Raw genomic sequence first — 240,830 nt, 5'->3', positions numbered from 1 at the left:
TTGTACTTAGTTGTATTAATTCAAACCAAGCAGTTCAAACCAAAGAAGGATTGTTGCTACACTGATCCGGAGAACAGTAGATGTCATAATAGGCTACGTCACAGGAAACAAGGTGTCATATCATACAACGCGCGGAGTGCTATAGCTGAACCAAAAAGAAATATCGCAGCGACCAGCGTTTTAAAATCACACATAGTTACATCATTAAGGTTAATAATAACATTACCAAATCTGCATTAAATTATTTGAAATTAGTGTTAATTAGTGACAATCGGTGCAATTATTTTAACCGTCCTATGAATCGCAGCAGTTTCTCATATTGACCTAATGCTCGCTCTGTTTTATCGCTCCTACGAACGAAGGTTTAACAATTTCTTCCTTTCATCATGCTAGTTGTCGTTCTTTGAGCTTGAGGGTTTCTAGGCAATCTAGCTTCAATGTTGGTGCAGGAATTGAGCAATTTTCCAAACATCAAAGTTATCCTGAATACCGTGATCTTCCTTCGTCATACCGATAAAGATTGACCAATTCATTTCGGAGTATGCATGAAAATAAGCCTGAGTAAGCATTTGACCACCAACCATTTTTGTCTGATTAAGTAATCTTCATTTGCATGAAGATCCCTCAATCACACGATTGAACGCTGGGGCTTCGAACTGGTACTCCATTCGTTTGGGTAAGATTAAGTTTTATTAATTCCTTCCATATTACAACAAAGAATAAATTAGCCTCATACTGTAAACTCTTATGTGACACAATTATGTTTACTGCTCAGTATAAAGCACGATGAAAACTTAACTTTCGATATTTATTTGTCTGGTACCAAGCCAGTTTCTTATAAATCGATAGACGTAAATAAACAAAACGCATGCAACAACAGGGCTGCAAATACCACCAGTCAGTACCTTGTCTTTGTGAGGTTATTGAAGATTTTTCTGTGATCGCCGTTGGTGACCTGGTCGGTTTCAGAATAACTTACTTGCGATACATTTAAAACGCGCCGCTGCACAACTACTGCATTTGAAAAGCACGATTTAAAACTAATCATATTACACATTAAATACAATATTATTGAGCACATAATATGCAAATGTGAGACATATTCTCATAAAACAGTGATACGCCCCCGCACAGCAAGGTATCATCAGCCAGTACTATTTAATGGAATTCTGGAAAAACTAGTAAAAAACGATGACAAAAAAGAGACTCCAATCGACGGTTGATGATAGAGCCTACGAAAAGGCCCGTATTACATACAAAACACGGTTAACAGGAAAGTCTCATATCTATTCTTGTCGAGAAGGTTATGAACTTTCGATAAAACTAAATTTGTCTAAAATCGGGATAAACATTTTATTAAAACATTTGTTATCTCGGGAGTCTCATTGGCATCCGGTGCTATCTGTCAAGTTCCCCTAACAATCTTGCCAAAGACGGCGACGAATCCATTCCGCTCATAGTGAGATAAGCAAGGCGACCTTCATGCCGCTGAAGTAAGCTGTAAAACATAGATCATGGTCTTTCCACCGGACACAGCATAACAATGGATTGATTAAAATATTCACACAACGTAATTCACTGACGAAGCTTTCACCCACCTTCTGCCTTCGTCTGAATAGCGACATATATTGGTGAGTATGAGCACTGCAGTGAGTCGAATGCTTTTGCTGATGGAATCTTCATTTTCGTCCTATTTGAGAAAATTCGGGTCATATATTCATTGTGATTAACTGAGGCACTGCTGTATGCTGATGCAGTATAACTGGCCTATAACGACAATTTGCTGATATTGGCACAAAGTTTTGGTCACAACAAAATCCTTAAGCTTCATATACGTCAAAGTTTGCATACATCGGTACCCTTTTTTGCCCCTCCAGAAATTTTCTTTTCGTTTGTAACGGGGTTTGCGTACAGAACAGTAATCACTTTACATGGGAATCGCCCCTTTTTCGAAAAACATTTTTTCCTATGAAAAAATATCAACTAGATGGAACATCCAGCTAAAAGAAATTCATAAATTCGGAATTCTAGATTTTGGGATTTTGTCTTTTATGAATATTGGTTTTCGGAAAAACGATACATCGCAACTATGATGTAACAACCGAGTTTATACGTGTCCAGAGAAAAAGCGTTGTTGTCATTACAGTTATGGTAGAGAAGTGAAAACTGAATTTTCGAAATGAACGTAATAAGCATGCGAATAAATCTGTCATTTTTGAAATTATTTACAAGCTCTGTTGTTCTTTTCATGTTATTCGAATACTTACAAGCTCAACGATGTCTCGCATCTTAACATTCATAAAAAGTGCACGTTTGCCATAGTTTTAGTGCAATGATAATTTGCGTATAAGGGTACATCTTACAAATGCCCTTCAGGTGTCGCTATAAACAAATTCTACCGCATCAGACCAAACACGTGAACCTACAGAACTATCTTGGAAGGAATGCTTTCCAGAGTTTCTGAAGAGCACCATAAGAGAGGCATTAGGAGCCATGAGATCGATTGCCGGAAGTTTCTTCTGTGCTGCTTGAGATGAATCACTGGGAGGATGGATGGGATGTTGAGGAGGATGATGATGTTGAGGATGTGATTGCCTTGGTAGCAAAGGATGTCCAGGAAGAGTGGGAGGGAGTGAGAAGTTCCCAGTTCGCACCGGATAGCTAATAGGCACAGGATGCCTAGCTGGACTGTGAACTATAGACGAGGAGGAATGTTGTGGAAGTGGATGATTAAGAGATGTTGGTACAACCGCAACAGGAGTTGTCGAGGAAACAGATAATGCTTGGGTGATTTCAGCAGTGGATTTTGATATTTTTGCTGGGCTTGGTGCATCTGGACTTTGCTGGACCACAGATGGCAGAGGTCGCTTCAGGGAAGGAGAGCAATTGACTGTTGAAGTTGTGGAATTAATGTAGCTACATCCAGTTGATGATGAGGATAACGAGTTTGTTGTACTATCGGTGACTGTCGTATTTGTTCGTTTGGCTTGACTGCTTTGTTTTAAAGAATCGTAATAGTGCTTCAGCTGGGTTGGGGCTATGGGGGCTGTTTGAGGGGAGATCTGCAATGCAAAGATTGGAATTCAAAGTACTACATAGATACCTGCAAGCAGTAAAACAATACACAATTAACCAAATGCCATTACTTCTTGTATGACGTGCCATAAAAACACAAAATATTGTGTTCGAAAGTCAATTTAAGTATGTGTTGGGTGACACGATGTCATTTCAAAAAATTTATTACCTGAACATGTGACTGAGCTGGATTATCTATTACAACTATCTGTCGTATTTTCAAAGGTTCACAGTTGCCATTTGCAACAGATGTTCCTTTAGAGCCATTGTGGCTGAACGTATGACCATGGATGCCATTAACACCTTCCTTGTTTGCAACACTGTCTTCATCACTAGAAGACAGAAAAAACAAATGAGTACAAATACAACACTGGGAGAAACATTTATGTATCCTACCACAAACCTATGTTCATTGAACAGTCTTACACAGCATAAACTGTATATCTGAGATAAATTTCATCTACCCAAGGAATAAATCTGCTGATTTAATAGTTACATGTAACATTTTCAATTATAAAAATAAATTGAAGTGATGCATTTTGTTATTAGTGATGCTATTAAGCATTGCGATAATAGCATTAATTGCCATTTCGTTAACAATTTGCATTGTTTCATCATTTTCAGGTATGTAATTTTGAAAAATATTTATACAGTATATGTTTGGAGGAAGGTAAACTTCTTGGCAAAACGTTGTACGGGGGTAAATAAGAGGATAATGGTTATGTACCCCAGGTTTACGGCATCAGTATCTTTACATCACTTTACGTACCAAAAAACACCAAGTCAGAAGTTTAAAAAATATATCAAACAAAGGACAAATGACAGAATACAAGCATAGAGAAAAATGGACATAACTTACTCTTTTGCACTATTGCATTTGGTCTCATGATCATGATCAACTTCACCATTGCACAGAGCAGCTTCTGTTGAGTTCACTGTTTTAGAGGAAATTACAGATGAATTATTGTTTATGGCCTTTTCTTTCAAACTGACATCCATTTTATGTGTGGCTTGGTTGGTACCATTGGCTAGTTTATCAGAGTTACTTTTTGGATTAAATTCAACATCATTGTGATCAATATTATTTGTATGTCTCCACTCTTGTTTCACACTATAGATAAAAGGATTGGTATGATTTTTAAAAGTATGATTGTAGATTAGCTTGCAGTTTTTAGTTGACATTGGATTTGCTATGCACGCAACGTCTGCAGAGTTTGTTAATTTTTCGTCCAAGTTACTGACAGAAGATGATGTGCATTGCTTCATGTTTTCACCTTGATCGTCACAATTTTCTCTCACATTTTTACTGTCAATGTCTCCAGTGTCTAGACTGCTATTTGAATGTCTTGCTCCAGATGAGTCAGTCAAATTTGTGTCATTTAAAACTTCATTCTTGATGGAGGGGTCGGTTGAATGAAGTTCACCATAATTTGAGTTAGTCATTGAATTCTCTTCTTTAGTTGAGGTAGGTGTGATTTCTATGGAGGAAGTGTTGACTGCTGCTGTTTTAACATGATTTAAAGTTTTTGAAGAAACGTTTGGATTAATTTGCTCCACAACTTCTATAGTTCTTTTTGGATTTACTCCAGTACAAACAACAACTGGTTGCTTAGAGGTTGGCTTGTCTGCTGCAACTGGTTTGCTTTGAGTGAGAACATCTTGTGGGTGATGTCCAGGAACAGGCAGTGGTGTGGCTCGTTTTTGTATTCCGGTTATATGATACATAGGCTGTCCATTACTGTCATTAAACAACCTGCCAAGATTATAAGAAATATGTGAACGATTTCCACAGACTTAATAAAGTACTAAGCAGATAAATACAATACAAAAACTAAAAATTTTCCATGTGAAAAAAGCAGCGCTAGTAATGTACTGCCCATTTCGCAAGTGCCAGAGCTTTTATGGGCCAGGCACTGTAGGTTATGCTATCTTCCATCTTTTTTGTGTAAGAATGACCTGATGAATAGATATCCCCATTGATGTCTGCTTTGGTCAAATATGTAATTCAATAATTAATATCCAACAAAGTCCCCTATTTTTTAAAATATCTGGGGGGGGGGGGGGCAAAGCGCAAATACTAGCAAGGTAGTGATTATGTTTATAGTAAACTCTTTAGAAGTGAATTTCAAAAATTCATAGGTTTTAAACTATCAGTTTGCACACCACAACAGGCACATAACTTAAACGTAACAAGTTATTCCAGGTTGAAGTCATTTGGTCGAATAAGCCAAGGACATGCTTGCACTGTTCGTGTTGTGTTGTCTCAAATTATACATTATGAAGTCATAACAAGGATTGTTTGTTTCCCTCTGCTTATACAGTAGCTTTGAAACTGTTTATTAAACGTTTGGCTAGTTGCAGTATGTCATCTAATTTAAATTAGAAAAATTAAATTAAATTTAAAAAAATTTAAGTTGCATTTATCTGTAAATCTTAAACTCCAGCATTCATTCACTCTGTGCAAAATTAAAAATACTACAAGCATATCAAATGGAATTACAGGGCTAACGGAATATCCCTCCATTAACTTTTTTTTAAATTTTGGAATCACAATAAGGGGAATTACCGTTATATGCGCAATTGCTGAATTCTAAGGCTGGGTATCTGATTTAGACTAATCCAACTTATTCTTGTTTTCTAAATCTAATAAATTGATAATGATCATAAAGGCTTGTTGGCCAAATTCCTAGGGTTATTCCAACGTAGGCACCAATGATATTCAATATTCATAAAAGATGCTTTACAATAAAAGAAGAAATTAGCAAATGGTGGAAGTACTGGCACCTCTGGCAAGCAGTGAATACTGATTACTGCGAAAGCTTTTTGGTGTAAATCTATCCAAACATAGGAAAATGTAACAAGGAAGCAGGAAATCTGATATTCTGAGGGAAAAGTATACCTTGAAGCTGTGTGTGGAAAAACCTGTTGCAGACAACGACCGAATTCAGAAGCAGGTAAAACTTGCTTCGTACCACACATTCCATACCGACTTGCAGCGGCTGCATAATCTGCAAATACCTGCACTCTTGGCACACTTCCTTCATCATTCGGACAAGACTTGTACGAAGCCCAAGCCCTAAAGCAAAGTGATAAAATAAGGAAGTTGAACCTAACAGACATACAGCAAGGACATACTGCTTCTCCAATTCTCACCAAAGCTTAGCGAACGATTCTGGACTTTTGTCGAGTATGATATCTGCAGGAGGTGCTGGCATGTAGTGATATACAGGGGGTGTGGAGTGACTTTCGGTATGGGTATATACTGGTACCGTTGCATGCAGAGGTTTTGCTGGTGGTGGTTGACGAGGATGCCTATATGCTGGCTGCTGGGCGGGAGGAGGTTGAACCACTTGAGGATGAACGTAGGTGTTAACTGCAGGCCGATATACATGCTGACTTGGTATTTTAGGTTGATATACTGATGGAGGGTGCACAAGATGTCCTGAAAATAGTAAAGTTTAGGCATCATTGATGTTAAAAGGGTAGATCTGACGCTATATATTCAATCAGAAATGCATGGGATAGCAAAAAGTGATGTTCAAAACAACTATTTAAATCCGGGCCAAAATATTTTTATTTCTGTATAAATTACATTACAAGTGGTCATGAGACCGGGAAAGTAAAAGGGTGTATATTTACTGCCAACAACAAAAACTCAGACTTGTTCAAGACGGATCTGATGCAATCAGCATAAAAACTGTGATCGTTTAACTGCGATATTGTATGTGTGGTGCTGATAAAACAAATGTTGAGGATCAAAATTAGGTAGCTAAAATTAAATACTAACTTTCAAGTTATAGATACATAGTCTAATGGATATCTTTTTTTTGTCGGACTGAAAAGACTGTTTGCTACACATAATCAAACAAAAATCTCTCGATTTAATCACGAATCCAAATATTGACCATTTTGCTATTATCACAAAAACAAATCTTGCAAACAGATAAAGATGAAACAAAACATAACATTTCTAGTAAAATGATTCCCTTCAATCACAGTGAAATGACTGCAAGAACTGTTGACTAATCTGAATCTTTTTCTACCAAGCATATCTCTTTTAAACCAAAACCTACATTTTGATTACAAGGAACACATAACAAAAATCCCTTTGTCTATACCAGGGGTCGGCAACCTTTCGTATGCAGTGTGCCAGTTTATGAATAATGTCAAAACATCAACAACTCGCGTGCCAAACATTTTTGTAAGGCATTTTTTACATTTTCTTAAGGTGATATAACGTGCGCGTCAAATCATCTGCGAGGGGTTGCCGACCCCTGGTCTATACTATACCATAATTCCTTTTCTAAATTTAGGATTAATCTGGGGGAATACCCAACGACACAACTGTTCCATGGTTGAACTTGCAAACTTAGACGGCTATAAATACTAATAATGTCATAACATCATTTAAGTTATACAAAAATCAATCTGCACAATAAACCCAGGCTAAAATGCATCATTGTAAGTTACTATTGACTTTTGCATCATCTGCATAAACATATTGTTAACGTGGTCAGTCTTGAACCACATAATTACTTGTGATGTTATATTTAAACAATTTTCATGGGTTAAACCATACGTGTCAAACTCCCGGCCTGCGGGCCACATCCGGCCCGCTTTACAATAAAACTTGACCCGCAATGCTATTTTATACATAGAACTATTTCCGGCCCGCGAGATCATTGTACAATATAACTTACTTTTTTCAAGCAAGAAATAAGATTATAAAAATCCCACAATACAGCAGTTGCCCCACCATACGATAGAATAAATAGATTTATTCTAACACTTGTTTCATTCTAACGATAGAATAAATAGATTTATCTGGGCTGCTTATTTCTTTATTGTTTGTTAATTCTTTAGTGCTTTTGCAAGGAGATGAATGAAACACAATGATGTAAGAGAAGAATAATCAAAAATGGCCCAGTCAAAAATCATCAAAAATTTGTTGTTGTTTCGCAACCTGTTCCAATTCATGTACTCGTGTCATGAAACGTTCAATCAAGTTTTATCCTTACGGCCCACGACTTTAAATAAGTTTTGAGTTTTGGCACCTGGTGCGATTGAATTTGACACCCCTGGGTTAAACAATAAAAAATCCTCACAAAAGTTACAATTGTTAGAACAATTACAACTGTAAAACTCAGTCAAAATTATTTTTGTCACACTCAACTAATGAGAAAATTCGAACAGAGAAAATACATAACCAAGTTCATATTGCTAATATCGGATGCATCTGCGTCTAAAATTAGTTGTGCCTACAAAGAATACTTTTATACCGCTAATACTAACATGGTCGACAGAAAACGATACAACTACATAGCCTGTATCACACCATATAAAACACAAAATAATTCAGTTCATTGAAATTCCAACTACGCTGGTATATACTAGAAATTGATATATATCACGCAAATATGGCCGTGAGGAGAAAACATGCTGTAAGCACATATAAACATCAAAATAGTTGCCAATACTGCAACTATAATACCGTTAAGAAATTCCACAGGCTGAAATACATTGTCTGAACAAAAGTAGTGACAAAAATCCCTGGTGACCTTGGGAACTAGACCAATTTAAAACATATATATTGTTTACAAACCATGGTGAGAGAGATGAGGTGTGATAACCCTTTGAGGAGGATGTTGATGTACAGGTTGAGAAGGAACTACTGGGGGTACTCTCTTTGCAATCCTTATCCTTGCTAAATTGGCAGTACCAAAGTCACGGACGTTTATAGTGACCAAGCTAATTAGAATGTCTAAAACAGAAAAAAACTGATAAATTATTGCCAGTAGCATAAGTTAATAATAACAAAGCTTCCATGTGTTTTTATGATGTTGCTACATGTGCATTCTACATGTAAAAACACCGTATTGCTTTTAACTGAGTAAACTAAGATAACAACAAACTTAACAAGCATTTCCAAGCTTATAAATGCAGAAATTTAGCTGAGACCAGTTTGACAAAAAGTGAGGGGCCAGTGCTAATAAGCAAGTAATACACAATACTCGCTAATAAACAAGTTATTATAAAAATCAAAATTTATCTATTTGATACCTATGCTGCCCGATATAAGCATGATACGGGTACAGGTTTCTGGTCCCAGCTTGGACATCCCATACAAGGCTTCAAGAGCGGCTAATACTAATTCGACATCCAGTATGGTAAGTATCCGAACGGCAGTGTTATAAACTTTTTCACTTATTAACACAATCAGGCCATCCTTGTTGCTTGGAGAGCGGCATAATTTTCCCAAAATTTCTAAACCTGTTTAAAATAGTTCGGTAAAGCTGGATTGCATTCATAGCATGTATTCTATGTTTATAAATACATAGCACAAAATAAAATGATGAGAAAGCTTACAGAACTGACATGAAAACAGTCTAGCATTTTAAAATCTAACCAATTGTAGTAACTTTTTTTGGTGATAAAAAACCGTAATACCTCGGATTTGATCAAATTTGTCCAGGGATAAAATACAGCTCTCCACAGTCTTGTACATGCACTGTGTTATATCGAGGCCAAGATCAAGAAGATTGAGCTAAACAAACAAGCAGTTATTCAACTCTTTCCTTTTTTGAAGTAAATATTCACCAGTATGTGATGGCCTATTCATTATAGTGAAAAAAGTGAACAAACTACCTGTGGCGATATATTTCCAAGAATGTCAAGTCCAGTTTGACGAAGGGCTCCATAGTTTGAATGAATGCAAAGGAAAACAAATCTAAGAAAAGCTTTGCTCTTTGCAAGAAGAGGCACATTGAATCGTTCGAAGGACAAATTTAGCAGAACGAGTGCAATCTACAAATAAATTGCACTAAACATAGAACTCACATACACATGTCTAATAATGACGTGACATTAAACATTCTTTAAAATACTGTTCAGCATAATGGCTAACCAGAACAATAGTATCAAACCACAGCGGATGACAAACATTACCTGCAAAATTCGCTGCCCTTCATAGTCCTGCACTCCTGGAGAACGTTTGCATTGGAAAAGTGAGGACCATGTTTTAGGATGTTCTAAAAAACCAATAGCAATATTACAAAGTAATAATTCACAGTCATCTGTAATTCTGCAGATTTGTACCAATATTATATAACAGAACTAATGACATTTTCATACTTCACAGTATCGGGATTCATTCATTCATTTTACTTTTATTCATTCATTCATTTTACACTACTAAACCAATCTCTGCTGATTTAATCACAGGTGTCAAATAGCAATCAAGTTGTAAATAGAAATTTAAAACTAGACATTTACAATGATGTCATTATAGTTTTGTAAAGTTGTGCAGACTAAATGTTCTATGGGTCGAATGTGAAATATTTATTTTTTACATTTTCTGTAAATTGTAACAGTTTTTGTTATGTTGTCGCTGTTAAACCCAACCGGGCTTTGTCGAAAAACACTGATTTAATTTATAGTGATATATTCTGTTGTCAGGTAAAACTAAAAATTTGAATACAGACCCACTGGCACTGTATATTTGCCTGCCTCACTACTTGCCAAGCAACAACTAGCTCAGCAGCTAAAGCGATGTTAAAAGTACCAAAAACTGAAAAAAAGAATAAATCTTATAAATGAGCAAGACCAGTGTGATTTTGCATTAACAAAATAATGGCAATACTGTATTTCCAATTACCCTTGAGCTAAATTTTGCTGTTACATAAAGTCTAACAAATTTATTTTATGACCATCTTCCTTTTACATCCACTGATATAGCATACAATTTTATTCTGGGAGTTTCCCTAGTTATCCATGCCTCGGTTTAAACACATTCATGACCAGTAACTTTAGCAAGACAAAGTTTACACAGATTTTAAAACTGTCTTTATTAAAACTGTCTTTAACATCATTACGAGTTAGTTTGCAGAATTTACTAGTTTGATGTGGAACATGGGTCAGTAATTTAGTGATGGGACAATTCTTGTGCTGATTCCAACCTTGACGTTTAAAAATATTTGACTGTTTAGAGATAAAGTGGGTGCAATGACCCCTTTTTTGAAATAATTTAACAAAATAAATGAAAGATAACCATTCCAGTCAGCGATGGAGAAACTAACAGAAAAAGGTGGATTGCAAACTTAAGCATTTATAAGGAAAAAGAACCAGGAATTGTATATCTGGTAATATATCTTTCAATAAGATTCTAAAAAGATGCTAATACATTCCAATTGGTTTCATCACTAGCCAGAACCAACAATGTGTAAACTCGTGTCTTACCCCTTGTCTTGGGTAGAGAGTTCAAAGATACTGTTGAATCAGCATTATTGCATTTATTTTTCATTTGCACATCACCCATGGATAAGTTAAGTTGTACTAGCAGCAGATTATGAAGCACATCTTCATCCAAAGTTGTGTCTTTCCAAAATTGTATAAGGTCGTGTTTTGTCTTCTTATTCCACTCGTTTGCTATGCTAGCGTAGGAATTGTTTTCTGAAATCCAATCAGTTAACATTTTACTGCTAAACCACAAACAGTCAAAACAATTTAAAAAAAATACGACCTTACCATCAGACACAATTCCTGCATGCAGCAGTAATGCTTCCAGTATTTGTGGGCAGCGAGAAAGCCGTAAAACATGTCTAGATTCACCAGAGAGTAAGGTACATGCATTGATAGCAAAGTCAACTTCATTTGGTAAACATGATACAAGAGAAAACACTAGTCTCTCATAGTCACTACTGTTTCCAGCAAATCGAGCTTCAGACAGACGAGTGGTATTCAAACCATGCTGTGCTCTGTCGTGTTCTGATAAATATTGTTATTTATATTTTTACAACACTACTTTGAATGCACAACATTATAGAAAGCAAATATATAGCAAAGAAGTTGTGATAAAAACATGAGTTGGTTATATTAATGATGTAACCATTACTTGGATTGCAATAAACTTTTGCACGGTCCTTACCAGAAATGTACGCAGGCCTTCTGGAATAACGAAGTGAGACATCAAAATGTGATCTTTTAGAAGATTCCTCATCTCCGAAGTAGTGAACACTCTCATAAGCTTCTAAAAATCTATAACAACAACAAGGTAGAAACATAGGAAGCTTTTACAAATAACAAAATAATTCCAATGAAGCACACTTTTTGAAAAAAATTAAAACAATTCTCACTATTAAAAACACTGCTATGTATGATTAAGTAATCTATATCTCACAAAATCAAGATTTGAATTCGAACCAGGACACTACACAATTTACTGCAAATAATCTTCCTGGAATAGTGTAATATGAACGTAAACTCAAATAAATTAGCTAGATACCGTGGGAATGGAAGATTTGAGCAAACAAGCTAAAAATATCAACAATGGTGAACTCAAACACAGTATTACCGATAAATTTATCAACTTCTGTTAAAACTAAAACCTAATTTGATGACTTAGCAAAGTAGGGACAGCATTCCTTACACTAAAGGTCATTTACCCAACAAATAAAGATTTACACCCACCATTCCATTATTTTTTTTGTAAACAAAGCATATTTTTGGCAAATGCGCCAAGTTATAAACTAAACTATTCAATTTATATCTCGACAGTATCGCTTGCCATTGATGCAAATAAATCCAGGATTTGTTTGCGTCAAGCGACATCATATTTATGTTTTCACAAATTCGAATATGTTTCCTCATATGGTACATACCTACCACATGGACTAAACATAATACAACTTTACTGCTAAATAGGGCAACATTCTGCTGTTGAACTAATATACCGTATATACCTTCTGTTGAAGTTAAAATGAAATGTACTTAACCAACAAGGAATCTGATCTTGCAGTGGTGATTTGACTGAAACTAATTTCTAAACAATACAAATTGCACAAAATTGTTTGCACAAAAATATCATTCAAAAAATTTAAAAATAAATGTATACGTGGCAATTGCACGCAATCATAACATATGCCAGGTGTCGGCAACCTTAACCATTAAGAACCACTGGGCCCTGTTTCCAGCCAATTAAATCATACTCCAAGCTACAACACCTATTTGGTAATAACTGTTTTTTGACATCTCAATTTTTTTTCAGTTTTGTAAACATGGCAGTTTTGCAAGGTATGCATTACATCATATACTAGGAAAAATAGCCAATTAACAGATATATACTTCATCATTTTAACAAAATGTTAAGCTAAATGGCCATTATCATTTTTATTCATCTTAATTTTTCCTATTTGAGCTCACTGACTCTAAGCCATGAGAGCCAGAAGAGATGGATGAAAGATTCGCAGGCGGCTTCGGAACTGCAGGTTGCTGATCTATGACATAGGCTAACTGTTGGCAATAACAGGGTCAGATTTTGACAGGTGTCCCGGTGTCATGATAACCAAATTCAGTTTTGGGCACTCAAAATTGACCTGAATGGTTGCCCACTTGGCAGCCATTGTTTTTTTAATAATCAGCCTTCACCCTACAACAAGTTGCTCATCAAATGATGTCTGGATAATGCCATTGTTTAAGGCTTGATCTGTACCACACCATGTTATGCACACAGCATAAAGAGATTGTATTAAGAGATATACTAACAGGCAATTGTGACCATACCCTTTGAGATACAAAAAGTAGAGTTTTTATGAAACCTTAGGCATGAAAAGCATTGCATTGACTGATTATGTCTGTTGGCAGATTAAGCTTAGTTTGCCAGAGTTGGACATCCAACTTTTTTGAGGGGTACCCATTTTTACAAAGCCAGGATGTCTAGGGGAATCTACTCAGAAAAATAAAGGGCATTCACTGCAATAACCTGTAACAAAAATGGATGTGCTAAATCGAAAAAGATTCAGGTTCTTGAGAATCTATCAACCTAAAAAGTGGAAACCTAAACATTTTGCTTTATGCTTTTGTTTTCTTACTTTTTACAAAATAAAGGATTTGACCTGAATCTGCCAGGAAGATTTGGATTTGTGAGAATAAAAAAAAGGTGAATTCGTGCTAATATTCAGATTTGTGTTCGATTTGGCATATCCCTCCAAAAACATCATGGAAATTCAGGCTACAAGTATTTAATGTTACCTTTGATAAATAGTTTTAAGTCCAAAACACAAAGTTGATGAAACTACATCAAAGTTATAATCAGCAAGAAAAGTTTCCCAAAGTTCTCTTTCAGTTACCTGAAAACAGATAAGAATATTATTTATCAAAGGTATTTAAAAAACTACAAATATCTGAAGCAATTTAATACTTATATTTTTACAGGTATATTTTAATTAGAAGACATTTTAAGGCAGTGTTATATAAAAGATTACTTTTTGATATCCTCCAAGTGATGTCACTCTATTATACAAATCATGCAAGTCAATCACTTTTCCTGCTAATCGTGGATATGGCACAAGTACTCTCCTAAAAATTAAAACATAATATATAAAAATGTCATAGTTTGCACTGTGTGATTTTTATAAAGGCTGTAACTGTTTACATTGTTGTCTGCCAATAACATCAATAAAATAATTTTATACCGAATGCTTTTAATAAATAAATATTTATACACATTTATTGTTAACTTTTTGGGGCTATGCAAGAAAATAAATCCATGATTATATACAGTATTTTGTGCATTGTTATGACGGGAGTCACAAATGGTGAATAAACAAAAGTGCAACAAAACACTTGAGTTTTATTTGATGCAGAACAAAAATACACAATTAGCCTGCAAGCTATACATGAAATGGGTTTGTTAAAAATAAAACGTGCAAAATTTATTCTATAGGCTAGGTATATACATAGTACTGAACTCATACAAAATGTGAAAATGTTCAACATGGACATGACAACAAAGCAGTTTCTCCTTTAAATTTGCCAATGACATATTTTAGCATATATAGGGCCACTGTATATCTCAAACAATGGAACCAAAACGATTAATAGGAAATGACTTTGCAGCTTTAGCAAGTTTAATGAATAATATTAAATTCTTCTTTGTGACTTTATTATTGCGGTAAATTCACCTATCAAGATATATATACTGCTAAAATGCAAAGTTTTTGGCAAACAATATAAAGCTAGTAATTTTTTGCATTTAAATAATCACCCTTTATCCTCTAAGTATTGCTTCAGCCCATTTAAGAATGCCAGCTTTTCTCCATCATTTGAAGAAACTTCACCCATGGTGCAAAATTCCATTAATCCAACATAGAAATTTATTGTCAGCAAACCAGCACATGCAATTACCTTACCACAAGAAAACTTTTAAAATAACCTATGTTACCAAAACATATCATACCATTCACCAAAAGTACATTAAAAAACTATGATTTATAGGCTATATACAAACACAAATTAACACTATGCCAGAGTAAACTACACAAAAACACCAACCACAAGCATGGTTTGGGCTAAACTAACTTTGTCTAGTCAAATATACTCTGCAAACAACGTAGTAACTTCAATTCAGAAAGCATATATTATAAACAATAGTAAACACCAACTATCAGACTATAGCTTAACGCTAACAAGAACTTATGTAATGAATTCACTAACCTATCAACTGACCATTGTCAACTACAAAACGTCAAGTGTTAAAAGACTTTTTATCTTTCAGTAGTTAACCAAAGATTATACGCGAACACTTGTAGATGGCGCTTATAATCAAAATACGCTGTGTAGGGTTTTATGGTCAGGAAAACCAATCCCATCTGTAACTTTAAGTTTCACAATCTTTGAACTAGCGCGCGCCGCCAGACGAAGACTTTCTTCACGTTACATGATGCGACCTCCGCAACTACCTCCGTTTTATTCGATGCTTGTAGGCCAGCTCTTAAGAATAGGCATCCCGTGCTGCAAACAACCACCCACCTCACACAAGCTACGCGTGCTTCACTCAATCGCGATAAATCCGCAGTTGATGCCCATTACAAAAGCAATAGGCGGCGCGCACAGTAATGGCGAATACATCACGTGACCGCAGTACAAAGCCTTGCTGTTTTTCTCTCTTTTGGATCTTTTGCCCATCATCAAAACGGAACATCTGCGTGTTGTCCTCAATTTTATTACAACGTGGGTTTCATCCTGATGTTATTAAATAGGGCGTAAAGTAGCTGAATACTTACTGTCTTCCAGTATATTTCGATAAACAATTACAAATTATTGTCAAACGACAAATGGTCAAAGTTACCTTGGATGCAAATTGTAAAGTCATCTTCGTTTTTGTCAAACGTTTTAAACCACTGCTCCTTTGGTTTCTGATGAAAGGTTTTCTTAGAATATACAAATGCACACTAATAGTTGTAAAAATTTATATTTTTCCATAAATTGACTTATTGCAATTCACTAATGGGGATTTCTATGTGAAAGCAAATGCAAAAAGCTTTTCCCCACCACAAATCGGCTAATCGTTTCTCTACGTCATTTCGCGGGAAGAATGAAGGAATGAGTGGTTTAAGTAGAAATTGGCTAAGAAGGTTTGGCAAGAGTTAGCTTAAGAAAAGACAATTTGTGAGTGGAGTGGACATTTATTTTGTGAAGGTGCCTTATGGAAAACGTGGCGGGCCAGACTACTATTTTCAACTTCAGTATTTAAACTAGCCTACAGTAAAATCTTAAACTTATAACTAGCCTAGATTCTTGACTTAGTTTTTACTGACCAATTGAATTTCTACATAGCGTTTTTTTCCGATGACGTACCATGCAGTAAACAGACATATAATAATTAAGATAATGATACTAATAGGATATGAATATTATAAATGAATAGCTGTAACCTGTTATATAAAAGGTTATGGCAATGAAGTAAAGTTTAAGCAATTGTCAGTTGCCATCAAGTTTATGTTTTGGTAAGTGTTTTCGTATTTTGCTCTATTTTTTTTTACTTTACAAAGCAATAGGATAAGTCTATCTGTTTGTTATTTCGAAATAAATAGGCCTAGGCTAAACCACTTATTCAGTTAATCTTAAAATAATGTCTTGAAAGCTTTTATTTTAATTTTATCTAGTACTGCTTAACCAGTCTGCAGAGTATCGAAGTTTTCGCTGAGATCTGCAAAAACAAATGTTCCGTGAAGCAGCCGGTGTGCACTGTGCACTGTAGCTCATGGCCCAACGCTGCCTGGTGTTTGCGCAGCCAGTGCAGACAAGAATGCGACCTTTTACATTAGAAATCGCGGGAAAAAATTACTGTTTTTCGTTTTTTTTCTTTTGAGAGATATCGATTCCTATCACTAAATTTTCAATTTAAATCGGAGCTAAATTTAGTGTCTTCAATATTTTTGGAGACACTGATTTGTCCTGGTGTGCAATGTCGTTTTGGAAAATGAAACCTCGAGTGTGCTCTTGCCATACTATGCAGTCTGGCTGCTTAAGAAGTTAAGCTGTTATAACTAAAAATTTAACGAAAATTGTCCTCTTATTATGACGTCACAATAAAAAATATGCTTGATGACAGAGGTTTGAGTTGAGTATGGTAGTAATTGTCTAGATTGGAAAGTGCTAAGTGCGCGGGAGATTAAAATTAATTGCACGTTTAATGGCTTTTGCTTCATCTCGTTGCGCGGGGGATTTTTCACCCCAAAAAAGCAAACTTTCCAATCTGGGTAATGGTAGGCTAGCTAACATGTTTTGGATGCAATGCGTCAAGGTAGGTGATTAGTAGCTGGTATTAGTAGTATTTATTTTTAGCATAGGAATATCGCAGTCTGACAGATAACAGTACATGTATTTGTCAAGCCTATTTATCAGTACCAGACTACTCTAGTGCCAACAACAAAGCTGAGCTAAGTGAGATGTTGCTTATGCTTCATGCAAAATATTCTTGTTATACCCTTTATTTAAGTAAGTTACTTTTATTAGTAAATATGTACATTTTATTTATTTACATCTATTACTTGTCGGCAACACAAAACATTCTAATTTCTATTCATTCTGATTTTATAAGGGTCACCATCTTTGTCTTTGATTAAGTGAATTAAGTGATGAATTTTTCATTTTTGCCCCGCATTTCTTTGTTTACTGCTTATTATCAGCTATAACTTGAAGGAAAACATATAAAAGGTAGGTTTACGGCGTTTCAAAATCATTGTATATACGGCCTTACAAGATCTTAATGGCCCACAAATAAGGCAGCTGCTCAGAGATCCAAACTTTGCAGCATCAATGAACAAAGTTGAAGCAAGGGCTTGAATGCTTTTTCTTTAGTTGTTAGTAACTTCTTTGGCAACAGAAAGACAGAGAACTATCGAGACCTCGTAAAAGAAATGTTGTCCAGCATGCAAGAGATGAAATGCAATATGACCATAAAGCTACATTTTCTGAAAAACATTTAGATTACTTTCCTGATAACCTTGGCGACGTCAGTGAAGAACAAGGTGAGCGCTTTCACCAAGATATTAGAGTTATGGAAGAGCGCTACCAGGGCCGATGGGACTGCCACATGATGGCAGATTACTGCTGGAACTTAAAGAGAGAAAGTTACACCACTACCTACAAACGAAGGCCATTAAAACGAAAAATTTCGAGTTCCTAAAGATTGTGGCAGTTCTGTATCATTTCATTGATTGTTCAACGGTTAATTTCTAGTGATCTTTTTTAAGTGATTTCGAGGCTTTGTGTTCGTGTTTTGCATGATTAAACGTTCCTGTAGTTCTGATTAAAACAACCTTTACATTTCAAGGCGGTTTCTGATTTGCAGTATTTTTTTATAATGAACATATATATTATCTCAAAAACGTGATGTGATAGAAGCAAAATAACGCCAGATTCGGATTCAGCGCCTCCAAATTAGGTAAAAAAGACCCAAACACAATCTGCCGCAAAAACGGTGTTGACCAGTTTATTGTTGCTTTTATGCATGCGATCCCTTAGTCTCTTTTGACATACTTTTCGCTAAAGACAACAGCTAGTTGTTTTTGTCAGCACTTAAATAAATTGTTATTATTTAATTTAGGATAGATTTGGCACAAACACATTTAGAAAGGAACAAAGTTGAAGCCGTTCGGAAACATGTAGAAAGACGCCCAGGCAACTGCTGAAGAGGAGCAAAATTTTTGGAAGTGACTCCGGTAAAGAGACGACCCATTAATTAATGGATAACCATATGTTTTGAAGTCATGTTGAATTTTTTAAGCTCACACCGCATACTTAAGTTTTTGTAGAAAATGGACAAGTGCTGTTTGACTGCTTGGGAACTTCCTGATGGCATTATTCAAAATTATCAAAAATTAGGCCTCGTCGGTATGTTTCAATGGCAAGCAGAATGCCTTTTGCTTCCTGGTGTCTTAGGTAGGTTTTTTTATATCCTTCAACTATTGTGTAGTTTTAACTGCTTTTGGCCCATTTCTGTATTCATAGCAATAATTATAATAACGATTAAGGCGCCAGTTGTTTGCATTAAATCATGCTTGGTTAATATTTCATTTACTACTTTACTAAGTAATGGTATTTAAAACTGTTCTAGCTGAAATATTTTCCTGTTCCAAAGTTGAATTATTTTTAGATGGAAGAAATGTGGTTTACTCTGCACCTACCAGTGCTGGAAAATCTTTAGTGTCTGAAATACTCATCCTTAAACGTTTCTTATCCACCAAGAAAAAGGCGATTATCATACTTCCGTTTGTTTCTGTTGCAAGGTTGTTAATGCATCATGAATTTTGCTCTTGATTATATCTTTAACCCAATGTGACCTACTAGAATTCATCCTATTTAATATTCTTTAAAGGGAAAAGTTGTTTGGTTTGAAGCAGCTCTTTGATGTAATTGGTATTAGAGTCGATGGTTACATTGGTGGTTTATCGCCTCCTGGTGGTTTTTCTTCAGTGGATGTGGCAATATGTACAATAGAGAAAGCAAACAGTCTTATAAACAAACTTATAGAAGACAAGCAGATCCATAATTTGGGTATTGTCTACAAATATTGTTAATGCAAATATCTTTTTTCCTTTGCTTTGCTGTAAAATATACCTACAACAGAACTAGGGAACTACTGTATATTTAAGTATTGGTCAATTCCTATTGTGAGTCATCTCTATCGTTGCATAATTGAGCTAGAATTTTTAAATCATTCATATCATAAAGTACAAAAAATGATTTAGTAAAAACTAATTTTATGTCAAAGTCTTGTGAATTAAATCAAATTAACTTGAAGTTAGTTTTTATCATTTTCTGTGTGTTTAGTTTTAGTTCCTTGAATCTTAGCATAGATTGGTGGAATGATTTGATTTTTGTAGGAATGCTGGTAGTAGATGAACTGCACATGGTTAGTGATGAACAAAGAGGTTACTTGATTGAATTGCTCTTGACAAAAATTAGGTTTGCTTTTACATCATGCATTGGTAAGAAATATCAGGAAGAAACTCAAATCCAACTTTGCAAGGACAAAATGTTTATCATTTCAGGTTCATGTGTGAAAGGAAACATTCAGTGTCCTCACAGCAAGAAAAGAAGAACCCTGTCCAAATAGTTGGTATGAGTGCAACTGTTCCCAATTTAGAACTTGTTGCATTTTGGCTTGATGCTACTCTGTATCAAACCAATTTTAGGTGAGAAAAGATCAATTTCTGCATCTAGTTTTTTGCAGTTATTTTGTGTAATGTCTTCAAATTTGGCAATAGATATTATTTGTTTTTTAGACCTGTTCCCCTTGAAAAGTGTGTCAAGATTGGACATGAAGTTTTTGATGAATGCTTTAATAAAATTAGAGATTTTACTCCTCAAGCAAAATTTCTGGTATTCCTTTTTATTGATATGTACAAGTCATTAGGTGTTTATAAATGCCACATGATAATTTCATATGCAGTTGAAACTTGTTAACTTGCGGCAAATGTCCATAAAACATATTTACAGATACTATACACATGTCACTGGGTATATGATCAAATCATATGTATCTATAAAATAATCTATATATACGTTTTTAATCTAATATCTATCGATAGTTAATGCAAATGAGGCCAGGCTGATGTCGAAATTTTTTAAGTGCTTTGACTTTGCTGCTATATATACAAATTTAAATGTTCCTTTTTAATTGTTGAAGTAATAAATACAGAAGCAAGTTTATTTGTAAATTTTGTATTGTTGGTAAAATTGTGAAAAAATTAGGGGAAACTCGGAAACAGAGGTTTAAAATTTTTGATTAGAATGTCTGGATTTGAACGTACAAAAGTTCTTTAATTCAAGTTTTGTAAATAATAATCCCACTATTTTTCTTTGCATAGCCAGTGTACTTTTGGAAAGATTTTTTAATTTACGTTTTATTGGTATGTAAACATTGATTGTGTTTTACCAGGGTGATGAAGATAATCTTACAGCTCTTAGTTATGAAACTTTAAAAGATGACAATTCGGTTTTAATATTCTGTCCCACAAAAAACTGGTGTGAAAAACTGGCCAAAAGTATTGCCCATCATTTTTACCAACTAAACAAGTAATTTTTTGTGACATACTGTTTGAAGTTTACCGTATGTTATCCTAGACACATGTAAATTAATCTTGAATTATACATGACCATGCCATGTTTTTTATCTTTTTTACCCATATGCAGTAAATTTCGAGAAGATTCTTCCTTACCTTATTTGGAGCTGAAGCTGAATGAGCTGCAGGATGTTGTTGAGCAACTTCAACGTACTCCTTCTGGCTTGGATGAAACTCTCATAAAAACTATTCCTTTTGGTGTCGCCTTTCATCATGCAGGTTTGATTTATCCCAATAAATTTGTATTGTTTATCATATGTATCAATTTAATGTTCAGGGATCTGCAACCTTTTAGAACTGCTGGCTAAATGCATTTGCCTGGTTTGAAGCATGTGCTGCAACAGCATTACACGTTTGCAACAAAAAGAAAATATGTGTGTTTGTCAGAACTTGCTGAAACGAACTTGTGAACTGTTCGGTAGTTGAGTCCTGTAAAGACTTTCCTCAGTCCAAAGATAAAGATAATGGGGTTTTGGTTGCACTTTGATTTCACAACCATTACCCATACTGCATATCCAAACAGAAAATAATGTTTAACAAACATTGAATCAGCAATTTAACTAAGTAACGTTTTCAAATGTAAAAATGACCACCACGACTTAGGCGGTTGTTAAGTGAATGTAACAATGAAACCAGTAGTATTGTGCTGGCTACTTGGGTACAGGACTGGGGGGCTTCATCACTGAAGTTTTCAAGGCCACGCTTCATTCGAAGTCTGTACCTTAGTGCAATCGCACAATTTTGGTTCATGAGTCACAGGTTGCACATCCTTGGCGAGGAAAGAACTATGCAAACTAATGATGAAATGTATTACAAGTTGTTATTTGGTTTGTTTTATTTAAACAGACATTTCTAGTTTGTATTTAATACTCGGCTCTTAACAATGTTAAATTTAAACCAGTTACATATTAAGGTTTAACCACTGAAGAAAGAGATATTATTGAGACTGGTTTCCGAAACACAGCTATTCGTGTCTTAGTGGCCACTTCAACCCTTTCTTCAGGTGGATTTTGATACTGTGCAAATTAAAACTGATTGATAAAACTGCTAACTCTTGTAACTGCCGTCTTTATTATGCATAATGTTTGAAGGCGTCAACTTACCAGCAAGACGAGTAATAATTCGCTCACCGATGTTCAACAAGCAGCTACTAGATGTGACCACTTATCATCAGATGGCTGGTCGTGCTGGAAGGAAAGGAATAGATGATGCAGGTTCTGTTAAAATATTATTTGTTTTTCATTTGTTAGCAACTAATGCAAATAATTTTTGCATGTAAAGATTTTTCTACTGCATGTTTTCTACTGCATACGTAAAAAAAGGTATATTAATATGTTACGTATATTAATTACGACAGGCGAAAGTATTTTAATCTGCAAGTCTCATGAGAAAAGCAAAGGGCTGCGACTTCTAACAAGTAAACTTAATCCTGTGAAAAGCTGCCTGATTAAAGAATCTGCGTCGCAAAGCCAGATTTCAGCTGCCATGAAAAGAGCAGTTTTGGAGGTTTACATTTGAATATGTTAAGAAATGAATTGTGATCTTTATGGTTTATCAAATGGTCCATTAATATGACGTGTATTTTTTTAGATTATTGTCAATGGTTTGGCATCTACTTATAAGGACGTTCAGGAATACATGAAATGCACATTACTATTTGCACAACTGCATGTTGAGGAGGTACCCAACCAATTACTCTTAAATGCTGGCATTTCCTTGTACTGATAATAACCTGATATCTTCGTATTAATATAGACTAGCACTAAAAGCAAACGAAGACGCTCTGGGTCACAAAGAGAAAATTATGCAAGTGATGATGGAATGAAAGGCTGCATTCAGTGGCTTCAAGACCATGAATTTATATACGTCCAGAATTCAAATGATGTTGATATTGCCGACAGGTACTAACTGCAAGTTACATTGATCTGCTTTAAGTTTTACATTTAGATTTTCATTGAATTCGTGCCACTCAAATTTTCCAGACTCATGGTTGCTACTCAGCTTGGTAGAGCAGCGCTTATGTCTTCTTTGCCAACAGCTGAAGCCTTAAGAGTCCTTGCAGATCTTCAGACTGCATCAAAGGCGTTTGCTTTAGATACGGAGCTTCACCTTGTCTACTTGGTATCCAGTTGTTCAAGTGTTTAACTTACTGATGGTAGTGATAGTGGAAAACCTTAATTGTAATACTAGGTGTATAGTAGGTTTATGCATAGTTTTGTAACATAACATCCATCAGTTATATACCAACTGGGAGTTTTTTTAAATTTATTTGCTATGTGAATGCATTCATGATTGCATTTTTGAATTTACAGTAAGTTTACTTGTTTTCACAGGTTACCCCAATCTATTCATTCAACAATAACCTGGACTGGTATGGCTACCTCCAAATTTACGAAAATCTTTGTGCTGCTCATCTCAGAGTTGCAGATTTGATTGGAGTTGAAGAACGATTTTTAACTCACATGGCTGCGACAGGAGGAATGAGGAATTATACAAGAATGTCAGAGAAGCGTGAAAGGCAAATTAACATACATACCAGGTATAATACAGTGTTCCACATTTCCTGTTATTTTGTATCAATTTAGAAAATCTAGAAACCTGGAATGTTAAACTCAAGTTTTCAGAATTTGTTATGTAAAAAAGGGACTTTTGATAAAATGTTTATACAATGTATCATTTTGTTTTTAGATAAGAAATTTGAATTGCATTTAAAAATTATTTACAGGTTTTATGCGTCTCTGATTTTGCATGAACTAGTCCAAGAAACTCCACTGAGCATTGTTAGTGACAAATACAATGGAAACAAAGGAATGATCCAGTCACTTCAACAATCCGCTGCTACATTTGCAGGTATTCATTTTATTCAAGGTTATACGGCCTTTATTTTCATAAATTAACTTATCGTGTTTATAGGAATGGTAACAACATTTTGCCAGCAGCTTGGTTGGTGGAGCCTGGAAGTTTTATTGAAAGAATTCCAGTCCAGGTTGATATTTGGTGTTCAAAGAGAACTCCTTGATCTGACACAGGTGTTTGATTTAATTCCAGTTTAACCTTGCATAATAATTTTCCGCCTTCTGTGCAGTCAAAATTTATTTGAACTTATTAAGTTGTATTTATGTGACTGAACAAGTTGCAGATCTAACAAAACAAAATTAAAGTTTACCTTTTTTAAGTTCTGTACTACACTAAGTAAAGTTGAGTCAGGTGTAAAAACAGGTATTAAAATCTTTTTCTGCATTAAAACCTATTCCATTCTAAAGAATTTCTGAAACTACTTTATCTTTGCAATAATATTAACATTTTTTTATTGGTAGATAACATTATTGAACAATGAGAGAGCTAGGGCTCTTTATGCTGCTGGTTTGACATCTTGTAGTGATGTGGCACAAGCTAAACCAAGTGAATTAGAAAGAATTTTAAGGAATGCAAACAAATTTATGAGGTACTGGTATAAATCTGTTTAATATTTTTTGTGTATTTATAGTTTCTTTGTATAATCTTAAATTTGTTTTTATGAAATGAATAAATTTTCTTTTGAATTCTTGTAATTATGTGATCAATTTGAAGTTTTTGTAGCTAATTTGAACTTTCAATTAAAGCTTCAGTGTCATCTTGAAACCTTGCCATTGCTTAGGACAGTTATATCCAATTTACAGCCAGTTTAAGGTTTTGATTGTTAAGTATGCAAACATTTTGATAACCAGCAAACCAGCATGTCGACTCTGGTTGATGAAAATTGAATATAAAACAAATCGATTTTACCCAAAAATGACATGCTTACCTGTTCGTCAAGGTATTTTTATTGATTGGCACGATGTGCTCTTATTCTTCCATTTATTGACATTTTCCATAAAATTGTGTTGAACTTGGTCATGTGCAAGAAGTTATTTAACGTACAGCTTTCCTTAAAAAATCACATTTGGCACACATTGGCACAATAAGGCATTCTGCTTGGATATTGCTGGCTTTCGGTTTAGTATAAACTATGGCAACTACTGTACTGAATTATGCGGAAACTTTCAAAAGCAATTGAAGTCATATAGGAATCAGTGATTGATAGACTTTGTGACATGTATAATTTAACATTTTTTTCTTAAAATGTTTCATAAAATTTAGCAAACGTCAATCAGTAAATCCAAATACAGAGGAAACAACGGATGTAAGAAAAACGCACACAATTAGAATACCAGGGAGCAAAATCTCTCTTACTGAAGAAGAAGCCGCAGTAGAAATGATCAAAGAAGCAAAAAGTATTTGTAGTAAGTTTTGCTCAAATCAACTCTTAATAATTCATGACTGCTTGAATCGGTAAGAATTACAGAAGAATTTGTGTTCACAAACTGAGTCTAAAAATAATGATTCATTTGTTATCTACAGATGTTTCATCTTCCCCGACCAAAGCTCTCAATGTCTCCAGAAACTCAGAAAATTGTGCTGATTTGGCTGCAGCAGGTGTCGATTTACATAAGAGGCTAACAACAAAAAAACAACCAGGTACATTATCTTCTAAACATGATGAAGCTTGTCTAACCTGTAATCTCAGGGATACTTCACTGCACCACTCTAGCCAGTTAATTTCAGATGAAGCAAACATATTCACCCCGGAAACAAAGAAATCTGTGAATATATCTAGAAAATGCATGAATAAGAAACAGTTTCTCAATAACTGCGATCATTTGCAGCATGCAAATCGCAGCAGAAGTATGCTGCCCAGTAGCTCATCTCCTCCAACCTATGGGAAAAGTATTGACAACATTGAAAGCAGAAATCAAAGCAAGATACACGAGATTTTGTCTCCTAATTTACATGACTTTTCTGCTACTAATTTTCATGCTCGTTCATCATTAACAGAATCACAAATTGCTGTGGTTCTTGGTGATGAGTTTTCTGTGCTTCATTCACAAGCTCTTACTAAAACATCTCAGATAGAAACACCAAAGCTTCAGGTTGCATGCAGTACACCAGTTGCTCAATCATCTGCGAAAAGTGACAAGCAGCCTTCCATCATGCATAAATCCTCTTTTAATAACTTCTTTGAAGGCCTAGTTGCTGATGAAAAAGATGCTTTATTCAGTTCTTTTTCATTTAATGTAAATGATAAAAATTCATCAGATGATGAAGTCCCTTCCAAAACAAATCACTCAAATGACATGTTCAGTGTTGCTTCAGTCGAAAAATCAAAATACTCCTCTGTAAACTTCAACCAAAGATCTTTAAGCAAATCTGTAAATTGGAGTTCTGAATCTGTGTTCAATTGTGCACAAGCATCGGAATCACCCGAGAAGTTGAATTCTGAAGAGACTATTGATTTTCTTGACAAAGATAGTTCATTTACAAAAGAAATGATGAATACATTTGCTTGTACTCCTAATGCATCCAAAAGCAAGCCTTTTCCAGATTATCAAAACACATCTACTAGTCTGCTTAGCTCTTTCAACACTACAAGAGACATTAAAGTTTCTCAAATGGTAATATGCAATGTTATCAAATTGAATATAAGATGGTGTTATATTCCTGCCCCATGTATCAGTTGCTTTTTAACCCTTATTAATCAGTGTTAGTTTACAATCTATTACTTTTAGGATACCGGTTCTATCAAACTAATAAAATTAGATGGTAACAAAACAAGTTTGAAGAAATTTTTTAAAGAATGGGCAAATCAATCAGTATATGCCGTTTCAATCGGATCAGGCTCAACATCAACCATTTCTGGAAAGGTATGACATTAGAATGGTAATAGTAACAATGTTGGGCATTACAAACTATTTATACTTAGGTAATGAACAGTATAAAATTGCATTAAATTTGCCTTAAAGTTTGTTTATCAGCTGTTTAATTATATTATTATCATCAATTTATCGTACTTTATAGTAATATTTCACCATTGTTTTTAGGCAAAGTGTGACTCTAGCCAAAATAAGGAAAACCTGGTGCATAGTGATCTTGTCGGGAAGTCTGCAGTCGGTTATATGTCAATTTACTGGGGACAAAGCAAAGTTTACTACCTTCCATTGAAGGTAAACTATAATGCCGATATCATGTGCAGTTTGTGCTTTCCTTTCAATATGTAGAAGTGCTTACCGGTGCTTAATCTAGGTTTATCTCTACAACCATCATATATGTTTTTTATGCTTTAAAAGAAAACTGGTAATTTAAAATAAACTGACTTTTGACAGTTGATAAAAAAGAATAATAAAAAATGAAGAATAAAAAGACATAGTAAGATTATTATATGCTACTAGACATTGTTGTAGTTACTACTCTGAGAGATCTTCCTCTTGCCACGTATGTTATATGGCTTAGTTTTTGAAGGTTGGTGACAAAAATGAGTTGTCGTGTCCTGCATCCCTAACTAAAGCTTTTGATGAAATCAAACGAAAACTTCAAAATTATCCTGGAGATGTTATAATAACTCACAGCATTAAATATACCATTAGAAAGATATTCCAGCTTACTAGAAGTGAACCTATGGGATGTTGGCAGGTTTGTGTTACTTCTGTTCTCAATTGTTCTCAATATTTTCATACCTTGAAATTTGTTTACTTTCTTAGGATGCAGGTGTTGCAGTTTGGATGTTGGAACCGAAATATGAAGGTGATGATGTAGTTCAACTGATCAAGAAATACGTTCCGCAGCTTGAAAAACATTTGTTGTGTAAGTTTATAGGACGCTCTAATTAAATGGAATTAACCACATCAAATAAATTTCAATATATTGATTATAATCTGACAGTCTTTTTAAGCTTATGTGTTTAAATTTTAGGCATAGCAAATTGTGAATCATTTTATGGCTATCAGAAACTCGACAAACTTCCAACAAGTGTTGAAGCTGTTCCTTTGCAACCAAAAGTGTGTATGGAGGCATTTGCAGTATTCCATGTCATGAAACATTTGCAACCACTAATGAAAAATGCAGGCATGTGGGATGCGTTTACTGCTGTTGAAATGCCACATGCCACAAGGTAGTTAGTGAATTGAATTAGGAGCAAATAAAAATAGAGATTCACTACCAACTACACAATTGATGTATCAAACGTTTTTGTGTTTTGTGTACTAAATTTTTTCTATAATTGTATCGTTTTGTTATGACGGATGATTTCCATCCAACTTTTACTTTCATATGCAATATTTTAGTGTCGCTTTGATGGAAGAAAATGGCTTGGGACTGGATATGAATTTGATGAAACTTCTGAAGCATGATTTGCAAAAAGTTCGTCAACAATTGCAACAACAAGCGTGGAAAATGGCAGGACGCAAATTCAATTTGTCAAGCCCTGTAGAAATCGGGAAAGTAAGTTGTAAAATTTCATTTGCAATCAAAAGCTGTTGACATATGAGAAAATATCAAACTAAAAGATCATTTTTTTAGTCCGTGCCTTTAAATAGGACATTCCTAGTTTTTAAAATTTTCGGTCGTTGTTGAACGCATCGTTTTCTAATTTTTTTCTCATTCAATAGATACTATTTGGTGAATTGGGCCTGAATCCCGATACATCCAGCAGCCTTCAAAAGTCTGTTAATTTAAGATTCAGAAAAAGTTCACGACCTTCTACAAGGAAAACGTCGAAAAGCTGGAGTACCAGTAAAGAAGTACTTAAGGCTTTGTCTATGCAGGAGAATGCTCATCCTTTGCCCAAGATCATAATGAACTGGAGATCGGTTACATATGGGCTGTATAAGGCAGGTTACCTCACTTAAATTTTAATTAAAAAATTACCATGTTGAAAATTAATTCATTTACATTTATGAAGTGTAATTTTTATTCATTAATTACTTTGTATTGAGTATCGATTAATGATGAACTGAAATTTTGTGTAATTATTTATTTTTTCACCGTTTTTCATTTTTTGTTAATTACAATGACGTCACCAGCTTTTTATGTCCACAAGACCTTGGTCAGTAATTAGTTTGGAAAAATATCCCCTTTTCTCTGATTTAAAAGGTTATGTGGACTTTAGTGAAACCTGTCTGTACTAGAAAGCATACTTTGTTTGCCAAACTATTTATTTACACCGGGTTTTTCCAGTCCTAATAAAACTTGGGAAATCTTATTGATTTGTAATGTACAAGTAACCCGTCGTTTGTTTTCATCAGGTTATTTATCCTCTGTCCACCCTTTTACCACCACTCGCATTGGAAACCGCAGTAACCCGCTTTCATCCGACCGCTCTGATTTGCACATCCACGGGTCGAGTATCAATGGCTGAACCGAATATGCAAAATATGCCCAAAACTATTAACATCACAGAATTTGAAGTGGTAATTTGTTGCTAGTATACTGTTATATACGGCAATACATGCTTGTAGCAGAGATAAAATAGAGAACGGTTGTGGATTCTGTTTGACATATTCATTAGTTCATTGAGAGTCTTTGGTTTGTTGATTGCCATAATTCATCTAAAAGGATACAGATTTGTGTCCTGTACCTGCATTGCAAGTCTATTAGCAAAAACAATCTTGTTAAAACCACTGCTTTAATTTTTTCGCTTCTCCGTTTCATAGATACGCCAAGACGATGACACTAAGTATACGTTTGATTTGCGCGATTTGATTACTGCTTTTCAAGGTACCTTACTTGAAAATTTGTTTGCCATTTACACTACATAGTTATACAATACGTGCAAAATTTAGTCTGCATACCTTACTACCATTAGTTGTTGTTTATACAAATTGAAATACAGTAGGTTCACATAGGTCCATGTTTTCTGCAGGATACGTTATGGTTTCTGCTGATTATTCTCAACTTGAGTTGCGAATGATGGCGCACATGTCTGAAGACGATGCCCTGCTCCATATTCTTAATTCTAATGGTGACGTATTTCGTATGATTGCGTCACAATTTCTTGAGAAACTTTGCCATGAAGTTAACGACGAGGAAAGGACGACGGCAAAGCGCATTTGTTACGGTGTGTTAGCTCTATTCTTGTGTATTTTTGTTTACTTCATTTTCTTGTGCGTTTGTAATTAGCCTTGAAGATTAAGTGAAAAAAATGTTTAGGTATTCTCTATGGTATGAGCGCATTAACGCTGTCCAAACAGATGAACACTTCAGAGACAAAAGCTCAAATATTTATCGATCATTTTATGACAAGTTATCCCAAGCTTCAATCTTACTTGCGGAAAATTGTGGACCAGTGTAGGAAATTGGTACGTTCAACACGTTTGTCACTTGAGTAAAACAAGGATAACGGATATGTATAACATTTTTGTAACCTTCCTTTGCAATCACTATTTGTTGTTGTGTTACTTCCCCTTTTTCCATTTTATCCAAAATACGCAATGAAGCAGTTTTTAAAATGCCGTATTCATTTTGATTATTATCTTTCTCAATTCAGAAAGTTGGAGACAGGTTTACGTTAGGTAAAAACTGAAAATTTTACAGCCGAGCTTGTGTGCAATATAAAATGGTATAATACTTACGACTAGTTTATGTTACGTAGGACTGGCAAATAGAACTATAAATCTGAATTCTGAAAAACCCCAGAACTTTCTAGGGTTACATAACAACGGTGAATGGACGGCGAAGGCACCTTCCAGACATAACGAGCTCCTCGCTACGGGTACGTTCACACGCAGAGAGACAAGCTGTTAATTCCACAATACAAGGCTCGGCTGCTGATCTGGTTAAATCTGCCACGTGCAAGATCATTAGCAAAATAAGGAGCAGAGGGTGGTCTACCGTAATAAACGAAAACAGGTTGGTACACGAGACCTGCTACTTTCGCTTATTTGTTTGCTGTAACTTAGTTGAGTTCTAAGAGCTGTTAAGTTAGTATGACATGCAATAAATTTTGCGGTTTGTACATAGGCATTTTCTTTTGGAATTTTTCCTCGTTAAAGTGTTTACCGGTTGGAAAGTACATTATCGAGTAAATGTTGCTCCATAACCTTTGCGCAGTACAACAGCCTAGAAGTAATTCGCCGTTTAAATACAGCTTGTGGACGCGGTAACTAAGCAACGCTAAGGGACGATCCTTTGGAAACATACGGAGTGAAATCTTTGCCAAATTAAAATTTTGAAGCAACGATTATTTCAAACAATTTTGGAAAACTAACTGAGCAAAAATCTCGAATATATTGTGGGTTGTACTACTTACAACAAACTGCCTTATATTTGGTTGCATGCCAAAATTATTCCTAATTACCTTCACTGTGTAATTGACTTTGTGTAAACTCGCAAATTTACCTGAGAGCAGGAATTAATTTTATTAGCATTTATGGTAATTGGTAACGAACCAATTTTACGACACAAATCTCACCTACTTTCTTATGCACGCAGAGATACACCAGCGACCAAATGCTATTTTATCCATCATATTCATGACGAAATAATGTTCGAAGTCGAATCGCATCTTGTCAATGAAGCGGCCATAATCATTCGAGATTCGATGTTGAACGCTCTGCCATTAAAGGTGCGATTAGCTGTTAAGATTCGAACAGGACCGTCTTGGGGCAAGTTGACCGATTATGAAATTGAATGAATTTTGATGCCAACTGTCAAACATAAAGGTGTTGATTGTAGTGTAGTAGTTTTGAAAATGAATTTAATTTAAGAAATGCTGTCAACTCAGATTTTGGTTGCAATTATATTAAGTGGCGTTTTTTGACAATCTTTTTTAAAACTATGCTTATAATGTTGTGTTATATGCAACTGCTATATTGTGGTGCTAAACTATATTATATGTTATGATAAGGCACTGTGGTTATGTTTGTTATCAAATTATACTTTGTCCAACTCACTTTGTCCCAGATGAATATTTTGCTTTTTTCGCTCGTCTTATCCGCCTGTATAATTTATTGTTTTGTTTATGTGAACGTCTTTTTGTATAAACTAGTTCTGTTTGTGAATATAAAAACGTAATTAATTTAGGTTTGAATGTGAATGACTAAGCAATGTGTCTGGCTGCGTATATGTCAATCTTTACACGTTTTCCCTTTTTGTATGTGACATAAAACCCAGTTTTATTAGGAAGGATTTTATTTGATTATTATCAAACTCAAACTTTGTTGATTCACGAACTAATTGTGAAAAGCATTGTTCTTCGAATGGTTAATAGTAAAGGTTAAATGGATGTTTTGAAGCAATTTATTCTTAGAAAATAAGCAAGGATATCGTAATCTTCGTTTTTATCCTCCACTGTGACCTCATATGAACGACATCTGTGCATGTTTTAGATGTCGCCTTATAATACATATTAATCTTGCACATAACATAATGTCTATTACACGCTGTATTCGAGTTTATTGTAAAAATATATGCTTAAAATGACGCTACACACAATATTACATCTAAGCCAAATTAGAGAGCAAATCTCATAAAAATCACTTTTTTCAACAACAGGTCTAGTACGTACAGCAAATACTGGCGATAAATTCATACCAACGTAAAAAAAGTAGTTATATCAAATTTCTGTACGTTTAAATGGAACGTCTAAATACTGTTGGCGGCTGTCATACACACACAGTGCGGCTCTCACATATTGCAAAGGCACAAAAATAAACAACTTTTAGTAATAAGAGAAATGAGAATTACCTAACACTGAAGGTACAATGCTTTCAGATTTTCATCCAGGTGTGTTAAAGACACGTATCGATCACGATATCACTCCACTATTTTACTTCGAGCACGCCCGCTTTCGTCACTCTATAAACTACCAGCAAGGCGTTGTTGTGGAGAGCAAATATTATTACAACGGGTATGGCGTCTATTTTAATAGACGTCAAAACTTTAAAGCACACTTCAATATTTTAGTTTTATGTTTCCATTGACTTAGATTTTGAACCATACCTTTAAGTTTTTTACAACACAGTGGAATTTTTCATTGGTCTACCAGTTAGTCGAGAATTGCTTGCGTAAGTAAAAGCAGAAAAATAAATTTGCAATATTTACAAACGATCTTCAATCTCAAACTATGAATAACACAGCGCACTATTTCATCGACGTAATATCACAGCAAGAAAAAAATATACGACATAAACGTCATTTTCAAGGCAACGGTAAGGAAAAATGCCAATAGAATTCGGTTCTAAAAAATTAATAACAATTCTAAAAGAAAGGCGAAAAATATGCACAATTCAAGCAAAGAGTTTCAATAGAAAATCGCGAAACGTTAACGCGTAAGGGCACTTGAGGCGTTTTTTCTCTATGTTAGGCTTCTATTGCAAAGCAATGTCGTAGTCGTCGTCGTCGTCGCATAGCCCGTTTGAACCGCGGAGAAATGACACAAAACATGAAAGCACAATGAAGAATTATATATGCGGCCGCATTTCACAATATGAAAACCTAGGGTAAAGAAAGATTGCTAACTGCTACAGTGAAGTTTTACATTTGAAAAGAAGATGATAGAATATTTTCTATGGCTTCCGTCGCGTCCTTAACCTCTTGCCACGGTCTTCTGCTGTGTTGAGTTATTGGAGCAAGAGGGCTATCTTGATTCCTGTGGCTGCTTGCTCCTGATCTCTTGTTCTTCCTACCTCGCCCATTGTTCCTGGATCTTGGGCTGTTTTGATCATCTGGATCATTTGATTGAAGAGGATGAAATATGGGGTCCAAGTTTACATCCGCCATGTTTTCGAAGAGGATGTCATTCTGTTTTTCACACAGGATTGCATCAAGATCAGGACACTCCGTTACCCACTCAGGAGGTGGCTCGATCTGTCTTCCAGTGATGGTGAGATCAAGCTCACCGACATCTTTTAAGAATCCATCAATTGTGTCAAAATCATCTTTTTCTACATTTTCAAACTCATGCTTCAGGTCACTCCCCAACTGAGGGTCAGAGGATACCACTGGCTTGTCTCCCTGGACATCGTCTTTGGCTGTTGAACTGAAATCACGATCATTGCTCGTGTTCCAGGAAGAGTTGGAATTATTGCCTCCAGATGTTGTGTAAGATGCAAGGACGTCTTGATTCTCATCATTGACGGTTGTCTTTGGAAGGTGAGGTAAAATAATTTCATCATGAGCAAGAAACGCTCCTGAAGTAACATCATCGGAAAACTGCCCAATGATGTCCACCTCATCATGACAGGATGACCTAGATGCCATGGACGTTGGAGTAACGCATAGTTGAGCTTCTTGATTTGTGAAGAATTCCTCAAAAATAGAGTTCCAGTTGAAGTCGCCCTTGAGTGAACCTAATTCCGGTGCTTGCTCTTGCAGCAGATTACGGTTGTTTGTGGTTTTCAGCAGCTTGGCATCTCGTCTCTTCTTAACGTTGCGTCGCCGAACTACTTTCTGGGGTGTTGTCTGCTTCCGCTTTCGGGACTGCAGCGACTGTAGAAAGGCGTCGTCAATCTCTGGTTTACCAGCTGTTGACTTCGGGGTGGCAATGCCCCGTGTTACTGATGAAAGAATTGAACCCTCGCTGGAGGAATGCACTAGAAGTCAAATGGAAAGAGATCAGAAAATTGTGGAAAATGAACAACAAATGCAATGTTAAGTTAAGCTTTTTCTCTTACCGTTCATTACTGACGAGTCAACGTCTGGCAACTTCCCATTATAATTTGGGTCGATTTGCCACAAGCAGCTTTTGTTTGAGCTCTCTCTCTTCTTAGGAACCCTCATAAAATGCTTGCTTTGCGTCAAGCACAGTTTCACGGAGTTCTGAAACGTAGTATTTTTCAAAATTACGTTAATACTGATTTCAGCATTGCAAACGTCACTGTTATTAACATGGCCCTTTGATAGTAAACCATAGTGGTGAACAAGAAGGAATTTTCCCAGGAAAGAGCATTTGTTTTGCTCAAAGTGGCTTTTGACAATGGACATTTCTTATTCCTCTCAAACGGAAGCTAAATAACCGGCTTGAGCAATTTTTCATTGTTTACCCAAGTCCATTTAACCACCCTCTGAATGGACTCGTTTCAGTACACGGATAGCGTCAAAGCGTTTTTAACGTCAGCGATACTTTGTGCTTTTTACACTATCGGAAACGCTATAGGATTAAAAAGTCAATACCCAATAAACGGGTGACGCCACCTGTGAGGGCCAAACGCTTGTTTAAGATCGGCTTACAATTATGAGCGTGTCATCGGAGCTTGGCTATTGTTGGCCAGTAAACAAAAAATGAACGATAATATCGATATCGGCATGTTCGTTCGTGCGACCTTTGTCGATAGTCTATTTCACAACATAACGAACACCTTTTTTGAAATGATTACTATATGTCTATGTCATATAGATGAGTATCGTATTTATATTTATTGGCCCGCTCAAAGGAAAATATCAGAGTTTATACAACGGTAGTCAGGTTTCAGCAGTTTCTAAATGGTGCCTCCAACGGGAAGTAATATTTTTGAAACGGTTGAAATATGTTCCTTCGATAATGCAAACTTTTCTGTCGCATTCGTTGTGTACTTTTTGTATTCAGTATCGAATTTCCTCTCAGAGAAGTGTATAGAATAAGTAGTGACAAAACTGTAAACACGAAATCACCGGTAAACGGTAGTAGCCTACGCTATTCGCCGATCCATTATTTACATTAGTTGCTCGTTTCTACGACGTTCATTTTTTGCAATCGCGCAGTAAATGTTCGAATATGAAACATTGACCACCGCACCGAAACATTCAAACCATGCGACTGTTGACAATAAAGGCAGGCTGTTTAACCGACTTAATAGAAAATTTTATTAGATCGAGTAGCCTTGAAAAACTTTGCTGATCAAATACCGGACATTTGATGAGCTTTAACAGGTTTATGTTTGTTCAGTTATTTGGCAATTTATTTTGTCTGTCGACTCGAGATGTTTTAAAGGCATTGTTTGTAAATCAAATAAACTGGAGATCTTTTCGGTGATCCACTTTCGGGAGCTTCTCATGACGCACTTGACTTGATTTTTTCAGACGCCTCCCCCCTCTCCTGGTGTTTTAAGTTACTTGGGACAAAATTAATCTGGTCACGTGAACAAACACGTCGGCATCTCAAAACGAACGTATATTGCTTGCTCGCAAACGTTTGGAAGTTGCTGACGGACATCACAAAACAAATGATAAAAAGAAGCAATAATTATTTTGCGACCTTTGCTAACAATTTTCCGTGATTATTGAGAAGAATTCTGTATCGCCACCAACTGAGTGGTAACAGTAGAAAAAACAAACCATAAAAGCAACAGGTTTAAACAAGTCCCTTGCGTTTCAACGTCGTTGAGAAATTTTAACGCCTCCCACAGCGCTTAGGTCGGCCTCGCAAAATTTCTGAGTTTTTTGTGGAAGGCTTCCTTGAACTTACGTTGGGACTCTAAGCAATATTTTAGAGGTTTCGCTATGCTTCTAGATAGCTCTATAACATACATCAACTAAAATCCAAACATCGGTCAATTCCTATAAAATCGTTAAGCATCTTCACCAACACCAAAAAGTCGGTCTCACCTGCCACTCGGAGTCAGCATACCGGTAGTAGATGAAGCTGTCTGTAATCCACTTACATATGTCAGCAAAGGTCATTTTGTGTCGCTTGTTGTTTTGCATAGCCATGTAGATAAGCGTGGTGAAGGAAAACGGCGGCTTAACGTAGGGATTGTTTTTGTAGTCTACTTGGCCAGGTAAAACGTCGAGAGTTGCTTGTCTCGGTGAAAATGAGTAATTTCTAGAGGAGGACGATCCAGCACCGGAAAGTAGCGGTTCGCCATCGGCCTGTGTGGGTGATGGTAGTATCTGTGGCAATGCCCCATTTTTTTTCTCATCAAGCCCCTTCAAGGTGAGATCTTGCAACTGGCTTGTACGAGGTGTAGGTTGAAACACTGCGTCGACTTTGTTTGTTGGTCTCCAGCCTGGCAGTTGGTTGGCAGATTCGTTTCCAACAAACGAAGTGGTTCGCCTGTGAAGCTTGATGGAACCGGCAGATAAAGTGTCCGTTCTGATGGGATTTTGCTCAGTTGTCCCCGGTGTAGGTGCTGATGTTTTTCGTCCGACGCGAGCCATGGGACGTGTTGCTTCGCCAAAAGCACCGTTCCGAAGCTTGGTATAATTTGTCTTGGCTGTCAGCCGGCTCGCTCCATGTTTTACAGGTAGTGTAGAGTTGTTATGAAGTTCATTTATAATACTGCGTGGGAAAGCGGGCAGCATGCCATCAATGTGGCTATTTTGATTGTTTTTTGCATTCATTTCTATCGGATTGCTGATGTTCACATTCATATTCCAGAGCCACTGCAAGCTTGTAAGACTGTCGTCCAGTGATTCTTGAGCTTTACCCTAGAAAGTAACATGTTGAGCAAAATTTAAAAAAATAACAATTTTCAAACCCATTGTCTGGCCCGAAATGCATTCACGTTAACTGGTGTAGGCACAAGAAACCAAAAATAGTTTAGTTTAGCATAAAAATCCTTAATTTAGCGCTCAATTTTGACAGAATTTTCAGGAGAACATACACTACACTGTATTAATAAATTCCTTTTTGTAGCAATATTTCTTGGCTACTAAAAAATTTACCAGCTGAGGGCATCGAACACAGAGAGCTTGAAAATTTCTCTTGATTTTCTCCTGCACTTGCATCCGAGTCAGTCCGTTAGGCACCACAGTATTCATGATGTCGATTGGCAAAGCAAGGTCACCGGTTACAAATCACAGTTTGAAACTACTTCACACTCTAATACCGCTTTACCAATCTTCTGTGGACAGCACTTGGTAAAACTTGGTAAAACTAATTTAATTACTTAAGCATACAGAAGCTGCTCAATTTTATAGAAACCAAACATTGTTTACACTCCGATTATTACGACTTTTTGTGATTGTTATTCATTGCCTCACAATTATTACAGAATAATAGCATTTCAAACCATTTGTAGACTCATTATGTTGACTTTTGGTAACGTATTGTAATCCATGAATAGGCCCTACCTAAAATACTATTAAACACTAGGAAAGCGTCCTACAAGCGTATTATGAAAACTTAAACATAGCAGACGCGAATCACTGGACGAACTGGAGGCTACTTGAAACGATTTTTAAAATAAAGGGGTCAGTAAAACCCAACTCTTGTAGAATAGAACTTCTTATCATTTAGGTCCGCTAACTAGACATACATACACTGTGACTATTGGTTTGACCAGCAATTTTCGTTAGCTGGATTCTGTCGGGCTTGTAATCAGCTCCTTTGACATCTTTTTGTTGAAAGTTGATGTGGTTTTGAAACAATTTTCCAAAAATAATAGCGTTATCGACGTACCCTAAATTTCAAGTAAACCTGGACATGCATTGGAACTGTTTACTATTGTATTACCTTACAAAACTCGACACTTCCAAAATCAATTCGTATGATATTAGCAGTGTCTTTTGGCATACAGTAATCTTGTCCACAAAATCTAAACTGAGATTTGACTTTAAGCTGTTGCGCTGATTTTTGAACTGATAGGTTTTAACTTGAAGCCTGCTGGAGTTGATTGGAAAAATTCGAAAATCCACGTTTCTTCCAGTCATAACTTTATTTCATTAGTCTGCTACTGTATTTGTTTGCAAGAAAATTTTTGCGTTGTTTCTAACCCCTGTTAGTCACGGTAAGCGTTGTTAAATGTTTTACCTCGAACTATCAACAAAAACGTCCAATATATAACTCATGCGCCGACCGAATCAGCTGAGCGTCACCTAACTACAGAATAAACACGAATCAACAGCCTAGCCGTCACTCAGTTGTGAGAGAAACTAAAAGGAGGCAAAGAAACAGAGAAACCAAACAGAGCCAAACAATATAGGACCCTTTTTTCTTTTATTTCCAACGCCGCTGTATGAGCGAATCAAATTGTAATCCGGCGTAGCCGTAATAACACGCTTTTATCGCCAATAAATCGGGATTTTTTCGAACGCTCAACTCATGAAGTGCTGTCTTGGGAATCTGCGGATAAAAAGCTTTACTGTCCTTCCTTGCGACAAAAGTATCAACTAAAATAAATTCTGAACTTCCTTTGTTATAATTCGAGTTTTCCATCCATAAGGTATACTCATTTTTACGAAAAATATAGGTTGAATCTCGTAGTAACTCAGCCTTTAGTTTTCTAAGTTTGAGCATAACTTTTATAGCAAAAGTTTCTTAATTTTAAAGACATTAACGTAATTTAAAACCGAAATTCAGTAAGTAATGTCTGGATTAGCGTTTTTTTTTGTCAAACAAACGGCATTGGAGTTTACTGTTTAAGTTTTGAACATTGTCATACAATAACAAACGGTGCTCAGCTGGTAAATTAATTCTTTTATGAACCAACGTTTCTTATTGTAATCTGTCCTGACGAAGCTCACCCTCATGAGTTTTCGAAACGTTGGTTCATAAAAGAATTAATTCACCATCTGAGCACCTTTTGTTATTGAAATTATGCCTGGTGGCAAACATAGTATAGTCATACAATTTTACACACATTATATTTTGAAACCATCACAACAAATTACCGATTGTGTAGTAACAAAGGAGAAAGGTTTCTTTACTTTTAGTTTGCTCCATATAAGAGTTTCTTATACCTTCCAGGAAAAAGGACTTTTACAGTTTCTTATAAAAAATAAGTGTGTTTACTTATTCAGAATTTGGTGAAGTTTTGATTTGATATCCGTGTGGTTTCTTTTCTTACCTTTTTTCGGGCTGGTTGCTTTGAACTGTTTGCCACGTCATAATATTGGCGTGAATACGCCCTATAAATATAAGTTTACGTTAGCCACTTTTTAAAAACTTTTCCTGGCTGACACATCAATGAATAGCACTCGCTGCGTACATAAGAGCTCTTCATCCAACTACTATAACAAGTATGGTTTTTGTTTTGGTTGTGTAAAGAGTCTGTGTCGAATTCAAATTTTTGAACGCGGCAAGCTGTTGTGACGGCGAATGTAAATGTTCTGAAGTTTACTTTAAGTCGGGCTGTACAGAAAAAGAAAACAATTCATCAAATTCGCCGTTTAAGGCCACTTCCATTTTCCTGCGATCTTGTTTTTACTTTCTGAGGCTTTCTACGTTTTAATAGTAATTTACTTTGACATTGCAAACATTATCACAAACTGAAATAACTGATGTTGCAGTACAGTGACAGGGTCCGCCATAAACCCAATATGCTGAACATAGCTAGTTATTGTACATCTGTTTTAAAGAACTTATTTTGAAAGTAATTAGGCCCTACAAGTTTTCAACAACAAAATCTACAACTATTCGACTAGAATTAAAATACTGTTGGTAAAGACATTAACACAGCAATGTCTTTCTGTACTCTAACCTAACAGTGAAAAATTTTGACGTGTTGTTTTGCAGCTTTCTCTTTGTAGAGTTGCTGAAATTGCAGAAAAACGATGAGGGTCCTGTCTTTGTTCGTTCTTTTACAGGACCCCATTTGCATTTTTTTTAGTATCTAGTAACCTGCCACAAGCTTTTTGTGAATAGGACCAAAGTGTGAATACACCAGTGCCGTTATAGTCATTCTATTTTGTCGGAGATTCCACGCCTTAAGTAAATTGATCATACGCCATAAAAATATGCCAAGCTCTTCTATATAAATACTGGGAGCGCTATGGGCGCTACGTTATTCATGAAGAATAACCAAATAAATACCATACCATAATAAAGTTTGCTTAGAGCGTGTGATAACTGATAAGTAACTCTACGAAATAAGAGACATGTCTACTCGTCGTAATTGATAAGATTTACCATAAGAGCTGAACAAGCGGCACCCAATACCAACCCATTGATTTAAAATAGCACAAAGGAATTCTTGTAAGATTAGTATATAGATGATGCCATTCAGATTTAACTTGCGCCTTTTAGACCGCTTTTGACAAGATCAGGCTAAGCTGCTGCCAATAAAGGCAATAAACCTAAACATGCCTGACGTGACAACAAGCATAAACTGCGCAAACAATACAGTGCATTTGATTGATTTATTATCTTCATATTAAGTTATCAGAAAAACCTATTCTGACCTCTATCGAAAGCCTAAATTTTGCTTTTGTTTGGTAAGATCTGACGTCAATTGACCACTTTTGCGTAATAGACTGTCTCCAATGCAAATGGACTGGAATATATAAGTATTAAAGATTCTAGCAAATGCTATGCCTATGTAACCACGAAAGTCATTAATTGACGTTAAGCTTGCATCCATTGGTATAATTACTGTATGTATACAAAGTCTATATATCCCTGACCAAACACTTGTTACAAGTAGAAATTCATGATTAATGACCTAATCTCTTTTGAATGCATTTTTGCATGTTTTTGTAATTTATGACGCTAGCGCTTTTCCACCTGCTAATAGGCTACGCATAATGTAAGCAAACACTCGGCTTTTAAGTACTTCTGTATAGTTTGAAAGAAGGTAAACCGCGCGCAGTTCATTTGAACCGATTTGAATTTCGTCAATTGTGATTATGATCGTCAGTGATTTGATTGATCTTTATCGCCAACTAAAGGTTGGTAACCTTTTACGCACAACAGAACTTGCTGTTCCTTGAGTCAGAATTTATTTTCCACAGTCATGTGGCCAATATGCGTGAGTCATAATCAACATAGCAGAAAATTAACAAGAAAGGTAATTTATATCTACGATACTGGTCGGCGGTGGAATTAAGTAGATTTCATTTTTGTACAATGACTCGTATACCCTTGGTTGAATATTGTTTAACAGTTCTAATTCCGACTTAAAAATGTACAAAACATATAAATTTACAATTTTGCTTAGAGCGAGGTTTATTACCCTTTAACTTGAAAATCGATTCTTTCGAATACAAATTTTCAACATCTTCCACTCACGTATATGAGACAATGTAAACCTGTGTTACCAATTCCTTTTTTATCTACAAGACTTTACTATAGCTCGGGGAACCAAAAGAGGCAAAAGGTTTTCTGAAGGGATTGAACAGCAACTACCACAATTATAACACTTTTAAACTATGCCTGACAAAATTTTTCTAGTGGGAGTCAATTATTACCGTATAGGCGGGCCTGGACCCTACCTGTAGCTACGGTCCTGCGGTATAGTAAGTAAAATGAATTTAGCAAACGTGCTTTTATATAGCAACCCATTACAAAGGCTACTCGTCAATGGTAGACTAAGTAGTCCATAAACATATTATCATGGTTTGGATGGGTCATGTAGTCCAGCTGAAGAATTGATGGTTTTCGCTTTTCCCAAGCATTGGTTACAGTCCTTGGCGTCAGCTCGTAATTATACACTTTCCCCGATTGTATTCTGTAAATGTTATATTAGTTACAGCATGACTCGAAAGTTATGCGTAAGTTATATGGCTTGCTGTGAAAAAAAAGGTAAGAGCTGCAGCTTCCAACATCGAAATCAAAACATGAAAGGTTTAGCTTCTGTCTGAAAGCCCATTAATAACATGCGCTTACTTAGTGGTAGATATCTCCTCTGGATAAATCTTCCGTAAGGTTGGGGTCTTCCCACGGTGATCAGGACTCCGCGAGCGTCGTACAGTTGATGGCTGACTGTATGCTCGTCTATTGGAATAAGTGGGCGATGATGTTGGAGTATACGGCGTCGCTAATGTACGACTCGAGTCCGGGGTGGAAGGAAATCCAGAGTCAACACTTTTTAAATTTCTTCGACCTAACATGTTAAAATGCGCAAGTCAGGTTACTGAGATACGATTAGCAGGAAATATGACTTCCATGTTATATAGAACATTTTGTAAATGACTATTATATCTTAAAATATACGGTTAAAACTATCAATTCAAACTATGTGAACAAACATATAGAAAAATTGGGACACTCGCCATTTTTTAAGATTGGCCGTTGTGGCTCTATTTCAAATATTTCCTCGTTGTCTGAATCCTGTCAAAAACAATTTAGTTGGAAATGGCTTGCTCAGACAGTAAACGAACTACATTTAATATCCATGCTAAGCTCAGGCTCGTGGAAAGTAAGAAAAACCTTTCACCTCCGACATCATAGTTGCGATGGAAACGCCGGACTCTAAATGTGAAGCTTCTTCGGTTTGTTCGTACTGATCGTTGATTGTATCTTCATCGCCCTTTGCAAGCATACTTCCTCCTGCTTCTTGCATCCCATGAATCGTATTTAGGAGAACAATCAAACCATCTTGAGAAATATCATGAAACATGGTAGCAATTAGAGTATACTAAGTATAGTATAATAATAATATAGCGTATACTAATAAGCTATTTTATTTCTGTTTACAATTGCTCACTATGTTTGTAAACAAACTGCGATTGGGTATAGCTGCTAGTTGATCACTGCAAATTTTTATCTTTTTGACCCATTGTGAGTATGGGATCATTTTAAAGGATTGATTATACCTGCTATTTCTTGGCGGTTTATTCTTCGTAATCCAGTCAGCAACTGTGCAAGGAGTTGGTTTGTGTCAGTCCTTTGTCCAGTCCACATTAAGAGAGAGTGAAGAACTTGATTGGACTGAAGCTTGTTATGTCTGCGGCACTGTAATGTCAGCAGAGCTATAGGTATTAACAAAGTTTCACCAACAAATACAAGGCCGTTTAAATTTCGTAATAAAGAGAATTATAGCGACGTTTGAAATGTGTATGATATTCGAACATAACATCAACATTCAGGAAAACCTATTTGCCGATAGAATTACTTAATTTTTTCACCTGTTACATCTCGTAGTTCACCTGATGAAGCAAGCTTATGCTTGCGAAAGCTTGTGTTGAGACATTAAAAATGGAGTTAACCAAAGGGTGTCATCTTATATCTTGTTTTTTTTATTACTAATTAATTTTTACTAACTACTTGTGGTCAAGTCTAACACAAACAATAGAATTTAAAGAAATTTTGAAGCGCTTTTAGAATGGAAACTGTTAAACAGAATTATATGTTCTAACGGTTCACTTTTTGTTTTCGAAATGTGCTTTGTTGCTTGCTTTTAACCTTGATTAGATTACAGCCCCCTTTTTCTTGCCATGTTAGAGGTTTGTGCAAACAGTTTCACGAAGCTCAATGGACCAATTATTAAAACGTTGTCGCTGATGTTACACTTTAAAAATCTGCATATAACCTACCTTGTCAATATTTTTAGCGGTTAAACCAAGAACCCGAGGTAAAGCAGTCCATCCAACAGGAACTATCTTGATGAGATCATGGCATACTATCTTATACAAGTCCATCATATCTAGGAAGATTATTTCTTAATTACACCAAAGTTTAAATGCAATAACGGCAATAACCTGCATGATACAGTTATTGCATTAAATAAAGTTGCTTTGCGTGATTTTTTGCTTCGTTATCGAAACTTAAATAGCATAATATTTAAGCTCAAATTGACCCCAGGGGATCATTACCTCTAAGAGCAACAAGACTAACTTTTCCTTCAAGCATGTCGGCAAGATAGGCTTGCCAAGCTCCGTATCTTGATCTCAAGCCTTCTATGAGACCTTTGTAACCAGCCTGGCCACGTGTAGCAATTATTTTGAGAAATGGTCTGCCAAAAGTTACTAAGTTGAACTAAGTCAGTAATCATGTACGTTACGCTGGTGGAAATATGCTTCGTACAGTAAATAATTATAGGAAACTCTGCTATACTCACGTGTTGCGTTCCAAATCTGTTTGACGTGATGTTTCAATGATTACTACATCTTGCCAAAATAAAACTCCTTTTCCAACCAAAAAGTGTAAAAGAGATGACGGTTTTTTGGTGTTGATTTCTTGCAGCAATATGGGATAAAGGAGACTGAACAATTGATTTTGCTGCTTAGTCAGTGGATCTGCAAAATAAATTTCAATCATTTTTTGTTATAAGACTTTTATAAATCAATTAAAACTCTACATGTCATCAGACTTTAATTTTAGATCTTTGTTACCAATGTCAAACCATTGCACCCATGGTAATCTCTCAAAATCCAGATGCCAATCCTTGGTTTTGTAAGTCCCATTTTTTGTCTTGGACACCGTTTTCCGTATTGTCGAGTACATCACTGCTTTAATTTTTTATACTCATACAATAGCTTACCAAGCTGAAACAACATTATGGAATATGTCAAGACGTTGTTTTTGTTGTCAAAAAGCTTCGTGTCTGAATTAGGATTCTAACCTTTAAGTTGGCTTAGAGTATGTGAAACTTTTGTATACTTTTAGTGACTAAAATCTGTTGAGAAGTGGGAAAACACATATAAAGTTACATAGCCTTTATTATACGCACTTACGACTAATTTAAGTACAAAGTAATAACATACAAAGTACAAATACTAGCCTAAACCTAAATGAATTATTATACCGTGATAAGAAAAAACAGTATTTTGTAATAAATAAATAAATAGAATAAGCAAATGACAAAATTCTATATTTCTGGGTCTTTGCCTTAATTTCAACTTCTAAACAGCCAAAACTCCGTCACTAGAATCCTAGCTGAATTTTTTTTTTGGCAATTTAATTTGTGCACTTTTGCGCAAACTCCCAACATTATCCGAACATATCGAAAGTTTTAATTCGACACTTGCTATTTCTTGTGGTAGCCCACAGGACTATTCCAGTCAAATACCTTCGCGAGCCTCTATATTTGTAACGGGCTGATTTTAATCTCCATAAGACTAAACTTCATTTTCGTACAACATTATTGACATGAGCGTTTTTCGAACTTTTAGAAAAAAATTCTGTTATTAAGCAAAAGTTAAAAACTATTAAAAATTAAAACTTTAGGAAGATCGGACTGCTTGGAAATCACGCTTAAACTCACACCTAACAATGAAATATTGTTTGCAAAAGAATAAATTCTTCTAAAATAGTTGCACACTAGCTGTGACCAAACACCCCACACTTCCAGCTCGCCTTTACCTACATTACCCGTGTCAAAGGTTCAAACTACTTGCTTGTAACCAATGGTTTCGTTCAAAGATATTAAGCTACAGCGTTGGTTATAAAAAGTGAAATATTACTTGTAACATAACGATGTTTGATGTACTGCGAAATCGATCGTAACCGTTAAAATAAGACTGAATCGAATTCCATAACGATAGTCTTTTCAGATCTGGTCCGACATTGTAAAGATGGATGTACCTTCATCGTTTATCGTAAACAGCGCTATCATTTAAAAACCTGGACGCGCATTCACGAAAAATATTTCCTTTGTTGTGGGTGAGAGCTTTACAAAGACCTCTATCGGCAGACAATTCATGCTGTATACACAACTTCATCGAAAATGCTGAGATTTAAGATGTTTGATGCTATCTACGCTGTGTAGCTTCGGTCAATTACGTTGGACTTTTCAACAAACTTTTCTCAAGTCCTTGTATAATGCTTGTATCGTTATATGTACATAATACTATTTTCTACTTGTCGTGAGAATGGTCATTTCGATATATGCCTCAGACCTTCGTCGTCGATTTATTTGAAGCTATTAGTAGCCTATCCTATGGCCTAATCTATTTATTCCATCTTGATGGCTTGCTAATAATTAACAAGAAAAACCCCACTAATAGGATCTGCCACGTTACGCTTAAATAGCAAATGCTGAAAACCATGTCGGCTACATATTTTGTGTTATTGGTATAGGGCTATACCCGCTCTACTCCATGAAGTATTGCCTAGTTATGGCAGAGGAGGTTGAGTGTCTTGTTGACCTTTCGAGTTAAACTGGAGGAAAATCGGTTTTCAAAAGAACACCCTTACCAAGGCAGGTCGAGATTAAGGGGTAAGACTAACAATGGTCCCAAAAAGACAACCACATAAATATATAAATAATGTCAATCAAAAGGTCGTCGTTCGTCACACGGTTTAACACGGAACGCGATCGGGCTTTAGAAGGGTTTGTTCAAAAAAATAGGCTAAGTGACATTCTACCCAACAAACTGTTCGGAATTGGCAGCCTACCTATGAACTCGTTTGGGGAGGCAACCAGGTTCAATGCACAGTGGTTGTACTCCTGGAGATCTCACGCGTTCTCGCTTACGAAGCTTAACTGATGGAAACTGGAACGTCCTTTTTTTGACAGGAGAGGAGCATAAACTAACTTAGTTGAAGAAGCCAAGCGATATCACTTGGTTATTGTAGGCATCTGCTCAACAACTCTGGGACTGGTTGCTGAAAAGAAACTTATCTACCTGTGCGTCAATCCAACAGTCTATTCCCAGGCGGGTGTGGGGGTACACTCACTAGTCCCAGGTTGGTGATTCGTGTGGGTGACCGAAATCTTTCAGGAGATCGAGCGTGCAGGTTGAAGCTAAAACGACGGAGCCTGTTTTGTCTACAGGTATATGCTCGAAATTCAACATTCCAATAGGTATAGCCTACCTCGAGTTTGTGGACGAGGATGAGCCTGTCCTGCAGGGTATAGCGCCAAGAGAATACACACTTCTATTGAATTACTTTTAATGCACAGGTTGAAACTGATAAACGCACATGGAAGAGTATGATTGCAAAGCATGGTGAAGCCGACATCAATGAAAATAAAAGGTGTCTCTTACAGATGCTGTATGATTTAATCAATGGTTTTTAGCATTATGAATAGCCTTTTCCAATATAGAAAGATAAGCTACCTGGTATAGAACCAATAATGCACAACAGCGGTCGCTGATCGATTGTTTTTCTTTTGTGGTCGATGTTCGTGTTAAAAGAGAACCGAACCTATCAACCGATCATTACGTGGTTGCCTGCAAAACCTGCATTTCTTATAACCGCTGTCACCCTCAAGAACTCAGAAACTCAACTGATGTTATAGAATCACGCGGGAAGACTTAGCAGACAAGGTTGTTGTTTAAAGGAGCGTTCCTAGCATCGGCTGGACAAAGCTCGCAGTGGCGAGTAGTAAGAAAACCAATGGTTGGATCAAGAGATAAAAGAAGTTATTCCTGTTAAAAAATAGTGGCCTACAAAGCCTGGCCTCATGATAAACCGTAGCCTGCTTCGCGAGCTCGGTGCACTAAAACGCAGAAAGTAGCAGAGCATAGGCAGTGAAAAAGGTCAGAGTGCTCTTGAAAGGAATTTGAACAGAAGTTGGAGTTAAACTATCAGATGGTTAAAAAAGTAATGTGGCAAAAAATTTCTTGCCGCAAAGTCTGTTTTAGATCAACAGGAGAAAAATACCCTTGGCAAACAGAGAGGATATTTTAAAGAACGACAATGTGGTCAGAATAGGAAGGCTACACGTATGCAAAGTTGCACGCCAGAAAGACACGACAATCCTTGTATTTATAACCTACCGGTTATAGTAATTATTGATGTGCTTTTCGTAAAGAGCTTACTGTAAAAACTACCGTTCATGAACATAGAAGCGCTTTTGGGTATCCACTATAATTGTCCTCGATAAAAGTACTTTGCAATAATCTTCCCAACGTGTTTTGATGCTTTTGGCTGTTTAATATAATGATAACCGTAAAAAATGAAATATTCGTGCAAGGATGAAATAAACGTATTCTAGCAATAAGAAGTTTTAAATAAAATAACAGTAGCGTTTTTATAGAAAGTAATTCGCTAACAAATACTACAAAAATAAACAGATTAATAGGACAAAAACTTCTTGCATTATACTTCGTAACGGCGAACACAATTCCTTAAACTGATATATAACTTTTAAAAAGTAATCAACATTCAAATATAGGAATTAGAAACATAAAAAAATTATACATCAACTCATTTCAATTTTAAGAAATTCAAATTGGTATTGAAAGATGCAAAAAAGCAGAACCAAACAGCTGTTTGCCGAGTACAATACGAAGGACACTAAGCTTGGTCCGGCCGACAATTTTCCAAAGCAGATTTTACGTTTAAGTTAGACAGCAAGCTAACTCAACGAGATATTGGTGATGATAAATGCCGACAAAAAGGTGCTCGAAGGTCGCTGCTGACGTTCATACCGAACAGTGAGTGTAGAAAATGGCGATCGTACCATTTTGCGAAATTCAACTAAATCTATGTCCATTGCCTCGTCTGATACGGAGTCTTTTCAGATAAACCAACATTGCCACTGATTTCAACCTCGTATAAGATATAAGCGTACCTTCGCTTGGAGCAAGCATTAACGCCAAATATTAACTTATCAACCACATGTAATTAAGGACACAAAATATTTCAAGGCAGTTCGTGAATTGCACCTAGTTAAAAAAGTTTCAAAAAGCAGATCTTTCTATTATTTGACTTGTAAATTCATTTACTCCTCTTATGTTAGCATTAGTGGGCAAAAATACAACGAAATTCCACCCAGATTATCAAGTTAACATAGCAAAGCTTACGCTAAACTATTCTTAAAAATTAAAAGAAATATTCAAAGGTATTCAAGAATATTCAAAGGAAAGGTCGGTGTAGGTAGGGGAAAATCTGCATTTTAAAAAATCAAAAAGGCGTTCTTTTGCAAATCTGGCCTTCTGTTGGCACTTCTTCCGTTGCTGGAGATTCGCTGATAGGTTTTTCATCCTCAGCTGTTTTTGCAACATTGGGAGATTGCTCTTTGCTCTCGCGAACTTTTGGTTTAACTTCCAGCAACTGAAGAGATTGTTGTATTTGCATATTCACGTCCATCAGCTTCTCACACCAATCCTGCATCCCCGCATTTTCGCCAAGCACGCAATGAATGGCTTCTGCAGTAAAAGACCTCAAGTTTTTTTTTTATATGGGATTAGATTGAAAGCACGTTTGTACAAAGCGCCAAGCATTTCATTAATTATACATATTTAAAGCTTAACTTAAAAAATGTTTTCAAATATGTACCTCCTTCGTGGTCTTTGGCGGTGTTGTGTTGATAGTATAACATTGTTAAATAATTTGCTGCTGAATCTTCATCTTCTCCGAAATTTCCAGAGGGCCATAAACGCCTGAACAATGACACGTATTCACTGTTTAGTCTTAATTCTGTTTCGGGATCAACAAGTAGATATACCATGCAGAAAGAAATTGGACTGAACTGATTGTATTGTTTACGCAAAAACTTATGTTACGGAAAAAGCTTTTATTTATTTATTAAACACTTGCCTTAAAACACGCAGTTGCGCTACTGACAGTTTAAAATCTTTTTCTTCCAAGCTCATGTTTAAGGCGACCACAGCTTCATCGGACGTCATAGATCTCATATCACCTTCAAGATCGGAGCACTTCTCTTCTGATGAACTTTCTTCTTCTTTTTTGTCTTCAGACAAAACTTGCTTGTGGAGGGCTATGAGTGTTTTTGTGACATCTGTGCGCTATTTGTTCCCAGATAAAGAAACATTGCGTGATAATCTTGTGAAAATAATGAAAACTTACGCACTCTTTAAATTAAAGTAGTTTGTATACAATATGCCGCACTTTTAAGTTTGTTAATAAGTTTTACACACCTGCTTTTGTTTCTAAAATACGTTACGAGCAGTTTACATGAATCAAAGTAAGTTAATTTTCCGGTCATATTTGAAATAAACAAACCTCTTGTGATTTCGATGTGAATGCATTTACAAGCTTACAAAACGTTTGGAAGATAACCAAAAGCTTGAAGTGCAAGGTGTATAGAAGCTGGCAGAGTTCAAGTTGCTAAAAAAATGAAAAAAAAACGCGCGTGAACTTTGTGTCTCTGACCCCGTTAAAGTCTGAATTTGTTTTTTTTGGTAATAAAAATTTTAATCATGCACTTTGCAAGGTAAAAGACAAGTACCTTTTGTTGTAAGACAATGCTTTGTTCTTCAAAATCCCGCGTATCCTGCATGTTGTTACTCTCAACACGAATTTGAAGAATTGTGTCTAACAGTGACTCTGCTTCAATATGTTTGACTTCATAGGATTCAAACTGATTCTAAAAGTCATAATATCGCTAAAGTTGTGAATAGGTCTGGAGAAATGAAGAATTATTAATTAATTATACATGAAAACACGGCATTGTCAAGCTGAAACATAGTAATAGTGACAAAAATTTTACCGGTAATTAGAATACGTTGACCATCGGAGATTTATTTCTAAATGTAATCACTTACAATTTTATGTGCACAGTAAAAGTAGTTTAAGGACCTATGAGCAATAGACCATTAGATCATGTCAATGCAACACAGGAGTCAACCGTTTTAGCCCGCAGAATACAAAGTAAGTGGTGTACCTGCAAACTGGTGATTCCTGATTGTAAGGATGAATGCAAGTTTAAAAAGTTTTCTTCACTGGAAATACACAGTGAGCATTCAAGTTGCGTTGGTAGATCTTCAACCATGGAGCGTTCGACCAAACGGTTAAGAAAATATTACGATTTTTATTTGGAGCAATAAATATACTGTTTTAAATAGCAATTCCTTATGCAGGATCATGAAAATTTAATCAATTATATTATCTTAATATAAAATTTCTTCCGCTCAAGCGTACATATGTTGAATTGTTGTAATAAACAATTTATCTCAAAAGGATATTAAAATGTCCGGATATACTCGAGAGTTGTGTACCAAGGTAGGAGCACCCACTCTTGCATAAATCACGAAATTCAATGCAGAGCTGGTGAAAGAGTGATGGAAAGACAACAAAGAAATTTGAAAGAACACCATCATCACTACCGTCAAAAGCAGAACTGAGACAAGTTTTCCACCTTATAAAAATTTATTAGTAACAACACAAAACTGTTTCTAAAAACGAATTTTACGTATTGCAATTTTGATTTCTGCAAAAAAACTAGCGTCGTGTAAAATCTCCACTAGAAATATTTTAGCTTTAAATATTTGGTAACAGCCTGCTGAACAATGACGGTTTTACATGATCTGGCACCTTTTAATATCTTGCAGAGTACCATGAGAAGATAATTTTTCTTCCTCTTCCTTGCATATTTCCGTTGTTGGTGAGCCACCTGACTCACTCGTTCTATTTGAAAACATCGTAGTCATACATATAGGTACAAACTGGGTGGTAGTAGAATTTTGTAGGAAAAATTAGGCAGCGTTAAAGCATGAATTCAGTGCAAGGTAAACATTACTTTATAGATGAAGAATCCATGTCTGCGAAAGATCCATCGCTAACTTCATCACTTTCAAGATTGGATGGCCCAGAATTATTGGGTGCTGGCCACTCTACGAATTGTGGAATCGAAAAAAGTTCAAAATTATATTGAATTAAATACAATTAATCAGTGCTATTACATATATGGTAATTGGTCAATGGTCATTAATCGAGAGAATTAATAAGAACGATATAAAGTGATGATTCCTATGATTACAAAATTAATGCAAAGTAATATCAATTATATTTATGCAGATTAAAAAGCAGGAAATTAACGCTTGTGCTAGGCCCCTGAAATCAAGAGAAAAAACACTACTATATGTTGCAAGTTTTACAGCATAACCAAAAATGCATTTCCTAGCGCCATACTGCAACTAGGGTGGTTCAACAGGTGGTCATCAATCTATTACTCACCAGCAGATGGCAATTCATCAACGTCAGACGATTTGTCAGTATAACTGCTTTCGCTATCACTAGAACCACTGTTACTAACATCACCTGGTGTGTTGGCTCCTTCTGCAACGTAATGAAGAGTGTGAGTAAAGCAGAGCTTGCTGGTTTCACATACATTGCCATATGTCAACATTACCGCTTGTTCTGAGCATTTCTGGGGGTGATGGAGACACTGCTCGAAGGTAAGTGTCAGTCGATGTCTTATACAGCATTGATGACGGTTCAAGGAAGCTATTTGTTCCTGACACTTGAGACGACTGCAAAAGTAAGGCAAAAACGAGATCACGAATCTGGAGGAATGGGATTTGTTTCTTTCTTTAACACTCACGGATGGAGGAGCTGATGCATCCACATCACTGTTGACGTTCTCAGTCGACGATTGCTGAAGATTTGGATTTGACACTACAGAAGAGGTATGGGAGGAAATAGAAACTGTGTCCGAGTCATCTTCATCTTCCTCATCTTCTTGACTCACATTGAGCACGATCTACAATCGAAGAGCAAGTGATATCAACTTAATTGTTGCCACCATAGCATCATTTTTTCTCAACAAACCATGTAGAAATTGTAGATATCATATATTGAGATTATGTTTTCACACATATTCAAATGTCTGTTTGACTGTGTGTTTATGACCTAACCGTAAACAAAAAAACTATTATACAACTTTGATTAATTTCGAAATTGCTCAGCAATAATTTGATGAAGTATTTCTGTAATTTTAAGGTTGTGAAATCCACTGAGGGCCATGTTACAGGAAAAAACTTGTCCCAGGCCTTGTCTACTTATTCTCCTCTCTATGAGTAAAAGCATGTGCAGTTGTGCAGGCATGCAAGAGAAACATTAAATGTCACTTGTGCCAATTTCAACATTTTCAAATGCGAATCTATCTACCTGTCTCTTGGATTTTGCATTACATAAGATAAACAGAAAGTGAAGAGATGTATCAAAGTAAAAGATGTATCAGCATCTTTGATCCATCCAACAAACCACAGCAAATTAGGATAACATATCATTTTGCCTTAATTATAAGATGCCCTTGTTTACAAGCTGCACCAAGTTATTACAGTAAAATTGAATTGATTATTACCAGTATTTTACCAAAATAGACCTGGTAGACTTTTGGCTTTGATGTAAAGGTAAGTTGCAAGAAGTCTGGTTTAATTTGTTTAGAAAATTGGCTTGTATAAAGTTTTTATACTGTTGGGCTTAATTTGTGTTACAAGTTAAACATTACAAATAAATCATAAGCTGCCTTTGGTGATATAAACCATAACATTGTTAGAAAAGAAAAAATTTAAAAAGATAAAATTGTTTTCAGAAAAACAATAACTTTAAATACCAACAACTCATAATAATAAAGGCAATAGAATAACAGACTTTGAAAATCAATGTTGCATTCCAGACAAGGTCACACGGGATTAAAAAGTTGCCTCGGTAAAGGTACATGCTCTCTGCCTGGTTTTCGAGATTATTTTGTTCTAAAATTAGCTATGGCAGCATTTGCGGTGATTTTACAATGAAAACAATCTGTATAAGCCAATCATCACACTTTAGTCACACACTAACATATATGAAAGTATGTATCACATAATCTGCATCAAACACTATATCGTTATAACATACATTCGATTACAAAATGGAATAAGAAAAAAATACTTTGTCGCACAATAAGTGAAAATTCTTACAGAGGTCAAGTCACATTCATCAGGTTGTTCTTCGATGAAGCTGACTTCATTTGTAACGTCGTCACTAGAACCGGACGTATTCCACTGCATGCCAGTGTTAAAGTTATCTGCTCCTTCACCCTGCAATGTAAAAAGATGTTTGAAATGGATCACATCAAACACCACGATTGTCTGTGATGTTTATGCAACTGAAATATATGTCCAAAACTCACATCTGCTTCCTCAATTTCATTGAGAAAATCAAAGTCCCGAAAGACCTGATATTGGCCGTCTTCTTCAGTAACCTTGTCTTTTAAAGCGCTCGAGTCATTTTCTGAAAGGTTGAAGAAAAAGGAAGTAACAATACACTTTAAAATTACTTTCTCCATTTAATTAAATGAACTTGGATTTCAAATCATATGATAACAGAAGAGTTACCTGGTGAAGAGGAGTATTCACTAATTTGATTGGATAGATTATTTTGATCCTCTACTTCCTTGTGCTCCTTCACAACATCAAGAATAAAGATATTGGCAGATTAATGTGATACTAATGCCATAGCACAAGACCTGACATTAAATATAATGCAAAGGACATTGAGATGATACAAAAATATATTAAATAGCATGCCTGTAACTTGAATGCATTTTGGGTTGGTTTATCTTGTCGCATTATAGAACAAGTGCTGAGTACAGATCGAAGTCTTTCACGTGTCCTTCTCTGTGATAAGTGCGGTTTTCGCCAGCTACTTCCAAATTGAGATGGAACTAAGCAAAGAAATAATTCTTTTTTAAGAAACAAAACAAGATTTTTGAGCATTTTACATTACATAATTCGTTATAAATTTACTACATCGCTAAATCAAGATCGGAGAAAAAAAGTAATTGATTTATAGGAAATCTTCTATAACATCCGTTCTTAATGGTAACGTTTTATTCAAAAGAAATTGATATGACATACCATCCTTGTTTTCGGGACTTCGTTCTCTCACATGCTGGGTGTTGGAAAGATCAAACTTAAACGATAATGTCAGACCTGGAAGCTCTAACATTTCCGTAACATCACCTGTTATAATTGCCATTTAACAGAAAAAAATACGCTCAGTTTACAACTTACTAGACAAAACTCATCATTATAAAATTAATATTTATGTTGAAATAAGGCCTACCACTCTGCCTAAGAGATGATGTAGACGATGGCGAAGCAAGTTGTGATGAACGAGAAACGGCAAGTTTTAAAATGCTGAGTGATTCCTTCCAGTACTGCTTGCTCTATAGAACAGTATATTTTAGCAACAATCCATTCTGATCTGCTACAACAATTTATGTAAGCAAAATAAGCGTCATTCTTTCAAAGACTAAACTGCACTGCATAAAAACTAGCTGGCGGTGTTTACGTTTAGATGCTTTGATACTGTATGCAACAGCTCATGAATGACAGTGCAGTTTCCTTCATCACTGAGTGCGGGGGAAAGAGATAACAGACTATGTGAAACGTGAAGGCATGACACATGAAAGGAGGTGTGCCCTACAATGCAGAAAATTAATGCTAACCACAGCACAAAAGAAAAATGACAAAATTCAAAATTTTACAGCAAAAAAAACTTTACACTAAAAATTACTGTCTACTAAGTTGATGATGTCTGAACCGTGTTAACCAAATATTAAAGTAAAATAAAAAAACAGGATATAGTTTGGCACTCTGAAGGTTAACTTTGTTTATATTTTTCTACATGAGCTTTCGCAAGCATAAGCTTGCTTCTTCAGGTGTACTGCGAAAAAAGCTATATCAAACTATATCCAGACTATAGCCAAACTATATCCTGTTTTTTATTTTACAAAAATTACTGTCATACGAATGAAAATTATTTACCTTTGTCAAGCATTTCTGTTAGAAATGTGAGCTGAAGTAACAAGGCTTGTGGAAAAGTTTCATACACATATTTGCATACCACGTTAACCCACGTTGGCATGGACTTGTTGTATGTATTGTTGCTGTATAAACTCATTACATGAGCCAATGACTGTAAATAAAATTAGTACATATTAAGACAAAAGTATAAAAAGTATATAAAGGTATAAAAAGATTATCAGGTGATGAAAGCATATTTCTTCAAATATTGTTGCTATTTAAATAAAAGGATATCAGTAAATATTCGTAGTATTACAGAAAAATGTGAAAAAGTGCAGTATCCACAATAGCAATAACACCTGCAACTTGATGTGTTCTTTGAAGTAGTCAACGCATACTTGTGCGACATTCTGTGCACATTCACAGCAGAGTGGGTCAGGGTCACCAAATTGGTTAATTAATCGCGGCAGTAAAGCAATTACATTCATAGCAAATCCATTTCCTAAATGCCAGCAGGGGTAGATACTTAATATTTTAACAACAAACTAGAAATGTAAATATTCTAAAGATTCTTTTACTATAAAATACTAAGCGTTACATGCAAAATGCTATACTAAATATTTTGCCGTATTCAACTTGATCTGTTCATGACATTTGTCAATGAATTTGTTCATAAATTATATATTCTGAATTAATTACCATCATTAGAAGTACACATAATTGGAAGACTGGTGACTGTTGTGAGATCGGAGAGAATTGAAAATGAAGCCTCAAAAGTGGTATTGCATATCAGGCCTTTCAGCAACAGAGTTTGCAAACCTTGAAAATTGTGCCATTGGATTTTACTGAATGCCCTGGAAAACATGTATTCATATTTTTACACAAACTTTCTGGGCCAAGCGAAAGTAACATTTGACTGCACTTACCTTTCTATGCGTTGTTTCCCATCAGCCTCATAAAGAGGAAGTTGTTCCAACACCTTCTTGATAATACGCAATGCAATTAAATACTCATGATCAAAATCGGATTCAAGAATTCCAACAGCAATCCAGAAAATCTAAAAGAATTTCATCCAGTTTAAGACATATGGCCAATAACGAAAGCCGCATTTAAGATGGCTGTCACACTGAATGCGATTTTGACACATCAAAGCAATCGCAGCGGAATAAACATGATCGTTTTTTGCACCGCAGCATACGATTTACAGTAGTTATGACTGGCTTTGGCGCCGGCGCATATTCGTACAATGTTTTTGGTTACACTTGAGTGGTAATTCTGATGACAAGGTATTGTATTGAATGCAAATCATGTTGAAACTGGGCATATTGGCGTCTTGTTTAGTAATCAAATAAAACGAAGCATTTACAGTAACGCTACCAGGATGATAAAAAGTGCATAACCCTGGGAAGAGGTGGAGTAAGTGAACTGAAAAACTTTTAGCGAGCTTATATGCTTGTAGGCTACAGTGAACCTCAATAATTCGATTTTAACTCCGACTCTATAGGGCAGGGGTGTCAAACTCAATCGCACCAGGGGCCAAAACTCAAAACTTATTTAACACTGCGGGCCGTAAGGATAAAACTTGATTGAACGTTTCGTGACACGAGTATATGAATTGGAGCAGTCAGCGAAAAAGCACCAATTTTTTGTTTTTTTCGACGGTTTTGGCTGGGAATAAATCGATTTATTCTATCGTATGATGAGGCAACTGTTGTGCTGCTGTATTGTGCGATTTGTTATAATCTTGTTTCTTGCTTGAAAAAAGTAAGTTATACTGCACAATGATCTCGCGGGCCGGAAATAGTTCAATGTATAAAATAGCATTGCGGGCCAAGTTTTATTGTAAAGCGGGCCGGATGTGGCCCGCGGGCCGGGAGTTTGACACCTACGCTATAGGGCATAGGCTATATATGAGTACCACAAGTTTGGCATTACCTGTGGAATGTCGAACACATTCTAAGCTGACACATTTAATGTATGGACAAGTGCGTTTGCATGCACATGTGATGACAGTCTGCATATCACATGTGTTTATTTCCAATATGTTTGACTACCATGCGGTGATATCCAGTATGCTGCCACCTCAAAGTAATATGTGGATATGTACCTGGGCAAGACCACTTTTCCATTCTTCAAGCGTTGACAAACTCTTTTCTGTATCAATTGCATTTGGGATTTTTGTTGCAGAAGACACATTTGTGGAAGCATCACTTTTATCTGGTAATGATATCACATTAAATTTTTCCAACCTTGGAAACTTTCAGGTGATATAAAAACAAAAATTTACTGATATAAACAGAAAAAAACACGATGAAATTTCTTAACAAACGAACTGGGTAACCACATAGCTAAATTTGCTTTTCAAAGTCTTGTTTATTAATAAAAAAATTTTTAAAAGTTTAAAAAAAAATTAACACAACAAATTGAAACACGCACTCACATTTATGTGCTTGAATACATGGATCAGAGTTGATTGAGGGGAGGGGGTGAACAACTTTTTTCACACCTTCCATCAACTTTTTGTTGATGCTCACCGAACCAGACCTTCGATGAGCATGACCTCTAACTGGTCTTCCAGAAGAGTTTTTTGGCGACTCTGAGCCTGTGGTAAGAAGCGTTGTTCAATATCCATCGTTACAACGAATAGGGATTATGTCTGTGTAGCACTGGAAAGTCAGGGAAAACATCAGACACAAACAACACTCACCAGCATCTTTATGTGATGATGACGTGTAAGTGCTCATTCTTGGTGATGATGGTTGAGTTTCAAAACTTTTCTGCTGCCTGTAGAAATCAAATGTTTTAATATATCTTTCAATTGTAAATGTGTTGGTTTTCTTACCTGCCAACCTTTACCAATAATACATCAACAATAAGCAGACATAATTATCTCTGTCATATCCACATATAGACCTGGCTGGATGGTTGTTCATACTCTTTGAGATAATCTCACAGGTTTGCAAAAGTGTGATTAAAATTTCAATCGCCCAACTTTGAGAGTCTTGATCATTGCCTTCTGCTATGCAGTCAGTGAGACAAAGGGACAATTCAGAAATGTTGTGTGGTTGAAGTGGTAAATTCAAAGAGCGAAAGATCTACATGTTTCAAACATTTGAAAATTTCTTCTATTATTACGATAAACAAACAGTGCATTTTTATTAAAATTAACCAGATTAGTTCAGCACATATGCCATTATACGCACAATTGCAAATACAGTAATTAAAAGACATATACAAGACAAAATTACTTGTAAAGCACGGCTGGCACAATGCCTGCTGCTAGTTCGAACGGCAAACTTCAAAGCATGCTTTGCCAATTTCTTCTTGAGACCTAGCTCTGGTATCTATCAAATGATCACAGTTTTTCAATCTACTTGAACGTCTGTTGGTAATGCAATACACAACCAAGCCAATAGCCATCTAAACACTCGTCTTCTAGGATAGGTCAAGTGTATACAAATGTTATATTTAATTATGGATACCAAAAATTCGAAAATTCCATTGACTTGACAAACAAATTCAGTGAGATGTTCTGTGCTTTTCAAATTTGGAGATTTAGGGGTTGCATCTTCAGAATCCCATAGTTGCCCACATGTTCTATCAAAATCACATGTAATTTGTATTAAAGTACCACTAATAGTGAAAAAAATTCCAAAATGTGTACAAACATTCAGACACTAAAAACAGTTCGCACCTTGTCAACAGTTTTTTTACATACGCAGCCAGTGAGTGTGAATCATAGCTTGGTGAAGACAGTGGTTTGCCACTACAACTTTGAAATCTTTGAGTGGGATCTAAAATAAAACTTTCCTATTGTCACATCACATTATGATTTGATTACGAGCTAGTTAGCGTACATAATGAATGAATGTCGCATGTTACATAAATGTTCTTGAAAAAAGTATAGATCTAAGCTAAAATAAAATGTACCATCAGCTTCCAGAGGAGATGCATTTGATTCAATTCCAGAATCCGTTGTACAAACAGAGGATGGGGTTATGCCTACAACAAAGATCATTCTATTACTTTTTTTAACATAATGGTAAACGACTAGGACATGACTACATCCAAATATCGATGCAGAAAAAATTGTACAACTAATAAGCAGATACTTGCCTATTTTAACAACATCAGCTGAAGTATTGAAGAAGAACTCTGTGGAGTCGCTTACAACTGAAGAAGCCAACTTTAATATAAAATATGCTTGGTTGAAAAAATAAATACATACTGTACACTATTGTATAACAATTTATGGCACATTATAAATACATTATGTAGGTAAAATGTACATAAAAAGTTAAAATAGAATACATGTATGGAAGTTCTAAACGAAGCAAAAGACAACATACAAGCGCTTGCTGTTTTGGAGTAAGCAGATGAACAATGATGTGGGCAAGAAGAAACTGACAACGACAAGCCACTTCCTCACAACTGACATCCATACCAAGAAATATTGAGAGCAAAATGGTGGGTAGGTAAGTTTTTGACTGTGACATATATATGGTTGTTTGGTTATGATAAATTATGCAGTGATCAGCACAGAGTCGTGCAAACTGTACAGACAGCTGACGAAATTACATTTTACACATTACTGATATTATTAGCAGGTTATTGATACATGACTAACCTTCCAATCAATGACCACACCGTGTTCAACAACAATCTCCGACAGAAGTAAACATGCTATGTTGGAACTGAAACAAAAATAAAAAACAATTTGAAACTAATGTTGAAAATAGTATATTATAAGTTTTCAAGGCAGGTTCTCCTGTTAACAACACAACATAAATAGTAAATGTACCGTAATAAACCGTTGTATTTTTCAACATCTTGAGCACTCATGAAGTCTGCAAGATGCAGATAAAAAAGAGGAGTAGAAGGCATAGGAAGAGGATTGGGATCACCTGCTTCAGCCAAATACCTCCACTGCAGACAATAAGACATGTTTTTTATAAAGCAAAACAGAAAATTTCAGCAAAACTTCTTTAAGTTATAAATCTTATTAAAGTGCAGCTTACATGGACAAATGGGTTTGAATGGCAAACATCGTTCTCATCCAAACTGTTAATATTAGTTTTAGGTTTTGTAATAAGAACTTCTGTAATAACTGGCCTTGATTTCGCTGGAGACCTATCAAAGCACAAAAGATTTCAGTGTGGTCATACAAGGAAAATATCCGACTAAAAAGTAAAAAAGACTAGACCAAAAGCCAATAAAAGCATTTTGAAGCAAAACATGACGTAACGACACATTTTCTATTACTCGATGCACTAATTAATTGTAATTATTAAAAAGATTGTATCAACTTCAGGTGTTTTTACATCTAATGCTCGGTTTTCCCAACATTTTTCTTCTAAAGTTGCATAACTTAAAACATTTTATATGGTATAACATTTTGCATATTTGTACCTAGATTTTAATGATAAAAATTTCATGGCACTAATTGATTTTGGAGACATTGGCAGCTCTGTGTTGAAATTTGGAAGTGAAAGCATGGATCCAGATTTTTTTGTCGGAGATACCACCTTCAAATATTGCTCCTGTCCCTTATTGAGATGTTGCAATGACATGTGATGAGGGACATCCCGCGTCAAAGTGTCCGCCTTCAACGAAGAGCTAAGCGTGCTGTTTGAGGTCCTGCGGATGTTTTGTGATGAAGAGAATTCATTCATCTGCAGATAACTATTTGGGGCGGAACTCGTTAATAAATCCTTTGCTGATCTTGATTTTTCCATGAATCTAAGTCGAGGGGAAAGTTTTGACAGTCGGCTTCTTTCAAATTCTTTTACATCCTGCAGCTTAATTTTAAAGAAAGGTGAATGATCCAGTACTTCAATTCCAAAGTTTGGGGCCTCAGCAATCTACACATATTTTCAAATAATGGTCAATTGATAACACAAAACAATGCCAATAATAACAAAAGGAATAACAATATATAGTTTGACATGACACTGTATAGCCTACTAATGGCTACCGGTAACAAGATGATGTTAATGCACTGATTTCATGCAATAGCACATAACTTCAAACATAAAGAGCAAAATGCAGTGTATTTACCTGACATTCCCTAACTAGATACTGCGCTACTTCACGAGACTTAGCACGAGCAAAAAATGTGATCAGCCGACGTGATGTAAAACTGACGGCATCGGAGCCACCACAAGATGCCAAGGCGCTTGTGTAGAGAAGCAAAACGTCCAAATTGCCAGGCCAAGTGTGGCACAGAGTGCTCCAACACTTCTCCACTTCGTTCCCCAGATCAGAATAATACTGATACATAGAACAAAATTATTCATACAGTTAAGAAACTATAGTGCTTTTGATTGTTAGTGCAACGCTCCTACATTCAAGAACAAAAAAATAACCTTGTTACAACTTTACAAGTACGCGACTTGTGCTCATACCACAAACACCAACCACATGAAAATAAACAATTAAACTCACTCTAATTGTTATATATGTTAAGTTGCTCAGTAAAAAGTGCGTGGCACTTGGTGAACCCCAACCACAAGCCCGTAGCATGTGTAAAGGTATTTCAAACATTTTTTGAGAAGCACCGGCATCTAAGATTTTTTCCTCTTCATCATGAAGGCTGAGTTCGATGTTTTTTAACCAGGGAAGCATGTAATGAAGCATATGACGCTTACCAAATAATGACGTCGACATGAACCGACTAAATATTTCTGATAACAAAAAACATAACCAATTTGTTGAAAATAAAATTTGCATTATCAAATGATAACAGGGTAAAAGATTTGAAATGTATATGGTAGTAGATACTCTCCAATTAAAGGTCACCTGACAACATTGACATGGTAAATTCCGGGTGCAATCTTGCTAGATCTTTTGAGATGTCATATTGTGAAAAATTATAAAGTTTATTGAGAAAGTGACTTTGATGAGCTACGTTTAAACATAAGTGCAATGATTTGCTTTTAGATGACAAGCTTGTCACTGATGACAACCCAGCAACCCCATCATCTCCTTCATTGTCCACTGCTAGTGGCAGTGAAAGCCTTTAAGATAAGGGGAGCAAATTTAATTCCATATTTATTTAGTTTATGTAAATTTCAATAACTTCAATCTATTACTGAACTTTACCTAGTTTGTAGCATCAGCAGAAGATGTTGTGCTGTCTGTGTCACCTCAGCAGTCGCAACGTTAAATAAAGCAAGATTGAGAAGTGGAATCATGTGGTTGGACAGACAACTGCAAACAAGATTAAAAGGTCAAAATAAGCTACGTACCAAATTAGAACGCATATCATTGAATTTAAACTAACGTGTAATTGAATGCTGCTGCAATGCTGCAAAAGCAACCAGTGGAGACAAGCAAGGAACCAGTGTAGCATTTATCAATCAACCAGGGTACAAGTGCATCTGAATCTTTGTTCTGCTGTAGAAGCATAACTATGGCTTCTTTGCCGAGCATTTGCACCCTTGGGTTTCCACAGTCTTAATTACAAAAACGATACTATATTACCTGTTTGACATATGCATATATTGTATAATGATTGCACTTTACAATCTATTGAAAGAATTGTTCACCATTTTAGGATGACTCACCAAGCAGTGTTTCAAGCCAAGGATACAGATATCCTTTTTCCTGTTGAAGACCGACTTTGTCAAAAACTGGACCGCAGCACAACACAGCACATTCTGCTTTTAGTGCAGTGGCATGCAAGAGAGCACTGGAATTGCTTGCCTGCAAGACCATACAATTTATTACCAATGTATACATTGCTATGTTACTTCAAACTTAAGTGAGGGGCCAGTGCTAATATAATTAAACCTTGTATGAAAAGAAACTTGTTAGTATTTATACTTAACTAATTTTCTTTAATAATATTTAGTAGAAAAGCTATTGCAGCCAAAAGCGTGGTGCCAAATCATAGATTTCCCAAAAATTATGACATCACATTGTGAAATCAATATGAGTGACAATTGGTGTATGATACAAATGTGGGTGTAGCTTATGTATTCTGGATAGAATAAGACTTTGAATGTAGATGATCAACAGCAGGTGACAACGTTCACATTTTTAACAAAAGGGTATTTTAGGTTATAGCAATGCTTCTCACTATCTTTCATTCACATAATTCAAACGAGTCAAATTAAAAACAGTAGTGTTCAAAAATATGTTTGCAATGGGCCCACTTCACTGTATTTGCTTTTTGTGCTGTGACATTTTTGCATGCTTCGTGGCCTACTGGTAAACAAGCGCTGAGTTGGAGTACATAAATTATACTGATGAAACTACTGTGTGTCTACCATACTGGTACGATATTTGACTATCATCGGCAGCCTGGATTGAGCTTTCGCTTGGCATCTCCCTTCACCACTACGGTGAAATATGCTACTTACAAGTTTTGTTGGGGTCTGTCAATTCCAAAGTACTCAGGATTGATGAAAAGGACTGAAATATATTTAAAGACTACACCCATTGCCTATTATCATATAAGATCCATACTTAAATGAATCATAACTAGTAATGCTTATTGATTTGACATAGTAACGTCATTACTCATAAATCACAGCCACCTGCATCTTAACAAGTAACAATCGTTTACATTTTTTAGCAATAATGGCTTTATCATTAAATATTATTGAAAATTCTTTAGTTAAGTATGTTTACGAGCAAGTTTCCTTTGACATAAGGTTGACTTGCACTAATACTGGCCATGGCCCCCATATTTGAAAACCATTTTATGACAGGTGTGCTGGTGTCTCTACCATTCCATTGAGTGAATCCAAGTTATCCAAAGTGCCTGCATATTTGCCACACCATCCACCAAAAAGGAAAAACAAAGCCCTTCTTGTTTCAACAGGAAGAAAATCAGCGTGACCATATTCAGGCATGTGTCTTATCAAGTAGGTTATCTGTCAAATAGCAAAACACAATGAATGACAACACAAAGAATGCAATACAACCAAACTACAATTAGGTAAGGCCATTAAAAATTAATTTCAAAGCGAATAACTTTGATTACCATGGAGCCAAAATAAATTCTCAACTCATCCATCTGGCTAGTAGTAGTTGATGACATCACTTGGATCGTATGTACTGGCGTTGACAAGGTACCAGGGTACTGAGGTAGTTGCTGTAATTGTAATAATGTAAAAAGAAAATGGTAGCTGCCGATGTAGTTAACAAACTTACAGTACATGACGTAAAAAAATGTGTATGCATTCAAATTACCATTAAATCACACCAATTGCCTTTGTGGAACTAATACTAACATCTTGTGAAGAAGCTTGACTGGATGGAACTTCAGTCTTATCAATTGATTCAAGGTATGTGCAAGTGTTTTTTATGTACTCCAGTAATAATGTGTTTATGCTGTCACAAGGTCTATCCAAATTACTACGAGATGAATTTTGTTCAGATGGCATGCTAATACTTTCACTTAGCACCTGTATGAAATACAAAATCTTAGAGAGACAAATAACAAATAAAGTACAAATCAACTTGTAACTGTTGTTAAAGCAGTTATTTCTAAATGTCTTAAATGCTAAACACAAAAAAAATGACGAGAAATTGCTCAATGCAAGTAATGATTTCAATGAACTTCGTTGCATGAATACGAATAGGTTACCTTATGCCTTGCCAGTCGTTCAAGCACCCTTGCTAGCATTACCCTTGTGTTTTCCCTTTTTCGTTTCCGTCTCATATTGTCCTGTCGATGTGATTTACATGCTTCATGAAACACCGTGTGGAGCTCGTTCATCAGATCAGGAAAAGCGACAGCACTGCCACACACTCTCATTCAGTAAATACATATTGACCAAAGAATGCGAAGACTTTATAAAGTTTTTTTTTTAAGTATCAAAGGAATTACCTTGTGGAACCCAGTCCAACTACTGCAGTGTCTTTAAGTCCTGAACTGTTTTCACCTCTTAATAATGTTATAAGACGTTGGAAGAATGAAGATGGGGTTGCGGCAATTCGATCTGAATCACGTGATAGACTAACTAGCCAGTCTGGTGTGCCGGCAGGAATTGCACTTAACTGTTTCTGCAAACATGCAGCAACTTTTCGTAATCAATCGGACAGCACAAAGGAGAATTCAAATCCCTAAAACTTAATATCTTGCTTAGCATGTGATTATGTTTCACCTTCATAATGGTCACATTTGTCGGAGCAGATCTGCAAGCATAGACTAAATAATTCGTCCACAGGGATAACATCGTATCGCTGCTGCCCGAAACAGAAGCTCCCTGCAATAACATTGTCATAATTTTATTAGAACTGCTTACCAATAGGGAACACGGTCTGCAAGCATTTTATACCAAGTCAACCTTCTATTAGTAACGTTTCGGTGTAGTAATTTTATCCTAACTTTTTAAAAGATAGTGAAAAGCTAACTATGTAAACCAACCTTTTTTGAACTTTGTATAGGATCCACATGCTGCCATAGCTGCATTAACCGTGTGTAAATGTTAAACCAAGAATACTCAACAGTTGAAGGACAAGATGTTGGCAATCGATGAGGTTTCATGAACGATGCGATAAATGATGTCCACACATCTACATTGTTGTGCTTTGAATAAAACGCAAACAGTGCTATTGACTTTTGAGTGGCTTGATTAATTTGTGGGATTGCATTGCACAAAAATAAACACAAGTTGATTTGCTGGGTTATGCGGTTATTAAGTTACAGATGTCATAAATAATTATGATGTGAAGCAGTTTCAGTTGCCTTAAATTGGCAACTTTGCAATGCATGTTTATGAGACATCAATGTTAAATATAGTAAGTTGATTGGATGACTACCTGACACCAGGAAGAACTGCATTCCACAAGAGCTATAATGTCACATTTAGAAGCAACAGCTAGTACGTTTCTGCATTCTGCAGATGAAAGATTGTGTGTAACCTCTTGTTTAACAATTACTTCATTTGCAGTTTCGGGACATAACCGGTCCAATGCATCTATGCAGAGGTCCTCTTCCAATTTGTTGCAATTTAGAGTTCTGGCAAGCGTTTTTACCTAATGACAACAGAGAACAACATTGACTATAAGACTTATGACAAGGATTGTTTGGCAAAATAGTTAAACTAAAATGACGCCTTAAGAACAAAATTAAAAAAATGTCAATATCTTACAGATCATAGATACATTCACTGCTCACACTAACACTCACTGAACAAGCAGAAACAGAAAAGTGAATAAATCATAATAACAGCAAAGTGAAATTCATTAATAATGCAGAAAAATCACCAACCATGATATGTTTACTTTATAACTACACAGAACATACTTCTTTTAATAGTAAACAAGCAAGCTTTCGAGTTACACTTCGATTGTTACATAGAAGCACTAGAGCAAATCCCTGCAGATGGTTAATAAGTGGAGAAAAGGAATTTTTTCTCTCGTGGATTTCAGAAACTTTACCGGTGCGATGCCTTGAAGCAAAACTAAACAATTGTTAAAGGAAAAACTATTACAAACAAATAGCAAACAGCGCTAGCTAAAGCATCAAAACTACATCAGAGCCAAGTCTATATTAGTTTATCAAAATGATAAAGGGTTAAAAGCAAAAATGCTGGACTTCCTTCATAACAAAAAAAAATTATATGTTAATTCAAACTTCTTCAAATTCTAAACAATTTGGCAAAACAACAGCATTAAAATAAAAACATTTTTTAAGCAATGAAAGCAACTTAACATTTAGTAACAAAGGCTTTATGACAGCAAATTAAAGCTAGACAAACCTAGTGCTCTGGTAGGGTACATTAGACTTGTTTCGCCAACCTGTGATCAACTGCACAAGGTGCCGTAATGCAGTGTCAAGCAAAAGATGATGAGTGTCTGTTACCTAAAGTGACATTGTACTGTTTTAAGTACGTAGAAGGAAAATGTCATGAGAACAACCTAATTAAGTTGGTTAATGTTTAAACATGAAATGCTTTTGATCTAAAGAAGTAAAGGCTTCTTTAAATAATCAATGTCTTGCCAAATTTGCATACTTGCTTTAAAATAAACGACACAAATGTAGCGACAACATCTTCCCGCTGCTCAGGTAAATCTTGCGCAAATGAGTGAAGTGAGGCAAATGCAAGTGACCGTAGCTCCTCATCGATGTGGATGGTAAGTCTTGACAACATCTCAAATAAGTCTGTGTGGGACATATTTCCACCAGGTATCAACCTGACAGCCCAGCATTTCAGAAAGAAGACAAAAGAAAAAAATTATTCTTGGTAGAATATAATATGAAAATAATTGCATAATATCATACATATCAAAAAAATTTTCATACATGCTAGGTGTCCCCATTTGATGGGATAGTTCTGTGCATTAGTAGTGCAACTGTGGTACCATTTTTGCATACCAGGGCTATAGTTTCAAGATATATACTATTGAAATGCTCACCAAAACCAATGTACCCGGAATTATACAAATTTGTACCTTCTGCCAGATTTGCAATTTATGAGCGTACATACCTAGGCATTGCAGCAATGCATGTCCGAAACAAGTCTATTTTTGGCTTGTTTTCAGTTCCTATTATATCAGAAGCTCTGCTAACTTGCACATTGGTCATCATCATACGTTGACCAACCTGAAAATTTGTAAATGAAAAATGAATTAAAACATATAATTTTTACCTCATTCACACTTTATAGATGTAGTGCTGGTCAGTACTTCGGTATAAAGTGGCAGATCATATTAGAAATGAAAACATTCTGCACACCTGACCATCCAAGGTCAAAAGGATCCAGTCCAGCGCTTTTTGCACATATTTATGATATTGGGATACTCCAATTGTTCTTGCTTCATCATCAGTTAACATTTTATTTAAAAAAGTCTTCTTCACTCGTAGAGTATTACCAGATGGCATTACTCCAACTGTAGTAGGCATTGGTGGGGCACCATCCTTTTGCTGAAGGCTGTCAGTGACAACTAGAAAAGCTCTAAGGCCTAAAAAGAAAACCAAACATTTCTTTGTAACATTGAGCTCAGGAAAATTATATATTTTAGGGTAATCTATAAATGCATAAAATACAAACTTAGCCTTTTTATCATTGCATGCTTAAGTCCAGTTAACATGGATTATGATACCTATATTCATTCGTTCTGGCTGCAAGGTCATGACTTTAGCATTTCTTGACGATGACAAACTGATACACAACAAATCAAGTATGATTTCTTTCATGGCGAAATCCAAACGCTCTTGAGCAATGAACTGGATGATTTTAACATAGATGCTTAGGGGAGTATCCTGAAAAGGAAAAGATTTACACAGAAATAGAATATATCCTCAGGTTCAGTTTAAAGGTCAGAACTTTGCTGAAGAAACCAATTTATGTTACCTTTGGAACAATACTTCGTGAGCCAACAGGAAACAGCGCTTTTACTATAGACTGCAATCTACTTTGTGTGGTTGTGTTACTTTCACACTTAATCCTCACCGTATAAGCCCATAATAAACGATATAAAGACTCCAGTGCTACTCTGGACACTTTTTGATCGCGATTCTGCAAGAAAATGATTACAAAATGCATGCCTTTGACAAGTTCCTTCCAAATTAACACTTGTAAATTTTACACAGGACCTTTATGGTATAAAATACCAAACAATATAACCATTTGTTCATTTAATGCACTTAGGACTTAGTTTTACCTTCAAATGAGACAGACAGTAGTCCAGAAATATATGCCAATTATTCAAAAAGAATTGTTTCTGAGAAACACAAAGTAAACAAGTAACAAGCGGATACATGGAGAGTTGATTTTTTCTTCGCTTCGATAACTCCAGTGATGTGGGGTACAGGGCATCAACAAAGTCACGTAGCACAGGAACATTTACTTCAGTTTTCACAGCCTTTATTTAAACGTATTTGTCATACTTGGATTTGACCAATTACACGCAAGAAATTCATCACCATACTGCAACCAATTAATTCATCCAACACCATGTCTAACTTTTTAATAATTTCATTGCTAATAAAGTAAAAGCGGGTTTCTACATACGGCAGCAACGGGCACCAGTATTTCAACAAAGAGACTTGCAAGGCCATGTTTTATCTCGCGATCTTTAACTTCAAGACTGTAATCTGCTAGTTCTCTTAGAAACCTGTCACAACAATTGTGATTAGCTTAAAACCAGCAGTACATAAAATACACATCATCGTTAATGACAGACATGTCATGTTAATGTAATTATTAAGATATTTAGTCAAGTGCAAAGGCGCCATATTTATAATATTTTTATAACGTGAATTACCGAAATGAGGCTTCAAAATCCTCCACTGGATACATTTTCACCCGAAAAAATTTCATTCCCATAATTAATCCCAATATTATTCTGGTGTTGTGTTCAGTCTTCTTCGCTTCATCTAGTTCAGCAACAAACTTACTTCTGACTGATTGAAACCTGCAGCAAAATCAAAATATTTGCACAAACATACCCACTACGAAAGATAAGTATGGTAACAAGTACAAAATATTACACAAAACAGTGGTAAGTCCCAAGCATAACTGCTTGATTTTCATACTTTGTTTTGGCCATGACCCCAAGAACTTCAGCAAACAGATCAGCCACAATCTGTGATCTGTTATTTGTGGAGTCGGTACTAAACATTGCAGCATTTCTGAAATGTGTAAATGCAAGAGACAAAATGTGCTGAATTTGCCCCTCTTTTAATGGATGAACAGGTAACTGCTGCAATACTTCAATTAGAACAAGGCAAAAAACAATGGCAATTGCCATCTGCAACATATAAAATTGTATATTATTGGTAACTAATATTAACCAACAATTAAAAACTCATCAACAAGACGTTTGAAGAATGGCTACAACCTATCAATATACTGTTCACTTGACTGCGTACCAGACTAAGTGCATCTCACCTCACGGAGCTCTTTCTTCACATCTTCATCTTTATGAGAGCTGTCACTGTATTAAATATAAAGCATATTTTGAATGAAAAGAATTGAAATCATGTTTAGGAAAATGCAGTTTAATTAACCCAAAGAGATAAAAAATATGTTTGGTGGTATGGCCTGGTCACTACACAGATTTTTGGTCTACTGGAAAAGATCTATTTTTGTCCAGGCAAAGCAGATGGAGTTTTTATGCAAATGTACTGTAAAAAACAAAAGGGAAGAAAGAAGAAAAGTAACGGAGTTAGCGAAGGTTTGAAATATTTGCGTTGCTCATACAAGAGAGCACAGTAGGCTCTAAATACCACAATCCAATGATTTTTAAGGGAAGTAGAAATATCAACCTTTTTGCGTGTTTCTAAAGGCCTGAAATTAACACAATGCAAATAAGCAATATAAAAAAATTCAGCTATTACAGCTTCCAGGAAGTAGAAGCTTTCTATAGATAAATTTTTTATTTATAAATGATAACTTAATAACACTTTAGTTATTCTTAATATAGTACATTCTCTTTTCATTTAAGCCATGTTTTATCAATGAATGTCAAATGGACTTCAACTCTATTAACAGAACTCGGTTTTAATTGATTGTTACAATAGCTTATTTACCAATACAAACAAAAGTCTAGAAAAACAAGAAAGCTGAGGCTATCCAATTAACCACCAGAATGATAGTTTGCTTTAGCAAATCTATTTTGCTTAATCAGATGTTTGATAGTTCCAATCTTAATCCTGATGCTGGAGTATTTCAAATCAAGTGACAAGAATCTCAGTAAAACAAGTTTGGCAATACGTTTACTTTTATTTATGCTAGTCCACAAACTCTCAAAAAAACTAATTATCCGAAAATATAAAATAATTGATAAATCTTAACTTTTTGGCTGCTTTAGTCGATATTTCTGGCGTAATGGGGGTATTCTGCTATAGATATGTTACCCAATCCTGTTAAGTTGTTTTATTTTATTTCTGCAGATGCTGAAGATGTTTTTTATCAAGCAAATATTGCATTTACTTTCAATGAGACTGACTTTCTAACAGCAGCGGTATGCAAATACAAACAGAGTACTTAAACAAAAATAAAGTAATCAACTCTCCACACGTGCTCAAACCAACCTTTTAGATTTGATGCTGGACCTGCTTGACTTTCCTTCATACTTTACTTTAAAATTCGGAATTTGTTGGTTAAACCTGATACAATAGGCATAATGTAATGTAATAACAATCACTTGTATAGACAATATATGTTTTTTACAGGCACTCTTCAAAGCTGTCCAACCCTGGGTCTGCTAAAAATTGCCGTCTGGCCATTTTTGTTAAGTATTATGCACAATGGTTTTACTCTGTGCACATTGCGTTTAAAATAAAGTTAATTTGAAAACATTTTTGTAGTGCAGTCTATTAGGTAATATTTACAAATGCAGCTCATATTATACTTATCAGAAAATGATTATAACTCAGATGTTCAACCAAAGGGCGTGTGTGGTAGTTAAACAAAATACAGAACTGATTCAATACATTTCAACACAAATAATATCACTGTCACTGAAATATTTGAAACCGTATCTATGCTTACCATTCAAATAACGTTTCTAATAGTGATGGTAAACAGTGTTCTGCGACACAACCAAGTGCCCCTAGCAGCTGATCAAACTGTCCATCCTCGCCCCGTTGAAGGGATTTCATGATATGCTTTGCATCCTAAAATATCAATGGTGTGGCGTATAATCGATGATAACTTTCAGTTATTATGTAAATTTATTTACATCTATAGTTCACCGCCCAACAAAAACAATTCTAAGATGATTTTTTGTTTTTAAAAGAAGGTTGCCAACAAGAACATTTATTTGAAACATTAGGGACACAGCAATTCCAGTTTATTCAATTTTTTGTTGAAATGATTTTCTGTTTCAATATTACTTTTCTAAATTTGTAGATCAACAAAAGTCATGATTACATTGAAAATATTTAACAAATTTTAAAGTAGTATAAGAAATGAAAATTTAAGTAGAACTTAAAAAAAATTTTTAACCATAACTTACAGGAATGCCCTCATCAGCAAAGAGAGCATCCACTTTTTTCTTTACTTGACATGAAAACTCATAAAACAAATCATGTAAAACAAATTCACCGGCAACAACAACATTTGGATTGCTCATTTTATACTTTAGTCTCTAATAATTCAGGTCATGTCAGTGCCAGAAGATCTAGAAATTCACAAAAAGAAATATTACTAATATACAATATATATCTCAGAACTTTTCTGTATAATTCTCAAAGTCAGAGGTACACAAAACTTTTAGAGCTTGCGAGTTACTTTTGCAAAAGCTATGATAAGGTGACCAACCATATGTTTCATATGACTGTCATATATATCTAATATCTGAAGGAAACAAATATATGTCATACATAATTTCATAAAACCTAAGGCACTTAATGAGGTCTAGTCAATTTGTGCCAAAAATGATGCAAAAGCGATTACAAAATTTATGAATACCCAGCAGGCAATCTTTTTTTTTGGATGAAACAAAATCTTATGTATTTTACGCCATTCTAGACTTTTTAAATCCGTTATTTCGAGGAGGGGGGATTTTTTTATCCCTTGGCTTTACACAGCAGCAATTGAAGATGACCTCTTTCTGTCTTTTCTGCACACAAAGTGTCGTATTAATTCTGAATTATATGTGACTTTAAAAAAAATGTCGTATGTTTCTTTTATAGCGGCTCGGTAGCCGAGTTGTTTGAGTAAATATATGCGGTATTGCGGTTCAAGTTCTACGTTCGATACCAGTGGCGCCAGATCGTTGTAACTTGTAACGCCCTTGGGCACTTACTCTTGTTTAGTGGACTGGGTGGAAAATTCTAAATTTGAACAATATCATAAAAAGATAAAAAATCGGAACTTGTTAACTCGGTGTCCGAGGGCGGAGCGATGAGGAATTATCGCTGGGTTTAAGTCGTGCAAAGACTTTCCTCAGTCCGAGGATAAAGATTATAATCTTTATAAGTATAAGACAATTATCATAGTATACCATAAGTAACGTACAGACGCTGGTCACCCTATTACTTAATATAATCTTTATTTTGATTACAAATTATCATCAGCCTTAAATAGATAATACAGGAATAGGCTAGTTACAACCAAATCAGTCAAAAGAGTAGCTTAGTACCTCACAAAAGATTAATGTTTGTGTGGCAATCACCGCCAAAGTTATGCAAAAAGTTGATTTTAGTTGTTTAAAGATAAATTAAACTTAGAATTAGATTAAAGAGTAGATTTAGGTTGTTTTAGGTTTTTACGTTATGACATTTTGAGCTAGATTAACAAGAAAATGTGAAAAATAGCTTCGAATATATGATTTCATTTCATTAAGATAATCCAAATGTTCATGCCGAAAATTTCTGTGTTTTAGGCAACCATCATTGTTTGGTTAGGACTAGTCTGGCTAGTCTTCCGTCGCAGTATCCGGCGCACTAAATGCAAATTTTGCATTAGGGTTATAGTCGTAGAGGAACTGTTACTCCTACTCTAGGGCTGTGTTGAGGTTTATGTTAACATCGGACTGTTGTTTTGATTCGTTTCAGTACGACAAGGCTTGCCTATATTGGCTGACCTTGTTTCTAAGTGTAGTTTAATTGGGTCTAGTACAAAATCACACTACCACAGGATAAATTTTTATATTAGACCCCCCAATTCTTTGTTTATTTATTATCAATTGGCGTTCAAGCAACCATTTACTTGTTATATATTGGCGTGAAGATAACAAAGATCGGCGTGCCCGTTGATAAACCCCTTACGTACCGGACTGCAAATTATGATCGTTTTCACCAAAATCTTGGGTACGTCAAACAAACAAAAATGTTAAGTGCAGTGCATAAAAATGCTCAAGTGCAATAGTAGTGCACAATTACACAATAATATACAGAGTTTGACTAAGTAGTCAATCTTTTATCAGTTTCGAGTGCACAGACGTTTTTTCCAAGTCATTAATTGCAAAACAAAGCCCCTTAAGTGCGGGACTGAAGCTCATAAAAAGCAATATTGATTGCGCTTATGCCAAACTCTGCTGACTGACTTGCTTGCATGTGCCACCCCTTCCACTAGGCTATGGCTTATCTGTATCATTGTCCTGACTGGAAAGTAGGCTCACGGCATTCTTTGACAATAAATTATGATGGCGTGCACTGAAGCTTCAGTTCTTTGTTTGTCTATTATAAATTGGCGTTTAAACAACCAGTTTTTCAAAAGCTGTCTTTTTTGAACACCAGTTTACAGATTTATGATAAATCAACGAAGAATTTTGAAGGCTTTAGTACATGCCATCTCACCAAAATTGGCGCCTTTATGCACACAATTACTTGTCAAAAACTGCCATACTTTCCAATTGATCTGATTTCTTTTTCGTTTTAGAGCTCTCGTACTTATACCACTGAAAACACGGCTTTACATTTGGTCTAGTCTTCGTTGCAGACTGCAAAATGTACCACGATTTTGGATGTCCTGCACCCTCGACATCTCATCGAAAAATGTCGTCCTTTCCGTTCCTGATGCTAAATTCAAATTTATACCGGAGTTCTGTAGTCTTGACACTAAAGTAACTTAATAATTTTCACTGTCCGATTATCAATATAGGTTAACCTTGCTTAACTACTTTAAAGTCGCTCTCAGGACAGCATTAGTAAACAGTCTGGACTAATTAAGGACCTGACTCAAAGAATTTTAATTTATTTTCGGTTAAGATTTAAAACAAGCGTTCAAAGACAAAAGGTTATCAATGCCTTCAATAATTCTTGTTAACACACCTCTGAACTTGATTACGCACAAGTACATAACCAAATGATGTTACTATTTGGGTAGCCAGGGTTTAGTAAACAAATGCATCATGAGCTGGGATGGTATCATAATCTTTATCCTTGGACTGAGAAAAGTCTTTACACGACCTAAACTCCGTTGAGCCCCAGTTACCGAGCTAGTCGTTGTGCAAGTTCACATTAATACACATTTTTTATAATATATTTTGCAAGCCCAGTGCTCTAACCATTCGGCGTATGAGCCAACATGATTGTGTGCTTCTGCACTAGACCCAACAGTTGCAACTAAAACTTATTTTGTGTTTAAACATAATTTTAATCTTTACTTAATGAACTTCTACTGTAATGATTTTTCACCGTTATGGTTGTTTACATTATTTTGGTTTATTACTTGATGACCAACGAAATTCCTGAAGATTTTAAACATTTACTATTTATATACATTTGATTCGTAAAAAATGTAAGTTACAATGTTCTTTACCATTTAGTACAAACTCTGGAGTGGAAAACATATTAAAATATTTTTGCAGTAAAAAATGTAAGGTCTAATTTGAAGTGCTAGTCATTGTATTGTTGTCAGAATGTTTTTTTCGCTGATGATGACGCTGATGAGAATGGAAAATTCTGTGTTTCAGATATGTTTTTAAAACCTGATTGAAATGAATGCTGAAACCCATAATCGATCCCATGGATTTACTGACACATACGTACTTGCTGAAGAAATAGGAAAGTATGTAGAATATGTTGTCTTTACTGTTTGCTTTGAATACAAAGTATTGCATAATGCATCTTAATAATAAACATGTTAAGCATTTTTTGTGCTTTGTATTAATTGTAATACTTGCATAGAGTATGCTTAAAATACATTTTTGTCTGCAATGCATGCAAAAAATTTATTTAATTGTATTAAGTTTAGTTTAAGAAAACAAATTAGAAGGAACAAGCATCACTCAAAGTTAATATTTTAGGGGAGCTTTCAGCATTGTGAAGAGATGTGTCCACAAGCAATCAAAGCAAGACTATGCTGCCAAAATAATAAAGACCAAACAGATGGTAAACAGAGGTGGGAATCAAGTTTTGTGGAACTCTAGTTTCGTGTAAGTCATTAAATTCGGATTGTGATTCATTTTATTTTGATCATGCAGATTTACAGAAACTTGATCGAGAAGCTAGGATATGCAGGCAGCTGAAGCATCCCAATATTGGTATATTTAGGATACATATGCTTCAAGTTATTGTTTATCAGAGTATCACCATTTTTTGTTATGAACCAATGCAGTGGTTTTCATTCTATTTTCTTTTGCTATGCCGTGTTGCGGTTAAACTTATGATAATACTATAACGCCGCAGGATGTTAAAGAAAACTCTTCTGCTCAAACTGACATTATAAAAGTAGGTTATATATCCCAAATAGTAAATGTTTAAGAAATATATCCACATAATTATGCATTTTTCCCATGCATTGTCGTAAAAGTTTTTGTTGTGACAGGTTTCAATAGTGTGACAGGTTTTGAATAGTGATGTAAATAAAAAGTTATTTTTAGTTGGTCCTGGTCAGTAATATTGTACATGGCATGTTTTTTTTTATTTTTACAGTAAGGCTTCATGCTAGTATTCCAGAGGATGGACTTCATTATTTAGTGTTTGACCTGTAAGTTATATGCATAATTATGATGATAAACTGATAGTCTGTTCAATAATTAATTAAACTGTTTGAAATAAATTTAATTTTTTACTCTTTAAAAACAACAATGGGTACTATTTTAGGGTTACTGGCGGTGAGTTATTTGAAGACATTGTTGCCAGAGAATATTATAGTGAAGCAGACGCAAGGTAATGATAAATATCCCTTAACACATCTGTTTTACATGTGGATATACAGTACATTGTAAAATTCTTGAGTTTCTCTAAGTGATAATTGCAACATGCCCTTAAAACCCGTTCAAAGTCCTGTTACGAGGTCATCCATTTAATCAATCAACTTGTTTTTAGTCACTGCATTCAGCAAATCCTTGATGCTGTATGGCAATGTCATCAATCTGGTATTATACACAGGGATTTGAAGGTAAATTTACCATATTTCGTTAAATGGCATATCACAAAAATGTAAGTATCCCTTGATCATGTAATGTAAACCAATCTGTTCTTTGACAAAATATATAATGATTGGTTAGGTTATGACACAAAATCTGTGTTGTCCACAAAATTTCAATTTGCCATATTTCTGAAACTTGTATATTATGCCTGCAGCCAGAAAACTTGCTGTTAGCCAGTAAAGAAAAAGGTGCAATTGTAAAACTTGCTGATTTTGGGCTTGCAGTTGAAACGGCTGATGACCAGATCCATTGGTATGGTATGTGGATTATTAATTTGGAGAAAAATTATGTCATGCTTGTCACTGATGGAGTCTTGGGTAGATAATGTATTGTACACTTAATTCATTTCTGAAATTCAACGAAGGTCTATGGTAATGCTCATTTCTTTGTAGGGTTTGCTGGTACTCCAGGATACCTTGCTCCTGAAGTTTTAAGAAAAGAACCTTACGGAAAACCTGTTGATCTTTGGGCTTGCGGTACTGAATTTATTCTTTTGTTGTTGTTGTTGTTCTTTTTGGTATACTGTATTATATAATTATGATATATTAAGGTAAACATAAGGGCTATATTTTATCATGAGGACTGCATATTTTACAATGAATCCTTTATAGTGTAAATAATTGATTTTTATCGCTTGATGTATATTTATGTCAGTTTGATGTCAGTCCAGTTTTAGATGGATTTTGTGAAAATTAAGGCATTATTAGTATATTTCATTTGAATTGTTGAGCGTATTTATTTTGCCTAAGATTTCTTAAACACAATTCAAGGTATCGATTGGTTAAAGTATATATAGCTACTTTTGTTATTTTTGTTAACAAAAAATGTATTGTTATTCTGATCAATGCTGCCACGTGATACCACCAATGTCAACAGACTCTTTTTTTCTTTTTTTTTTAATTTTTGTTAGGTTTTGAATTGAAATGTGGTATTGGTTATCTGCCAGCTGTACATTAAAGCTGTATTTTTGTTTGTTTATGGAAGACTTTATTCCAAAAGAATTAATTATGACAAACCAATTAAATCATGCCTTGCACATCATGACATCAAATCACCCCTTTTGCGTCAAAGACTTGAAACGTTATTCCTCAGGCTTGGGCAGGAAGTGGCTATTGCCGTTTTGACATAATGATCAGTACAATTATAATCAATATTTTTCCTATTATGCAGGTGTCATTCTATATATCTTATTGGTTGGATATCCCCCATTTTGGGATGACAACCAAGACAAATTGTATGAGCAAATCAAGAAAGGTGCCTATGATGTAAGCATGTAGGCTTCTCTTCTAACAATATTATCTTTGTGTAATGTTCTTTGATGGAGCCATTTATTTCACAAAAACTCATGTATGTATCATTTGTTATCTGACTGCTGTACCTTAGCAATGTTTTACTTAGTTATGTCACCATCCATGAGCACAACATTGTGTATTTGATTCTATCTAGTTTCCATCACCTGAATGGGATACAGTGACAAAAGAAGCAAAGGATCTCATTAAACGATTACTCACAATTGATACCAGTGAGAGAATCACAGCATATGAGGCATTACGTCACCCATGGATTAGTGTAAGTAAAAATGTTTGTGTATTCTAATCTAATACACAAATTTGACTATGACATCAATTACGATGATTACATTCTCACATCGAAGTGTTGACTGAAGTGGATGAATTATTGAATTAGTATTAGGAAAATATGCCAGCTAACACATCAAGCTATTTTTCAGATGGTTTGTTTGGTGGAAATGGCTTGTCTTAAGTATATAATTTTCAATTTTGGTTAGCAAGGCTTGATCACACTTTTGCTTATAAAGGGATTTTTTTTGCTTTTAATGTTTTATCTGTATTTGTGGCATCAGTTATGCTCTTAAATTGATTTAATATTTCCATTAGCCAGTTTGTTCTGAATAATGCTTTTTACTGCTGTTATTTCTAAGTTGCACAATGGAGTATTTCTTTTACATATTCATGCATAATTAAAGTTGTAGTATATATTTTTTATTTACTCTCTACATATCAATGTTTTGTAAAGTGATAGTGGCACTGTCATGCCTATGTGGAAGGCAAGTTGTTACTAAATATGCCACACCCTGAGAAACATACATTCTTTTAAAACAATTAAATCCAAGTTTTTAAGTCACATTTCTCAATACATTATATTCTTCCTCTTTGATGTTAGGTGTAATTTAGCCATTCATTTATAATTAATTTATCAAGAAATGGTAGAAAAAGCAGTCTAGATCTTTGTGATAGAGCAATACTGTGCAACTGGTGTGGCGTGAAAACCAGTGTGAAATGATCATATGCTGCGTAACACAAACTTAAATATATTTTTGTATTGCAAACATGATGCTTTTGAATTTTCTTTTTCTTACAACGTGAATGCCATTTTAAAATAGCCTCAGCCACTAATAGCGGTCATTTTGACCCTTATTTTTATATGTTCTAGTTGTATTTTAGTCGAGATGTGCTGCTGGCTTTGAAAAATATACCACATGTGTAAAAAGGTTGTAGAGCACTGTGATAAATTAAAAATTTATCATTGTATAATTTGCTTTTCGTAAGTTTGTAAATAATTGATGCAAAAAATGGGCAATCAAGTGATAAGATGTAGGGTGCAGGACTGTAGGTGTGAGAGTGTAAAATTGCTTTTAAAGGCGGGCAAAGGTGTCAATTCAATTTAAGTAATCTCTTTCATAATCATATAGCTTTATCACTTTTGACCTTTTCATATGTTTGTTTATTTTGATATTTTTTATTACCAGCAACGTGAAAGGATTGCTTCACACATTCACCGACAAGACACCGTCGACCAACTTAAAACCTTCAATGCCCGAAGAAAGCTTAAGGTAACATGGTTTGAGTTTTATCTTCAAGGGCCACAACTATAATCAGCAATTATTGCTGATTAAGCTGTAGTCTTTATTACCAGCTCCAGTTACTTGCCATTAGCTTTTCTCCTTCAAGTTCTTGGTTATGGTTTGCCGATGTTAGCCATATATCGGTTTCACTTTTGTCTCCCAGCAAGTGTACATGTTGTGAATAAATTAATTAGAAACAAAGGGGTTTGTAGATAAAATTAAGCTTGAGATTTTTAACTTACCATCAAGCGTCATTCCGTGCTTAAGTCATTTTTGATTAGTTTTGTTATTTGCTTTATCGTAGCAAGTCTTTTCGTACTCAGCTTGGTGCTAACAAACATGACTCGGAGCCACTTTTTGTTGCAGACAGACAGCTGATACTTTACGATGTCTAAATATAAATTAGTGATATTAAAATGGGATTAGGTCAGTGCAATCACAATTAAGCCAATAATAAATCTGGTTAATAGTCCAATAAGAGTTTCCTTTACTATTATATGAAAATCAAAGTGATGAAAATAAGTGTCTGATTTCTTATCTTGTTAATTGAATGGGTGTGGTAATGGATACTAATAACAGCAACACACTATCGACATCTTGCTATCTTGAATAATGATGGTGTCGATACTGAAGTGATAATCTGTGGTTAATTGATTTGTCTCTGTTTGGATGAATAGTTCATATGCTGCAATTTGTATTTGAGTGGATGCAGACAAAATCACACTAGAACCAAAGCAGACATGTTTACATTTGCTAAGTCTAAACCTTTGTTTACAAACGTTATATTCCTAGCTTATAAATCCTACCTAAAAATTAATGAATATTTTCCGGTTAGTTAAATTAAAAAATTTCAAGAGCAAGATAGAAAAAAGAATTCTTCAACCATTTTTGCCTGTGTTTGGTGCGTTATTAAAGTGCATTGTTTCTTGTAAGTTGAACTGACATAATCTTTACTGTTGTTTTTAGGGTGCTATTCTCACTACAATCCTGGCAACAAAAAACTTCTCCAGTAAGTATGGTTATGTTTAGTGTCTTGTAGATCTAAAAGTCTTTCTGTAACATAGGAGTAGCGTATTATTTTGTTTTCAACTTTTCATATAAATTGTAGATTATAGCATATTAGTTTTCAATCAACTGTTTATTGATGAAAATAAACATAAAAAGTTTAAAATCTCTTAAAATTTTTAGCTCGAAGTTCTCTATCAAAAGCTAAAGATTCTAACAAGGTTAGTAGCAAAAGACAATTTTTTGGATTTAATCTCTGTATACACGCACTACATATTTAGTCTCTTAAGTTCATGGATTTTTTATAATTGCCACTACATTAATCAAAGCGCTTACAACTGTGTTTTATTGTAATGTATCTACATGATTTAGCATCCAAGCATGATTTTATTCTTCATTTAGCCAATTTTCCATGGCTTACTAACGTCAGTATTGCCAGCAGTAATTGTAACAGGTTTATCGGTAAGAACTTGGAATCTATAATGGCATTCATCTCGTGAATCAGAGCATAGAGGCAATCATGAACATACACTACCTAAAGTAACAATCAAAATACATGAAACATCTCCGTAGTAGAGTGTTTAATGAATGTTTTAAAGTTCACATTTTCTTCTTGCTTGAAAGTGAATATGGATATTTATTTTATGCCATATATATAGTTTGGTATATATACCAGTTATCATGACTCTCAAAAGCCGTTTGGATAATATTTTTCAAGACATTTTGTTGGCTTTTTCACCTGCACCTTGCTTGGCATAGTGTGGTTTACAGCGTTAATGTAAGAGTTTTAATATGCTGTATCTCAAAAGATGAAGGAAATGATGTGAATGATTCATAAAATATTAATATAAAATCATCAGTGGGCCGAACCGGATTATTGTGCTGAAAGTAGAAACAATTTTGTGCTGCATATAGTGAAGCCCCATGTTTCGTTATTAATATGACAGTTTCTTACTGCAATAAGCATTGTTGCAACCGGATTTTTGTTGTGATTTACAAGTTCATTTTCAAAGAAAAAACTTCTTGTTTGACATAAGACCTGCTCTATGTTTAAACATCTCCTATTTATATAATGCTTTATTAAACAGTTCTGTGATACTTGCCTAAATAGGGTATCATGTAAGATAGACTTGTTTTTGAATTTGCCTGATCAAGTTTGTTGAATCGATCAGCGTATTAAAGATTTTCTTCTCTGCTAACCGCATGAATGAAATGGCAGTTTTTTTTCTGGTAGAAATATATGTAATATTTTCTAACCTAGGCTGAAATAATGAAATTCCACTTTAACTAAAGTGCAAATTAATTCAGACATGTAATGCAAGTTCCTTTTGTTTGTTTTCTGCATTGTATGTGTCAACCACTGACATTAAATAACATAGCCAACAAAGCGGAAAAGAGAGCATTCGCCTGATTCGGTGAGAGATATTTTTATAATTTTTACACGAATTAAGTTTCAAAGTCATTCTACAAAGCATGTCGCCAGTTATCTTTTGACCTTCCTTTGATATTGTATTTGTGCCTGGCCTCTTTTGCTTCCTTTTGCCCACTTCTTGAATTAACTGGGAACAGTCGCAAAATCATTTGTTGATATAAGGGACACTATGTCGATAATTTGCATGGGATACATCAACATTTTTCAAGTTATGTTTTCTGTTATTTAGTGCTTTAGTAGTTGAAGCACTAACAGATTATATAATGTATTAACCTTAATACACTGACTTTCAGTCTTAATTTTTTAGTCATATGCTATCTGACGATTAACTGATTTAAGCAGTAACGTGTTTGCTGGGAAATCTGTAAGGTGTTTTTCGGGTATACTTTGTGATAGTTACGCGTCATTGTTACAAAGATTAAGCCTACTTCAGTGTACCCTATTTGGCTTTGGAAAATATGTCCAACCCATGTAAAGACACGTAAAGTAAACGTACAACTTAATCCCTTCCTGTACACCTCTCACTCTCTCTTTAGCAATGGTATTGAATTGCTGGTTACTGGGTTCTTGTCAACTTGACCTAAGCTGCAGAAATGTGAGGTTCAAAGCTCACACTCAATGGTACATGTTGTTGACATTGAATAGCATTTCAATTACTAACTATCATTTCATTGAAAATAGCATTTATATACATGTTGATGCTAACATTTGCCTAATAACATTATATCAGACATCTTAAATATTTACATTTTATTTTCATGTCATTTTGTTAACCTTTAAAAGATTTTCGATCCATGCATGTCATTTTAAGAGTGATCTGATTTTCTAAATGCCATGGTTTAGCGATACATTCAGTAGGTTAATATTTGTTTTTGGATTCAGATCCACCAGTCATATTTGCAGCATTTCCAAACTGAGACAAATAACACACATTGCTTAGGGTCAGCAAACTTTGTCTGGTTCGGCCCACAGGAGTATTTTTAAGCAAAAAAAAACTAGTCAAACTTGTTTGTGTAACTGGTAATCAACTGTATCTGTGAACAGCCAACATGTTGTGTATAGCTGCAAATTAGCAATTATTTATCTGTTAGATTGCAATTTTTGATATATATAATTACTTTCTGATTGATTGGCAGTATTTCTTGCGTTTGAAAGTTGTACTTCGCATGGTGCCACACTTTTTTCATTAACCTTTATTTCATCTTGAGTTGACATTAACTATCATGACATACAAATTTTTATTATATACTCTTATGGCAAATATTGTAACCAACGAAAGCCACATTTTGGAAATTATTTTCAAAAACATTTGTTTGAAATGAATGCAATTTTTATGCTTCCATAGTTTGTATGAATGTAATAGTAAATTCACGATGTTTTACACATTATGATCTATGGACACAAGTGCATTTGCTATGAATTCTAATCTATCCCATTTCTTGAAGCGCTAATTGTGTGTCTCCTTCTCTTGATAAACATATGTCTATTTATACTTGTATCCATGATGGGATTATGGATGGTTTCTATTAATACAGCAAAGTACCATTAGGGACCATTGTGGTGATGTAAATGGAGCCTTTGGTTGTTGAAAATGAAGCTGTGCTTAACAGCTACAGGCTAATGGTGTTTGCATAATGCCCAACTATTGTGCACTTCCATCAACAAAACTGCATTTGCATGATAAATGCGCTTTCATTGATTTACCTCACTGTTTTCTTTGGGCACCATGCTCTATTTTCATCTGTGCTTTTGTTAAATAATGATGTATGGTGTTTGTTATCAATTGATAATGTGCAGTGTGTATGAATATGTTCTTGTAGGATTTTATTTAAATATCACTTATTTTGTTTTGGTAATTTGATTGAAGTATTAATATTATGCTTGTCCAGACATGTGCATAAACACAAACCAGCTTTTGACATGTTTATCAGGAATAATATAACCCTTCTTTGTAAATGGTAATTTCCTTGTGTACTCTTTGTGTTGCTTGAATCACAGTTGTCTTGGAAGTGCTATAAAGGTTTAAGTTGTTTGGTTTGTGAGGCACTAAGAACTCCGGCTTTCGCACAGATCGGTAATCCTCTAGGTTGGGTAGAATGTTTCTTTATGTGTGTTACTGTTATGCTTGTCCTTTTTTGAATTGCATTACCTTTTTGAGTGCATAATACTAAATCAAACTTTAATTATTCACTATAATCATCAGTCTGTCTACTATCTAATGTCATATAAGTCTGAAAGTATAATGTATAAAGAGTTCTGGGTAGCTGTTGTTATTTGACCATGATGTTTACGTGGTGTTTCTGGCTTCCATTTCCCACTATGCAATACTCAATCCATTTTTCAGCACATGTCAATAATTATTTTTTCTTTGCATAAGTTTTCTTATACATAATTAAGGTTTTCCTTCTAGCGTACCACAAACATTCATTATTATTTGCTGACACATTGTTTTTTTTGGCATTTTTCCTATATTTTTTGATTTCCTTGGCGATAAACATAAATTGACTGAGAATAAATTGTCTTTTTGCTGAATGACTTGTGAAATTTGGACCCCAGAGGTTGAATACTTAAGTCCATTGACGAGCATCAATACTATCAATTGATTTTACACTGTTCCCGGCCACAAATCTTTTTTCTTTCTTTGAAACTAACTGTTGGTTTTGTTCTGTATGTTGCTGCATTGTTAATTTTTTTATGCTTGGAATATGTGTGTCATGATTGGCACAGTTGTTGTAGCTTTGTTTTTAAACATTTGATTTTTCATTCTAAAGGAACCCCAGTCACAGGCTACTGTTGTACGGGCCACCACTAAGGTTTGTACCACCTTAAAACATATTTTTACAATGATATTTGCACTTGTGACTGCTATCTGCTTGCTCGTTTTCATCTTGCATGGATGCATTTTGAAACTAGCAATATATTCAGTAATGTGGCATGCTGTAAAATATGTTATTGAATCTATGTGAGTAGTAAAATACTATTGCTTTCGAACTGTGCCGTCTGCTAGTCATGTTCATGTAGGACATGTTTTTAACATAGTAATGTAGTCTAATGGACTATTCTGATTTTGCATGCTAGAAAAAATTCTTAAGAAAGTAGTATAGCCATTTATACTCTGTTCATGTTATGCACATTGTCATTCAGATCTTCATGGTGCTTGCATTCTTTGTCACTACAACATAATTGTTTCTTCATACAAAATAAAGAATTAACTAAGTATGATATTAGTTTAATATTTCACAGCAAAGATAGTTATGCATTTTTCCAGTCAACAAAGCATTTTCAACAGAACATGCATCACCCTTGAATTAATAAAAGACCTACATTCATATTATTTCTGAAATCCATTACATTATTGGCTGTTGAGGAATTTTGTATTGTAGTATTTAAAAAAAAAATTTTTGTATCAGCAAGCTACTTTCTTTTGCTTGTTCATAAATAATATAATGAGAATGTTATTTGAGATAAGCGTGTTTATTCCTGTCATGCACTTACATCTTGGGATAGATGGATATTTGCCAGGAGGTGGTTATCAAATTGTGTGTTGGAGCGTTTAATTTCAAATTACCTTACCATGCTTGTTGCTCATGTATTCCTGCTTATAAACCAAATTGTATGTACGTTACGCATGCTCCATTGATAGTATTCAACATTATTGCATGTCAGTTTTAAAATATTTTATTGATTAGTGTAATATATTATTGATTAAGGCCATATTTGCTGAATGTATATGTGGTATAGGAGGTGATGCGACGATAGCATGAGCATTAGTGCCATTAAATGTGAATCTAACTGACCTGAAATAAGTTGTGATTTCAAAAATTTATTTACCTCAATTTGTATTTAGGCTTCAGGGGAGAATGGCTCTGTGACAGATGATGAAGAAACAAAAGGTGAAATTAATTGCTTTTTCTACTTAAGATATGAAAGACAATGGCTAAGAATTTACATATCTCAGATTTATCAGTTAACATTTTAACTTTCACTAATTTCATTCACATTCTAGTTTGCAATTACAACAAAAATAGATTTCAGCATTATAATTCGAAAATGTATACCAATTCTCATGAATAGGGGAAAACGGCAAACATTCATCTTTATGATATGGCAAATCGGACACCCCAAACATTGTTCATTCAAAGTTTCTGTTGTGTATGTTGTATGGTATCCAAGTGTATAGGTAAATTAAAAAATGATTTTACTTACCATCAAAAACTTTCAGCTCGCAAGAATGAAATATTGCATGCAACTGACAAGTTGATTCAAGCAATTAACAGTGGAAACTATGAAGCATACTCCAAGCTATGCACAAGTGACCATACGTGCTTTGATCCTTTGTCAATGGGCAATCTGTTACATGGGCATGACTTCCACAAATTTGTTTTTGCCAGTAAGGCTATGCTTTGTTCAGCGGAAATACTTCTTAATCTCGCGAATTGATTAAAAAATTTAACGCTAGCTATCTACAGTGGCTGTAATTGACTATTTATTGTAGTTCAATATGAACTTGGTTTGGATGCTCTCACAGTACTTTGCTGAATTACCTTAACCTTAATATTAACATGTTGCATAATGCTAATAAGTCCGTATTTATACTAAAAATTTGTATGATTTTGCACAGTGCCAAAAAACGTTCAGTCAAGAAAGAGTACTATTCTGTCGCCTCACACAGTGTTACTTGGAGACAACTCAGCGTACATAGCATATATTTGCTTAACACAGATTATTGACAGGTAAATATTTAACTATATTTTGAATGGCATTGTAGCATTTTTACATATGACCAAAATGTTAAAAAGAAGAAAACTGTTTCATTTAGCCATGTGTTAGATTTTGTGTCCACTCTTGAACCTGTACATACCACAGAGACGTTACAATTTTATTAGTTTAAATTTCACATAAGCATCATTTACAATACGCAGCACTGGCCATGCCCACTCGGTTCAGACTGAAGAGACAAGACTGTGGCGTCGCGTAGATGGGTCGTGGAAGAATATCCATCTTCACAGGTCAGAGAGCACGACCTCAGCCCGGAAGTAAGGTTTGGGACAGAGCAAGTTTCGGTCTCAGCGACGAGATATCATCGGGTCGTCTTATCACTCAAAACTATTTTGTCAATATTTTTAATTCAACATTTTGCTCTTGATCGCTTAGATGCAGGCCCGTTTGTTCGGCGTTGCCTTGAAGATTGAAATAGACGTTTTTTGTTTGTACATTAGCTTTGAACCGATGAAGTATCTAGCTCAAATTGTTCTTATTTATGAACCAAACTTGTACCATATATATATATGATCATTTCTTGAACGATTATAGTCGCGGTTAAATGTAGTTTGAGCATGGTCTGTGACATGATTACTTGAATCAGGTTGCTTCTAATGGAATTCTTAATAGTGCTTTTATGAAGTTAATTATTAATTGATGTTGCGATGTTTTCATGGGTAGTCCCGTAACCTGTTTCCGTTAGATTGCATGCAGTTTTAATTACATGGCATTTTTACATTTATGCATGAAGTGTTTCTGTTCATATCTATATAATTTTATATCTATCTATATATCCGAAGAGAGCTTCTTAATTAGGCACATCATTTTTCGCTTTTTAACCTGTATTAATCACGTTGCAATTGTTTGCCTTTGCCTGCTCCTGGCAAGATGCTAGTGAGATTATTATTTCTTAGCCCATATTCTGTAATTTCAAAGCCCCGGAGCATGCGCTTGATGCAATACACCGATTCATTAATTGTCTAAGTCACTTGGATACAGCTTAATGACTCATTTTTTCGATTTACCGCTTGTTTTGGGTAATGAAAAATATGTTGTAACGATCGAGCCGTGATTTGTGAGTGTTTCCAGGTGATCAGCAATTGAACTTCAGTTTTGAATTCATTTCCAAGCTTCTAAGCAAATAACACGTTAGATGTCGCAGTTTTAACTTGGTTTATCTTATCATTGACCTTGGTGATGTGATCAAGTGACTTTTAAGATTAGATTGTCAGGTTTTTACTGTCAACTGTATATATCGGTTTTATTATCAAGTAGGCTAATTCTACCTGTTCAACTGGAAGCTGTCTTTCTCTTTACCAGAATTTAATCGTCGCATCATGTCAGTTTGACACTTCTACCGTAATATCTTTGGAAAGGAACAAGAAAAGCACTGCTGGATTTTATTTTTTACGTAATAGTTTAAAATAGTTAATTCACTCCAACTTTCATAAAGAACAAATGTTGTTCGAAACATGTTAGCGCTTTTTCAATGAAATGTTTATACCTGCTTTTGTGGCTATCATTACAACTTGATATGTAAAGTCTAACTCAACTTTACCAAAGTGATGTTCTAGAATAGGATTCGAAATTCAGAACAAACTATTTTGGAATAGTCCAGTATTCTGCACTGTATATCCCTATCCTATGTAAAACCCATTTTAAACTAAAATGATGCAATTAGGTCACATTTATTCTGGCTGGCTCTAAATGAAAATGAACTGGGTGAAGTACAGTGAAATCCTTTACTATTACTATGAGTTGCATGAAGCAGAACACACATCGGTCGGCATAAAATTCCCGAGTTTGAGAAACTGTGAACTTGATTCTAAGAGATATGAACTACTATTTGTTCTGGCATAATCAGACCCAAGATTCTCGTTTGACAAATATTCTATATTCCTTTCGAAAAATTCAAATTTATTTATATTTACCTTGGTAGCGATATGATTTTGCAGGTAATTACCTTTTGCCTCGGAGTCGGTCAAATGACTTATTTGGGCGCATAATCTGACTCAACTTTCATCCCATTCCTTCCAAGTGTGTTTCTTTGGGCTGTTTCAGTGCTACCAGTACCAATTTTCGCGCCTCAATGTATAGAGTTTGCAAAGCAGACGACGGTACTATTCTGGTTGAATAATTACGCGCGACTACTATTTCGTTGTAGTGCAACATAACGAGCGGTTCACGTCTAGGGTTGAATTATCCGGATAACGGTTAACCGCAGTTTTTTTTCCTATCTGATATCCGGATATAATTCTGCCGGTTAACCGGCTAAAAGAGTATCGTTGCTAATGCGTTTTACACTTTTTAGTAAGTTTGAACATTCTTTGTTACGTAGAGGCTGATTCCCGCTGAGCGCAATTAAACCTTTGTTCACACTTCTATTGTCTTATACTTTCAACTACGGTACTCGTAAAATGCACGAGTGAAATTTACTATCACGTCACAAAGAAAGAATAATGAATGATTCTTTTAATAGAAGACTGCATTCTCATGGCAAGGTAAAGTCTGTGAAGTGTCAGTTGAAAAGCTTTGACTACAGTTTTAATAGAAGACTGCATTCTCATGATTTTTCTCGTATTCGCTCGTACTGCGCGTGTACGTAGATCTACAATAAAACTGTGTAATGATTTTACAATCCATTTTTCATGCAAACCTCGTGAAATCGATTGTCTCACTTAGCAGTTATTATCCGGTTAACCGGTTACATAAATTCCAAATATACGGATATATCCGTTATCCGGATAGTAAAAATTATTGATATCCGAACTAACCCTATTCACGTCACTATGGAATACTTTATGGAAAAATATCAAGGTCAAAACTAGCAATCATTAACGGTTGTTTGTTTTTATCAGACATTTATCACACAAAGATTTGTCATTCGTCATTTATTGTGACCAGTTAAGTCGTCGTTTACCAATTGGTGGCACCAGCAGTTGCGCCCCAGTCTTCATTTCCAGTAGATGCGGCCCAATCACCGCTGGCATCACCTTTTGCTGGTGGTGGTGGTGCAGGGGCTGCAGCCCAGTCATCAACAGGAGCAATATGTCCAACCGCAGGTTGTCCACTGGCAGCAACATCAACAGCTGCAGTTTGCAACGCACTTTCAGCCCAGTCCTGCTGTACCTGAAAAAAGTCGGAGCAAATCAGACCAATTCATTTACTTCTGACTTTAAGGAATGGATAGAAGAATATCTGTACTTGTGAGAAGAAAGTAGCCAGAGCTTTGTGGTTGGAGACAAAAACTGTTTCATTGCAGTTAAAAATATTCCAATCCAAATAAACATTAGACAACCCTAGTTATCATAACTGAACGTTGCTGTTGTTTTACATCATCACTTATCAGCAATATTACCATTTCGTTTATGTGCTTTAAGCAAAATAGAAATCTTGTTTTCTTGTTAACCAACGAGTATCTGATCATTAAATGACTACAATAATACATCTGTCATCTATTACAGTACAAATTGGAAGTGACGCTTTGAGCATAATTATGAGGATTATTTTGCGGCCGGTGTAAGTTTGGAAAGTATTTAAAAATTTTATACTGTAGAGAAAACATAACAACACTTGTTACCGGTTCATTGCCCCATTCTGGTTGAGCAGTTTCCACTTCCTGTTCTCTTTGTTGCTCCTTCTCAGCTTGCACCTAAAACGCAAAGTTATGTCTGTGATATCCTACACAAGCTATCTATTTGCAGGTAAAATTTTCTCTGGACCTGTTCATCCTTTTCAATTTCTTCTGGGTCTCTGTAGAAGTACAAATCGCACATCACATCCCAGGGTTGGGTACGAGGAATGGTTCCTCGCAGACGCAATACCTAGAGCAATTCAAGCCCAAGAAAATTAATCTTGTATAAAAAAATTATCCTAAGACTAGATTTTTATACTTAGAAAACATGTCGATATTGCAGTACTTTGTAAACGCAAATAAACTAGCTGCTCCTGCTCTTTCCGTGGGACGGTTTAAATATATTAATATACTGGACAAAAACATAAAATATTTTTTGCAAGCAACAATTTACAGTGAGTATCTGGCTAGCCTTGAAAATTGACAAACCTTAATATAATTTATAAAAACACCCACCTCCCGGGCCAGGAACCACCACATTAAACCTACAGAGTGCTTGCTTTTGTTGTTGCATGGAATGCAAACGTCAACATACCGAATTGGAGAGTCAGTGTTGCACAATGCAATCAAAGGGATGTTGACGTAGGACGACTCACGTATAGGCTGATGATCTGCTCGTGGATCAGTTACAATCAAAAGTCTTGGCTCACGAAAAGCAGCCTAAAACGGTTTTAACAGAACACTGTATCGCTGATTTTTACCAGACAGTTGATGATGTGGTAGTTTTGATATCCTTTCAGTTTTTGTGTTGTTCAACTAAATTTACCAAAAACATTGCCTCACTTGAATTTGGTTAGTGAAAGCACCAGGAGTAAACCTGCCAGCAAATGGAGTGGCACCAGTTGCATCTGCAAATTTCAAAATAGCTCTTTGGCCATATGCACGACTAGAAATAACACAGATGTCTTGTGGATTTTCAATTGCTACAATAGCACGAGCAGCAAGCATAATCTTTTCCCAGGTCTATAGAATAATTAAACAATATTGAGCAAGAAAAACTCATTCAATAACTTCTTTATCCACTTTTTAAGCAACAATAATATGGTAATAACGTTTAAAAATTGAAAAAAGTATAACCTAATGAGCTTTACCTTTTTGAGATTAATAATAAACACTCCGTCTTGCCGCTGCTTGTATATGTACTGCTCCATTTGGTAATCACAATTTTGTCCACCAATGTGTGTAGTTGCTGCCAACATCTTAACCACATCTTCCTCTTTAAGGGTAAGGGCATCAATGCCTTTAAACAAAAAATAACTGAAGTATAGGTTACGTGTAACCCAGTTCTTTGGAAAACTGCCCATAGACTAGGTGTACAATACATAGCCTTCACCGCAAAAGTTACACGAGCCAGCTTCCATTTTTATGCACTATGTGAAATATGAGAGATGCCCAAAAAAATCTTTCACAATTTACATGCGGATTGCTAACGGTTTCTTACTGACCAAGCCCAGTTCCCAAGGTTGTCTGCATATATTTTTATTGCAATTTTATTTGTTTGTTTTTTTTGTGAACTTGGCACAATTTACAAGAACTACTGACCCAAGCAGTTGTACAATAGCAGAATACATTAATTCCTTGTCCAACGACATTACAGTGTCAGACTGCAATGTTTGTCACAAGCATGTCAAATATTCATATCACCTTCACAATGAGGCAACAAATACAGTAGTTTAAAGTGGATGTTGTTAAATCCCATAACCTATTAAAGCATTTAGAGATTTGGGTCTGTTTACAGTTTTAGATAAAATTTGATTTTGGGAAGATACTTTTTTATTTCAAGTTGATATTTCCAAAATTCAATGACAAGCACAACTATCATTTCTTTTATTGGAATCTTCCGATATCAGTAACAGACAGCATTTACCCACTGATAATTTAATTTGTATTTTTCCCATAGTAAAAAGTGTAGTAGTACATGCACAAGCAAAACTAAATGTGCATGTCAAACTTTTACACATTCATGCGGACTACGTTCATATAATTAAAACATTTGAGGTTTCAGTGAACATTAAACTTTATACTTTTGCATGTAAAATTTTTTGACAACTGCCATACCTTCCAGTCAGGCATTTTTTCTACCGAGAAATAAGTCACACATGAAATAGGCTAATTCATCGGCTGCTGATTCTTTAAGTATAAAAATTGCAAATACAGAAGTTATATTTTAAATTCAGTAAACAATAGCCAGCGAAAAAGATGCTGGCTAATAAGAAACGGTTTCTTGAAGTTTTGGTCTCACACAATAAGGCCTGAGTGGAAAGGAGTTAAGTAGTAGAGAATTTATGACCTGTTAGTTTCTCAATGCTCGGACTGATAGCGCGAAACTAAAGGTCTAAAGAAAACCATAAGAAGCCACTCTGAACGCTTAGGCTACCGGTACTGCATTAAATTCACAAAACGAATAAAAGTTAATGTATGTCAGTATCGGTATGTGATTGACTAACTTTTTGGCATTTGTACAAGTGTTGAAAATGTTGACGTGGTATGAGGATCTGGTAGGCTAGGAACATGGCCCAATAATATGCTAACTGGAAAGCAATACCGGTAACTGTATTGCAAATGAAAATAAGGATATCACTAAAAGCCTGAAACTAAGAAAATAGGCCTATAGTTGGGAAACACTGTTTTCAATTTCAGCCTTTTAGTGTGTACTTTAAATAAGCCATAATAGGCCTACTGAGCAAACTATTCAGACAAAGTAAGTAAAAGGCTACATGAAAAATGCCCAAATGCGCCCACCTGAAGACATTGTGACGGTTTCAGTACAATTTTTTACAGTTACGAATGCTGAATTCCGACGTATCCCTCACGGCAAAGATCGAAGCAAAAAGGATTGCCATGCTGAGTTTTGCCCAAAGTTGCCACGCATGAATAATCATATCTTCATTCGGAGACATTGAAATCTTACAAACTGGTCGGATCACGAATCAGATCACTGATTTCGTTACAGTAACAGGAACTCGGATCCAAAATGATGTAATTTATTCTGAGATATTGAAGATTGAATTGCCATTCCAGATAAATCAAACCGTGGATCGCATTACAATATCATCCATGAAATTCGTTCCCATTCTTCTTTGCTTGTTTTCTACGGTATGGCATAATAATCTTTATCCTTGAACTGAGGAAAGTCTTTGCCCGAATTTGGAACTTTCGAACAGGTCCAATGAATAAAAGCAAGTGTCGTTAGCGCCTTGCCCAAGGGTATTGCAACGGTATAGCGCCACTGAGTATTGAACACGGAACACCAGCCGCATTTTTTACGGGGCCAGCGTTGCCTATTCAGCCGACTAAAGATAATATACTCTAACAAAAAGCCTGTACATGTATTTCATATTAATTAAATCACATAAAAAAGCAGAAAACTGTATATGGTATTACTCCAGGGGTTAGCTTTAAATTTTTGGTGTCGAACATTTCATTTCATTTTCCGTGGTCAAACATTTCAATTCACGGGGTCATAACATCAAAGACTTCCATTCGCATCACGGTACGGGTACACTATTAGTTATTACGAAAGTTAATTCCCAACAACTGCCTTGACCGCAGAATCAAGGAACAGGCAGAAACAACGTACTATTCACGTCTTCTATTGCATTAAAAACGGCATTAACGCAGACGTACTTTATAAATATCATTTTTTGGTGTTTAGAATACTGCAATCCACATAAATTTCTCATCCATTTACTATCTTTTTGTATTTTGCAGAAGTAAACAGTTAACAGTTACAAATGTGCTTTTCACACTGTGTTTTAATGTTACGTCACTAAATACTTTGTAGGCCTACTAGTTTGTACTTGCTTGGATAGGCCCTATGTGTATAATTGTAGATAGCTTTTAACATTACCGTTGCGTGTGTTGCTTCCAAGCGGTTATAATCTAGCAAGTGGCATCTTTGGAAAAAGTTCAAGTAATCTCATCTCATATCTTATATCATAGCAATCTCATTTTCGAAAGCTTGTGTCATATTCTGTGTTTTTAATTTTATTTACTGGTTAAACAGGGCATAGCCCCCATCATATCAATTAGTGCGTGTAGAAAATACTTAAACAATTATGGACATTGTTTTAGGACCTGGACATAATAACTTACCTGATTAAACATCAAATATAAGGCTCAATTGGTGAAAAACATAAATTCATTTTCTGCCGACGTTTCATGAACTCATTTGAGTTAACTACACCACGGCAATGGGAATAAAATTTGATTTATAACCTATTGTATTGCAACCTAGAAATCGTTATTCTAAATATTTTCGCAAAATTCAAATTTTATTCCCATTGCCTTGATGAAGTTAACCCGAATAGGTTAATGAAATGTCGGCCCAAAATATAGTTGTTTTCACCAGTTGTGCCATTTGTTTTCACCAGTTATAAGTTATGTAATGATTATTACGCCTGGTGGCAATCATAGTATATTTACCTGATTAAAGTTAAATCACTTAGCTAATAGCATCTGGAACTCAACTCGACTTGAGATGTATACCAGAAAAAGATTGATTACTGCCTTGAATTGTGTATATTTATTCTATGGCAAAGATGCAAGTATCTTTTTTACACTATTTTTGTTTTATTTTTCGGGAACGATTAGACATCAAATAACACAAAGTACCTTCACCTTAAAACTAGGTGACGTTGTACACTTGCTTCGACCGCGCTTTTTGCCTGAAACCATACGTTTTTGTTTGCTGGCCACCATTATAACAAGATTACAGCCAGTTTTAATTCCTACTCATGGAAAGGTTTTAATGAAAACAAAGTTATCCTGAGCAGATGACCACATGTTGTTAAGAAGTTACTGTGAGGCAAAATGAAAGAAACCAAATGTAATTCTTTTACAATAAACAACTGAAGTAAAGGCAGTCGGTCAATTTAAAGCAACACAATGTTAAAAAATTTAAAACTTTATTATTTTGAATACCTTAGTCTAAGTAGTAAAAAGTAATCTGTAATTGACAGGAATGATTGTGATGAAATAATGGTGATTGTTCAACAGTTAACCAAGATTCTTAGGATATTTTAACGATGTCTGTACATATTGCAGCTAAATAAAATTGTTTTACTTTTGTAAACAACTATCTGTAATGTTCTAAGCTTATTTTTACTTGATTTTGTTATGTTAACTTAAGGTAAGTGTTAGCTAGGATCGTTTTAGTTGATATGCTTCCTTGTTTGCAACTTGTATGGCTTAATAGTCCTTAAACTTAAGTCACAGTGCTTTCGAGTTGAGGAGGCTTACGCGAAATGGGTGGTTTACTCTCAAGGCTTGCTGTCTCAGTTATGACACTTTTTGGTTTTGCTCCCAAAGCACGAATCGCTGTCGAATCATCGCCGCATGGTGATGCTGCTACATCACCTTGTGCACCAGAAAACGACCAGGTAATCACACAGGACAGTTGTGTCGTATGTTAACTACTGATTCTGGTAGGTTTTTGCTGTTACTTATTAAAGTTTAACGTACGGAGGTGAGCACAACTCACGGTAACGACTCTTTTAGCTTATCAAATACGTACCCAAAACAAAGGATTAACGCAACTACCTGTTTGGAAATTAACCCAGTACAATAGCTTATAACGTAAGAAACAAATTATATATCGCAAGAAAAATTTCACTATAGTTCCAAAATTTATGATACTTTCAAGGATTCCACTCGGAGAAGGATAACACTGAAATAGTTGAATACCTTGCATAGGTACCGTATAATCATAGTGAATAGAATTCTTGCTTTGTTTGAATTACTTTGGCTAGAAGTTCCGCATGGACCAAGTTGTTCATGGGATGCTTTGGTCTCACTTGCATTTCATCACATCGCTGGTTATGACTATACCATCCCGTGGGATTTCCTACTTTATCGCAGCGGCTCCAGTGAAACCGGGATCTTGTTTTTTAAGTTATAAAAACTTTTAATAACTAATGGCTTAATTATACAAACAATGAATGCCGATATAGTGATTTAGATTAATAAACTGAAGAATACAGTATTCTTAATTTCTGACGTTAGAATTAGGTTACGCAGTTTTCGTCACGAAACACTAACAGGTTATGGTTTTTCTACATGTGAACAAAAAAGATAGAAAACATATTAAACATATCTTCAATATTTTATTATATCTCAGTAAGCTGTATTATAAAAAAAAAAACATTGTCAGTGTAACGTTCAACAAATTTTACGTCAACTGTCCCATCCCAAAGAACTCCTATTTCTATGGGCAACCCTACAATTTTATTTCAGGTGCCTTACCTTCACTTTTCACCGTAAGTTGCTATACAAGATAGATATAGATGATGTTAGACATGCATGTGTAGGTATAAATGACTTAACTTGTTTTGCTTCTTGCGTCCGGTATCGCCTGTGATTCTATTTTATTGTTTTATATAATATATAGAAAAGTACCTGTATACGGTTTAATGTTGCTGGTGTTTTCGTATACAAGATTTAATCAAGTCTTTTTAGGAACATGTGCCGACAGTACGAAAGCATGTTAGCTCATCCGATGATTACAACCCTCTAGGTATTAATTGTTCAACTTACGCCAAGGTGAGTGCCCATTATGCATCTCGTAGGCCAAACTCTTGTTGTAGTTTAACATCATGCAAAACTGTACCGGGTGATCGTTACCTGCTTTTCTTTCCAATTTTCTTGGTTGAAATTAAAAAGTGTAGATAATTAAAATGCGAAATAAGTCATTGCGTGGGGGAGGCATGTATGGGCTGATATTTTACCTATTTACCAGTTAAATACAGGCTAATTGAGTTTTGGGAATAAAAATGTTATGTTTCTGCACAAACAGGATATCGCGTCTCCATAGCTTAAAATTTATGAGAAATTAAAAGGTGTCGAGCCTATAAAAAAGGTGATGATGTGATAAGAAAATGGCAGACCACCATAAGCACGTTATACAAATAGCGAAATTACCCTGTAAACGATCGTTCATCTCAATTATATCAGATTGTGGTTGTCTAAAATCATCGGACAGGTGCCCAGTATTCTTGTATATTTTATCTAAAAGAAATCTAAAAATAATAATGTATTTAGGTACAATTCTTTATGAAAAAATTTTATTGTCGGCTGGCTTATTTTGAAACTTTCGTAATCTGTGACATTTATTTTGCTTTATGCAGCCTATAGCACAAGGGTGGGTGATTTTTTCTGAAATCAGGTATGCCGCAACTTAAATAGCGCGCGTAGAAAAATATTTACCAAGCTTGTTTTAAATGCAGTATCAACGTCTTATTGTGCATGAATAAGGGCAATATTTCCTTAAGGCTTCAATAGCGACCGGTACACTTACTACTATATAAGCAAACTTCAATGTGGAGAGTATATACATAAAATTTACAATATTACATAATGCTTGCATGTTATTGTATCACGTAGAACACTGACAATAGAAAGGATGACATGCGTGCCCAGAATACGGAAGAACAACGTCACGGTGAGTTTATTAGCGCGTACCATATGTGATACACACGTATAGCTATAACCAGCCTTGCATTTTACGTACTGAACCATACCGGTGGGTTTTTTTGCTCACAGCCTGCTTAAAATAGCTCTTTGCTTGGGGCTGTACAAATCCTTCATACCTAGCAAACGTTCTGACCCATTTAAACGTGGTTATTCTTGAGACATTACAACTTGTCACTTGATTTGTTTGAAAATGGCAAGCATACCGCCGCCTAGTTTACATTATTGCGTTCGATTTTTAAAAAGAGAACACTACGACATGATACTTACCCTTACCCAGCAATCATGCACCTTTTTTGCCTGTGCTGTTGTGTGTGGTGTAAACAAAACGACTGAATGCGGTCCCATTTCGTTCTCTGACTGACAGCATTTTTTGTAATGCGTAGAGCCAGTTGGCGACGCCTATTAGGTAACCCAGAGCGAACGTATGTCTTTATCAGATTCTTGAAACAGGATGACTCTATCGTATTACTATCAGTGGTCGTGACTTTGGTAATTTATATTTTCTTCCCCTAAGTCAATTCGTTCCATCCGTTAAGATTGTACTTCGATCTCAAAGTGTACTTTACCTCCAAAGTAACATTTTTGTAATTTCACGGTTACGCAAAGGAAATTACAGGCGCGAATGTTGTTGCAAGAGATAACTGTATAAATATAATAAATCTTGTAAAAACATATTTTACGTCCACTCTTGTGGTTATTTTTGGTCGTTTCCGTAATTTACTGGCATCCCGTGAATATTAATCCTATTTTTTTGTTTTTGTAAACGGACGATCATTTTGTGTGATATTGTTATGGCAAATCGTTTAAGAAAGGAGAATTGTTTTTATCTGTTTCTTGCATGACGTCCCTGTCACCTCAGTCTTTTATCTTTGATCAGTTCACCCCCTGGTTTTGTTCTGGTTGTTTTTGGCACCCAAATCGTTACGTGACGGTTTGTCAGGGACTCGCCAAGCACTCAAATTCTTTGATAAATCTAAAATTCTTGCAGCTACCCGAAGCACCGTGCAAAATTGAGCATGTTTTTATTTGTTCCAAATAGCTTTGAAATTACATTATTAGTCTGGTTTCATTTACTCGTTGTGTAAAAGCGATATTTGCATACTTTGAAATAATAGACGATTCACTGGCAAACGAAGACTTCGAAGACGATGTTCAAGGACATTCTCCGTCGATGAACAAAACACATTCCCAGTTCAGTCTACATAGCAATGAATCAAGGGGGGGTCCACAGGTAGGTTCCACTACCAAACTCTCAGTTACTGCATATTTCTTACGGAAATGATGATTTCTTGTATTTCAATGGAAATTATGTAAAAGATGTTATATAACAATTTCACATTCAAAGCTATAAAATTGTTATTACACGATAAATGTTAAACAATATGTCTTGCTTACAACAACGTTTTTCGACCAGATTATACCACAGCATTAATATTATAGCATTGCTATACGTACATGACAGCCCACTTCAGTTTTATGTATCGCCTGTGATTAGCCAAATTTGCGGTTATTTTCGTTTTGAACTTCCAACCACACTAGTTTTAGGAGGGACTGTGACGAGCATGGCGAAATGCGGCTGCCATTAATTGACAAGATCTAACACTTCAAACGTCTTTTGTCAAGTGCCTATAATTTAAACCACGCTTCCGAATTGCCACATTATAAAGTTTTTAGAATTTGTTGAATACCAAAGATGTAATAGACAGGCGCATTAGAGTTAATTCGACAAAATGGCTCGAGTAAAGTATAGGTGTCGTGTATTACATTGGTGTCATTAATCGCTGACAACTCGGCATCAGTGACTTCAGGCCTCAATCGTTTCCCTGCTTCACCATATTGCACGTGTAGACACTTTGTACAATAGTTCACATACTTCGTCATCAACAAGTGTAAAATGTGACCTAATAGTTCACTTATTTATGGGTAACGCAAACTTTAAGATTTTGTTTCTACTTTCTGATGTCCGTCTGACCGTAAGAACTTCAGTATAATCGCATATATGCTATATAGTATATAGCCTGTAGAGCCATTTTGTCTTCTTTTAGGCAGATCCATTTGAAATGCACGTATTTAGCCTCGAGATTTAAATAAAGAAAATTTGACGAACTTTTAACAACCCACACGAGTCATTACCGGTCTAACCAATCCAGTTTAGTGAATCATGGCTGCCCAAGCTTCTTTGAAAATAACAATCAAAATTTTTAAGGATGAAGGATGATAAAGTGTCGGGATGTAAACTATGAAGATTGGCCCAAAGGCATCGTTCACCACTTGCACCACATGTAATTGTGGTTATATGGAGAAATCCATTTTTGGCCTAGATTAATATAATTAATCTCAGATTGTGGTTAGACCAGGGAAGCTTACCCAGGGCGAAACTTTTGCGACAGAAAACACAAGATTTAATGACGACACGTCGCGAAATGTTGTCGTGTTTGTATTCTCAAATCTCCAATCCTATCAGGTTTTGGTCGTTTCTTAAAGTGATGTTTTTTGTGTATATAAAGAAAGCGTCCCTCAATTATAAGATATATAGTTGTATTGTTGGAAATGTTTTCACCTTTAGCCGTTTATATTTCTCTCACCAAACCGCATTAAGAGTCATTTTTGGAAACGCGCAATGTGTCACGTGCCCAGTCCAGGTATTAGCTTTGATTGAATGATTTAAACTCGTCTGTCTTCTATCCCTTTTCAGGTGGTTTACGTGTCGTGTTGCGCAATTTCATGATGTTAGCGATAAATCTGTCTTCTGCGTGTAGTGTAACGACGCACATACGAAGTCAAATTCTCTTAAAAAGCATTCCACGCTTATTATAAGCTAAATCTAGTTTATTTGTGGTGGATGTGTAAAACATCCTGTTTAAGCTTACAGTCGCACGCTGATAAAAAGTCGTTCGTTTTTAGTATATATTTGCTTTGATCTGAAATGTTGTTTAGGCGGCCACCCCCAGCATATCACACACTTCGACTGCGAACGTGAATGACACACACTTGAGTGGTGGTAAGGCATAACTGTGTATTTTTATTGTAAATATGCGAGTAGGAGCACATTTGAAAAATGTTTACAAATTGTAGACACTATCAAGCGAAGGATCGTTTGGTTGGGCGATGCACAATCGGTATTTGTTACAGGTTCGTGGCTTGGATGGAGCGATAAAATACAACTAACCAAACAAACAAACGGGTAAGAAGGAATTAAACTTCTATAAAAACATGGCCATTAATGGACGTTTTATGTTTGTTTGATTTGCGTTTTATTTGGGCGTTGTTATTGTTTATAGAACGGATTACTTTTGGGAAACTGACGTTGAATTTCTTCTTGACGCCGTTGAAAGTGATGTAGTTGAAGTTAAGTTTATAGTTGATGACGTCTGGATGACTTCACCCCACATGGTATGACAAACTATTTCGCAATAGTTGCTTGCAATCTTTTAGAGTAGCTGTACAAATCGTTTAAGTTGGGTAAAATGAACAAATTATTGTCGCGTCATATAGAGCGAGAAACTAGTTGCCTAAGACTAAGTTTAGTTTTGTGGAGTCAACTGATCAAAGATTTTCTTTACAATCCTTATACTTAACGTGTCGCATTTGTAGCATAAATCCATTACGAAACCTCTACAAATGGTTGTCGGCTTTTTGTCGGCTTTCATTTGTGAATGTGTATGCATTTTCAAGTGTGTGTACCATTAAGTTTGTTTTGTGCAAAACTGCACCCAATCCCATCGGCTTTACCGCATCTAAATAATGTCTGCATAGACTAAGATAAATTCAACCTCAACAGTACATAAGGACGCAAGTTTCGTCTGTTCCTGTGCTGCGTAGCCGAACTACTTTCCTGGAAAAAAAGCGACAAATTAACGTGCAAATTTATTCGTTTGTGAAATCGTACAAATTTAATATCCTTTAATTTAAAGTATTTATGAGTAACAGCGAGAATTTGCCTTGACGTTTTTCTCATACGACACAAAACCGCAAATGGTGCGTCTTTTGGGCGTTCTGCGTTGCAACGTCTTGCAAAACCTCGTTCCTCCTGTTGGTCTACACTTGTAGCAGATAATTAGGTTGTCTGCTGACAATGAATGCGACGGAATGCGATATTAACTATTTAAATTGCTGTTGATTCAACTTGTTCTAATATTTTTATTACAGCCTACAAAAATAAATGAAGTTGGAACGATGAACAATTTAATCTATTTGAACCAGGAGTGAATTATGTTGGGCCGGCTGCAGTGTTACACCTAATAATGGCTCATTAGTGTTATATACCCACCTTCTAATATGACTTTGCGTTGTAATTTCTCGTACCGACGTATGTTAATACGATGTAATAAATGTACTTACAGCATCAATGCGTAGTTTAATGCGGTATACCGACCAGTTTGTAGTAGGCTTATTAATGTATATCATAAGTTACTTGCCTTGCGTATAATAGCGGCGGTTTACGTATTTTTCCTAATTTGGACAATTGCTCAACATATCTTGTGCGGTTCCAGGGCGTCCCCGCATCCTCCTACTTGGATTTTATTCAATTATCGCGAAATCTGACCATAGCCTGGTACAAAGTCGTTACTGATAATTCACTTAACAAATTGACGGGGCATGTTTTCTTGTATGATTTATCCATAGACCGTGGCTAAAAACCATTTCTGAGAGCATGTGACTGTAAAAAGATAGGCCATCTTAATAAATTCAGCCCTCTTATCGTAAACTTATTTTCTGTATAGGCGTGCCTTCATCTCTAATCTTATGTGATAAATTGTAACCGTGACCTTTTTTCTCCTATAAATAGAAGTCTCTTGTGTCCACAAACCTTTTACCAATTCGCAGGTCAAGGATTTGTTTATGAAGGTGGTCAGTGCTGACTGCTCCTGCACTAAAGGTGCCCAATTCTCTTCACCCACTTAAGTCCGCTTTCTACTGCTGTTGTAAAGACGAAATTATCTTTATGTAAAATAGTCCACCTCATGTCAGAGCGTTTATGGACATACTTACATATGTTTACAGTTGCGAGCATATACGGTACGTTTCAATATTCTTTTGCTAGATATAGTTTGGAAAACCTATTAGACTACTACCTGTCGGGAACGCCTCTAACCAACCAACTGTCTTCACATACAGCATTAGCAAAAACCACGCAAATAACGTTTTCATAACTCGCCTTACTGTTTACATTGGATTGTTTGATGGTTTTTCTGAAAATGGTTCAGGCAATTAACCAAATATACACTTGTCGCTTGTATGTTACGCGTGTGATGATTAGACCAATACAAGGTGTGTTTAGGGTCAACTCAATATTCTCCCACTGCATTGTGGGCAATAATCGGCTTATGTACTTTGCCTTGTGAGAAGCGCAGACAAAATATTTGGGTAGCAGCGCTAAACTACAACTTAAATCATCTTTTTTTCTGTAAATTACAATGTATTATGTCGCTTCTGTTATTACTATAAATCTCACACATTGCACGCTTTCTGTGTGTAATATAAACTGAATACAACAACAAGCGAACGTTGATACGCAGCTGAGAAAGGGAAGGCTCTGTTCAAATGTTGATAAGAAGAAAATTCCCATATGTAATAATGTTTCGTAGTACAGGTAAAGTGACATAGTTAACAAGCAAGTTTTACAGCTATACATTGTGTTCTATATTACTTTGGTTTTTCTAAACATTAACAGTCACGGAAGTGCGGGACAATATCGTAAATCTTTCGTCCTTGCGAATCATAATCGCGTTAAAATACTGTTGCATTCATCGATAAGTGCATACCGTTATTTTCAAATTCTATTAATAGAAGTTGGTTTTAGGGTCTACACTTTCTCAAAATTTCGTAAATTGCCCTGTAGAAATCCGGAACTAAAATATGAGAAAGGCTAAAATGATTGCGGAGTTACCTGCAATATTTTCACAGAGCACTTGGTTTTGTTTAGATAAGAGAAGGGTGCCCATGTTATTCGAACTATTATCTTTCTTCGAACGTCAAAGCGGGATTCTAAGCCTAACAAATAGTTTCTGTTAATCCCTAAACAGCTCTTTTGCAATTACATCATAACTATAAGCGCTGCAACACAAAAACGTCTAGAAAAGTGAAGGTATTTGAAGATACTGATTAAGACAAACATAATTTTTCCTGTCTTAAAAAACGTTTTCATGCTCAGTGCACTGTTCGTGGTCATATAAACATCAGCCTGTGATATTTGTAAACATTTCATGCCTGTTGCAGTGCACCTGCTTGAAGTTTATGCCCAAGGTTTTTCTCCTAGCAAAGATAGCTCTTTATGTGGTGATGGATTAAATTTGACGCTGGTACGGGTATAAGCATTTCCACAAATCGCTGATGAGGACATCGGTTATACAAATAAAACCAGGCTTGCTTGCAAACCTTATGTTTGCAAACCTTACAAATAGTGGCAGGGTTAAAAACTGACTGCAGAGAAAAAAAGAGAAACCGGCAGAAAGATATGGGAAAAAAGCGACGCACACAGTCGGGTATAAAAAGCCGACAAGGTCTTGTTGATCACCAATTGTCGTCATACAATTTTTGTGGTAAAGACTACAACATCACTCTAGATCAGCAGATTTGAAACTTTTTCTTGGACGTTTTCTAATATACCATATTACAAACAAAGCTTCAACGACCTGTCAATCGACTTGCAGTAAAATTTATTAAGGTAAGTTTATCATGTATGCTGCTGAAAGAAACAGTTTTTTGCTGACAGCTTATAAGTGAAGTGCAAGATTTTTTGCGCAAGAAATTGACAAAATGAAATGTATTTACAGTAGTATAGGGTTTACATTACTCGAATAGATGGCTGTTTTAGTTGACACAGCATTGCTTCACCCAGTATAGCGTCTGTTATCTCAGATAAATAGTCGAACATAAGCCTGATGGACTTCAAGTCGAGCAGTTTTCCCTAAATAACAAACCCAAGAGGAAATAGCTTGAAGAAAGGTAACTTAAGAGCAGATAAGACTCAAGTTGAAAGTGTTTCCATCTATCATGAAAACCCCAACACACTTAAGAGAAAAGCTGGTCACTGAAGAGTAAACGTTTTCTTAACTCATCAGTGTGAGTTGACGTATGCCGAAAATGAAAGACATCCTATAAATAAGTTTCATTTCCATGTCGAATTGGATTGACGGCAAAAATAAACAAAAGAAACATGGTTGGGCATTGAGGTGCCTGCGGTAATCACGATTTACAAGATCCTTGGCAAGCAATTTATATCTTTCTGCTCGCTCAGCCAAATTAGGTTATGAGAAACAAAAATGTTTATTAATGCCTGAATATAAACATGGCTTATACAAGATTTAGATTCTAGAAAACTCAACCTTATTGGTTGCATTACAAAAACGTCATTACAACAACTATTACAACCAGAAAAGCATTAGAATATGGGAACGTTTTTTAATTAATTCACAACTTTTATATTTTTTATAAGCTTTGACGAAAACAATTTATGGCAAGGGTAAAAAAGTGAAAAATATATACGTATGTAGAAAAGTTTACGAAAAAGTATGCTATATGCAAAGAGCAATATAGGACGAATTGTAATGTCTCTTTTTGCAATATTTTTCAGTTATACTTTTGGCATCGACAAACAATGTCAGTATTACCAACAGCAACAACGGCGGATAATTGTGGTGGTTGCATAGAAGGAACATGCATGGACTACGGCAACAACTATTACGTCTGCGAGTAAGTACAATTAACTTTTGTGCGTCGGTGTGAACAGAACTTTAATGCGGTTTATACCAATCGTAGTAATTCGTCATTACCTTTCGTGCTTCTCACAGGAAATATGCGTCATGCTTTAACGCCAAAGCGAAAACGTAAAAAGAGATCGTTGTAACCTCACTAGTGGGACCCCTGTATTGAAATTCTTTAAAAAAATTATTTTTAAGTCAAAAGCAACAAACGATTGTTAGACTAGAATACTAGATGAATCAGCAAATTGATTGTGAATATAACTTTGGCTGAAATAATTCTTATAGAATTATTTTTTCTTACCTTTTACTGGCGAGCAGAATGTGAATATTGTTAAGCGTTGTAACTAAATTATATAGTAGACGGCTAGAAAATTCTTGCCATGCCTTTTTCTCATCTTCGGAAACTTATAGGAAAAACATTTGTGTACAATAGTAAAGCTTAATGAAACAGGATATTAGTTTTGATATTTTTTGAATTTTCAATATTTTCCGGGATATAGACGTTTTTGGGTTCGCGGCTTACGTCGTTTTACGTGATAGACTGTTATTCATAAATATGACGTGATCAAAAGCGCACTTTCTCCGCAGATGCCGGACGGGATTTGTCGGCGAACATTGCGAGGAAACCTTCATAGAATTCGTACACGGGAAGGAGCCGGGATCGGCCGTTAACACCGAGGTCATCATTATCGTGACGGTTATCAGCCTCGCTGTGATTATCACTGCGATATGTGGATATCTGGTGTGGAGGTAAACTCAAATAATTTCTGGTATCAACTTAAATATTCATTTTTTGGGGAATTTTTTAGATATGGACAAGCTTCCTTGATCATGTTTCCAAAGTTTAATATCAAAGCTAATGTTTTGCAAAACACCTCAATACACGTAATTTTGGTTGGTGATGATAAACTTCAAAACATTTGCCAGCAGAAAATTAATATGCATATACTTTGAAAAAAATTTTGTTTTACTGTTTAAGGCTATCTATAAAGTTTTCGGCATTAATGGGGATTGCGTTTATTATAGGCGATACACGCGCAACCGCGAAAGACACCAGTGGGTAAAATGGCAGGAGACCCGCAGACAGTCAAAGGCCACCATTGAAGGCTTCACAACTGTTGAACCAACGCCGTGTCCGGCCAAGGAAAATTCGTCCTTTGGTATTCAACTTTTGAAAAATTTAAGTTGCGGAAAAGTCTTCACATTTCACCATGACACTGGCGACTGCAAAGATGTTGAGAAACAAACATCCAAGCCGAATTGGATTGCCACAATCCAAAACGAACACAAAGGCTCACTTCCCGTCCAAAGTGCAGGATCGTCGGACAGCCAGATATCTATCGTCTTTAATCAGGATCGAATCTCTTTCCTTACCTACTCACCCGGATGCTGCAAGAATGGTTCTGCACAAACCGGAGTAATGAACCTTTCCGAGATTTCTTCCTCATCAGCCAAAGAAAGTCTAACTTCGTCCACATTTTCCATCTCTAAGCAAATTTCTGAATCCGAGAAAGAAACCCAACAGAAAGGAGCCACACAAAGAAGCGACTCAAAAAAGGTAAAAACTGCTGAAAGAAAAGAGGAGGAAAGTCCGCAAGATGACGAGAAATGCGAGAGCAGAGAATCTGGCCAAGAACCGTTCACCCCGACAGAATCTTTGAAAAGTAGCCTCAGTGTAGTTCCAGCTTCCCGGGGTAGAAGACTGAGTTTCGCCCATCCAGCACATGACATCATACATACGTGATTTACTTTGTGCTCATTGGCGTCAAGATGAAATCATCACCATCTGTCACAAAGAGAGGTCAATACAAAAACTGAGATCATTATATATTTATAATATGCTGTAAACGCTTCTTTGTCATTTGTTGTTTCAATTTTATGTGTGTTCGTTTGTTTGTTGCATCAAAATATCATATTAGCGCTTGTTTTGTGTATTGTTCTTTTCCATCAAGCTCTTTTATTCAAGTCACTCCAACTATATCTTCATTTTTTTTGAAATTATATCGTTGATAATGCGATCGAAGTTTTATTTTATCTTAATTAGTTTTCAACGTGGTATGTTTGTAACGTACTGAATAATTGCCTGACTTGAACTTCTGTACAAAGATTTGTTACATATATCTGTCACATTGCCGTCATATAGGTGATCGACCATCATGAGTTACTGGCTGGACCACATACCATTTCCAAGTTGCGTTGGAAGAAGTTGTCGTTTTGATAAAACAATTTTTTGCAACTTATAGCGTTTTGCGTGCCCCGTGAGACAATATGTGTCACTGTGATTATTTATATATCGCTTAACAGATAATCACAAATTAATTAATCTCTTCCACTTCTTTATAGCTATAACGCGAAACCGCAAACACCGTCCGCAATCATGTTTTGTATAAATTATCATTTTGAACAATAACTAACTTCGATACACGTGATGTTTTGCTTTAGTTCTCACGTCGTACAAGCTGCCATTTATTATTATCAAAACAAATAAACGAGTTCTCAGTTGATACATCAGGCTATGTTTGTACTAAAAGCTTCCTTAGAAGTGGCATTTGGTTGGTTCATTATCACTTCATTGTTAAGAAGCGGAAACGTAATAATCAACTATTATCAGCCTAAGTGGCTCTTGAGAGGCCACACGCAAAAAGAAAAAGAACACACCTCTCGTCGTGTCGTCAGCAGCCTGGCCATACACGAGATTACATGGATTAAGAACAAAATGCCATCACTGCTGACCAGACCTTCTGGAGCTTGCGGTATATGATAAACTAAAGTCATCAAAATCATCCTGAAGAGACTTAGTGCGCTGTTCCTTCAAAACAAAGTTCTGCCGCACCAGTGAATCTACTTCGGTTGGTAAAATCATAGCTAGGGGCACTTAGGCTCTTGCAACTTGTCACGCTGAGTTAATCTTAGTCCAATTTTCTAACCTTTGCGGGTCTGCGGCTAAATGTAATGCCAGAAAATATTTGCCTATAGAAGCTTTTGAAAACTTTGTAAAACGCTATAGCAAAAAAATTCATATATGTCCATAATTCTTTTTTGACATATGTTATCAACACAGTTTTTTACCTTCATCAAATTTCATTCATCAACGAGAAGACGAATAGTCTCAGTTACAAAATTTATACGTTTAAACGTATCCTGAATATTGTACGAATGTGCATGTCTACTCTAGATGTATATACGTGCTGAATACTTTGCATTATGATAATACAACCATAAAGCTTTGCTTTAGCTCGCCCATATGTGAAGTAATATCAGTGCAACACAAAGACTGCGATCTATGGTCATAACTATAAATCATGATCACCACAAATCAATCATGTTGACTTCAATAAACTGGTGTTAGTGACAATTCCACATTTGTAAAATCAGCAAAAGAGTTTTAATTCTGTTATTATTTCATCAAAAGTTGCTGTGATAATTGAAAGCTGATCATGTTATTTATAAGATCAAATTCAAAATAACTATACATAACAAAACGAGTTTTGTTGTTTAGATTGTGCATTTGTGGAATGCGGAATCGCTTTTGTCGTAAACAAGTTTACGAAATACAGCTAAATCCTTTGGCGACACACTATACAAAATTTCAGATATAATACGCATTGTACAAAATCTCAATTGCCTGGGAAACGTTTAGTACATTAGCCTATATGTAGTTTATTATGCAACATAAAAGTGTTATCTTGAGTAGCCTAATTCGGTTTTAGGCGGCCATTTAAACACCTACCTAATATAAGCTGTTCTTAACTTTTTAACAGTTTCATGATGAACGTTTACGTGTTGACACGTAGATATTACATTATATTACATATAAAGTACACTTGTACAGTGTTTTAAATTCATTTTGAGGGACCAAAACAGCCTCTTAATTTTTCAAGCAGTGTCTAAAGATTTGTACGTTTGCAACTATGTAAATAGCCTAAAATTAGCAATTATAGTCTTTAAAAATCGCAGTTTTTTAAAGTTTATTATAGCAGGCGTCAAAGCCAGACCAGACCATTGCGTATACGCTCGTACATACACGTACGCTATGACATTAAAACATTACAACAGTTATAAGAGCTTGTTCAACCTTAAATTTTGATTTATGGTCCTGATACCTGGGCTATACATACGGACAGACTAAAAGATTTACCGTGAGTTAATCAAACTTTTTGGCAATGAAAAGAATTTTGTTCTTTGAACGATGTAAAATCTGTGTAAACTAAAGAAACCAAAAGTTGGAGGCAAGTCATTTTCATACGTAAGGATGGTATCCAATACTGAAATATTGAGACATTAAAAAAAAATTGACGTTAATTAATATTTTGATAATGCGCAATTGACAGGCTTTACATAAAAACCTTGTGTCGGTTAGACTGTATATAAACGGTGCCATCTTTTCCGCAATTCAGCATAAATTAAAGCTAATCAATCAAGAAAGCTGAGAAGCAAGCATCAAGTTTGTAACATTTAAGCCTGTGGTTTTTGAAGACTTTCCATAAATAGACTTGCTTTGCAGGAAGGAATTTATTTTTGCTGATACATAAAAGCTGTAGTAATTCTATCAAGTTTCCATTGACCGAGGTTTTGTCGTGTTTTCATCTATATAAATTTCTGCTATTCATTTCCATCTAGCGGTTATGTATCGTGGACCACACGTGAAGTGCAAGTTTTTTGTTAAATTTGCTACTTTTTTAAAAAACATTTATTAATTTTGCTTTTTTATTTATTATTTTTGATTTGTTTTGTTAGTTTTTTTTTATATTTTTTAAAAGCTTTTTACATTACTTTTTATTTTTGCTACTTAAGTTTTTATTTTTCAAAAAACTTATGCAAATTTTTAGAATGGTTCTTCTTGTTAGAATTGTTGTTAATGTTAATTGTTAGTAACTATACACAAATTATTATGACCATTATAATTATGTTTATTTAAATGAATTAAGTTTTGTGACAATTCCGTATCTGCAGAATCAGCAAAAGAGTTTCCGGTAAACTTCAGGTTTTCTGTTATTACTTCGTCAGAAGTTGCAGTAATAATTGGTGCCGATCATGTTATAAATCAAAGAAAAATTCAAAACAATATTTATGAAGCTGATTTTGTTGTGTTAAGTCTATGCGTTTGTCGAATGCGAAATCGCTTCCGACCTAAACAAGTTTACGAAATGCAACTAAATTTTTAACCGACGCCTTACATTATTTACTGTAACAATTAGCGAAAGATTAGTATACAGACAATCTTAAAGGGCAAGCAATCAGATGAATATCTAAAGTCTATATACTTTCTTTTAACACTTTCGTGATGCATATTTGTTATAACCATTGGGATAGCTATAAGAGCTTAGTTTTTTAACTTGTTATGTTGCTGTTTCGACAATACATATACAGACTGACCTGAAGGTTTGTCGCAAGTTAATCAAAATAAGCTTATTTCAAAAGATAACCAAGACAAACTTTTTGGCAAAAAATAACTTTAATATTGAAAATGATGTTTAAAAGTTGGTATAAAAGATGAAAGTTATCAAAACCAAATTACTATCATATCTTAGAGATGCACTCGATATTGCAACATTGAAACATTGCGACAATTGTTTTACTCTCGAGTCGACGCCCCATTCATAAACAATCTGTGTTTACATGCATTCAAAAGTGCAACCTATAATTCTATATACAGTACACGCAAATTTTTAATTTAAAAATGCAATGTTAACCAGCTTTACACAACAACATCATGTCTTAAAGTTGGATTGTAAGCGTCACCATCTTTTCTCAAATCGGCATATATCGGAGCTAATCAATCAGGAAATAAATAGACAAGCAAGCACCAAGTTTGTAACATTTAAACCTGTAATATTTGAAGAATTTTCAAAAATAAACTTGCTTTGCAGGAAAAACTTTACTTCTGCTTATATGTAAATGTTGTTACCATTCAACCTGCAGTCTATATCTCATCGACAGAGATTTAGTCGTTTTTTAAGAACTTTGCTATTTATTTCCATCTAGCGGTTATGCGTAGATGCATTGACGGAAATCTTTTGTACCCAAACTAATAATGAACTGAGACTAACCCCTGGTATTACGCAAGTTTTGGAGAATTTAAACTCACTATAAAAAAACATACACATACTTCTGTTTTAAAACTATACAAAGAATTTGAATACTTTTACCGATAACGTAAGGCTATGTTTGGTGTTTGCGTGTTTTTGCAATACGGTTTGTCGAAGGCAAACTGATTACATAAGCGACGCCCATAATACAAGGCCTAAGTCCGGAAAAATAATTTCCAAAAACTTCTTTTAATATCCCTAATATTTAGTAATATAGGATATGAAGAGCAACTATTGACGAGTATAACTTACAATTAAAACGTTTGAGAAATATTTAAAATTTTGTCTTTATTTAAATAAGTGCTAATGTAATCAATGACTATTACAATACTGTAGTTGCGCACCGCCGTCGAATCTGAATCACACTTTACACTTCATTACCATTGTTTCAATTCTTGCTTCAAGTATTTACTCGGATCGTCGCAATGGTGAAAAACTTCTTGGAATTTCCTGTCGCTTGTACTAGAGTTAAAGTACTGTACTTGTAATCACCAGATTTTTTCTTTTTCTTTTCCTGTTAATTGTGAAAACCACCGACAATTGTTTGTTTTCATGTTGTGTAAAGATTGTTTTGGGGCGAGTTTGTTTGTTTCAATGGTACTTGTCATGGGCGTACTATTTCTGCCATTTTTAACAAGCGACACTCATCCGTATTGGTCAATACTTTGCTTAAGGTTATGAATTTTTTACTGTTATATATCTATAACTATGAAGGCTATTTATTGGGAGGGTTCATAAGACCACACTTATTACGATGCAAAAAAGGTAAATCGCGTTAACATACCGTTTCAGTTGAATTGAATCTTGGTAAACAAATCAATCATTTGGGTCCAAATGAACCACGGTTTCAAACTTTTGCATGAAATCAAAAAATTCAGACTTTCTTGTATTAACTTTACGATCTATAGTCAACATAAATTTGCATTTACACACTTTCCGAAAAGTTCTCTAAAAAGTTAATCAAAAACATCACACATATCATTTCTTCGGATTATAGTATCAAAGATCAATACAATGCAGTCACTCGAAACCACTCCTTCCTTTTGCGTTTCAATGGTTTTTATTGATCAACGTATGAAGAAAATTTATGTTGAGACAACAAAAATGGCAGCACAAATAAACGCACAATACCGAACTTTGACGACTGATGGGGAACATAAATACGATGGTAAAACAGCACAAGCTTTCAGCAGTAAATTACAAGAGTTAAATAAACCTCAAAATCAATAATAATTTACATACATGTACTTTTATCACGAGTGCAGGTTTAGTATGTTTTTGGGATACAAGACTCTATTTCAAAAAAATACATCTCTCAGCTGTACGCTGGAAAGCAGTTTTCAAAGTTTAAAGATAACTTTCCCTTTACGCATACAGCGTTATCATGCCATCGAGGAGTCTTATATTTACCGTTGAAAACGGTGACAGTTAACATCCGTAAAATTGGTACAAGAGTTTTAACACTCGTTTAATCTCCGCTGTTGGCTTAATTGTTGAGAACAAGGGTTTGAGGGTACCGTTTTTTCGTGTGGAGAAAAGTCTGTTTCCAAAACGTTGTATACTGATAAGGTCATATCCAAAATAAACCAATTCTCGGTATTTGAAGCAAAATGGCACCAGTTTTTTCAAGCGACTTTAACGGCTTAAACCCTGTCGCCGCTCCCGTTTCGGAATTCCCAAACTCTGTAAGTCAGAAATTCCATTTTCTTTGTGGATACATTGGCTTTTAGAAATTAACCCTTTGAATTGCTCCTCCGTTAAATGGAATCGCATATCTCCAGTTTTCAAAGATGAAACAGGTGTTGGAGAGACGCAGGAGGAACGAATCAAATCCAGTGGATGGTCTTCAACATCGTGTTGGATGCTGAGGAGTACAAAATCATGTTTTGAGTTTCGACGTTCAAAATCCACCGATTCTGACTTTTCTTCAATAATGTGGTTGTTATTTCTTTTTCTTTGCACCGACCGACATCTCCTTCAAATAATAATAATTTTTAAATAGCAATTTCAACGCAATCTTACCAGTTATGCAAAGTACTTTTATTATTAGTAATATGCCTTTTTTAATAATTCTAATTGATAAGTTATATAGTAACTTAAGCTAACTTACCTCCAAATAAAAAATCCGATTAGCAATGAAATAAGAAAAAATACGAAGGAAATAAAGCAGTAGAGAGAAATCATGTTAACACTGGCTTTCTCTTTAACAGTAAATTGTACTTCTATGTCTTGGCATCTATCACCGGTAAACCCGGACGGACATCTGAATAAAAATAAAATGCGCTTAGATAATAATTAGGTAACCTTTATACAAGCTTTCTAAATTCAAGAAACTTTGTGTTCTTTTTTTGGCAGTGTCACCCCAACGGGTCCATTTATACGTTTCAACTCACTCCCGAAATAATTTAAACTCTCAAAAATTTATGACAATTTCTTTAATTTTTTTTCGTACTATACTGTCAATACTGAACCACCACATTCTAAAAGCTATCCGTAAATATTGGAATTATTTTCGCTTATAGAACTCATTGTTTGAGTATACTTACGATAAGTTCAACTACATAGAATGTATGGTAAGGAGAACATAACGTAAATTGCTACAAATAATTGAAGTTTGAAAAATCATTTTCTCAGTTTCATACAAACATACTGATAGAAAAATGCATCTTAAAGAAGGTTCTAAGCTGTAAAAATATCACGCATAGGCTACGGACTTCGAATCGGCTGCTGCAACAAATCTTGTTGTCCTGTTGCAAAATGTTTTTAATACAAAGTGTCACAGAAAATTTTACCCATATACGTGTGCTGGGTCGCGATTGTGGTGAATTTAAGATACAGCAAAGAGATTGAAAATAAAACAAATAAAAATGTGCAAGATAGAAATGAAAAAGAAAACACAAAAATATATGAAACGTTCAAGAAAAATTTTTTCGATTGCCTGAAATTTTCTTATTTTTGAGATTGATAAAAAAACGTAATAAACCTCAGAACGTTGTTAATATTTACTTAATATTAATATTTTTACAGCTCCTCCCACAAATGTTTTCATTATATCGGTTAGATATATCCTTGAGTTTAGTCATCCCGTTTTGTTTCAAAGATTTCTTGAGGATAAGTCATTACAAAACGGAGATTCAGAAAACATTTTAACTTGGTGCAATGCTTATATCGGGTCTTTTGCGGACCAAGTAATATTTATTTATTTATTCATTTATTCAAATTACACAATACTTTCTAACGCACAAAACATTGCTGAATACATCTTTTTAAAAGAAATGTTTTTCTTTTTTTTTCAGTAAAATCTCTCACGCTGTGTATCGAAAACGCAGTCCGTAAACAAATTGTTAAAAATGTCAGTCAGGTTCACTTGCTCTGAATTCTGGGAATTGAAAACGATGTTTACAGGAAATTAACAACGTTTTACGCTTGAGCAAGATAAATGAGTTTCAGGGCCTAAAAATAGCAAGCAGTATAACCCAAAGGGTGTTTTATGACATACTGCACCAGTATATTAATCGTAAACAGTCATGTTTAATGTTATAACGTTACTCATATGTTGTAGAAGTTGGCGAACTTTGATGAATAAATTAGTTATCTTCCAGAAAAATCTTATTTGTCGTAAACTCCGTAAAGACATATCTCAATCTTTATACTCAATCGATGACGACAGTGCTATAGATATAAGCTTTTAATCCAGTTTATCTTTAAAGGTAACGAAATAATACTGCACGATAACTTGCTAATGACATGTCGAAAATTAATTTTTTATTAATTTTAGGCTTATTGAATACAAGGCACAGAACGATTTTTCTGGTTTTAGGGCAACCGCTAACTAAACTTTGTTATATTAAAATCGGCAAAAAACTTAAATATACTGGATGATATTTAAATTATAGGACTATAAGACTGTAATTTTATTTGATTATTTGTTCCAATTACACTAAACAAACTTTAATGTAATATAGTTTTTTGAAAACTCTTTTTTAATTGCAATGAATTTTCCGTGATTTAATGTATTCAAAGAATTTGTACAAAAATTGTTATAAACTTTCAGAGTTACATGAACAGGTTTTGTGTCTAACAATAATTATATTTCATATACTATCACTTATATACTAGTGTAACAATAGCTGGGTTGTCTACATAAAAATAATTCGTAAAAATTTAGTACATAAATATACTAACAAAATGTAATATCGTTATGCAAGACTAGAAAGCAAGCAAATCTTAACTTACGAGCAAATGTTTTCCACCGGGTCCAAGCAAGTTCCTCCACTTAGACATCCGCAAAGATTTAAACTAATTCCGTCGTTTCCTCCCTGTCAATTTTTAAAATACTAATGAACTTCGTACTCTATAGAGAACAATTCTATAACTTTACAAAATATTTTATTTTTCGCCTTTCAAAACGTTTATACCAAAGCAAAACGTTAAGTGTCTATATATTTACCATGACGTGACAAGTAGATGGCACTGACAACGTCGACAAGTAACAAGAAAAATATTAACTTAGCGGTTCCTTACAGCTGCTTATATCACGGCTTTATCTCGGTTAAATCTGTTGGAGCTGATGATAGCGTGCTATCACCCGTAAGTTCCCGCGTTAAGGCGTAAAAGCAATTATGGAACTGTAACGGCGAACGGCGTCATATTTAAGCCGTGTTCTAAATATTAACTTCTTTTTTCGCGCTACAACAAAATGAACTTTCGGGTGACCACAGAATATGCTTGTTTATATGTTTAATAAGTCCTCGTTAGTGGCTTTCTCTTGTCTAGTACACAACAAAAGCACTTTATTACCTTTTTTCACTCCAAAATCATTTCGAGATATTTCTACTACAATGAGCCTCTTGACAAGCTGGTATGTGAGTCACTTTTCGCCGGTTGCGAAATAGAAAGTTCAAATGAACACTGGCGGGTCGTGGACTCGTCCACTTCATAGTTTTCTTTTTACGATCAAGCTAGTCACAAAATGAGAAAATTCAATTGAGCAGCTTTGCTGTGACGCTATACCCAAAACTATGCTCAGTGATAAACAGTGTCCTCTCTATCGCATATTTGCATCTACAGGCATCAGGATAAGATTTTACGGTCTTACTTGAAAGTTTTAAAGAAAAATTTAATTTGTGTACGTCTTTCAAAGATTTTGGGCTATTTTTGGCGCAGATTTTATCTTTCTACTTCCGCGCGGGACGTGTGCTAAGCGCTGTAGCCAATACGACAGCTCACCTGTGTTTTCAGTATTGAATGACTTGAAGGCGAAAACAGAAAACTGTACATCACGCCACCAGTAATATTGTTTAAAAGGTAACATGACAAAATATACAAAGTACTATTTTCTTGAACAGGGATTATAGTTGCGACAAGGAGCCTTACTCTGAACCGTACCTGGTTGTGGTAAACTCGAACTTCGTTCAAGTCGTAGCGGGACCAGTGACAAGGTACGAAATTTATCGACAGTTCTACAACACGAGCGATAATCTTGTACTAAAAACAGGTCACTTCGAATAGTGGAATATTGGTCTGGCTTACATTATGTTAAGTGAAAAATACTCAAAATTGTTGCGTGTACACATGACATGTAGGCTCTAAACAACATCATAGGCTCATCATGCTTTTTATGTACATATAGTGACGCGTTATTGTGTAACAGATCGGCTTAATGCCTTGTAGATGACATGTCAGATATGAAGAATGTCGTACGTTAAAAATGTTTGTCTCAACCATGCATTGTATAGCGTGCTTAATCCAAGTCTTTTTGTAAACGTAATGTGCAGAAGGTACGATGAGTATTACGGAGTGTAATTCTTCCTGGAACAAATTAATGGATTATTATTTACGGTTTTGGGCGTTTAAATTCGGGGTTTTTTGCTGGCCAAGGGACCTCCCTTGGTGTAATCTTACATCTCATAGACTTTACTCTTTACGGCAAAACATGTAATCGTGTGTAACTAATTGAAGGTCACCCATCAAACGCATAGTGATACAGGCTGAAAACAATTGGGCAAACTTTCGTTTGTACTGTAATTTCCTTTTGTGGCTGTCTGTACTTCGAGCACTTTTAACAACATTAGAGCGTGTGTCAGTGGCCGTGATTTTGAAGCGTAACGTGATTCAGAACATTTAGGAATTGTAATGTATGGACGAATAGGTGGAAGATTGCGTAATCCTTATTTACTTTCAACTGTGAGTAATATCCTAATTTTCTTTCACTAACATAATCTAAAGCTCTTTACATGGTAGAGCGAACATCACCCATGTAGTGGGAAATTTCTTATTGCAGTTTACACAGTTGTTTCATCGTCGTCTTGACCCAATATCATACTGTACTAATTAGTCGAGACGTATATCAGATGTTACATAATCGTATCAAGCAATCTTACGGAAGTTCAAACGATTTTCAAACTCATATTCAAATTTCAAGTACACATAGTTTTACGTAATCGTGACGCATTCGATTGTACTTTTTCGTGTTTTCACTCAGCCAGTGGTTTGTCTCTGTCTGTCTACAAAAGGCTTGGTGGTCTGGCGTGGTTTACTCAATCAAGGTTTAACGTTCAAGTTTATTCAAAGATAAACTACCGGTTGCAACACCCTGCACTGTAATAGGCCAAAATAGGCCAAAAGAGACGTTTTGGTTGTGGTAGAAGTTGTTATTTATTTTTGGCAACTCTGTCTTTGTCTTAATATCTTTTATAACCAGCTATAGAAAATTGCAATTAATTATGGCTTAACGAAAAGGATTTAAATAATAAAAAACTTGGAAGCTCCTATTCAGTTTTTTTAATTCAATTCAACAACTTCATTATTAGAAAAAACACGCGTTGCTATTTTGCAAATAAATCATAAATTTTCCTTTAAAATTTTGTCTCAGTTTTCCGGATCCGATCGAAACATTACGTCAACGGTTACGCAGTGGGTGGTGTTTACCAAGTCAGCTATTACGTCAATGTTACACTTCCATATAAACAAAGTCAAATTGAAAAGTGATTAAAACTAATAATGATCAAATATAATAATATATAGCCTTTGAGTGTAACCACAAAGCCCGGTTTAACCTGCTTCTACTTTACTCCCGTATTATTAACCGCCTCCGATACTACTAAGGTTTTAACGATTAAGTAAAAGTTTCAAAATATGTTGTCGACTCGTGTTAACTAAATCAAAGTTGAAAATTTCATTAAATACTAGAAGTGCATATATAACGCAAGGAGCTTCATTAATCATATCGATCTGCGTTGAAGCCCTGACGTCAAGGTATTGGTCTGATTGCACAATGAAGATAGTGTCTGCATTCATGTTTGTGATGGTATAGAACGTTTACCACTAACTCTGGGGTCACAGTTTCTTCTACAAAAACAGATAGTCGCAACAAAACGATTAATACGCTTTTCCTGTCTATTTACAAAATTATCCCCACATCAATTAATGAGTCAAATGTTTGCCACGGCTAGGTGTGCGATATGTAATACCTGACGTATATCTAGGCACGCGATGCCCTTTAAGGATTTTTTAATTCAAATTTGTGATTATATATAGAATGTCAAGCGCCTCAAGATTACCAAAACGAGCGAAAAATATGCGAAAAATATTTGGAAAAGAACATCTCTCATTCACTGCTGTTTTATAAAGAATTTGTCCCGTCCAGACGAACTGTTGCAATCAAAAAGGTGTTGCAAAGGCAAACAACCGAGTGTATAAGGTTTTTGTTATTTATGGGTTAATTAAGCAGAGCAGTCGCTATAGGCGTGGCCTGCAAAAATGATTTCTAACGAAAGAAGGCACGAATAGTTGAGCAAAACACCATTATTTGCGTCATAGAGGATACATCTATATTCAGAGACGTTTAATTATATCAAATATACAAGGAAAATGCTTCGAAACGCAAACATTTTTATCGGCATTTCCCTTGATTTTAAAGTATGTCGTTGATGACGTCATGGAAAGTCCCTAAAACAAAGTGATGACAAACAACTTTTTTAAGAACATGACATTAAAATCAGTATAAATTCACACAACCTGACGTTAGAATTTTCAGAAACCTCCCTTTCCGAAAATATAAGTTCTTTTAAATTCACAAAATAATGACATGTCTTTTCGTCAGAAGTTAGCGAAGCACACTTGGTCACGTCTAACCTATGCCAGAAATGCTTTCCTGTCGTGATTACAGAATCCGGTTTCATGCGTGTGGGAGTTTTGGCGATTGTGATTTTTAGCAGCTTACAATACATTTTTTGCGTCATCCAATGTTTCAATGGAAATTAAACATCCCTGAGCATTATCGGAACTGAACTAACTTTCTATAAAACGATTCTGTGTTGGTCGCACTATAGTAGCACACCTATAGAAAGGACAAAATAACATTTTAGGTACTATTTCGAAATCCTGTCTTTAGCAATTACCAAAAAGTTGCAACGTTTTTACAAAACAAGATGTCTTCCAGTAAACTTAGACATAAAACAACAATGAATTAAGTAAAATTATTTTTTCAAATACATTGCCACAATGTAGCAATGGCTTTATACGATAATAGCAATTAATAACATATGTAATTAATTTCATAACTGAAGATGTCGCAGTCATTGCTATTCCACGTGATACTACGAAATCCAGAATTAATCAGAACCAATTTTTCGCCAGAGCAAAGTGTCGGATAAGCAAGGTTTCCGGTGTGATGAAACCATCACATCACACAAACGAAACGTAGTTAGGTTAGGTATGAATAAACTTGCTCATATAACTCGAGACACAAGCATCAAGCTGAACATGAACAGTACGCGTCGTACACTCACATTTATTTGTTGCCTATTTGTTTATTTTATGGACGCAAAGGCCCCTTTTTCGACGCGATCCACTGATTCATGATTAACATTTCAGATTAACTGGATGATTCATTTAGTGATTTTGGACAATTAAAATCGAAAATTCCTCTATCGGAGTAGAACAACGTGTTTTCCGGAATCAAGTGATATAGAACGCATTGCAATAGGTAGGAGGAAAATCGTTTCTTGATATAATTTGTCGGATTGTGGAAGTATCGGATTAATGAGCTCCAGAATAACAAGATCCTATTGTATTTGAAAGCAAGTTCATGACCGTTGTGTGTAAACAATAGGTTAAGCATACATTCTTTGTAAATTTTGCGCATTAAAATACTTAAAAATCCTCACATCGCATGTCTGAAAAGTGCTTTTTCTTTGAAATGGTTGTGATCGTACAACTCACAGCGAACAAAAACCCAAAACATTTCTGCCGCAACATGTCGCTACCTTGTAATAAATAAACGAAAGCCAAAGGCCATGGCCCAGGACACGACAAACTCTCTGACAAACAGGAAGCCATACAAACCTATATCAAAACACCAGGAAAAAATAGCAAAGCTCATCCAGTCCCACAAATCGTATGCTTCTGCTGGAGATGGACGAATTAACTTGTTGATCGCTAACATGCCTGTAATGTATCGGAACGTTTCTTTCTAGATAGCAAAGACAAAGACTATTATACCAACTCTCCAAAATCAAATCTGTGGGGCGACATGCTCTTGCATAATAAAGCATCAAAGCTCAGATTATTCCAAAAAAAAACTAAATCTCTGGGCGATTGTCGGTGATATTGTGTAACTTCTAATTATGCAACTTTTTTTCTGAATGAGCTTTATTTTACATAAATTTAGAAGAATTTTTTATCATTTATTGTAGTTTGAATGTAACTTATTGAAATTTATTTGTTATCATTTCAATTCAACTTTGGCTAAAGTTATTTGCTCTTTCGTCAGTTAATTTAAGTTTGCATGATTTTTTCTAAATTAAATTAAACATTAGTTACTTTTATATAAATTTATTTCAATTAATATGAATTTTTTTAATTTGTATCAAGACTTTTACAAAAAATAACAACTGATCTAACAGGTAATCGTAATTCACTTAAACTGTGAATAAGTAACTAGGAAACTGATAACTTCACACATTTTGAATAAATTACTGAATAAGCAGCCGAGGAACCAAGTAACCAACTTCAACTGTGAATAAGTAATCAGGGAAGTGGTAACCTGAATCACGTCCATCCGAATTCGAGTAAGAAGCGTTTTTGCTTGAGAGTACGGATGTAGTGAGGATACCGTCAATAGTGATTTTAGGACAAAATAAATTTCCAGATGATCTGAAGGCAGGTCCTAGTGATATGATGTAATACGAAATATTTTTCTGTCTTGCATGTTTATACAGTTTGTTTGTTTACTACTTCTTCCTTGCTTTTTATGGCATGCTTTTCTATATGTCAATAAAAAGGAATACGCTAACACACTGCTTACAATTTAAACCGGAATAAGTCCACTGTAGAAAAAAGGTATAGCGACGGTAAGAATAAAATTTTCAAGGTATATTTCCTGTAATTTAGGACCTTTTTCAAAGTTTGAGATCTAGCCGCCATTATAGAGTATACTTATTTATGTATTTGGGATTATAAGGTGTATACTGAAACTAAGATCTATTGCCATGTTTCGAACAAGCTGCGTGGTTTATACAAGAACAAAACTTTTTCCTGTACTATGAAATTATAGAAACAAGGCGGTTATTTACTTGTCTAACTTTCATACTATTAGGATGAATTCCAGCTCTGATATTACGGGCATCCGTTTACATCAATTTGCGGCAATAAATGTGTAATCAGCATCTTCCAATTCTGGGCCTTTCCTTGTCGGCATACATTAACTCATAACTTCGTATTCTTTCGGCGAACTGTGAATTTTCTTAATGATAATTCCATTTTGAACCTGCAATTTAAATGCTTCAATTAAGCCAGAGATTGGCTCAATAGAAGCGACGCGACTACGTTATTAGTTTGAGCTGATATACTGTCATTTAAGGCTGATGATCATAAGGTATTACTCTATTAGCGCCCCATTATTTCACATCCTTCGATAGAAAGCGACTCACCGGGAAATGTGTGATAATCAGAAAGGCTGTATCCGTTTTTACGGAAAATTAATCCGACAATTTAACGGTCTGTTACCTCTAATGACGATTATAAGTTTCCGTAAATCTGTAATGCGTCAAAGGATTCAACTTATGATCATTTCAAGCCCAACCCTTGCTTCGTTTCCTATTCTTAACCATCATTAGATATTGAATAAGCATTAATAAAGTAAGCAAAAATGTAGAACATCTGGACAAAATTAAATTTGTGAAAACTGATAAAAAATGTCTATCCATTTTAAATAGCAAACTCATCTAAGCTACATACAAGCTGTAGCTTAGTCATCCCGTTTCCGCAGCAAAAAATCTGTATTTACGATCAAATGTTTTTGTTTACCAGGCTACAGCGCTCACGAAGGTATACTTTGACATATCAAAATAGCACCAAACTAGGTTATAGGTCGATTTCAAACAGGAATCTCTGGACAGTACCAACTTGTCAGCAGTTATCCCTTGCGGTTATATGCGCACACTATCCATTAATTGTGTGCATTCATTGTGTATACCGACAGGCCACATTTTACAACAGTGGGACAAAACGAAAGACGTAACAAAAGAAGTATCATGGGATAAATTAACAGTATTCAGTATAGCATTCCTTTTTTCGATAGATGTCTACAAATTTACTCATACACAAATAACAAAGATAGAAAAAATACATTCACGCTCTTTACCACTTTTAATCAAATAAGTGCAGTGGTGTTAATATATTCATCGTTTCAACAAACAACACACTACAATGCCTTTTTGTTACCAGGTTTATATGTTAGGTTAAATGCTGTGAAAAATGAAACTATATGTGCTTGTGTTATGTCAGTAACCACCAATAGACAGAGATTACTATAACATCGAACCGGCAAAGATGCTGTTTATCGTAATCTCAAACTCACTTCCGAGTTCAACTCTGTCTCCGATGGAATAATGATTCAGCATTTTACACACAGGTGCTTATGAATGAAAAGACATGAACTATACCAAGCGGCGTAAGCAGCTATGATGATTATTCATATCCCATTTCTCTTATAAAAGATATAGCGAAGACAATTTTTGGGCTTTTTCAGCAAAAACAAGTCTTTGAAGTTAAACAAAGTCCGGTATTTCAATGTTTTTACAAACGGGGTAAAACTCCAAGTGATGGGTTATAAAGCGTGAATCACAGGAAAGAAAAAACTGGCCCTCAATAGAACATCACCCTGAGACTCACGTTGTTCCCACACACTAAATACAACAGCTGTAATACTAACAGACAGATAAAGCCATTTATTAATCCTTACTCTTAGTATTGTTGTTTTAGACATAATATTTGTAAAGGTGTTGTCTGAAAAGGCGTATATGATGCTGATTATTAATTACCTTAAACTTTAACGCTTTGTATTTTAATTTGACTATCTACATAGTTAGACTTTTTGTTGATAAGGAAGTCCTAGACCTGAAATTTTTCCAGATGTTTCCACAGGATGGCGTAGATAGAACTTGTCCCACGTCCATCTTACAAAAAATCCGTCAAATTTCAAACGTTGCAGTCAAAGAGGTGGACTGGTGGTGGACACATGGACTAACTCAAAATTTTGTCTATGAGACCTATTTCAATAAACACAAATATAAATACGTTTCTGCATTATAAATCAGCATTAAACTATGCCTTTGTACAAAAATCTATGTCAATAAAAGCAATAACTTTATTGAATTACTTTTTTGATCATTGTTTCTTTGCTTGATTTTTTTGTACGTAAAAACCAAAGTAGCCTACAGTATCGTACTATGACTGGGTTTTGGGCCCTTTGTTGAAACCGCCACGATAAGCCACAAAACGACATAATTTGATGCGACATAGTGTTAAAAATAACCTATAGTCAATTGTTTTACACGGAAAGAACCTACATGTTGGTAAGCCTGATTCCAGATTGGATTTCCAAAATATTTCATCACGTTCTTGATTTAGGATTACAGCTAAATAGGGTTGAATTTCTAACAACTGTGTTGTAATTGCGTATGGCCCTGTGTAACAATACAGCAATACGTGACATAATGTTACCCAATGGTCTGAATTATATACAGATGATACAAAAAAGCTCAGTGTGAGTTATTTCAATTTTAAGTAGATCCTCATCATTTGCCCATTAATTTCGTTCCGGGCGTTTTGTATTGGCTTCAGAATATTGCCTAATGCTCAGCATCCACAAGGTTCCGTTCAATGACGCTAAAAATTTAACGACATAGCAGCAGAAGTAGCGTGCTAAAGCATTTTACTAAGGTCAAGTATCGCAACACAATTTCCGTAAAATTTATCGACCCGTAAACGCTTTATTTGATATAAGGTGTTGTTTTTCGAAAATTGAACTAATGTTATATTCTAGAATCGCGGGATCGGTGTTTGCCCAATGCCCATATCCTAACCTTTCTTGGAATCTTGGGCAGCTTTCCAGGAAGTTACAAGGTGTTCTAAAGCTATTCAATAAATATAATAACTTTGCAAATTTGTTTACAGCAAAATATGATCCGAGGAAACCTAGCTTATCAAGCCCGCTCAAGTTCAATACTGTAGCTGATTTATATAATATTTAAACGACTTGAAGTAGACAATTTGCAATGTAAGTGATATGGTGTAATGGCTATGAGTCCGATGAAAACCTGTAGGAATCTCGGAAAAAAACAAATTTCGACTAAAGTCTTGCGGATTCAATTAGGCTACCTCACCAGGTAAAATTCCCAAAATATTTGCAGTTTTTTTTTTCGCCGTCTTTCAGCAAAACTTTTTCAGCATCAGATTTAAGTGCGAAACTTGGACGTGGGCGTTTGAATCATTGTCCCCAAAATAAATGAAAACTACACCCTTGATATCACTTATCACTCCTTGTCATTGACATCAACCCACTCTATTTCAATCTTTTTTGAACTAGTCAAGTGGTAGTGTTGTTGGCTGCCAAAAAATTGACCTGCCAACAATATTTTTTCGGTTAAGGGAAAGTGTAGAGAGAGCAAAAATGCACCCAACAATACACAACAACTTAATAGGCTTTAGTCAAAAGATTTTGTATGAATGCGTGAACCAGTCACTCCTTTCCTCTGTCGCCATGCCGGAGTTTTTTACCATTATGTTGTGAAACCATAAGTAAAAACATTTTTTCGTTAAGTAATCAATTGTCTGACATTAGAAAAAAGGTAAACTTCGATTGGACGTGAGAGTCTTTGACGTCATTCGCCGTACATAAAAGTGGAGTGATGATTTGGGTCGGTACAAGTTACCGGGTTTGAGTTTTGTTACCGGGCAGACGTTTTGGCTTTGCGAGTTGGCATGCGCATGAAATGAACTCCGAGGTTCTACGTTTTCCTTTGTTTAACTCTGCTTGCAGTCAGCGATTACAGTACTTGTGCCAAACCTTTAAATGAGGCATTTTAGACATCGCTATAATATAAAGTTTTTGGTGGGTTGCATTCGGCATTTGGAGGGAAATTTAATGAAAATAAAAAGCCCACGATCAGGTGACGTTTTATCTAAATCATGTGCTAGACAGAACGGTTTGGTTTGAAGGCGCCGTCGCATCTTTAGAATTTCTATTCTCTTCTATTTCGTCATGTTTAAAACACTCGAAAATCTTTGAAGTGAGATTTTGTCACATGACTGCTTGTCATAATTTCTGTTGTTAGTAGCGATTACAATGGAGCCAATTGGTTTCACGTTACAGCTTCATTTGATGGTCTTTCCGTGAACACACACAGCAGAAACGAAAACGTTACGTGATATTATATTCTGTTAAATTTCAATGGGTAACCGCAATAAGGGCGGGTAACAGGGTGTGACGACCTACACTTGTACGATAATGACGCCTACAACGCGCTTCGATCTTTGGCTTCGTCGTTTATGTTTTTATCGCGTAAATAAGATACAATACATTTTTGTCCTGAAATTCCCCACCAACTCTAGTTTTGGGAAAGATTCAAAGGCCATTCCCCGCTACCAGGCATGTTGAACACTGACTGATTTGAGGGTTAGAGTAAATTCGACAGAAATCTTTTTCGCTGCACGTTAGGCACTACACATAAAGTAGCCTCAGTTTGAATTATGCTTAGCAGAGTTTAGAAAATAAATGCCGTTTTGGATTACCATTGAGTCAACAAGATCAGCACAATAGCTGCTTGTGTTACGTGTTTTGCAGTTTTGTTGCAAAGGCTTGGGCAAGGTGTAGCCGAGACAGCTATACACTATAGGTGCTAGTAGCAATGTAATATCAATAAAAATGTCTGAATAAACTCTGAATATTTATTTTTACGTTTAGGATAGTTTGGAAAGTTTTTATGTCGTATTTCGGTATTGGTATCTGCGTGAAACAAGCAAAGCAGTATCCTAATAAGCAGATTCCATCAAGACTGCTGCTAAACTAAATAGCATCGAATCACCAATACAATTGTTAAAACAACGATCCTGTTTTGGCAACTGTAAACACATCTCAAGATGTTGACAGAAAAAAGGGAGTTTTTCAAACGTCAGGACACATGGAACCGATCATGTTTTCGGAAACATGCAAGAAGAACTTGTGAGAAAGACAATTTTTGTATCGCATCGATCGGAAAATCCACATACGGCGTACAGGAAATAATACCTGCAACCATTTGCTTCAACGCCAGATCAACGTCAAGCTCGATATCGTTCAACCTTTCGGTTATTACTGTTATCGCAGGTAATAATTTTTGGTGATATTTACCGTATAGTTAAATTTAAAGTGTTAATTGCGACATTTCCCACGCTTGTACGCCTGATTTTATGCTTTTGATGTATGCGATAATTTGCCAAAACCTGCCGTTCACACGTAAACATGACGTTAAGCGTTTTAGAACACGCTTGAATAATTATATGAGATCGTATGTAGTGGTTACAAGTGCTAGTGGAGTTATAACAAATAATTACACATTTGCCCATTGATTTAAACTTCACGTCATACTTTTTTCCGATGTCCAAAATTGACAGACTTGTAGACGGAAATTTTCCGTTCTTAGACTATCGCGTAGCCTATACTGAGTTTCAGCTCACATTACTAATTACGTAATTCCTGCTCGATAACAAAACTTTGCCATTGGGTTGATGTATGTGTAAAGAGACAAGCCACAGTGTCTACTCAGTTGTGTTATACCTACATTGCATAAGTCAGGTCACTAATAACGTTTAAAATGTTGCCTAGTTACATACAACAACACCGGATAAAGCCTCTCCTATCTATTTTCCGGAATGTGATCGGGTGGACTTGAAAAAATCGTCTCTTTTCCGTCCCTTTCTAGAGTTAATTCCGCTTACGTCATTACTTTTTTACAAAGTTTAGGTTTGGGGAAGTTGTTCTTTGATAATCTCGATTCTTTAATTATCCAAGCGACGACAAACGATATGGGGTGCAGCTACAACCATAATTGTATATAATTTGTTCAAATTGCCAAAGGTTCTAGATAATCGATAGGGTTTATCTGACGCGTGTAGAGCGTTAAACATGTATTTCATGAAATATTATAATTTAATAGACGGCTGTGAGCAAGTTTTACCTCACTGTGAATAACTCATGTTTTTACAGTGTTTGTTTTTCTTCCACTCGTTTGCGCATCTTCAACACCAACATCTACATCTAATACAGCTTCGATCTCAACAATACCAATTCAAGATTGCAATAACACTGCTGTATCTTTGGCCGATGATTTACCCGTTTTGTCAGAGGATATTGATACAGGTTGGTTAATGCGATGGTCGTATAGTATCGTTAAACATAATAAATGCACGAGGACGTTTCGTGCAATTATCTCAAGATTTGTTATAGGTGTGTTAGCAGCCAAAGCCTAAAATAAGACCTTAATTGTAACCGTACGTATACGCAACACGCACCTGATATGTTACAATTGTGGAAAGGCAGACACGTTGTTTTGTTTGCTGAGACACTGTATGCTTTTATCTGACGTCACTAGCTTAGCATACAATAAAGTGTTTTCGGCTGGTCGACGTAGAAACGGGTCCTTCGTAGCACAAAAGACATTAACCATTTAAGGTTTACGTTTCCTGAAATACGCTTAGAAAGCCTTCCTTATCACGCAAGCGACATTCCAAAGTTTTCTTGTAAAAATAGACACATTGTATTGTAACATGACATCACAGTTTACCGGCTTAGTTAAATTTTTGCTCTCACTTTGTATTCTCAGCAAGCCGAGCCTGTGTAGTATAATAACGTTTTTGCGTCTTTGTATCTTTCACACCAAAAAAAGCATAATGATGATGCGTGTCATTGCAACAACTCTATTCAAACAGCAAGCGATGTGCTTGTTTCCGTAAAACAAACAATATATTGACATCCCTGCTTACATAAAATAGTTTATTCTGCATGTAGCATACTTATGAGCAGATATTGACAACGGTCATTTTATCATTGGATGCTTGAATTATCGTAATGCATACCAATAGCATACTGGTACAGTTGTTCTGTAGCCCAAGGCCTTTACTTGTAATTTCCGTGAGATCAAATACGACAATTTGTGTGCATTGTGCGTTTTGTTATCTCGCAAGCTATCCTAATGTCCGCCATTCTATATAGTATATAGTTATATACTATACAGCGATGGTCGTGGCCATCTGTAATAATAACAGCTACACTTTTGCATCTGTCTTGTGCGAGCTCATATATACCCAGATGCAATACCGTACTTGCATACAGTACATTACACTGATGTAAGCGTATTTTATACTACTCATATCTAAAATGCTTAGATATGCCAAGACTAGCCGAGTTACGAAAAAGAAAGAGGCGGAAAAATAGATGCCCTAAAAAATATCGCCGTGACTACTGTTTCAATAAAGGAAGATGTCAATGGATAAAGCAGCTGCCCATCTGCAAGTAAGTATGAAGCACGGAGAGTCGTAAAACCAGACGTTCCGTACCGCTCAATATTGTTAGCTAATTTTTGGTCAAATATATCGACGTCATTTAAGGATCATTCGCAATCTTATCAACTGAAAAATCTCGCAGGTGCAAAAAGGGTTGGGTTGGTGAAAGATGTGACGAAACCCACATTGACCTTGTCGAAGGCGGTTTAGAGAAGGAAAACATCATAATCACGGTTGTGGTGTTGGCGGTATTTGGGTTCATTGGTTTCACCACGGTCTTCTGCATATGCTGGAGGTGAGTCCGTTGACCCTGTTGTTTTTGTTCTGTTTCTTTTGGCATAGCCTAGCTTTTATTGAGCCAAAAGCACATGCTCTCTGTACAATTCTGCTGCACATTTTTAGAAATAACTTGGCCAAACTAAAATGTGGCAAGAATTTCAATCATGAGTATAAGTTCGTATAATTCGGGTGAACAAAATTCCTAACTATTGTAATTTCGTACACGGTTGGGATTATTTCGGGTAAAGATTGAAATATTAGGCTCCTTGTTATTTTCCAAGGAACTGTCTGACCACAAGTTCGATATTTAACTTATTATGTCGCACTTTTAAAACCAATTGAATTATGCAGTAGCCGGTTTTTGTTGTTAGCATATCTTGTGAATGAACCAAAGTGCCCTTGTCTATATTCAGCCGGTAATTTAAGTTAGCCCACACACTTTTTAACAAAGAGGGCCCTTCTGTGACCACTTAGTATAGGCAACAAAGCTTTTGCCGCGAAATTTGAATGAATTTCGTTTTTGAATCAATTTCAGGAGATTCCGTAGCGTACGAAATGAACTCGAAGCTGAAGCGTACGAAAAAGAGACTGAAGTGATGGTAAAAGAGCAAAAAGAAAACGCTTCTTTGGCATACGCAGACGAGTCCAGATAAAAGCGAAAATCAAATAACAAGAGTGCAACTATAGTAATGTTTATTATTTATTATTGCCATTTTTCTTTTTATGGATGCTGTTTTTGTAATATTTTGTTTAGCGTGAGTTCATTCTTGCTTTATTTTTGTTTTGTATAATGCTTGGAGGTCTTCAATTTCATGGCAGTATTGCAAACAAAGGAACATATTTTTGGCGATTTATAAATTCTTTCCCGTACACAGCATGAAGTTTTCAATATAGTACACTTGCCAAGATAACTTATTATATTATGCCTTGCTTTAATGTTGATGCTTGCATATGATGAAACGGAAACTAATTCTTGAATCATCATTAATAAGTATTTCTATACCTTTACCTACGTTTTATACTGCTAATGTTTTTTATGCTTTTTCAATAAAAGCAGAGTTTAAGTAGTGTCGTGTGCGCAGCTTGGCTATAATTGCATCTGCTATATTTAGATCATTTTCATTGCTTATGACAAGCCTTATATGTTGATAGTTTTTTCAATGACATTATAAACGTCAAAATAGATACGTAAAATATTAACTACAGTACCACTGCCAAAGTCCGACAATGTGTAAACATGTTCACAGTCACAAGCTGAAAAACATCCTTTTAATCACGTGACGTCACGTAAGCTCTTGAGTAAATACAATGTTTTTTTATATAATAAGATGATGCATGGAACTCAGACTGAAGAACACTTGTTTGCAGAATTTAACTTATAAAACAATTCAATACTAAATTATGTAAAACCGTTAAATTATAGTTTAACTCTATCACTAAACAAAAAATAACAGCTTTCTTGCAAAATTCGTTTCTTTTCACGTCAAAAATATATGTAACCGGAAAAGCTCGATTTTCGTCATTTCAGAAATGGTGCGAACCGCGTCTGAAAATATTGTCCAAGCCCGGACCCGGAATTTAATTTGCAGGTCGGTTTAGCCCCGAAAGTTAAAACTTATATCAATCCGTCTTGCACTCTATAGCCTATAAGTAATATTTTGTTGTTGAGATGAGTTTGTGGCAAAAGCTTTGTAACTATTTTCTTATCATCCTGTGTTCTGGCGTTCATTGTGTGCTGTATACACAATTTTTCAGTATTATGAAAGTAACAAATTGGGCTTCAAAACCGTACATTTATGATGAAAAAAATCCAAAACCTGGTATAAAATGTGCAATTCTTTTTGAAGTACAATCCTGCATAACTGAGTACGAAATAAAAATACTTTTATAAATGTTTACTAATGTCACCTTCAGAAGAATATTAAACGAAAAATGTTTTAAATTTCTCACGGCACTATAACTATAAATCTAAGTTTTTCAACGGGGTCCTAAAATTAGAATTTAAAAAAAATTTTCAAATTTTCTTTTGGTTGATACAGAAAGGGATTAGTCTATTTAACGTGAACTTTTCAAACATGGCCTAAATATGAACAACCCAAACGTACTATACAAGTGCGCAACCAACCCGAATCCGCTTTTCTATGCACATATCAGTTCACACTAGACCGATGAAAACAAACTTAGTATTGCTGAAATTGAGACAAATTTCTCTCGCCAGCAATCGCATCCACTTTGGCAAACATCTATCATAGCGCCACCTACCGAATGCTAAATTTGCCCCAAGAAGAAAACGTGATGTCTTGCTACCTGGAGACGTAATTTTGATTACAGAACAACGGAGGGTTGGGGATTTTCTTCGTCTACATCCCCTCTATGTTTTGATTGTTTTTCGCACAGTATTCATTGAAACACATCAGTAAGAATAAAGATTTTTGTTTATTTTGTGCTTTTAAATGCGGCCTTTGCTTGACGCCAAGAAATTTGTATTCCATTCTTTTTTCCAACAGCAGTTTTTACTGAGCAGATGCTAAAATTTTCTCGTCACATCACCAATTGCTGTTTTTGAGAAACACCCTGCAACTGGGTACGTCACGTGGTTGCTGATCGGAGAGTTGCTGATTAATATTATCGTAGACTACTATAGCCTATACAGCAACCGCTTTCAAACCTTGTTTCATGTTTTTTTCTGCGTAGGCTATATTTGATCATGTTTGAGAAAACCTAATCAACATCGTTCACCATAAAACAGGTGATTTGAAGTAATGTACTAGCAGACAGATAACGCATTTTGATTAAAATGAATAAATAGAAGTAAGTCCGCTTCCGTTCCGTAAGTCAGCTTTTACAAAGAAACGTTTTTGACTTTTGAACTAACTACATCGTAAAAATTTCGATGAGTCAAGCAAATAGGAATGGTTTTATAGTGATTGCACCCACGCGTGACTACACTCAAGGAATTGCAACCACAAGGAATTGCACCCACCAGGAATTGCACCCACCAGGAATTGTACCCACCAGGAATTGCACGGGCAAGCATGGTCTTTCTTCGAAGCAACGACGTGAATATGCTACAAATGCTGGTGAAGAAAAGAAAAATAGAACAGCACATAACTATACCATGTTCCAGATCTATAACATTCGAGTTCTTTTCCTGGTGGATGGAAGTGTGACTTATGTGTTTACAATTTTTTATGCAGAATAACGTATTGGTTCAATTTGCCTATTATTACGCAGAACTTTATTATGAGCAATAAAGAAACGATAGATTTAACTTGAATTTGAGAAGTTTGTGCGAAGTGTTGTGGCAGGTACGAACTTAACAATTATGGTTTTGTAAATACAGGAGCTGTACGGTACAATAGGGCAGAGGTGTATTATTATGTAATGTATGTATCAGCAAAACTGGAGGCGCTGATCAGTAGCCATTTTAAACTGATGAACTCCTTAACTGGAGTTAGCCTAACTTTTTTGTAACTATAACAAATGCAATTTGTAATAAAATATTTCTCAAAATGTGTGAAATCCACCGCTCCTTTGGAACTTTTAACAAAAGTAGCCACCACTTTGCTGGAATGGGTTAATACCGAAAGAAGTTTGAACGTTGGAAGAGATCCGATAACAGAATCGACTTCTCACATTCGAGGCACAAGTCACGGATGATTTTAAACTACCTCCCTGGCCGAACAGCTCAATCTTCTCGTCTGTGCCACAGATTGCTAATCTACAATTTTCAGTGGTATGGCATGGGCTATTAGGCTACTCTGTCTTTTTGAATATGGCGTATCAAAAATGACTTAGCGTGACTGAAAGTTGAAAGGTTTATAGACATATGATGAAAAGAGAAATAGTAAACTCAAAGAGCACGAAAATTGATTCTGAAAACACTGTCTACGACTCTACAGTTTCCTGAATTATAACAACATTTCATACGTCAGTTTAAATTATAAAAGCATATTCATAGCGCCGATGACTATTGCTCGTTTGAACGTTTATAAATTTTGCCTTTACAAGTTTTCACACAGATTAACGTATTGATTCTGTTAGCCCGTTATTGCGCAAAAATATATAATGATTATTAAAAAAACGTTTGGATGCTTATAACTTACACACTGTATGATTTAATATTCAATAAAATTATTCTAATTCCAGCTCTCTGCAAAATAAAGTTTAAAAAGAAAGCTAACTTGCTATGACTGGAAAAATACCTCAACGTTATAACGAAATAACTGTATTGGGGCTAGTAGTAATAATCAAGAATCGCTCCTTGTCATAACCTCTCGACGTATAAGAACAAAAATTGATCACTCAAATTTAATAAACTGAATAACGACCTAACAGCCTATGGAAATACTGATTCGATGACATACTACATACACGCGGGCATGGCTATGATAATTTACCTAATATCCTAACCTATATCCACAACGCTGCATGGTACAGTACAAGCATAAAAATTATTAATTATTTCGAGTGTCAAAAAAGTTTGGTTATTTACGTTAGTTTTGGTTATCTGATTGGGATAGTAATCAGCAAACAGACAGCTTTCTTGATTAATTATATTATTATCACGCGTGCCAGGGGTTGCCGCTTCCTGTATGGTGTAGCAGCATCACGATGTGTGTGAAACTAAGTGGAGAACCACCAAGGGACAAAAGACCACGTAAGTTAATTGCTGTACACGAAGCGAGGCAATACAAATGAAATACCAAGCATAATATAATATAGTGTATAATGAAATACCAAGCCATAATATGATGAATGTAAAAATACAACTTGGCCCATAAATATTTGGGTTATTTGTGCAGATCATTGTCTTCGCATGACTTTAGTAGTTTCCTAAAGCATTTCTACTTCTTCGTCATTGTCAAAGCATTTGCCCGGCATCTCCTCTCCAATCATCGGTTTTTTCGAATTTTCTTGTCTGCGAAGCTGTTGTTCAACAAAGAACTGTTATGTTCCTACAAAACTCGGTGGAAAAGCTCAGTGTTTTCGACGACTCACCTCTCTCCAAGACTTGCCTGACACTATAGTGATATAAACAGCATAGAGTGGTATCCACAAAGCTGAACTTGCTGATACAAAATGACAAAGGACTTGAGCCCAAGGTGGGTAGATATAGTTACCGTAAGTCATTCGACTGTGGACAGCAACGTAGTAAATGGACACCAACTGCAGGTTTGGGCAAACACAGAAAAGATGTCAATATTTTCATAGGTTGCCAAAGTCAACTTGTCTTTAAACACAATGTGCAGTAGAAACATGGACGAAACGCAGCTACACTTACCACGCATAAAATCGGCCCTACGTATTTCCATATGAAAATAATCACAGGTCGGATCTTGCTAGGTCCTATCATTCGGTTGATTTCATCCCAGTGACGATGAGCACCATACACCCAACCAATTGCTATACACTCACAGGCAGCTATGAAGAACAAACTCCATCCTGCCATACCGTAGGTGTTGAAAATTTCAAAAACGTAAACGCCTCCCTGTAAACGTTGAAACGTTTGCTTTAGCTTGTAGAGCAATTTAAGATTACCATAACTGCATGGATTAAAAACTGCTGTTTTTCATACCTTTGTTACAAATATCAAACCGCTAAGATAAAAGCCCAAGCAGCCGAAAGCCAGAAAGATTGGCCTTGAATATTTGTGGAATGTTCTCAATGGCCGAAAATAGTCAAGGAATAATGCACAGAAGGCTTCGACGTATATCAACTAAAACAAATCTAGTTTTTAGTTTGTGAACTCGTTGTTATTGTTATTAATCATGCTACAAGTCACGTGCTGCCAAGTCACTTACCTGAGAATCGAAGCCCATAAGAAAAATTGTTAAGAAAAATATGGCGTTCCAAAACTGTGGCAAAGGCAAGAAAGTTAACGCTTGTGGATAAACTATAAAGATTAATCCGGGGCCAGATTGCGCAACTTCGTCCATAGTTTGATTCTGAGTCGTACAAAATGTTTGTCAAAAATAAACGCAGGTCATTTTGTATTTTGTCTCATCACTTTAAACCAACCTGAGCATGCGCCATGGAGCCCAAAGTTGAAAAAACGGCAAAGCCGCAGAGAAAACTCGCTAGACAGTTTGACAACACAATCATCAGAATATCTCTGGTAAACACAACCACTGGTTTTAGTTTGAAATAAAGCGACTTGGTGGATATGAATTCTTTAAGTCGGAGGTTTTTCGTTTTATTGACAAAACTTGAGGGTCGTTATTAATAATCATTTTTATTTACTTCAAAAAATTTTGGTTGTATTTGTTGTAGCTTCCAAGCGTTGTAAGACTGCCGGTGGCCACACAGAAAGAATAGAGAACTTGTGTAGCCGCGCCTACCCACACCTGCAAAAAGCAACATGCTCAATTACATACAAGCACAGGGTTTTCATACCGACAAAATCCTAAAGACCCAGGAAAAAAGGTTTGACAAAATGCCAGTAGAAACATCGTCGTCTTCGTTGTTTGCTTCGTGAACGTGAGAGACTACAAAGCAAGTGCAACCGTTCTAGCGGCATGTTTTCTTACCCTGCAAATGTCACTTGCATTGGTTTCAGCCCATGCAAAAGTTGGTTGCGGCGAGGCAACGCATAGCGGTCAAAGTAAAAAGAGGACACACCACATACTTTCCATTTTGAACAGCGGCTGCACTATTCTTTCAGTAACAGTTGCTCACCTTTGTTCTTTACTTATACGGGATTTAGTTTCTTCTTATACCGCATTTGGGTATCTTTATCTATAAGACGAGTTTTTTGCAAACTTTTGTTTTTATGATTTTTGCCGAATTGCCGATTTTTTTGAATGATTATAAACGAGTTTTTATGATTTTTGCCTTTTCAAATACTATATCGATGACGATATTATCCTGTTTTTGATATAAAGACGCGTGGGTCCTCTTTATTGAAACAAATATTCTTACTTCGGTGTCTTTCAACAGTGTTACATTTGGTGTCAGATAGTGATAGATTCCCAATGAGGCACCTTCTAACGTTGCGCCTCTCACGACCACGACAAGTATCAAGACAATTGGTACCGTTGCAGTGAAGTAGACCACCTGGTAACGGTAAAGTTTACCAGAGTTTACAGTATGCAAAAGGCGCAAAAACCAACTAACACTTGTTAACATCTTATTAAAAGTGTATTTATCCTTGCATTCTGTATTTATGTTGTGTATTTAAAAGTTTATTTATCGTTGCAGTGAAGGAAACCACATGAAAAACCACTTGCTCATTGGAGCCCTAACTGCTAGTGACATTGCGAGATTTACCAACCTTTGCTGACCACTTTATTCCTTTAAAGATTGCAAGGTAGCCTAAGATCCAGATTAAACCCAAATAAAGCACGAGGTCTAAACGTAAGGAGCCAAGTTCTTCTAATCCTGAAGAAATTTCCAATACTTCATAACTGCAGTGAAAAGGTTTTGTTAAACATTGTTCTTATTTTACCAAGTCGATGAGCAATATTGCTAAGAGCCTCACTTCCAAAATTGCTCGGCCGACGACATTGTCTGTGTCTGATTTGTTACGTTCGTTAAAATTGAGATTGCGCTGGTAGTGTTGAAAGCTGATGTGTTGGAAACCCCAGTAACAATGTCAATGCCCACACAGCCATCTCTGTTCCATTCGTTATCACAGGTAGCCCATGGCAATCTCGAATTAAAACTTGAAACCAAATATTTCGAAACCCAGACCAATATAATGGGGTAGGAGAGGTTTGAATGGAAGATCATAGTGGCGCAGGCGAATGCGATTCCTGCACAAAATCCATGGGTCTTCATGGTTTACACAACTGGTAAATTAGTTGGTCTATCTTAACAGCGTTTGTCACAGCCACAAAAAATGTGGCACTTAAGTTACCTTTAAATATAGGTACAGTAGACCAAGAAGCGATTACACCTTTTTGGATTGATTGTCCCAGCGAAATGTCAAGAATCAGTAACGGAATAGCCAAAACTATTACTGATAGCCAATAGGGCAGAAGAAACGCTCCTGTCGAATATTGCACAAAACATTGGTTAAATAAAAACAATAAAAATGGTTCCAGTTTAAAAAAGCGTGATCTTGCACCAACCTCCACCATATTTGAAGCAAAGATAAGGAAACCTCCAAATATTTCCCAAGCCAATGCACACTCCTGCGCTCGATAGAATAAAATCCCAGCGTTTACGCCAAGTCTGTCGCGGTTTGTCGCTCAAAGAATTCATCCCCATTTTCGACGTTGAATCAGTTTAAATGAACATTCTATGCTTAGCGTTGCCCACAATTAAAATTTATTCAAACTGGTAATAGCTGTATTGGAAGGAAAAAATATATTGCTGGTCATGGGGATAAACATCCCTTAATAGGAGTTTCTTCTCAGTATGTGCTTTGTCTCACGGGAAATTTTAATTTTATAAAAGAATTAATTCACCAGCTGAGCTCCTGTTGTTATTGAAATTATGCCTGGTTGCAAACATAGTATTTTTAGACAAGAAATTTGTTCCATGTCCTACTCCAAAACAAGAAAACCAGTTAAGATGACTCAGACACTTCTATTTCAAATTGTTTTGCAACATGATGTGCGCTTTGAGCAATAATTATTCATATCATCACAATTCTAAAATCATAAAACGCGACTTAAGAATCGTCACGTGACGACCTGCAAAGCACTCGGCTACCCAGTGTTTAAAAATCACTGATTTAACTTAACAAAAATTTGCTGGGTAATTGCGCACAGAATCTAAAAACTCACGAAAGTGAAGCCAAATATAAATTTATAAAAGCACACCTTTGTCAGTGTCTCTCAGTTTGACAAACATTATCTTATTTTAACGCTAACTGACAACTATGCTAACATGAAACCTTGCCGTCACATCTATATATAATAGCACTTTCTATTAAAAAGAATGTATTGCTTTGAGCAATATTGAGCATGTTCTGCTTTGACCGCAGATCCATGTTACTGTAGCAATTCTGTAGTAAATTATATGTTGTTTGCTGCTAAGAGGATTTCATTTCTACTGCAAGTGAAAAACCGGAAAGTAGAGCATCGCATTTCCACTCGGGAAGTATTTTGTTGTTACTGTTTACACTAATGCTTTTGCTGCAGTACTGAGAATTGGACTTTTGCAGTACCGAAAATTGCTGAAATTTGCTGAAAACTCATGCGGTATGTTTTACAGCGTTTCTATCATCACGCCATTGGGCATCGATAAACAGCAACCTCTACGTAGAATTATATGTTAACATTTGTCTTGCCAGCATATTCGATTGCAATTTAATGTAAATAAACTCAACGTGCCAAAAACGATAGTTTTATGCCAGGTTTATCAACTAACTTGCTCTTTTGTTTTTGTTACCAAACTATCTTCAGCTTTGATAAGAAGACGTCATCCATCCTCATGTCATGTACATTCATGTTGCAGTTGATCACCAGTTTCTTGATTACTTATTCATTTTTGAGAAATGAATTATACAGCCGTGGAATTATTTCATCTGCGTGTAACAGAAGAAGAAACCACATTGCAGATAGCCAAATTCAACCCAATTTTCTGTCTTCAAGGACGACTTATTTTTGTAAAATTATTCAGCCTCATAAACGCTGAATAAGCTTTACTGCTGACCGCTATAGTCTATAAGACTACTCTTTGAGAAGTCTGTAATAATATATAGAGACAGGATCGTAATCAGAGGATCTGCTGTTATTGTTGTATAGCAGCCTGCTGTTTTCAAATAGCACCCTTATATTGTTTACCGATCTGAAAGCAGTGAAAACCTACCACCTGCCCCTTGACATGTTCCTAGCGTTATCCGTGACATGTGCTAACATCATCAGTGGCATGTACCAGGGTTGCCATGTAGCTTAAAATTTAGACAAAAAACGATAAATTGGCCTAATTTCATATACTGTGTCCGACGGTTAGCAAATCATTCCGACATTCAGTTTTTTGTCCTAATTTGGCCGAATTTTATTGGCCTCTGAAAAGTTTTTGTTTGGAAGCAAAAGAGCAAGCTTGCTCTTTCAGTCCGAATCCCGAGCGCCAGCTCCGTGCAGAAGTTTCTGTCTCCATCAGCAAATCAAAGGGTGTTACGGTAGCCAACACTATCTGAGCCCTGAGTTGTTTATGCCTGATTAACAACTATTACGTCACCGTTGACTGGTCTTTATGCCTGAGTTAGTTACCAGATGCCATACTAGTTTTCTTTCTGGAAAATTATCTTGGATAAATTATCAATTAAAAAAAAGATAAAACTAGCTTTCTGATAAATAATAATTCTCTCATAAATTCTTTGCTTTATTGCAAGTATACCATGGGACATCTACATAAAGATGCAAAATCAGTGAAATGCTAGGACATAAATAAAGTATTTTTTATTGTTTGTCGTAAAATGTCCGAATTTCAGACTAATACGGTCCGAGATCCTCCCGGATTATCTGGTAACCTTGGCCAAAGAGATTTAAACACTTTAAATCTCTTTGCCCTGGCATGGGGTCATGATAATATTCCAGAAACTTTGATTGGCATAGGCGTAAAGTATTTCTGACTAGAGGTTTACTCATTTTAGTTGGGCGGTGGGTGTTGTGTTTTGTTTGGGAATTACCCTAGCACTAGAAGAGCTTAAAAGTTCAGTCTCTGTACTTTCGAGTCATATACAGAATATTGTTAAACCTGACACAAATGTAGGTAAAAGATGCATTGCTAGGCCAAAATTCTGTTTTTAACTTTGGGACTATGTAACATTAACTGGAGTTTGAGACATGTAGTTGTAGTCAGTAGTCTTTGTGTATGTACGTACATGTAGTCCAGTTTAAGGTAGCCCAAGCTCGTAGGCAAACTTTCAAAAGGCCCTATTTAAGACTTTTTGAGTAATTTCAACACATATTAAAACAAATGAAACTATACATCGTATTATTTAAAAAAAAACTCGTTTTACTTTAGCTATTGGGCCAATCGAATGGGGTGGTTGATAAGGGTTATGTAAGAAAATTTAGGCATCTAACGACCGCCCAAAAGTTATTTGTGTAAACATGCTAGGTACTGAGGTAGCAATAATGGAATTGTGCTAGACTATACGATGGTATAAAGTGAACAACAGGCTGTGATTGCTCGAGTACAGCTCTGCTATTGGTTGCTGCTGAGAAATGGACAACTTAACCTACTGGCTTGAATTTGTTCAACTTAGGAACTATTTGGTGGGTGTGCTAACCTACCATCTTTTAGTAAAGTTGTATTATTGCTTCCTTTTATGTTTTAAGCCCTTGGGCTTCGCCACTTTTTTCCCACCCCTTAATTGTCCGTGAGCATGTGTTTTATTGTACTAAAACTACAAAGGTTAGTGTACTAAATGATGCCGTTATTCTTAGCTTTATTTAACGTAAATCAATCACCTGAAATAATAGAATAATAGTAAAACAATAATAGTATAAAAGCAACACAACCTCACAGCTGAAGGGGTGTTCGTTTGTGACAATACGAACTGTGGAGTAATCTTAGTCTACAACTAAGGAATGCGCAAAGCAGACAAACACAAGTAATCAAGATAAAACGAGGCGAGTTTAACAAAGGAATTTCATTACATTCACCTGGCCTATAATAATTTTGGTCTAATACTGTGATTGTATAATGGACATGGTATTATACATTGGCTTGGGCTTGCAATAAGCACGTACACAAAATAACATATACTGAGCACGTATCGTATACGTACTGATAGGTAACACAAGTTAGTCTACATACGAAATATTTCACTGTTCGCCATAACGGGCTGGAGGTACCCCTTTGTTGGTTCGGCTTGATCGGCGAAGATTTCTTTCTGTCGGCATGTTCTCTATTTCTGGTTCGTCCGTGACAGGGGCATCGTTTTGAACTTCAATGTTTGGTGAAGGGCTGCTTATAAAATTTTCTGTGACGGGTATTTCGTTCCTGTTTGGCGCTTCTTGAGGGCATGGTGAGAGATCGTTCAAAGACACTGTAGATTCCTGTCCGTCTGGCCGTCGGACGCGTGCATACGTTGGATTTGTATCTATCAATTCAACTTCGTCTACCAAGGGATCGTATTTGCTGTTGCGTACAAAACGTCGGAGGTACACTTTATTGGGAGCGATCAGCCACGATGGTATTGAAGGTCCCGAGGTAGAGCGTCGGTCAAAGGAGAAAAATCTTTGGTGAGGTGTCACGTTTGATGCCGTGCAGAGCAGCGACCTTATAGAATGCAAGGCTTCAGGTAACACTAGTTCCCACTGGGGTAATGGAAGTTTCCTTGACTTGAGTATTAGCGTAAGTGTTTTCCAGATGATACCGTTGTATCTCTCCACTTGGGAATTTCCAGTGGGGTGATATGGGGTTGATGAACTTGTTGCAATTCCCAAGTTTCGAAGGTGAGTGCGAAGTTCGTGTGATATAAGAGAGGGTCCACGGTTAGAGTGAATATAACTGGGTAATCCAGTGAGGGTAAACAGTTGATTCAGTCCCTGAATCACTGTTGTCGAGTTCATGTTTGGACACGGCACAGCGAATGGAAATCGTGAGTACTCGTCGATTATGGTTAAGATATACTTGTTCTTAGATGATGAAGGTAACGGTCCTTTGAAGTCGATGCTAATTCGTTCCATTGGCTTTGTAGCTTTTATTAACGCCGTCTGGGGAGGTCTGTAAAATCGTGGTTTATTTTCAGCGCATATCTTACAGTTCGAACATACTTTCCGTATTTCGTCGGTTGAAAAGGGTAAATTCTTCATGCGAATAAAGTGAATAAATAAAATATCTCCGCCGACACGAAATTCGTCAATAGTTGAAGTTTGTTGATGGGAGGAGCTGTAGAAGTTTGTTCTCGCGCAAGTTCAGCTAGGAAGTTATCAAACGTTCTTTTCCAATGTTTCCATGATTTGCTGGCGGTTTCGCAGTTGATGTCAACTTCTAGTTTGGCAGGTTTCAGCGCACTTGTTTTAGACATGTTATTGTCAGCCTACAAATTACGTTAAATAAATTGTACTAAATGATGCCGTTATTCTTAGCTTTATTTAACGTAAATCAATCACCTGAAATAATAGAATAATAGTAAAACAATAATAGTATAAAAGCAACACAACCTCACAGCTGAAAGGGTGTTCGTTTGTGACAATACGAACTGTGGAGTAATCTTAGTCTACAACTAAGGAATGCGCAAAGCAGACAAACACAAGTAATCAAGATAAAACGAGGAGAGTTTAACAAAGGAATTTCATTACAGTTAGCATCGTAACTTTCGCTCGCACATGCAGGTAATGACGGAAAATTAACAATACATTACTGCATATCAGTCGCTCAGTTTGTTGAAAAACTAAACTCTATTGATTACGTTCTGAACAGCAGCCTAGTGTTACATCTGCCTGCTCTGCCTTTTTAAATTATTAATTAGCAACAACCCAGTCAGCATACCTGAGTCAAGCTAGCGAACAATGTCTGGCCAACAAAATAACGACGACCAAGTGAAAAAATGCCACTTTACTTTTGTACAGCTGTTCGTTAGCTTGACTCAGGTAGTCAGCTGCCATGTATGACCCAACTCAGCTATGACCCTCTTTTTTCCGACGATTTTACCATCTCTATGAGTTGGCTTCATTTCAGTCCTATTTTGAGGAGTTTACGGTTAATGTAGGGTGCTAATTTTTGCAAGACGAGATCTCAGGGGTAGGGTATATGGGTGCAGGACGGTTAAAACCGAGGTCCACTGGGTGCAAAATGTTGTACTAGCTGCATTTTTCAGCCTGCAATGAACACTAGCCTAAACGCAAAGCCTATGGGCTCTCTTTTTTCTGGTAAAAAAGGAAACACTCGGGTGCACCAAGCACAGTCTTAAAAAATCTCGAGGGTGCAGTTGCCATGCTTTCCACTGTTATGACTTATGAGTGTTACATGACGAGTCAAAAACTGATATATTCTCATCACTGTTTAGATGAAGAAATACACAGTTTATGGAGTAGGATTGTTTATTATATTACTGTTGGCATTCCACCTACTCGGTGATAAGTTTAACCAGTATAAAAAATCTGCCAAAGTTTCAAAACCAAGCAATATCTTACAGAATGGTTTTTCCAAAACTCCATTTGAAGGCATTAATGTAAATGATGATCCACTACTTCAAAATAGTTTCTTGAACAAAAAAATACTTCAACTGGTTCTGTTGACACATCATGCATCACAGCCAAGTTTCATGTCAAAGTCTTCAAAGCATGATAAAAATGGAACTTCAATAGATTTCAGCTATTTGTTTAATGAATTAATGGCTGCTGTGAAAGTCCAGAATTATTTCATGTATTTAACAGGTTGTAAAGAAGCAGATAAAATCCAGGTGAGAATTGCATACCTTTTTGACATCTGTGCCTGTTGGCCTATGTATGAACATATATGTTTTTTACATCGTACCGTACTTGTATGGTTAGTTTTTGTATAATGCTAGTTTTGTTGATTTCAGGCCAGTATAAGGATTAATTTGGTAGCATACTTTTACTGCATGTATAAAATTGTTTTTCATTTCTTATGCATCTACTTTAAATATTTTCCATGGGTTAGGCAGAAGAAGTTTGGCATGAGACGCAGCACACCTTATTCTATTCCACTAACATTAACAATGAAGATGTGCTGGTGGAGGTTACCAAACCTAACATGGATGTTTTAGTAACTGCCAAGTGTGGTTTTGCAGATTCTGATCATTCCCAACAGAATGTAGATCGATGCTTTCTACTCAAGAACAGGTTGTTATTATTTTTTACTTTTTGCCAGATTTTGGTGAATTCAATATCGCTTCTACTAAAATGTACCTGTGCAAGCCTACGTGCATTGTGTGAACTGGCACAACATATTCCACACAGTTCATGGGCTTGTTTTAGAAAATGACCAATGTAGTAAATGTCTTCTCTACTACGTTCTTTGATAGGCGAATTTTGGATGAAGCTACCCTACTTATGCAGTTAAGGCATCCTAATATTGCGAAGATAATGGGATTGTGTGTACAGCGTAAAGATACTAGCAAAAAGCATGGTAACTTTATTTTTGTTTGATAGTTTTTGTACAGCTTTCATTACTGTCGTTTTGTCATAAGTAACTTTGTAAAACAGGAACAGTGACAAAAGCCCATGGTGTAACTCTTGCAAAAGAAGGAGGTAATTTTGTACAACTGGAACAGCTGAAGTCCGCATCATGGGAGGAGAGACTAAAGGTATTGCTGTTAACTGTATAAATGCAAAGATGCTATTGTTGTTGCAGGCACATCACCCAATAGTCAGTCAATCATAAATTTTAACAAGTTCAATTTTTATAAATGAAAATATCTCTTAAAAACAGCATCAACCATTAAAAAATTTAACAAGACTTCTAAAACTCCAGAATCCAAAAAAAACTTTGATTAAAGTTTTGGATTTGCAAGGTCTCTCTAAAATAGCTCATGTTTTTAAAGTCTTTGGTCGCTTGAATGTATTTTTTGTACTTGTTGTATAATTTGCAGCAAATTTTTCCATTGATTAGTCAAAAAAAGTCAAAGTACCTCGGAGACACATAAAGCATTGCCTGTCACCGTTTCCATAGCCTTTAGGCTACCCAACTACATGTAGTAAAAGCTACTGCTTTACTAGCTTGTAGCTCTGTGTGTTTCACGTCTTGCTCCAACTTTATGCCAAAAACCATGCTAGAGGGCTGCAAGTACCAATTTTAAGACTAGGCACGACCCAGCTTGAAGGCAAACTTCAGTCCTACCAAATGTGAGGCGAGCGTTCTAACCACAAGGTTTCCCCATCGGTTAACATTGATTTGACCTATGCACAAAACTATTAAAACATTTTTGTACTTTTTCGGAAATATCTGCTACTAGTACTACTACTAGGTTTAAATAAAATTTGTCAAACAATAAATAAAATTTGTTTCTTTTTATTTTAGGTAGCATTTGACTTCCTCAGTCTGGCTCTTTACCTGACTGACACTCCACTTGGAAACATTCGTCTGGAAGATTGGTCTGCAGATAACTTTATTGTCAGTGCAAAGGATGGAAAATCAAAGCTGAACAATCTTCAGCAAACCATTTATTCAACAGAACCATTTTGCAAATCAAATAAGGATTGCCTTGTTAATGGCTTAAACTGTGGTAAGTTGTTCTTGTTCACAATGACCTCATTTTGCTAGTTCTAAAAAATGTAAACTTGCATAATTATAAATCCTTTGCTTTGCTATATTTGCATCATTGATTTTCAAGCTTTGCATAAAAACTTCTTACATAACGTAGGTATACAATGTGAAAAAGGAAAATGTGTTGGATATAATGAGAAGAAAAATCTTCATGAATTAAACCAAGCTATTCTGTCGCCACTTTTGCGTTACAATGTTCCACAAAAGTTAACTGATGATGTTTTAAAGATTCTCTCTGATCTTAACAACTTAAAGGTCTCAACTTCACAGGCAGTTATGACATTAATGCATTTACTACCATCCTGTAAGTCTTGGTGTGTTTTTGGGCCCTTTGTTGGATCTGTTTTCATCAGTGGAACTAAACTGAGTTGTTTTCATGGTGATTTACAGCTCAACCTGGTGTAAAGTTAGCTCCCCAAATGATGGCTCACAATGCTGTTGAAGAAAACAATGCAGGGATTTTAAGCATGAAAAGATTTCCTGATGGATCCCAGGTAACAAGTTCTTTAAATAATGTCAGGCCGAACTAAATAACTCAATTAAAACTAATTGGGGCAAATTAGAAAAATTTCTAAATGGTCACCATAAATTTGGATCGTGCCTTACATCATCATGATCGTGTTCATTTGTTTTTATACAGGTTGATTCATGGGAACAACATGAGATGGTTGTGTCAATAAATGAAGTTAATCTAGACTTAATTGATAATGTGCAGCATGCCGTTGAAATAGACCCACCTGTAGAAATTAAGCCAGAAAAAACTGTGAGTGGATTTTATTGAAATAATTCTTGAATAATAATTATTGTCATGTGATGTCAGATGTCACTTACCATATAAGTGCTACTGCCTGTGATACACATATCTCGCACTACTCATTGTAGGTAGCATTTTCATTTCATCCATTTTGAAATTCCCTAAAATGTGGTTACAAAAGTATTTCACATATCAAACAGCTTCACATGTTTCTGTACAGGTTGCTTTTGGCTTTCGTAAGATAGAAAATGCAGATTATCCTGGTCGATATGACTACTACTGCTCTCATAGTAAGGCCGAATGGGGATGTGTTTTATCTTTACCAGTCGTGGATGAAGCCTTACAAAAATGTGCAGATGATGTTAAATGCAAGGCTGTAGTAACCATACCTCACTTAAGAAAAGAAGGTACCAGGCCATTGATTACCAGCAATAACACAATTATAGTTGTCAGCAAGTGATCAATTCACGCTTCGGAATGACCAGGATTTAAATGCATTGATACAATTACTTTCCAAAAGATCTTTTAAAATGAGCCAAAACTGCCTTCTTCGCAGTGTTTTCACTCAATACACAAGTGGTTGAAATGACTATGTTTTTACAATTTACAGGTTGGATTATCGCAATTCTGAAGTCTGATAACAGTCAACCAGTAGACCATGCTGGGACAACTGTGTATGTTAAAGCAGAAAGTAGTGATAGCCACTCCTTTGAAGAAATGCCACCAGCAGTGGACGTTAACATGGTCTGCTCCTTGTTTTTTGTAGTTTGCTCAATACTACTGATTTGTGATATTTCATAATTATATATAGATGTTTTGATATCATGTTCTGTTTAATTTGCAAGTCTTTATTCCATAGTTGTAAGTTAAATGAAATCGGAAAGAGTTACTGGAAAACTAACTTATTAAAAAAATGCCAACAATGACTCACTCTAAACTGCTTACATGCAGGGTCCACAAAAGGCTGACTGTTTAAATGAAGTAACCAGTCTGCAGTCAAAGGAGAGATCTGCATTCGAAGCCGCTATGATGAAAGCTTGTGGCTGGCCAGGTTGCTGGAAAATTCTACATAATCTATATAATATATAATAAAATCTGGTGTAGCGTCTAGTCAGTTGCCTAAAATTGTTCTAAATATCTTATCAGGTTTCACTGGTGAACAATTTTCGACAATGGTAGAAGAAAGCAAAGTTGAAGATGCAACAACCTTTAAACCAGCTCGGGGCAAACTGGCCAACGGTGGGCAGATGAATGTCATGTTAAACTCACAAGACACTAAGAGAGCTGCTTTATTTCTGGCAAAACGAGGCCCGGATGAATTCGATCTCTCTCAACTCGCTGTTTATCAACTGGACCAAATGCTTGGAGTCAGTCTAAACGTCTATTATATATTTAAATATCACTGCATAATAATATAGACTTCTATGCGCTGTATTTCATTTGGTAATTTTGCACTTATTCATGTCTTAACGCTTTGTTAACAAATACCACGACTACTTGTAATTTCTTGATTTTTTGTTAAGCTTTACAAGACCATACCTGCGGTTGAAAGACTTCTTACAGCTGAAGAGTTATCGGATGCAGGATTCCCTGTTGATGTTGGTGGGAATCAATTTGACAAGTTTCGCCCACTCAAACAATCTGACAGTTCTTTGTTGGGAGTCATTGTTCCACAGGTATATCCACTATTAACCAAGGTGTTAAACTTAAAATACGGTGTACCGACACTTAATCACGCGACACATAATCACGCGACATTTAATCACCGACACATAATCACTAGGACATTTAATCACGCGACACATAATCACTAGGACATTTAATCACGCGACACATAATCACTAGGACATTTAATCACGCGACTTGGATACGTAATCACGCGACATTTAATCACGCGACACATAATCACTTGGATGCGACTGCCAAAGGCTTCCTTGGTCTTTCTTTTAGAACTCCCCGACAATTGTTTTGAATCCGTTTGAGACTGCCGCAGTAAGTGCTTTCCGCACAGCATTTCCTACAGCAAATGTTAGGAGTTGTTATTTTCACCTAACGCAAAGCGTCCTGCGCAAAGTGAATGAAATTGGCATGAAGTGTGACTACGAGTCTGATGACGAATTAAGAACAGCTGTTCGGTGTTTACCAGCCTTAGCCATGGTCCCTTCCTCTGACGTAGTCGAGTCATTTCTGATCTTAGCTGATAGCATGCCCGATCACGAGAAGATGCCTGAGCTGCTTTCGTATTTCGAACACACATATATCAGAGGCAGACGACGTCCGGGACGTGGTGAACATTACGGCTCAGCCATCTTTCCAATCGAAAGTTGGAATCATTACGAAGCCGGGGCAGGTTGCATTGCAAGAACCACAAATGCAGTCGAAGGTTGGCATTTTGGTCTCCAAGTGCTTTTTCAATGCCACCACCCGACAATGTGGACTTTCATACGGGGAATTGAAAAAGACATTCAAATGCAACGTGCAACGTTTCTGCAAGGAATTGCTGGTACTCAACCTTCTATTCCAATACGGTACAAGGCACTGAAACTGCGCGTGCAAAACATAGTTGACCGTTATCTGTCAAGCGAAATTTTAGTCTATCTTCGTGCAGTTGCTTACATTTCCCATGCATAACATTGCTGTAAATTGTAAATGTAAAAAAATATTGTAAATGTGTGATTAAATGTCGCGTGATTAAATGTCCTAGTGATTATGTGTCGCGTGATTAAATGTCGCGTGATTAAATGTCCTAGTGATTATGTGTCGGTGATTATGTGTCGCGTGATTAAGTGTCGCGTGATTAACTGTCACCAAACCTAAAATACATTGTTAATTTAATAACTGTTCAGCAACGCCATGCAATACTCCCAATACTCTTCCTACGTGTGGGTTGTAAACTTTTTTTTTCTCTAATGTAGCTGTTTTATTACATTGTTTCAACACTTTTTTCAATTGAACATGGAATGGCAAAGGGAAATATTTACAAACTTTCATTTTTTGAACATTAGGTTTTCCAGAATTGGGCCATAGTTTTAAGTTATAACTGGCCATTTTGCTTCTTTGGCAACACGCTTTTAAGATTCGTCTTGCAGATCTTATATTTTAACTGCTAAGTACACAATTGCACATAGGTTAAAAAAATTTGCAGATACATAGTATCAACTTACCAAATCATCCAGGTAAATGCAAGAATTACTCTTGAACATCACCTGTCAGTACCGCGCTTGAGTGGAATAACAAACGCAGTAACTCCTTTCAGTAAAAAGCAACTCCGCGACCTTGAGTATCTTCTGCTTGGATATCTCGCTTCTGTACCTGTGCCAAGAAAAGGTCATCCAAACATTCAAGGTAATAAGATTTGTAACGGAACGACTGTTTAAATAGACATACACTATGTATTTGATTTCCCATAAAGGCATCATCATAAACCTTGTAATAAACCTAGTTTTTTAAACCTATCTTAACCTAAATTTTTATTGCAAAAGTCGTTGGCTTCAGTTACTAATCACGTAGCCCAATTTAGGAACCGTGCATACTATAGCTGAATTGAGTAGTCTCTTTAGTAGTAGTAGTGGAGTAGCAGTAGATCTTTACAGTTATCAAATGCACACCTCTGCCATTTTTGTTAAGTTCAAAATTTAAGCACAAATTTTTAAATTAAATAATCAGTTAACTTTGTACTTATACATGCTAGCGGTCAACATTTTTAATAATAACACTGGTCTACAAAAACAAAAATTTTTTTTGCGGCATTAACTTTCATGATTGATTTAGGCTAAGTTTTGGTTGCTGAATCCAATTCTGAGCTCAGAATTGCTTTATCACATCAGGTTTTTTCGCTGTGTATTTAGCCCAATTTCATAATTGATCAAATTTTGAATTTTGTTAGTGGTGGTACGGTGAGCGTATAACAGCAACAACTCAAATATTGTTATTGAAATTACCTACGATGAAACCTCGGCTGCCCTGGACACTTAATGGGTCAATGCTTTTTGTGACAGCACCCTGCTCTTCAGTAAATCGCAGTGGCGGTGCTACGAGGGGGAAGGTGGGCAACTACCCTGCTTATCGCAAATCTGCTTATCAGGCTAACTTAGCACGTGTGCTAATCATGCTAAATCTGTTTATCCTGCTAATTTGAAACCAAACGAAAGCCAGGGTATATTTTTCGTAGTATACTTTCATTGACTTTATAGAGTCAGTTTGTGAGCCTTATTAATGAATGAGTTCCATTTAGAGTTTTATTGATTTGTATTACAGCAGCTATTTGCGACTTGGTGTTAGATGAAACCTTTCTCTTGCAGATTGTGGTATTAAGCTGTAAATTTTGATCGTATTAAATAGTATGTCAGCTGTCAAAAAGCGTAGATACTCCAATGCCCCAATATTTTTTGCTACATTTGTGGGTGCCTTAGATTCTCTTCTCAAGGACGTGAAATTACCGATTTTGTGAAAAGAGCTTATTTCGCTTACTTCAAGGTGAAGTTAGGAGACCAAGATAAAAGTTGGGCTTCTCATAAAGTATGCAGAAGTTGCGTGGAGAGTTTGAGATATTAGTCTCAGGGCAAGGACAAACATCTGAAGTTTGGTATACCTATGATCTGGCAAGAACAAAATAAATTATCTCGATAATTGCTACTTTTGTCTTGTCAGTGTGAAAGGTTATAACAAGAGAAACAAACACAAGCTACAATATCCAAATCTTGCCTCTGCTTTGCTTCCTATTGTACACAGTGAGGAAATACCAGTGCCTACGTTTACTGATCTGCCCGAAAATAGTGTTGAAGAGCTTGGGTTATTCTCTGATTCTCCACAAACTGATGAAGAAGTTTCGGATTTAGATTTTCAAACCTCAAGCTCCTTTTCTGAGCAGCCCTTATTGTTCAATCAGTTGGAACTGAACGATTTAATCCGTGACTTATAATCTAATAATGTACTGTCACATTTTATCGGAATCGAGAAAAGCTCTTTCTGAACTATTTATAATTGATTAGATTATATAATTGATCAGGAATGCAGGCTATGAAATACAGTACTGTACTTCTAAATCGTAGTTAATTAACAGAGCTTAACTATTGGTTGAACCTTTTAGATCTTTCTATTGCTGATACTGATGCTAACGACCTCTATATATATTTCAGGTCGATTAATTCATATTCGAACGGAAGAGGCGTTTCTACATGATTCCAACGAGTACATGTCTTATCTATACCATTGTCAGTTTCCATCACGCGTTATTGCCACCCTACGCTATGCCGAAAAAAACCGTTGTGATCTGGGAAGTCAGATCAGGAGCCGATTGGCAGATAACAACTCACCAGACATTTCAAAGGTTTTAAAAACGAACGTTCGAGAACTTTTGAAATTGGTTGACCAATGTATCGCTAAGTTCGGGAGACAAGAGGTGCTATACGATATGTCACTGTAATGTTACAACCGGAATGTCAATTAAATGTCTTCAGTCAAGGTACTTCTGAAGATGTCCGGTGGTGAGGTTCCACATATGGCTTAGAAAATACATTCCTGCTATTAGCGAGTTTTTTGAACTAATGCTCTTATACTGTGACTGTTACATTATGGTACTTCATGTTTCTATAGCAAGTACAGGCAAGCATTATGCAAAGCTAGCCTATATGTGCTTCTGTAGTATGTTTTCTAAGTGATAACATATTAGAACCTGAAATAGGTGCCATACTTTTTTACAGTTTTTTGTGTTATATATTATACTGTTACCCTATGGCAGTATTTTGTAATCTTTGTTTTTTTCTACCACTAGTAATATTGCGTACTTTTATAATCATGTGGACACACGTACTCCGTATAATCCTTGCTCATTTTATTGGACTTCGTCTGTCATATGAAGCCATAAATAAATTTATCTCAACATTTTTCCTAAACTGAAATAATTAAAATCAGTTGTTTTTGATACTCCAGAGATCTGTGGCCAGGGAAGGATTTCCATTTTAGATGATGAAGAAACATACAGTAAGGAGGAAGAATTTGACCAATGTGATCAAGGTCAAGTTGGTTAAGATCATCCAGATGAGAAGACAGAGCAGGAGAATTTGAAAGAGCTGAAAAGTAATTTACTGGAGATAAGTTAGGTCCATGAACGTTAATGAGCGGATAACACTTAGCCAGCTTATAAAATTATTGATAACTTAGACAGGAAAGAGGACAATCTGCTTATTATTATCTACAGAAAAAGTGTAACTACATTTATACATTTGGCTTAATATGTACCATGGACTAGAATGCTCAAAATAAAGCTAATACTCTATGCTATGTAGTACTATGGTTGCCGTCAGGTATATTAACAGCAATGCAAAGTTTCCTCCAGTGCAATACGGAATATTTATTTGTGCCAATGTTTTGACAATCTTCACGTGTTAGCTTTATCGGGGCAACGATCCATGCAAACGTTTCTGGTTTCATGCCCTGGTGAAGCTAACCCGATAGGGTTACCGAAACTTTGGCAGAATTAACTATTCTGAATTGTACCAGAGTAACGTTTGCATTGCTGAGTTGTAAGCTAACAAAGTAAGCTGAGTAAGACAATAGAGCTAAGCTTTTAATGTCCTGATTTGATCCATTACTTTTCAAAAAGCTATCCCATAGTTTTATCGTAAAAAGAACTGCACTCTCTGTAGGACAGTTTAGCGATTAATACGTATTTATCAAGACTACTCTGTCAATATTTATCCGTACGCATATGGCAGCATAACGATTAACTTGTTATAGCTACTTATTCTTTTATCAATCTGCTCCGCCCTTAAAGTTAAGTTCGTGTTCAGTGTTCTACACAATATGTATGAAAGTAATCTCGTTCAGGTTATACTTACGTTAGTAGTTAACGGCGTATCATGTAATTGTATTGTAGAAGGTTGCTGCACGAGAGTGGGCAGATTTGAGTTTGCGGGGATTCTTTTCGTTTCTTCTTTTGCGATAACTGTTATGACTTTTTCCTGTTCCAGCGTTTTTGTTAATGGTGATATGGATGCAATGTCTTCTTGAGTTGAGGACTTTTCCGAGTTGTGACTGTACGTCCAGCAGTATTCTTCGCTCGTGTCCGGGAGAGGATGACTGGATGGAGACTCATCCACCAAACTCCGAGTCGCGAGCGCAAGATCAGTGAGTTGGGAAACAAGGAATTCAACATCCACTTCCTTTGATTTTGTTAAGATATCAACGAGTTGTCGAGATATGGATGTAGGGCTCGGACTCGGCTGCTTTACTGCCCACGGCTGGTCCAGCAGCATGAAGCTTTCCTCGTAGTAGGGTAGAGTGGTTTGAGTAGCTTCATCAATTGCTCCTGGAGTAGTCGGTTTGCTTTCAAACTGCGACCATATCTCCTCGGTGTCATCCAGTCGGTCAACATCAACGGTCTGAGTTGCTTCATCTATTGCAAACGGCGATTGTAAACTACTCTTTGCTGCTGAGAATTGAATTTCTGATGTCGTCTTTATATTTTCTGAGAAAATTGAATGCGGTGGCGATTCGTTTCCTAGATCCCAGGTAAGAATTTTTTCGCTCAGTGGAGATGGCGTGGAGAGCCCGTGTAGTTCGGTTTGAGTTCCTTTCACACTCTATTGATAGATATGTGAAGAAAATTACTGTTCCATTATACTGTACTTGGTTGCATGCAAAAAGTTAGATAAAGGTTCGAAATTGACTTAACTTTTGCTTTACTCACCCTGTAGTCAACACGATTTTTAACATTCTATAAGCAACTTACTTTTGGTGGTTTCTTGTACTTCAACAATTTTTCGGTTGTTTGATCCAATCGATCTGTTATCATAGAAACAATTTGCTGGCATGTACGATACAACCGTGGTTATTTTTTTTTACAGAGATAAAATTTTCCGACAAAATATGTTAATAAACCTAAATATTCAATTACTTCTTAGAGAACAATTCTCTTCCTCCATTTCGTCTAGTGTCATCCTGAGTGCTTCGACTTCATCTTCCAGAAACAACAAATCGCTTGCACTTAGATTTCTTGGCATTTCAGCGTCCTCTTTGACCTGTGTTTAGTGTTTTGACGTAGTTCATCACATCGTATATAAAACCCTATAAGTTATAACCTATATCGGATTATTTTGTAATAAAATCTTGCCTTTTCGTTAAGTTGCTGCAACTGTTGCGACAAATTTTCATTTTCCAACTGTAGCTGAATAGTTTTTCTTCCAAGAGCGCCTGCCTGATCCTCCGCCATTAAGATACGAATCTTCAAGTCATTGCTTTTCCATTCCTCTTCTTCTATGCTGCGATCTGACACCCCGATCTCACCATACCGATGCAAATAACGCTCAAGCTTTAGTTGCAAATTATCCTGAAAAATCACATGACAGTGTTGCTTGCTGTCAACAACTTTGCGTTAAATTGTGGTTGGGAATGACCTTTTCCTGGTCTGTTTCCATCAGCTTCGTTAGAATAGCGTCTTTTTCGTCTCCCAAAAACCTAATTTGATGACGTAATTCAGGCAAAGTCTCACGATTTGTCGTTGTGTTACAGTCGGGCAGTGGCACTGCTGAGGCGTGCAGACTCATCTGATCAACCTAATTACAAAAAGCAATATGTTTATACCAGCCTGAACCTGATTACTTATCCTTACCCGGAAACAACGTTATTTATACAAAAAAATAAAATAGAAGTAGCTACGGTAAGTTGAAAGTGCCACCTTCTGCGAATAAGTAATTGAATAAGAAATCACATAAGCGTTAATCTTATTTATATTTTGAGTAGCCTATAGCCTACATACGTTACTAGGTGACCGGCAACCAACTTCATGCCGGTTGTTTATTGTGTCTTAGGAACCTTTCGTCGCTTGTTTGAGATGGAAAAATCTTTGAAATGTAAAAATACATCTTACCGCATTTCGCAACAAAACGACTTCTCTTTCGAGCACAGTTCTTTGAACTTCGGAGTCTGTCAGTTTTTGCCGAAAGCTGTCGCTGTCCTTTTGATACTGAATGCAAAATCGGGCAGTTATGTAAATGACAGTTTTTTCTTAGTTTTGTAAAGTTTTGCGCAGACTCTCTGTGCATACTTTTTAAGGTGCAACATGATACATGCATTAGCTTCGCCTAAAAATACCATTCTTTTGTGGGGCTAATGGAAATCTATACGTGGCGGAATATAGATTTGCGCCATTCTTTTTCAAGTGCATTCACAGACACTTCAGTTTTTTGAAAGGAACTGTAATTGAAACGATTTATTGATACTATCGACGTAGCCTGCCTATATTGCCAGAATCTATTTTCAAAAAAAAATTATTTAACGTTTTATCGTGATCTTTTTAAAATGTAGCCAATAGTGTTTTTTTAACAACGAGACATTTTAGATTGTTCAATTTTTGTCTTTTCCGTTGATCTGCAGGTTACATGAATCGCTGTTTTGTGTCCTCGTCGTAACCTCATCAGTATATACTGGACTAAGGATTTGCACATGGACCTTCATGTGCAAATCTTTTAAGTGTTTATTCTTTATTTTGCTGCCTTTTCTTATTATTTATTTCTATGGGAATGGTTTTTTGCAAAAAATGATGATTAATTATAATTAATCAGTGTCACATTTCAAATGCACACAGGTAACGAAAGAGGTATTTTGTCGGCGTGGCTGTTCAGAGCTAATGTTGCAGGCGATCTTGGCTCGTACTTTTAACAATTATGGTTTAGTCATAAAGGGATGATCAAGTAATTTTCCACACTAATGCCCGTGGCTGTTGTTTTTACCTCTTTTAGTTTATCGTCGGCTGTTTGAAGTTCCCTGTTCAAAGATACGGCCACATGGCGACTAACACGAATTTCTTCTTGAAGTTCGACAACTTGGCTATTATCGTTGGATTGTATGTCGGCCCTAAATATGTCAAACGGTAGTTAAAAGCGCGTTTAAAATAACTGCAAAATGAAATTAATAACTGGTAACAATTACCGCATTAAATCATACTCTAGGACCCGGCATGTGCGTTTGTATTGCTGTAATTGCTTTTTTAAATCTTCAAGTTCTTGTTGGTCCTGTCCAATTTCGGAATCGAAATCGTCATAAAGTTCGTAAACTTCCAACACGATTTGATCGAGTTCATCAACCAGGGCGAGCACAATGTTTTGGAGATGTTGCTGAAACAACAAGACATTGAAACAGCTGGCCAGTCTTGGAATGACGCATAAGCACTTGCTAAAAAGACGAACAGATAGAGATAAAACGATAACAAAATCATGTCCCTGATAACAATAAGAGGAAATGACAAGCCATACTTTGTAAACTAAGATAACCGGATAGCTGCTCACCGGGTTTAGGAAAACCCGTACATCTACAACTTTTGGACATATGAGTGATACGAACATTACATACGTTTCCCATATTCTATTACGATAGACTTTATTAAATTGATTACCTCCCGCGTGAAAGTTGCAACGTTATGGCGCATTCTTCGTAAGATGGATTGTAGTTTAGTGATTCTGTTTTGTAAATCTCTCTTGAAGTAGGCAACTGGACGCTGTTGCGGTTCAAATATATCATCCAGTTCGTTATCATCGAATGACGTGTCGGAGGATGAATTCTCATCAAAATAATCACCAGCTGCACATGAGCTCGCAGCAGACGACTGTTCATCGTAATCAAAGTCATCAAGGGGAGGGAGGTTAACAGTTTCCTTCACATGTTGCAGCTGCCCATCAGTCTGTGACTCCTGCGTCATTTGGTGGTCGCCCATTTGCTCCGTTTGTGCGGATGCGTCCATCTTAATGATCGAATTTCTATCCATGCAAATCTGGCACACATTTAGTTTTAGGGACTTCGGAGGAACCCTCGTTCGCTGCGTCTTCCCTGTTAAGTTTCTTATCTCACCAAAAGTGGATGGGACGAAGCAAGGGGAATGTTTGGAGGAGCTTACTTTACAATCCTGATCTTTGCAGTTATTTTTAGCAAGCGAGCTCTTCTTAAATCTTTCGCGTAAATATTGTGTTCTTGTTTGCGATCGTTGATCCCAAGCTTTAACGCAAGATTTTACGTAACCGGAGTTTAGTGTTTCTTTCTGCTGCTGATGTTTTCCCAACCGCGTCTTTGAGTTGCCATTTCCTGGACCACAAACGCTTTCATTTTTGAATTTATTTAAATAGTCAGACGTTCTTACTCCGCAAGAGTTTGGTCGCTTTGCACCGCATCCGTTTATACTTTTCACGTTGACCTCCGGAGGATGACTGGGCTCCTTCCACACTGATGCAGGATAACTAGGATGTTTGTCTTGAATCTCCGTCTGATTAAAATTGACATCGAGATCAGTGTTCACGGAGTCGTTCGCAGACTGGGTAAGTTTTTTTGACGGATTTGTTCTTCGAGTTAGAGGAGGAGATCCTTCGGTGATAAAATTTGTGTCCTTGGATTAAAAATTGCAAGTTTGATTGAAATGCGCTCGCAGGAGAATATAATAATTCTAGAACAATTTCGCATTGGAGATGTCCTGGATCAATCTTTTACAAGCAGAACTCAAAAAGCAGCTCACTTTGTATTCACATGACGTACGAGTAGGGATGATCTCACTTCGTACGTCACGGCGAGGTGCTTTTTCTTGGCAAAAGAGAATTTGGTCCGAAGAGAAATGGTCAAGAAGATGATGATTGTAATGTCGCCTGTGACAATGAGGTTGTAGCACGTGAAGCGTTTTTGGTTCATACAGGAAGGTCCTTTCGCCCTAAATAATACGTCATCACATGCATCTTAATTAAAATTTGTTCAATAATGTACAAGCTTTTTGTTTGCAACTGATGAACGTGATCAGTCTTACGTAGACAAACAACTGTTAGAATAACGCGCCAGTCATTCAATTAGGTTTCGTTTAATAATTGTAACCATAAACACAACATCTCAACATAACTTATTCGTCATTGATCAAATTGATCTTGTATAATTTTGTCTTAAGCTAAACCGAAATACCATTGAATGGTATGTAACAACCACATTAAAGTCTATTTGGCCAACTTTAAAGGTTTATGCACACTGCGCAATAATTAATTGACATGACCCATGGATGTGGTAAGCTGCTTGCCTTTTAAGCCTAAATCTTATTAATATAGCTTTATTAGATTAGCAAATGTTGTACCAAGAAGTCAAGAGCATTAGGCCAATCCATCACAGACATTGAAATAATAATTATTACAATAATATTAGTGCTATATTTTACTTTGAGTGAACATCTCACCATGCCTGTCGGTTTCTGTTTGATTGATGGTGGAAGGCTCTTAGTAGCTGCTTTTGTGAAAGCGATCCGACGCTCTTTTTCTTCGTTGGAAGAAAGATTGTTATTGCTGTTACTTGCGTTTCCTCTCTTCTGTTTTTTAGTTATCTTCGGGCTGTTTGGATTTGATTCATCGCCGGAACGTTGTCTGTAACGGTTCAGACATTACGTTATTTTGAAAGGAAAGCGTTTTAAACAACTACTGGACCATATTTTATTTGAACGGTTAACAGTGATACTTGTATTCGTTGCTGCTAAAGAAATATTCTTATCTCATCACCGATATGTCGGTACACATAAGAAATCCATATAAGTGAGCTTGAAACACTTGCACCCTTTCTCGGTTGTGTATTTATAGATGTTGATAAAACTTAAAAGAGTATAGGCCTACAATTCACATTTCTTGCTTGAACTTTTGAAATTTACTAACATTTCAATGCACTTGTATATTGAATGCGCTACATTTTGAAAAAGATTATTAGTGCCATATGGCACGAATGATTCAAGTCATTTCAAAGCAAATCCTATGACGTAAGCGTTGCGTCATCTATTTAAATATTTAAGTTAATTGTTTTAATGTGGGAACGCGCGGGATAAAAGCGTTTTTAGCGTGTTTTATAATGAAAAAAAAGGAAATTGGCGCCGCTTTTTCCTGTAATCGAGGTATGATCTCACTAACCGACCATAACTTATTTACTGTCAAAGGATTGTATACAATCAAACATATCGTGAATAACATAGTAGTTGTAAAAGCAAAAGGTAACTCAAAACCACCTGTTTTGGTTCTTATTTGGAATGATGGGAGGTTTATCCTGCCCAAGTCTTTCTTTCTTCAATTTTCCCATACTCTTTTGACCCGTAAACCCAACTAATCTGCACCTACAGTCTCCCACACACCCACAAAGTGCAGCGAGGTCACCAGACATTTTTAGAATCCATGGCTTGTATTCTTGTACCAGGCGTTTAACTTATTCTATTCTGGAAGACATACTTCATACATTGAGCTGATAAAGGTCCAGTTCGACAAATAAACAATATTTATGAACATTTTTGTCGTTTTACGCGCATTGAGAAGTAATAGGTCATCACGAATTTGTAAAATCGGAAGCAATATATTTAAATTACGTAATTAAGTAGTATTTACTGACATTATCTTTTCATAAGAAACAAGTAGTTTGTTTTTCATCAGCTTTTTGGTTTATATCATGATTTCATTTTTTGTATTGATGATACTGGTAAGAATTTAAGAATATTCGTGAAGAAAATTTAACCAGTTCGAAGTAAAAAGTATCAAACTAAAAGCAATTATCATTGTGTACTTTAATTTAAGAAATTACGTCAAAAGTGAATTCTTCTGAAAGAATGAACAATTTTGACAATACCTATATAGCCCCTATACCACGTGCAGCATACGAGATTGACGAGAAGAGCACTAGATTAACTACATATCTGTTATTGTAATCTATTAAATTATTATCATTAGTCTAGACATGCTACTCAATTCAAATATTTAAACCAACTTATTTCATCTACTAATAAACTGCTAATAAAAACTTTATACGTTTATCTTTCGTTAAAAACAGTTTTATGACACATGTAACTATAACACAACCTGCCCAATCTAAGAACAGTTATTTTGCAAGCACAAGGCTACAGATTCGAAAAGAGACTAAAGCTAATCAATAAATTCTTTCATGAAAGAGAGTTAGAGAGCAGGCGAATAGGAGAATGCGCAAAAATTAAGGACAAGAAAGTAGGACATTTCATGCAATATTTATTGATTCTACTCTCTTGCGTCTTGTTTTAGTTAGGTATTGGTACCGACGTTTTCATCGCGGTCCTATTCCCTCCCTTTTGCGCTTTCTGTTTCTATGATTCCAACACCATACGTGAGGTCAGGGTATTTTAATGCTTCAGTTTTGGTTGTGATTTTCACATTGAGCACTTAGCATGATTAAGGAATATATTGTACTGTAAATGTGATGGGCATTAAAATATTCAAAGAAAAGATTAGATTTCTGTTTTGGAAAATTTTGTAAAACCTACAGAAGGATGAAAATGTTCTTACTGGAAGCATTAATCTTCTTAAAAACGGGTTCCTTAAAACTTGAATATAATAACTCTTGAAAATCGTGGTGAACAACTTTGATATTTGAGTCTTTTCTTCGTATGATTGTCTTATTTTTACCAATATAAATCTCTTGCAAACATTCAGTTTATGCTTATGATAAAAGTGCTTTGTTTTAAAGAAATCCTATCTGGGTACGTTAACGCTGTCGTAGTTTTTCGTGATACATTACGTAGCCGAGCGCATATAAGCAACAGACCCTTTAATAAGGTCATTCCTTTCACTCCCACGGATTGTTACGTCAGAGAAACGTCACAATTTTACAACATGTCCAACAAGAAAATGAATCATATGGGTAACAACATGCAAGCAGTCGATCGAAAACGAACGAGACCTGAGACGCTGTCGTTCGTGACATATGTTCCGGTGAAAACCAGCGCTCACAGGCGGCACAAGTTGCTGGGATTTTGTTGCATTGCCTATGTTCTCGTGCCCTTTGCTAGCTGCGTATTACCCTTACTGCGACATTCCCCGCTACATTGTGGACGGGAGCAAAGGTGAATACATGAGCATTGCGACAATCGCCGAAATAGAACATCGTGACAACAAGACAATAGGAAATAATTTTACTCTGCATTGGTAAAGGTGACGAGTAAATATTCTAAATGAATAAAATTCTTGTTCTATTAAAAGAAGTCCTTAAATAAATTTTAGTTCCATTGATTTGGGCGTTAAGCCTCGAACTATTGTCTGCTGACGCAATTCGCGCAAAGTGGATTCCACAGTCCTTTATAGGATAATCGTTTTGGATCTCTTAATAACACCATTGCAGGGCGATGTGCAGTTCAGACGGAAGTATAAATTCTAAGAAAACGATGAAGATTTAGAAGAAACGAGTTGTTAGAGCGTGCCCGATGTCACAGCACCATTGCGAGATTAATAAGCGTATATGACGTCAGCATATATTTGATATTGTCATTGAAGACTTTCTTGCGATAGAAGTAACGCTGTTGCACTATTGTTGAGTGATTCTCTCTAATGCCAGGAAAAGTTCTTCCGATCCACGTTCGAGGGGATTTTCCATTTTCTTAAGATCCAAAACTGATGTTATTACATATTATGCGCCTGATTTTAAAGTTGTCTTAAAAAGATATGATCTAATCATGTTTGCTATCTCCAATTGTAATGCGTCATTAGATATCACACGACATTTGCTCCAACAGCCCGAATTCCAGCACGACTTTAGCGCAGTATCACAGCGTTGTCTTTGCCGATGCCAGATGAGGGCGTGGTTAGGTGGGCGGATTTTCTGCATTTTCTTCTTAGATGTCACCCGCTGTTGTGTAATATTAATTTGGATTTTACAAGTATTACAAAAACGAAAACGCGTCATTTAATATAAATATTGCGTCACGGTCACGTTACAAGACGACAGGATTTTGTCCATTTATAAGACAACGTCATCAAAGGAAGATTTCAGTTCATAAAAAAGTTATGCAAATAAAACGATCGCAGCAGTCTGTCAACGATTGAGAAAAGGACATGTTACGAAAATCACGTATTACGATCGTGAAGGATTTCCTCTCGTTGACGGTCCGCAGCTCTTGAATATAGAACTCGACTATTGTTTTTGCTTTGTAATATTTTCCGCATCGATTCCTCAGAGGCGATATTTTTAATTCGTCATCCCACGAAGTATAATGAAAATATTTTTTCAATGCGGTGTCCTCGTTTTTTTCTGAGCCATTTACTAGTTGGTTTTGTAATATCTTTCTGTATTTGCAGAAGGTGTTTATATAAAGTCATTTTATGCTGCAAATAAAAGCGATCTATTCCGCCGTCTTATTCAAAAGCTCGGCTAAGATTACATTAGAACCATTTTGATTGAGAGGATGAAGCGATTGACATCCGGTATTGATTAAAGCAAAGGTTGCTTGTTTAGCATCTGGGAAAACTGAAATTCTCAGATACTGCGGTTGTCCAGAAGCCGCGAAATAAGTGTTTTTATGAGAGTTTAGATCGCGTTGCAACTTTAAAATGTTCATGTGCGTTTTGCGCAATGTATGTGCGTATATTATGCTTTTATTGAGACGTTATAATCAGTAAATACGGTTTATCTCAAACAGCTCAAGTAGATATATATGCTCTATGTTGAAGCAAACGTTGCTCTTGGGATTAATATTTTTTAGCAAGCAGACGCTTTATTTCTACTGAAAGGTTTTAAACGGACATCTAAGAATATTCTAGAACGGTCTAGATTTTACAAGCCAATATTTACATGTGACTTGGTCCTATTTTGCCGCAAGTGTTTTAAATATTTACACAAATTTATGTAACGTAGACTGTACGCTGGTTTTCCGTTATACGTGACGTATAATTGCTTTCGGATTTAGTTTAGTTTGCGTGAGCAATTCGTAATAATTATTATTGTTTGTTCTCCATTAAGGCATTAATGTTCATTAGTGTTGAAATTACATAGAAGGTTTAGACTTCGTGTTAGGTCGTTACGGTATAATTTGAAGCCGCGGTTGGTCCAACGCATAACCTAAATCAACAAACACTTTTCGACATTATGGTTTGAGATAACGTATATGATCGTAAAGCGAAGAGATTTTGGCAGAAGAGTGTAATTTATCTTGTCTTAACTCGGCGATGTAAATGGCCAGAGGAAGGCAATAACGTCATCGCTGCAGCCAATACGAGAAAAGTTCATTCGGTTGTCGGGTTTAGAGGATTTATGGCAGACGTCGCGCTCGCTCTGAAAGTTGCTGCGCTGAAACAGACAGATGTAGATTGAGATATGTGAATCACAAGCGTTATGATTCAACTGTACTTGGGTAAACTTGTTTAGATTTAAATCTCAGCAGACATGTGAAAATTTCTCAAGCGTGCACAAGTGTCGGTGAATGACCAACAGACGCGGTTATCCAACTATAGGTTGTTGTCGCTTGACTGGCACTCTTAACCGGTACTGTTTGATAGTGTTCTTCAAAGCTTCTACATTTTGTCACCCTGCTTCCTTCTTTAGGACTCGAAATAAGTTCATACGTTGTAGGAAACCGCAAACGATCAAGGCTTGTGTTTAGCTTAACTGGACCGTTTAAACCGAATTACTTGAATACTCTATACGTAAAGAACGAACTATAACTTGTCGAGGATTTTCAAGACAGCAAGCTCAAAGTAATTTAGAAGAGGCACTTCCAAGCAGCTTCGGTAAACAGAATGGTTAACGGATTTCAATGCTCCTATAAAGAATTTGTTTTCGTTTGGATATCCACCTGCCTTTTCCTCAGCTTGACAAATTGTGAAGGTAAAGAAATTAAGTAAACTTTTGTTCTTTAAGAAATCTATATAATAATCAGCTCAAACAACGTAGTGCTGTGTGTATCGTAATTTCAGTTCAATACATTTCAAACACATTACATGGGAATATGATAACGACAATCAGGATATCGCAACACAACATCCTATTTGTTCAGTTAAGTATGGAATAGTGTACGTTGGCGAGATAATATTTTAAAGTCCGTTTTCATGACCAGCGTTGTGGAAAGACTTTGCCACTATAACGCATTTGTATATACCTTTCACAGAAGGGAGTTTACAGTACTTACTTTAAGCGTACACTTGTATCTTGAAAATGGTATCATGGCAGGCAACTTGTGGTCAGAAATAGAAAAAAAAAATGTAAATTAAACTCAGTGAAGTTTCCTTTGTAGTTTACTTAAACAAGTCCTACAGTATAATAGGCTTATTCTGCGAAACAAGTGGGATTTTCTGTGTGTTTGTCAGTGTAGTTTTGCAATCCTTATATAATTACATGGTTTCATAGAAAATTTTCGACACACGACTCATGCCACACTTATTAGGCTAAATCATGCAAACGTACAAATAACTTCCGTTTTCTTAACGTATCGAAAAGTCAGATGCAGACGTCATTCCCCACATACTTAGAACCCTTTTTTGTAAAAGACAGTAGGCCTGCGGCAGAAGTAGAATTAATGAAGTGTACTTACCACAGCGGAAACACAAACATATCATCATACAGACCTCATGATATATGAAGAATTGAACCTATATACCTTATGTAATGAAAGGGATCGCGATTTTTGAAAGTTTTTCAACGAACGTTCTTTTGATTGGACAGATGTTACGTCCGCCTTTAGGGTAGGCTGGCTTGTTTTGACAGTTGCATGTTATAAACATAAGCAACTGATAAAAATCGGGAGAGAAACTTCAGTTTTTTCTATCACATAAGTGTGCAGAAGCATATACCATTTTAGAACAAGAGATATGGGTTTAAAAGACCACGCAGGGCGTGCGCGAATTCCGTGCTAGATTTTTAAATAAAAAATTAGGACGACTTTCTCATTATTTTGGATAGTTTTCGTGTAATACGGTTTTCTAGAACGATTTATACCGTTTTGTTTTTCTCTTAATTAGATAATTTATCGAGTCAATGGAACAATCACACGCTGGATGGAGAAATCCTTACAAGCTATCTTGATGAAGCCAACAGCAGGCTCTACATCGGATCTGCCAATAAAATCTACGAATTCGACTCAGGAAATGTATCCGTTCCGCTTGGAGAGGTAACAATATTATTGTCTTCATATATTTGACACGGCCGGACACAGTAATATGCTTCGTACTTATACATGATTTCTACACACTCGCATTTTACGCTTATGTGTTATATCTGCACGTTATCCAACTTTTGTCCTCAGTTTTACTTTTAACCCGTATAATAATTGGCATAAGTGAATTTTCGAACCTTTTTAAAATGTTACAAAAAAGGAATTGGAAGCGTGACCTCTGCTAACTTTACCACCATTTCCGTTTGTCATTCATTTGTCTTCACAAGTTTTGGGTTTTAGTAAATACCTTTTACGTGAATAAGTTTAACAAATTAGACCATTTTATTTTTAACGACTTTATCTTTTTGTATTACGTTAGATGCAAGATGTATCGTAAGTGGAAAACCAAAAAGCGCTTTAATGAAATTATGTTTAAATTACGCTTAGTTTTAATTCTCCATATAACCTTTCGGATCTTCCCGAAATATCTTATCGTTAGTTTGATTAAGGAGAGTGAGTTTTATTTGACATATATGATATAACACTATGTAAATATCAAGTCCATTTGATTTCAATTCTATACGCAGATATATTGGCCGTCGCCCTCAGATCTAGAGCAGGCTTGCATAATGGTGAATTCGGACAGCGTAAGTCCAATTTTGATGACATAACCATTATGTTTGACTTTTTCTTATATTGAAATTACAGTAATGACATTGCTGTTTTTACCTGCAGAAATTATGCCAAAACAACATAAGGATTATACAGTCCGCCAACGATACTCACCTTTACGTTTGTGGGACGTTGACTTACAACCCATCTTGTGCCTATGTTAAGAAGCAGGTTGGTTGTAAATTTTAAGGCTGTTGCTATTTCACCTCAAAAAAATCGAACCTTGGAAACTATTTCATCCGGTTTCTGGTTAGCCTTTCGTGGAATTCATAATACAGTAAAGAAACTTATACTGAATCTATTTTTTAATCTAAATGTAAATTCAATTTAACCCTAGATAGCCAAAACCAACTTTTTTTGATCTCTCTTTTAACTTAACCGTTTTTGTTAAACATCGAGCTGCGTGATTTACTTCCAGTAAAATATAGTCACTTCAAATCTTCAAATATAAAACGTTTTGGTGCTAGCATATCGGTTTCATCTGCAGAATAAATGCGCATTGTTTTTCTAAACTCGCGTTTCGTTATTTTACAAATTTGTTCCGTTTCTAGAATTTTCAATTCATCGAGACTAGCAAAGAAAGCGGTCGATGGAAGCTTTCTTATAACCCATATGTTCCAATCGAATCCATCATGTCACGTAAGTATATATCTTGGCACCTGTAAGACAAAAGATTGTCGTAAATAAACAAGTGACAACAATTCAAGATGTTCCCACATGTTTGCTGAGTAGATGGAAAACTGTTCTCTGCCACAAGGGAGTCCCAAGGCGATAACGGGTTGATTACAAAATCTTTAAACGGTGCTGTATTGAGGACACCAGACACCGACAAGTTCGTATTAAATGGTGAGTTCATGGGGAAAGGCTTACTCAGCATACGTTGTTTTTTTTCGCCAAAATGTAAGATTATAAATGAACGTAAATGTGAAATGAATGAACCACAGCTAATGGTAAAAGTCTGTAGCACTGTTTAATATCGATTCAATCAAGCCTTGCTGTAGAAGACTGCCCAGAAAAAGTGTTATCGTGTTCCTGTGGTTAGATTATACCTGTACAAGTTTGCTTTCAAAGGCTAAAATCGCTGGCAAATGGCTTGCTTAAAAGCATTCTGACGCTTAAATTAGCGGCGCCTATGTGTTAAGCGTCAAACCCCACATAAAACAGTCCTTTATACATCATCGACAGTGGTCCATGAGGTCCATGAGGTCCATGAGGTCCCTGAGGTCCCTGAGGGCAAATATGTCCATTTATATGAACAAGTACTGGGAAAGTGTCTGGTTAAAGGATTTCCTTTTCGCATTGGATGAAGTTTCCTCTTATTTCGATATAAATTGACTAAGTTTTTGTTTTCTTTACAGATCCCGAATTTGTCGGTATTCACGAAGTGCGTTCTAGCGGAAAGAATATTGGGGACAAAATAATGGTTTTATTTCGCGAGAAAGCGGAAGAATTTCAACCTTACAAATACGGCTTGTCTGCTGATCCAAAAGAGCGTAACATTGCGTCACGTATTGCTACAGTCTGCGCGGTAAGTCACATTAACGAAATTAGTTTTGCACATTATGTATATCAATCTCAATTACACAGGGATGGAGTTCTGTAGTTGGTAGGGTTAATCGGCTTTAAAAGCCAGTGCTTTATAGACACTGCTGTATTGGCAAAATAAGGACTCTAATTAGAAGTACTCAAGCACCTTTACAATTAAAAACGGATTTCCCGAAGCTATTGACAACCAAAAGCGCAACTGACTGTTTAAGTAGCGCTTCGTGTATTTCAAAAGGAGCGGAAATTGATTAAATCTAATTTTCTTTCAACAGAACGACCGTGGTGGAACAAATGGTGTGTTGGATGGCAACTTTGCCACTTTTTCAAAAATGTCCATTGTTTGCGATACGGAAAGTAAAACCGACAAAGCCCCTTTCCAATACACTCATTTAGGTTTGATGTTTTTCATTTTTTTTGTGAGTTGTTAGTGTTCGAGCAAACACGCACGTTAGTGTTAGTGTTCAGTCGTGTCCATTGTTTGCCTTGTTGCGCTTATATATTCGATCTCTTCAACATGAGGCTATACATAATCTACGTTCGTTACTGTCATCACCATTGAAAGTGTATCTAGAATCTAGATAGAAACCAAACTTTTACTATAACTATGAATGAAATATTTTGGCTGCTTCGCATTACAAGGTGCTTTAAATGTTATGCACCGACGTATATCCAAGTTGTGACAACTTTCCAAAACACAAAATTTCACTTAAGTAGAAATAAGAACTGGAACGATTTTACTGAACCTATATGGAAGATGCCAAATTAACTTCATTTTTTTCGGCAAGAGCTTGCGTTGCATGTTATTGGTTTGCATTCAACAACTTTCACACGATAAGGCAATTTGGAGAATTTAATGTAATCGGATTATGATAATAGGATTAGCTAGCTGATGTAAAACAACGCAACACGGACCGTGCTTCGAATTGCATTTATGAAAAGTTTCTACGTGTATGCCTATGTAGCAGTTAATAAAAGCGGCAAAGAATACGATGTTTCCAAGACAAACACTTACGCGTATCAATCTGTCAATCATTCTATGAATCTGTCCAACGAAACTTTGTTTTACTAAACTAAATATTCTTGGTTTGCTTAGAATCAACATTTGTTGTTGAAAATGAACGGGATCGTCCGGGCCAAACCCTATACGGAGTATTCACCATGCCCAGGTAATTTGTGACCTGGTAATTTTGTCAAAACCTCCAGGCTTGGTTTGCAAAAAAACTTTTTGATCCCTTTCGGATTCATTAAATCTGTATTTCTTGTAGCGACGCAGTAGCCGGAACAGCGGTTTGCGCTTTCCGCATGCAAGATGTGAAAGAGGCGATGAAAACCGACCAATACTGGGCACGACAAGATGGACAGAGGGTCAGTAGAACGTATGATGACCATTATGGACCAGCACCTGGGATGTGTGTTGACGATACCAGAGATTTATCAAGGGCAAGGCATGTAGCTTCAGTTAATCCTTATCGTTTTTTATTTATTTGATACGTTTATGACGCCTGAAGATACGCAATCGTGCTCGGAATATGATGAACGTCACAACCGATAACGTTCGGTTCCGCACTGCCTTATAACAACGATAAAATAAGATTTATTAGTTACACCCAATGCCAAAACAAAGAATGCTTGTGCTTGGAGCGTTGTGATCTGGCTATGATGTGAGCACGGGCATACACATTATTACATGCCTCCCACCTACAGAGATATAACCGTGTTGAAATCCAACGTTTTTTTTTCATACAACTTTGACATGTTTTAATAAACGACGCGTGTCGACTTGACATGATATTGAAAGTGGTCATATCTGTCTTTGTCAATAATGATTTGACAAGCTGTCTGTGTTGTTTAACGCTAAGTACGCAAGGATTACTTTATCGTTTACAAGTTAAAAGGCTGATGTAATAAATGGAACCCAAGTGACGCTTACAAATGCTAAGGTTTGACGCGTTTTAAATCACGTGAGTCAAATTCTAGCATGTTGTCGTTACTACTTGTAATTCTTTGATGTTCGTGGAACTACTTGCTGTTGTTATTGATACTCTTTATCTTTTCAGCAGTGTTTCCTTAAGTTGTCAAAATTTGAACTAAGTAGACGGTATAAAGCTTTATTATCCAACTCGATTTGATTAAAACGCTTAGTCGTTTCCTTTTTATCTCCTACATACGCGGCAAATTTGAGAAGAAATAAGTTTAATTACTATCTTATTCGGGGAACTTAGACGCGACGTTGTTGTTTGTGTTAAAATAACTTCTCGGAAGTTTGCTGTTTTTATAAACTCAAGTCACATGAAATAAGACGGACCTGAAAACCATATTGCTGAACCTGTTATGTAGTGGAGTGGGAATGTTGGAGATATTTTAGCAAACTGTATCAGAAAAATCTAGTCTAATGACGGCACTTTTGCGCAGGTTGTCCTTCAGCAAAACACACCCGATCAAATTTGGCAATGTATATCCCAGCGGAAGGAAGCCTTTGTACCAAGAATCGGGCGTCCGGTACCGCCACATTGTTGCCGACTATCTGGAACCACGCGAAAGCAGTCTCGGAACGAACACCACAGTTCTGTTCATGGTAACTGGTAAGTGAACGCTAACTTATTTTATATCGAACGCGTCTTCATACCATGTGGGACGCTATATACGTGAGAACGGTTTAGCCCCACAGTCGCGATTACGTAATCGTAGATAATAATTAAATTATATCGGAAGCGTACTCGGCGAAACCGCCTCTATGCAGTCTTGATGGGTTCACGGTAAATTCGCTTCTTCCCTGTCAGTCTCTCCCTTGTCGAAATTAATTGACCCAAAGGGAGCCAACCGACACATCCCTCTGTCGCAACCATGTGGTTGAGGTCTCCGATGTCCTTTTCTTGTATCATAAGACGCGATGAAGTATTTTGAAGAACTAGCCAAGGACTTAGTGACGCTACCAAATAGACTAACAACTGCAACGTCCGTATACAAGCGTTAGTCTCTACTGAAAACGAGAAATCGATTTTACTTATCGCCTGAAACTGTTACTTTGTAAAGATGATAGAGATTCGCTCACGTATTTGTGAAACTTTGAACAGCTTGGTTAAAGAAATTTTTATTGCAGATGACGGTTTGTTGAAACGACTGGTGCTGGCTTACGATAGATCTTCCGAACCTTGGCTACTTCCAGATATTCGACTAATTGAGGTAATCATAAAAGGACATACCAGATTTTATTATGTGCCTTAGATACGGTTTTAATAAACAAAAAATTTAGTTTAAATTTCGTTAGATGCGTTAAATTTTTTGTCATAAAAAATTTCCACACCAATTCAAATTTCTCTTAAACCATTAAACAAAACTAATCATATTTCTCAGGAGGGATCAGAAGGAAAAGTCCGATCCATTCGGATTGGGAAGAAGGATTTGTATATTTTCACAGAGGCGACCGTAATTCAGGCCCCGAAAGCTTCATGTTCGCTTTATCGCAACTGTCGTCAGTGCGATGAAGCCGGTGACCCATACTGTAGTTGGACGTATGCTGGTTGCTCGTCAGTTTTCGACGACACCAGGTTAGTAAATATTTTGCGTTTATCTCAGCAAACATACGAAATTATATCGACATAATTTACGAGGAATGTCCATTCGTATCTGGCTAAAAGCACTTGATATACTACCAAGTCCGTACTGATAGTATGGACTTGGTAGTATATCAAGTGCTGGTCCAACTGAACAGTCTGAACAGTACCTGTTACGGATTAACGGAAATAACGCAGCAGATAAATCGCGCTTTGTGCTTGTGTGTGTCAGATAGGATGTTATTTAGCAGATTTTTACGTGGTTGTGCATCATGTATCACACCATGCATTTTGACAATGACGTAACCATTATGTATCCATTACATCATCCTTGTAACAAGGCGTGTTTCGAAATTATGTCACTTGTTAACAACGTTCAACGTTGTTAACATAGTTAGTGATCGAAAACAACAAAATATGTCGAGAAATCAACTAAATCGTGTCTTATTGCAGTTTACAGAAACGAAGTGCGGATACGGCGATCGTAACTGTCTCCTGCAACCTCAACGAAGAACCAGAGTTTGATCAGAGTGCGTATTGCACAACACACGTTTTTAATCTAATTTCTACTTCAGTCACGTGTCAAACTATCAGTTGTAACTATAATATAAACCAGTTAGTCATTTTCTTATAACAATGGCCATTCCTAATATAGGAGAAGAGTTAATAGCTGAGCTGATGATAAACCAGACTGAATTGTCGAGACAATACGACGAAGTTGAAAGTCAACTGTCGGAGCTGCAGGCCCAGCACCAGTCATACAGAGAAGCTTATCAAAGCTGCCTTGCTACAAAGATGGAGCTGTCGACGGATTTGGCAACATGCAACAAAAGCAAAACAAGTTTAACCACTGAGTATGTAAAACATTGCAACCAGAGCAACGCAATGATTATATAAACTGTGAATGGTTAAACTTTCCTACCCTCAAAGATTTCATTCAACATTACATCTAATTTACACAATATTTCTTGTTTTACTATTACGTTTTATCACTCAAAAATCTTTTCTAAGATATATTAAGTCGTTCCGAAATTTGTAAACCGCTGTTTGTCTGAAATAGATTACAAAGCCGACCCACGAATGAACAGTTTAACCAAGAGATTTCAAAGGCTCAAGACGCTCTAGAAAACGCGGCGTCTTGCTACCGTGAGCTGAGCGAAATATCTGTCGAAAAAAAGACGTTGAACAACGAACTGAGCAACATACAAGGACAACTAATCGAAAGTGAAAAAGACAACAAGGATCAAATGGATGACCTGACAAGAAAAGTAGACGGTAAAAACTTTGTATTGCTTGTTTCATTTTTTTTGGAAATGTGAAGTTTTTTTGTTCCAAAGCTAAATTTAGGTAAAAAAATAACAACGTATCCAGTGCATGTGAAACAACAAAAACTCACACCACTTAAATAAAAATTTGCATGCTCTGGATGTGGCTTTCTTTGGTTAAGTGCATGTTTCCTTGGTATACAGAATGTAAGTACCGTCAAATGAAACTGGAAGACAGCTCTAAGCAGCAACAAAAAAAAGCGAACGCAACCATTGCTAACTGTATCTGGAAGACGGAAATGGGCTATGATAGAATAAGTAAGCTCATCGAGGCCAACAAAGAGTTGCAAGATTTAAACAACAACTTTACCAGCGCCATAGTTGATCTGCGGGCGCAGCACCTTGACGATATCCAGAATATCAAGCGCCTCACCTGGCTACACAAACGTAATGGTTGGTAACGTGATTCTTTCTGTTGTTACTTTTCCTTTTTTATTATAACTTATTTATTTTTATTCTTGAGAAATGTTATGGCGAATGCACGTAGTTTGTGTTTGTTTGCAAGCTTAGTTTTAGTAGCTTATCATCTGTTTGCTTTTTTTAACTGCAAATATCTGTTTCAAACCCTGTTTTATATAGCACTTCTATACTGTCTGACAACCTTTGACACTTTTCGCTTAAAACCATCAACGTTTCCGCAATTTCGCTTCTTGGTAGAGAGTGGTTGAAACATGAAAGTTTTAATAACAAGGTTTTCAAAAAAAAAATGCAAACCTATTCTGTTTCTTCAGGAGAAAGAGGGCAACAGAATTGCAACCATAATGGCTGGTTTTTGTCTAATGCCACTGGAAACCTCTTTTTTCTCGGAAAGCGACGCAGGAATTACTCAGATGCCTCTAGAATCTGCCATAAGCTAGGCGGACAACTTGCAATATTCAGAAATGTAGATGAGTTAAGGTAAGCACGCCTTGTTCAAGAAATATATGTTATTGCTTAAGCTTTATGTATCAAGGAGTTTGTTCAAATCTATGTTTTCAATTGCAGTCTTTATAATTGTTAACGGTGTTTTTATTTCTTGCATACTTATTGGTAGTTATTTGCCAGTTTAAAAAATTGACGCGGTTTGCTGTTTGTAGGTATATCAACAATGTCATTAGGGCTTTCCAACCCACTCGAAATTTCTGGATAGGTTTAGTAAAAGATTCCGACAATTCCTTGGTATGGGAAGACGGAACACAGCTGGGCAATGATTACGAAAGATTTCCAAGAAGTCAACAAAAACGTCTAAGAAGAAAGTAAGCGCCTAACGCTGAATGTATAACCTAACAACATATTTTGAAGTGGACTTGATTGATTGGTGGTAAACAAACTAAATTCTATACATATTGATATGGTTAGGCACAAATACTGCGTTGAAGTTAATACTCTTCAAAAATGGATCCTTGTTCCTTGTGAAAGAATAAGAAGACCTATCTGCCAAAAGCGTAAGTATGAAATCAGTTTTGCTTTCATAGTAGTTTTTTCACGTTTTTCTAAACTCGCAATAACATAAAGCAAAATCCTGATATTTTCACTATTGTTTTTGCAGCTACGTCAAATTTAAATCGCTTAAACGACGAAAAACGAAAAACCATGCGATTGTTTTCCGTTATGGCTGACACTGGATGAAAATGTAGAGGACTCTTCGTCGGAGCTAAACAGCGTTTAAATTCTTCAGTTGTATCCTCGGCTCGGTAGATTTTACCTCTTCTGAGCTGACTTCGTTTCCAAACTCTGCGTAGTGTGGGAGCCAAGAGCTGAAGGAGATTTTTCTGCGTTTCTGAAAGTATTCTGTTTTACCGTGGAACATTTCAGTTAAAACTTGTCAAATTATCGAGCTTTATTTATTAAATTATTTTATCGTTACAAAATATAAATTTGTTTTTATTTTGAGTGAAGTGTACTATTGCGCATATTTATGTCTGAAGTGTACATATTTTTGTATTGAGCACACGGGATACTTGCCATAAATGAAATGTAAATCATCCGTATTCATTGACCAATATTCTTTGATACTTGTTTAATCGGCTGCCTAATTATGTTGTTTACGCTCTGGACGGTACAGCATGCTAATTTTCCCTAAACACCATTAAGCTACAACATAGTTTTTCGTGCACTCGTCGTAATCGTAAAGTTGTTACTACATAGGGCATATAAAACACTGCCTTTCATACAATCTTCTGCTGTTGTGTTTAGTCAGGTCTATATTCCAGGTTCAGGGCAGAACTAGGAAGTTAAATCAATGCTTTTGCAGGCAAATGATTATGAAATAATAAAAAATAAATGTTATTCTAGTATATCTACGTTCTACAGGTTACATTTCCAGAAAATTTTTACAAATTGATATAACCGTATCAACCTAGAAAAAATTTTTTTTTTCGTCGGAAATTATTTGTAAAATTCAGTAGCGATACAGTGCCCACCATATCTGACCGGTACTTCTTTATTTTACAGCCATCATCTTCTAGTACACCTGAGCAGTACTTCATTAATCAAGTAGTTTAAGCAAACGTGTAGGAAATTCAAAGGTAAACTTTGTTGTCCCCATTAACTGGAAGACAATCAGAGAATGAAAACATATGGGTGCAAGCATAAAAGGTACGTGAAAAAAACAAAAACTGGAAGGTGCAAGAAAATAGCTGACAACGTTACTGTTTATAATACTTACAACGTACAAAAATTTGAGATTCTTGTTGATAAAGTTTTTGAGCAAAAATGATTCATAAATAAGTATAGTGTATGAGGCATTTTAGTTTAAACTTAGTAACCGACCAAAAGATTACTACCAAGCAAACATTTACTAATACAAAACCAAAAGCTTCCAACTAAATTTTCACCGATGATCTTCTACAAAATTATGAATGGAATTCAAAAATAAGACAAGCCAACTGGCCACCTCTGCAGAAATAACACATAATGCTCGTTTTCAAACACTATGGAACCTTGTTCAAACAGTACCCTTGCCTACTTGTTTCTAAAAACAATAAATTTTTTCATTATAGATCAAACAAAATTCAATAAAATAACTGAATGCTATGCCAGTAAAAAGGGTGCAAAGAGAAGCTTTCCGCTTAGCTCGATAAACTGCAGAAACCGCTTCGTGTAAACTGTGCAGAACAAATGTTTAAGACAAGTTATAACTGAAATACAAGCCAGTGTATAAAATGGCAAGGTTATGAAATAAGTATGAGGAATTTGGAGAAAAAAATCTGTTGGTTTGGACTACAAAAACTGATTTTTTTGAACTTAAATAGTGTAAGTAGTAGCAATTACAATTTTATCTCTCTTGATCATATACATGTCAAATTTTTAGACCAGATATTACAAGGCATGAAACCTTTTCACTTTGCCTGCTGCTTTGACAAAAAGGCAGTATTATGGCCTATTTTGCTTAATTTGAACGAAAACCAAAAAATGGGTTTAAAACTTTAAGTTTAAAGTTCCAAGTTAAAAATAAAAGCTTTAAATGTGTCAAAAACATAATAGTAAAGGTTACGGCAGTTTGGACATCAATCCCCATACTTACAAGCAGTAAAAATAACAGTAAAAGTTTCAACTGGATTTCACTAATGATAAATAATTCCTGTGTAGTAGCGAGAAATTGCCTAGCTATAAACTTTCAACAGATGAAAAATGCAATGTTCCTACAATGAACGTAAGTTAGATTAAAGTGAAAGAACAATTTTCAATGATAAAGAAAATTATTACATGATTAGATATGATGAAAAAGAATGCAACCTCATTAAACATCATGAAATTAAACTTTAAAAACACAGTATTTTGTTTTCTGCACCATACAAATTTTATCATTTACTGTATGTGGTCATTTCAAGTGAAGTGTGTGATATAATTTATATAATCCAAATCAAATAGTGCCAAAAGCGTTGATTTTAGTACTTTATGGCCTTTTTTGTGGCTAACATTGTGTTCTTACACAACATGGCAACGGTCATAGGTCCAACACCTCCAGGAACTGGAGTGATGTAACCTGCCACTTTCTTCACTTCTGTAATTAAACGCATCATCGATATTATTTCAAGAGTAACATATTATGGTTATGGGTTTGGTTGTGTCTTGATGGTAGACAGCTCTTTTATCAGAAATTCCAGCCATTGCAATTTGAATGAGTTGTAAATTATAATTAAAACTGTTAATCTAAATAAAAGTCAGTGACGTTACTAGAACTTATAAACATTGTTGCTCTGATGCAATATTTACCATCAAAGTCGACATCGCCAACCATTTTATACTTTTGAGTAGCTTCATCCTTGACTCTGTTAATTCCGACATCAATCACACAAGCTCCCTCTTTCACCATATCTGCTGTGATCAGCTTTGGAATACCTATATAATGTACAGGTTTTTGAATATAAGCATTTTAATAAATATATATAATTACGTATATTGTCATTGATCCAACTTTGTAACATACAAGCGGTACCTGCAGCGGCTATAATTATATCAGCTGTTAAGGTGAACATTTTGAGTTGCTCACGTGGAGTATACCTGTGTGTCTGCGTCACTGTAGCATCCCCTAAACATCATGAGATTATTTGTATATTTCAGCATTTCTCAATGAAATTGTTTTCACAAATACTGTTTGTAAAACAATTTAACACAAAGGTTGCAACTTAAAAGATACTAGTCATGAAATGTTAAGACACAATAACAACTGTGGCTACTGGTCACAATGAGAAAAACATGTTCATGACCAACCAAGCACAATCTTTCCAACCCACATTTGGGTAAAGACTCAACGTTTAAGTAGCGCCGTTGTTTTGATGATTAAATTTTTATTATTTATTATTAAATTATCAATCATCAACATTAGGAAAAGATATAATGCTAGAAGATAAGCTATCCAAATTTTCAGAAACAAAAGGTTAGAACATGTTCTTTACATATATACATTGCAAAACAGAAAAACTTTCTGTTTACAGTGAAAATAATTTCTACATTTTTTTTCAAATGAACACCTTACCACCCGGTCTCTCGTGCCTATGATCTGTATGAAGCAACATGGCCATTGGCATACCAACATTCTTTGATCTCCCACAGACAACAGCAGTTTTTGCAAACGTTTCAACTCCTTAGACATTAAAAAATCATTTACAAACAAACTTTTATGCTGTGATTCGATTGTGTTTACCAATTAAAAATAACCTGTTCTTTTAATCATTTCCCAAACACCGGCAGGAGTTGCAGGCAAGAGTGAGGGTTGATCAAGACATAACCTCCCAATATTGCTGATGTGAAAACCATCCACATCCTTTTCTGGAGCGACAGCATTGCAGATGGTTCTTTCATCTGACCAAAAATGATAGTGCAATATTGTTTAAATTGTAAATGTCAAGTTAAAACTGGAGTCACCATGTATAGGGTACTAAAAAACAAAAATATATTTCACCCACAGTTGGGCATCCTTAGTCTGTTGAAATAAAATGACGGGTACACGGCCATAACCGAAAATTAAAACTTAACAAAATCTTACGTGGAATAACAAATGCAGGGAAACTCAAGGGAAAGAGATAAAAAACGATTAAACAAACAAATAGAATGAACAACATTTAATTTGGGAAAAACCATTTTATTATTGTTAAGGCTGATCTAGTTGTTATTTGCCTACTGCTGTGATTTGATTTAAAATGATTTATCATAGGCAATTTGTAAGATTTTTATCTTTTAAAAATGCACCCTGTCATAAACACAGAAGTCAATGAATTACACTTCCCTCTTTCTCGATCGTTTATTATATATATTAATATGCATATACATACAATAAAATATATCATTTTTATTATCTACGATGTCTTTTTAACTGACATACCAATATGTTCAGGAACAGGAAGTTGTACAAGAATTCCATTCACATTCTTGTTTTCATTTAGCTCATTGATTATATCAAGCAATGTGGATTGTGTAATTGACGGAGGATGTGTAATTACTTCGCTTGTGATACCTACAAACCATTAGCATAATACATGAAAGTATGCTTCCAGTTATCACACGTGTATATTGGTATGTTATGATAATATTTATCCTCAAACTGAGGGAAGTCTTTGCACAACTTAATCCCAGTAATGATTCTTCATCGTTTGAGCCCCGGTTACCGAGCTAACCTTTGGACAAGTTCCAATTGTCACATATTATTTGTATTGTACCTAATAATCATATGATTTTACACAGGATTTGCGAAAAATGTCAAACACAGGAACATACCAACTTTTTTGCATGCCTTAACTTTGTTCTTCACATATGTTGCACTTGCAGGATTCTCACCCACCAATACAACACTTAAGTGAGGAACTTGATTTCCATTGGCCACCCATTCTTCCACTTCAGTCTTAACTTCCTTATGAATGTCTTTTGCAAGTGCTACACCACTTATGATCTGAGCTTCGTGTCTACACATTTAATACAGTAAGAAAAATTATTATTGTGTATATTGGCTGATAACACCAAAAAGGAAAAAACAATCTTTAATTTTGCTATTACATCATCAAAACAATCAATGCAGAAGATGCCAGCAGACAAAATCCTGCCATATAATTAGAAATAATATTCATTTTTTCAATCAATTTCAAATTGCAATATTCAATTAACTAATCGAACATACATATACCCTCATGCTTCCATGTGTGCATTTAGTTACTTACCGTCTTGTAGAAGTCGAGAATTTTGTTAAACCACTGTAATGGGTGAAAGATGCTGAGCATTTGATGAAAGGTCTATGTTTAATCATGGACTGAAATATTTTAGAAGCCATATTAAGTCAAATTATAGCCGAATATTCAATGATTTTGAGTCCTTTTCCAGAATTCAATAGAAACCTACCATACAGAAAGTAAAAGAATTTAACCTTTTTCAATTTCCCCTTTTTGAAATAGGATCTTGTATGTTAAGAAATTACAAATTATTTCATAACACATGAACTTCTTGGAATGGAATTTGAAGAAATATCACAACTGCTGAGTTAATGGTCTTTAACAGATTTCTGATAGTAAAAATTTTGCAGTTTTTTGAATTCATTCAAAAAACAGCATCATGCACTGCTATGCTATATCTACATGCTATGCAAAAAATTTTAGTAAAAATTGGTGACTTAATCAAATGCAATAACGAACTAACAGGTATAACCTATATATTTTACATCATCAAATCAGAATGTTAACGTGTGTACACAAAGGTGAATTCTGGTCTCTGATAATTTTGCAGAGTCTAGTTACTAGTATATAAGTGCGCAACCACAGGATGCCTTGGTATACTAGACCTCAGCTACTCAAATTGTGACGTCATCTTGTGCACTTGTATACTAGACCCCTTTTGCACTTCAGCTAGAAGACTTGAATGGGAAGGAGTTATGAATTCATAGAAGAGAAATTATGGCGTAACAATTTCACAAAACTTGATCCTGATATTGGAGTGTAAAAGTAAAAGAGATCCCGCCATTTTACACTTAGGCTTATGACTTGGACAGAACTGTGTGCTCAATTCGTCTGCAGTCTGGTTTCTGTTTGAAGTTCTAACACAGTGACTTTATAGTTACTCCAATTACTCCGATAATAATCGTACACTCATACAACAAAATGCGGTGAAAGAAAGGAACAAAGATTTGAAAACGCTATTGGCCTCCAAACTGTGTTTGTGGAGGGCATGACCCAATAATGCTTATTACGTTAGCGCCAGCAACATTACTAAGTCTTATGCTCACAGATCTATTATAAAAAATGCTGACCTAATTTGGCGCGCCCAAATTGCTATGCCCAGGAACACCGGTCCCCACTTGTTCCCTTTGAACTAAGCTCCTTCCAATCCAATATTTAGACTTTAACTGGGGAGTCATTTGGCACTTAATACCAAGTTTTAGTGGCTGAATCTGTGTTCTGTGGTTAACCATAATCAGATAAACTCTATATACTTGCGACCTTTGGGTGCTTCTTGGTTTGTCGCTGGTTGGCGCCCTCAGAATACTACCTGCACGTGGTAATTTTCTGACTGTGCGTCTGTTTTCCCATTCCTTTATTGAGTTTATTTCTTCACTGCTTCCGCACAAAACGGCAATTCGATAAAAGCATTGAACTAAGAAGGTCGTGTTTTTTTTCAATATATGAGCGAAGCTAACATACAACTGGAGCAGCAGCCTTTTGAGTCAGGAATCAGCAACCGAACAACATAACAGCGCTAACCTTCCCCATATACTTAAGTAAATATTTGCTCATGCATTACAGTACTTATTTGGTGCAGTCCGTAAGCCCGAACGTGTGCAATCCCGTGTAAGTGCAATTAGGATGGGTCGAATTCCTAATTTAATATGTAAGCTTCTTGTTTAAATGCGTGCATCTTGTGCAAACATTAGTTCAATTTACTTTATTCAGTTCGGTATACTTCGCTTCAATACAAGTTTTATCAATATTTCTTACTTTGTTGACAACGTCGGTTTAAATGCAATGCTAGCCGAGGAGTGCACGGAAATTTTCTGGAGTCAGATTATCTCAGAGTCATGACGGGACTATCTCTCTCTCCCAAAAAAATGCTTAAATTACATCCATTTTCGCAGTACACCTGAAGAAGCAAGCTTATGTTTGCGAAAGCTCGTGTAGAAAAATATAAATAAAGTTAACCTTCAGAGTGACAAACTATATATCCTGTTTTTTACTTTACTACAAATGATTAATTAGTATTAACAAAATTATTAATCGGCGTAATCGGGCGGTCGGACGATTCAACCCGCGGACGATTCAACTCAGGACGATTCAATCCACGGACCTTTCATGTACTTATGACTTAGGTTATCACCAAGTTACTTTGTAGCCAATTGTAAGGTTAATATTGGACAGTCTAGACTCTAGAGTTAGGCCATCCTGTACGTCGTGGTTAATGGTTATGGTACTGTAACATTGCAATCGTACCGTATTTCATTCAGGTACTATAAAGATTTAAAAATGCACAATGATAGGTCTTGTGCATCATGCAAGTACCACACTTCCCACTATGATGCACCAGGACTTCTTAACAGGAACACAAAGCCTTGCACAAAGGCATTACAGCAGTAGAACATTACTGGATATCGAATACTGGCTTTATTATTTTGGGTCTAGTGCTCAATTCAATCGTCCGTGTGTTGAATCGTCCTAGGTTGAATCGTCCGAGGGTTAAATCGTCGTGGGTTAAATCGTCCTAGGTTGAATCGTCCTGGGTTGAATCGTCCGTGGGTTAAATCGACCTAGAACCTGCATAATCGGCATCAATATTTAATTATAATTAATGATGCCCCACAAACTGTTTGTGGGAACAACGAGTACCCACACAAAGCACATTACACGTATAAAAATATGGCAGAAAAATTTAGAAGTGTTAAAAACATGCATAATATATACTGTTCTTTTATTTTTGTTACTTTTATTCTGCAAAACTTGCATGTAAAATTGTAAATGAAGTGTTATAATTTTTAAAAAATTTGTTTACAAAATGATCAGTCAAAACCACTACATTTGTCGCTTACTTATAAGTAATTTCCAAGTTAATGGATGATTGGGCTTTTTCGCGGCAAACATAAACTGGAAGCTGGGCTAGGCTGTTAGGCTACGGTTTAACGGTGGTGCTAAATTAGGAAGTACCGGTAAGAATGGGTCTAGCAGGCTCCATGTCCCAATTGTAGAGTAAATATACAAAATTTGAAGATATAGGATTAAAATAAGGCAGCGACTATTTCACTGGCTGCCGGTTACCGGATTTGGAAGAAAATAGCCTAGGCCTATATACTTCGGTAAACAGCTAGCCAATAGCTGTCTATGCAATTGATATTTTCTTATTTCGCTAAACGGCGGCCGGTTAAATGTACAATTATTTATTTTACCGGCCGCCGTTTACCGAAGTAGGAAAATAAGATTACGGTAAATGGAATACTGTAGCTTTAGGCATTTAATTGAAGATAAGTATGCTAATTTTCAACTTAAAATGACAAAATAATTTTTCCAAACTGTAAATTAATTTAAAACTAATCCCCTCTTACTCAAACTCTCACTTCTCATGATTAAATTACTAGCCTAAGCTGGGCTGCGAATTGAAATAAACGCTATTTTTTGGGTATAGTATACAACTGCACAACCACATGACGTCACAATTTGAGAAGCTGTGGTCTAGTATAAAGAAAGGCATCTTATGGTTGTGCCCAGTGGTGGGATTCAAATATTTTAAAATCTGGTTCTCTCACTAGCAGCATGCCATATTGACCAGGGGCGGATATACATTAGGGTTGCCATACGTCCGGATTTCCCCGGACATGTCCGGAATTTTAGTGTTCAAACTGCGTCCGGGGGGAAATGCTAAAATATGCTTAAATGTCCGGAATTTTTTTAAATTGTTTGTTGCGTTACGGGTAATAATATCATTGTTACGTCATAAACGACAATACAGCGCACTATTTGGGATACAATGATACATGGATGAGTGGAGCTGGGCTAGTAGCTGAAGGCCTTATATCTTGGTCTGCGGAGTTGATATTGCAAAATTTAGAACATGTCTGAAACGATAAGAGCGTGTATTCGCTGAAGAAAATGATAAAGCAGTGCAAGCAGTAGAAAAATACCGCAACAAGAAGTCTGTTGCAGACCAAATGAGAATACCAAGGAAATTGTCGTTTGTTTAATGCTTAATGATTTCGAAGTGGGGCGCGGGTTTTGTTCGCACCGTCAAGGTGGGGCGCCTCTCCATAAGTTTTAGAACCCCTGTTCTAGTTGAAGATGCGAACCGAATATGTTAAGTGCTAAAATTTAATTTTGTTATTGTTTTACTGTAGAATATGGCTAAGCGAAAATGTAAATTCACGGATGAAATGCAAGCAAAACATCCATCCATGGCCCAATAGCCTAGTGAATTCATGACACTATGTTCAAAAATCCACTCCGGTATACAATGGAAAGGCAAAGCATTACTACTGTGACGTTATATTGACAGACAATGTGTTCATACCTCATTTTAAAAACCGCTAGTGGGCACTAAAGAGTGTCCGGATTTTTGGCCACGAAAATATGGTAACCCTAGTATACATACACTTGTTAACAACTGGTTCGCGGAGGTCATTAAAATTCCAAGAACCGGTTGAATCCCACCACTGGTTGTGCCCTTGTATATTAGACCCCATTTTTTAACTAAAAATGACAATTTTTTTCCAAAATCTTAAATTAATTTAAAACTAATCCCTTTTGACCCAAACTCTCTTGTCTCATACCGAACTGCAGAGTATGGCAGTTTTTGCCGAGATCTCGAGTGTGCAGAAGCAAAATTCATTTTTTCTAACTCTAATTTTTTTTTAGAGACATCAGCTTTAAACAGTAATTTGGCAATACAAATTGGAGCAAAAGTTAGTGTCTCCTGTTTTTTAGAGGCGCCGATTTGCCCTGGTCTGCCATACTCTGCAGTCTGGCTCTCATGATTAAATTGCATCAAAAATAAATTTGGACAAAAAAGAAGTAAAACAGTATAGCAAGATTTGACCCCAAGACTTACAGCATACGAAACCCATAGTGTGGCAGTTTTTGCAAAGATCTCTTGGGTGCAGAAGCAAAATTCCGGTGTGCACCGCGACTCATGAGCTAAGCACGTCCTGTGTTTCTAGTAGGCAAGGTGCGGCTTTTATAGTAAAAAACGAAAGAAGTATTTCTCCATTTTTTAGAGACAATGCTCTTCTCCCGGTGTGCAATAATTCTTCGGTCAAAAAATCTGTGTTGTGTTCATCTGATACTGAATGCAGTCTGGACAATAGGCTTAATACCTATACCTTTGGTGAAGTCGAATATGTAAAAGTTTTTAAGCAGCAAGCAATTAAAACACCAGAGCAAAGTACGATTACTAGAGATAAAGTTGGACTGCACATTGATGGGGTGTTATACGTAATAACTAATAAGTAATAACCGAGCAAAAAACATTGCGCCAAAAAGAAAAGCGAGAGTGCGCTCTACAGCAATGTGCAAAAAATTTTTGACTTGCCCTCGTATTTTCAAATTGAATTCTGCTTTCTTGGCAATCACTCACTGCATTGATAAAAAACGGACTGGATAAATGACTGGTAGAAGTGCGCCATAATTTGTCTGATTAATGTATGTTAATAATTTTTCTAATTCATATACAATATATGCATGATTATTGTGTTGCAAGTTGTTTTTTTATTTTTACAGATATATACTAACCATATTCTCACTTTTAATTTTACAAGCAACGAAATATGCAGGAACAGGAAATCATTGATGAAGAGCTTGAAAACGTTGGGCCTCTTCCAATAGCTAAGCTTGAGGTAGGCGGCTTTTATATGTCTGATATATGAAATGGAAAACTAATTTCACATGGTAGATTAATTAAGAATTAATAAAATATACAATGTTATTAATGTCAACAGCAAAGTGGAATTACCAGCAATGATATTAAGAAGCTGCAGGAACATGGATATCACTCTGTGGAAGCAGTTGCTTATGCTCCAAAGAAGGAACTTGTTGCCGTAAAGGGCATAAGTGAAGCCAAAGCAGATAAAATAATTGTATATAGCTACCTGCATTAACTTAATATGTCAAATTTAAAATATCATGCATTTCTTTAATATGGCAAATCCAGCTTACTATAGCACTGGTTTATAAAGTAAATCAGTTATTAGAGCACTTTTCGCTGATGCAGAACGAACGATAAGTTTCCTGTTATAAATAAATATATAAATTTGCCTGCTTAAAGTAGGCACACCCCTTTATAGAGCAAATTGACATATGCTGCTAAAGCTTGATGACAAGCATTAAGCTCAAAGAGCCATGGAAGCATGATTGCGCTTTGCGCCATCCAACCAAGAGAAAAATCAAATGAACAGCAATTAATCATTTTTTTATTACTGTATAAGGGCGAGAATGTAAGAAAATACAGTAAATTAGAATAAAAATGCACTGATATTGAAATTCGTGTCTTTCTTTTTATTCAGCTGCTTTCGTAGTGAAAACAGCTCTCATCATTTATCAGAGAAAGCGCTCATAAGGGCTGGTTTTGCCATTCCTGACAGTGCTCTAAGAAGTGTTGTTTTATGAAGCTGCCATGCCCACACTATTTGTGGCTGCTATAATGGTTCAACTCAGGAATTTTAGAGTTATATTGAAATTTAGAAGGATAATGATTAATCTTTGCAATCAGTTATATGCTGACACTGGCAAGGATTTCATACATAACATTAATTGTTGCACGCTAAGAAACAGAATTTGTTTGAGAAACCTCACTGAAATATGTCCAGTAACACCTGCAGTGATTGCACGTATTGTTGTACTAGTTTCGTACGGACTAACTATGATACTTTTACATATAATTTGTGTTTGAAGAAGTCTTTTTTACATTTGCAGATTGAAGCAGCAAAATTAGTTCCAATGGGCTTCACGACTGCTACTGAATTTCACCAAAGAAGATCAGAAATAATACAAGTAACTACGGGTTCAAAAGAACTTGATAAGCTCTTGAGAGGTATGTATTGGCTTCCCAATGTGAAGTGTCATACCTTACGATTCTAACTTACATCTTGGTTTTTTGGGACCCAGAATCCATTCTGCGAGCAGAGGTTAATCCTGTTTAATTTAGGCAAGAGAAAAACTGCTGGCTACTATCTTAAATCTTTAAAATAATGCAAGTTAGTATGACAAACGTATATGAAACTTATCATGAAAATGTTTTCCTAGTTTTCTAAAGATATTACTGATTGTGTTATCCGATCTCTTTGTAAAAATGCTAGCCAATAACCATCCATACGATAGCGTTGCAAATATAGACATATACAACATAAACCTGTGTGTCTGACACGATTTTTAATCTCGCTGCGGCACTTGATATGTAGGAATAAGGAGGTCTGATATTGTTCATCTTAGCTCGCCCATAAGTGGGTAACCTGAAGTGTTGTAGAACAAGCGCGTCAAATCAATAAAAACTGCAATATCTTTGAAAAGTATACAAAAATATAACTACAATTTATAACTAATTTTTTTGAACACCGGTAAGTCGACCATCCACAGGCAGTTGTTGAATGGCCATGTTAGTGGATTTCACACAAGATTTTTAAAAGTTTAGCACATATTTATAAGAACTGATATTCAATATGTGTTGTGATGCACCATGTCAGATAAATGCTATTCGCCAGCGCCCAGCAGTTCCCAAACTTTCTTTCTCTCAATGCCCTTCGAAAACTTGTGAACACTCGCATTGCCTTAGTGAATTGTACATTTCCTTGTGTTTGGAATGATCAAGCAATTGTATTAAATCATTTTCGATGCATAACATAACAATTACCGGAGTTTATTCTTCTATTTTTACCTGCTTCTGCTGAGTCAAAATATCAGTAACAAATCTTTCCATCACTACGTTGGCAGATACCTCTTACTTCATACGAAAAAACCCAACTATTGCAATATTTGGTACCAGTTTGGGAACCGCTGCTATACGCAATTAATCACTTTCCATTACCTTGGTTAAAACCGTGACGCGACACCTGATCGAAAGACACTTTATCGAACGACACTTAATCGAACGACAGTTTATCGAAAGACACTTAATCGAACGACAGCTGATCGAAACGACACCTGATCGAAACGACAGTTGATCGAACGACACTTTATCGAACCGACAGTTGATCAAACGACACTTTATCGAACCGACAGCTGATCAAAGCGACAGTTGATCGAATCGACTGTTGCTTCTCCCGCACACAGTCATAGCAAAACGTGGCGTACCGTTGCATTGTTTGCTGTAGAAAATTAAAATTTGGTGACTTTTCATAAAAAATGTTCAGCTATCTGTCCATGTTTGTTTGATAAAGTTGGATTTTGTAATTTTTGAGATATTGTGATATTTATATAATTTTGCTCTCTCTCCGCATTGAAGCGTATTACTCATTTACGCACCAATAACTTGACTAACTATTCTTTTTCGTTCTCTTTTCACAGCGGGGGCGCGGCGTAACAAGAAGAATTTATAGAAATGTGTCACTTTTAGAAATACCTAATTTACACTAAATTCACTTTCTTTAGTTTTACAATTATGATGTATACAGGAAGCCAGATGATGTTTCTACTAACCTGTAATAATCTCATCAGTCTACGACGCATAGGTTTCTAGGTTACTCTCGTACTTAGTAATTCTCGTGCGTATTCTTGTGATATCTTATTAATATGTGGGCGGGCCGGCCGCCATGCGAAATCGTACACTTTATGATACAAATATAAAATATAGATATAAAATATAAATCGTCAACTTTATGATATATACATCACAATTCATTAATGCACACCATTACAAAGACCGCACATCACAATGGCTCATTGTTTCAATGTTTGAGAAACACGCAAAAATCTTGCTTGAACTGTCGGTTCGATAAAATGTCGTTCGATCAACTGTCGTTTTGATCAACTGTCGGTTCGATAAAGTGTCGTTCGATCAACTGTCGCCTCGATTAACTGTCGTTCGATAAAGTGTCTTTCGATCATCTGTCGTTTCGATCAGGTGTCGTTCGATAAAGTGTCTTTCGATAAAGTGTCTTTCGATAAGGTGTCATAGTACCGTTAAAACAAGCCTTTGATAAATGCTTGTTTAAATGGAACGGTTGACTGACATATTTCGTTTTGTCTAATAAAGCTTTGTTCTTCTGAGACCACAATGAGAAGTGTTAAAAAATAAGTTGTCACAGTAGGTTGTTCATAGTACGCATATGCCATGCACTAACCTGAGCGTAGACAGCCGGACACACACTAACAATGGTTAGAATATACTCCTACGAGCTCACAATGCAGCTGTAAATAATTATTGTTAGTCATGATTAGGGCAATTATTTTTCAACTTGTCAAAAAAACGTCAAAGTTTATAGTTAGGACAGAATTTGTCAAAAATGGTTAAAGTGAAGAATAACTCCAAAAATGCAGTGGTTAAACAGTTATTGCCAAAAATAAGTGGCAAAAATAGACAAATTCATTTCTTAACTATTTAAATTAACACTACGGGTCTTATTACGTCACAATATAACAATGGGCATAACTCAGTGTGTTTGGTAAATATTAATACAATGCTTCGTTTGATTGATAGGTATAAGCAAAGCATACTGAAGTGTATATTGTATATATATACACGGATATTTTGCGTTAAATAAGTCAAGGCTATAGCTTACCGTTGATGTTTTTGTACTGATGAATATATTGCTAAACTATAGCTAAATTTTTGCTTTTGCTTGCGCTAGGCCTAGCCTAGTAGTGTACCAGTTAACCAGTAACTGCCAATTTGTCAAAGAAAGTTTTTTTATGTAAAATTTGTCAAAATGTTTACTTTTAGGGTCAAAATTTTTACTTTTTTAGGTCAAAAACTAATTGCCCTAGTTATAATCTAACATTTTCTATGAAATTTTGTGAGGTATTTTACAAAATTGTAGGTTAATGGCTGTGTTAAACAGGATTGAACTACTTACTTTTGTACCAGCTAAATGGATGTCATGACCTTGATACCAAATTGGTGATATTGGTGAAACAGAATTCTATACATTGCAATAGCAGACTATATTCTGGACCATGTTTAAGTGTCTGTAATACTGGGGTGTGGTGTTCTACTGTAGGCCACTTGTGTGATTAGATAATAAGCGTGATGGAACAAAGCTCTTACATATATGTGTCATATATATGCAAATCCACTTGTGTGGGTTTGTAATATTCCTACAAATCATGTTTCTTGATGTATGATTTTATAACAGGTGGATTAGAAACTGGATCAATCACTGAAATATTTGGAGAATTTCGGACAGGAAAAACTCAATTATGCCACACTATTGCAGCTACTTGTCAGGTGCTTATTTTAATCACTAACTTTTGTTCTTCTACAATACGGTATTTTATTTTTCTACGTTTCAACAAATTATAGTGTTTATTATAGCTGCCTATTGAACAAGGCGGTGGTGAAGGCAAGTGCATGTACATTGACACAGAAGGAACCTTTCGTCCAGAAAGGTTACTGGCAGTTGCAGAACGTTATGGGCTTAATGGATCTGATGTTCTGGATAATGTTGCATATGCGAGAGCCTATAACACAGACCACCAAACACAGCTTCTTATTCAGGCTGCTGCCATGATGTCTGAAACAAGGTCAGTTAAACAGACCAAAATGCAACTTCAGTTAGTACTAAACCAAGTTTGGGTAATACCACTGTTTTTAACTTTTTCAGATATGCTGTTTTGATTGTGGACAGTGCCACAGCCCTTTACCGAACAGATTACAGTGGAAGAGGAGAGCTCTCTGCCAGACAGATGCATCTGGCTCGCTTCCTTCGCACCTTACTGCGGCTTGCAGATGAAGTAAAACTCTTTAAAATAAAAGCAAGTTTAATTTGACATCCTCAACACAATTTTTTTTGACAGTTTGGAGTAGCTGTTGTGATCACAAATCAGGTTGTGGCACAAGTAGATGGAGGTGCTATGTTTTGCGCTGATCCAAAAAAGCCAATTGGTGGCCATATAATGGCGCATGCCTCTACAACTCGCCTCTACCTTCGAAAGGGACGTGGTGATACACGAATCTGTAAAATATATGACTCCCCGTGTTTACCTGAAGCAGAAGCAATGTTTTCAATCAATGCTGATGGCATTGGTGATGCCAAGGATTGACTGTGCTTGAACTTGACATATATCTATATTTTGTTTATGTCCCATTTTAACTTGTGGCTGTCTTAACCACTTGTTTCATTTCTGAAGTGTTTTGCTTCGTTTTTCTCTTTTCAAATACTTTTTATATTTCTCTATTTTCTTGTGCTTTTTTTCTGTTTTAATTCCAAGAATTTAGGGATTCTGATTTATGCGAATTGCATTCCCATTTGAAAGTAACAGGTATCGATGTCATTGAAAGTGTTGTTTGCAGTTAAATGCGTTTTACAACTTGTGTTCATTGACTTCATGCCTGTAATGTGTCTTTTGATACTGCCATTTGGAGTACTTCTGTGTGTTTCAATGAAATATTTCATCCCAGGGTATTTTCATAAATCACTGGGGCAGCGTAGTCAAGTATCGCCAGCAGCATACTGCAAAGTAAAACTTTTTCGTACTTTATTTGTTGCAGAATTTAAGTAGCAAATATTTTAGTAAGATATAGACATATCTAACCTTACAGTGGTTTTTTTCTTCTGTACATTAATAACAAACAAATTGTTTGGTAAAATTAAGTTAACATCAATTTCACTGATTTTTTTACCAACGGCATCCCACTAGCGCCCCTTTGTGGTTATATTGACTAAATACTTCATGTTTCTAGCGCTAGAGTCTGTTTATCACCCATAAGATTGTGAAAAATAGGGCCTTCCATATTCCGGAAAAAAGTTCGATCAAGCTTGCCGGCTTGTAGGTTGAAAATCACTTGAGCATAACCATTTTCTCTTTCAAATCCTAACTGGTGATAAAATGTTCTACCGTTCATAGCAAAGAGAATAGTCAATAATAGCGTTTTGGATTAACTTCGGTTCATAGGCTATGCAGGTACGCTGGAGGTAGCCTAATGGTATTTTGCCTGCAGTGAATTTGCTTTTGTAACTTGTAGGGGCGTCATGAAAACTAAATGCTAAAGAAGTTTTTGAAGTCAAACGTGTCTAAAGCTGACCAAAACAAAAGAAAGCTTCACAGACTAGAGACCTACACCATATTTTTTGGCCAAATACCGTACTTTTATTCAAAAATATATAAATAATGGAAGGGAAAAGCTTTACAAATGACACCTCGCAGAAAAGGATCATGGTACAACGGCTCTTGAGTGAAATATATCACAAGTAAGTAGGCCCTTAAATGTTTTCATTAACAGATTGATAAAAGTTTTCAGATTTGTTTTTTTCCATGTCGAAGAGTATTCTTGTTTTTTGATTGGTTCATTCAACTAGTAAAATAATTAACAGTTAAATCAGGTATCAAAATGCACAGTGTACACCGGTACCTGTATTGATACTGTTTAAGGTATGACATATATTTTCATTTGTTGAAGTATTACACAACAAACATCTCTGCCACAAAGACCGCACTGTTCTGGCAGCTATTGTTAAAACATGAGTGAGATACAATTGAAGATTGATAACTTGTTTTGCTTTTGCTCTGATGGTATGAGTTCCCATTCCTCAAACGGCGTGACTATTGCTTTAGTTGCTTAAATTCTGTCTATATTTATTACTAAATGATTAAGTTCCCATTTTTATTTATTGTCAGACACAACGGCTTACGCCGTTGGACAAAGCTTACTGCTGTTACATTGCGCAGTAGTAACAAGTAAAAGAGAAGGAAAGATTGCAAACATTACATCCGTATATATAGCAGTCACATCAGCTCAAGATTGCGTAGTTTATCTGTACGTGATTAACAAGAATTTAAGTTTGGTCAGCAATTGTATCACAAGATCCCAAAATCAAATTTCAGCATTTATAAAACAACCCATGACTTGTGACGTAATCGTCACAAAGATTTTAGGTATTAGGCTCTCAAAATTGTCTGGTTAAACAGACCTTCATATAACAGACAGCCAGGGGGCATTTCATGAGATTTGTACAACAAAAGTCAGTTTGGTGTACATTACAAATGCCAACTGCGATCTCTAAAACAGGAGACACTGTGCTCTTTTTTGTTTAAACAAGAGAAAAATAGAACAGCAAAGTTTGATGAAGTGAATTTGCAGGTGCTATATGGTTGCACCAAAGCATGAATCCGTTCCATGCCACACTGAGTTTAAACCTAGTTTACGCCACTTCATCATAGGTAGCACCTGTGTAACCCATGTCAAATGCACCCTGGCCTTGAACCAAGTATTTTTTATCTTTGATATTCAAACTGCATTCCTTTTTCAATAAGTGCATGAGGCAATTGCGTAAATTATATTTTTAAAGAACTAATATTATTCCAATAAGTTTTTGCAAATAATGTACAGTCAGACCTCATTTAACTGAACCCGAAAAAATAGAATCCTTGCCATCCGATATGAAACTGTTAGAAATGGGTTTCTTCTCCTGTGTTTTTCCCCCTTAATCCGGAAGTCTCGTTGTTTGACTTTGGCATGACAATGTAGAGATATGCCAAATCAATAGAAAAAACACTCGCTAATCTGGATTACGACAAATGTGCATGTTTGTACATCAATTTTTCATATTTGTGACACATCAATATTTGTTTGAGGCACAGTCATCGACCAATTTTCTTTATTTCAATTTTTCATTTCGGATGCAGTAAGTCTTCAATGTAGTTTTTTCACATTTGATCTAGTGTAGCCTTATATGCCTGCTATCTTACATAAGTTAATTTCACTCGGATATTCTTTCGATCCGGATACCTCGTTAAAACTGACATTTTTTGACGAAACAAAATGGTCTGGATTAATGCGGTCTGATTGTATGACATATATGTGACAGTGTAAGTATCCCAAACAGGGCAAAAAGTTCCACCTTCTTATCAGAACCATACTGTAATGTGTAATTGTAATAAATTTTATCTTGCAATACTTCACATGGTTTTGAATTTATTTATTTTCTATTAGAAGTGATGCTGTTTTACTGTCAACAATATTCTGCTTTCCAGATTCTATTTAGTGGTGTATTTTAATAAATTTTGTATTTAGTTATCAACTGCAAAAACAGCTTGACAGTTCTACAGAGACTTCCTGTTTCTCTGATGGCCACAGTATATCTTCCTCTTCAATACACGACATCAACCAAAAGAAAAGCAAAAAGCTGCAACAATCTTTTTTGCAGTCAAGTGGTATATTTTTGCTAAATTTGGCAAATTAAAGTGTAAATTTAGATATAATCTCAAACTGTCTCCTAACTAATTTACATTCTATTTTCATTATGAACATTCTGTTTAGCATTTTTTACTTGACTAACCTGTTTTTTACTAAGGATATTTCTAAATAAATTTTTTTGCTCTGGTTGTTCCATGTTTATGGCGACATTGGAATCTTATGTTGCACCATTTTGTAAAAAATTAATCCATTCACTCTATCAGGCATTCATTAAAGTCTTTGTTATTAACCATTCAGTAAAGATTTATATTAAATGCATGCTTGATGTGTTGGCATCAACTATTTAAAAATAGGTATTTATAACTTTTCACACTTAAAATTTTATTTATGTTTTGATAGACATTGAGGAACTGTACGTCTTTAGAAACGAACTAAACGATCGAAATGCGGTCATGTCAACCAAACTGGTTCGACAACTGAAGCAAAGGAATCGATTAAGGGATAAAAATAAGAGATATTGTGACACTATTACTGCTGTTCTGCAAGCTGTGTCGAAAAAGCGAAGTAAGTTAACAATCCACTCAGGAAGTATTTATACAATATATACCAGAGGTTCTCAATCATGTCCAGTCATTTTTAATCTCAGTCTTAACCGTTTTTACTGTCATTGGCCTTTCACTTGATCTTTCAATAACTGTAGCGTATGATGCGAAACAGAAAAATGAATAATTCTCGGCTCCATTGCACAAATGTAACTGGGCATTGTCATTCTGCCTGTGCTCCGACTTTTGACTGCTTCTTGAAAAGGAAGGTGGCACAGACTTGTTAACATCAGCTCGAACAAAACAAGCAAACTTTTTCAAACCTACAAAAGATTCGATAATGATTTCATGAAGACCAAAACACCTTTTGGCTTATTAGATGACAAAATTGAAAATGCAGGTTATTGCAATCACCAGAGCTGGGAAACCGCTCTTTTAAAAGGTCATCGCTCGTGCTTTCGTTATTCTATAAAAAAAAAGCGCGATCGTTTAGTCGCTCACACTCCCTCTCTTTTAAGCGATAAATAAATTTTTTTACTGCAGTGCATTTCCGAACTCCAATTGCATTCGTATGTTGCAAATTCACATTGTACAGTGTGTGTCTAACTGCAACTGTAATTGCTTATCTTTGTTTGTTGTAAATATTATAGGAAATTTCATGGAGTCCTATGCTGAAGAGTTTTGTTTTGGTCACACCAATAGTACAAATAATTAACAGACATGTGGAGTATTATGAAGCTTCTAGAATTGTAGGTGCCGATGTTCAACCATTCAAAATTCTTCACTTTCAAATAGTGTTGCATGTAATTGACCGTAATTACCTAATACATATAAAAATAATAAACACTACATAATAAACATAGTAAACTTATGTAATGGAGCTGCTGTAACGAATGTTTGGTACAAATTATGTTATTACACAACCTACTTCTTTGGTACCGATATATTTTATGCACACAATACATCGATAACTAGCTTTTTATTTTTATGCATCCACTGTGTAAACGCAATTGAAATGCGTGCGATATCTGCACCCGGGCAATAGCTAAAAAACATGTTTGTTTGTGATGTAACGTAATAACTGTTGTTGAGACCATAAAATGAATATAGAAAGTATGGCAATGACACCGCTTAACTGGTAAAGTGATACAGTAGAATTTGTCTAAGTTGCCACCTCACGGGGAACAGAAAAAGTGGCGACTTAGGCAAACAACACAAAATCAAATTATTTTATTGCATTTTTTTGAGGTACTACATTTAGATTAAAAATTCCGTAAATTGTTTTTGGTTAAAACTTATTGTTTGTCAAGATATTAGAATTTTGTTTTTGTCCGTAGAATAGCCTCCTAACCTAAATGGGCTTAGTGGTCATGCTTGTGTAAAAGTTGTGTCTGAAATAAGTTTCAAAGCTGCCATTTTTTTTATTCACTAAGTAAAATAATAGTCTAACGGCAGTCCAAAAACCTAAAATTGTTTTTAATCCAACCATTTGTATCCATTTCGTGCGTTCACAACATTGTTTGTGCAAAAAAAGAGCAACGAGCAAATAATAAAAAAAAGAGTGCGCTCGTGGTTCTATTCCCGCATTGAAAAAAGAAAGTCGCCCCCATGAAATCTCCTAAAAAAAGGATTACACTTATGCCCACCTCTGGCATCTCTCAAGAACACTGTCCTTCTTGTGTTCAACAGAAAGCAGCCATTCATGGCGCTATAAACTGTTTAAATTTGTTTCTTAAAGCTCGTACAAGCACCCAGCAAGCACATTTAGACCCAACAAAGCTGTTTTCATGAAGGTCTTTCTATGATTGGCCACATAAAACTGTTTCAAGGACTTTACTACATGGTAAATAGAGGAAAACTTTCCTCCTGTCTCATGACTTTACTGCCTCTTATACCTAAGCCATGAACCATGGCAATTTCAGTCAGTTCCTAGCAAGCATTAATGCTGATTATAGAGATGTGCTTTGCACACTACAATGCAGTGGTTATGCGGTGTCACATGCCTGAAAAGGTTCTAAAGTTTCCCCAAAACGTTTAGGCTTTTGTTGGCAGGAATATGAGTGATTCTCAGCTTAAGGACAATAAGCGATATGTTTTTTTTCGTTACAGCGGAATTTTTGCTTTTATTTACTGTAATCTTTGGAAAATGTAAATAGCGTGTGCTAGTACGATCCATTTCCTTAGTCTCGTCTCTCCAAACACAAAGTCTGTGGATTGTTTGAAATTATTACAAGGTAATTTGTGACTTGTTGGATGAATTTGAACGTCGTTGTAATGATCTTAGAAGATTCTTGGTCTAGTTTTTCAACATTCGTGGAGGTAGTTAGGCCAAAGGTCCAGATCAAATTCAACCGGAGTTGCAGGACTTGGTCATCAGATTTAGAGTGGACAACCACATTCAAGTCTTGTCCGTTACTGGACTTTTTGATTTGTGTGTCTTTGGGGAATTACCTAATTGCTCATGTGCTGAAAATTAATCTGCTTTTAGATGTATCCATCTGTGAGATATTTTTCAGCGAATTTGTACATATTAAAATGAAATATCATAACACAAGTCAGAACTGTTCAAGAGATAACTATCTCAATCCGTCTTTATGTGTTACTGTCACCAAATTTCACATTTGGTAATATTTATATTAACCATGCTGGCAGGCGTGTTAATGTAGCACTGCACTTTGATATGTTTTTAGGTGTATAGTTGGCTGTATATTCTACGATGTGTATTTACATGTATATTAAGATGTATTCCACCCGTATTGTTGCGGCCATTCTTGTACACAATGTGTGACTGCGTGTTTAGTATTAGTAATTTATCGATATGCCACTTGTGACTTCTCTTATTGTTAGTAAGTTTTCTACACACGTACACGGTTTACGCCTTTACCCACAACTCCCCCCCGAGGTATGTTACGCTGCCCGCGATTTCCAATCTCTCACCCTAACCATAATTGATTACACTTTGGTTTGGTGGACAAGAGTTTTTTTAGGGGGCATTCTACGTTTTGGTTTAATATAAGAAAGGTGGTTGTTTTTATTGAAGGGATGCAAATACCTTTGTTTTTATTCTGAACGCGCAGAAGTTAACAAAAGGAATGCTAATAAAAGTTAGAAGAGCATAAGCGGGCTATTTGACTAGCCATAAAAGAGGGAAGTTTCCTGGCTAAAGAAAATCTTGGTTACATTACATCATCCGACATGAAAGCTTATTTTAACAAAATAATTGAAAGCTAAATGCAGTTTGAAATTAAGCACTACATTCTGTAGCAACCATTTTCTTTCAACTTCTTTAAATTAATCCTAGCAGGCTGATCTGAAGTGTATGTTCAGTAGTCGAAAATGTTTGTGGTCACGCTTTCCCCATATTGCTAGCATAATTTCGTACATGGTCAGTAATATTATATGGGTCAGTTTATAACCATAACGTATCTTTCAGCCTATTGAGTTATATTTATGTGTAGGAAATATCTCCTAATTAGCCTTCTACAACCGAACTGCTCTACTACCTTAAGCTAGTGCTAATACTTCGTAATCATCATTTTAGACAGCTGAAACTGACCAATCTGACTTTTTGCATACCACCATAAGTAATTTTTTTATCCTTACGTGCATCTTTTTACCAGTTTATTTAAAATGTTGTTTAGATGGTAGATTTAAAGGTTAAAATAATCTTTTGATCATCCTATTTTTTACAGAAGTAGATGCCAAGTTGCAATTTAGCATGGAGCCTGTAGCTGGCGAGGATGGATTTAAACAAGTAATTTACCTACTTTTTATTATATGTGATTATGTGCTTTGTAATTGTTACATAGCTTGGTTTTGATACTTGTGCCAAATTCTCTACTATGTTTGTTATCATAGGCAGAGTAGGCAACAAAATTAGGTGGGCAAAGCCTTGCAGAAAATAAGGGTATTGAAATGCTCTAACAATCACTGCCAAAAATATCTAGTTCAGTACTTCAATCAGTGACATTTTTACCATGAGTTAGTATAAAACCTTTCTAACTTTCGACGTCAGTGATAAACGACAGTTGTATGGTTTCCTAGGAATTGCACCCATGCCAAATTTACATTTTTTTCGAAAATGGAAACATATCATTTTGATCTAAAAAATGTAGACTATTTATTCTTTGCAAGGTATTATAACCACACAAACAGTTTTTGCAATCCAGTACCTGGCAACTGGGCAAGGTAATGGGAAATAGTGGAGGGGCCTCTTTGCTAAGATATGACTACTCTGTCGGCTTACTTTCAAAGATGCTCAGCAGGATGAAAACAATGTTGGCAGTCTTTCACCTTAACAACAAGGAAGCAAAGCACGAGCTCAAGGTAACAGGACACTTCTATGCTGCCCCTGAATGTCTTGTGTTAACGTTGAACAGAATGTTCTTGCATCACCTACACCTTGAATCGTGATGCAAGAAACTTGCATCAGCCACTTTGATAGGACGACTGGTGAGCCCAAGCTGGAGCACTGCCGCATATCTCATCGTACAGCAGCTCTGGCCCAAGTTTATCCTTCTCCCGAGTAATGCATGTAAGTGCAGTGTCGCAGTACACACACCCACCAAAATGACACGGTCATAGATTCTGTTTTGTGTATTGTGTCTGGGTGGTGTCTGTGTCCTTCATTGTTGGACAACCTTCCATTCTTATGGGCATTCAACCTGCAGGGTTTTAGAAGTATCAATAACCAACAGGCATCGTACTCAACGAAACAAGTTAACCCTGGTTACCAACAACTCTTGTCGATTTGTTTGTGGTCTTATACTTTGGGTAATATAACCGGGAAAGCAAGCAGTGGAATGAGCTAGGCTAAGAATGATCTAGTCTTCTGAAAAAAAAGTGCATTAATTTTTAGCTCACTGGCCAATACACTATGGGGGATCACGTCAATTAACCGTGAACAAATTAACCGGCGACAATTTGTCTTGATCAACTGACCGGCAACAAATTGGCCGGCGACACAAATCAACCGCTATGCATTTTAACTGTACAATTGTATGAAATAAGTAGTCCAAATTAGCATTGTTGTTTATTCAAATTATATGATTTAAGTGATAATGATTTATATCATTTGTGAACCGTGACCTGCTTGCTAACCATCTGCTTCCAGTTTCTTTGTGTTATATCTAGTCGCGCATCAGCTTTAATAATTTAATTTAATAATTATTCAATTATTACAATAATTCAGCACTTGCACGGTCAATTTACCTCCCGGTCAATTTTCATTCCGGTCACTTGGTTCTAGGTCAATTTACGTCACGGTCAGTTGTCCCCGGTTAGTTTGTTCGCGGTCAATTTCACACGGTTAATTGTCGTAGAACCACACTATGTATAGTGACACCCCCTTAAAAATTTTCTAGATCCGCCCCTGGTTAAATATAAGCACAAGGTTACTTAATGTAAAAGAATTCCCATGAAACAAATACAACTTGTGACAAATTCACTCTGAAAATGAAACTGCTCTGCAGTAATGAATGAATATGGCTAGCTGAGTTTAGAAGTGTAGACAAGCTTGGAATGGAGCCAATTTGTCAGTATTTTGTTTATGTGCTATAAAACAACTGCTGCTGCAGATTGTTCGATTTACAAGTGGCTGCTTGATGCCAACAACGTTCTACTGAAAGATGAAGGTATTTTTCTGATCAAGTATCCAGCCTGGTTTGTATGAAAGGATTTTATGACTGGAATCAAACAAAGATTGCTTTAGAAAAGTACATCAGGACAAAGCTTACTTTGGAATGTGTCTAGTCGAAAGAGGATTACATAACGCAACTGAAATGTTCTCAAAATAATCAGTACCCTGAAGACAAGTCAAAAGGCCTTGGGTGATACCTTTGTTGCATTATTCTTTCGGGGTTGTCAAGGTGTGATATTTTGCAGCCGTGATGACATAAGTTGTTATAGTCAACACAAAAGTTGGCTTGAATAAAAATCCTGGTTAAATTGGATTAGCCACGTTATACAAAGTATTTTTCAACAATTCTTTTGGAAAGGAAGTGTGGCACTTAAGAAGAAGAAGAAGATACAAAATAAAATCCTGGAAAAGTTTTCACATTTTACTAACCTAATTTACACTCTTTTCAATACTGTGATTATACTAATGAATTATTTTAATCCTTTCACAAACAGACAATACAAATTACCATTTTTAAATCATTCCAATATATTTTAAACTTTTGCATAATGATCTGTCACTGAAAGTTTAGATGTTTCTGATTTTTAACGTTTACTTTGCTTGTGTGTATGTTGAAGCTAACCTAAGATTGGGCCTTAAAAATAGCTGATAAATAAAGACATAAAAGTGCCTTATTTTATTAGATCTGTTTTATTCCTTAGTGGTGCGATGCATTGAGAGCAATCATCCGCCTTCCAGGAGGATTACCATCGTGCTGGAGGAAGCGAGTCTGGATTTGCTTAGCTAACCATTATTTTGAGAGAAAGCACACCAAGATGCAGAGCACCCTCAGCAGAGTGTTTAGTGACCGTATTTGCCCAACTGATGAGAGTTTAGGAAATCAAATTGTAAAAGTGAGTACTGTATTTACTGCCACTTGAAGGTTAATTATTGTAAATCTTCTGAGACACTGTCTCCATCTCACTCCTAAAACACTCACCTTTTTAAGTTGTATAATGTAAGTTAATGTTTAGAATTATCTTTAGGACCTGCATCGTACTGGGTATTCTAGCATTCTGAAGACTGAAGAAGGCAGTATGGAGGAAAGAATGGTGCTAAAAAGAGTTCTTCTTGCTTACGCTAGATGGAACCAAGCTGTTGGCTACTGCCAAGGTTTCAACGTGCTTGCTGCATTAATACTGCAAGTAACTCAAGGAGATGAACAAATGGCTTTCAAGGTTTATTTTCAGTCAAACCAAATTTTCAACTAAAACATAAAGTGAAATTAATCCTCAATCAAAATATAGGAACATGGCTTATGGAATCTTTTGAGCATTTGCCGTTGCTGTAGATATACTGTATGTTAGCTCCATTAATTGTTATATGACTTTTATTAGATTATGGTACACTTGGTGGATGGTGTGCTGCCTGAAAACTATTATGCAAATAACCTCCAAGCTCTGTCTGTTGACATGGCAGTATTTCGAGATCTTTTGAAACTTCGTCTTCCCAATCTATCAAAGCATCTGGATGCTTTACAAAAAGAAGCCAACGAAAACCCATCCCCAGGTGCTTGCAGGCTTACAACATTTGATTTCTATGTTCATTTAGTCATCAAGGTTCTACGACTTGTGAGGTGCTTTAGGCAAGTGAAAGGGCCATGGTTATAATTTGGTTAAAGACAGTTTTTGGGACCTGGTTAACATAAATTTTGCAAACCATGATGGATAATGTTAAGATTCACTATGTATCTTAGTTATACATGGATAGGCTGTATGCGTATTAGTTTTTCACATTGTTTTTTTTTTTTAATGTTGTAAACATATCAGTCACAGGCCAGGAAAAACTTTATAGTATAAACATTTAGTTTATACTAGCCTTAACCAAACTTTACTGTTTCAGTTGTGAATATAATAGATGTTTGCAATTTACATTTAACTGGTTAACATTATTACCGTATAATAGATTTACAAACTTGAAGATTCCACTACTCCTAACTGATTTGACAATTTGCGCTCTGTAATTTTTATGTTTAGGTTCCAATTATGAGCCACCTGTGATCAACGTCTTTACCATGCAGTGGTTCCTGACTTTATTTGTTACCTGTCTCCCAGCAGACACAGTCTTAAGAGTATGGGACAGTGTCATGTTGGATGGAAATGAAATTCTTTTGCGAGTTGCCTTGGCAATTTGGGCAAAGCTTGGAGAGTAAGTTAACTTTAAAATTTTAGAGTCAGCAACTTTATTGTGCACTAATTTTAATAAATTATACAACACATTTATGTTCAACGTCTTGCCAGGTAATGACTGAAATAAAAAATATAAAATACATTCTTCATCATTAGACATTTTTGCATTTGGAGAGTTTAGTTGATTTTACAAAAATACAATGTTTTATTTCAGAAAAGTAGGAGAAACACAGTCAGCAGATGAGTTTTATTGCTGCATGTCTGAGTTGCTGCAGCAAGCTTTGACTGGTAAACTAATTGATGGAAATGAATTGATTCAATTGTGCTATAGGATCACTTCGTTTCCATTTCCACATTTGAAGGAGCTCAGAGAGAAATACACTTACAACATAACCCCTTTTGCTGCTGAAAATGCTGATGAACTGAATAATAGTAATTACAGGTGAGTTTTTTCATCGATAGTTAAAAAAATTAAAGTCAAAAGTCAAATGTCTTTAATTATATGTAGTTTACGATCCAATTAAGGATTTTATTTAAAATAATAGTCTCAGATAGTTTTTTAGTATATAACGTTTTTTAATTTCGATATAATTTTGTATTTTTTTAAATTACCTTTATATCATGCATCACATTACTTTTTGTGTAAACTAAGAAAAATGTTTTTCTTTTAGTCCCAAACATGTAAGCAACAAAGTCTTCAGCAGTCAAGAATTGGTTGACTATGAAGATACACCATTTTTTTGCTTCAGTGGTTTAGTGTCTACAGTGCCGGCTGCACCCTCCTCTAATGAGAAAAAAAGTGAGTGTTGTTGAACTTTTGCAAACTGGCATGTTCACTGTCTAATCTGACATGTCCCTAACCAAGCCCTGTCCACGCCTATCAGGTTGAGATTACCGCGTTATAGCCTGCCCCTACGTTGTTTAACATGTTAACGTAATTCTGAGTGGCTTAGCTAGCAACTCGACTTGTTGGCACCATAAGACAAGCTCAGCCCCAGAACATGTTGGACTTTATAAATGTTGATCGCATTACAGAAACCGCCAACAGACAGAATCTTGAGCTTGCCAATAGCAGGGACAGACTTGGCGATGCTTATAAAATCCAAAGAGGAAACGGTATGATGGCGGAAAGAATGTCAACGGATATTGCAGCGCTTAAAAACCAATATATGGCTATACGTTCAAGGCAATTACGTGCGCATTTGATTTATACAAAGCCAGGTAAGCAGCGGGTATTTGTAAACGGCTAATGGCTTTACGCTGCTCATTGAAATACCTCGCTAAGCAAAGTCGTGATAATCGTAAGCCGTACATGCGTTTTATGACTGTAATTTTACTGTTCTTTCAAATTTTTATTAACCGATGACACTTTGCACGTCATGTACTATAAAACCATTTAGTTGGTGTTTGCTCTGTTATAATTCTGTAAATTATTCTGAAATACAGCGACAGCCAACCGAGGAAATGCGCGATCGTCACCAGATTGCAAAGTTCCAGTCATGGTGAATCACTTAATGATTGGCCGACAAAACGGTACTTATTAACCATTTCCTTTTCTGTAATGCTTATTCATATAATTATATGTTGTTTATACCCGTTGTTGATTATGTAATATAGAATATAATCCTGCCTTACGCTTTTCAGCGACGTTGTTAAATTCTTCTGCTGGGAAAAGCCACGAGAAAACAGGCGTCATGCGAAAACCGAAAATGCATAACAATTCACTGCCCAGGTAAAACAGCTGGCAAGATTGTACACACATACCACAGGGCGTCTTCAGCAAACCATTCACCTATCTCTACTTGGACCGCTGAATAAAATACGCAGTTCTTGGATGCTGTATGCGTTATGCACTGTGGAGTGATTATCGATGTTTCACGCTTTTAGAGGTTGCAATAGAACAAATATTTTTTACCGGCTCAGAATGTCTATTCATCATAGTGTGATAGTTGTGTAGCGTGGTTGTGGTGACTTAGTATCAACATAAAAAGACTGTCATAGTTTAGCCTATAGTATTGCAACATCCCTTTTAATTTTTTGTTATTGCTTCTAATTATGATCTTAAAATGGGTTGCATTATGTCTCAACGATGTGTTTTACAGTGCAATCATGTGATGCTAACTTCTTCAGATATGTATTTGCACTAACTTCATATTTTTGCGTTCTAGTTTTCTGTGCAATTCTTTTCCTACCGTTATTTTCATATGTGCTTGACTTTTTTCATCTTCATACGAGTCCATGACTTTTGATTTCCTAAGACCGATTTTGCTTGAAGTTTTTATCTTGTTTATATTATGTTTTTATTAAAGGTTTAGAATAGATGGTTGGTCATAGATTTTTGCTTTGCTTTTTTGTAGTGCCAGCCAGCTCCGCCGAAACCGATCTGAAATAAATAAACTGTTTACTGGCCTTTGACAAAGGATGAATGGTTAACGAAGTCCACATTTCTGTGTTGAACACACTTCCAACAATTGCATATGACGTGCGTATATCACACAAATATTATCACCTCGTGGTTCAGAATCTATGAATGTTGATTACTACTACCCAATGGCTATAAAATACCAATGGTTGCCTTATATGGCTAAAGTGAAGTCTTAAATCCAATACTCCAAGGCAAAACTGCTTTTAAAAATCACTGTTTCCTGAGATTTCGGAGCGACCACCAACTTTTTACCAACACCAACAAACTAGATCTGGTTGAAACTTGTATTTTAATACTGGTAAGCCATTCTGAATCTAGTCCGCTTCTTAAAACATGAACTACTATAAATTGCTTAAGCTAAATCTTTTTCATCCAACAAAATACTCTGTTGAGATACAGAGGCAAAGTATCTGTATTTACAAATATTGATATACCTATATAAGAATAGTGCACCTAGCGTGTACAAGCGCAATATCACACTGGGTATAAGAGAACGTATTATGCAAAGGCTATCTTTGATAAAAATTATGCTACGAAATTGTTATCATAATATTTATATGGTTGTGTAAGCAACACAAAACTGCTCAGACGAAACGCAATAGACACATCAAGCATAAAAACAAATGGTTCAGAAGCTAATGATCAACACTTGAGCCAATACAGAAGAAATAAGACAAGTTTAATTTTACACTGACTAATGCTACTCATAAGAGGCAAAAAAGATATGGGCTTGATTAGTGTACAAAACTAGACGACATTTATGAAACTTTGTGATGTAGCATATTTATCTCAAATGAGAAAATTTCAATTTTACCAGAATGTAACAATTCAAGTCCTGCATTGATTCACCGCCTAGAATTTCAACAAAGATGGTGTGCATGGGGGTGTTGTTCAAATCTCTCCTAGTTCTTTTAGGGTCTCATCTAATTCATTTTTGATATGGTCTCTCTCTTGTTCAACTTTGTAAAGGTCATCTAAATCATGGAAATGTGTCATTCAAAAGGTTACGAAAATAGAGTATCATTGCACAAAAACATACATAAAAAGATCTTTAAAATACTTCACTACACATGTTCTGTAACCTATTTAAATAATTAATGGCATCTTTATTTCTACCAGATAACTGTAACTACTGTACGATGTAAAACAAGGCCTCTAATTGATATCAAAGCATTAGAACATTGAAGATAGATTTTTAAAGAAAGGAAGAAGAGAGTGAAGTAACATGTTACATGCATTTAAAAGTTAAAATAGTACTTGGAATAACATTACCACAAGGAACAGGCGCATGCAAATTACAAGCAATTTTGATGGTTCTGGACAAACTGTTTATGCTTGAGTTTCAACGCAAAGAGCTCATCTGAAGCATTTCCAGCAAGTAAAGAAAGGAAAATATAGAAAATTTAGATATTAAATAATGTAGCTCATTGCAATCTTAACAAAGGAGTCAATTAGGGCAGCCCAAAGAACTTATTTCTACATTTACAAAAGCAATGGAATAGACATGTAAAATTTACAATAAATTCATGATAATTGCCCTGAGCACAGAATGTACAAAGGCTTACCTTCAAGTTTGTCATTTTGTGTATTTAATCTTTTAACTTCTTGCTCAGCATTATCCCGTGCTAATTGAGCCTGCATGTGAAACAACAATATAAACATGCAGGCACAGCAAGAGGTTACAACTGATTTTATCATTTAGCATCACTGCATACAGAATATGCAAAAACATACTTCATCCAATGTACGTTGTAGTTGTTCAATTCTATCATCCTGTAGTGCTTCTTTGTCTCCAAACTAAAATGCAGATACTTTAGTAAAAAATAATTGCATAAAAAGTCACTAAATAGAAGAGAGGGTATAAGACCTCAACTTGTAATTCCTCATGTTGCTTGATACAATTTAATGCCATATGAAGACAGGCAGATGTGTCTTTATTTTTGCTAAGAAAGAAAAGGTAAGAGAGATGAGAATGAAACAAAGTAAAGAATACTGTCATTTAGAAGAAACTTTCTTATTACGGAAAGTAGAAAAATCTAAAAACCAAGAAACTGAATGATTTACAGAAAAACATACATAAAAAAGATAACTAAAACAATATTCAGTATAAGCTGCAACCAAAACTTGAACTCCAATTAGAGTAAACCAACTGATATATTAGTGTGTAATGCAACGGATCTAAAATGTAAGCAAACATGTTTAATTGCACACCGAGCATTCCTTGGCTTCATACGATTTCACTAAACTGTGCAGTTCTTTGTTTTCTTCTGAGAGGTTTTTATTGGTCCTGTGATAAGAGCAGTTGATAATGCGTGCCATGCAAATTGAAATACTAGCAATGCATATACTTCCGACATGAATACATTGTGTTTTACAACCAGACGTAAACAGTGACTAGTTTTCAATGACAGTTTTACATTAGTTTGATGTCTATGACTCACATTACTCCCACAAAACTAAGCACTATATTGTCGGCCAATATACTTACAATTCAAGCTCTTCTGCTTTTGACTCGTATTTATCTACATCGGCCTCGACCATGTGCAACTTACGAGCAACCTAAATTATCATAAATAGACATATCAACTAATACACTCAATACATTGCATAACCTACACTTTTCTTGAAGGGTTGAGCAATTTTAGCAGAGATAATTTCACTGATAGTTTAAACTAATAATCAGAGGTTTAACACCACTAGTTATGGACCAAATCAACAAGAGTTGAAACTAAACTAATATCGTGAATTGTACAGTACAAGTTGCTTGCGATTTTTAAGTGTGCTATGTTATGTAGCTCCTTTTTCTGATTCACTCATATTGTTACTTTGAGAGATAATTCGCAGGAAGCAATACTAAAGAATAACAATAAAATATATATAAAGTATCCTTATATTAACTTATACTTATTCCCATGTCTTAATATTTGAACAACATTATATTGTTTCCAGAGATGGGCACGAGAATGCTCCTTTTTTAGGAGCGTGAGCAACGCTCTTTTTTTAAATTGGCTCATTTTTTGCACAAACACTATGAAAGCACAAAATAGAAAGAAATTTCATAAAAAAATTAAGTTAAATTAAAAATCTTAATTGTTTTGACTGCTATGAGACTAACTTAAGGAAATTAACAAGTAACCAGCTGACATGACGGTGGTTCAGTTGTTTCATGACACATTACGCTTCGTTTTTAGCAGATAGCGATAAGTTGGCATGTGGTAAAAATTGGTTCTTAGTACTGACATGTAGTAGGTGTGATTAGTATTAACTTAAATGTTAAATGCATATTGTGCAACAAATATGGTTATCACAACATGCTATAGGGCTTATACCTTTGAATTGCTAAAATGAGTGGGAGAGGAAAAAAGAACGCGCTGTTTTTCTCAGCGAGGAGCTTGAGCAACTCTTTTCTTTTCAGCGGGGAGTGAAGGAGACGCTCTTTTAAAGAGTGGTTTCCCAGCTATTATTGTGTCATAATCTTGGCACCACTTTGAGAAAGTTTAACTGACAAACTATGACGATCTGTAGGAATCTTTATTCTAACAGTGAAAATGACATGCTCATAACAGGTGATTACATCACAGCACAATCCAGGCTCAAGGTCAAAGTGCAACCAGTATGCAAAACGAGTGACAATTGCACATGATGTCCATTGCCCAATAACTTACGCCTGGGTAATTTCAGCTTTTTTTTCAGTTCTTTCCACATACGCCTCCAACTTCACTAATCGCCTTGCTATCTATATTGCCATTGTTTACCAAAACTTTGCCAACAACTTACAACAAGCCATTTAAATTTAACTATGAACGCCAGGTGTTTTGATATTAGTTACAAAAAATACTCATACATTTAAAACATATTCTACCTCATCGTATTTTCGCTCAGCGTCCTCGGCAATTGATCTTGCTTCTTTCAAGTCTTCCGACTGGTTTTCCAACTAGATGTAAGAAGAAAAAACATTAATTACAGCATTATAAAAATTCCTAATACGCATTGTTTCATGAGAATTCAAAGCTGCTGTAAACTTGCCTCAAACCTCATATTTTGAAAAGTTTGCTGAGTACACAACATTGGACTACCTTTGAACTGCAGTAAAATGGTGAAATCTACATCTCAAATCTGCATTGAATACACTATTCATCATGCCATTTTAATTCAAACAGTCTTTAAATGCTATGTGCTGATAATAATACAAAAAGCCACTTAATCTGCGAGAATATCCTGCAATCACTTCAATCTTAAACAATCTTCTTCCTATAAGTTATTAAGGTTAACAGTTAACCAAAGAATTACACCTCTCATAAACTAATTTAAAATAAATTTATTTTATAAACTAACAAAAAAAATTAATAAACCAAACTCACCTTGTCACTCGCATTTTGTTCACTATCTGCAAGAGACTTTAGTTGTCTGCAGAAAAAAATAAAAATAACGAAATATAAACTGTTCTTCTAATCCAATCAATGTGGTGAAGTAGGCATTAACATACAAATACTGTACATCACATTAGCAAAAACCTTTAAAAATCTTATGACAGTTGATTTATTAAAACATTGTAAATAAAGCAAACTAGCACACCGTTCAAATTCATCCCTTTCAGTTACTGCACATGAAAGTTGTCCTTTTGTGTCTTTAAGATTATCTTCCGCCTTATCTAAATCCGACTCCACCATCTGGAGTTTATGCCTCAGACTTCTGTTTTCTTCCTCAGCCTAAAACGTAATGAAAAATGTCCAATAAGTAATAGCTTCAAAGTAGTGCAGCATAAACAATCAAAAATTTGTTTTATAATGAATTTGGTTGCAATTTTACCGATATGGACAATTTTCACTCAATAAAAAATGCATTGGGTTATAAAACAATCTGGGAAATTGATTTCACTCAAGCCTGCCACTAAATTGTATGAGTTCTGAAAAGAAAAATTGATAGACAAGCTTTACTGGAAAATCGTTGCGCTTCGTTTCGGAACCACCGGCCTATCGCGTTGTTATAAAACAAAGACCTAAAGCAAACAGGGCAATTCATCATTGAACACTCATAGATGAGTTGTAAATTACCAGCAAAGGATGCCACGGTGACCCTCTTAAAAAACCTCAATAAATGCATTTGGACATAGCTTACACGAAATTGGGCTAGCAGTAGCTATTTACTTGCCTATATAAATATCTAAGATGCTAACATAAAGTAATGCTTATAGCTCGCCAAATGTTTTTGAAGTTCCCTTCACTCAGTTATAGTACTATAATACTGCATTTTACTGTGATTACATACAGTCGAACGTTGTTAATAAGGACCACTTTGCTTCACTGAAATGCTTAGCGAGGTATCTGAATAATCAAAATCGGAAAAATATTAGGCTACGAATTAAGGACTATGCTAAATTAAGATGCAAAAAAGAATTGTTTACATTAAAGATCTAATTGTGCTTGTGCTCAAAACGAAGGGTTCAAGTAGAGAAATTAAAAAAATTGGTTAATATCTTCGCCTAAAACAGACGTTGAAGTGTGACATCTAATTATCTTACCCCTGTCGTAATTTAGATTAGCGAGTGTTTTTCTTATTGATTTGGCATATTCATAAAACTGCCTCATTGAAGTCGGACAGCAAGATTTCCAGATTGAACGGGTGAAATAAATGAGAAGGAAAATATTCCTAGCTGTGTAATATATAAAAGCACGAATCCCAGGTTTCGGATTTGAGGCCGGACTGTACTTAGTTTGCCATAGTAGACAAAATTTCTAATCTAAGGTTACAGCAAATACATCGGTTGAATGATGCATGAACTTCTGCTACTAACTTTTATTCTACTTTATTTTAAAACAAACTTCTTCTTGCCATGCATCATCACTTAAAATGGAATATACGTATTATATACAGTACAAAAAGTTTCAGTGCGTGCCGTTATGCCAAAATTTTCTGTCTCTGTACACTCGATTTCTCATGGAAAAGTGCTATACTTTCCAGACAGGCCTATAACACTAGACTTTGTGTATTCGTGATCATTAATTTTTTCATCATTGCTTGCAGGTTAACGAAAAAATGCCAATCATTATAGTAAGACAAAAACAATAATTCGCAAACAAACAACAAATAAGAAAAAGCAACAAAGTTAAGAACTTAAGCTATAGCAGTGTTTCTCAACCTTTTTAGCCCACGGACTATTTCCCATTAACAGAAGTATTCGTGGACTCAGGTAATAGGAATAATAAATAAGTTAGTTCAACACTAAAACAGTGAGATAAAAAAGCAGAAGCGGTTTGTTTATTGGGCACATATGCACTATAAATCTCAGTCAAAACCTTGAAAATTACGACCTTTGCTAAACTTATCTCAATGAGAACCTTGTCCCTGGACTTGCTTCACAAGTTTGTCGAAATCAGGAATTATGGTCGTCAATGCACACCTGATATCATTTTCCGGTTGAAGTTAGCTCCGGTACTTGGTTTTAAGCATAGTTAAGTTGAAAATCCAGCTTCACACAAGTATGTAGTCGGAAAAGGCAAAAGAGCTATTGCTGCTTGTTTGTAGAGGTCAGAAAGGTTAGGTTCCTTCGATAGAACATTCGCCCAAAATTGAAACAAAGAAACAATTTTGAACTTGTCTTTCCACATCTGTAAACTTAGCAGTTCAATCAACTGTTCAGCGAAGCAATTTGTTTCTGAATTAACCTCTAACGCTAACACCTCAAAAGTACTTCGTACCAATGTTCCCTCTAAGCTGCGCGCGTGCGCAAATGCGCACTGCTGACACGGTCTCCGCGCACAGAAAATCTGTGCTGCGCACAAGAAAAAAATCCAACCTGAATTAAAAATAAAATAAACGCATAATAATGGCCACAGTGCGCACGTGGCACGTCTGATGTTGCTCACAGTGGTCCAAGGGACCGCTCAGGGAGTTAGTGTGTTTGCTCAGACTCGTGAAAAATTAGAGGGAACGTTGCTTCGTACCCAGTTAAACATCTTCTTATAATCTGTGGGAAGGAATATATCGATCCAGCTCTGAAACAAATGTATTGAGGTGGTCAAGAAAGATTCGACGAATATCGCGCAAATTAATATTCTTCTCCTCAACAAATAAGTTCAACGCTGGAAAAGCAGCCATCTTCCCACTTTCTATTTGATGTATCCACAATTTTATTTCAGCTTTAAACGCATCAATGCTTTATGTTACAGTACATCTAAAATATTTTTGTCTTTTCCCTGCATAGAGCCATTCAATTGGTTCACATGGCTGAAAAAAATAGCTAAGAAAAGCAATTTGGCAATCCATTTGTCATCGCTAAAGAGATCAACAAATTCATGTTTCTGTTCTTTCAAAAAGGTGCTGATTTTATCTCGAAGGTTGGCCACTCTCTCCAGTACCTTTCCTAGCGATAACCAACGAATGTTTGATTGGAACAGAAGCCCATTGTATTCTGCCCCCATTTCTTCACATGATACACGAAATAAACAAGTGTGCAAGGGAAGAGATTTAATAAAATTGACAACAGAAACAACTTCTTTGAAAACTATGGCGAGGTCTTTTCGCCACCAATAATGCCTAAACTGGCTTATGCACAGACATTTGCAAGCACAACCTGGTGAAACGTGCGCAGGTGAAATTGCACTGCGAGAGAAGGAAAGAAACAAAAAAGCTCTGACACTTGGGAACTCCTTTTAAAAAAGAGAAAAAAGGAGGTGATTCGCGCGCCAGGAGTTGGAAGAAGCAGAAGAGAACGAAAGAATTAAGGAATTGGATTGCCACCACCGTAACAATAGAAATAAACAAGACTCTTAATCAGACTATTTTAAATTACCAACAAACGGATGTTGTAATTACCAAAATTATACAACACACCAAGGTATTTCTTGCGACCCCTACTTTTTGAGGCGAAGAGCCGTCGCGAAAATTATGACCTATGCCTAATTATATACGGTAAATTGATGGGCTTGCGGACTCACAAAAACCTTACGCGGACTCGGGGTTGAGAAACACTGAGCTATAGGGTCAGGTAGCCAGGTTATGAAAACCACTGTACTTAGCTGATTTAAACGCAAAACAACAAAATTTATAACATCACATACAGAATTTCATCTTGCATAACATACTTTTTAATTAAACTGCGTTATTTTGCCAAAAATGTTTCAGTAATTGTAACATTTTTGCAGCGGACTCAGTTTTTCTTCGAATGGAGCCAGTCTACGTAATTTCCACCAGTGTGTGAAAATAAATTTTTTCAGTTTGACACACTACTCGTGCTGGTTTTGCCATTTTTTGATTGATGGGTTTTTTAAACATAGACATTAGATGTTTTTAGTATTAAATTTCTGGACAGTTTTTCATTGGTAAATTCAGCCTTCTTCTGCAAAACTTTTTTTTTCAAGCATCACCGGAAAATGTCAGCTTAATTTTAACAAATTGTTTCAGTCTTGTAGTGGTTAAAGACTCTGTCTACGATAAGTAGCATACACGAAAATGATTGGCATTACAGAAAGTTCCGGGATACTTTAAACAAGCTAAACAAAAAACAATTTAAAACCAACGTTATGTGCAAGCTGAATAGACGAGCATGCTTTCTCTGCCTATACCCGTACCGACAACGAAGATTTAACCTGAATGGAAAATAATGACGTTATGACACGTGCGTATCGTCTCAATTATTTCTCAAAACTAAGGGAAATAATAGCAGGGAGGCAAATGTGCTTGTTAAATATATATTTCATTTTAATGTATATATGCCTACATGATTAATATCGATATATAAACATATTTCTAAACATATTATCTACCATCTACTTTTCCATAGACATCGAGTAACGTTAATTGGAACTGATAACAATGCATTTCACCACAGAATATCTTTTTCATAAACTGGTTCCGCCACAAAATCCAGACCCAAGCAGAGAAAAGTACTTAAAAAATAAACTTACAGAAAAGATAGCTCCGTGAAAATTCAAAGAAACATACAGGAATTAATGCATAAGTGTGCAAAAAAGGCTCTCTAACTGGATTCTTTTGTGAAAATTAAAGTTTTTGCGCCTGGATGGGTTAGCCTACTGGGCATTTTCATACACTGGCTACCCAACCCTACTTTGGCAAAACACAAGCTATTTAAGTCAATTCTGATAAAAAAAAGAATAAACAAAGGTTTTGAAGTAAATATCCTACCTACTATATATCTTAAATTTTATTTCTCGCAATTAAAAATTCGATTGCAGAGTTTGGCAGAAGGACACTCGAGATTTACTGGGCAAAACGGCATTGCAAACCAGGAGAAGAACAATCTCTCTAATAAACACTCCTTATTTCTCCGTTTTCTATTATAAAAGGCTAAACCTGGCCTACCACAAACGCTGGGTGTGCTTGAACCACGAGGTGCGATGTACACCGGCTGCTTTCTTGCACACCGACATTTAGCTTATGCACCTCTGAGATCTCGGTGAAACTGCCATACTTTGCAGCAGTCTGGTATCAGGATAACCTACTCACTTTTTCTTTTTCCTCTTGTTCTTCTTTCAGTTTAGCATTTAAATCCTCAATCACTTGCTCTTTGCATTCAAGATCTTCTTTCAAAGCAGCGACACGTTTTTTTATAGTTTCCATATTTTAAATCAATTTTACAACAAAAGCAACACTTATTTGGCCTAATTAAATAAGGTAAATGTCATCAGGATTTGAAATGGACCAGCAGGCCAGCCCAATTAGGTTATAGGCTTAAGTTATCTTTAAGTCGAGTATTCTAGAATCTCGGCCACTTTTATGCCCCTGTGTCTGCTTTCCTGTAAATTAGCAGTGCCTAGATTTTCAACGTTACCGAAAAACAAAATTTATTCTCTTTCGCTGTTCACTATTAAACTGTTCATAGCCTATACAAGTTTAACAAACTTCAAAACTTAGTCAAGCTTGGGCAAAGCTGTTGCTGAGCGATACAGCCCTAAATCAAAACCATAATTTCAAACGGTGTATGAAATCGCCTAGGAATCCAACTGGCTTATTTAATAAGATCAGTATGAATAGTTAACATCTTTGTCGACTAATAAGACCGCTAAACCAATAGCTCACTGCTCCAACAAATCAACTCCACTAACGGTAATGACGTAAAAAAGCACCGACAAATGAAGGCAATCAGGGCGTGCCGGCTGATCACGTGATGGACAATTTAAGCGGAACGAACAACTTTTTCCCTCAGTTCTCTCCCAGCAACATTTCGATTCAATGCTAGCACTATATCGCGACGCCTCAGGGAACACTTGTACTACATTCCTTTACACTTCCGTAATTGACAACAATTATTATAGTCTAAAGCAGTGCACAGAACTGGCTATAATTATCTTCTGGTAGCTAAGATTAGTGCGTTGCACATGCGTCAGTATAAAATGAAATTATAGCAAGCAACGTACTTTCACGAAATGTATTTGATGCTATACTTTTACTTCAGATTAAAAATTGTTTTGCGTCTATCGGTATCTTCTGATACAAATGCTGAAGTTTAAGTCTTCTAATTAACTTACAGTAATCAAAATAATAATAAAATTGTCAAAAACGAAGACATCAAACCTATGTAACTTAAACAAGGAAGCTATGTATAAACGCTATAATGTGACAGATACGTCAGAATTTACGCCATACCATTACTTTATGAAAGCGAATTGATCACTGGCAGAATACGTAGCTCGACATTGGTAAATAGGGAAAAGAGTCAAGAGTGAAAGGAGACGCAAGTTGACTACTGCTCATTTTCATATTAACAGTTACACTAAGCTTCAAGATAGGTTAGGTTTGGTAGAACATCGTTTTAAAAAAAAGTTCTAGCATTTACCGGTAGCAAAAATGTTTCAGTGTACAATTTTTGGTGATGAAATAAACATTAGTTTGAAATGGTATGCAGTCAAAAACACAAAGAAATCTTTTTGTCTTCGATGGTGCATTGAAGATACGGAAAAGCTTGAAGATATTTTTTCATTGCGTTTAACATCTTTGGAATATCTGTAAACGGATGTGTCAACAGCTTTGATCTCAATGCTGGTTTACGAGCAACCACAGGACTGCTTTATCACTTTCTGATGTTTATGCATATGAGTTAGCCTACTTCGCTATCAGTAGACCTGACCCTCTTTGTTTCCATGAACAAAATTTTGGAAAAACTTAATACTGAGTGATTTCAGACCAATTGCTAACTCAAAAATTGATACGACGTTAATGATGTCTAGATCGTATTTTATGTGAATGTAGGCTTACGTGGCTAACTAGCCTACTTTTTTAAATGAAATTCTTACTGTGTGACACATGTTTTTTGATTGATTCACTTTACCAGAAACTTGATGTCTCACGATAGGATAATTACTTTCACGCGATGGGCACTAATTTTACACGACACCGTATTGTTAATGGGTTACTGAACAAAGACGATGCGCTATTTGCAGAGCATAAAAATTATAGGTCAAGAAAGGAAAATCTTTTCTCATGGAACATTCCTGTGACCAGTATAGGAGTGTTGACTTCTGACGGCAAAGGATAAAAGCACCATACAAAAGACTTGTTCTACGTCATTATGGTTTATAACCATCTCATACATCGGTGATGTCAAATGCGCTAAATGCATAAAATTTATGATAGAGGAATGTAATCAAAAAACACAAATTAGGCAAAGTTAAGTTGTGTTTAATTAAAAAAATATCTTTCACATTCCCTCAATATTTGATGTAGCCCATAATACTAGCTTTTGTGGCTATGGCATGATTGAACGCCAAAGAAATATTGAACTCGTCTTACCAGTGTGAAATTTTAACTTTTAGTTATTTTGCCTGGCCATCACGTTTACCTCAGAAACAAGATAGGGTCACCTCCAGCGTAATTAACACACCCCCTTAAGTTTGAAAAACTTTATCGTTATTGCTAGATATAAGTTTATTAGCACTTTATTATAGTTATATGATCATGGAAGCTGATCCAACTGTCCAGTACTCTTGTCACCAATAGAAAAAAATGTGCAATGAAGCCTACTACTGTGCCCCCGAAAATTGTTATCCGTGACCGAATACAATAAATAAGACTACATTTAGTACTGTAATTGTAAACCTGCTTTTTAAATTGGTTTGTGGCATCAATATTGATTACAATAAAAAAAATTTCGAGTTTTTATTGGTTTTTTATTACGGAGTTGTGTAATTCCGGCGTTGGGATTAATATTGTGATAGAGAACTTTTCGTTCGCTTTAATGATTTCAATCAATGCAAATGAAGTTATTGCTATTTTCAAATATATTAAAACAATAATTGTGTTAACAATTGTTAAGTAACCAGTACGATTAACCTTACAGATAAGTTCAAACCCTCCGGTTAGATTCGTGTTGCGAACTAACTGGGAGATTGTAACGTACTCTAATACCCTGTATGAAAATCGGGGAAAGGTTACCATTTTCAGGTCGTCCTCGGCCTGGATCGCCTTTTTGGTAGCTTCCTCCGCTATTGTTGATTTCTGATCAATTTCTTCTTCGTTCATTTTGATTTGATTTTCTTTAGCGGACAGTTCATTGCGCAACTGCAAAATGGATCATAAACAAGTTTAAAGCATTACTGAAAATGCAGCCTGTCTATGCAAGTCTTTACGTTTTATGAACCGGAATTATATGCTTAACTTTCTTTGTTTCTAAGTAAGGTTTATGTTGTTAGCAGTGTGGATGAGAAAAGAGAAATAATTAAGGCTTTAAAAATTAGCACGGGCTATCATTTCGAAAGTAAACAATAAACGACGTTAATGTAGGCTACTTGTAGGCTTACTTGTGTTAATCGAAGTATAGGCCTACTGTATTTAATATAATTCAAAGGAATTCAGACGGACGAGTCTCTAACAGGGCTCAGAGGTATATGTTGTAATCTTAAACAAGCCCCACATTCACCACCTGTTAGCACTGACTTTTGTTATTTTAATGCACTTTGGCGAAAGTTTTCGTGCCTGTTGCCATCACGTAGAACTGCTTTCTTTTACCAACATTTCATGATATGATCACATCTTTTGCATAAGTGCCGGATACACGCCATTTCCATACGCAATATACAGGAAAACGTGAAATAAAAACCGTGATTTCAGTACGCTTTATAAGGAATTGACAAAGTACCTAAAATTGTACAAAAAGCCATTTTGCCGAAGTGTCTACAGTCTGACACGCACATAAGATCAATTGTCAAGTAATTGTGTAATCACGGCGTTACCATATGACGTAAACGTTTGGTAAAAACGAAATCAATAGCACTTTAAACGTCACAAAATGATTTTAGATTCGTTTCCTAGTACTGTATGAAGTATATTACGGCACTTCGGCTATTCCTGAATGGGCAATACACTGTTATTCCAACATCCCACGTTAAACTGTATTAGTAATACTTTTACAAAACGTACCTCGTCAATTTCCGTTTCTAAAACCTTCTTTTCGTCCGCCAACTGAGAAGCTTTATCAGTTTCCACTTCAATCTGTGCCTTCAGAGATATCATCTTGTTCTTGATTTGTTCCATTTTTTACGATTTATTGGATCTTATTGCTTAATTTTACAACTTGATTGAACCTAAAGGCTATAACAAGTAAGAATACTACTATTACTATGACAAGCAGGCTACCTGCGATAACATGGTGAGCTTTATCAGTCGTTTTTAAGTGGCCTGTACAATAAATTCAACATATTATGATGTTTAACAGCTTTTACTCAACCATACAAACTATTTTAAACAATTAATTTTATACAGCCGACCCTGCGAAGTCTAATAACACTAACCACAGCTAACACTACCCTTCCTTTTGTTTGGACTAATCTGTGTGTTCGTCCAAATTCCAAAATATTGGCAATGTTTCTAAGCTTTGACACCAGTCGCAATTAAAATGAAATGAGCGTATTTGAAAAACAACACACTTGCAAATTTGCCTATGGCGGAACGCAAACCATTTCTGAAATTTTGCATAATTATCTACTGCTAGCTTAATTTTTTTACGCCTATAACTGCTTTGTCAAACCTTTGCTTTTGCTGGTTTAAGAGTGGCTTTCTTCAAACGCTCCTCAATTTTAAGACACGACATAGGTTTTACTCGCAAGTGGCAATGCAAACAAAATCGCGCGTCATGAGGCAGAACGCGCAGACGAGTACTTAGGCGAAGCAGTCGTTTAAAACCTCACTTTGGCGTCAGATTCGGTATTTCGTGTTAACGTTTAGTAGAATAGGCAAAATTGCTAACGCAAAGCAATGGGTATTATGCAAAACGTCCACCGCTATAACTAACGTACGTTGCTTTTAGTACTTTGTGTAGATGAATTTGGTGTGTTAACACTGCAGAGTGAAAAAGAGTATGACGTCATAACAACATTCTTTCTCTAAACTTGGTGAAGCGCGTTAAAACTTCGAAAAGGCGTCGCACCATATAAGGCTATTTACCGGTAACTTAACGTTCGAAGTTGGTGGCATATGCGGGATGGTATGTTAGGCCGAATAACAGCGTAGCCTTTTTCATTGCTTCCAAGTTTTTCAAACAAAGGCCATTCTTAATAGGAATCAGTGAAAATAGTATTCAAGTTCTATTGTTTATGGCAATACTTCACTTTCATTTTGAAAATTTGATTGTAACATAATCATAACAAATGTTACCACTTGACAAGATATCGAAATCGGCTACTTCCCAACTGCAAGAACATTAGTTTGCTGTACTTAATAATTGCCTAAAGCGTATTTTTTGTTCACCTGAGTGATCTCTCGTTTTAAGCCAAAGACGCAGTAATCTGGCAATCGCTTACCTCTTACTATATATGGCCGCACTCTGGTTGCGATGAAATTTCTCCTTTTCAAAAGCTATGAAATTGCATGTTTTGTGTTTTAGCGCTAGCGACCAGTAAATAATGGTTCTACTCATGACATTGTTTGAAGCTATTAAATTCATGAAATCAGCTTTAAGCTAAAACCAAAAAACAGCACGTGATTAATGCGTAAACCTAATTGACATAATCAATGCTTGCTTCTAATGAGATTTTAGTATACAAGTGCACAACCTGATGACGTTACAATTTGAGTAGCTGTGGTCTAGTTATAGTATACAAAGGCATCCTGTGGTTGTGCACTTGTTTAGTGGACCCAAGATTTTTAGTTCTGATTTCTTTTTGCTAGGCTATATTACTGAAAATTAGTGCTATATCCTTTTGTGTTGGTCTGCTTTGTAATAAAATTGAGAAATTGCATGTGTACGAATTTATGATAGTAAAGCAGATGGTTACATAATGTAAAATTCGTAACAACCAGTAAGTTTGTGATTTAGTTGCACATAGTGCCTCACCACCTCACAATGAATGTTGTCACCATTCCTAAGTCACACACTGTATCTGAGCATGGCAAAGTATACACTGTAAGTACCGGTAATTAGTTGAATATTGTAAGTGACCAAGTTTTCTAACTTTTACTTTTCACAGTAATCAATGTGTGTAATGAAGTGTTAATTTTGGTTGTGTATACCTACATTTTTATGTAATGATTTAGGTGTATGAGATATCTGTGACCATACAAGGACGAACACATTATATTCAGAAGCGATACAGCGAGCTTTTTTATATATACAAGATTCTGAAAAAGCAAGGTGTAACGCCTCCATTTCCACCCAAACAAATGCGCAACCAAGCTGCTAAGGTATGGGTAGTAACAATATTTTACTTGCACCATGCAAACAAATAATGATTGTTATGAAGAATGTTCACATGTCAATGTAATGTTTTTAGAATTTGTATATTGCATACAAATACTGGTTTTATAAAAACAATATGCCAAATGCAGGTTTTTGGTGCAAAGTAACTTTTCAATCCACTTGCAATGCTTGAGAATGGTAATGGTTGATTACGTTTTTATTTGGCGAGACATTTTATTCTTCAGGGTAATAGCAGCTATATGGCTGAAGCTGTTAACTATATATATTAGGCAAAAAGGTATCAACTACACATGTAAAGTTCAAAAGCATTTTGGACAAACATTTTGTATTCTACTGAAATATGGCAGAATATTCTGCTTATTAATTATCATTTTAATACTTGAATATACTTCTGACATTTTATTTCCACAGTAAACTTCTCAGTCTAGCATGATAACCTTTACCAGTACTCATGCAAAATTTTCATTAAAGTTTGTGGTGACTGAAACGTTTTAACCCAGTATATGGTAGTGATGGAAATAAGTCTTAATGGTTATGATACAAGTCAAGTCACTGGCAGCGCAAATCCAAGTCTAGTCAGTAATGTATCAAATCATGTCCAAGTCGTAATACATGCCAAATCACCATTTACAATTTGTTTTTCATTTAAGATCGATAACAAATGATTTTCTGAATACTCGTAACATACATATATAAATATAAGCATATGATCTGAGTTTATCCTTTTCTGACTCTTTTGCACATTTAGTAGAATGATTTTTGAATAAATTCTTTCACAAATTTTATGTAAAAACCGATTTTACAACGATTTGCTTTGCGACTCGACAAGTCAACACATATTCCCATTTTAACTCGAGTCAAGTAACGAGTCTTTTAAACACTAAAACACAAGTCAAGTCTTACCAAAATCCTGACTCGAGTTTTTCCATCTTTGGTATATAGTAAAATACAAAAGGTATTGGTTGCCACTCTAGGTTTAACTTTTATTTTTAATTTCTCTCCAAAAATTTCATCCTGATTCATGAGAATAAAAAATGTATCTTGGTAATTTTCAGCTAGCCACTCGCTGAAGAAATTTGGTTAAATTTTCAGCCCAATCTTATGTCTTTATCATGGCATGTAGCAAATGCACTTTTGTTTGTAAGTTTATTCTTTTCACTTAGATTTAACATGGCAGATAGGTGATACTGTTTGATGTTATCCTATAATTATGATCCTGGTGACCTGGTATGAATATGTAAGGTGCTGTATATATTCTTCATACAGAGTGAATTGTTGCACTATGCTTATGTCTTTGGGTAGACCATGAAGGATGTATTCATATTATAGACCTAAGGGACAGAGAGATATGTTAATGTAGAAAGAAATCAATGATGGAAATAGAGTTTTAAGGAAAGACTTACATACTTTTTAACATCCGCAGATTCAGAGCTTGTTTATGGTATTTTGTAATTTTCAGGTTATTGAAAACAGAAGAATTGGTTTGCAGCAGTATCTTCAATGGATTTTGAATCATGATCCTTTGTGCAATACCTTACTTGATTTGCTGAATATACCTCATTTGTATTCAAATGTTGTTCAAAGCATGGAGTAAGTTTAAAGGAGGTAGCCCTTTTTAGTTTAACCTGATTGTTAGTAAATTTTAGATTAATAAAATTTGGAATGCTACACCCACATATTGGTCATTTGTTTTATCACGTATAGTGGTTCTCAAACTTTTCTTTCTCTTGGCGCCCTATAAAAACTTACAAGCACTTGGGCCTTACAACCCAAGGTATTTCAAATGACTGCGCAATTCTATTAAACATGTTAAATGCAAAAATACAATTGATGGTGTTTACTATCGTAATTATTTAGATCTCAAGGTATTTATCTTTTGTTAGTCGAAAACTGCCTTTTATGGAAGCAAGGGATAAAATGTTTTCTAGGGGTGTGAAGAATTAAAAAGTTTAAGACTCCTGATTTAGGGCAAAGTTAGTAGATTTGGGATTCATGCAAATATCAAAATATTTTTCAATAAGTTGCATCCTTTGCTAAGTTTACAGTTATCTTTTTGAGTTTATTCCAAAAAATTTTAATAGCCATCAGTTTATTTGAAAAGTAATTATAGTAAATAACAGGACTGCTTACATTAAAAAATTGAAGTAAATACGTGTTCTGGTTTGATATGAAGCTAATTGTTGAATTCTATTTTACTTTTGTAGTTCTTTAGACACTGGAGCTGCAGAAATTTCACACTGCTCTGTTATCAGCTATGAAGCAGGTAACAATTTTATTTCTCCTGTTGATGATCCACAAGACTGCATTGTGTCTAGTGTACTTACTGCACTTTATAACAGAACTTAATTTTTACCACTAACCTAAAATCGGTTTGTACTGTAGGAGTTTTTACTTTACTCATTATATTTCTTCAAATTATACTTAAGTGGTATGATATTATCATGTTGACTTTACTGTGTTCGGTCACTGTGTACTTTCATATTTATACTGATCAAGGTATAGTGATTGCTATTTCGTTTATTATGATTTTACGCATTGCCAAAGAACTGGTGTTTGAAATCACTGCTATCGTTTATGACTATTGTCTTGATTTACCATATTATCAAATGATTTTTGAATATTTTGAATCATTCTAGCAGAAATTATGCACTCTTCATTTACTGATTTTGTCAAGTTTCAATGTGATTTTATTTATTGGTGTGGGGAAAACTCTGTTGTGATTTTCATGGTAGCAAATCATTAGTTCTCATGATATCGTAATTTTTTTGCAGTGGAATTACATTGCATTGTTGCCATTTAATGTCAAATTTCTTGCAAAATAAATACCTTGGTACCTTTCCTATTGTGTGGTAGTTTAGCCATTTTTATCTGTAGCATAACATAATCGATTAATCGTACTTCATTTAGCATATTGGTCCAATATAGAATCTTGCTGGAAATGGTGAATTGTTAGTACACACACTTGTATGGGCAAAGAATACCTGACCGGTTTTCCTGATGAGTAGATTTATGACGAAGTGATTGATGGTTATGATATAGTCGGTTGCCCACTATGGAAAGACTATGATGGGAATTTCTGCTGGGTTCAGTGTCTAGGCAGCCTATTTCTACATTAACATTGTTACTACAATTTCTTGCCGTAATTCAATTTGTTTATGAATACCAAAACCCTTGTCATTGGAAATGTTGATTGTTGACGACATGATATCCCAAAGAAATATTGAACTCTGTTTAGTGAATGAAGCCCAAATTGTACAAACACAGCAATTAAAGCTGACAAACCCTTGGCACTAATAAAGATCTTTTGTCTATACCGACTTGATTTTGAATTCTATTTGACAGTGTGCATATTTTTTTATATTTTAGCATCATCACACAGTTACACAAAGCTGTAGAAGCCAGAAACGATCGGAGTGTTTTACCACAAACTAAGCCAGATTCGCAAGAGTAATATTTGAAATTAATTGAACCGCCACCAAACGAATATTCGCCAAGTATTCACAATTTTTGCAGCCTGTCTCTGCTCCCTTATCGACACCACTTTCCACTTATCCTTCTCTGTTATCATATTGATGCTGCATTGCATGGACTCAGATAATATCAAACAGCTTCTTCAACTCTATAATCAGTTGCCAGTCACTTTTCTGCATTTCTTCACGGAACCAATCCTTTAGAAGGTTTATGGAGTCTCTGGAAATCTGAAAATATAATGTATTTGAAAAAAAATGCAATTTCCTTCAGAATATTTTTGTAGTTTTGTTATTACCTTGCTGGTTAATAGATCGGTTTCGTCAAAATGGCGCCCAACCATTTTAGGTGCTTCACCAGGAGCATTTTCAATTTTGATGCAAACTTCCTGAGATTTCCTCGCCACTTCAACAGATTTATGATTAAACTCCATACTTCCCACAATTCCCACATTAAGAAACTAAAAAATTTGCACACCTTTAAATTACATTCATCGATTACTGTGTTATACAAGCCACGATAACAGATTATGCAAACTACTACATAACGAATTGAAATGTTAGTTACATCCTTGCTTGGCACGCAAATCGGAGTCCCGATTCTCAGCTGACCAGCCTCCACATTTACGCCGACGACAATAGGGTCACGTGATTTAAATACGCAATTCGGAACTATCCTAAATTTGCATGGGAAGACCTGAGACAAGATAAAATACCAACCATCATACATCTCATGTTTAGGTTTATATCTAAGGTAAAATATGAGATAACCTACAGCTAAGTGGCGGAATTCGTCTTGTTTGCGTTTCTTCAAGTCTTCTCTGTGTTGCATAAACGCATCAAACAGGTGATATATAATGTCGGCAGTGAATATCCTTACGCCAAGGTTTTCAGCGATTTCTTGCGCCTCGCGTTCAACCTGCATGATATGGGTATTGTAACTTACTAAGTCTGCTTAAAAAGAACTGCTGTTACCATGGAAACATACTGTAGAAAATTGGATTAACAGTGGTGGTGCCATATCAAACAAAAATGTGGGACATCTGTTAATTTTACAGAAACCATTATAATTTGCCCCACCTTAACATCAAAAGCGAGTATGACGGCCCATTGGTCGTCATGTTCTAGCATGACTGACGCTTTCATCACGTCACGCTTATGCACAGGTCCGATGCTGATGCCTAAAGCGAGATGTGTCAATGAATAAATAAGATAATGAGCGTTTTAGCAAAGCAGAGCAAGTTATCATCTAAAATGACATGCAACAACTAACAGCTTAGCTTAATAAATATTAAATTACAAAACATAGAAAATAACTCAGGTTTTAAAAGTCCCTTGCACAAACCAAAAACTCACAAATAAAAACAGCAAATGTTGACGGTTATTAATTGTAACTGGGATAGGGTTGCACAGAACAAATTCACTTTTAAACCTGAGTAAGGAATCTTTGACTGCTTCAGAAATTCAAGTAAAGCCTCGAGTGATCCGAGAGTGGATGCTTGGACGTACACTCCTCGTTCTTGGAGTTTGATGCTTTTAAGAGCTTGTGCTACCTCAGCCTGTACGTCGTCCTTTAAGAAGGCAGAAAATTCATATTCAACAAAAAGTCGAGGTGCTTCACATACCAAGAATGACAAATAAGTGCACACAACTCGAGAATATATTTAACTTGAACACACAATTTACAGGCCAAAATTTATCTTGTGTAGTTGATAAGTAGTGTTACAAGAGGTACCTTCAGTATTTCTATTTCATCATCACGTTTTGCGACCAGTAGTGATGTCCCAGCCAATGCTTTGTCTAGATCTTTTGCTAGAATCTTGACACCTTGGGCTGCTTTTATTTCATTGAACTTGTCATAAGGATTCTACATCATATTGAGTAAGTTTAATCTTAATTTCAAGCTTTATTCATAACAAGGATGGAAAAAAGTAAATATTTGACAATGCTTAACCAACACTTTCTGGCACGATGGACATCACCTTACCTTAACTCTGAGTTCTTTTAAAGGTTGTGGCATGAGTAAACCCTTGACATGAGTTACAATTGGCCCCTCAACACCAGCAAGCACTATGGTATTGCCATATTTTAACCGTCCATTAGTTAAAATAACATCTACTGTCGTACCCAAACCCTGGATCGCCTTCACCTGTGAAAATAAAGGCGTTGGTGAATGCACAATGTTAGGAGCTTGAAGTGTTATACCGATATAAAGAACAAACTAAAACGTTTGCATATAATAAGACTAAGCAAATGTTTAAAGGAGTATATTGTTTTCCATCTGCCTGCTTTACAAAAATGATAAATATTTGGGGAATTTTAATTCTATTTTTATTTTTTGTTATAGACTGCTGCTGTCTGCTTTCATAAATACAGTACAGTACCTCCAAAACCGTACACTGGAGATTTTCTGAATATGACAGCCTCTTTGCTAAACGTGTCTGACAAGATTGAACAACAAGGGCAATCAGATTTCCCATTCCGTCACCAGAATGTGCTGAAGTTGGGACCATTGAAATCCATGTATCTAGGTCATCATTTTCGTAATGCAGCTTGGCATTCAAACCTTGTTCAGCAAACTGTACAAATACAACTAGTTTAAAAGAAAACCATACATAGTATCAAATACAATTACAAAAAGTAAAATTTCATGGTATGGTTTCACGCATAGCTCCAAAATAAAATTCGACGCACTCAGAATTGTGCTCACATTTTGGTAATATACAATACCTGAACAATAACGTGGTTAACTTTTTCTTGAAATTCATCTTTAGTGAATTTCTTTTGTTGCTTTATGGTTGCAACTACATCTCTGTCAGGGCTTGCTTTCCACTCATATAAACGATCTATCTGCAAATTCAAAAAATAATGGGGTAAAAAGAATAATATTAATTCTTCACGCATTAGCAAGTACATCAAACAAATTATTAATCACAGTTACTAGTATTAGCTCTTCTTGCAACACGCCATATACATATGGACAAAATATTTAGGCACAAAATGTAATACACTAATACAAGAAATTCAATTTCAAAAATTATATTCAAAGTACGGTAAGATCACATTAATTTACTTTATTAAGAGCAACAATGAATGGAGTTTTTCTCTTTCTAAGCATGTTGATGGATTCAACTGTTTGTGGTTCTAGGCCATGCATTATATCAACAACGAGAATGGCCATATCACAATTTGAAGAACCTCTGGAGCGAAGATTGCTAAACGACTCGTGACCAGGTGTGTCGATGACTAACAGCCCAGGCATTAAAATTTCCTTGAACTGAAATTGTTACAATTTATTTATTATTACAATTATTATTACTGTATTAGAATTATTAGATTTATTGATTATAAATGTTATTAAATGTTAATATTGATTAAATAATTATTTATTATGAAAATAGCACAGGACAGGATAGCATAGTTTACATAAAAGAAAATTATAAATTGGAACTGATAAATTAATTTAATAAGTTTTATTACATCATCAACCATCTTGGTTTGTTCCTGTATAGCAGTAACTGGAATGTTTGTTGCACCAATTTGTTGAGTGATACCACCAGCTTCACCATCCTGCACATGACTATGACGAATCTATTCATAAATCGATCAATAAACAGTTCACCTCTCACAAGTTAAAAATTTATGCTTGAATGGTTTACAACAGTTTTCAATTCTGTATTGCTTATCGTTTTACCTTGTCTAATATTTTAGTTTTGCCAGTATCTACATGGCCCATGACACAAATTACAGGTGATCGCAGGTTGTCTGTAGAGCGGTTCATTTCATTTTGCTCTCGAAGTTGCTAAAATATTTAAATAATATTGCTGAAATAGATATCAATGCCATTGATATACAGTTTGCTTTTTAATAACAAGAATATACCAGAAAAATGAATGATGAATATCTGATTTGTATTGGCAAGAAAGTGTCTGAACAATAAACAAAAGTAAACTTTGTTCACCTTCATTCGTTTCAGGGTCTTTTCCCGTGGAGTGAGCTCTTCTTCCACCTCACTTTCTTCTGATTCCTCACTATCATCAGAACTTTCTTCTTCTTCTTCTTCATCTTCATCCTCAAATTCACTTAGGCCATTGTCAGCATCTACAAAGAAGGAAGTGTATACTAGAGAGCGATAAGTTAATCGTTCCATTACTATTATATCGTTTAACACAATGGAATGATTTTCTTTTCATGTAAAAACAACACAATTATTGCAAAGACCTCGTTTGGATTGCTTTTCTCCTTCCTGAGTCTCATTAGCCATATCCTCCCAATGATCTAAATCATCCTCTTCCACATCACCGTTATCCTAAACGAAAGGGGCTGTAAAAACTATCATTTCATACATAACATTGTAATAGCCTACTCAAGTTTGATTATTTTTTGTTTAATAAACTTTTAATATACTGCAGAAGATAACTCAAGAGAAGCAAGACAATAGACCTGCCGTGTGATTACTATTAGGCACTTTTGCTTTCACAACTGAGCACTCTTAAACATTTACTTGAGCAGTTTCTTCTGTTGCAACTTGAATTTCTTCCTTTGTTTCTTCTTCAACCATTGGCTCTTCTTCAACAACCAGAGATGCAACTTCTGGCTTTTCTTCATCGTCTTTTTTGACCTGTTTTTTCTTCTTTTCATACCTAAGAAAAGTAATTCCAACTGCTCATGATATGAAGTTAGAAAATAAAAATTGCAGAAAAACAAATCAACAAACAAGAAAAAACTGAACATCAGGTAGCACGGTATACAGTAACATGCTTCAGATCAAAAGTTATAAATGTGCTTACTTTCTAAGCAATGAAATGAAATCTAACGAATCAGTTGCTGATCACTACGCACAGGCATATACTAAATTCTAACACTTATACAAAAGAGTTAAACATGTAAGCGAACGATGGCAGTTGGAAATACTGTACTATAAAGAAACCTATGGTATCAAACAAGTTGAATGATTCTTTTAGCGTGCAGTTATATTTGTAATTACGGTATAATTAACAGTATCACAAAAACTGACTTTGGCTTTTTTGGTTTTTCACCAACTTCAGATTTGTCTGGAATGGCTATACCAGCTTGTTTTAAACTCTCAAGATAAGCTTCCCTTTTTTTCTTGGCAGCAATCTGAGATGGATTGAGGTACTTTCCTGCATGAAAAAATGTCTAATTTGAGACAGATAATAATGAAATGGAGTAATTTTCTCATTGAAGTGCAATCAGTAAAACAAGGTCTTTCTGTCAAAGTTTTGTACCTTCTTCTTTCAGACGTTTTATTCTGTCTTTTTTGTCTTGTTTTTTCTTCTCTTTTTTCTGCCTTTCAATTTCCAGAGCTTGCAATTGCTTTTGGCGTTCTTCTTCTTCTTTACGAATCTTCTCCTCCTGCTCTTGCCGCAAGCGCTCTTCCTCTTCTTTTTGCTTTGCTAATGCTTCTTTCATTGCCTGAAAAGGGCACAATTCATTTAATATACATTATAAAAACAAATAAAGATTAAGATACGAAACAATGGACTTTACATCAAATTATGAAAAGGGTGGTGATAGGTTAGTGTTTGTTGCATTGGATTCCTAATTTTAGTAACAACAAAAGACATACTTTTAATGCAGTTTTGTTCAATTTTCCTTTTTTGCCTTTCTCTTCTTTTTTTGCTTTGGCTTCTTCAGCTTTTTTCTTTTTTTTTTGTTTATTGCTCATTGTAGCTTCTGTTTGTTCAAGGCCATCGGCTGGTGTACCTTAAATATAATGCACAATATAATCTAGTGATGGATAAATCACATCCAAAATTCCTAACAAAGGAAACAATTATAAAGTGATTCTATGTTAAAAAATGATAAATCCTATACAAAGTTTCTTCGACTGTGGTACGCAGTAGGGATGCACAATGTCTTGTGAAACAATGTACGAAGCATAACTAATTCATTTCTCGAAAAAGCATTTATAGTTTGACAATTAATCAAAACCCTGAGCATATTCAGAAAATAAGCATTCGGTGATTATTTCCTCACTCAATTTTTAATTTCAGAATTAGAATAACCATGAAAAACCCTGTTTGGTTTCACAAGTAACTGTTTGTCTAATATTTAATAAACTAACATATGTTAAATATTTCGACATCTCCATCAACAAGGACAAGACTAATAACCTGAGCTGACTATTTCGCAATGTAAGTAAATGAAAATGTTACCAGATCAGCGAGTTATTATTTTACAAAATATATTTTTCGACAAATGGTGTTAACAGTTTCGCATTCAAACAATTTTTAGTAATACCTAAATGCAATGATGCAGGGTATGATGCAAGTAGTAAGAAATATACATGAGAAAGAAGAAATCGGGAATAATTTCCCAAGTCTAGTCATATTAATTGGATATTTTTATGGAAACCATACCAAAACGGTCATGAAACCGTCTAGTAATATCGGAAGGTTGATTTCTGTTACTTGTTAACCTAAGGGCAAATTTAGGCATGTTTGTCTTGCTTGTCAGTTACTTTCGCAAGTATGATACAAGTTTACAACTCTAGTCAATAATGTAACAATATAACAATCCTTTTTTTGGGTCCAACCTGTATCACTTCTAGGTATATCATCTTTTCCTTCAGTTTCTGTACGAAACAAAATTTATCAGATTTTTATAATTATAACTAAACATATGAGCAATGTTGACCCTGATATTATGGATATGTTATAAAACTTTGTTGTCATTTTAAGAAATAATGCAAAACTAAAACAGATAAAAGTAACTCAAGAACTGATGGTTTTGAAATAATGTAATTAAATATAAGTATACCTTTGTTTTCAGAATCAAGTTTTTTAGCTTGTTGTTCTGATTTCTTTTTATTTTTTTGCTTCTTTGATTTAGAAACATGCTCTTCCTTTGCTGTTGCTACATATCCAAAACATGATAATGTCAGGTGAATAAAAGAATATTTGATAAATCAAAGTTTTGTCTAATAAATGATAACTATGAAAGAATGGATGCATACTCTCATCAGCAGCTTTGTCGCCTGATAAAACTGCAATTTCATTTAAAACATCGTCCTCCCTAAAAAAAAAGCAAAATCCTCTTATCATTTGGAAGCAATAAAAATGTTTCTCCAGTACAAAAAGATGTACAAACATTAGGATAAACATTAAATTTGGTGACCAAGCTTAATTATTACCATTGGTGGTTCAAGGTGCGAGCACATTGTATTTTTCTACAAATAGTCATGTCATATAAAAAATGTATAAAAACCACTGTTAAGGTGACATAATCAGAACAAATAATCAATGCCTGATATACTAAAGTTTATGTACAAGCAATTACATTCCTTCACTTTAAGCCCAACAAGTTGCACAATCTTGCAATCCACTGCCTGTCAAACAATTTTTAACAATCACTGTCCGTTTTTCATGGGAAAAAACATTTGAAGCTAGCTTTCATTTCTATATTAAGTGTTATAAAATAATAACCTACATCAAATCTTGATCTACCTTAAACGTACACCCTAATCTAAAGTTTAAGTTGAACCCTAAAGAGCTATATAATCAATTAGGATGTCTTTTGTCCTTACCTAACCCCTTATATCTACCAGTGGACTATGTGGCCTACTCACGATGAAATAGCCACCTTCGTTGATATGGGTTGTGAAAACTATATTGTAATGTCCGACCAAAGACCAAGACAATGATTACTTATTTTATCGATTAATAGTCTTCTAACACTGTCACCCACCAAAATGAAATAGATGCATTTAATCTGAATGTTTCCAAAGCAGAAAACACACCACTTCTACATGGCCATCAATCGTCATTCAAGTATATGCACCAATCACAAAGAATAACCTTTCATGATAATAATTTTAAATTTACAAAGTACGTAGTTTAGAAGTAGTCTCGCGTTAAAATTTAAAGAAAGTATTATGATAATAATTAAATCAGAAGGAAATAGCAGGTAAATAATGGACGACAGGACATCAAAACAGTGATGGGTGATCTTAACATAAAAATTGGCAGACCACAGGAAGATTTCTGGTGCCAAGAATACAAAGCACTTGTCAAGAATTAAGCTCTGAATTATGAAAGTCATCCTGGGAAACATAGATGAACGTCTTTTGTGAATATAATGTCAGATACTAAAAGCTAAAACAGAAAATAAATGCCATAAAGTCAAAGATTTAGGTTTAGAGGAGTGGTCACAAACTTAAATTGTTCTGCAATTCAAATGAAGACTTTTTACTTAACCTGACAGCTGCAATAAACACTACAAAGTTGAGAATATAACATAATAAAGAAAATGCTTTACAAATCTTTAATATAATTTTGTAGGCCTATTGAATTTTGAAAACTGTTCAATACAATTTTGTATTGTAGACTACTTAAATCTATAAAAGACACAAACTAAAAAAACATACATAGGTTTCCAACTCTGAGACCAACAATGCATGCGCTAAAACAAAGACAGGAAAACCTTATTGGCCAGAAGCCCACATGGTACAACAACAGAAATGCATCAGACTTAGGAAAACTTGGCAGAAGTAGTAAACCCAATCAATGATTTAGGCAACAATCAAAATGACCTTAAAAGATTTGTCTTCAATGCAATACTAAAGAAACCAGGTGCAATAAAGTGTACATTGTGTAGGTGTTTATTGCTAAATATACTTGAAAGCCAGGTTGATGCATACATTTAATTCAATGTGATGGGTGGCAGTGTAAAAAGAAAATGTGGTAACATGCCGTTTAACATCACATACGAAATAAAAAAAAAACAGTATAATTGATGTTTTCACCATCTGATGTTTACAACGGTGTTTAGTGGTGGGAAATAATAAGGCATCTTTCATAAAATGTGAAGCAACCAGCTCAGCTACAGCTACTGTATCATTTTTCTTGATTTGCATGATGATAACTTGATCGATAGATTTGCAAGAAATGTGGCTTCAGATCGGTTTGGAAACGATTGAAGTAGATGGAGAATATTCACCTGTCTTGGCAAGAAATATTTTCTACTAGACTAAAAATCATATATAAACCGTATTCCGAGTTTGATACCAGAAAGGTTGTCCGAGAAACGTAACATACTGGCCAACCATTGTGAGCTAACTTGCTTTAACTAATGTCTACTCTAAGCATAACCTAAGCGATTTAACAATCATGTGGACATAAAAGTGTTAATAACTTTTCAAATTACACCTGTTTGCTTCGTTATCTCAAGCCAAAACCCCTTCTTTTGATTATTATCTATTGACCCGTAAGCAAAGCTTGTGAAGGCCCGCAGCCTTCCAAGTTTATGGAATCAACTGTTGTTTGTTAAAGTAACAACTTACAACAACAACAAGTTGCTTCGATGGCATTTGGTTCAGTGACGAATTTTTTTAAAACCTGGTACTAGCCGGTGCTCCGAATTAAGGTAAATTCTTGTTGATGTTTATACTGTTTAGAAAGAAGTTCATAAGGTTATATTAAGAGTTGGGGTTAAATTGTTGTACATTGTTAAATTCCATTTTAAAGTCAACTACCTTTACTAATACAAGCAGTCGTGATAAACCAACTTCCAACATAAAATAGCGAAATGTACATGCAACCTTTCACTACCTGGAATTATTAAAGTTAGGCACCTTACCAGTTGTCATCTTTTTTCGCTTTTTTCTTTCCTTTTTTGGGTTGCTGTTTGGCGGGAGCAGATCCTTCCATTGCTAAAAGATTGAAATAAAATGCATGTTAGGTTTGATAAACAATCTCTTGGCTGCTTATTGCTTTAACAACTATAATTCATAACAAATTGTGAAAAATTACTAACATATTACTGTACAATACTCATACGCACTGCATAACATTGACAGAAAGCAATCGATTCTGCAAATGAAACCACTGATAAATTACCTTCATCAACAGGTTTTTCACCAGAAAGAACTGATATTTCATTGGCCACATCATCCTCCCTAAATAGCAAAAAATACTGTAAGATATAGACAACCAAAAATGTAATCGAACATGCACACAAGCCACAAATCCAGTGAAGTATTGAACCCATTTTTTCTTCCATTTCACTTACCAATTATCTTCTACTTTTTTCTTTCCTTTTTTGCCATGTGGTTTTGCAGTAGATGTATCCCTTGCAGCATCTTTAACGTAATGCATATAAATAATATGATGCATGAAAGAAAATTTTGCAAGTTTGTAAAAAAATTTTACGAAAAAGATATTTACCTTTGTGCAATTGTATAACCTCACCATGTACCACAGCAGTAAGGTTAAGTCACGATACTTTCTCGATTACTTTTGTGTTGTTGTGCAATCTTATATTATAAATATGCAAAAAACTACAAATCAAACTGTTTTAGATTGTTATAGGTGTGAATACAAATTAAAGATGGCCCAAGAGGATTAAGTTTCTCATATTTCTCTTGGTTGAGACTTGAGAGTGCAAAGTCATGTGACATTCACACTACAACTGTGCTTTTTAACCTGTTTAGTGTTACGAAATCCCTGTCATACTATACCCCAATGCAAATCATGCAACCTTTTTAAACTTTTCAATACAGTACTGCAGCAAAGTGTAAACTATCAAGCTCAGTTGTTAACCCATAAGTAAGATTTTATATCGACCAGTTATTTTTTTCTTAAGAACTGGATTGCTGCATTTCTATTCTAGAGCATCGCGTTACGATGCTATTTGCCGATGGACACTTCATCAACAGAAGTTGGGCTTCTAAATATTCTATTTCTTTGAGAATCGCTACAGTTAACAAAAAATGATTTCACAGTTTGAAAGAGAAATATTTTGTCAGGTTATAAACATTTAACCATCTAGATTGATAAATGTTACATTCAATAAACATAAAACTTCAACAAGTTTCTGGTTGTCACACATCTGCGTGTGAGTTATCCTTCCCGTTTGAAGAACAGTTACAAGCCCATTAGCTATTGTTTCTATGGTTATTGTAATAGCAGACGCCATATACTGTATTTTAAACCCTATACTTACATTTTACTGTTTTATTACCTGTTAAATCATTCGCCACTGGATGCTGTGTTCTAAACCACAAACATATATCACTTAGTCTTATGCCTTCACCCATGAGCTTATCCTAGTTTTCATTTCAAACATGCTATTTTATTCTCATGCACAGTTACGAAATTACTGCTGTTCTGGCAAAAGAACATTTTGTTACAATGTAGTCCACCTGCTTGGCAGGCTGCACTCAAAATCTTTGAGGACCTCGAGTTTACCTTAATTATAACAGATCATTTTTCTTGTATGTTTTGTAAACTACGAGATACTTCTTGCAAATACTACGCTGGCTATGAGAGTTGGGACATTAAAATTGAGTTTGTTAGTGAGGCAAATCCACTTTATAGTATATACTTAATAGTATGTTTTCATCAAATCTGGAAATTTCATCTAATACAGCTTCGGGAAGTGCTTTAGTGATGTAACAGTTATTATTCCAGTAATTTTTTTACAAATTACAATAAATCATTTTCTCTAAATTATGAGTGGCCCTGGTAAAATTAAGTCTCACGGAACCCCTCTAAATGTTTTGCAGAATCCCTGTTGAAGAGCGCTGCCGGCACTACAACAAAAACATAACTTTTTTCGTTTTGTTGGTTATTCGTTGGCATTAAGGCGTAGGTTATTCCACTTTTTTCAGCTATGTAACGGTATGAACAAGAAACATTGTGTCGCAGGTGTCAACAAAGTACAGTATTTCATTGTGTTAACTGCAATCTGGAGGAGGAAAGTGGTTTTATGAAATTTACCATACACTTAAATATGTGAATAAATTTCACGTCAAGGTGTTTTTGAGACATAAGTGCAAAATCTTTGAGTTTCACCTTTCAACGCAGTCAAAACTATGCCACTAAGTATGTTCATAAATTTTATCTTAGAGTTTAATGAATGTGTGTATGAAACTTGTGAGATTCAATTCCTCCGAAAAGTTGAAGAACCACTGGATTAAGTCTTCCGCAGCCTGTGTTAGTGCTGAGGTAGAAATGTTTATAGACATTTCACTTCTAGGTTCATTAGTTTTGGCGTCTATCTTTAAATACTGGCTTTCATTTGGAAAAGTTAGTATTAAACATACAGGCAGAATCAAACTGCCTTTTAATTCTAGAAGTATCTCACATGGTTTTACACTTCAACCAACAGAAATCTTATAACAACTCTTTGTTCAAAGCACAAGTGCTTGGCAGACTAGCGGATATCTTTAATTTATAATCACACTTACAAGAATAAAAGGTCAGTTTATGGGATTTCTTTGGAAGGTGAGATAACTTCAACATTTATATTCATTATTTTGAGAGAAAATTACAGTTGTACAGCTACAAGCACTTAAAAGTAATAAATTGAGAATGATACATTACTTATTGACTTACCCTCGTAAGTTAAATTTTGACTGGTTGTCTTGTAATTACAGTAATTTTTTGTTAATCTATTTACTTGCAAAATTATTAGCAAACCAATATATCACCTTCTTCCATAGGTTTGTCTCCAGAAAGCACAGCTATTTCATTTGCTACATCATCCTCCCTAGAACAAAATCAAACTTATTTGGTGAGGTATTCAAGTATCAACAGAAAGCAAATTTTTAAATGACCTGCAATCTATTAGCATTGACAAAAAATATTGCTCTCCAAGAATCAGGGTGGTATACAGGAAGTCAGAATAATTTAATTCTAAATTAAACTAAATTACAATACCCATAGTGCTATATACCACCTAGTAATGGTTAGGCTATTGTCTATTTGTACTATATGGTACTCTACTCTATAGCGCTAAGGGTGTTGTTAGAACAGTACAACAGTGTTCAAAGTTAAGCCATTTATAAAAACACTAGATATTCCTAACTGATGACAAAGATTTCATCAGTTTCTTTCCGAACTTTAGCAACATCCGGCCAATAATGTACTTCACAAATGTTCAGGATTAGATACCAGCACTTGGCATGACATATATTTGACGTACCGGTACTTTAATCCAGAACTTAGCCAATCTGACTTTCTACGTACCACCCTCAAGCGTTATATATCATACTGTACCAATTATCTTCAAACTTTTTCTTAGACTTTTTTCCGCAAAGTTTTGTCCCGGGCCCATCATTTGCTTTGTCTTAATGAGAAAAAATCAAAGTAAAGGTAAAAGGTTTGTGTTTCAAATATAATAATGTATATCGAAAAATAAACAATACATTTACTCACCCTCTACAGGAATTTTATCCCCAGCAATTACAGCAAGTTCAGTTAAGACATCATCTTCCCTACATGCAAGCATAAAATAAAAAATATTATTATTTTTAAATAACAAAATAGTATACGCAGTAAGCATTATTTTATAAAAAAGAAAAAAAAAACTAGAAAAAACATGCAATCTACATACCAATTGTCTTCCAATTTCTTCCTTCCCTTTTTGGTTTGTGCCTTTGATGGTTGGGCATCATTGTCAAAACTTTGGTCATCTAGTTGAGCTTGTGCAACATTGGCTGAGCTATAAATCATATAAGTATACATGGAATTAAAATACAAATATATGAAAAATACGACTTATAAACACAAATGGATTGCTTCGATAGATAGTAACGCCAATTATTCACATAAACTCAATTGTAGTCGATTTATGGTAATTTCAGTGATAATTGTTATGGTACGTATGACATCTGAACCTTCAAGCTGAGAAACGTCTTTGCACAAATGCTCGACTTGAACTTGTCAACGAATTTTACTGAATGTCTGTGTGCATTTTTCACCTCATTTTGTTTTTATATGATTTCAATCAAAATTGCAACTTTTTTACAAGGATCACTAAACAAGAGCAAGAATCATAAATGTATTACCCAAGGGCATTACAATGGCAGCAAAACATGTGACCGTGAAAAGTTTGGCAGGCATTGAATTGCCCCATTGCTGATGTTTTAAGTTACTCTCTTCTTTGCAGATACTACGTACTACTTTGGCATATACCTTTGATTGATATTAGTGTAACTTGTAAATGTATGTAAAAGACTTTATAAAAGTAACTCCTATGATTTGATCTTCACACTTTACCAAATAAGTAAAACAGTGACAATGGCATACAAAGAAGTAAGCATGAATACGTTTCCGAAAACATCTACAAAGTTTCAAGTCGCACTGTGTTGAATTCTATTTCTAATGGTGTCAATTTTACTGTGAGCATGACCTGGAGTTATCCGAATTTAATTACAGAAACATGATCATAACAGCTTAACATATCATATGTTACATCAGATCAGCTTAACAGCCTTGGTTCATACAAACCCAGTCAAGCCTGAGCATCTAAATACCTCAGATGTAACATTGGCCATTTGTCTAGCATCTAGACGAGGGACGCAAATTAACACAACTACTTTTAACAAAATATATATAGCGGTAAATTCACCTAGTTGGGTTCAAACCATTACTGGTCCAGAACTCATAACTGTTTCACTAACATGCTAACATACAGATTTCACCACTCGTTCAAATTACTGACCATAGCACAGTATGCCTATTGCTAAAATGAAGACAACTATGACAATAACTCTATTACACATATCAAAATTAAACTCAACCATGAACCATCATTTTACCTCTTTTGTTTATCTTTCTTCTTCCCCATTGTACATGCACATAAGCTCTTTTGAGATATTCAGCATTAATAAGTAGCTCAAAATTCAATAAAAACTGTGCCACACATAAACGTATGGTATTTTAATAGTTGTTGTACAACTTTTTATATCAGATTTACACATTAATGATATAGGTATGTAAAAAGTTAGCATCTTTACCCTGTTAAAATATGTTAATATGAAATGTAAAGCTACAGTAAGTCCAACTTCCATGACTTCCAACACCAGCTTACTGGAGCCTGTCACAGCTCTCATCTCAACAAACCCTCTTTGCATAATTGGGCATAGAAGATAGTTCTCATAGTTTATAACTAAATAAAACCAACCAAATCTGGCATTTGGAAGCAATTTCAGAAAAACGAACCAACATATATACACCAATCTGTACTGCTACAACCTATAACTCAAAAACAGGTTATAATTTCTTACAATGCACATACAAAAGTTAAAAAGATATCTTGTGTGCATCACAAACTTGCAGTTCAGCCTGTCTTACAGGTAGCCACACAGATTATTCTTTTCTCCTCTCTCTATCCTCTCTTTATCTTCTAAAACAAAAGATTGTTTCTATAATAACTCTACTGAATTTTCCGGTTTGTTTTAAAATTATCTAAACAAAACTATTTTTAACTTTTTCTCATCTTTATGGCAATGCGTTGTAGATTAAACTACACATTTATCACTACTGGTAAAGCTAAATAATTTTGGTACTACTACGCTTATGCAGAGCTAAGACATGACAAAAACTTAGTCTGCAGCTCTGGAAAACAGAGTCTATTCCTCTATTAGAATAAAAAATAGAAGAGTATTCGTGTCCCAATGCTTCACGAAGTTGGCATCAAAAATCACAAATGAGATCAGTGCTTGGCAAGATCAATGGCATTAATTTGACACTGTCATTATGTATAAAACAGATGTCAGTCTGGCGAACACCAGTCTGGTTTACTCATATAATTAATAGGTTATAAAAAGGCACATAGATAACTACTTAAACAGTACAAATCATGTCTGTAACCCAGTGGACATAATTATGGAGGTCTCACCTTACCACCATCGGCAGCTAACATTTCATTGTGTCAGCATTGTGTAATTCCAAGATCATTGAACATTTTCATGGTAGAAGTTAATTGTTACAAAGGATGTCCAGATATATTTCATGAAAAAAAGTGTTTAGCCTATATGACATAGCACATCACAATCGTTATCTTCGGACTGAAGAAAGCATTTGCAAAACTTAAACTTGGAAATGATTCCTCACCACTTGAGGCCTGATTACTGAGCTTGTTTTTCTGCAAGTTCCAATGGATAGGCAACAAACAATTTTTATTTGTCTTTTATTTTTTACATTGTATTGAGGCCTAGAGGGAACTGTTCATCAGAACCAGGATCACAGAACAGAAGCAAGCATAGATGATGCATTGCTCACATAACCCTCACAACTTTAAAATGGTTGCATCTGCCACTAGATATCAAACACAGATATTATTGCATGCCTAGCACCCAGCAGTCTATCCACTAGCTGCTATACCTTATAGTGAAAAATGTGGCACACACATGCACGATTTTTAACCGATTAACGTGTACACCGAGCTTTCACAAATTCAATCAGCCATTCTGCACCCCATTTCTA

The 240,830-nt window shown here is 35.6% G+C and overlaps 21 protein-coding genes and 1 long non-coding RNA gene across 41 annotated transcripts; 11 read left to right on the top strand and 11 right to left on the bottom strand.

The window, feature by feature from the left end:
- Positions 1-794: 794 nt before the first annotated feature.
- On the bottom strand, positions 795-15,313 carry LOC143453970 (uncharacterized). The gene is made up of 18 exons (XM_076954973.1): positions 15,116-15,313; positions 14,334-14,427; positions 14,101-14,198; positions 11,999-12,108; positions 11,599-11,838; positions 11,311-11,523; positions 10,021-10,103; positions 9,721-9,879; positions 9,523-9,619; positions 9,136-9,345; positions 8,678-8,836; positions 6,229-6,517; positions 5,975-6,151; positions 3,935-4,828; positions 3,245-3,407; positions 2,427-3,062; positions 1,599-1,690; positions 795-1,498 (listed from the first exon to the last, which is right to left on the bottom strand). Exons 1-18 carry the CDS (start codon positions 15,205-15,207, stop codon positions 1,399-1,401), a joined length of 3,906 nt encoding a protein of 1,301 aa, XP_076811088.1. The 5' UTR covers positions 15,208-15,313; the 3' UTR covers positions 795-1,398.
- A 1,129-nt stretch (positions 15,314-16,442) lies between these two features.
- Positions 16,443-32,651, top strand: LOC143445862 (DNA polymerase theta-like). Of its 9 annotated transcripts, XM_076945253.1 has the most exons (36): positions 16,443-16,856; positions 17,016-17,850; positions 18,962-19,076; positions 19,161-19,296; positions 19,511-19,643; positions 19,733-19,911; positions 20,241-20,322; positions 20,409-20,552; positions 20,643-20,739; positions 21,299-21,435; positions 21,553-21,701; positions 22,396-22,485; positions 22,574-22,696; positions 22,840-22,988; positions 23,073-23,162; positions 23,238-23,383; positions 23,465-23,603; positions 23,816-24,021; positions 24,208-24,332; positions 24,396-24,511; positions 24,800-24,927; positions 25,602-25,744; positions 25,863-26,953; positions 27,068-27,202; positions 27,380-27,502; positions 27,789-27,968; positions 28,037-28,139; positions 28,248-28,446; positions 28,619-28,775; positions 28,943-29,164; positions 29,579-29,743; positions 29,987-30,050; positions 30,196-30,390; positions 30,483-30,631; positions 30,979-31,181; positions 31,764-32,651. In XM_076945253.1, exons 4-36 carry the CDS (start codon positions 19,173-19,175, stop codon positions 31,963-31,965), a joined length of 5,688 nt encoding a protein of 1,895 aa, XP_076801368.1. In that variant the 5' UTR covers positions 16,443-16,856; positions 17,016-17,850; positions 18,962-19,076; positions 19,161-19,172; the 3' UTR covers positions 31,966-32,651. The 9 variants fall into 9 exon arrangements, with proteins under 9 accessions (XP_076801368.1, XP_076801394.1, XP_076801377.1 ...); XM_076945279.1 differs by lacking the exon at positions 17,016-17,850 and having other exon boundaries at positions 18,967-19,076; positions 19,170-19,296; XM_076945262.1 differs by lacking the exon at positions 17,016-17,850 and having other exon boundaries at positions 18,967-19,076.
- Positions 32,652-32,706: 55 nt separating this feature from the next.
- Positions 32,707-38,499, bottom strand: LOC143445910 (uncharacterized). The gene is made up of 4 exons (XM_076945307.1): positions 37,914-38,499; positions 36,855-37,676; positions 34,946-35,090; positions 32,707-34,864 (listed from the first exon to the last, which is right to left on the bottom strand). Exons 1-4 carry the CDS (start codon positions 38,007-38,009, stop codon positions 33,807-33,809), a joined length of 2,121 nt encoding a protein of 706 aa, XP_076801422.1. The 5' UTR covers positions 38,010-38,499; the 3' UTR covers positions 32,707-33,806.
- A 3,404-nt stretch (positions 38,500-41,903) lies between these two features.
- Positions 41,904-45,388, bottom strand: LOC143459707 (uncharacterized). The gene is made up of 9 exons (XM_076956953.1): positions 45,240-45,388; positions 44,966-45,143; positions 44,721-44,860; positions 44,442-44,551; positions 43,722-43,860; positions 43,343-43,503; positions 43,179-43,236; positions 42,793-43,009; positions 41,904-42,634 (listed from the first exon to the last, which is right to left on the bottom strand). The coding sequence occupies exons 1-9, from the start codon at positions 45,349-45,351 to the stop codon at positions 42,484-42,486; spliced, it is 1,266 nt and encodes a 421-aa protein (XP_076813068.1). The 5' UTR covers positions 45,352-45,388; the 3' UTR covers positions 41,904-42,483.
- Positions 45,389-48,708: 3,320 nt separating this feature from the next.
- LOC143450522 (protein furry homolog-like) lies at positions 48,709-73,354 on the bottom strand. Of its 6 annotated transcripts, none has more exons than XM_076951102.1 (66): positions 73,194-73,354; positions 72,728-72,852; positions 72,268-72,342; positions 71,123-71,168; positions 70,768-70,982; positions 70,497-70,646; positions 70,244-70,346; positions 69,894-70,094; positions 69,584-69,748; positions 69,333-69,492; positions 68,965-69,191; positions 68,717-68,832; positions 68,243-68,423; positions 67,988-68,091; positions 67,534-67,690; positions 67,047-67,262; positions 66,652-66,813; positions 66,389-66,490; positions 66,112-66,287; positions 65,869-66,022; positions 65,513-65,686; positions 65,263-65,373; positions 65,006-65,152; positions 63,839-63,977; positions 63,556-63,727; positions 63,375-63,482; positions 63,072-63,289; positions 62,718-62,956; positions 62,331-62,543; positions 61,683-62,134; positions 61,292-61,403; positions 61,075-61,199; positions 60,901-60,967; positions 60,623-60,760; positions 60,390-60,459; positions 60,204-60,275; positions 59,968-60,067; positions 59,756-59,870; positions 59,522-59,617; positions 59,187-59,368; positions 58,981-59,057; positions 58,714-58,875; positions 58,381-58,490; positions 57,200-57,330; positions 56,973-57,127; positions 56,633-56,775; positions 56,295-56,445; positions 55,819-55,949; positions 55,591-55,693; positions 55,383-55,487; positions 55,053-55,189; positions 54,861-54,927; positions 54,656-54,756; positions 54,444-54,563; positions 53,084-53,242; positions 52,892-53,012; positions 52,717-52,818; positions 52,280-52,373; positions 52,075-52,167; positions 51,726-51,898; positions 51,425-51,537; positions 50,990-51,127; positions 50,764-50,868; positions 50,338-50,546; positions 50,077-50,180; positions 48,709-49,946 (listed from the first exon to the last, which is right to left on the bottom strand). In XM_076951102.1, the coding sequence occupies exons 1-66, from the start codon at positions 73,308-73,310 to the stop codon at positions 49,702-49,704; spliced, it is 9,351 nt and encodes a 3,116-aa protein (XP_076807217.1). In that variant the 5' UTR covers positions 73,311-73,354; the 3' UTR covers positions 48,709-49,701. The 6 variants fall into 6 exon arrangements, with proteins under 6 accessions (XP_076807217.1, XP_076807227.1, XP_076807237.1 ...); XM_076951112.1 differs by having other exon boundaries at positions 52,717-52,815; XM_076951122.1 differs by having other exon boundaries at positions 66,112-66,281.
- LOC143450585 (uncharacterized) lies at positions 71,852-72,534 on the top strand. 2 transcript variants are annotated; one of them, XR_013114725.1, is made up of 3 exons: positions 71,852-71,926; positions 72,127-72,197; positions 72,409-72,534. It is a non-coding gene; the product is annotated as an uncharacterized LOC143450585 (long non-coding RNA). The 2 variants fall into 2 exon arrangements; XR_013114729.1 differs by having other exon boundaries at positions 71,868-71,935.
- Positions 73,355-76,273: 2,919 nt separating the features above from the next.
- Positions 76,274-89,181, top strand: LOC143450553 (calcium/calmodulin-dependent protein kinase type II delta chain-like). Of its 3 annotated transcripts, XM_076951155.1 has the most exons (20): positions 76,274-76,423; positions 76,599-76,693; positions 76,932-77,026; positions 77,109-77,168; positions 77,560-77,614; positions 77,731-77,796; positions 77,956-78,028; positions 78,214-78,316; positions 78,452-78,535; positions 79,230-79,324; positions 79,506-79,628; positions 80,827-80,910; positions 81,889-81,931; positions 82,111-82,148; positions 83,307-83,342; positions 86,131-86,172; positions 87,207-87,252; positions 87,582-87,749; positions 87,981-88,092; positions 88,282-89,181. In XM_076951155.1, exons 2-20 carry the CDS (start codon positions 76,623-76,625, stop codon positions 88,397-88,399), a joined length of 1,512 nt encoding a protein of 503 aa, XP_076807270.1. In that variant the 5' UTR covers positions 76,274-76,423; positions 76,599-76,622; the 3' UTR covers positions 88,400-89,181. The 3 variants fall into 3 exon arrangements, with proteins under 3 accessions (XP_076807270.1, XP_076807285.1, XP_076807277.1); XM_076951162.1 differs by lacking the exon at positions 83,307-83,342 and having other exon boundaries at positions 76,279-76,423; XM_076951170.1 differs by lacking the exons at positions 83,307-83,342; positions 86,131-86,172 and having other exon boundaries at positions 76,276-76,423.
- Positions 89,182-90,996: 1,815 nt separating this feature from the next.
- On the bottom strand, positions 90,997-94,638 carry LOC143450576 (small ribosomal subunit protein uS2-like). Its single transcript, XM_076951182.1, has 7 exons — positions 94,497-94,638; positions 92,846-92,994; positions 92,538-92,717; positions 92,211-92,414; positions 91,843-91,944; positions 91,701-91,772; positions 90,997-91,249 (listed from the first exon to the last, which is right to left on the bottom strand). Exons 1-7 carry the CDS (start codon positions 94,504-94,506, stop codon positions 91,037-91,039), a joined length of 930 nt encoding a protein of 309 aa, XP_076807297.1. The 5' UTR covers positions 94,507-94,638; the 3' UTR covers positions 90,997-91,036.
- A 2,112-nt stretch (positions 94,639-96,750) lies between these two features.
- On the top strand, positions 96,751-103,573 carry LOC143467238 (uncharacterized). Of its 2 annotated transcripts, XM_076965023.1 has the most exons (9): positions 96,751-96,885; positions 96,966-97,135; positions 98,211-98,294; positions 99,135-99,192; positions 100,340-100,455; positions 102,162-102,225; positions 102,300-102,408; positions 102,506-102,617; positions 103,374-103,573. In XM_076965023.1, exons 2-9 carry the CDS (start codon positions 97,001-97,003, stop codon positions 103,431-103,433), a joined length of 738 nt encoding a protein of 245 aa, XP_076821138.1. In that variant the 5' UTR covers positions 96,751-96,885; positions 96,966-97,000; the 3' UTR covers positions 103,434-103,573. The 2 variants fall into 2 exon arrangements, with proteins under 2 accessions (XP_076821138.1, XP_076821139.1); XM_076965024.1 differs by lacking the exon at positions 96,751-96,885 and having other exon boundaries at positions 96,892-97,135.
- A 2,183-nt stretch (positions 103,574-105,756) lies between these two features.
- LOC143467221 (uncharacterized) lies at positions 105,757-109,434 on the top strand. The gene is made up of 4 exons (XM_076965022.1): positions 105,757-105,891; positions 106,801-106,919; positions 107,519-107,680; positions 107,957-109,434. Exons 2-4 carry the CDS (start codon positions 106,825-106,827, stop codon positions 108,672-108,674), a joined length of 975 nt encoding a protein of 324 aa, XP_076821137.1. The 5' UTR covers positions 105,757-105,891; positions 106,801-106,824; the 3' UTR covers positions 108,675-109,434.
- Positions 109,435-114,618: 5,184 nt separating this feature from the next.
- LOC143457769 (uncharacterized) lies at positions 114,619-117,701 on the bottom strand. Its single transcript, XM_076955265.1, has 4 exons — positions 117,470-117,701; positions 117,256-117,338; positions 115,130-115,282; positions 114,619-114,994 (listed from the first exon to the last, which is right to left on the bottom strand). Exons 1-4 carry the CDS (start codon positions 117,470-117,472, stop codon positions 114,655-114,657), a joined length of 579 nt encoding a protein of 192 aa, XP_076811380.1. The 5' UTR covers positions 117,473-117,701; the 3' UTR covers positions 114,619-114,654.
- A 10,549-nt stretch (positions 117,702-128,250) lies between these two features.
- LOC143471805 (uncharacterized) lies at positions 128,251-132,191 on the top strand. Its single transcript, XM_076969918.1, has 5 exons — positions 128,251-128,671; positions 129,551-129,703; positions 130,729-130,855; positions 130,988-131,140; positions 131,660-132,191. The coding sequence occupies exons 1-5, from the start codon at positions 128,446-128,448 to the stop codon at positions 131,775-131,777; spliced, it is 777 nt and encodes a 258-aa protein (XP_076826033.1). The 5' UTR covers positions 128,251-128,445; the 3' UTR covers positions 131,778-132,191.
- Positions 132,192-135,421: 3,230 nt separating this feature from the next.
- LOC143470573 (sodium- and chloride-dependent GABA transporter 1-like) lies at positions 135,422-139,722 on the bottom strand. The gene is made up of 12 exons (XM_076968799.1): positions 139,197-139,722; positions 138,983-139,114; positions 138,605-138,878; positions 138,398-138,530; positions 138,046-138,180; positions 137,368-137,471; positions 137,146-137,239; positions 136,929-137,072; positions 136,703-136,843; positions 136,409-136,615; positions 136,126-136,293; positions 135,422-136,053 (listed from the first exon to the last, which is right to left on the bottom strand). The coding sequence occupies exons 1-12, from the start codon at positions 139,333-139,335 to the stop codon at positions 135,961-135,963; spliced, it is 1,764 nt and encodes a 587-aa protein (XP_076824914.1). The 5' UTR covers positions 139,336-139,722; the 3' UTR covers positions 135,422-135,960.
- Positions 139,723-145,021: 5,299 nt separating this feature from the next.
- LOC143457198 (uncharacterized) lies at positions 145,022-153,901 on the top strand. The gene is made up of 15 exons (XM_076955227.1): positions 145,022-145,435; positions 145,657-145,838; positions 146,021-146,124; positions 146,202-146,302; positions 147,016-147,220; positions 147,359-147,565; positions 147,652-147,755; positions 147,902-148,024; positions 148,236-148,422; positions 148,626-148,759; positions 148,967-149,066; positions 149,162-149,382; positions 149,539-149,691; positions 151,192-151,360; positions 153,154-153,901. Exons 1-15 carry the CDS (start codon positions 145,040-145,042, stop codon positions 153,438-153,440), a joined length of 2,673 nt encoding a protein of 890 aa, XP_076811342.1. The 5' UTR covers positions 145,022-145,039; the 3' UTR covers positions 153,441-153,901.
- Positions 153,834-161,229, bottom strand: LOC143457037 (uncharacterized). The gene is made up of 13 exons (XM_076955217.1): positions 161,022-161,229; positions 160,212-160,395; positions 159,516-159,704; positions 158,409-159,389; positions 157,946-158,130; positions 157,747-157,870; positions 156,885-156,980; positions 156,412-156,570; positions 156,129-156,344; positions 155,913-156,036; positions 155,748-155,800; positions 154,855-155,598; positions 153,834-154,086 (listed from the first exon to the last, which is right to left on the bottom strand). The coding sequence occupies exons 1-13, from the start codon at positions 161,171-161,173 to the stop codon at positions 153,976-153,978; spliced, it is 3,318 nt and encodes a 1,105-aa protein (XP_076811332.1). The 5' UTR covers positions 161,174-161,229; the 3' UTR covers positions 153,834-153,975.
- A 4,118-nt stretch (positions 161,230-165,347) lies between these two features.
- Positions 165,348-176,140, top strand: LOC143465949 (semaphorin-3C-like). Of its 2 annotated transcripts, XM_076964493.1 has the most exons (21): positions 165,348-165,625; positions 166,756-166,904; positions 167,477-167,536; positions 167,625-167,732; positions 168,113-168,200; positions 168,294-168,407; positions 168,920-169,089; positions 169,379-169,499; positions 170,200-170,272; positions 170,372-170,551; positions 171,519-171,688; positions 172,207-172,289; positions 172,461-172,654; positions 173,114-173,190; positions 173,316-173,514; positions 173,721-173,935; positions 174,130-174,378; positions 174,717-174,882; positions 175,062-175,220; positions 175,324-175,409; positions 175,514-176,140. In XM_076964493.1, exons 1-21 carry the CDS (start codon positions 165,538-165,540, stop codon positions 175,591-175,593), a joined length of 2,829 nt encoding a protein of 942 aa, XP_076820608.1. In that variant the 5' UTR covers positions 165,348-165,537; the 3' UTR covers positions 175,594-176,140. The 2 variants fall into 2 exon arrangements, with proteins under 2 accessions (XP_076820608.1, XP_076820615.1); XM_076964500.1 differs by lacking the exon at positions 174,130-174,378.
- Positions 176,141-176,391: 251 nt separating this feature from the next.
- Positions 176,392-181,837, bottom strand: LOC143457518 (bifunctional methylenetetrahydrofolate dehydrogenase/cyclohydrolase, mitochondrial-like). The gene is made up of 9 exons (XM_076955250.1): positions 181,700-181,837; positions 180,621-180,794; positions 180,184-180,368; positions 179,792-179,923; positions 179,128-179,271; positions 178,946-179,053; positions 178,406-178,498; positions 178,183-178,308; positions 176,392-177,970 (listed from the first exon to the last, which is right to left on the bottom strand). Exons 2-9 carry the CDS (start codon positions 180,728-180,730, stop codon positions 177,855-177,857), a joined length of 1,014 nt encoding a protein of 337 aa, XP_076811365.1. The 5' UTR covers positions 180,731-180,794; positions 181,700-181,837; the 3' UTR covers positions 176,392-177,854.
- Positions 181,838-186,119: 4,282 nt separating this feature from the next.
- On the top strand, positions 186,120-191,969 carry LOC143457677 (DNA repair protein RAD51 homolog 1). Its single transcript, XM_076955262.1, has 7 exons — positions 186,120-186,256; positions 186,359-186,496; positions 187,332-187,449; positions 190,706-190,797; positions 190,885-191,093; positions 191,174-191,303; positions 191,367-191,969. The coding sequence occupies exons 1-7, from the start codon at positions 186,188-186,190 to the stop codon at positions 191,610-191,612; spliced, it is 1,002 nt and encodes a 333-aa protein (XP_076811377.1). The 5' UTR covers positions 186,120-186,187; the 3' UTR covers positions 191,613-191,969.
- Positions 191,970-192,183: 214 nt separating this feature from the next.
- Positions 192,184-205,375, top strand: LOC143457357 (TBC1 domain family member 30-like). Its single transcript, XM_076955238.1, has 13 exons — positions 192,184-192,760; positions 194,584-194,723; positions 195,106-195,270; positions 198,941-199,002; positions 201,588-201,779; positions 201,912-202,103; positions 202,263-202,434; positions 202,902-203,073; positions 203,269-203,496; positions 203,726-203,853; positions 204,090-204,275; positions 204,501-204,587; positions 204,699-205,375. The coding sequence occupies exons 1-13, from the start codon at positions 192,681-192,683 to the stop codon at positions 204,788-204,790; spliced, it is 1,896 nt and encodes a 631-aa protein (XP_076811353.1). The 5' UTR covers positions 192,184-192,680; the 3' UTR covers positions 204,791-205,375.
- A 374-nt stretch (positions 205,376-205,749) lies between these two features.
- LOC143457839 (uncharacterized) lies at positions 205,750-219,041 on the bottom strand. 2 transcript variants are annotated; one of them, XM_076955271.1, is made up of 10 exons: positions 218,854-219,041; positions 217,870-217,995; positions 210,055-210,188; positions 209,841-209,886; positions 209,342-209,413; positions 207,968-208,038; positions 207,691-207,766; positions 207,214-207,276; positions 207,045-207,114; positions 205,750-206,453 (listed from the first exon to the last, which is right to left on the bottom strand). In XM_076955271.1, exons 1-10 carry the CDS (start codon positions 218,965-218,967, stop codon positions 206,371-206,373), a joined length of 855 nt encoding a protein of 284 aa, XP_076811386.1. In that variant the 5' UTR covers positions 218,968-219,041; the 3' UTR covers positions 205,750-206,370. The 2 variants fall into 2 exon arrangements, with proteins under 2 accessions (XP_076811386.1, XP_076811395.1); XM_076955280.1 differs by lacking the exons at positions 217,870-217,995; positions 218,854-219,041 and adding an exon at positions 214,945-215,115.
- Positions 219,042-220,194: 1,153 nt separating this feature from the next.
- On the top strand, positions 220,195-223,966 carry LOC143458100 (sorting nexin-24-like). Its single transcript, XM_076955292.1, has 4 exons — positions 220,195-220,834; positions 220,966-221,112; positions 222,588-222,718; positions 223,333-223,966. The coding sequence occupies exons 1-4, from the start codon at positions 220,775-220,777 to the stop codon at positions 223,472-223,474; spliced, it is 480 nt and encodes a 159-aa protein (XP_076811407.1). The 5' UTR covers positions 220,195-220,774; the 3' UTR covers positions 223,475-223,966.
- Positions 223,967-224,442: 476 nt separating this feature from the next.
- On the bottom strand, positions 224,443-239,389 carry LOC143451961 (eukaryotic translation initiation factor 5B-like). Its single transcript, XM_076952753.1, has 30 exons — positions 239,162-239,389; positions 237,955-238,062; positions 237,777-237,835; positions 237,618-237,687; positions 237,050-237,108; positions 234,628-234,697; positions 234,456-234,514; positions 234,196-234,268; positions 231,575-231,633; positions 231,379-231,474; positions 231,155-231,193; positions 230,186-230,322; positions 229,845-230,031; positions 229,613-229,739; positions 229,100-229,238; positions 228,817-228,904; positions 228,557-228,696; positions 228,290-228,397; positions 228,076-228,186; positions 227,669-227,872; positions 227,326-227,445; positions 226,980-227,174; positions 226,583-226,744; positions 226,331-226,462; positions 226,028-226,166; positions 225,676-225,776; positions 225,371-225,514; positions 225,164-225,292; positions 224,895-225,056; positions 224,443-224,826 (listed from the first exon to the last, which is right to left on the bottom strand). The coding sequence occupies exons 1-30, from the start codon at positions 239,188-239,190 to the stop codon at positions 224,719-224,721; spliced, it is 3,354 nt and encodes a 1,117-aa protein (XP_076808868.1). The 5' UTR covers positions 239,191-239,389; the 3' UTR covers positions 224,443-224,718.
- Positions 239,390-240,830: the final 1,441 nt, after the last annotated feature.

The sequence above is a fragment of the Clavelina lepadiformis genome, chromosome 1 (assembly GCF_947623445.1).
Source record: "Clavelina lepadiformis chromosome 1, kaClaLepa1.1, whole genome shotgun sequence".
Taxonomy (NCBI): Eukaryota; Metazoa; Chordata; class Ascidiacea; order Aplousobranchia; family Clavelinidae; genus Clavelina; species Clavelina lepadiformis.
This window is presented reverse-complemented; position numbering and strand designations above follow the sequence as displayed.

Bases quoted from the DNA above. Each gene is read 5' to 3' on its own strand.
- LOC143453970 (XM_076954973.1), bottom strand. From the start codon at position 15,207: ATGGAATTTTGCACCATGGGTGAAGTTTCTTCAAATGATGGAGAAAAG. The intron at 12,109-14,100 runs GTAACATTAAAT...TTGTTGTTATAG, and splicing joins CTTAAAACTATTTATCAAAG to ATTTTTAGAAGCTTATGAGA. The intron at 3,408-3,934 runs GTAAGTTATGTC...TCTGTCTTCTAG, and splicing joins AAATGCAATAGTGCAAAAGA to TGATGAAGACAGTGTTGCAA.
- LOC143445862 (XM_076945279.1), top strand. From the start codon at position 19,173: ATGGACAAGTGCTGTTTGACTGCTTGGGAACTTCCTGATGGCATTATT. The intron at 20,553-20,642 runs GTGAGAAAAGAT...TTTGTTTTTTAG, and splicing joins CTGTATCAAACCAATTTTAG to ACCTGTTCCCCTTGAAAAGT. The intron at 26,954-27,067 runs GTAATATGCAAT...TATTACTTTTAG, and splicing joins ACATTAAAGTTTCTCAAATG to GATACCGGTTCTATCAAACT.
- LOC143445910 (XM_076945307.1), bottom strand. From the start codon at position 38,009: ATGAATACTGTGGTGCCTAACGGACTGACTCGGATGCAAGTGCAGGAG. The intron at 35,091-36,854 runs GTGAGACCGACT...ACTACGTTTCAG, and splicing joins ATGCTGACTCCGAGTGGCAG to AACTCCGTGAAACTGTGCTT. The intron at 34,865-34,945 runs GTAAGAGAAAAA...TTTGACTTCTAG, and splicing joins TGACTCGTCAGTAATGAACG to TGCATTCCTCCAGCGAGGGT.
- LOC143459707 (XM_076956953.1), bottom strand. From the start codon at position 45,351: ATGTACTCGACAATACGGAAAACGGTGTCCAAGACAAAAAATGGGACT. The intron at 43,861-44,441 runs GTAGGTTATATG...CTGACATTACAG, and splicing joins CCGCTAAAAATATTGACAAG to TGCCGCAGACATAACAAGCT. The intron at 43,504-43,721 runs GTATAATCAATC...ATATTTCTCAAG, and splicing joins AAACCGCCAAGAAATAGCAG to ATGGTTTGATTGTTCTCCTA.
- LOC143450522 (XM_076951102.1), bottom strand. From the start codon at position 73,310: ATGAGCAATCCAAATGTTGTTGTTGCCGGTGAATTTGTTTTACATGAT. The intron at 71,169-72,267 runs GTTGGTTTGAGC...TATTTAATACAG, and splicing joins TCCAGCATCAAATCTAAAAG to TGACAGCTCTCATAAAGATG. The intron at 62,135-62,330 runs GTAAATACACTG...AAATATGTGTAG, and splicing joins ATCTAGTTAGGGAATGTCAG to ATTGCTGAGGCCCCAAACTT.
- LOC143450553 (XM_076951155.1), top strand. From the start codon at position 76,623: ATGAATGCTGAAACCCATAATCGATCCCATGGATTTACTGACACATAC. The intron at 77,615-77,730 runs GTAAGTTATATG...GTACTATTTTAG, and splicing joins CATTATTTAGTGTTTGACCT to GGTTACTGGCGGTGAGTTAT. The intron at 79,325-79,505 runs GTAAGCATGTAG...GATTCTATCTAG, and splicing joins TCAAGAAAGGTGCCTATGAT to TTTCCATCACCTGAATGGGA.
- LOC143450576 (XM_076951182.1), bottom strand. The intron at 91,945-92,210 runs GTGGGTGTTTTT...GAATTGCTCTAG, and splicing joins GGTGGTTCCTGGCCCGGGAG to GTATTGCGTCTGCGAGGAAC. The intron at 91,773-91,842 runs GTCCAGAGAAAA...TTTGCGTTTTAG, and splicing joins AAATTGAAAAGGATGAACAG to GTGCAAGCTGAGAAGGAGCA.
- LOC143467238 (XM_076965023.1), top strand. From the start codon at position 97,001: ATGGGTGGTTTACTCTCAAGGCTTGCTGTCTCAGTTATGACACTTTTT. The intron at 102,226-102,299 runs GTAAGGCATAAC...TACAAATTGTAG, and splicing joins TGACACACACTTGAGTGGTG to ACACTATCAAGCGAAGGATC. The intron at 102,409-102,505 runs GTAAGAAGGAAT...TATTGTTTATAG, and splicing joins CTAACCAAACAAACAAACGG to AACGGATTACTTTTGGGAAA.
- LOC143467221 (XM_076965022.1), top strand. From the start codon at position 106,825: ATGTCAGTATTACCAACAGCAACAACGGCGGATAATTGTGGTGGTTGC. The intron at 106,920-107,518 runs GTAAGTACAATT...CTTTCTCCGCAG, and splicing joins AACAACTATTACGTCTGCGA to ATGCCGGACGGGATTTGTCG. The intron at 107,681-107,956 runs GTAAACTCAAAT...CGTTTATTATAG, and splicing joins TGTGGATATCTGGTGTGGAG to GCGATACACGCGCAACCGCG.
- LOC143457769 (XM_076955265.1), bottom strand. The intron at 115,283-117,255 runs GTAAGTTAAGAT...ATTTTTATTCAG, and splicing joins CCGGTGGAAAACATTTGCTC to ATGTCCGTCCGGGTTTACCG. The intron at 114,995-115,129 runs GTAAGTTAGCTT...TATTATTTGAAG, and splicing joins ATCGGATTTTTTATTTGGAG to GAGATGTCGGTCGGTGCAAA.
- LOC143471805 (XM_076969918.1), top strand. From the start codon at position 128,446: ATGTTGACAGAAAAAAGGGAGTTTTTCAAACGTCAGGACACATGGAAC. The intron at 128,672-129,550 runs GTAATAATTTTT...ATGTTTTTACAG, and splicing joins GGTTATTACTGTTATCGCAG to TGTTTGTTTTTCTTCCACTC. The intron at 129,704-130,728 runs GTTGGTTAATGC...TAAAATGCTTAG, and splicing joins GTCAGAGGATATTGATACAG to ATATGCCAAGACTAGCCGAG.
- LOC143470573 (XM_076968799.1), bottom strand. From the start codon at position 139,335: ATGGGGATGAATTCTTTGAGCGACAAACCGCGACAGACTTGGCGTAAA. The intron at 137,472-138,045 runs GTAAGAATATTT...TGCTTTTTGCAG, and splicing joins CACTGTTGAAAGACACCGAA to GTGTGGGTAGGCGCGGCTAC. The intron at 136,616-136,702 runs GTATGAAAAACA...CAACGTTTACAG, and splicing joins GTTTGATATTTGTAACAAAG to GGAGGCGTTTACGTTTTTGA.
- LOC143457198 (XM_076955227.1), top strand. From the start codon at position 145,040: ATGAAGAAATACACAGTTTATGGAGTAGGATTGTTTATTATATTACTG. The intron at 146,125-146,201 runs GTAACTTTATTT...TTTGTAAAACAG, and splicing joins AGATACTAGCAAAAAGCATG to GAACAGTGACAAAAGCCCAT. The intron at 147,566-147,651 runs GTAAGTCTTGGT...GGTGATTTACAG, and splicing joins AATGCATTTACTACCATCCT to CTCAACCTGGTGTAAAGTTA.
- LOC143457037 (XM_076955217.1), bottom strand. From the start codon at position 161,173: ATGTCTGGTGACCTCGCTGCACTTTGTGGGTGTGTGGGAGACTGTAGG. The intron at 159,705-160,211 runs GTGAGATGTTCA...CGTATTATTTAG, and splicing joins AACAGAAACCGACAGGCATG to GGCGAAAGGACCTTCCTGTA. The intron at 158,131-158,408 runs GTAATCAATTTA...TTGTTGTTTCAG, and splicing joins TTGCAACTTTCACGCGGGAG to CAACATCTCCAAAACATTGT.
- LOC143465949 (XM_076964493.1), top strand. From the start codon at position 165,538: ATGGTTAACGGATTTCAATGCTCCTATAAAGAATTTGTTTTCGTTTGG. The intron at 166,905-167,476 runs GTAACAATATTA...TTCTATACGCAG, and splicing joins TATCCGTTCCGCTTGGAGAG to ATATATTGGCCGTCGCCCTC. The intron at 175,221-175,323 runs GTAAGCGCCTAA...TGATATGGTTAG, and splicing joins CAAAAACGTCTAAGAAGAAA to GCACAAATACTGCGTTGAAG.
- LOC143457518 (XM_076955250.1), bottom strand. From the start codon at position 180,730: ATGGCTTCTAAAATATTTCAGTCCATGATTAAACATAGACCTTTCATC. The intron at 179,924-180,183 runs GTATGTTCCTGT...AATGGTTTGTAG, and splicing joins TAAGGCATGCAAAAAAGTTG to GTATCACAAGCGAAGTAATT. The intron at 179,272-179,791 runs GTATGTCAGTTA...ATTTTTGGTCAG, and splicing joins TCCTGTTCCTGAACATATTG to ATGAAAGAACCATCTGCAAT.
- LOC143457677 (XM_076955262.1), top strand. From the start codon at position 186,188: ATGCAGGAACAGGAAATCATTGATGAAGAGCTTGAAAACGTTGGGCCT. The intron at 186,497-187,331 runs GTATATAGCTAC...TTACATTTGCAG, and splicing joins CCAAAGCAGATAAAATAATT to ATTGAAGCAGCAAAATTAGT. The intron at 187,450-190,705 runs GTATGTATTGGC...ATTTTATAACAG, and splicing joins ACTTGATAAGCTCTTGAGAG to GTGGATTAGAAACTGGATCA.
- LOC143457357 (XM_076955238.1), top strand. From the start codon at position 192,681: ATGGAAGGGAAAAGCTTTACAAATGACACCTCGCAGAAAAGGATCATG. The intron at 192,761-194,583 runs GTAAGTAGGCCC...TTTTGTATTTAG, and splicing joins TTGAGTGAAATATATCACAA to TTATCAACTGCAAAAACAGC. The intron at 194,724-195,105 runs GTATATTTTTGC...ATGTTTTGATAG, and splicing joins ATCTTTTTTGCAGTCAAGTG to ACATTGAGGAACTGTACGTC.
- LOC143457839 (XM_076955271.1), bottom strand. From the start codon at position 218,967: ATGGAACAAATCAAGAACAAGATGATATCTCTGAAGGCACAGATTGAA. The intron at 209,887-210,054 runs GTGTGCTAGTTT...TTTTTTCTGCAG, and splicing joins GAAAGGGATGAATTTGAACG to ACAACTAAAGTCTCTTGCAG. The intron at 206,454-207,044 runs GTAAGCCTTTGT...TCCATGATTTAG, and splicing joins ACAAAATGACAAACTTGAAG to ATGACCTTTACAAAGTTGAA.
- LOC143458100 (XM_076955292.1), top strand. From the start codon at position 220,775: ATGAATGTTGTCACCATTCCTAAGTCACACACTGTATCTGAGCATGGC. The intron at 220,835-220,965 runs GTAAGTACCGGT...GTAATGATTTAG, and splicing joins AGCATGGCAAAGTATACACT to GTGTATGAGATATCTGTGAC. The intron at 222,719-223,332 runs GTAAGTTTAAAG...TTACTTTTGTAG, and splicing joins AATGTTGTTCAAAGCATGGA to TTCTTTAGACACTGGAGCTG.
- LOC143451961 (XM_076952753.1), bottom strand. From the start codon at position 239,190: ATGGGGAAGAAGAAAGATAAACAAAAGAG. The intron at 226,745-226,979 runs GTACTGTACTGT...TTATTTTCACAG, and splicing joins TCCAGTGTACGGTTTTGGAG to GTGAAGGCGATCCAGGGTTT. The intron at 224,827-224,894 runs GTAATAACAAAA...TTATATTTTCAG, and splicing joins CCGATCTATTAACCAGCAAG to ATTTCCAGAGACTCCATAAA.